Source organism: Chelon labrosus (genome assembly GCF_963514085.1).
Source record: "Chelon labrosus genome assembly, chromosome: 7".
In the NCBI taxonomy this organism is placed as follows: domain Eukaryota; kingdom Metazoa; phylum Chordata; class Actinopteri; order Mugiliformes; family Mugilidae; genus Chelon; species Chelon labrosus.
In genome coordinates, this window is record NC_140343.1 from 20,399,599 (window position 1) to 20,676,364 (window position 276,766).

The following is a 276,766-nucleotide window of genomic DNA, read 5'->3' on the forward strand; positions in this document are numbered from 1 at the left end:
ATAAATGATTACTGCCACCTGAGCGACCTCCTGTAAACAGCACCAGTGGTTAATTCATTGTGAGCTGTAGCTTTTGCAGCCCTAATCACAATTATTCACAGTTCTGTCACTGCTGTGTTATGCTAACATACAGCACATGTCTGCTTCATAAATCTTCATGCCGTATCTGGTGTTGGGAATTATCCTAACACAGCAAGAAAACAAGCAAAGCCTTTTAGCTGTGGAGGCAGCATTGATTTGATTTGCTCCCTAAAAGGGGAAATTTATAGATGCACAGCGTCTTCTCCAGAGAGTGATATTAGTTTCCCTCAGGGGGAAGGGATACTATCTGAGCGAGGCGTGAAGAATTGGGTCCAGATTCAGCAGGAGCGAGGGCCCCTTTGTGAATGTATAACATGTTATTAAAGGAGAGAAAGTTGTTACAGGACTGTTTCTCTTGAAGGTAACCCAAAGCTATCCAGTTCTGTGGTCGCAGGAAGAAAATTTATTTCTCGCTGTGCACTGAGCGCCAAGACAGCTGACGACACTAAAACCCTTGTCTCAGTTTCTGCCTGGTTTTCTTCTTCACTCACCCTGAGCTGCTTCCACAGCTACTTCCATTCTCACTTTCACGCAGCCCACAGTTTCACTCTGGGAACACTTTGTCCGACCTTTTTTTTCCCATGTTCAACTGCATGTTTTCATGCGGGTATTGAGAACCAAGTTATTTTATTGTGTTATTTGGTGATGTATTTGGTGATATGAGGTTACACTACACACCATGAATACTGTGTAATTATAGTGTCAGGAGTGGGAAGTCTTTGTGTTTTTCCAGTAATGGATTTCACTGAAGCTACGGTCAAGTTGTGCCTTTTGTGCGTAACGTAAAATATATCACTTTTTTACAACTGCTCCAGGTTGGTGTAGATAAATCATGGCAGGACAACGGTGGCGCTAATGTGGTGTACAGCTTGTTCATGACCCGTGGAAAAACACAACAACCCTAACACACTTTTAAGACTTTAAGAGTTTGTCTTTTAAAGTATATACACAGTTTAACAAAAAAAAAAAAAAAAAAAAAAAATGCTTGAACTTTTTAAAATCTGTGAATTCAACTCCAAAACAACACGGATGAGAGAAATACTCCATCTGCCACGGAAGATCAAACCACACAGTTAAAAGCTCCAGAACACTGACAAAAATGTGGCGAGACTGTTTAAAGATCCTTGTTATTGTGTTTAGTGGTGAAAAAGATTTATGACAGCTTTAGGAAAACAGCCCAGTGCTGGTAATTATAGAAAGAATGATTGAAATGTGAAATTGAAATGCTGAATGTGACTTTCTATCCACTGGAGAATGAAGACCTTTGCTTCAAAGTATTAAAGTTTATTTTGTATGATTTTCTGCACACAAACAAGCTGTGCTCAAGTATGATCCTTGTACTGTACTTTACATGTTTCCATGTTATGCAGTTTTGTGCATATAGTCAACCGCATTTCAGAAGGGAATAATGTATTTTTTTTATCCACTGCATTTATTTAACAGATGTAGTTAATCTGCAAAGGAGAGGCTCAGCACAGCCACATATGGTTGTTTCATTTCCTCTGGTTGATCAGACCACTAGTCTGGTCGAGTGGAGCTATGCTGGAATCATGTTTTGTCACCACATTAACAGGCATCAGAAGACAACTATAGTGTGGGGTCAGTTATGTTTGTCTGCGCACTGTTGGCGTGAAGGGGAGACGCATTATTAATGATTAAATAACCAAACCTCACCACCAACTACAGCATTACAATGATGCTCTCTGTTCCCTACTTTTAGTTTGGATTAAGTATATTTAAGATAATACTCCCTTTAACTACCCCACCAAGAAAAAAAGCAATGGAAAAATGAATAATAATAACAATTTTTTTTTTCAACAGACCACTAAAATAATAACCACTACCACTTTAAAAAAAAGTACATAATTTTATACAAATACCACAAAAGTAAAAAAATTCAATACAAAGCACATTAGAAATAAATAAACAACAACACATTTTTAAAAAATATATATACATTAGATATCTAATTCAAGTTTTTTTGTGGCATCATGTACTATAATTATGTTCAGGCCTCTAACACTATCACATGCCAAAAAAACTATTCCTGCTTTCCAAATTTTCACCAAAATCAGTCAAAGTGTCTTTAATTATTTTCTTGTTTCTGACTTCCTGGTTGGAGAGGGGGTGAAGAAGCATACCATTTTCCGACACATGGACACCTGGAGGATTCTTTTAGTATAAAGCACCTCAACCAAGGGGTAGAGTTGGCTCAGTCAGGCTGATTTGAACTAGGTACTAGGTATTTTATTATTCAAAATGTGCTAAACCATTTGGTTGAGCAGGCAGTTAAAGGGATATTGCACACTTAATATTACTTACTAGTAATATTTTGAAAACAGATGAGTGATCATTATGAAGTACAAGGTTTTTCCATTTAAGTTGATTACCAATCTTTACTTTCTTTGTAACTGATATTCTTTCATCTTTCATATTCTATGTTGTGTTTTACAGCACAATTGTGTCTTGAGGAATCCATAAAGTAGTGTCATATCTATAGCTGTATGTGAGCACTTGCGATTGCACATTGGCAATCTTGTCTAAATACATCAGGCTATTTATAGGTTTATCTGGCTTAAATTTGACAAGCATCCCATATTTCTCAGTGTTCAGTCTGCCGAGCAGGCTAACCCATACATCTGTAAGACAGGAAGTTCTTCTCAGCCGCAATCTGCAGTGAATGCTGATAACAGAGTTTTGCAGGTTCAGTCTGATCTGTGTTCAAGGTGACAGACAGTCTGAGCAGGTATAACAGAGCTGAGCTGAGAGAACGTGTAGATCCCCCCTGCACACTGACAGCATGCTGCAGACACTGGCCCTCCTGCTGCTTCAGGCAGCATATGGTGAGTAGCTTGACTTAGAAGACAAAGTAGCATAGTTCTTACAAAATACAGACGTCAGACATTGACACAGAGCACTAAACACATTTCAGTTGTAGAATCCATTATCGTATGCTTGTGCCGTAGTTTTTGGATGTGGCACACCTGCTGTCAAGCCCGACACTAGTAGGATTGTGAATGGAGCAGATGCTCGTCCCCATAGCTGGCCTTGGCAGGTAATTACAGCACACACATGTACCTCTCTATGTTTCTAATCTAGAATTATTATGTCACAATTTATGCATGTTTTTTTCTCAGATCTCCTTGCAGGTGAAGCATGGCAGCCGTTTCCATCATACTTGTGGGGGTACTCTGATTGGACCTCGCTGGGTGTTGACTGCTGGACACTGCATCTGGTAACTAACTGCTGCATGATCAAGGGATGACAGCTGAGCGCTAGATACACAAGTCAAGCATAACATGAAAAGCAGACAGAAGCAGACCGCATATATAATGTGACATACCAGAGGTGTAGATATACTGTGGATATGAAGGAAATAATACTGCTGAATGTGCTGTCTTACAGGCCAGGAGATGTTTACCGTGTGGTCTTAGGAGAGCATGACATGAGCCAACACGAGGCTACTGAACAGATCAGAGACATCCTGCGCATTGTTGTTCATCCCAAGTGGGACATTAACCATGTGGCTGATGGGTGAGAACATTACTATTGCGTGGCAACGAGCAAAACAGCAAAATAGATTTTTTTTGTCTGGCATGCTTAATTCACATAAATGATGCTGTAAATTTACAGCAAAGAGCCCACTGTATAAACTAAATGAAAAGCTAATGAAGAGTAATTTTTATATTATATACTGTAAATTATCATATTATCAGCAAAGACCACAGAACATAAAGAATCTTATATATCTTATAAAAATCTAACTACAGTAATATTTTTTTCCCCCCAGCAACGATCTCGCTCTGCTGAAGCTGGATAAGAGCCCCATCATGAATGACAGCGTGGGCGTGGCTTGTCTTCCACAGGCTGGAGAGATCCTCACCCATGGGACCCCATGTTACATCTCAGGCTGGGGCAACCTTTACAGTAATCTCACTGTGTCCTCATCTGTCATGCTGCTTTTGCACTGCACATCATTGCAGAATCATTGAATCTCAGTGGGTTTTAGGCTCAGGTGTTAGCTGGTACTCAGTTTTACCACAAACAAATGCACAGTCTGCACTTTCTGCTAGTGCAGGCAATAATGCTAGTTGGCTTACTGGATGCAACATTTTGGGGTGGAACAGCTGTCCATGGCCAGTGTGCAGAACTATTAAAAACTATTTTTTACCAAACAGCACTAAGTACAGTTTCCAGTTCCCCTTAACATGTCTGAGTCTGTTAGCAGCTTAACATACATATCGATTTAACTCCCATGGGGCCCAAAAAGCATTATGCCTATTGACCATCATGATAAAAGCCAGGACACCACATTTGACCGTGAGAATACAAAAAGTCAGGTCCATCAAAATTCTGAAGGCTTGAAGTAATTCATAATGTAAATACCTGCTTTTGCTGTTGGACAATATAACATGTCCAATCCCTCTTATTGCTAGATCCATGCAATATCCATTATGATGTGTTGACAAGGATCAGCCGCTACATCAAAACCACTGACAGGAGAAGTAAATAACATTGACCAACTTGTGACAATACAATGTTCTGCTGGGAAACTTTTGGACCTGGCATTCATGGATGCTACTTAGACATGTACCACCCACCTAGACCAGACCAGGTACCCCCACCCCATAGCAATGACACTCCTTGATGGCAGCAGCCATCCCCAGCAGGATGCAGCCTGATACAGACACACACAAAAACGGTTTAGGAACAACTCAAAAAACATGAAGAACTGCACAAGGTGTTCACCTGGCCTCCAAATTCACTAGATCCCAAACTGATCAAGTATCTGTGGGATGCATGGGAACAAGTCTGTTCCACAGAGCCCCCTCCCCTCAACCCATAGGACCCAAAGGAACCCACTAACAACAATCTGTTGACACCACAGGACACCCTCAGAAGGCCCATGTCCATTCTCTGACGACTCAGAAACACTTTGGAGGCACAAGGGAGACCTACACAATATTAGGAAGGTGGTCATAATGTTATGCCTGGTCAGTGTATGTGCTGATCATCTCTTTCCTCTCTATGTGTCAGCCCATGGCCCCATGCCTGACAAACTGCAGCAGGCCTTGCTGCCTGTGGTGGAGCACAGTGTGTGCAGCCGCAGCGATTGGTGGGGCATCAACGTCAAGAGCACCATGATCTGTGCGGGAGGAGACGTCGTATCTGGATGCAATGTGTGTGAGCCATCAGTAGAAGCTTGGACATGTCAAAACTTACCAACCTGTCATGAACAAGGTCATCTTCTTCTTGATGCAGCGTTCTCTCCCTCTCTCTCAGGGAGACTCTGGCGGTCCTCTGAACTGCCTGGGTGAAGACGGCAGGTGGTACGTCCAGGGAGTTACCAGCTTTGTTTCCTCCCGTGTCTGCAATGAAGTGAAGAAGCCAACAGTCTTCACCCGTACGTCAGCCTTCACCGAGTGGCTCAGTGAGGTAAATGAATCCTGTTCTGTTTGATATGCAGTAACACTTCACCTGTACGTGAGTATGTCTGTAGAGACATAAACATGTACTGCAGGTATAAATAAAACATATTTTTTTCTGTTCATAAATCATGTTGCTTCTGCAGGTCATGCTGCGATACTGATGATATGCTCAAAGCCAACTACAAAAAATAATGAGATCCCAAGTTCCGTCTGTTCTCTCTATTTGGAGGGAACTCATTTCCAGGTTTCACTTGAGAGTGAAAAGCAGAGTTGGATATTGGAACAAAACACGTTGGAATACAAAAGGATAATATATACTTCAATAATAAAATAATACAATAAAAAATAAAATGCTTGGAATGCAAATGTTTTTCTTCAATATGGTAATATGAATATGGTCTTGATAGATAGATAAATTTGCAAACCTGCATTCTAAACAAAATAGGTTAAACAACAGCAATCATGTATGCCAATCAAATAAAATCATAATTTTAAACTTTTTTTAAACATATAAGAAAGTGTAAATGAAATTTCCGGTCTCCGTAGTACCCCTTCATGTTTCATCTCTCCTGCTGTGTGATAAGGAGAAAGAGGAATTGCTGCCCACTGGCGCATGCAGAGGACTTATGAATCAGTATTTCCTATCAATCACCACCAAGGTCGGCCAAGTGTCTGTGCCGGTGAACGTACTGTCTGATGCGCTCAGGTGGGAGCCGAGCTGGAAAGCAGCATTTCACATCAGATGAATAGCAGCAATAGGTTACCTTGATGCACGCCCTCAGCAGTCCGCCGCGTCAGATAACGGCAGGTTTTGGAGCCACTCTTGACAAATATACATCCAGTTTGTGACAACTGAGCAGTTATTTTTAGCATGATGAAGAGCACAGTCAGTCCTACATAAGGTACATGACATGCTCCTGACAAGGAATGAGTGAAAACTGAATGAAACGTGATGTTTTTGCCACTTTGATATTTCAGTTTAATATACACTATTTACATATATTTTGTCAGTTTAATATCGAATCCCCTTTTTCCCGACGTGCAAATGCACATTTTGTATTTCTTCTGAAGTGCTTTTCCAGGCCTTCAAAGCAGATGCCTGCAGTTGATGTTTGTTTTCGGGAGGTCAAATCCTCAGCAAGGTTTAAATCCGGTGACTGACTTTGCCACTGTGAGAAATTTCTGTTTTTGTCACTAAAAGCCTCCGCGGCACATGCTGTGTGTTTGAGGTCAGTCATTGCCTTGTTGCAGGATAAAGGTTGGACCAGTTAGATTGGAAAAATTGCTTTGCACATAGCCAGTTAAAATTAGGTTGTACATTTCTGAATTCACCCTGCTAAGAGTCGGTTTGAGAAGCAGTCGTTCATGTGCAGGCGCGACATGACCTCCTCCATGTTTCACTGAGGAGGTGAAACGGTTCGGATCGTGGTCTCTTTCTGTCTCTATCCACACTTTGGTGAATGTTTGTCTTGGTTTCACCCGTCCATACAACTCTCTGTAAACCATTTCTGGACTTTACTTGTGTTTTTGTCAATTAATAATAGTATTGCGTTTGGTAAACTGTAATTCTTTTGTATTTGTGCTCTATTGACTGACTGACACAGACTGTAATGGTTTCTCTGAGTGTCTTTAGCATTAAAGATAATGGTGTACTTCATAATTATAATTATTATAATTATAATTATTATAATTATAATTATAATTATTATGATGCATTATTGATTCTATTTTCACATTAATGTAATTACGCAGCTAATTTCAGTGACATTCTTTACTGCTGCTGGTTTTCCCTGCAAAGCAGCTTTAGTTATCAGGTTCAGCTTGGTCTCTGAAATGCAGTGGAAAATGGACATACTCAAGTATAAGTACTGTGTGACAAAACAGTTTTCATCAGAATGTTGTCCTCGATGCGCAGTGAAGTACAGTCTGCCTCAGATACACAGAAAAACAACATGTAAACTCTTTTCTCTTGTTTGTAGCCTTCAGAGAGAAATCTCAATCTTAGAAGTACAAAGACTGTGTGAAAGACAACAATAAAGCTTCAGCGGTGGAATCAAGTTTTACTTCAAACTATTAGACATTTATCTGCCCCCATCTACTGGAACTTGTGGGAACTTCACAGCAGTCCCATCCAGTGGACACGAGAGACGACAGACAGAACAAACTCATGATCCTCATGACTCATGCAACCTCTTTTAATTCCAACTGAGGACAACTTCAAAAATATATATTTTTTTTCCCACCCTCTCTTTAACATTTTCTCATTGACTCACTAAAGTCTTTTTTAAACCTCATCCTACTGCCCAGCCATCAAAATCAAGAGATCATGAGAGAGGATATTTGATATATTTTTTTTGTTTTTCCCCTCTTTTCACCTCTTAAGCTACATCATGTAAATTGTGCATATGGTTCTCAAAAGAAAACTCTTTAATTATACACAGCTAAAATACAATTAAAACTGACTGCTAGCTATGATTGCTGAACTACAGTGCAAACAAAAACTATTTTAAGTATGATAAATGAAGGTTTACACTGCTTTTTTCTGCACTAATAAGGAAGCACAATTACTGCACTATTACTAGTTATTTTTACCACAATCAATATAAACCCTAGAAGCAACAAAAATTAAGATTTAATTGTATTATATTATTATATTTTAAAAACATTGCCAAATACTGTTAGCTAGTGAACTCTCTTGCTGTATTCTTGCTTGGATTGTTAATGATTATCTTCTCAGCGTCTAAGGTGGGTCACGAGACCCCGACTGATCCTCAACACTACCTTTGTGCCTCAGACTCAATAAACTATAAATAACACGGGCCGCATTACAAAGTCAGAGGACAATGCTGCAGGTGCAATTCTCTGAGTTGTGGAAACATTTGATTTATAAAAAGAGAGAGAAAAAAAAGAGAGAATTAGCCAACAGCAGCTGAATGAAATAAAAAAATGTAAAATGGTAGCATATCTCAAATTATTAAACTCAGGAGTAAATACTCACATTTCACTTGATTGTTCGGCACACAGCGTTTGTCAGAGCGTTGGAGGTATACAGGTTCAATTTGGTCATTTATGAATTCAAGATTCAAGATTCTTTATTGTAATTGTATATTGAGCATGCAACGAAGGTGCACCTTTACTTAATAAATTAAAAAAGCGTATAAAAATAAAATATATTAAAAGTAAAAATGTAAAAGTAGAACACAACGCCTATCCACACACACATACTCTCAGACAGACACACTACATATCCACCGATCACTACACGCACACTGCAAATGTACGCACTGCAGTTAATAGTTAATTGAGTTAATAACTGTTTTAGTGTTAGTATCAGAATTAACACTGCAGTCATGGTAGCATGGTTCGGCATAAACGTTTTGGCAGCATGAAGGATTCTTTAATTTAAATATTAACTGTAGCGCCGTGAAATGTGTGAAGGTGCTACCCTGGATCTTAACCAAAAAGGGGCTTTCCATGCTGCTAAAGGTCAGTGAGGATGATGCTAATAGGCAGATTAAACTATGCTGTTCAGTCTCTGAAACCGTCCCTTTTGAATGCAACGATCAAACCTGCAGTAGGACACATCACACCCAATTCCGGCGTCCCTTCGATGGTTAAGTTGATAGCTGCTCAGTCCCAACACTCTCAGAGATTCAACCAGTTTAGACGAGTTCTAACAGTTGAGTTTTATGGTTTTATTGATTACAGCACAGCCTACTCACTGCATACTACTACAGGGCGGTCCCCCCCCATCGGCCATAACAAAAGGGCAAACTGTTTGACCCTCTGTGGACTGTGCCAGCATGGAAGATAGGTGGCATCAACTTAGTGGCCCTGCTGGCAATCATTGACTCTGAAACCATAACACGTCCCATAAAGAAAACAAAACTTTTAAGATGGATGATAAGAGGCAGAGGATAATACTGCTGCTTTGTACTGCTTTCTACATGGAGATGACTGGTAGCAATGATTTAAAGGAAGCAGATTAAAAAAAAAGAAAAGAAGTAGCTACGCAGTTACAGGCATGGCCACAAGGTATTTAGATCAGCATGTGGGTGGAGGGACAATGAAGGCATTCCAAAGGTTAAAAGTAAGACTCAGCTGATCTTTCCATCATATGTGGGTCTCCTGAAGTCACATGGGGAGAAAGCGTTGCATCAAACCTGATGGGTTAGTCAATAAATAACTAGGTAAATTGTAAAATATGACCTCTTTAAAACGCATCTCCATACCTGACTGTACACCACGCTTTGAGCCTTCAGTCGTGCTCGTCTCATGCGCAGATCGTGTATTACTGTGTACACCTTGAAGGGAGGGTGGGGGGATGGGGGGTCAAGGTCGGAGAAAGAAACACAGGTGGAGCCAAAGACCAATCACACGCAACATTACTAATCATAACTGCACAGAAGCTGAGGCTCTGGGCGCCAGCGCACACAGACAACACAGCCAATTATCAGCAAGATAAATAGATATTTAATCAATAATTGGTTCATGATAGTGACTGCACCTGTTGTTTATGCCTTTTATCTGCAAACTCGTTAAAGGAATTAAGAATCGCTCTCAGTGTTTGATGACAGAATGAAAATGTATAGGTGATTTATGCCCGTCAGCAGGCAACAGGCTTGTTCTACGTGGAATGACTCAGAAATTATTAAGAATGTCGTGGTGTTTTACTCTGTTTATGCTCCAAAAAGCAACAACATTGGGGAACATTTAAAAGGTTTATCTTGTTTTCAGAGGAACGTCTTCTTTATGGCTTTTAAAATGGGGAACATTTAAAATGTTTATCTTATTTTCAGAGGAACATCTTTACGTCTGTGACATAAAATACAAGAGCAGTGTTTATTCACACTGAGACCTTCGCATGTTTTTCCTGTTTGTCATGAATTCAGAATTCAGTTGATTTCATTTGATTCTTCTGTTTCACAAAGTGATCTCTTATTTCAATCTTATTCCAAACTGTGTCATGTTATGCTTATATTTACTTTATGGTCTCGTCAACTGTTTCACACGATGGTGCTGTTCAGTATTTATAAGTGTCTGTCTTAAGACCTCGGGGTTTCGTCATGTTGTATTTACAGACAGCATACAGCAGCATAGCCCTACGTTTTGTTTCTCTGGGGCCTTCATTTTTTTATTTGTGGGTGCTGTTGTTTGGCTCCCCACTGTGTACCCGAAGCTGCCTCCAGCTGCAATCATCTTACTGGTTATGTAGCTGTCAACTCGTATAGTATAATGATTGATTGGTGATTGTGGGGAGTTGTTTTGAAGCTACAAGATACAGGATCTGTTTTGCTGCAACGGCAAATTTAGCAAATGCAAAAGCGTTCTGTAATTATTTTTTATTTTTTTGATGTTAATAATTTTATTTATGGTACCGATGACTGGTATGTTTCTCATGAATACGTTTGGCTCTTTAAAGAGATGAAAGAGGAACATGGCAGGGTTTTAGCCTTGTTCTGCTAAAGGGGCTAAAAAATCTTTCAGAACAACCAGTGAAATCTAAATCTAGGGAGCACATAAAATTAACTCCAGCTACCAAAGGAGATTAAATGTGTGACCGCCTTGGGAGTTCATTTTCAAGACTGGAGTGAAGTTCAGTTTCAGAAGAAAATATCACCCAAGTTAAATGAAAGCCCTTACATGAAAAACCGCGGGAAAGATTTTGTCCCAAATACTACGTGTTGCCATAATGATCCTTCACATGAAAATGAAATGAATTTACTGTGAATTCACTGAACAAAACTTGAACTCCTTTAAGTCTGCAAAGTTAAATCTTTTCCATTAACTCGGTGAACCCTTTTTACAAGTACACTAAATCTAGAGTGATTATTTTATAACAGTTTGGGAGTAACGTGACTGCAGTTTAATCATTTACTCATATTCACACAATTTATTTTAGATGTAATATGCTATGTTGTTACAGCATTATCTTCGCCATATCTCTCACTATAAACTTGGATTAATAGAGTTGGCAATAAACGTGTGCGCGTACGCAAGCTCGCGTTTATTGCACGCCCGTGTGTGAGTGTGTATGCGTGGGTTATCTAACAGGCTGTAAACCTGAGTGTGTATACGAATGCACGGTCGGGCCTGTGTGAAGATAGTGGATAGGCTATAGATAAAGTATGTAATCACAGCTCTGTAGTATGTTTGAAACTCTTTATGTTACAAATACAGCTGTGATTACATGCTATTGGATGGAATTAAAAAAACATGGAGAAAATGTGAAAGGTGCAGCGCGTCCATGTACTGCACATATAACTTACCCGCTCATTAATAGTTAAAAGATGTAGGATTTCATGCAACGTTTGAGGACAGTGTCCAAGACAACTTGCAAAGGTTGAGATGTCATGATCTCAGAGGGACGTGACAATTTCAACAAGAGTATGTTGACTTTGAAAGATCCAATCATTTTATGGGGAAAAAAAACTATATAAAAAAAACTAAATGTACACAAAAGTACTATAGAATGATTATTCTGAAACATTTTAGCCAAAAAAAATAATGTTGCTGTCCTTACCACTGAATGCTGAAGTAATGCAGATCGATGTTCCATTTATAGCCAGCAGGGGGCAGCTTGCCTGACTTCATCACAGTTACGCCTGCATTTAAGACTAAAGACTACATAAATGTAATAACCCACAATATACATTTTTTTACATACAGTGTTGCCCACATGTTTCAATTCTAACCTTGCAAAATGAATAAATTAACTAAAAGGAGGAGGCACAGCAAGAAACTTTTCATATCTTTTCCCTATTTCAGCACTGTGAAGTGTGGGCCAGTTTAATCTGTCTCAGAGTTCATTAAATCGTGTCTCACCGGTTTTATCAGTGAGCAAGGCCCCATATGCAGATGCACCATACGGACATCACTCCTTTGCACGTGTGCGCGACCTTTGAACCGAGAGCGGCGGGTGTGCGCACGGCGCGGCTCTATAAAGGCAGCGCTCAGCCCAGAAGTGAGCAACAGGTAACCTAGGTGAAGCCTCCTGCTCCCATCTCATAGCTCCGGACCCACAGTCGCTCCGCTACAGGTGCGTATACACGCTGCTCATACATCTTCTCGTAGAAGGCAGGCCACATGGCCACATGAGAACTTGGTGTTAATAACGTGGATTATTCGTGGAGAGAGAGGTGCACCTGCGTCCAGAAAGGCAGGCATTTGGATTCGTTTTCATTCACAGTGATACGAGTGTGTTTCTCTTAATCTGTGCGCTTTTTTAAGACTCCTGTCATCTTTAAACGTTTGTGGAATTTCATCTTATCTTTATTATAAAGCCTTTTAGTAGCTATTAACCAGTGTAACATATTACATTAGAATATATTTTGAAGATCACATGTAAAATATGGACTCTTGAACAACACCAGCCTTCGCTCCATTACTGAAACTTTTATCTACATGTTATATGAGTTTATTATCTACAGTGTTCTAAAGTCTCTGTTTCTTTTGTTCTGATTTGCAGATAGTCATGGCTCCAAGAACAAAAGTGGGGACTAATTCCCCCGGCTCTCTCGGTACGTCTTCATCCCCTGGCTACCTTAAACCTCCTGAAGCTGTTGTTGCAACTTTTTTTCTCTCTCTAACATTCCCTCCTGCCTGTCCGCCTTTAGATAACAATGACCCAGGCAAAGACACAGACCTCCCGCCGGCTTACTCCACCGTGGATCTGGTGAATGACGAGCCAGCTGAAGAAGATCCCTGGGATCTCCCAGAACTCAAAGACACCGGGGTCAAGTGGTCAGGTGGGACAGCTCACTGTTCTAACTGTCCTGTCCGGCGCGGGTGCCTTCACAAAACCTGACTCTGATTCAGTACTTCACATTTTTTCTTACAGACCTGGATACAAAAGGAAAGATTATGAGAGTGCTGACGGCTATTGTGAAGTTTGCCCTGCTTGTTGGACTTCTCTACCTGTTTATTTGCTCGCTGGATATTCTGAGTTCTGCTTTCCAGCTAGTTGGAGGTAAAAACAGAGTCATCACATTATTATCCCTCATGAAACATCTCTCCACATTTACTTGATTCATTTGGTAGTGCTGGGTCCTTCAAAGTGCTTTTGTAATGCGTATGGAGATTGGAGAGCTGTGTTTTTGACCTGAGGGTATGTGTGTGTAGGCAAAGCGGCTGGTGACATCTTCCAAGACAATGCTGTGTTGTCCAACCCTGTGGCCGGGCTGGTGATCGGGGTGTTAGTCACAGTGCTGGTGCAGAGCTCCAGCACCTCCTCCTCCATCGTGGTCAGCATGGTGTCCTCTGGATGTAAGTAGACATGCACAGTCCTCGTACAGCACACAGCTGCGCTTAAAGCCCTTCAAATGTATTGTCTGAGAAACTCAGAGTCACACATTATGACTGATCACAGAGAATGCAGTTTATGCACAAAAACAAGACCTCTCTTAACTGGAATGCAATCAGTAATACACCTGGGCCATTTTCTTCTGGAAAAGTCTACAAGTTTGCTGTGAATACAGACAAAGAAATGACTCACCATGAAATAATGTCCCCAACTCTTTAATTAATACATTGCTACTTCTGTTCTTCAGTGCTGGATGTCCAGTCTGCAGTGCCAGTCATTATGGGAGCCAACATTGGAACATCTGTCACCAACACTATTGTAGCCATGATGCAGGCAGGAGACCGAAATGAGTTCCGCAGGTAAATCAGAGCACGCAGTGATAATAATGCAGGGGAGAAAAAAAAAAAAAAAAATAGTTACTCTACAAACAGTGTCTGGTACATATTAGAGTGTGTGTTCTTTTACTTCCAGGGCGTTTGCAGGGGCTACAGTGCACGATTTCTTCAACTGGCTCTCTGTGCTGATTCTTCTGCCCTTGGAAGCCGCCACGGGCGTTCTGTACAAACTCACCCATCTCATCATCAAATCTTTTAATATCCAGAGCGGAGAGGACGCCCCCGACCTGCTCAACGTCATTACAGACCCGCTCACAGACTCCATCATCCAGGTAGCTGTGACAACATGAAGGAGATGTGACATTAGTATGGTTGGGAAATGTCTTTTTTTCTAAAATAACTTGACTTATTCCAGCTGGACAAGTCCGTCATCACTGGCATTGCTACTGGTGACCCAGCAGCCAGAAACCAGAGTCTGATCAAAGTGTGGTGCAAAAAGAAGGTTAACACGGTAAGAGATCAACAGAAGCTGCATCATATGAGTCAAATTATTAGTTACAAGAGTAAAAACACATGATAGAGCTATGGTTAACTCTGCCTTTTTTTCTCTTAATGACTACTGTGACCACAGTGATTCTGTTGTTGAATCATACTTTATAAAAAGATGGAATGCTGGGTGCAATATTTGAAAGTTTTTTTTGTCTCTGGTTGCATTAATTGCTGTATGTAACATCTCTTGGTTTTGCCTTTAAAGCTGTTTTTGACATCTCTCTCAGACTTTCTGGAATGAGACCGTGGACATCTGTCCTGCCGGTGCCGTCTGTTGGGAGGAAGGAAACCAGACCTTGACCGAGATGAACACGACTTGGACTGATTACCAACAGAAATGTAAGCGTGCTTCCATCCCTGTTTTTTAGGGGGGAATAAGATCATTTACAAAGCAATTAGGATTACCTGATCCACTGCAGCTCAGTGAAATATGAGAAAGCCATTCAGCCACAACAGCCTCCTTCATCCAGATCCTCTGATGTCAGGACAATGACTACCTTTGAGATGTTAAAGTGACTCAGCTAATAACCTCCCTTGACCCGTCTACCTGCTCAGTAGGTCTTTTCATGCTGTCTCTCTGAAGCACCTCAATGCCCTAAGTATTCTGCTCCCCCAGTTCAAGTAAATGATTGGATTTTGTAAATAGGGAACATGGATAAGACTGGAAACTGATACTTCTCTCTCTTTATTATACAATTACAGTCAAATGCCAATCATTTTTTGACCATCCTCTGCAGGCAAACATCTCTTCGTCAACGTTGACCTGCCAGACCTGGCAGTGGGCCTCATCCTCCTGGCTCTGTCTCTGCTCGTCCTCTGCACCTGCCTCATCCTCATTGTCAAGCTCCTCAACTCCATGCTGAAGGGACAGGTGGCTGTGATCATCAAGAAGGTGCTCAACACAGGTACAAAAACAAAACATCAGAGAAGTGCCTGTATATACGGTCCAGCCTGTTTGATAGTCAGCTCATCTGCTTTCGGTGGTGATGCTTGATGAGCAACACAGGTACAGCCTTCCTGTTGCTTCTGGCTCGCCTCTAGGACCGCCAGTCCTGTTGTGCGACAAAGAAAGCACAGATACAGACACTGTTTCGACAGAAATCTTAATTTCCACTGGTCCTGCGCTCACTTCATCGGGTTTATTGCTCACCTCCTGTGTTTCTGTTTCCTGCAGACTTCCCCTTCCCCTTCAGCTGGGTTACTGGCTACATTGCAATTGTGGTGGGAGCAGGAATGACCTTCATCGTTCAGAGCAGCTCCGTTTTCACCTCAGCCATAACACCTCTTGTTGGTAAGTCATCATTACCCACCGGTCTCACCCTCTTTGTCTTTATTTAAATTGACACCAAAACTTATAAACTGTCATTTTTCATCCACCAGGTATTGGTGTCATTAGCCTTGAGAGGGCGTATCCTCTGACACTGGGGTCAAATATTGGTACAACAACTACTGCTATTCTTGCTGCCATGGCGAGCCCCGGAGAAACACTAGGCAACTCCCTGCAGGTAAGATGTAGTTAGAATGTGCCTGTTTACAGCCATGCTAGCAGAGTAGCCCCAAGTCTGATGATGTTGGTTTATTGGTTGGTCCAGACTGGAATCTGTCTCTGCAACAATTGCACAGACTGTCATGGACTTAGCTACAGACATTCATGCTCCGCAGAGGATGAGTCCACGCAAGCTGAAGAGACTTCCCAAATTGCTATTTATCCGATACTTTTGTTTATGACCAAATACCTTCTCAACAAATTCACATTCAGATCATACGAAGTTAAACTTTGTGTTTAATGCTAATTAGCAAATGTTAGCATCCTAACATGGTAAACTCATGGTGAAGGTGGTAAAACACGTTAGCATAGTGAGCATGTTAGCATTTCAGTTCAATCTTGACTGTATTTTTTACATATTTATTTCCGCAGTATTGTTGAATGTGGTGTTTTTGTGTGTTTTTGTCTAGATTGCACTTTGCCATTTCTTCTTCAACATCATGGGTATCATGCTGTGGTACCCAATCCCTTTCACGCGCATCCCCATCAGATTAGCCAGAGGGCTAGGGAACCGGACAGCCAAATACCGCTGGTTTGCTGCCCTTTACCTCTTCCTGTGCTTCTTGGTATTTCCTCTGTCTGTGTTTGGCCTGTCCCTGGCCGGCTGGAAAGTCATGGTCGGCGTCTGCGTGCCCATCGTCGCTCTGGTCATCTTTGTAATCATTGTCAATGTGATGCAGTCTCGCTTCCCCCGCTACCTGCCAAAGGTCCTCCGCACCTGGGACTTCCTGCCCCGGCCTCTGCACTCCTTTGCACCGTGGGACGCCGTGGTGACCTCGACCCTGGGCTTCTGCGGCAGACACTGCTGCTGCTGGTGCAAATGCTGCAGGTGCTGCGGAGATAAGGAGGAGGATGAGAGGATCAGGAAGAACAGCATAAAGAGCCTTGAGATGTACGACAACGAGGCCATGTCTAAAGACGAAGATATGAAGCAGGTCGTTAGTGCAACACAGTTGTAATATTATTAAGTTTGTTTAAATCTGTAAATAAGGAATACTAAATGCAATAATGGATTTGTAACATCCTTGTAATTGTCCATCACTTCTCAGGTTGTGGTATGCCATTGATTCACCTTTATCGGATGATACACTAAGCACTATACTAAACAATGTCTATTACCATCATGCTGGAGAATATGCGAAGAAGTGTTGCACATACTATTAGGAACCTACTGTCGCTGCTCACGCAATTGTTTATTGTTCATATCATTGTGCGCTATGACTTAACTATGGGTGGTTCTGAATGTTATTTTTATATTTTATATGACATGTGGGAGTTGAGTTCAGTCTTATTTTCAACTTTGAACATTTCAACTGTAAATGTTTAATGTAGCATTTCAAATATCACATTATTAACGTGTGTTATCATTCAGTATTTAAGACTATATAATATTAAAATATTTGTAAATAAAAAACAAATTTCTATTTTTAAAGTGCAGTATCCCCCATCCTTTTTCCATCTAGTTGTACTTCTTACGTCAATAACACATGCTTACCCAGATATCCAGGTTTTTTATAGTGACTGACTGGACATTTTTATCCGATATTCAGGTCAGATATTGCAGGTGATGATTATGTGTGTCACACGATAGATCAGAAGATTTACTGTTTCCTGCTTCCTGCTTCCTGCTTTCATATTGTTTGTAAGAGATGGACATTAAGACTGAAACGCCAAACAAAAATTAAATCATGTGCATTTAAAGTAACATAATCCAGGTTCCTCTGGATTAAAAGATTTTTTGTAAATCTGTAAAGAGAAACTGCTTGTGAATTAAAAGGAGCCAAAGGCATGAAGTGCGGTAAATGCAGTTTGGCATACATACGGTTAGGTAAAAATTACACCAGTCGGGGCCTTAAAAGAGTGCAGTAATGTCCTCTGACCTTGTGAGTCCAATTAAAGTATCATCTCCTCCCACACACTGCCACCCACGCCAATGCACCTGAACACTGCCCTTCCTGTATTCATGATGTCCAGGAGCGTCTGGGGACTTCAAGTACAGTACATTCAGATCAAAGGGAGACTTTAATCATCTGTTTTATTGTTTTATTTATAACTTAACATATACTAATAATCATTAGTTGTCACTAAAGGCCATAAACAGTTCTGATACAGTTATATAATTGATTTTAGGAGAACTGTGGCTTAGTCCATTCCAGGTGAGAAGATATACTGAGAAACAACACAGTATATCTTATTTGTAAGGTCAGATTTAGCTTTTTGTAACCTTAATGATGACCTTGTGTTTTTGCCACACCACCGTTTAATGAGCGCATTGTAAAATATGTAATTAAATTCAGATATGTCCAGATTTGTTTCTGAAACAAATCCACCGCTGGTCTACGTGCAATATTTGAGGGCATGCTAAAAGCAGAATAGTGAGCACAACAGGTTACAACCCATGTGTCATGCGCCGTGGCTGTTATCAGTATAGGAGTTTGGAGTTCAAGTAAAGTGTAACCCATTTTTATCTTCAATTTTCCAGAATTTCTGCCTCAATCACAGAGGTGCACTTGCACAATACTTGCACATTTCATAAGGCAACGCTGGAGAGCTCTGAAAGCACAGAATTAACGACATTGATAAAGTACCGTTAAATATAAATATTGAGGCGTGCTCTCGAGGAGATGCCATTTACAAAAGAAAAAACACTGGCATGATAATCCGTGGTTTTGGAGAAACTTCTATGATATATTTGATTTTAACTGATTATTATCACCAGGGAGAAAACCACGTCACTGCTTTCACCATCCATCAAAATCATTCGCCTACAGTCTCAAAAGCTGCCAGCAGTCTTGGCGTGTGTCAAGGTTATTGTGACATGACATTTTGCAACAAAATTTCTCAGTGTTGTTCGCAAGCATATTTGAACTTGAGCTAGTATGACCCTCTGCATTTTATCCCCACAAAATATTACCTACAATACAATAACTTGGACAAACTACATACTCTACTCTACTGACTCTATCCAGGTTCAAACCTTACTGTGTCATCTCCTTTAAATGAAAGATAGATAGATAGATAGATAGATAGATAGATAGATAGATAGATAGATAGATAGATAGATCTAAATCTAAACACAATGTTTACAAGAATTATAAGTGAATATTAAAATTCACACACAGGACACAGATGAGGAGTTGTACAGACTGATGGCTTGAGGCTTGCTTCCAGCTGTGTGTTATCTAAAATATTTTTGACCGACATGATTAACTGCATTCATAGATATAAAAATCTTTCAAGAACTAATTGGTTTGTTGTTCCTGAGCTTGCACTTGACAACAAAGTGGTCCTTGGGTACACCATTAAAAGTATTTTAATTCAAAAAGGGTAATACAGATTTTTACCTGCATTAGTCGATTTTATGCTACATGGTAGCAAACTGTATCTGACTACAGGATAAATGTTAGTAGAATATTCATGCTTACTTCTAGCTCTGTTTTTGGTCCCAACCAACTAGACTCGCTGAGAAGTAGTTTACGTAGTGTTCCACAGAGCTTTGTCAAAACAAGGGGATTATTATCGGTGAGTTTGTCATGGGTTACCACTTTCATGTGGCAATTAGTTAGCTGTGCCGCTGGCGCAACGCAAATAATGATCAGAGCAGCTTAAACTTCTCACAAAGTGTACATCAATGGTGCTCCCATTTGTAGCTGTCCTGTCTTGTGCACATTTGCAGTTATAGGCAATTTTGCCACTCTTATGTATTTGATGACTACACTTAATGACCTTTCTAGCAAACTACGGCTGTGATGTGATATACTCTACCAATAATTAACATTGCTTAGCTGTTCAGCCAGATGAACAATAAACCTGATATCTGATCTCATATAAACTGTTTTATTGTGTAACTTATTCCATTCCAACAGGAGTCAGGAACTAAATCAAAGGGTTACTGACAATCAAGCTGGCACGCACGCATACATTTTTCAGAGTAAGTGAAAACCCTAATGTGTGTTTAGAAATACTGTCCTACATGCTGGACTGTTCTGCATTTTCTGAATGCAGAGAATACTCCTATCTAGCGCAGCAGAGTGTATTTTTTCAGTCACAAATTAAGCAGTGTTATCGAGCCAGGCTGCTCATAGTCAGCAGCTGATATGTGCAAAGAACAAATATGCATGTCTGCTTTGGTTTCATGTGAATGCACTGGTAGAAGTGTCTTCCAGTTGACACAGTGCATCCCTTTACTCACAGCATTAACAGCCGTATCACCGCCAGTCTGTTAGAAGCAGAGTTAATCTGATTATTAACGGTAGTAGTGATGGGTTTACAGCAGCAGGCAGGCTAGTATGTAATTACTGGCTGCTGACGGATGAAGGTCCATAGCAGCCAACCGACAAGTGAGCACACACAGTGACTGTGGCTCGACGAGATCCATTTTTTCATCGTCAAGGTTTCTGCTGCCAGAAGTCTGTTTGTGCACTTCCCCGTTGCATCACAATGTTTTTAGTCAAAATAACGGTAGAGGGAACAGGTGCTGAAGGCTACACGTCTTTCAAGTGGTGAGACTGAAATGAGGGATATTGATTTTAGGCTGAAAATCTCATTGCCTGAAAAAAAAAAAAGGGTTTCAAATAATGATATTTTTGCCAAAACATGTCAAATATATTTGGAATCTTTAATATGATACATAAAATAATAATACTCTGTTGCCCATAAAGTTGGAATCACTTTGTTTTCAGACACATTCCTCTTTTTATTCCAATTTATACACGTCAGAATATGGAAGTGACTGATCAATACATTTTTAGAAGATATACACTTTATCCTTCGAGAATAAATCACATTGTCACAATTATTTCATGAGAAGAGGTAAAAAAAAATGTCAGAAGTCCAATCCTAAAAGGGCTGTTTGTACTGGAGATCCCACTAAGAATAAATAACTCTCATCATTCAGCTGTATTCAGCTTCAGCTGCTTTCAGGCCATGTTAGTCAGATTTAGTTTTATTGCTCACAACTCAACTAAAGCCTTGAAACTGGTATCATAACAATGCAGGAAAATTACTTTCTCAGCATATTTTCTATCCAAATCACCGTGGCGTTTTCCATTATCACTTAGTAAGAGGTTTTATGCTCGATTACCTACCCAACAAAGTTTAATAATTTAATAATCTAAAATAATGTGTCAGTTACATTGTATGTAGTGACTCTAAGTGATTAACTATATAATATTTATGAAAATTATTATTTTATAAGTTAAAAGCAAGGTATTTGCACCTCGGGGCAATAGTGATGAGGAGTACACCTGCATCACATCACTCTCACATGGTAAAGAATGAAAACTAAGCAAAAACTATTTTTCACTTGGTGAGAATTTGGTATATATTTGAGAGTTTTCAGTACACTACATTTTTTAAAATGCCCATTTGTACTTATATTGATTGTTTTACGGAAAATATTGTTTAAGAAAATCCTTTAACACGTCTATCTTTCTGTTGATACTGATTCACAAAATAAAACTGGGAACAAGAGCATCTTAATAGCAGACTGCAGTGGTACGTACTGGTTCCAGTAAACAGCCTCCCACTGAGTTTGAGATCAACTTGCTGGCTGATTGCCTTCTCCCCGACATGCTCATCATTATTCCAAGTAACTGTACTGTATGCACCACCAGTAGCTGCGGAATTATAATTTATACTCACTGTGAAGAGAATCTCTCTTCACTGTATGGGTTACTGAAAGTGTAAGTGTAGCTTACTCTTAGCATAGTGGGTGGTGACACATGTTTTCCCCTTGGGGCCGTCTGTACGAACTCAGATGCTCAGATGCACTCACTGTGGATGGGGACTATGTGTGCTGAGAACATTCAGTGTTTTTTATTAGCTGATGACATTTTTAGGCTAAGTGCTACTCTGACCTTGAGTCAGTCAGGGCGCCGGGATTGTATCATCTTAAATGGTTGATACTGTGTAAAAAGAATAGCTTGCTCTGCAGGGCAACAGAAACCCTGATAACATTCCTGGCTTATTTCGCATCGTGTTATTGTTATTTCACCCAAGTGCTAAATTTACACAGATTACCCCCGTGTGGAGCAGGCGCCGACTACCAGGGGCCTCGCCCTCTGGTCAACCGAGGCTAAGGTCCAAACAGACAGATTTCCTGCTGCATGGGCGTGTATCCACAAATCTGTGTCTGTCCTAAAGTTGCTGTTAAGGTTAAACTGATTTACAAAGTACTGTGATTACAAATCATTAAAAAACAAATTAAATATTCAGTTTGGGGGGAAAGGCCTATTTGTTGAGGTCTACAGCAACATTACAACATCTAATAAGCACCATATTGATCCTACCTATTACTGATATATATAATAATGTTGATTAATGTGGAAATAAAACTGTGGGGAAAAAAAACTGTTTTAAAAATATATGTGGTAAGATGTATAGTTTTGGTCAGAACAGATTTTCACATTGAAAGTAGCAACATTTAGGACACACAGTCAATTAATGAAGTTAGAAATATGATCTATCATCTTTCTGTCTGAGGAAGCGAAATTACATTCATTTTCACCGATCTGCCACAACATTAAAACTACTGCTACTAACTCAGTAGCTGCTTGTTAAATTGATTATTTAATTTTATTTCCTTTTATCACCTCAGAAGATATTATTTTCCAGGTTGGCAGATAGGCTACAGATGTTGGCAAAGTCCAAGTGAGTTTGAATGGGGATACATGATATATTTAGATACGTTAAAGTTGAATAAGGCAGTATGTTGCATTTTCTTTTTTCAGGTCCGATGACCCCCCTCCAATGTGACTCCCATCTGAGCTGTTGTAGCTATAGTTGCGAGGTATTTTAAAAACAGACTTTGTGCACATACCATAAACAAAGGACTTTAAAACCTCAGTGGTACAAATCAAATATTAGTTTGTTTTTTGTCTGAACAAGAAAAGAAAAAGTGGTGAAAGTGTGTATTATTCTGTCAAATGTTTCGGCCGGTTCAGGGAGAGTGTAATTCTGCTGGAACTCAGTGTGACAGCTGTTAATCAGCTGATCAGTAATAATGGTCAAAGTGTCTATGAGCCATGATGTACATTACGCAATGTGACAATTCAAGGTCTTATCAATCTTATCAACTCATTATGATCAAGAATAAAACTGTGAGCCGCATGGCTTTACAGTATATGACTTAAATCAGTACACAAATCAGTACAATCTTTGAGGTCATGTGAATTAGATTTACCGTGAAGATTGGCTGGTTCACAGAGCTTTGGTGGTAAACCAGGGCTGGGTCTTTAGATTTAAGTACATATTTGATGTTCAGCCACAACTACAGTGACACATTGTGGCTTCATTAAGGATCCTATAAAAAACGTGTTCAGTGAATACATTTATTTTAGAATGAGGTGATATTTGGGTCCAGGACAGATGTGGATAAGTCACATAGCAACGTTCGCTAACACCCTTTCCTTAAATAACCACCATACACATTTCTATTGATGAAAACAATACTTGAGGTTGATATACTGTATCTGGATTTAGTGAAATATCTTGACAATGAATCAGAAGCCATGGAATTTAGAACAGATAACAATGGGGGAACCATATGAGGAATCCATATTCAATTTGATTTTTCCTGGCATTAGCAAATATTGCATGGTAACATACTAAAAGTAGATAGTGAGCAGAGTAATCACAATACCTGCTATGCATGTCGGCACTGCCATGTCTATCATGTTAACATGACTTACAGTAGCATTTAGCTCAAGACAGTGTTGTGCAGTGCAACTTACGGTGTGTGCAGACTACAGGTGAAAAAGTAACTGGCTACAAGTCATTTTATACAGAAGCCAGCGGTACGAAGCTGCAAACTGACGCTCTATAACCATTGTTGTTGCATGACACAACATAATAAAGTGGAGCTGGCCTTGACTTTATTCTGTGCCACAGTGGAACAGTGAATGGTCAATAAACCATGTTTGCCTAGCCAGTTTTGCTTGTCTTCTCTCTTGCCAAAATGTCGCGTCCTGTCTGTCAGATAAATAGATTGAATGAAAAAATTAAATTAATTCCTTCTGTTGGCCGATTTCCACTGCCTTTTAACCATGCTCTTTTTTATTATAATTCATTTTATCGTGACATTACAGAAGAGAATGCAGCTTGGCAGAGTACAGCAGCTGTGATTTACTAGTTATGTTTTACATGGATGATGACAAAAACATCAATGAGTGTTTGAGCAACACTTCAACAGTAACAATGTAGCTAGCCGTGCTTGGCAAGTTTGCATTTTTGTCACTTGTTGTGTGAACATAGAATAACAGAACTGCTAGCATAGCAGACACATATTTTTATGTCCTGGTCAGTGCTGAATATGATACCTTATCGTGGGTAGTGGCATCCCAGTAATCAAATGAAGAAGTTTTTCTTTTGAATTTCTCCCATGGTGGTCAAAGTAGCCTGTAAAGTATGTCCTTCATTTACTCACGTGTAAAGGGAGGGGCAGGGAGAGGCACGCGATGTTCATGTTTGTCACACTCTTCACTGTTATGTCTTGTCTGCTTTCCTCAGAAAAAGTCATAAATAAAATACAAAAAAAAAATGTAACCTGTAAAGTATACTAGCACTGGTGATTAGTGCAATACATGTTTGCAGTGTTTTTGTTTTCTCCTTTAAAGTCTGAGACAGACGACATTAATGACAGAGATAGAAGTTGGAAAGGAGATGATTAGTCCATCCGAAATTATACACAGACGTCACTTTAAACTGAAGGAGTTCCACATGGAGCTGTTTACACTGTGAAACTCCTTATTTAACTAATGACACCTCCATGAATATCAGCTATAAACGGCACATCATCACAACAGTCACTCCGAGCTGTAAATAACTGTTAAGAACTGAGTAACCCTGTCTATTCATCATACTCGTTGGCAGTCATAGAAACAAAATCTGTCAAAGAATATAGCCAGTTATGTTATCTTTATGAACACACAAACAGCAGCACCAAGGAGAAGCGTTACTTTTTGACTAATAATCCCGACAGGCTCTAAAGATGTGTTTGAAGAGTCACCCATTGCTATAGTAAACTCCTCTCCGGCCAAATTCTCCTCAGCGATGGCTAAAACTGATATCGTCTTATCTTTTGCATTGACAATGAGCACCTGTCCAGCAAGGGACTAAATCAATACGATCTGAAATTCCACTGCTCTGACCAGACAAAATGTTTCAGTGCCCCGCATGCTATTGTAGCATATCCTGTCTCCTGAGTGACATTTATCATCTGCACGTCACTGATAGGCCCAGGGACAAGCCTTAATAGTTGACTTATTAGAACACAGCTTCCGGCACAACATCTCTCAACACATCCATCTCTGAGGCTGATTGTTTTTGCTTTTAAATACAAATCAACATTTTATATTTTTATTGGGCTTACATAAGGGAACGTCCACACTCCTCCTTTGACAACACATCATCAAAACAATATAAACTGTAAGTTGGACTCAGGATAAATTCAATGAACCCCATGGTAAGTATTTCATTTTCCATGAACATGACAATGGAATTACCGACATAAATAAAGCAGGATGCTCAGATCCTGACCAGATCTTCTCTGTTTCCTGTCCTAAAATGAGGCACATGACACAAATGTGTCATGCAAATGGTTCTCTCACTCAACCACTAAATGTATGCTCTAGAATATGTAGTGTCTGGGGCTTCGGCTGTGGCTATTGGATCATTGTGCTGGGTATTGTATGTCATAGGAGATGATAGAGGAGTGTGGCCCAGAAAGCGCACAAGCACACACCCGCCAGAGTCAAAGCCAAATCGCTGGTTTGCAAGAGCCACTGCTCTCTATTCAGTATGGTAAGCCATTGATTCCCTGCCGCTGTGTTGGCTCTTCCCATGATGCCATCTTGGTCTCTGTTCATGTTGACACCATCTTGGCTGGCAGATGATGTCCTTGCTCTCAGTGCAATCACACGGCATCTGTGTTCTGTGTTTAGTAGCAAATGAGGAGGATGAATGGAGGTAAACACACCTTCCATGGCAAACATGACATTACATAGATTATCCATAGATAAACAAATCAGAGTGCTAGCGCTTAACAATATGTGGGGAAATTGCACCATCTTGTGGCAAAGTAGATGTGGTAAAGAACAACACAACTACTTACCAAGACAGCTCTGCAATGGCACAAGGACAGTAATTACAAGGACAGAAAGGAGAGATGCATATGTCTATGGAGAGATAAGAAGAATGATTTAAATAAATGATCACATTTTCTTTCTCAAAATAGTAGTGTACAGCACCTTTAATGTCTTATTCATGATCACAGTGCAATTTGCATTTTCACATATTGCATTAATTATAGGTTGATCAAATTATCAAAGGAGGACAATGTAGGCTACTGTAGGGCTGCGGTTGGTGGAGTGTTGAATTTCTCTCTATACTACATACAGTATGTGTTTGTTGCCTTATATGCATACCAAGAAGAGCTGGGCACCGTTGTGAGTCATTCTCCTCAAGGCCCTTCCCATCTGGAGTGCAAGCAGAGCTAAAGAACAGGGCGTTACTCCCTCTTCATCCTCAGCCTCGACACATCTGGGGAGATCAAACAATGAGAACTCTGTTCTACGCATAATAACAGTAACATCATCTGCAATCATACATAAAATAAGAACATAAATTAAATGGGGCAATGTTCAATGAGCAGTTGTGGGATATTTAAAGTAGCGTAGCACTAACAACAAATAAGGTTAGCTAATGGATGAAAAGATGAAAAGTGTTTTTCCCAAACTGTCTGACTGCAAAGCTTCATGTTTACACTGGTAACCTCAAACCTTCATGTTTTTGTTCAAATAACAGTGGAAGCAAAATATAGTTAATCATATCATTCACACTGAAAATCTCTTGGACTGTGGCATATGAACAAACATTGGTCAGCCAAACAAGGCTGATTGTCATTATTCATGCATCAGTTGATAATTTTAAAAAGCACCTTTTTAAGATCTTCTCCATCACAGTATCCGGCTCATCGCGGTGCGACACATTAAACAAGGCACGGGTGCTCAGCGGAAGAACGTGCCCTTGTTGTGACAGAACGACCAGATTGTACATTCCCTGTGAGACGGTGCGAAAATAAATTCATAACAGGAGCCTGATGGGTTATTCACCAAGAAAGTCTCCAAATAATAACAGTATATAATGCTGTTTGTTGTTTTTATTGCGATGGGCCTGAGCCCGCGGAAGTTTAATTAAGTTTATCATAGGGGTGATGAGATTACAGCCCAAGTAAATCTGTCACCTGGGGGCTGCCTGCAAGAGCGGCTCTGCTATACATTGATATGGCCTGCTCAGCCAAGGATAATGAGTCTTCTCGTGTGCTGGAGGAATAGTAGTAGTAGTAGTAGTAGTCTCCCATTTTCAGCAGAGCTATAAAGAAGATAAATACTTGCTGTTCAGTGACTGACAGGGAGACAGAGCGGTTAAAGCAAAATAAAATGAGATGAACTCACCGGATGGATGGGGATCATAGTTTAATATAGAGTAGTTATGATATCTCCGCTGGCAATCATAGGTGAGATTCAGTTCCTACATTTGGTAGAGTAAGAAAGAGCACAGCAATAATGAGGGCTATGTTATCAACTGTTTATAATTTCCCTCTGGCTTAGTTTTCTTCTTTTAGCGCGTGACTGGAATTATGTTCAGTTTGCGCACCGGCTACAATCAGAACTCCAATTATGAGACATTGATTGCAGAAATGTACTTAAGATCAGGTCAAAAGTCTGAAAATGCTTTGTTCAAGGACCGGCACAAATAGTTGAAGCCAGAAGAAGAATAGAGATTTACCTCACACAGGTGTGCAGCGTTGCTCTGGGCTAAACTCAGACCGGTTTCAGCGGCCAAAACATATTTCACAAATGCTTCCTGCCTGTTGGCAACACAATAAAACAAATGCAAAAGTGAAGACAAATAGAACAGAGCAGACCAGCCAATTGAAAAGTAATTGAAATGAATGTCCCTACCAAGAGCCCAGGAGGTAGGCCTGAAGAGCCTCTCTGATCATAAATCCAAGGTGTCCGTTCTGTTCACAGACCTTTTTTAGCATTCTGCACAGAGGGTAAAGGATGGGTGATGAATTATGGAATATAATTTACGCCACATAAACTGAGGATATTTTAACAGGCTCTAAAAATAGTTTCAGATTGGTTGAGGTCATTCTAAAAAAAGGTGTCTACATCTGCAGGGGGAGCTTGTTTAAATTCATAAGATGCCAGAAGAACACTGGTAAGCAGAATCTCTCTGTGCCAGACAATAATGCGGCGGTGACACGGCCTCTTATTTTTAGATATGCAAATTCTGGTTTCTGACCTTGAATTAGCCACTGTCATTGAAATTAGATGCCACGAGCTGCAGGCTACAGTGCAACAGCCCATAACAAAGCTTTCTTCACCAGTCTAATGAAAGCCTCTTACATCACAGCCCTCTCCACATCCTGAGACACCCCTTCCAGGCTTCCCGTCGAAAGGTACCAAGCTGCCTCCACCGACGCAGCTACATGACCAAACCGAGACGCGTTCAGAAACTGCTGGAATGCTGCACTCTGCGGATCAGGTAGAAAAATAAATCAACTGGCTGATCATATCTGGATCATATCATATAATTTTTTAAAGGCGTGGAAATCAAACCTCATTCCTCAGTGGTCTGTCTGGGTGTTTCCCACTGAGATGATAAATTCCCAGATTGAACATCCCGTCTTCACTGCCATTTAAAGCAGCTTGCTCAAAGTATTTCACTGCATTCTTGTGGTCTTTCAGTACAATCCCATGGTACCAGCCTAAACCATTCAAGGCGCTAATTGAGCCCTAAAGCAAGGAAACAGACACTGGTATTCATAGTCAGTGCACACACCATAAACACACAGATTGATTACCACCAGCTCACCATTGCTGCCGCTTTTTTCAGCAGCTTCAAACCTCGGGTATAGTTTCTTTTTACTCCATGACCCTAAAGGAATCAACATCAATCAGTGGATCAATAACTGTCAACGCACAGACAAAATGAACAATCGTAAAATAAGAGTATTTGTAATCTTACACAACCTTCATCAGTTGGATGGAGTAGTCGTACATCGCAGAGGGATCCTTCATTTGCATAGCACTCCTCTCAAACCACTTCACCGCACTCGCTATGTCTTTTGAGACTCCATTCTGTCCCCAGTAAAGCATTCTTCCCATGCGGTTCTAAAGTTAATAGAGTTTTTATTAGCCTGTTCTGGACACTGACTCAGCCAACGACCACAAAAGAGAAATTAAAGTAGGACTCAACTCTGATGCTTCATATCATCCATATGAAACCATAACGTCCTTATCTGTACACCATATAAAAAGTTTTTTTAAAAAAAGTATATCACATATACCTGGGATTGTATGTCTCCTCTCTCTGCTTGGAATTTCACATACTGGAAGACGTCACTCGTCTCATGTATAAGGCTGTTTATATCGTCTTTATTGCTTAAATAGATATGTTCGAGTAGATATTGCTTTAAAAAAAAAGACAAGCAGAATCATTATTATAGTAAATATCTACTACTGCAACTGTGACTAGTAATACTTTATACCGTTAGACCCACACTGTTAACACTGTATAGCTATTACTAGTGACACTGGTCTGTCAACACGCTCTGATTTTGGTCTCTATCGGTTTCTGACAGAAACATCTGGATCTTTACATCTTTACGGGCTGCATTTTTACTGTGTTTCCCAGCTTGTTGCATACTATCTGTGTTGAAGAAGTGGACAGTTGTTTGTAGTGTAGAGTTAGTTCTCCTAGATTTTTTTATGCATATGCTTTACTGCGGTAGAAATCAACACGATGAAACATTAAAGCTGCGGCCCATCCAGCTAAACTATGAGTTGCGACTGACTGTACAGCTTTGTAAAGCAGAGGGTGCTGCAGATGTGCTATGGCCACTTTAAAGTGTTCATGACTCAATATGGAGTCAAGGTAAAAATAAGAGCAAAAACAAGCCTGTCATTTATAGACAGGTTTAACTCCCAAACTAATCCCAACTAATCATATTAATCGGGACTGCGTGGATGGGGTTTGATTTGATTGACAGTTCTGGCAACACAAGCCAACAATTACACAACAGGTAATAATGCTGTGATTTAAATAGTGGATAGTTCTGAGTGGCGCTCAGAAGAACATGAGCTTGGCACACTTTAAACCACCCAGAAGAGCTCAGACAAAACAACACAGAAAGAAATGATAACCAGGATTTCATTTCTTTTAATTAAGATGTGAAGATAGACTGTTATATTGCCTTCTACTCTGGCCCTCAGAGAGCTTTTGAGTCGTTCCAAATGCCACAGGTCTTAATACAATTTTCACTACCAGATCTGACTGCCGCTGTTTACTTGGTGCATTGGCTGCCTATTCCAGCTGGAGCAGACAGTTAGGTCTCTTTGCTACTTTCATGGACATCTTTTCATTGGATGCAGCTTATTTAAATACTTGGAGAATAAACAGGAAATCAGTCGGAAGTAGCCTTTTCTCATTGCTGGCTCCTTATCTTCCGAGTGCTCTCCCTCTATTCATCAGTGCAGCTAACTCATTCCCATTATTAAATGAAGATTTAAGAAGCACTTATTCTCCCTCCGCTTCTTCTAATCTAGCTGGCCGGACCAACAAATATGCTATTAATCATTCTGGGGCTGAGGTACGGTATGTTTTGTAACAGTGCTGTCACAGCTGTCATGTGCTTGCACGTGTGAGTAGAGGACATTCCCGGTGTGAATACATTTTTATACTGTGCATTTGTGCATGCGTCTACACTATATATGTGTCTATAAATCTCTCAATGCACTGCTTAACATGATCCTCTCACTAGGCTAAGTCTATGAGTGTGGCAGCAACCTCTTTTTTTAAATGTACTAAAGCAAACTGTATGTAATAATGTAGCTTAAATTAACCAAATCCATGTTTGTTTATGTTTTTTCTATCACATCCACAACTCCCTACTTACACCACATTAGTAAAATAAATAAGTATTAATATTAATTTTGCAGTGACTTCAGTTGTTTGAGCATACCTTACTTCCATGTATCTGGGAACTATCAATGCTGCTCTGATCCCCAGCATTGGAATAGTAGCTATAAGCCATGTCCAGGTCTTTAGGAAACCCATCAATTCCTTGTGAGTGTTTGTACCCAGCATGCATCAGGGAAAAGCGGTCGTCACCCAAAGCGCCTATCAAACTATAGACATGACCCTGGAAACCACGGAGGTCCGTTTTAAAAGGCATTCTTAAAGAAGTGGCTTTAAATGTGATAAAGTAGCAATTAAGATACAAAGGAGGCTCTGACTCTACCTGCTGTTGATTGACTGATTGTCCCAGGCCAGAGAGGTGGATGGCAGCCAACAAGAGAGAGGCTCTGTGATTTCCAAAGCAGGAGCATGCTCGGAGTAAAGACATTGATTTGGATGTGATTTCCATTTGTGCCTTATCCACAGGGAACATTGTACCAACCGTTTGGTCAAATAAAGTACTTTTCAGGAGCTTCATACTCAAGGATCCTATATAAAAGCAAAGCTGTGTAAGTACAGTACATCCCTTAAACAGATCCATTTGGTCGGTGTCTAAAACCTGTGTAAAACCCACCTGTTCTGATTTCCTCTTCTTTTGTTTGCAAGAAATGAAAAAGAGTGCTGTATTTAAGTTGTGCTTCCCGCGTCCATGTTTGCGTGCAGGTTTTCTCTTTTTCTTCAAACTGACCCCACAGTTGTAAGTCAGGGACACAGGCACCTGAAATAAACCAGAAAAGGCATCTTGCACACCATTTTCTTACCACAGTCAGTAGAAGTACAGCTGTTGGTTGCACTGACACAACTATACGAGGTTTATCCCTGGAGAATAGTTGCAGCTTTTATAGGACATGTCAAAATAATATTTCACCTGTGCTGGTCGGTGACAGAAGGTGATTCTCAGTTACTTCTCTCAGAAAAGCTTTAGTGAAAGCTGTTATCTCCCGGCACTCCTGATGAGTCCTCTCCAGTTCATGTAACGTTGCCTCGGGGTGAAGTTGATTATTTATCTGTGACATGAATAACACTGTATTAACAGTCATAAAACGGCACAACGGTGTTTGGTGTATGCTTTGAAAATGGGCGTGTTACCTCTTCGGTTCCAAATCGGTAGTACTTCACAGGCCCAAAATACCCATGAATTCCTTCCATGTATTTGCCTCCCCCAATCACAAAGTATCCTTCAGTGTCATCGTAGTAGACGCTGTGCTGAAATCTATAAAATATTCAATAGCACTCAGACATTTCTATTGCAGTTACTGGGCTAATAGGTGCTTTCTAAGAGAAACAGTTCTACTTTGCTTATTTTACAAAAAGCATTGTCTTACTCATACACACTTCTGCGGGATTCATCACCCCATGTTGCATTCAGCAGCACCTAAAAGTCATAGAAAAGAAATAACGACGCATGAGCTCAGGCAAAAAAAAAAAAAAAAAAAACTTCTCAGCTGAACGACTCCAAATTGCAGTCCATACTGCTATCGCCTGGAGTTTCCCAGCTGGAAAGGAATAATCTTTCAGGATCTTACAGCTGTTCCCAAAGCAAACAAAAACCAGCCTGTCAAACAAATGAGATCTATTATTATTCTATTTCTTATCCCACCACCACCCAGAGGAACATGGTTGGATGCTATACCTTGGAGTCCTGTATGTAACAGTCTAATCTAATCCATTTCCACAGGGGCAACATAACGCCGGCAAGGAATGCTTCATATTCTCCCGTTGTCACACGTGCCTGAATTATGACATCCCCTACACGGGGAATATGACAGTTATATATTTCACCACACGAGATCCAAAGCTCTTTATTAATACATAACACAGTCTGTTCCACAGTCTCACAAATCACACATCATCACTCACAATCATCTCATGATACCTCAGTCCCAACCCCTAAACTGGTATCAGGTGAACACACCAGCTGCTGTGACCCACCTGTGTCTGTAAGCTGCATCAGAATCGAGTCATATGAATTGTTCCTATCGACATGATGGATGATCCCGCAGAGCTCATGGTGACACCATTTCCGAAGGTAGATCCACACAGATAAGGTGACGCTGAAAACCAAGCAATGAGACGTTATTTGACAAATCATTTCTTAAGCCACTCGGGCGCGAGGTCAGATTTAAAAATGCTGCACATTCTGCTAAAAATGTCTGACCCCGCTGTCTTTCATTGACCGTAAATAAAAAGCTTATATGCTCGGGTGAAGAGGCTTGGTGAAGCTTGTAAAGTCATTTATAAAGACACTGAAGTAAAACTAAAAGTGGAGAGTGCCCTAACAGATGCTTGAAAACCGAAAAGGAAACAATCACTGACCTGTGCCCTGTCGATCTGCCGATGTCAACACAATCTACAACCATCATATACTGTACATATGAGGCAATACGTGCTGCTGTTCAGCTTCATAACGTTTAACATCAAAACGTCTGCTCATTCTTAAGCATTTGATACAACATTTGGAGACCTTCCAGGAGATCTTTTTCATACTGTGTGGTTGAACTTCATACAGCATAAGTTCCAGTTAAATGAAGAAAATTAGAAGTCAGTGTGTGAAGGACAACCTGGGGTTTCTCACAGCGTGAAGACGAGCTCTCTCTAGCGCTGTGTCGATGAAAGGCTGGAACCTGCGGACCACTCCAAAGCGCTCACCAGTACTTGCCAAAGGGAACTTTAGAATATCGATTACGTCTGTGTACAAACAACACAGCAAAAGACTGCATTGACAAACCACACTTCCATGTTGGCTTTAAAAGCTTTGGAGATAAAGACGGGACATGCAGAGAAAATGACAGTGTGATTAAGGGTGTGACCTGATTCATGTGGACACTGATGGATTCTGGTCATCTGCCACATCAGTTGAGCAGACCATGACGGGCACCCAGTGGGAGGCTTAGTTGGCCGCTCTGAGAGTGGCATTATCTTTAGCAATTTATAAATCCTCCGCACGGAGCTATAGTATGAGCCGAGCTCACTGCCATTTGTAAAATAGTCCAGCCAAGCACGGACTGTCACATTCTGAGTGATCAAAATGTTCCTGTTGAAAAAGTCATGTTGATATGAAATGGACGGAGGCAATCTGAGCAGCACCTGGCGGATCCCGCGGGCTCGGTGTGTGCTGCTGATCCACTTCCTCCTAAAGACCACTAAATCTGTCTTCCTTAATGTAGACACTGCCACCTCCACTGCAAGCTGACATGGCCTGGAGCAGTGATACCGCACACGGACCACTGAGCCATCAACCACTTTGTCAGGGACGGAGTCAAACTCTATGAAATTGTCAGTTGGGGTTGAAACAGCTTGTAGCACACATCGTCCCTGGGGGAAGTGAAAGAAATTTCAATCAAATTAAGTGAATGTAAAGACAAACATGCTTGTGTGCTCATCTCCTAGTCCCTGCGTGCTGTCTGTTAGGCAGTGTACAGAGGGATTTTGGAACTTATTATAACTTATTATCTGAAAACAGCTGCCTGCTGTTACTGAAAACTGAAAACACTATGAGAGCAGTGAAACAGTGCAGGAGACAAACAATGAGCCAAAGCTCGTTTCAAAGCCTGTAAATCAGGAGTTGCTCAGGACTGACATGAGAAGTAAAATAATTTGTACCGTAGGTTCGTCACCAAAAGCAATTTTCTGATTGTCATCACGTTTATAATGACAATATTTTCCCTTGTTATCGAATACATTGTCATTACAAAAATATCAACTATAGCTGCTTTAAAGGTTACACATGTTCGCATACTAACATATAAATATGAATAGTGCCTTTACACAACCACTGATATTGTTGCTTTAAGGTAAAGATAAAGTTGCTTACCATTAGAAGAGAAGTAGTGAAGAAATAGTGTCCAAAAATGATGATGAGAAATACATTCATTTTCTTGGCTTATGATTAAAAGAAATATTTAATCAGTGGATTCATTATAAGTCCTAGAGCCAAAGTTAGTTGTCTTTGAAATGCTGTTGTCTCTCAGTGTTTAACTTCTGACAGAACTTCGCCAAATAGGTGGCAGCTGAGTGGGCGAGCATACACCCTGTGTAATGCAGGACTTCCTGATATTCTGGTGTAGCAAGTTAAGCAGTTTGCATAAATTATCTTTGACCTAGGATGACATGGCGCGATTTACACTGCTGTGTGTCACAAATATGTCGTTTTTATTTCATTTTATTTGTGATTCTGTTAGGGAACTTTCCATGGGAGCCATGCATCAAAGCGCAGAGTCTAACTTAATTTGATGTGCTCGAGCCAAGGCTTTGCCATCACCCTGCATCCTCTTTGGCCTACGCCCACGCAAGACTTTGAAGAAATCTGATCTGAAAAACAACCTGATATCACAGCCAAGATTAATTACCCATAGGCTACTGACTGTTTATGCTTCAAAGTCAAGGGAATGACGCGCTTGTAATGTTGCTGATGGCTTGTTTTAGATGACCACATATAGATGAACACGGTCTTGTTGTTTGTATAAAAGGTGACTGCGGCTGAAATAGACTTAAGCTAGCACTCTAGGGGGCAAAACACTGCCAGACAATTATTTTGAATACTTTGGAGAGGGTTGGATTAGATAGAATTTTAAAGCCAAGAAGAAATACTACAAATAAAATCATTTTGGGATATTCACATAAATATATTGGCGCATTCAATGGCTTTACAGGACCTATGTAATTTCCAGGACACCTTTCAGGACAGTCTAACCAGAGAAAGCTCTTCAGTGCCATTTGGAATGAAGACTGACTATATGAGTAGTTTCCGCTTCAGCAACAGCACAAGTCTGTTTCATTTTTATATACCAGTGGCAAAGTACCTGGATGAGAGTCCTATACAGTTTGGGCAAATCAGCGCCGCTCAGAGATCGAGTGCCATCTTATCTCAAGACTCCTTCTTAACATCCCCCTCCTTGCCAACAAGCCTTCCTGATGCCTCCTCTCAGCCTGTGCCTCTGCCATTTCCCATGTCTCATGGCACCACCACCTTGGCTTTCATCTTCCAGGGTGGAGTGCTGGCTGCGGCGGACACTCGTTCCAGTTGCTCTGGGCTCGTGGCTTGCCCAGCCTCCCACAAGGTCCTGCCCATTCACAGTCACTTAGTGGGCACCACGTCTGGTACTTCCGCCGACTGTGCACTTTGGAAAAGGATTCTGGCTCGAGAACTTCGACTTTACCAGCTCCGCCACGGACAACGGTTGTCCACATACGGAGCTGCCAAATTGCTTTCACACATGCTTCACCCATTTAAGGGGACTGAGCTGTGTGTAGCTGCTACGTTGTGTGGGTGGGATGGAGGAGAGGTGGATGATGGATGCCATGAACATGGAGGTACAGAGAATCTCAGTGATCAAACAACTGAAATGGAAAAACTTGCGGATGGCACCAAAGAAGAGGTCTCTCTGTTAAAGGAAAAGACTCAGAGCTCTTCGTTCTCTCAGCTACACCTTTCCACAAAGAAAATAAGTGTCTCTGGACCCAGGCTGGTTTATGTGTACAGTGATGGTACTCGCCTGCAGGGAACGCTTTTCTCCGTGGGCTCAGGATCTCCTTATGCCTACTCAATTTTGGACCAGGGGGTTCAGTGGGGGCTGACGGTGGACGAGGCCACATCAATAGCTAGAGAGGCTGTGTACAGAGCTACACACAGGGATGCATACTCAGGAAACTGTGTAGACATCTATCACATCACCTCAAAAGGATGGACTCGCAGGAGCAGAGAGGATTTGAAAGAGGAATATTACAGAGAAAAGGAAAGGCGAAGACATGAGGGAAGGCAGAGGCAGGACGTGACTGAATAAAGACATGAAACAAACAAAAATGGCATGAGAACAGGAAGGCAAGCACTGGAGACTATTTTGCAGGGACGTGATGGCAAAAGATACTAAATTAATGAAGAGGACAGGCAGTTGCAACCTCGGGGCTATTTCTCAAATGATTTGAGCATGCATATCGTTCCCTCTAATAAACAGCTGATGTTTTGTTTGCACTGATGATAAAATGTGTTCTAAGAGCTCGCTGCTGCTGGCTGGCATTTTGATATACACATTAAAACATTATAAATCATTGCAAGTATGTGAGATAATTACTGCCTACTTCTGAATCGGATAAACAGAGAGAAGCAGAAAATGACAAGTCAAAATACCTAAATGTCTGGAGGCTGAAGGTCATAATGTATTGCTGTGTGTAGGGGAACCTATTTAGCTGTTAATAGTAAAGGGTTGAAAATTGATTTGTGTATGCTGTCAGAATACTTTTGAAGTTTCTTTGACACCTCAATAAATTAATGAATAAGTGACATTTTGCTGAACTTGCCTGTTCATTTTGCTTGGGCAGTGTGGTCATAAATTAACCACACCATTCTAGTGCCTCTGCAGAGATATTAGGGTAAAAGGAATGAAGCTGTCCGTCCTCTCCCTCGCTAGTCGAACAATGTCTTCTCAAACTATAGAGAGGGGAGCCAAAATATAGTGGTGAAAGGTTTCCAGGGCAACACAAAATGTCAAAATGCTGGAGCGGTGCACAAAGATGTGTTTACACAAGCAGACATGATGAGCTAAATTTTAAAGCATCGTACTATATTGTATATGACAGAGTTTTAATGGACAAACATATGCATATGTGTGTGCAGCGAGCGTGTCTATGTGTTATTAGCGGTATAAAATAAATTACAGGCAGGAACGCGTGACTGCAGCATGAGCAGAGATGTGCACTAGTACTACTATATGATTGACTGCAGCTGCAGGAGTAAGAGGGGAAAGCCTCCCTTCCTCCCCAACCTCATCCATAATTCTCATCTCTGGAAGTTCATTAATGGCAGAATTATTGAGCGAGTGTAAAACATAAGAAAGGGGGGGAAAAAATGGAGGGAAACCAATTTGGTGGTCCAGCATTCAGAGCTTGCAGCGACGGACTCATACACAGAGCTTTGTGTTCTGAGACGAGGCAAGGACAGAATTGCAAATCAAAGTTCTGAGCCCGCAACAAGAATTGCAAGTTCAGATTTAAGCGAGCAGCCGTTCCTCTTTTGCTTAGCCCCTTCAAAGCTTTTTGTTGAGTTTTGGCAGTTTCTTCTCCTCACATGCAAACTCCAGCTGAGAGCAGAACAAACTCCACTGGATTTGACCAAACCGTGAAATGCCACGGACCCAGCCTTCTCAGTTCATCACTTCATCTGTTTTGTTTGTTTGTTTTTTTTGTTTTTTTTCATTTGTCTAAAATAGCTTTGAAAAGAGACAGTGTGACCCCAAAAGGCAGAAGTTTGCCAAAAAAAATTTGTTGACAGCTCCCTTTCACACTGAGGGCTCAGAAAATGTTTTGTACTTAGAAATCTGCCCCAGTGTGGCCTGAAATCCTTGCTATCAGGCTGATTACTGCTGGGCTTTGTTTTGTGCTGGCTCAGTAGTTTTGGCATTAATAAACCTCCGTACCCAGCTGGTACAAGAGATGCGAGGAGTGACTTTAGGGTTGCAAGCCTTCTTTCTAGTCATATCACTGAACGGTTGTCTCATCAACACTTGTTTAAAGGATCGCTTGCTTCTTAGTCATCAGACCCTCAAGAGACGTGGATGAGCAAAGAAAGACTGCACTCTGTATGTGCTAATTTGTACAGTATTGAGATGATCCGTGTCCTTTTGCATCAGCGAGCAGTTTTTAATCAAGATGAGGTCTCATTTTTCTCTCAAATTAAGAATATCCAGAACATTTGGGTAGGAATAAAATGTAAAAAAATATCAGATAATTACTCATGCTTTCCCTATCACAAAGGATTGACCAAATTTCTATTTCCTGTTTAGAAGTTACTCAAAAAATGATTTCAAAAATAATCAGCTTAAAGTCAAGACTTAATGAGAGACAGCATTAAATAAATGCACTGTTCATGAAATTGTTCATTATTCCTGAAAGAAAAGAAAAAAATACGTCTTGAAGCATCCATTCAGCCCTCTAAAATAAAATATGCCATCAAAGCATGAAGAAGGGTAATTATAGTCGTACATGTGAGCCATGTTTTAGTGAAATCTCGTATTTGAATGCATCCTTGAGTGGCAATTTTCTGGTGCATCTTCTGGGTGGAACAACTGGGGGAAAAAATGCAAACCAAGTAGAGATGATTACGCAGACTGGCTATATTTAAGCAGATTAAAGAGAAAATCAAAGAAGCCATACAGCCCTAACCAGCAAATATTGATGGGGCTTAAACGACGACTATGATAATAACAGTGATGCTTGACGAGGATTTTGAAAATAATTTGTCCAAGAATAATTTTGAGTCAAGCATTTAGTATTGGTGATCACTGTGTCTGTGTGGTATTCAATGGTCACAAAACATCAGGCTTTTAGGACGATTATAGTCTTTCAGTGATAGTTACAAAGTAATGGAGAGATGGAAAGAGAGAGAGAGAGAGAGAGAGAGAGAGCGGTAGATACAGAGAGAGAATGAGAGAGATACAGAGAGAGCGAGAGAGAGAGAGGGAGGGTATAGAAGGAGAGACTGGGCTAAGTGGACAGACCTCACGTTGAGATCAGATGAACCTCGGCATCCTTTCCCACGTTGGATCCTTTCAGCTCCGCTAAACCAGAGAACCACCGAAGCACAGCCGCAAACACACGGTAAGCCCTGTCCTCTTCTTATAAACGACTTGAAATCTTCACAGTTCAATAGTTTATACACAGACGTGACAAGTTTGCTGCTTCGGCTCCCTATCCACTTTCTCATTTTGGAAGCTTTTAGCGGTTTCGAACAGTTTCGGAGTCAGTTTGAATTGAAGCTGCTCGCAAATTTGCAGAAACAAAAACATTATTTTTTTTCTCCCACTGCAATGTGTTCAGGTGAAATATTAGCCGCCTGTGCGAGGGCTTTGGAAATGTATTTATTTTGGCTGGCTGCACTGAGCGCCAGGCTCCGACAGATGGTACGGATGATGCCGCGCTTCCCTTCTAATTTTCTGGCTAGGTAACATTCTGTGTATGTGTGCGTGCGCGCGCGCGTGCGCTCGCTCGCTCGTTCCATGTCCGCCGGACTCACCTGCCGCGTGCACTTTCACGCGGGGACGCTCGCTCGCTGCTAAAAATGACGGACCCCGGCTCAGTAGCCGTCAGCGGTATTTTTGGGACGTTGCATTCATTATAATAGTTAGCCCAAGTGTGTAAATCACATTAACATGCATCAAGTAGGTCATTTTTTTCCCTGGCTCCCTCTAACAAGACAAGGTCGCGCTCCGGGCTGTTTAGTGTATCTCTCAGTTAGATATGCTAATGGGAGGTCCAGATGTGGGTGCGCGTGTTTATGTGGCACGCAGACCAAAAGAGAGTCTGCTATGAGGCATCGTGCGCTTTGAGAGATGAGCTGTCCTCCTGTGTTTACACTGTAGTGTCAGAGAAGTCATTGTCACGTACTCTGCCACACTTAAGCAGATCACCTTTTAACCACAGAAGCATTTTCATATGACAGATAAGTACATGGCTAAATACTTACTCAGCATTTGTGTGTGTGCGCCTTGGTAGCCTATCACTTAGGCTGTCTGAGTGTCAGCGCTTGACACTAATAACTTGACTGATGTGCTGAGTACAGTGGGCCTCTCTTCGCCACTCTGATTTGGATAGACTTAAGAGATTTCCCTGTGCGCTCAAAGCAGAGGAGAGCCACTGAGAACGGATGAGTGGTCTGTGGACATTAAGACGAATGGCAGACACAGAGAAAGCTAGAGATGTTCAAATGGAGCAGAATCTGTCCATGTCCCGGCCATTTAATCCAACCAAGCTTCCCCCTCCTCCTCCTCCTCCTCCTCATCCTCCACCTCCTCTTCCTCCTAGTCTACTTCCACCTCCACCACCAGCACCACGCCTCCCCTGCTTTCTCCTCCTTGCCTCCATCTCCCGTTTTTCCCTATGTAAAAGACCTGACATGCACAGGCTATTTTTAATAAAAAAAAAAACGGAATAGCCTGGTTGCAGTGAAGCGACTCGACGCAGAGTGAAGTGAGACTGAAACAGCGATTTGCAATTTAGAGCTATGTCACCACTCATCATTCCATTCTGAGCCTGCAACAGCAAATCGTCCTCACGCTTTCATCCTCCATCCCAGCCTTACATTACGCACATATCTCACACACACTCTAAGGACTTCAAACAACGGTGAATGACATGTAGTGCTGGCAACGTGGGTTTTGGAGCAAAGCTGGCAGGGAGAAATGTAAGCCGTGAGCTCAGTCTATGCTAATGCACAATAGCTGAGGAAGACAAAAGTGTCATGGAAGAGCCACTTCTGGGTGTTTTTTTATAGATTTGAGATGCCGGCAAACAGATGCAGAGGCTCAGCATGAAGCATTACATGTGGATGACTTACTGTAAGTTGGTGCAAAACACAAAGACAAAAAAAAAAAAATCTTCTGAGCGAAAAACAAAAATGACACAAATGAATGGTCTCTGCTCTCAGGCCTACTTTTTTTAACTGGGTCAGTATCTGAAGAGAAAAAGAACATTAGTTTCATTTTATTGTTTCCTTCCCTTCATATGTAGAGTATCAATTTAAATATATCAGAAAATGTCATGGCTCATATGATACTGTGCCATCAAAGGCAGTGGTGTTTCTATAGGCGCACTCTCCGCCAGTTTCTCTTATCAAAGCCCATTTCTCTGTACATGTGATAAGTCGGAGGGGGGTTTATGCACTTAGGTCTTTTAACCAAGCCATTGATGATTTCCATGCAACAGCAGCAGACATGGGGGAAATCTATTTAGAATTCCAACGTTTAACTCTGTTCGAATGAGAAATGTTTTTGTGAAAACTTCATCTAAATGTGTTTGAAGACCACATCCGTCGTGTGCCTGTGACTCATGCACCGTTGCGCTGTGTAGATGATAATGCATGCCTCCATGCGTGCATAAAGGTGAAAGCAGATGTCAGAACTGTTACATTCATAGCGGGAAATAGTGAAGCAGGGTTGATGGATGCAACTGGGACGTGCATGGAAAAACTGCCATCATGCTGCTTCAGTCTTGTTGAGTTGCTGACACTTTTCACCGCATCAACTTTCAAAGATCAATGGCCAGCGATCTGACTATGGTACTGACAAAGTGCAGCTCATTAAACTTTTTGGAAACAAGGACAAGTCATTGACTAAATTATTTATGAGCCTAATTATTCTCTTAAGGGGAACGTCTTTCTCTACTGGCCACTCAGGCATTGGGAGACCATCTTTAGGGATGGCATCAATCACCTCCTGTCCAGGTAATTGTGTGTGACAAGCAGCAGTAAAGTACCTGAGCTCCACCTCATCGCCAGGTCTTCTGGCTCTAAATTAATTGAAATTTTTTAAGACCCCACTTATCTTTCTGAGAATGTGATCAATAAACAGCAACGAGAAGATCATGACTAACAGCATTAGCCACAAAGGGAATTCTCCTTTTAAGGTAATTTCTTATCAGATTGTAACGTTCATAGTTCCATAGTTTTACAGCAGCTGGCTGAGATCTCAGATCTTAGCAAACAAAGCTGTTCAAAAAACAGCAGACATTGTTCTGGAGACTTATCTCATAACATCCTCTTTACAAAATAATGAGTAAAATGTCTGCCTCTTAGTGTCTCTTCACTTCTCTATCTTGAAGCCCTAGTGTACCATTTTAATGAACGCAGTCAAGATCACACCAATTATGTCTTCTCTCAGGTGATCCTGTGTGCAGCATGTGTACTGCATGGATATATGCGAGGAAAGAAGGTGAAATGAAGACACAGTCTGGAGGGACGACAGGAAAAACTGAGGCAGGTGCAGGAAGAAGACATGGCGTAAATAAACCATCATAAAAGCCTGCGTCTCATCAACTGTTTTTCTGCCACTGCCTGAGACAAACTGATCGCTGAACGTCAGAAATGGCCGCACATGTTGTGCTTTTTTTTCTTTTATTCTGTAAAGGGGAAAGAAGTGGCATTTCAGTGGCTGCTGGCCTTTCGAAGGAAGATCGGGAATTGCAAGTGACGGAGAGCAAAAAGCAACATGTTTTACATCACCCTGAGTCCATTAACAGCTTTTTTGTGAAAGTCAAAGACGTGGAAAGGCGTGATCAGGGTGCAAAGAGTGATGTAAGAGTCGTGTCAAATCTGGCTTTTCGACTCAGTGGCAATATAACCGATGATTTTGACTTAAAGAACAACACAGAGAAGCAAACAGACATCCTTAAACATCCTGGATCTTCTGCCAAATCCCTAATACCTAAACATAGCCCTGAACTTTCTCTGAAACTGGAGGAAAGAAGCAATTTGACTAATGGAGAGGTTGAAGGTGTAATTAATGATCGCAGTCTAGTGCCAAGTTCAGAAGAGGAGCACGCTCTCCAGCCCAAGCTCTCTTTGGAGACAGGTGTCGGTGACGTTCAGTCTGAGAGGACACGCTCTAAATGGGTCACAGAGTTTGAACGTAGTCATTCTGAGCCGTACCTGATGTCAGCGGAGCCACGCTCCCGCCGCCGGAGGAGCTGGCTCTGGAACCAGTTCTTTGTGATCGAGGAGTACAGAGGGCCCGAGCCTGTGCTCATTGGACGGGTAAGCACTTGTCACAAGCAGTCAGCATGCACATGTGAATTACCTGAATCTAATTATATGAAATTATATTTGTGCCTCATTCCTGCGGTCAGAACCAGATTGGTTTGCACGCACATACATTTTTGTTGATGAATTATTGTCATAGGAGGCATTATTAGAATAGTTTCATTAGAGCAAACAACACTGTCTTCTGTGCTCGATACATGGATTTACACAATGAGAAGCTTTTCGCTCAGTTTCTCTCATCACAGTTACTCTGTTCCCCTGCTCTGTGTGTTCACAAGCCCTCGGGTGCTCACTCGCATTGTCTTGCTTTCAACATCTCTGCTCTATCTGATCTCAAATTTGCCTGACAGAGTGCCATAATTCAACCTGTGTGAAAGTTGGAAACTGGAGTAGGTATTTTTGCAAGAGTTTTGTGTCCGACAAGATTGCTGATACCATTAATTGTTCAAGGGAAGAAAGGAAGCACTGTGTAAACGGTAAGCGGCTCCACAGCCTTTAACACTTCACATGCAGGTGTTGCACATATAGCTAGTATGCCGATTGACCGCCTTCATAATTAATACATTAATAGCTTCATACCCGAGGCTTATAGTCATTAATCTAGTACCCTTTTTTCTAAACTCATTAAGAGAGGTACTTTTAATACCCTCCATGAACCAGTTAATGTGTTTCCTCCAAAAAGCAAAAAGATAACCTTGACATATTGCAAAAAAAAAAACAAAAAAAAAGATTTTTAACTGTTTGGCTGGAAGTCAAAAATGGGCGCATCAATGGAAACACTAGATCTGTACGGAATGATGAAACTGCAACATTCCTCAAATTAATACATGCAATATGTGCATTATGTTTTCACATGGGTTTTTGGGTTGAGGCTTGGCTGGTCCTACACAGTTAGTGTTTCTCTCAATGTACCAACATTGTTGTAGTCGATAGAAACATACTTGCTTGTTTGTTTTTCTCACAGATTTTCTGAAACGTTGCAAAAAATAACTTCTTAGTTAATATTTATACAGCTAAATGCGATGTGGCACACTGTCCAACAAAATCATATCTTAGGTTAAAATGTGCTTAAGCTTTAAACTGTGCGACTTCATTAGGTACACTAGTGCAGACTAATGCTATCTAATGTAACAGTCCTCCACTTAATCCCCCTTCATGACTTATAATGTTCAGTTTATGTTAAACTAGCATCAGCAAGGTATGATTCAACTGTATGGTCATTACTGTAGTGGTAAAAAGTGTTTCTGTTATCAAGCCTAGCCCACTGACTAAAATTGGGTTGTCAGAATAATAGAAGCATATGGCAGTACAATACAATACAATGTAATAGTACTAAAAACCACAGCCTCCAACTGAAAACACAGTTGAATCAACAGCTCTCTCAGTTATTTTAAACAGATGCTGAAAACCTTCGTGAAGCTAAGATTTAGTTCAGGACCATTATTTTAGAATGCATCTGTTTTGAGTAGTGTACCTAATGAACTGGCGAGTGAGAGTATAATGTAGCTACTCTGCCGTGATTGATATTAAACCTTTGGCTTTGTGACAATCAAGATTGCCAACTACTTTATATCTATCATATATCTGCCAGGGATGAGCTAGATACATATTGAAGATTAATATATTACTGACAAAAATGAATAAGTGTGGAAGTCCTGAGCCTACATACCTTCCCCAGCGCTTCACCACTTCCCTGGTAACCAGTATAGAATTAGCAATACAACTGGAGGCAGACATGTAAAATTTTTCTGGCCGACTGACCCTGTGCTCCACTCTAAAGGTAGTGTCAAACAACAAGCACGTTTTGGCCTCATGTTTTTCATGCAAATTTGACCTCTGGAACACAGTTTTTTGCCTCAAACAGTGCTGTAGCTGTGCAGAAGCTAGCTGTCATCATGAAAGGGCAAAACACTCTGTTTCTGTATGGATAGCAAAAGCAAAATCTCAAATACATTTAATGAGGAGAAAAAATATGAATTTCTTACGTGTGACAATAATTTCTATAAAAGACAAAATAATTTTTCTGTGCTCATGGAGGAAGCTCAAATTAAATTGTAGTGTTTGTGCAGTGGCTCCCCCACTTGTCGTGTCATATACTTTTTATTTTTGCAGACGCCACACCAGCAACCTTCAATTGCTGTTGGTGTCGCAACACAAAAAGTGTCTGAGATGATTTAATCCACAGCACACCTGAACCATTCAATCCCAGGGGTTTACTTGTAGCGTTTCACAGTCAGGCGCTCCACGCTAATGCAGCTGCTGGCAGCTACAGTATACTCAGAGTGGGATTATATCAGCTGTAACGCTAACGGGGAATGCTGCCAGCCACTTTGTAGCTAGCAGTATACTTTATAGTGACAGTTTAGATTGGATTCTTACCAGTGCAGTATACACCTCATAAATGTTTAATCTTGTGCTCTGGTAGTTATTGATACAGTCAGGGAGGGGTGTTAAAGCAATCAGCAGACGCACGGGGCTGTTCGTTCCTCTGCAAGCACAGTCTTGATGTTGATATTCGTGTAATAAAGTACTGCTGCATTGTGAGGGGGTTGAAAGCATGTTTCCTCTCGGAGGCAGCTCAGTTTGTTTGCCAAAAATAGAGAGATCATGTCAAACCCATTGCCGGTGCAAGGTTTGAGGTGAGCTATCAACAGTTCAAATTACAGGTGTCTCAACGAGCGTGCGAAAGCAGAAAGACCTTGTCTGCCAAAGAAAGCAGAGTGAAGCAGATATAAACCTGAACGTGGATGTAGTGCACTGAGTGAGAGGTGGGTAAAATTGAAATTATAGAGGAGTGGGGAGTGACAAAAAGGTTGGAAGAGACAGTTTCCTCGTTTCCTTGCTTTGTTTGGAGGGGTGGATAAATTTCTACCCCACCGTGAGAGTGTTTTTCCATGCTGACTGAAGCACAGCAGGACAGAGCCAGCAATTAGACAGTGAGGAGAGGAGGTCTGGGTAGCAAGGGGGAAGTTGGGGAGGCGTAAAGAGCAGGGGAGCGAGGTAGGCACAGACACTGCTAAAGATGTCTCTCGTGGTGAAGTGTGGGATCAAAATCAAAGCTTGCTTTAAGGAAAAAAGAGGGAGAGGAGAGTGGGTGTAGGGATGAATAAGAAAACCCTGAGTCCCTTATCTGGTAATTTGTAGGGTATGCTATCGTGACTTTCTATAATCCCCAACTTCATCCTCCAACACAGGCATGCTGCACAATGTACACTAATCTTATATTTTCCCCTGGTTTCTGCAGGCATGCTGTGCAGAGTGTGTGAATTAGTGTGAACACATGTTATTATTCTGCATTGGTGTATGTTGCAATATATAATTACTTCAAGTGGGCATCTGCCTTTAGCACACAGCTGATTTGACTAACTCTAAACCTATCATTATGTAAGCAATTCCATTTCTATATTTTTTTTGTTATACAACCTACCTTCATGCCAAAAAATGGAAATTAAAAACAGACAGCATTTCAAATGCTCGGCACATCTGTAAACAAAGAATACTGCAGCTGCAATTTAAAGTCAAGGCTTCACTTCTTAAGAATATCTAAGGTCCACAGCAGCGGTTGTGAGTAAGCTGTGTGGATTATGAACATGTGCAGATGTGCCTTAAGGATAGAGAGATGTGAAGGTTCCTGGTCAGAAAGCTCAATGTGATGAAGGCTGAGTAATCTCTTTAGCCTTCTATTTCTGTGTGCTTGGCCTTTTACCTATCTAGCCCGCACTAGTCTCCTCTCTGCCATTAAATACTGAACCAGTATTCTGCACCAGAGAGCAAAAAAGATATTTCAAGAGAGAGGGAGAGAGAGAGAGTGACAGTGAAAGAGGGAGAGGGGGGAATGAGAAATGTGAGCAGATGGGCATTCTGTGTAACCGAGGTAACTTGATGAAAAAAGGGAGAAACAAGGACTAGAAAAAGAGGTGGTTTAAAAGGTACAGGCGAGTCAGGCAGATGGACTTACAGGAAGGGGAAGAAAGGCACAGATGGATGGGGGAGATGGAAAGATTTACAGATGGATACTGCCTCTGTTAGCAGAATGCATTTGTGAGCATATATGTATGACATTTGCAGGGCCACTGTCCGCATTCATGTAGATCTGCCCTCACCAAACCCCCAATGGCGTGTTTGGTCCAATGACTTAATTAGCTGTATGCATCAGTACTCATTCTGGTCCCATATGTATCTTCCACACCTGGTGCCATTCGCTTCAGATTCACTGAGCACTTCCTGTCTTAACATAAATCACCCATTTCACAGACAAGCAGAGGAGTGTTAATGAGTGATACCTGCATCAGCATACCGGATCCGAAAGTGATGTTGACAGAAGGCGTTAACAGTGATTTACCCTGAGTGTATCTGATTTTCCAGCTGCACACAGATATGGACAAAGGAGCCGGGCAGACTAAATACATGTTGGAGGGAGAGGGAGTGGGCTCTGTGTTTGTTATCGACAGCAACACCGGCAACATACATGTCACCAAGTCTCTGGACCGAGAGGAGAAAGACCAGTATCGTCTCATTGCAACAGCTATAGACCGGGAGACTGGCCGAGCCCTGGAGCCTTCCTCTGAGTTCATCATCAGAGTGCAGGACATCAATGACAACCCACCTGTCTTCCCCAATGAACCCTATGTTGCCATGGTGCCAGAGATGGCCAACATAGGTACGGCCTTAAAACAACATTAAAGTGGTACTCAACCCACATCCTCTAGGAAGGTGACTGTGAAATGTTAGCAGTGTTGTCCCTGGAGAGCAGCAGCTTTTCTCAGCTTGAATTTATGTGATGGATGTTGTGGATAACCCTAGACATTCATACACGCGCAATAGCTTACTCTGCCATGAGTGGTGAATTGATTTCAGACCCTTCTGAATTACCTATAAAATGTGTTTGATTGTCATGAGAACAGAGACCTTAAATTTCATACTTGGACAGCAATAACATGCTAATTTCTAACAAATATAAACAGTCACCATCTCAGTTTAGTCTGTTTAGCATGCTAACCTTTGCTATTTAGCAGGGAGTCACTGCTTTGTACCCAGTACTATAGAGAACATACGCTAATAAGAATCCGAAATACGTGTCCCCCAATCTCATATTCACTGAATATGACATGTGCTATTACAATAAATTGTCAAAGCTATTTTCTGCTCCCCAACTGTGTCACATGCCTCTCAATATAACAGTAAGGGTTAGGTATTAAAGTCAACAATAGCAAATTCTTATGCAGAGAACCACCGTGACACAGATGTAACCACTTTTTTTCAGACGGTTTAATTTAAATGAGAACCGTTGCTTTTGTTATGTTCATGGCTGTTTTGAAGCATTCCCACAAATAACAAATGTGTCCCAAACACAATAAAGAGGTCAACACCTTTAAGAGAATATAAGGACCCTGGATTTACACTTTTACGTATGTATTTGATCATAAACCAAGGATGAACAAGGCACCAAATGAGAAGTAATAGGATCACCAAAGTTTAAGATACTTCCTCTGGGCACTGTCAAATTTTGTGGCCGTCCAATAGTTGATAGATATTTCTGTCAGGATTTATGTGGTTGAATGACTGACTGACTGACTAACAGACAGCATCATCAGCTACATTAACCTATTTCTGCACTGTAATCAGTTTCCCAGATTTCTTTTGATATTGTCGGTCTCCTTAAAAGCCATCATATTTTAGCATAAATGTGCTTTTGGCACAACTTCAAGGAAGGACATTTAACTGGGTATTTATCCACAAGTCTTTTAGAACATTTGGTGAGTATGGATAGACAGCAGAGAACTGGATTATCCTTTTAATCCCACAGATTTACTGTAAGCATCTGATATTCAAGGGACAGATTTAGAATAAGATAACACTTTATTGATCCCTGTGGCAGAAATGTAGGCATTAAAGCTGCTGAGAAAGCAGCATGCATGCATTTGATGAGAAGTATCTCTGTTTGATGGCCCATGACACCACTGAATGGGTCCTTTGACATGTCAACTGTGTCACGCTTCATCTCTTTTTACAGGCACCTCCATAACCCAAGTCACAGCCAGAGATGCCGATGATCCAACATATGGAAACAGCGCCCGGCTGGTGTACTCCATAACTCAGGGCCAGGACTTTTTTTCTGTGGATCCTCAGACAGGTCTGTTGATGTACTCACATGTAGCACACACCCCCTTCAAAGCTGTTTACCATAAAATTCCTCCACAGCTGATGATTACACTTTACATAGTTAATCCCACTGGCACTCTTACATATCATATGCTGTCCCCTTTGCTGCCATATGTCCAGCATGGATAAGAACATTTGCAGCAATTTCTATGATCTGTTCAGAAACAGAAGTGGCCCGGAGTCATATGTTTCGCAATGTCCTAATATATGCATATGACTCGCTTTGATGGTGATGTTGAAAGACATTGTGTCACTGTGAAATCTGTTGCTGTCGTGATATTTTTCCCATCCATGTCCCGTTCTCCTCTCCACCAGGCGTCCTGCGGACAGCTGTACCTGACATGGACAGGGAGACTCAAGATGAGTATCTGGTCATCCTCCAGGCCAAGGACATGGGGGGGCATCTGGGCGGATTATCAGGGACCACGACCGTCACTGTGAGGCTGAGCGACGTCAACGACAACCCCCCTCACTTCAGAAGGAGTAAGCTTTCCTGTTATCAGACAACCACTTACCTGTTGGCTGTTTTCAGTCTCCATGCTGTACAGTACATCATACTGTATGTGAGTGAGTGAGTGAGTGAAGATTAAAATGATGAAACATCTTGTAATGGCATTTATGACAGGAGTCTCATATTTTTTTTTTTGCCTCCTCTGGGTCCGAGTTGCTTTGACAAGTTCAAGATAAGACAGTAGCCCTAAAGTAGGAAAACAGTTTGTCAGTCAGTCTGCTCTTCTTTTATTTTATGCACTTTCCATAATCATTGTTTTTAACATCAATTGTAATAGCATAACCTTTGCCAAGATGACTGGCATTAACATTCATATAAACACTTCCATTTGGTCTCTGCAGTTCAAATGGACTGTGCCTTGATGTAGAAGAGTGAAAGATCATGTTGGCTTTTTCTTATCCAAGCTTTTCCCTGTTTCATGCTATTAATATTTCATGTTAAAGTTCAGTGCTTTCTGCTTCAATAGACAGTAAAATCACTGCAGAATGTGTCTAACACTTTACGACATATACTGCATTTCTCTATATACTACCTCTTCTTCTCTGTTCCCTTTTCCCCCTTCTTCCCTGCGTCTGCTCTGACAGTCTCTGCTTACTGCCATTCATCGTAATGTTTAAAGCCTCCTATCCTCATGTTGATGTATTGTACTGCAATACAGTCTTTTATGGAAGCAATTTAATATTCCCAAATGTCTGCGGTGAGTTATTTATTTACTGATAACTGACTATATCTTCCCTTCCTTCCCAAACTACTGCAGGTCATTATTTTTCAGTTTGACAATAATGCCACTATTTAAGCAAACGGCTCATTTAGTATGCTCTTTGAATGCAAGGGGTGTGATTTTTAAACGTTCTTCATTATGTGGAGGATTTCAATGATTAACAATCAGCAGGTAGTGCTGCTCTGATTAAAATGAAAGGGTTTATCTCGAATTTGCTGCTTGTTGCTATGCAGCATTATAAGTCATGCAGAAGTCATCATTAGTGGCAAGTAAATGACATGGATGACACAGATCACTGGCTGCGTTCCCCTGCCTGCTAAGTGGACAGACTGCAAGCTAAACGGTAACAGATCAGCAGATTAACTCAGGAAGCCTTTCGTCCTTTTATAAATGCATCTCATTCACATCAGAACGGGAGACGTAATTACCAATTACTTTGAAGCTTGAAGAGTTTTATTTACTGCGAGTTTATAGCATGAAGGGTTAGATTTTTAGAGTTAGAGAGATATTATTATTAAGACTATAGAAGATTAACCTCAAACTCTTTCTCAGTGGCCAAAAACTGAGTGCTGCCTAACTCAATGAGACCTGATGAACCATCAGCAGACCTAATTAATTATATTATGATTCCTACAATGATAATCGAAGACAAATTTCATATTTGAGTAGTTTGTACAAGCTATTGCTTAACAAACACAGTTCAGCTCAAACAGCTCAACAAGAGCTTTCACATTTTTTGTCAGTCACCCATTAGTCCTATGCTAAACCTAGTTTGAAATTCCATGTCTGTGTTGTTAGCAAGGGTTAGCTGTGCGGGACCATCAAGACACTAACATGCCACAATGCTAATATGTTAATGTATGGCCGGTGTATTGTTCTCAGTTTGACAGTTAGCATTCTAACATTTTATATTTAGGAGCGGTATGTCAGAGTCGCAACTAACTACTTTATGAAACATTTGGTCTATAAAAAAGTAGAAAATGCTTTTCTATAACAAGGTTGAAATTTACTATTTTATTAATCATAAGTTCAGAGTACATAAGTTCATTATCTTTAAATTGAAGACTTCAACTGGTCATGAAAAAAGAGATGTTTTAAATGTTTTACATGTGGCCAAAATGAGGACTTTAAAATTGTACATCTGTGAAAAACCATAACTAAAATAATTATTTGTAGAGTTTGGTCATGAAAGACACTCAAATCTTTATTTTTTTGTTCTTTACATTACCACAAAGGGGGCAGGCATTCCTTACGAAAATTTGGAAGACACCTCTTTTAATATCATATTAGCTTTAGCTGAACCTTCAAAGCCATTTTGCTGGTGAGAATTATGGATCTTGGGCCCCATTTCTTTCTTTAGTAACGCATTTTTGACACTTGTAATTCTTCCAGTGTACTGAGTTTGTGAACAAACTTTATCGTGCAATTTGTGTAGGAGAGCTGCTGCATACATTATGTTGATAGCAACTGTGTTTTGACTCAAAATTGAGCCAAACAGTGTCCTCATCAACATTCAGTGCCAGTTCTGTAATTGTTTCCTACCCTGCAGGTGCGTGGTCGTTCTCAGTATCGGAGCTAGCCGCACCAGGTGTGGAGGTGGGCCGGCTCACTGCCACCGATCCTGACCTGAGAGAAAATGCACAGCTGGAGTTTTCCATCCTGGACGCTGAGGAGGCCGAAATATTCAATATAACCGGAAGAGACAAAGAAGCTGTCATTGTGCTGAACAAGGTGAATGACTAGATGCAGGTTCAGTGTGAACGTGTATTAAAGCAGATTAGTTTTCTTACCAAAGAGAGATTTTCATAATAGCAGAACATCTTAAGCTACATGTAGGTGTTTACGCTTAAATGGCCATGAGATGAGAAAAATGTCTCCAATTTGCAACATTTCAGGCGATTAAACAAATTTGCGTTGACCTGGTGTTGTGAATTACATTTTCTAGGCAGTTAAACACTTGGGCATTCCACTCAAACACCCTCTGCTGATGACAGGTTCAGACTCTCAGGGCTGCACAATGGGCAATTAATGAGAAACAATGAACTAATAATCGTCTAGTGGAAAAAACGCAGCTCTTTTGAAGAGAGTAGGTCTAGTTAAAAGCAGACAGTGTGAATGTGTCTTTTCACTTTAAAGGGCTTTAACAGCGTTGGGCATTCAAAGATAATTATTGTACAGTGAATTTTAAATTAAGAGGTTGCGAGAGGGAAGAACAAGAAAGAGTGATGATTAATTTTCCAAAAATATATCAGAGGCAGATAAAAAAAAAAGGGGGGAGATTTGAATTATAAAGAGATAAAGAAATGTGTGAAAAGTATCTTAAATGAATTATACATTACTGCATATGGGAAGAAATAGACAGCATATACATATTAAACATATATAAGAGGTCTTTAATAAAGTATAACCAATGGGCTGTGACTGCTTTATCCTCACCCAACAGCTGCTGGATTATGAAACCCGCAATTCGTACACGTTCTCCGTGGAAGTTGCAAACCCTATAGTGGATGCCAGATACCTCAGGAAAGGTCCCTTTAAGGACCAGGCAACAGTCCGGGTCATGGTGCTTAATGCTGATGAGCCGCCGAGATTCACCCAGTCTCTGTACCATCTAGACGTGTCTGAGAACTGCCCCCATGTCTGCTCTGTTGGTCGGGTGTACGCTGTGGACCCAGACACAGGACAGAGCACCAACATCAGGTGATTATTCTGCCATCACTCGCTCATTTAGTCACTCACTCGTGCACTCAGGCCTCTTCCTGTTATCTTTTCCTTCCTATTTTTGTGTCTCAGGTACTCCATCGATCCCCAGTCAGACCCCGAGGCTCTGTTCCGCATTGCCTCTGACACGGGCTCTATCAGCACAGTGATGGAGTTGGACCGTGAGCAGGAGCAGTGGCATAATATCACTGTCATCGCCACACAGAGGGGTATGTCAGCCCCTCTGCCCTCGGGCGTGACAAGCAGCGGAGCTTGCCATAGTCATATTTCACTGAAAGCACTGCCTGGAGTTGGGAATACAAAGTGTGTAGGGAAAACGATAGAAATTCTGTGATCGTTTCAACATTAGCATTGGTTTGCTTTTCTTTCAGACAACCCAAATCTTGTGTCGAGGGCTGTGGTTGCCATAGAGACACTAGACCAGAATGACAATGCACCGGAGTTGGACAGACAGTACACAACATCAGTGTGTGACTCCAGTGCCCCCGGTCAGGTCCGTTCTTGTTTTTGCAGATTCCATCTCAAGCTCCTGCAAGTGACAGAAAACCAGTTGCATGTCGTCTGTTCTTAATGTTGACTTGAATTTATCTTGTTCCTCTGTTTTAAAAAAAGAGTGGAAACAAACTCCCCTCATCTTTATTCCGATTTATATAGTATATCCAGTTATTATATATGTTTATTTCTGATTGTAATTTAAGCCGTTTGCTAGATACTAATGAAATTCTGTAATGGACTTTGTTCCTTAAAAACAACTTCAAAATAATCTATCCTGCTTACGCATATTACACGGGATTGGGAAACTGTAGAAAAGCATTAATATCATATTTAAGTTCCGATTGGCTTTTATTAGTTACCGTGGTAACAGCAAGTGCGGGAATGTTTCGGAAAGCAAAGGTCGGTCAGAAATAATTGCAGCTGTAATCTGTCATACACGGTCTAAAAACATAATAACTGAGTGGTCAGTCTGTGCGTCCTGTGACTGCTTCACAATTTCATTATTTCTTTACTAAAAAAATTTCAAAACAAAGTTATAAGAGTTCTTTATATAAACGAATAACAGTTTAAAATATTCCTGAACTGGGTCGATGGACTGAAGAAGCAGCTACTTCTGGGAGGGTCTGCATTAGCTGTGGAATAATGCTGCTGTGACACAGCATTAGGAGAGTGAACAGTAAACAGTAACGCTGAGATGCTTCATTGTTTCCTGCAAATCCCTTGTGGAGGACGCAGCCGCTAACAATGAAAATACCTGTACAGAGAGATAACTGCAGAACCTGAAATCCTTAAACGGCTGCACAAGTAATCAGTAAAGTATATTCGTATAAAACTACAGGCAAAACTGTCCTCATATGTCGCATATGTCAAAATGTGGTTCCATGAACAAGTATGTTTTTAATCGTCTTGTAACCCCTCAGATTTTTTATCTTTATTTTAGATTTTTTTGTGACTTCTTGGAGAAGTCTTCAAAAATCCCCTCATCTGTGTTCTACAGGTAGTTCAGGTCCTTCGAGCCATCGACAGGGACCAGGGAGGGCAGGACACCCCGATCCACTTCAGCATCCCTCCAGAGTCCAGCTCTGCCATCAACCTCACCATCAGGGAAACTGGAGGTAGCACCGATCTGAAATGTCTTCACATTTCATACAGAACCCAGAAACTTGACACCAGCCAAAACTGGTGCCTGCTGGTTGTGCATTAACCGTGTTTGATGGGTGGTTTTTTTTGTTTTGTTTTATCAGGTGTGACAGCCAGTCTGGTTCTCCAGTCAGCCTTGGAGCCCCTCCCTGGCTTCTCTTCATCTTTACTCACGCTATATGTGCCGGTTGTGCTGCGCGACGGAGCCTCGGGTCTGACCAACACTGGCACGGTCACCGTGACCATTTGTCCCTGTCTGCGAGGGGGCATGCAGACAGAGGACAGGGGCAGACAGAGGGACAGGAGATGGGAGAGACACATGGTTTGTCTGCCCGTGCAGTCCACCTCTCCATCTCTCATATTCAGTCTGGTCACATTACTGGCCATGCTGGCTTGTGTCACAACTCTACTGGGTAAGTTTAGTCAACTCCCTGAAGTCTCTGGAGAACTATAAATATGTTGTCGGTGACTTTTGAAAGATGGTGAGCAGTTGTGTCAGGTTGCTCCTGTAACATCTAAAGCGTATATGGTCATGCGTCTGTTTTTGCCCTTCAGTGGTGTGTGCACTCTCGCTGTCATTGCGGCATCAAAAACGGGACTCCCACTCACCCTTCGAGGAGGATGATGTCAGGGAGAACATCATATCCTATGATGATGAGGGGGGAGGGGAAGCAGACACCGCAGCTTTCGACATTACAGCTCTACAGAGCATGCACATGCACAGCAACAGAAACATGTGAGCTGTTCCCAAAAATAAAAAGTTTATCCTTGCCACGGTGGCTTGTGGGCGTGAATTCATGTGTGTCTGTGTGTGACCCTGCTTCTCTGACATTTATCTCTTGGCATAGATGGTACACCCAGCAGAATCCGCCAAGGGCCAGGACGTACAGCTGGAGCCGCCACCCGCGCCCCGTCCTGAACCCTCAGCAGCGTCCAGGCTCCGCACCGCTCTACGGACGCCTCTGCTACGGCATCCACACCCTGCCTGTTCTCAGAGATTATCCAGCTGGCCCACTGGAGGCGGGTCTGCAGTTAACTCAGCTGACCCACGGGCTCACCGGAGGTCAATTCGGCAATTCCCTCATCATCCAGAACCAGAGCACCTTTGAGCCACTGCTCCACTCTCCTGAGATGCGCCCCGGTAGTTTTGAAGCAGAGCACATGCTGGCAAAGAGCAAAATTACAGACAGAAATGAAGGCAGCGAGGCAAACGCAGCTGGCTCAAAGGAGAATCAGGACCATGAAAAGGTCAGACAATAGGGTTGAAAAAAACAGACAAAAATATGCTGCAATTGTGTGGTAGCAAATGAAGGCCATAAGGTTGAGAATGGTATGAGTAAATATCAGGCATCAAAGTTTAGAAAAATAGGTTTAATCAGATTCTGTTTTTATTTTATTAAATCCAGAGACCTGAGTGAGCCCCATCTTCTGCAAGAATTATGAGGAATGTCATATTTTAATTTGAGACTGAGAAAAATACAAAATTCCTGTTATAAAGAGGCAATATTTGAGATTTTTAGTTTAAAACATTCAAAAGTTAACAGAATCAGAAGACATAGCGACATTAGCATACCAACCATGTGGCCCCAACCCATCCCATCTCTTCCTCTGTACCTCTAGAGGCTTCACTATACCAATTAATATGCCTCTTCTATAGAGTCTATCATTCTAGCCTCTTCTTAATAACGTCGACATTCGATGTAAGAGATTTTTTTTTTTTTTTACAAATCATTTTACTTATTACTCGTTTGATCTCTCAGGGCGTTGTATAAATATTTTTTTAAGTGTACACAGTCAGTAGAAAATGTATGTGTCTCCAAAGCTCAAAAAGTTACATAAAAAAATAAGATTAAATTCACACTAGGTCAAATAGTTAAGTAAATATTTTGTGCCCCTTAATATATTATATCAGAAAGCTATTACCGTGGTTGGTTTATCATAGAGTTAACAGTATTCATATTAAAATTTTACAACTTAGAACCTGAAATACAAGTAGTCAGTCTATCAAGATTATAAAATTGAAATAATCTGATTTTCACAGTCTCTTAAATTATTTTTATATTAAATTTCACAACTAGTTATCCAGCTCATGTCTTTTCAGGCCTTTTTTGCTTCCATACAATTATTTTTTTCTAAATGTCTTTTTGAAGCGTCTTATTTCTCTGCTCTTCTCCTCTTTCACAGATAATCCAACCAGAAACCGAGTTGACACCAGGCCACGCTGCCACAGGTCTGACCTACTGTGACCCCGCTGAGTCTTCATGCCATAGTCACACCAGCTTCTCATCAAACCAACAAGAGGGGCGACCAGGGTCATCCCAGACTCAGATTAGCACTGAAGCCACCAGCTGCACAGTGGATGACATTGACACTGACTCCTCCGTTCCCTCCATTTCAGAGCGAAATTATTCCAGTAGCAGTCAGATGAGCTGTGTAAACGCTCCTGTCTACCTAAAGGGAGACACATACAGCATTGTGGGCTCGCTGAACCCAAACAACAGAGGGATGTGCATGAACGGGACAAGCGGCGGCGGGTTGTACACAGCAGGGACGCAGCTACTGAACATGTGCGGACTCCAGAGAAAGGATCTGACCCCGCAGTCTTTGACCTTACCTAGGGGGATGTTTGGTAACAGCAGAGTCCGGGCGTGTGGCGTGGAGCCTCCAGGAACAGTAGCTACCAACCCACAGCCTCTGGGGATGGAAGAGCTTTTGAACATCCGTCTGGATCAGGTCACCTTTGACCTGTCGCAGCCGCCCTATGACTCACTGCAGACTTATGAATTCGAGGGCCGCGATTCAAGGGCAGAGTCTCTGAGTTCGCTGGAAAGCGACGGAGAGAAGGACGATGGGAGAGTGGTGGGAGGGATGGAGGAGTTAAACCAGAAGTTTCAGAGGCTGGTGGAGATCATCCAAGAGAGGGAGAAGGAGAAAGAAGACGGAGAAACACAAGCAACAACAACTGAGGGAGGTGAGATTATGGCGGCTGCTCTCAACGAGATTCATAAACAAGATGAGGACAAAGGAAAAGAGCAGCAGAGATGGGATTTCTAGACTACAATGAAGTAAAAAAGTTTGAGAGGAGAACTCTCTTGACACTGATGGATTTTAAACACAGCAGGGGTGGCAAAATACACAGCCTCTGACAGAAATCTTCTTGTTTTTTCCCCCCTGCCAGGAAAATTCCAGGAAGCTGACAGTATAGTGCAGATTTGTGGTGCAATCAGCGCCCAGTGTATCGTTTTCACCTTCACTGTGTTTAGAAAATGCATATGGAAACTGTCACTTTTAACACTGCTGTTGTACCCGACGTTAATAATGCACTTGGGCTTTCAAAGCTAAGTTATGAAAAATTAAAAAAAAAAAATTGAAATATTGATTCAAAGCCCTGAAAGCTGCATTGTTGGAAAATAGGCCTCATCAAATATTGACTGGAATTGTAATATTTAATATTGATAGTTTAATAGAGGCACACTCACTGGCATTTGCATCTGAACTGGAGAATTGTAAAACCCACACAAGCGTAAAGTACTGTGATGTATGTCTACACTGCCATGTGTTCACAGAACCTCTGCAATGAGACATCCTGTAGTTCTTTAGAGAGAGAACAAATCCTGCAAGTAGTCGTTATTATGGTCTAAAAGAAAAAAGACAAAAAAAAAAAATGCTCACTATGCAATTTGCACACAGAAATGATTAGACTGTAATTGTCAAAGACTTGTGTACTGTTGTGAAAGTACAGTAAATAATGTCCATATGTAGATAAACATTAACCTTGGCTTAAGTGGTTTTTGAGTAATAGTTTCTTGGGGGGCTGGATCACTCAGGAAATTAAGTTGTTGTTTTTTTTTCAGTTATTAAACTGTTGCAGACATAAGCCTACGCTGTACAATGTTCGCCATAATTTCACCCACACAAGATTATTTATTATGCGCTATTGTGTGTCCTCGTCGAGAATTATCTCCAGAGGCTTATTTGTCGTCTACCTTATAGAGAGACAAATTAAACAAAAGCCATTGTGTGACGCAGCCATTGTTCTTGTGATGAGGACAGACAACAGCAAAATAATCATCTACTTGGAGATTGTGTCATGTTACTCAGTGACTCATGACTCATTTCTATAGCTGCTTGGAAACTCATTTATTATCCAGAAGGTACCAGGGTCAGTTGTTAAAGTAATGACATTATTTTCAGTAACATGATAAAACTTATTTGACTTTCTGCAATTACAGCCACTTTCTGTCTTACTTCTGTGGAGGGAATTTAGGTGTTAATCAGCCGGCGTTTTAATAAGACTAGAATGCTGTTGAACTGAATTTGACAGGGAATCCAGATGTGAAAAACAAGATGTAAGAGAGACTGAACTCCACAGGCGAGAATGACATGCAAAGTGAACGGAGAGAGAAAACTAGTCATCGCCTCGTTGCTTATTATCGGAACACTGTGGCTATATTCTGGAATCATTCTGCAAATTGTGTGCACAGCAAAACATACAGCGCAGTGACAAGTTGCCTCGCAGATCACAGGAACACGTTTAATCCAGCGATGGACTAAATATAGACACGAGTTAGAATGTTAAAGTCGATCTGCACTATCACTTCAAAAATAGTCAGACGGAAATAAAATAACAGAAAATTAAAATATGTTTGAAATTCAAATGATTTTAAAAGTACATCGACAGTTATGCACACTTTAAAGGGTGCAGGGAAAATAGGAGTGCTGTGAGGGGAAATGGTGACGGTACAATGGTGCCACCTAAAGTTAAACGTGGGGACTGCATCCGTGCTGTAGAGCTTCGGGAAATATTTACTGTCGATCCAGAAAAATAATAGACGGTTTAGACACATTCTACGACAAAATCCAGTTTTCAAAACGCACAATTGGAAACACTAAGGGACAGTAAAAAAAATAAAAAATAAATAAATAAATATTGGGGAGTGTGGTCAGAAAAGGGACAAGTTTTGTATCTTTTTCCTCATCCAAGATTTTATTTTATTCTAAAATGAAAAGAGTACATAAGATCACTTTACATCAAAAAGACAGACTGTGTCTCTCCGCTCCAGTCCATTATATCTCATTTTTAAACAATAATCAAACACAGTGGGCGTCAGTTTTGAGAAACCAAACAGCCTACAGTAGTTCTTTCAATCACTTCAATATGCATACAGCTTTCGCTAAAGTAAAGCTAAATAAGTCATAAAAGTGCTCTTGGTTCAACAGTGAAGAATGACTGGGGTATTCATTTGTGAAATGAACATCATTTTGTCTTTGTTTCCACAATGTCTGCAGTCATTTATTTCACACCAACTGTTTGATTTGTATGCCGAGTGAGAATTATTATTCTCCTCGGGCAATGCTGCTTGTTTAAATCTAGAACTCTTCACATTTATGCACTATCAGTGTCTGCTGTAGAGTTTCTGGGATTCTGGGAAACATGAAGTCACAGAAAGGGCAAAAAGTGTAATCTATCTGCAGCTTCTCCTAAAACATGATTTTTACTTTAACCATTTCAAACATTTGTTTTCAGTCTGACCAACGGTAAACTGTCTGCCTTGTTTATGTTTGTGAGGCCGGGGACAGATTAACTTTAAGCGTGTGCGCTCTTACTTCCGTATGGCCTTGATCAATGATGATCAATTCTTCCTGTTGTTTTTCCAGGCCAAGTTATCAAAGCTACAAAGAGCTACACTAGATTTGTTCGTGGTCCTATCTTTCGGACTGTGCTTTTAATTTGCACCGTTTGTTTTTGATTCCATTTAGTTCCTTGTCTACTCCCCTTCCAATTAATCTGAACAACTGTCCGTATAATTTGGTTTCACAAAGTAAACCACCCTTTCATTTAGCATCTAAACAACCTGGTGTGCAAGGATGTGTCAGCCTGATGGAGATGCCATCGGCAAAAGATCTATTCCTGACAGCTAGTTCCTGTGTTTACTTATGATCGGACTTGAAAATAAACTTTGCAAAGTCAGCATGACTCACAAAGCCACAATATTAAAGTTAGTGGGAAATATGCCAATTTAATTTTGTAGTGTCAGTCCCCCCACCCCGTCCAAATCATTTTTGTGCAGTCCCTAGTATTTCTATGTGGTTGTAAAAAATATATCTGAGGAGTCAAGAGATGATTAATACGACTGGAAACCAAGTCCTCTTAACTGTTAAGCATTTCTAAACAGTATTATATATAATATCTGAAGATATGTGATATTAAAATATCTAAATATATATATATATATATTTCATGTTAAGGCACTGCATAAGATAAGTGACTTGTTAATTCCCCCTAACTGGTCTGCAGGAGGCAGTATTGTATGTTAAGACAAAATCTTGAAACCTTGTTCCAACATTAGTACAGATAAGGAAATGTTTTGTTATGTTGACACAGCATTTTAGAAAATTTCCTCAAATGTCACCATGAAGTTCTTTCAACTTGTACTGTGTCTGTGCCTTAAAGGGCAATAGTTTATTGCTTGTAAATATTCAGTAGTCATCTGATCTTTCTTCACAGAGCAGATAATAGACTTAATCATTTGCAGAATATCAACACACATATCCTGTCACACAGAGATCTTTAATTTATCTTCCCTCAACACAGAAAGTGTATACGTTTATTTGTCAAATGAAAGTACGAGCATTAAAAATTGCAAGTACTTGTTTCTTTTTGAGGCAGCACGTGGATACAGTTATTGAAATGCTCAGCAGATGATCTCTGCAAGTGATTTAAATTAGAAACTAAAATGATTGTCCTGTAGACTGCAACTAAATCCCACATAGAGCAGCTTAATAACAATTCCTCACATCTTATTGCTTACATGGAAGAGTTTTTAAAAGAAGTATTTTACATCTCTGTGAGCCGGTCATCATCTGAGAATGACAGGTTATAAACACCTTCACTTGCGATGCCATTTTCCACCGTTTTTACCCGTGTCTCTTCTTGGTCCTCGTCGTCCGTTGTTTCATTCTTCTTGCTGTGAGGAAAAGAACCAACATCAATCAAGCTCACTTATCATATTTTCATTATGATGAATGCAATCCATTAGTGAGTATCGACTCACCGTTTCTTTTGGACCACAGAGGACACAAGCAGAACAACAATACCAGCGCCAACTATTCCCATGACCACCCCAAACGCAATGAGCCACGGAGGGGTGTTAGGTTCGACCGGTGCTGTGAGGGTTGGTAGGATGCCAATGAACTCCAGAGTTTGATCAGTCAGCAGAAAGGCATTGTTGATGCGATTCCTCGACTTTCTGTTGGACAAAGGACACGGATTTATTTACAAAATTATTCTGGAACATTTAACACCTACTGGAAACACTGGGTGCTGTCCTTAATTAATTAGAGGTTATATTTGCAACTCTGTGTACAATTCTGCTAAGAACAGAGGCTGCATATAGGCCAAAATATGTCTGCTACAGGTCACAATTTTTTGAATATATTGCTACAGGAACACTGATGCTCAATTTGAGATTTTAACTTACTTATCCTAGTCACGTCCATAAGTTATAAAAAGGGAGAGAAAGAGGCCCCCAGACGGCTACCTTTTGGCATATTTTGCAGTGACAACCATAAACCCCTCAAACCTATGATGCCTATGATGATGTTCCCACTGTAACACCACTGCTCCAGGCACATTGCGCTTTTGGATTATCTGCAGCGAGGAGGCAAATAAAAGGAAGAGGGTGGAGCAGTACTGCAATAATGGAGGGTGTTTGAAGCCCAACAAGGTGGTATACTGAGCGCCAGTCCCTTTGCAAGGCCTACTAAATGCTGGGCATCACCAGAAAGTAAAGCTGCCATCAAGTTGGTCACAGGCACAACTCAAGTGTCCTCAATGTGGCTTTGGGTCAGAAGTAATAATTTGAAGGCAGCTATTGCTGCTTGGAACCGAGCCATAATGAGTGTGTCGAAAGACCCAAAACACTCAGTGGCACCAGGCATTGTCAATGATGATGTATCCGAGTACAATACAATTTAATTATCTAATTTGCCTCAAATAATAGAAAGGCCCAAGTGTAACGGGAAAACACAGCTTCAAGACTGCATCTCTTCTTCATTACACTCATACTGTTACTTCACAGCATTCTCACTAAAATGACACATATTTTTTAGATACAAAGCATCCATTGTAGTAGTAGGTTTTCCACCATGTAGCTACTGTTCCATCTCAAAACCAAAATTCCTCGAATGTTTCAGATTGTTGCCCTCAGTCATACCAGCGCTTCAAGAGCTGCAAATAAGTTATTAGGGATAAAGATCTACACTTCACTTAGTGTTAAATGTTTAAATTTGAACAAGAATGCTGATAAATGAGATGCCTTCAACTTCTACTAGAGTAGGTAACTCTAAACCTTAACTTTAAGTTAAAAATTACATTTACAACCTTTCTTTATTATTCTCTGGAATGATATAGCTTTTCTTGTTCTTGTATCAATCTGTGGCAGCTAGCATTAGCTAATGTTAGTAATTTAGCAAAGCAATACATTCATATACACTAACAGCAACATTTTAGACCAAATGATAGCTAACATCAGCTTACGTTAGCAACTCAGCAAAATAATATATTTACACACATTAACAGCAGCATTTTAGACCAAATAATAGCTAGCATTAGCTAACGTTAGCAGCTTAGAAAAGTTGACAAATATGATTCTACACTAAAACAACACACATTTGCTTAGCTGGTACAGTTTTACTTGGGTATAATCTTACAGAGGTTACATAATATTTCATAAAACCACATTAGCTCTTTTTCTTTTCTTTTTCTAAGACTGTTGTAGCCTTGAATGACTGGTATCGTATCACCTAACTAACAAATGCATGCAAACTTAACCTTCTGTGGATAATGCATGTCAGGAACAGTTTGCTAACTATATAAGCTTTGTGTGCTTGTACTCCTGCTACAGTATGCTTTAATATTTAACCTTATCTCACAGTCGTCACTGTATAACAAACATTTGTCTCACTCACTCAAAATTAGACGCTGTGAAAGCAAAAATTGTTTTCCTTACACAGCATGTGCGTCATAAAATATGTGCAGCAGAATGAAAAGTTTCTTTTGAACTGGGAACCAAGCTATTAGTCCATACTGTTCTTTCTAGGGTTCACATCTTAAAAAATAATGGTCGATGGTTGGCAAATCAAAGGAACCCCCAAAATAAAGTGTGTTAATAAGGTGTTAGGACCATCACATACTGCCAGAACAGCTTCAGAGCACCTTGGTGTTGATTGTACAAGTCTCTGGAACTATTCTTCCAAAAGAACTGAGTGTTTTGATGCTGATGGTGTTGTCCAACATGTAAGTCCAAAATTGCTGCTCAGTTCTCTTGAGATCTGGTGAGTGTCACACTTGCACTCACACCTACGGCCAACTTAGAATCAGCAGTGAACCTAAAGATAATGACTTTGGATGGTGGGAGGAAGCTGGAGTACCTGGAGAGAACCCACACAGACACAGGGAGGGGAGAACATGCAAACTCCACATAGAAAGGCCCAGTCGGCCCATGGATGGATGAAATTAAAAGGGGGGAAAAGGTGGACCCAAACCATGTGAAAAACAAAAAATAACCTCATAATATCAAGCCAGTGGATCCCTTGAGGAGTCAAGCATTCAGGCACATGACCGTATCGCTTTTTCCCACATCTCTACAGACCAGTGGATGTTTTTTGCACCACTAAACTCTCAAATGCGCATTCATCTTCGTAATGAGAATTTCATGCCCTGCAGCCCTGTTATAATAGCCCCCTCTATGTAACTGTCAACAGACTCTCGTCGCTAAACACATCGTGCATCGACATTCTCAGTCACCTGAGGGTTTTTTTTCTTTTACATATTGCACTAATGCACGGGCATCACATTCACTAAAATGTGCGCTGTCGACCACATTTTCCACCCTACTTATCGATGTCTGAATGTAGATGCCCCTGACATTTTAGTCGCGGGTTCCCGTTAAAACACAAGCTAACCGAGTGGTCTTTGTTACGGATCTCCAGCCACCCATGCACTAACAGTGATCTTATACTCAGATATCATAATCATCTGCATCTTTAGACATTCCGTATGATTCAAACAAAGCAATTATTTAGGGACTTCTGAAAAAAATGAGGGCGGGTGCAACCAGATGGCTACCTTTGGCATATTTTTCAATGACAACCTATGAAGGCATTGACAATACTCCTCTTCCTTCTTCTGTCTAGCCTAGAACAGATTGTACTGCCTATGTTCAGTTAGACTGATCTGAACACAGAACTAGTATGTACGTCTTTGCCTAGGGGACACCAGAACCTAGGACTGCACACGCAGATGTTAATTGTTCATATGTATAATGCAGTGCAACGGTGTGGAAGCACTGATTCATGGTAGCATTCATTATTCTTGTCTACTCATTTATCCATGTCTTTACTTTCATTTAACACCTGTCTGTACTATATACTCAAACTGTTTAAGGTCAGAATAGAGTTAAAACAACACATATGAACACTGACTAAATGTCAAGCTTCTTTCTGGAAATAGTAATATAAAATAGATGGCAGTGTGTTTGTGTCACACGACTACCTCACAGCCTCCTCCACTTCTTCCTTAGCAACAAGTTGTGAAGCGTTCTCCGGCGACGTCACCACAAACCAGAAGGACACTCTCTCAGTCTCGTTACACACATTGATGTCTGACACTCTGGTGAAGTTCCACAAGACAATCAACATGTTAGGTCAGGTTCATAAACAGTGAGTCACACACTTATCATGTTTTTACAGTTATTGCGCCTGTTCTAGTCAACACTTTTTTTTCCTCGCTCTGAAAACAGAATAGGAAACACATAAAAGGTTTTCTTACTCAAATTGCTGTCCTTCGATGTGATTCCTCATGGCAAAAGCCAGAGTTGCTCGGAAAAGGAACATTTCATTTTCGTTCCAGGTGTACTGCAACATCAACAACATCAGGGCTTTTTTAGGATAAGTGATCACCAGTTACATGTGCTTCAGGAGAATTCAGGACAATATTTATAATATTATTGTTCATATATTCCAAAGTAGAATAAGACTGCTTTCTGCATGTGGAGGAATATTTAAATATATACGCACAGCTTCATTTCCCAGAGCCGTATTGATACTGAGTCGAACTTTGTATCCATCTGCAGCATCTATAAAGATAAAACACATATAAATGTCCACTATATGCCATGTATGCATGTTTTAAATAGAACGTATCAGTATTCAAGCACTGGTAGGTTAAGTCAAAACCATCTCAAGCCTTATCAGCTATTTCTTCATAGCTCGGTCATAGACTAGCATGTGTGTTCGGATCATTGTTGATGTGTAATGAAACTCACTGTTCTGAGTTGTGTGTTTAATCTGACTTTGTCTCAGTAAAGAGATTAGAACCTGCATTCCACACTAACTGGTGGCAACACAACTGGATTGGTGGATTTACATGAGCAATATCATGAAAATACATGTGAAAAATGTGAAAACACAATATTTAACCAAATATTACACGATAAGGGGTCACTTACGTGGCACGCAGAGATCTTCTGCCAAAGCAGACGACAAATAGAGCAGGAACAAGATCTTTTCCAACATTTCTCCAGAAAACAGGAAGCAATACAATAAGAATATACAGTTGTTGCTCAGGAGAAACTCCCAGCGTTGAGTGATTTGAAGAGGTCAGCGGAGGAACTTCAGTGGATAAAGTGTGGGTTTAATGGTTAAGCTAGGACACACCTGAACTGATCCGTCCCCTTTGTAAAAAAAAAAATGGCCTACCCTCACAATATGCATGGAAACTGTGAAGTGGGTGCTGTGCTCGTGTTTGTTCAAGCTCCTGAAAGGAGCCAGATAGGTCTGCTAATGCCAAAGAGCCAGACCTCCCAGAGGAAAACACAACAGCTCAGCGTATGCTGTTTACTCAGTACAGCACAGCATGTGTGACCTAGCTAATCTGCATCCCAGACACTTTTTTATTAAGTAGCAATATGTTTCCCTCTCTGTGGCACTGAAGAACAGGAACACACATATTATATCAAATCCACATGACTGGAAAAGACTGGATCATCTAAACCGATGTGCTAATTAGTTAAGATAAGAGCTGCAGTTGATGCAAAAGCCTGAATTGGTATACAGCAACCCAGCACTAGTAAAAGCACAGATGAAGCATTTTTAATTTAAAAAAAAAAAAAAAAAAAAAAAAAGACAGGCTGTACCGTTCTTACTCCCTATTTCTCTTAATCATGGATATCAGGCCTTAAAGAACTATGCAATGTGATGCAGAAGTAAATTAACCCATTGCTCAGTATGTGCAGTGTAAGAAGCTCTGTAAAACCTTTAACAGATAATCTCACTGGATCAGTGACCTTCGAGGCAAGCAGTATATTTAATGTTAATCATCCATTGTGCCTCGACAGCTATTTGGTTAATTTTTCAACCGCCACATAATGAAGTATGCTTGACACAGCCTTTCATACAAAACTAAGTTGACACAAGGTAAGAAACGTGTGTTGCCAAGTTTGCTTTTGAAGTTCCTCTCCCTCAATAGCAGTCTGTATCTACTTAAAATCCATTTTGCAGCTGACCACATTAAATTGTGCCCTTAGCCTACAATAAACGATCTTTTGCTCCCATAAAAAGTCATAAGTGTTTTTCCATAAAACGGGAAACACCCACGTGAAAACACAGTATGATTTACAGTAAACACACAGTTAAACCACAGAGTTACTGCCCTTTTTTTCTTTCATTTGCTCTATGCAGATTAGAAGTCTGGTTTTTAACAAAAATATAGGTATTCTATAATCTTATGAAGAGTCTCAGTGAAAGAGAGATAAACACTAGCAGCCCCAGATGTATTTTTGTTTTCATAATTTTGGTTGCATTGTCTTGATTTCTAAATTCTAATTTAACTTGACCAAAGTTCAGTCTCTGTTAAACACTAACTTACACAAATGGGTTTTTGCTGTAGTATTCTGCAGGTGTTTTTTTGATCAGGTGATGGCAGCAGAGGACCAATGAAGACATACTGTAAAAAACATGGACATTCAGTTTGTTTTTTGTTTTTTTTTTACCTTTTCCAGTTTTAACCTTTAGATTTGATATGCCTCTGTTTGTTTTTAAATGAGCACTTGCTTATGCAATAGACACAATATATGTCACCCTATATGTTGATATGATTTATCACCATTAGTACTGAAACAAACAGTGTGCCTATTTACATATAAGCAATCTTTGGTAAAAAAAAAAATATTTGTAACAGTATCAGGAGTTGAATATACTTATGCAATGCAAACTTAATGCAGCTGCAACAGTTTTGATTCTCTCCCCTAAAGAAACATTTTCAGATCATCATCTGTCCAAATTTGGGAAGACATCAGGTGCTAAATTGAAAGCCACCTGACAGTTTATTTTACCACACAACTGTAATAAACTATTTTGTAATATTTAAGGGTGCTTGAGAGGGTATGGGTGCTGTATGGATGACGGTAGTTTTTGTTCATTCACTGATGGAAAACAAAAAAAAAAAGGAAGTTAGCAGTTTTACTATAACCTACTCATAGTTTGCTAACGTTAGCCAGCAGCAGTCAAAGTTAATGTGACGGGTCCTAGGCCTCAAGACTAACTTCCTCCTTATTTGTGTGTATTCGGGGAGTGGTTCATGAGGAGTGATGGCTGACACATGGGTTGGTTGGTGACTGCTTACCTATGTATATGTGTTTGAACAGTCGCTTTACGTACTTGACTACTTTCCTTTTTTCCCACTTTCTTTTTATTTGTTGATGTTAGGACTGTGCCGATATATTTGTCCTTAGTTCATGTACATCAGCAACTTCTGTACTGGTTAGTTCATGATACAACCATTTTTAAAGTAATACAGCACAGGAACAAAATGAAAACAAAAAAGTCAAACCAGAAACCAAACCAAAAGCTTATGAAATTAATTTACAATGTAGTTTAAAACTAGAACAAGTGTAACTGAATAAACAACTAAACAAATAAATGAATAGATAAATCATAGGGAGTGATCATAGATTTTAGGTTTTTGTTCAGTTGGTGCCCATATTTTAACAACTTTATTAAGTTTGTTGAATTCTGCCATAACTTCATTTTAATACTGCACAGCTGTAGTGTGATCTAACATAACAAACAGTAGCCTATCATACAATACAATAATTTAATACAATACAATTTAATTTGTTGAAAGTAAATGAGGCTCCTGTCCCCCCCCCCCCCCCCCCCCTTCCTGTGCTCTGTCGCCCCCAGCAGGCAGAGGGCGGCAGTGCTACGATCGGCCACAATAGGCAGTAGGAGTGGACAATCCTGATCCGAGCAGGCAGTCTCGTCTCCACAGGGAGCACTGTGGAAGAAGGTGATAGCGTCCACCGCTTGCCAAACACCCCCTCCTCCCTTCTTTTGAAACAGGAGCCGGCGTCCGGAGCAGGATGTATTGATCTGTTTGGTTGTAGCGCTTCTCCGGCGGAGCCTCCATGCGTCAGCCGCGGGAATGGATCAGGAATCCGGTGCGGCGTCTGCGGGGAGTTTCATCTCCCTGAATGAACACGAGCAGAGGTATTACTCAGGTCTCCACGGTCTGTGCCAGGCTGACACTTCAGGAAAACTGTCGTCCGTGAAAGTGGCAGAGCTGTTCAAGGCGTCTCAGCTACCTCCAGAATCCCTGCATAAAGTGAGTGTTGTGTGTGTGTGTGCGCGCGTGTGTGTGCTTGTGTCTGCGCCTGCTTGGTCATCACATGTTACCAAGTGTGAAGGGCTGAGAGCTGCGGCTGCTGCTCCCCCAAACCTCGATGATCTGCAGGAGACAGTGAGCGGGGTCGAAATGACGAGCCTGGTCTCTCCTGTGTAAATCAATGAGCCATCATTTCACCTTCTTTATTTCTCATGGCATATGTGTGTGTGACAGAGGTTTCACACGCCTCTTTTCTCCCCCCCCCTCGTCACACAGAAAGCATGTCTCTTCACATAGCAGTACATTTATCTGTATGTCTCCCCATTTATTTAGTACAATCTAAGAACACATATTACAGATTTTATTTTTAGGTTTCAGATTAGGCTTTTAGTTGCAGTACACTACAATACAACACAGTGTACAGCTGATCCTCTTTACTATTGTGATCAATGGGATTTCTGACGTGTTTGCATTAAATGTGTTGTCAATAATTGTTAGGTTTGAGGAATTTACTCTTTTTAAAGCAACAAACCCGGGTATAGCATTGTTTTTGGCCCATTCACTGCTCATATAGTTAACATGTGACTGAATGCCTGAGGCTCATGTGATGGTTTTTACTAGCTTTCACTCTCTATGTTGAGTAATTCATGGTTTGTTTGATGAAAGAATGATGGAAATAGTGGGGGAACTAAAGATCCAATCCGACCAATACTTGAATTGTCAGTGATTTAAAACTTTTGGAACCAGTGCTTATGTGTGGAAATGTTTGATATAGTCTTTTTTTTTTTTTTTTTTGCTGAGTTTAAAAGTGAAGAGCTTGCTTCGTAAACCACCACAGAGAAAACTGAAGCCAGACTGTCTAACCTTTGGAGGAGGATATAACTTCTTTCAAGTGCAAAGTTAAATTCATAAAATAATTTACAAGTGCTAGTGCTGGAAGAGTTTAGAAAGATGTCACTGCATGTTTTTGACTTCACATGTTCACTGTGTGAGACTATCCAACATCATAACATTTTAAGAAGTAGGATAACTTTTATGTGATGCTAAATTATTGGAAATCAATGGCTGCATAATATTCATTTGTCTTTGAATTTTATTGATTATGCTGTAAGGGCTGAACCACACATGCTTAACAGAAACCTTATTAGTAATGCTAGAAACTGTTTTCATTGGCTCTTACGTAAATCTGCCAGTTCAGAGTCATTTTTGCTGACCCATCACAGGAATATAAACACATTTTTCCAGCTCAGATGAACACAGCAGGTTGCCGCCTCTGTTCACACCACCCTCTGTCCCAAGGGGTCGACTCCCGGCAATGGCAGGCCATTGTGTGTGTGTCTGTGTGGGTGTCAGGAAGTTTGGCACCGGGCTGCGCTTCCTTCCTGTCAGGCCTGGATCGCCGCCACCACACGGGGGTGATTGACACAGCTTTTCTGAGCCGTGTTTGGCCCCGCCGCAGGATGCCTGCAGGATCACTCCTTGAGTCAGTGCTGACTTCTGGGTCATCGTGTCACACAGTATCAGAGTAATGGTTAATTTCCTCTAGGCTGGAGGATGAGTTAAATACTCTTTCCCAATTGTGTTTATTCTTTTAAGTTTTACTGTCAGCGCTCTCTTGCATTTGTCAAAACAAAGGCCATTTTCCATCATGTGCTGTATGCTTTTTCTGACGTTATTCGTCTGCTGTGAGCACATTTAGAGAGGAAGGATGTGTTTGTCTAACCTGTGTTTACAGCAGATAAGTAGAAAAGCATGACACTTCCTCCTGCTGCAGTGAAATCAGTTGTTGTGCTCATTACATGGACTTATAGAGACTTTGGGTTCTACAGCTGATGACGGAGATTATATTCAACGCCAACTAAGCAAATGTTCCCCACCACATTTTATCACTCAGTATGAATGCATGAATGCATAGTGAAAGAGTCTTCTCTGTGACACATAGCCACTGCTTATTTATAAGACAAAGTAAATGCATGAAGTTACAGCATAAATGTGTGAGTGTTGTTGTCAGGTTATAGTTGAAGCCTGTGGTATTTTTTTTGCACTCAGAAGGCATGTCCTGGTACCTGTATGGCAGGGCTGTTTACGGATATGGCTGTCAAACCTGTCTGGCTGAATAAGGTGTGGTCGCATCTAGGTCTGATGGTGCCAGTGTTGCTCGCAGTAGTAGAAGAAGTACTCAGATCCTTTAGTGGAAACAACAATGTGAAAGTTGTATATTTCCAGTGTTATCATCAAAATGTACAAATAGTGCTAGGTTATATGCCGTTTAGTGCACTGATTCGCAGCCTTGGGCTTAGACTCAAAGGATAACTCTCATACTGGCTGCTGTGTAATGTCTATTTTTGTGTGTGAAATAATGAACAATTTGACTTTTTTGGGCGTGTTCCAGTGATTTAAAATTAGAAATTCAGTGCGGCTGCTAACAGCTGATATAAGACAGCATTACATTCCTTTATTTATTGACTCTTCAGCAGTGTAACTGAATCTGGTTAACACAAAAGATATAATCAGGTCACGGTCTAATTTAGAATAAGAGTGTTTTCTGTGGTTGTGCAAGGTGTCGATGAGAAATTGCACTGCATAATTAAAGTCAAAGCGTGTGTAAACTCATGTGCGTCTGCATGTCATCCTCGTTTGTATTCTCAGTGAAGGCCTATGACTCATTAATATCCATAAAGTCATAGCAGTGATGACCTCATAGGCACTGAAATGGGTTTTTTTTTCTTTTGCAGTTTCCCATCTTCCTTAAATAACTTTCCCCCTCAGGCTGTAGATCTGACTTGTCAGTCTGGTTCCTCAAGGCCTTCACCGTTGTTCCTGAAATAATCCCATCATCAATCTTTCTCCGTTGACCTCAGGCGCACTCAGCAACACAGCAGACCTGACCTCCGCTGTCTCCCTCTGAGCCTGTCATGGGACTGTAGTTGTTTTGGATGTCCTGTTCCTGTGAAAGCTGTCGAATGAATACAATGCAGGTCAAGCAGGAATAATGTCTCATAAGGCAACGTGAGCCACACGCATTCAGCCAGCTCGTCAACCTCATTAGACAATGGGGATTAACAGCACCCCCGTCATTCATATTCCATAAACACATACCAGAAAAGGTTGAGTCTGGACAGTGTCACTCTCTGGTGATTCACTCTGAGGAAGACTTTTGGATATTGTGTGTGTGTCTGTGTAAAAAAACTTGCTAGTGTTAAATAAACAGTGGTAATCTCTTGTTGCCGCAATAAAATGTACGACCTGGAATCCGCCAGTCACCCGTTTCCACACTGAAATGTTTTATTTGCTAATATGTGTTGCTCCATATGAGTCCAGTCTGATTTGTAACGCAGATTAAAGTCAGTGTTGCCTTACTGAGCTTCTGGAGTTAGCATAGGTACATTCTAGGGGATTCCCTTTATTTAATTATACTGTCTACTGTTCATTAACATCACAAATAAAAATAGAGAGTCCCCAAAACAGGCCAAAGAAAAAGTACAGAACTTAATGTTACGTATTGTGTAATTCAGAGTGTGAAGATGAATATCACCTGTAAATAGCTACCACCACCAGCTAGTTAGCTTAGCCTGTAATATCACTTTTACAACAACGAGTTTTTGCTGATGAACTGTAAATATGTTACCTTTGCTTGAAACCGTGCTAGCTGTTTTCCCCTTTCAGTCTTGGGTAAGCTAGCATTCTATATTTGCAAAGATCTGTACCTAGAAGCCAGACTAGCCTACCCACCAGTACCAACATATGATGGGTTTTACAAAGGAAACGGAGCCAGGAAAGCAGTTTCCCTCCATTTCAAGTTTTTATGCTAAGCTAAGCTGTCAACTGGCAGGTGTTTCGTGTCACAGACAAGAAAATGTCAGCAGAAAACTAAACCCTCCGTCCAACATGTAGACATAATATCTTGCACTTTTACACTTGTAAACCTAAGGCAGGTTAATATTCCAGCATAGAAATATGATTGATTTCTGGAACTCCATGCAAAATGGCTTGAGGGCTGAGCATGTGCAGATGCTATATGATTGTATTCTCATAAAAGTTTACTTTTCAAGAACCTCCTTTTTTCTTTCAAAAATAGTTTTCTTCCAGTTGTATTTTGTGGATTTTGTTTTACACGGTTGTCCTACATAATCCTAATCTTCTTTGGTCCCACTAAGGCAGTCATTGTACTTCCTAATCAAAAGAGTACTGGATAAACAGATCCTACTGTGCTGCTTATCCCTTACATGATGTTTTATTTTTAGCTTTATTACAGCCTGTAACTTTGTACTGCGCATTATCTTGATCAGGGTGTAAAATAATCACATGCTTTAGATTACTCTGCTTTAGATTATGCTTCTGGAAAGTTGTTAAAAGTAGATCACTGTGCCAAACTTTAGGACGTATTTGCACGTTTTAGTAAATTCACACTCTCATAGGCACAACTGGCTTAGTTCTAGACATTTAGTTATAACATATTTGTCCTTTGATTTGAAAGTTTACATTTTTGTCTTCAGGTAACTGAAGTGTGTGGAGCAAAGCGTCTAGGGTACTTTGGTACACCCCAGTTCTACGTGGCCCTGAAGCTGCTCGCTGCCGCCCAGTCTGGTCTACCCATCCGCCTGGAGAGTGTAACAGCCAGTAAGTCTGCTCCTCGGAGAGGAGGCGTTTTACGAGAGCAAAAGGGGATCAGGAGATTATCTTAACATGGCGGGATTTGGTCTAATCTGGATGAAAGAGGAGTCGCGTGGAAAGGGCTAAGTGGGTTTGCCCTTATTACAAGAGTGCACAATCAGTCGCACCCCAACCAAAGAGAAAATCTGTTTTTACATAGCTAGATGGATTATTAGAATCACATATATATGAATCAAAGGTTCATATTCAATGTGGTGTGAAGCGGTAGTTCACCTCAGCAGTGTAAGGCCTGTAAAGCTACTCTGTCTGGTTAATTCACCCATTGTTATTGTATTAAAGGAACAGGAAGTTGTTGATCTTTCAAAATCATGGTAAACAAAACACTGTTTCCCTTACAGATCTACCTCTGCCCAGATTTGTTGGGCTGAAGAATGAGCCAGAGATGCGATATCCAACTGTACCTCCCGGCCTAGATGGTCAGGGGGCTCACGGTGGGTCTGCACCCAGTTCTGTCTCCTGGACTCCAGCAGACAGCAGGAACATCTTCCGACACCCAGAGGCCAGTGTAGACAAGAAGGTAAGCCTGGCATGTTTAACCCTGTTTAGACGTGGTATTAACATGCGTCCATGGTGATCCAATCACAAGTGGGCGGTGGAAACCGTACTCCAGACGTATTCAGGACACATTTAAGATCAGACCACATGTGAAGGTGGTCTGGGCTGTGTTTGGCCACATTGTTTTGAATGAATACAAAATAATTGAAAATAACAAAAGTGCCACCAAATGTAATGTGTCGACTGCCAGCTTCCATGCGTACAGCCCATAGTCGCTTATGAGCTGCGTACATGGATCACTGTTCAGAGTAGTATGACCCAGAATGGCGCACTGAGCAAAGACATTCCAGTCAGCTATAATTGCCAGAGCAGAAATACCTTGTTGATGAGAGATTAGAGAAGAATGACGAGCTTCTTTCAGGATACCAGACCAAATCTAAACTTGATGTGGATTTGTCATGGATCAGCTAAGGAGCTAGTGTGGGAGTAGGATCATCAAAATTGGATGATGAAGACTTTTTTGATCAGAACTTGTAGCAACTTGCTACAGATGGCAGGGTTCTTAATTAGGCATTGATGGCATGAATGTGTGATATTAGTTCCAGTGAAAAACTTATTCTGCATTACACTTAAACATTGTTGTTGTGATGTGGACTGTTGGGTTATGGTGTAAACCATGAACCACAATGTTCCTGGTTTCCACCTCTCTCCCCTTCAAGTCCTGTCAATCGTAGGCTGTCCTGTGCTCAAACTTCAGCCGCCACACTTTCCAGCAATGTGCTCTAGTAATAATGCAAAGGATATGCATATTGTTAATGTGTGTGAAATAACAAATCTGTTTATACTGATCTTGTGTTGGAAGGAGTCTTGGTCTCCATCACGATCACCATCCAGTTCACCGCCTCGATCACCGCTGACTTACCGCAGCTACCCGTACGCCAAGCAAAGAAATGGGGTTGACTCACAGATCGGTAAGACAGCTTCCACAACCGTACTATCAGAACAATATTACTGTGCTATAAATTAGCATGTTTGGAGCTTTCTTTCACACATGCATTATTCATTAGCAAATAAACTGAAATGTAAATTAAATCAGATAAATCTCTGACACCTGTTAATTCTTCAGACTCTTGGTTCTCTCCTCTCATTTCTCTTTTGCCCTTTTGATCTGTTAATAGGGTTTTAAATCAGCAGGAAGTCGCTGCTTGTCGGGTTCAGGTTTCTCTTCCAGCTGTTTTTTTCTCTTCTGTCCTTCAGCCTATGAAAGCAAACATTCTTCGAGGCCTATCGTTCAGCTGGAGCAGCACTCCTCGCCCAGTAACTTTGGGACCAAACCCACTGTGGAGCAGCCAGCTGTAGCTCGGGTACATTAATTAAAGCTTGGCAAATACGTATTCCTTATGTCATCTATTAAGTCTGTATAATGCTACGTTTTTCTTTGCGTATCTGCTCAGGCTTCCTCAGTGGAGAGGCTCGATCAGCAGGGCGTATTGGACTACACTGATGATGACCCATGGAGGATCACTGAAGAACAGCTGGAGTATTACACCAATCAATTCAAAAGCCTGCAGCCTGACCTTGGGGCTCTGATCCTAGGTATGAACCCCCCACTAACTGCACCTGCTTATAGACTGAAAATGATACCATCATAGTGTTTTACCACTCTTTACTATTCCCAGGTGCCGTAGCAAAGAACTTCTTCACAAAATCCAAGCTCCCAATACCAGAGCTCTCTCACATATGGTGAGTGCTGACTCACTGTTAGTCTGTCCTTGTTCTAGTCTGCGGTCATTTGGGTGTTTATCGGCCAAGCGCCTCAGCATGCCCACTGAGGCAGAGGCCTTGTTTTAAAAGTGCAGTCCAGTCCAGTACTTCTTGCTCAAAGAGAGAGCTGGTTTACTGAAAAAAAGAGGCTTACTGAATAACTGCCATTAAGATAAGAACATGTAGTTTGTATTCTTGTATTTTAATTTAGTTGTACAGTGTTAAATGATAGTTTGACTTTTTTTTTTTTTTTGACAAAGGTGCTTACTTGTTTTCCTGCAGAATTACAAAAAAGATTGACACCAACCTCATGTCTGTTCACTCAGTATAACGCTACAGCCAGCAGATAATTGGTTTAGCATAGTACAAACACTGGAAACCTTTACAAAAAGCTTGCCTGGCTCTGTCTGAAGGTAACACAACTTACGTAGTACCAAAATATTTAATTTAGGATGCAAATTATATCAAATGAAATACAGTATAATAGATTGCTACCGTTGGACGTTGTCAGACTAAAGCGCAGTTTATGCCTCTGCAGGACAGACGGCGCAACCTAAGCATGGAGCCTGCACTGGTGCGAGCCATTTATAAAAATTTCATCCAAACGCTAGTCGCCGTTGTGTCTTTTATTTTAACTCCAGTCATGTTAATTTTTGTTTCTATTTTCTGCTTCACTTTCCACAATGGCGACTGAAACTTTCGTTGAAATTTCACAGAAGACGAGTCATATTTCCGAATGTCCTCAGTTAACCTTTCCTCGATGTGTTCCATCTTTATTGATCCAAAAAAATCTATTAAAAAATTAGGGAGATGGAGAAGCAGCTGGAAATACTAAAGCGGAAACACGCTACTACCAATCAGACCAATCACAGCTCTTGAGCTCTGCGTCGCCGCGACATGTAGCAACATTTCTGGGCAGGTGCACGTCAGGCTACGGCGTTAGGGTCTGCGTAGGTAGGGTCTGGGTTGTCGCCGTAGCTGCAGCGTCAAATTGATGCAGGAGCATAAACCGCTACCTTTGCTACCTTTGAGTTAGCTTAGCTAAGATCAAATACAAAACTGTTCCTGGGGAAAAGAATAATTACCTTGAAAAGAAACTGTTAATGCAGAATGAAAAGAGTGATGCTGCACAGGCCTCTTACATTGAATATGAAGCTACAACATGCTTGGCTTGGTTAGCAAAACCACTGCCACATTTTGCTTTTTGGCAGCTATATGCTAACTACTAATACGGTGTCATGTTACGGGGCTACGTAAAATTGACTGGTCTGTAATTCCAAAATTATTATATTTCTTTCAGAATGGTCTGGGTAGTTTGGAATAAATTCTGGAAATGGAGAATAGGCAGAATGCAAATATTGTATCATAAGATTGTGAACAAAAATCATTTGAATACAGTATGTGCATCTTGTGTTTAACCTGAACTTGTATTTCACAATTATTGAGAACCTACATTAAATGGTTTGAGTCATAATTCCAGTCTCAGATTTACAGCTGATCTTCATGTTTTCAACTGATCTTTTAAGGGAGTTGAGCGATGTGGATAGAGATGGCGCTCTCACGTTCTCTGAGTTCTGCACAGCCTTTCACTTGATTGTGGCACGCAAGAATGGTTACCCTCTCCCGGAGAGCCTTCCTCCAACCCTGCAGCCAGGGTTCGTGCAATCCGAAGAGGACATACCTGATACTCCTGAAGTAAGGCGGACACAAGCGAATGTGTTCAGTCTTGAGGTTGTTCTTCGGTCTTGATTCAGAATGAAACTCTTTAAATTGTGCTTTTTTTTGGCAGAGTGCAGAGCCGTTGATTGTCTTTGAGGATACAGTACCGAGGCCCAGTCAGATGGTAAGACAGATGTTCAGAAGCCCCAAAGCCAGTTTTAAATAAGCACTGCCTCTTTCTGGCCTGTAGGTGGCACTAACAAGCTAAACATGACACAGACGAACTCAGTCCAAGTGCTGTGCTGTTCCATCAGAGTGTAACCCATGAGCTTTTACTTTATGAAATGCATTACACTTCACATGATTTCAGTCTCTGCAGGCAGTGATGGTGTGTCATATATGTTTCTTTAGGACAGAGAACTCACGGACAGGCTCCCGCCAAGCTTGACCACAATAAAACAAGATCTGAAAGAAGAATCTAGTAAACAAGGTAAATATTATTAAAATATATATATTTTTTTAAATAAATTCTTTTGGGATTTAAGTCAGATGAAAAACAGAATGACTTCTTCCAAGTGAACCGGGTGCCTCAAAAAGCATAAAGACTATTGTCAGTATTCCCTTCCACATTTTATTTTATTTTAAAAACTACAACTGAACCTGAAAGTAAAGTAACACATGCAAGTAATCAAATTAAGTGAACAAATTCCTTCATTCCAGGCTGTACACTATGCAGAGGAACATGCTATTTCCACAGAATAAAAACAGACTTCACCTGTTCCATTAGTACAATAGTAAAGCAAATAAGCATATTCACTGTCCCGTCATTCTGTCTTTATTACTGTGTCTACAGAGGCAGGTGTGAAGATGGTGGCGACATCTCGGGAGAAACAGACTCTACATCTGTGTGCTTTTCCTGAGAGGCCAGGTGATTGTGAAAAAAAAACAGGGGAGGGATTTCTCTGTTGCTGCGCACATGTACATGATGACCTGCAAATTTCAGATGCGGCCAGCGTGGTGGGACACCACAAGTACTGTGCTTCTCAGCGCTGTGTGAAGTGAAGTGCTGGGTTGGAAATCTCTCTTTTGATTTATTTTTCAAAGATACCTGATCAACTGATGTGTGAGTTAGTTGAAACTCTCCAAAGACTGCTTAAAAAAGTGCTCGCTTCCCGTTTTCAACCACTCACACAAGACCTAAAGCCTGACACACCTGTGTTTATGTAATGTATATCCGTCTTCACAGAACCGCCTCACGATCTGGACCCACAGATGAGGTCAAAAACTAGACCAAGGTGAAAATGACCCCACTCCAACACAGAAATGAATTAAATAATATCCTGTAATTATGTGCTGCTCAGTAACCCTCAATATATTTGTAACCTCCAGGTCCTACTCAAGCACTTCTATCGAAGATGCCATGAAGAAAGCAGAAGAGCCACCCACCCCTCCTCCTCGACCCCAGAAAACCCACTCCAGGGCCTCCTCGCTGGACCTCAACAAGCTCTTCCAGCAGGGCGCTCCAGGTACGATCCCCATCCTCAGATTCACACAGCTCTTCCCGCTAGATTAGTGTTGTAATACCGAGAGGTGTGAGTTCTTCTTTCACCGGGGACAAAAGCAGAAACAGAGACGGGTGGTTTCTGTTGTTCAGTCTGAAATGCGAGAGGCTCACCGGAGTACAAGTCAGCTTGTGATTATATAGGTATGGGGGGTATATGTTTAAAGAACAAAACGTAGGTATGGCGTCATTAGTGTAAACCTTAGTGAATAGATTTTCTTGGATTTTAGGGGTAAAAAGTGGATGGTTGCTGCCTCCAGCCCTCCCTCCTAGACCATCGACCTCACAGGTAAGTCTTGTTTGATTACAGATTGTCATAGCAGCAATCAATGCTAGTATGCCCTTATATGAAGAGAACAAAGCATTGGTTGTCTCTGAACTGTAAATACAAATGTCTCTTAAATTAATAATGGAGGAAAGATCTGGTTAATCAGTACCACATATGTCTTTTGTCAGGTTCCTCATTTCACCAGCGTTTCAGAGAAGACTCCCCAGACTAAAGTGCAGCAGCCGAACTTCGCCGACTTCAGTCACTTCAGAGAAGAGGTGAGTATAAAACTTGACGTACGACTGATTTTCTGTCTTACTTTGTCTCGGCTGAAAATGTGTCAGGCGGCAACACAAACTTCCTGAGCAAAAAGAAATTATACATGCAGCTAGCAGCTTCAGAAATCAGAGTTTTCCACTGCATGATTTTCCATCTCAGATGTTGCTCCGTAAATATGTCACCGAGGTCATGCTTGTCAAATACACGAGCATCTATTTTGAGGCTTGAATACACTGAAAGGTTATGCCAGTGGTGGTGTAGATCAGAATCTGCATCTGCAGACTGCGAACAGAGACATGGAGGATTTATTTTAGGCTGCCGTGCATCAAGTCTCGACATTGGTGCACGCAGGTTTCATGTTACACCGGGCAGTTTTAACATGTACTGCATGTTCAAATAGCTGAATATCTGTCCTTCCATGTTGAAATGGAAGGACAGATATTTAAGGCCCAACTTCAATCTGGATTTGTAAAAAAATATATAAATAAAAAAATAAAAACTCAGAGAAGAAGAACCCTTAAAGTTAACTTTTAATATTGCTGTGGGTGAGAACCTTTAACGTTTCCTCTTCTCACAGTGGACAGTCTAATCTATTACCATGCGCAAATACCATATTAGGAAGTACCCTGGTTCACTAAATGCACTTTACAAGATAGATCATACTACCTTTACCTATATGACATATGCTGTTGATGAAATTGGACTGATATTCTGGATGATTTATAGTAACCAATGTTCCACCTAGACCAGACCAGGTACCACCACCCCAAAGCAATGACACTCCTTGATGGAAGCAGCCATCCCCAGAAGGATGCAGCCTGACACAGACACACACACTAAAACGATTTAGGAACAACTAAAAAAAAACATGAAAAACAGCACAAGGTGTTGACCTGGCCTCCAAGTATTTGTTACCAGCATCTGCAGGGAGCTCTAGGGAGCAGTTCAGTTTACATTATGGTGAATGGAAAAGCAACTTTACACCAGTAGATAGATACAGTGGATTCTCTGTTCATTCAAGTTTTTATTAAGATAAGGGCAAAGACGTAACCCACACGTGACTCCACTTTACTCTGTCGCTTTACTTAACTTTTCCTAATATCACTCACGTTCCCTTTTGCTTCACTTCACACAACTTCATCTACCTCCACTCCCTCACTTCAGTTTAATTCATAATACTTCCTCTCTACGTCACTTCCCTTCATGTAATGTTATTTGATTGCCTCTCTTCAGTTACTTCGCTAATCGTCACTGATATAACCTGATTTTTCCTTAACTTAATTTTACGTCAGCCCCTAAAAATATGTTTCTTACATTTTTAATTTAACCTCTGTTCAGTTTTCATGTCTCTGCTTGTCCTCTCTTACTTCAGCTCCTCCTCTCTTCATTTAATTTGATTGCACTTAACTTTATTTTACTTTATGTTATGTAAATGTACTTAACCTAGTATACTTCACTTAATTTTCTTACACTTCAATTGACCGCAATTTAATATTTAATTTTTTGTTTCTGACAAAATACATTTTCTTTTCTTCTCTTCCCTGAACCTCACTTCACTTTTTTATGTTATCTTTAGGGTTTACCTAACCTTTTTCATTTACTGCTACGCTTCCATTCCATTCGCTAACATTTTCTCCCTTCCACTTTGCTTCACTTCATCTACCCAATATCTTCTAAAGTGGCGACAGCACGGCCAGTATGAAGTTACTACAACTGCTCCTGCTGCCGTGCCAGATTTTTAAAATTAAATATTTGTATTTTTCCAACAGAGCTGAATATGTACAGTATTTCTTTCAGGCTAGTTATCATCCATGCTTATGGAGACCCACTGTCTCCTCCTGAGAGTGCCGAGAGCCATTGATCCGTTGCACATGTTAAAACATTCAGACATAGTTAGACAGAGTCCAAGTGGTCTCTTTCCTACTCCTCTGTTCTGATCACGAACTTTACTCATCTTTGTACACCTCATGGATTTGGAAAAGGTTTTTGCCAAATATTGCACTCAATTATTCTAGTTAAATTAAGCCAATCATAAAAAACAGCCATTCCTCGGTAAGTGCCAGCGGTGGCACTACTTCAGTAATACCAGCCTTCACGTCGCTGCTGCAGTGAAACAGTCATGACCTACAGTTGATGTGGCCACATACGCTGCTTATGAGCTCCTGTGGTTTAGTGCCACTGTGGCAACTTCTACTACAGTGCCTTTAAATGTTTCCATGCTGCGGTTGTGTTTCACATCCATCTGAGATTCACTGGAGCAGTGAATCTCGGGGCCGTTTATTTGCGAGTCGGTTACGTTTCTCAGCGAAATGCATTTTTAGGTCTTTGGGTACAACTTACAGCAGGAGCCTGTTAAAACCATCAGGAAAGCCCATGCATTTCAACGGCCACCACAAAGGAGACAGCACCAGAAATTAGTGGATCGAATTCACTGAATCCAACATTAACAGATGGGAAACAGAAAACGTAGAATAGGTGCTGCCTAGTAAGAAATGCCTTCAACTTCTTCAACAACTAATCTAATAAGAAACTTTAAGAAACTTTAGAAGTTTAATGTGTTGGTCCCTTCCTCACACTTTTGCACCACCGCTAACTTCTCTGCTAAATGGAGGCAGGTAGTGATACAGTATGTCTAGAGGTGAATGATGGCTAAATGCAGCGAGGTGATTTATCACGGCTGAACAGGCAGGAAGCCGTGTCTGGGGAGCACTACATCGTGATCCCTGCAGGAACGGTGCTGATTTATCCAGATACAATTCATCTGCCTCTTCTTAGCAGTTCCTTCATGTCCTTTCACCTCCTCGTGGCATCTCGCGACACAGCTTATGTGGCCAGTGTCCGAGCTAAGTTTTTCAGGTCATTTATTTTCGCTTCTATTTTTGTTTGTGTGGCAGGAGGAGAGCAGCGTGAAGCCAGAAGAACAGGGTCCGTGCTCTCGATTCGGACCGAGCACTGAAGACTTGACAAAAACGTCAAAACAGGTCAGAAATCCTTATGGACATTACACTTGAGAGCTATTCTGGTGTGTCTATCTGATGAGCTGGCTGAGTTTTGTTTTCCTCAACATTTCAGGACGTCGCTGGTGCGTCTCACAGCCAGGCGCCACAGAAGCCGGTTCGTAGGAAATACCACCCAGAGAGCCAAAACCTGGAGACCGTACCTCCACCTGCCATGTCATTTCCTCCCCCTGCCAAACCTCCTCAAAAGTTAGTAAGACCTTCCACTGTTGGCACATTTCTGCTAAAACTAATAGCTGGGACTAGTTACTTATGTTAAACCTGGTCTAATTAGTCAGCGGCTCAAATGAGTAAATGCGATTTGGTAACAGTTTTTAGACAAATCCAAAGAATGTTTCCTCTGTGCTACTTTGCCACGTTATTCCTTGTGAGGTAGCTTGATGGGTTGAACTTGCCAGATTTCAAACCATGCGTTTTTGGTTGATCCACTAAGATGTAGCCCAGCCCCAGCCAGTATCTTGTGAGAAACTAAAGGGGGCACCTTTGGGGTCAGATTTTCCTTATGAAGACGCCAAAAACCATCCACTGACATGCTAACTACATAGCTAGCTGCCAGCTTTCAAAGCTCCTCAGGTAAATGCTTGTTGCCTAGGATAAACACTGTTAGACATATCACCTTCTTGTGCCCTTTTCCACCTGTTTCCAAAGAAAGTCTTTCTAGGCCTGTGTCAGGTTAACAGCGTTTTGTTTCCATCTCTGATCATTAGCATCATTTTTAGATTAGTTTTCTTTTTTTGATACTTAAATTTTTATTTGCTTTTATAACAGAACAACCACGGCACAGTACAAGTATTGCATCCTAACCAGGCACTTGACATCTTCTTTAGATTAGTTTTCATTGGAAAAGATTTAAAAACTCACTATGCATTACAAGCCTACCACACTGTATGTTAAATACTGAAGGCAGGACAGCTCCTCAAAAGTGACGCCAAAGCAAGTGGAGCTCCCCCTGGTGACTGGCTGCAGTATAGGTCATACGCTCCACCTCCTTTATGTTAGTGCAGGGGTCTTCAACGTTTCCCAGGCCAAGGACCCCCAAACTGATGAAGAGATGGAGCGGAGACCCCCTACTTATGCAAATGTGTATTTAAAGACATTTAAATTTATGAAAAAAAAAATTTCACGACCCCCCTGCAGTACCTCCGCGGACCCCCTAGGGGTCACGGACCCCCTGTTGAAGACCTCTGTGTTAGTGGATGGGACTTGGACCAAACTAAAACATTAAAGTACACGTTAAATAAAATGTTTTCATGGATAGTTTCTCTCATTTTAGGTAGTTAATATGTGACCAGTGGAAGGAAGTGGAGACACATTGTCTATATTTTATAGAGTCTACAGCCTGACACCAAAGGTAGAAATAGTTAATAATTGTCTTGTGAGTTTAGTAGCTAAAAATGTTCCCCAACGTCAGTGGCAAGCCAAGAGAGTTAACAGTGTATATTACATTCAGGTGGATACAAGCACAAATTCAAATAGATTCTAATGTTGCTCATGTCTACCTGATGTGTAAATAAGCAGCTGTTCACTAACTTGCCACACAAACTTAAAAAGTCATCAGTCTCTACATTTTGTTGCCCCCAAGCGGCCAAAGATGTCAATTACACCATAAGTACATACTCTGAAGAGATCGTAAAACCCAGAGAGGGGAATTCACCCGACATTGAGGCACACCCTAACTCCCCATAATGACTCTAGCATGTGTGTGCTTCTGTCTCCTTATTAACCAGACAGTCCATTGAAACTTTCAGTGCAGTAGAAGGTGACCCTCAATAGTAGTGGTGACTAGCCTAGCTATGGCTGGTTGATTGATGGTAAAGCCACACTGGTCTTTGGATTGCTCTGATCCTTTTGATGTGAACCGTCTTAATTCAGTTTCAGTTTCTGTAATTCTTACTCCATCCCCAAGAGCTTTGTTAAGAAAGAAAAAAAATTAAGGTTGTACATAAAGTGTATGTTATACTTTTTAGTCTGGTAATGATATTTTTATCCCTAAAGTTGATTTAAAGCAGAAACAAATGATAAAATCCTTCTTTCAGGCTCCTGTCCAGACAGAAGAGGGAGATCCAGATGGCGATCCGTAAGAACAAGGAATCCAACGCAGTGCTGACACGCCTCAACAGTGAGCTCCAACAGCAACTTAAGGTCTGTTCATTTTCTGTTCCTTAGACCACAATCCGTTCAGTTTTTTTTTCTGAAGGAGTGTATGTCCATCTGTGTGAACTTTCTGACATTCCCTGCCCTCCTCCTCCTCTGGGAAAATCTGCAGTACAGCTATAGTGTAGTTTTAAACTGGACAGTTCAGTCAAAAAACTAAAGTACTATGCATTTCAACCGCAGTCGAGAGAGCGTGGCAGAGTTCACGATAACGGTGTTTGAAAAGCTCTCGATTGTGTGTCACACGTTGAATTCTGCTCATTTACAACTGACAGCAAATGCTCCCGCCGGTCCAAGGTGGTGAAAAGCCCCCAAGCTCAACTGTCTGCTCCCCTACCCATCACTCATAGCTGAACTAATGGCAAAGACTTGGCTGTTTGCATTGGGGATCTGCCTCTGGAACACACTCTCACAATTGGAGCACATGCTGCATGCCTGCCATTCTCCTCGTAAATGATCCAAGAGTGAAACCTTCACGCTCACATGCACAGCTTTTATAGCTTAAATACAGCAGAGGATAAAGAATAAAAAGAAAAGAGAGCTAGCATCAACTGACCTATTTTTTTTTTTGCCATTCATAAATATGATGCAGACAGGCTGTCTGGTTCCTCAGATTTTAAGGTCTCATAATCCTGTCCTTCTCCCATTTGTCAGAGGTCATCTGGGATGACATTTATTCACAATTCTGCTACGTCCTCAAAGCATCTGTGGAATTCTGCAGAGAAAGGCATATGTGTCTTTATATAGACTCAGGCCTTGTTGAAATACCAACCAGCCACTGGCATTCACAACTGTCTTCTTCGAAATAGAGCCTGGGCCGGTCAGGCATCCAACTACAACAGGGTGTGTGAGTAGAGAAGGAAGGCAGAGTGGAAAAGGTTCAATCTTGACTTTTCTCTGAGACAGAAAAATCTTAAATAAAGGTATTTATTCCAGCCTAGGTATTTTCTAGTATTTGCAGTGTCACTTTGCACCCCTCAGAATATTCTGGGAATTTTCAGGACTTCAAAATTTTAAGAAGAAATGTAGAAAATTTTACTTTTTTATGAGGTTTTCATGAGAATACTTCCGAGGGCATATTTTGGCAAATACAATTATGCCACTGGAGAGAGAATCTTTCATGTCTTTCACCTGAAGCTACCTGGTATGAAACTCTACTTTGCTAAACTCTGTAAGTTTGGGTGCTTCTCTTTTCTAGTAGCAAAACTTTTCATTCGCCATACCTCCAAATCCCATACTGTTAGCAAATCCATGCCATCTTTAGCTTAAGCAACATCTGTCTGAAACAAAACCCATTTTCAATCCACTTATGTGGGGGAAAAAAAAATATATATATGTATATATATTCCAAAGGCCTGATTAAGCAGAATAGGTTTTGATTTTACCCGTGCAGAGATGCGGTGCAGCACAAGCTCTGTTTATATCGTTCTTTTCCACATGATTGATTGGTTATGGTAGTGAGATGATGCCTGATAGTGTCTGTTTGCTAAAATGATTTGAGCATTTGACTGTAAATGAACCTGAGTTGTTCCCAACTGAGCTCCGGATTGAAGGCAACAATCCAACTAATCAATAAAGTTGTCTTGTTTTTTTTTATGGCTTGAAGGTAATTTATTTATTTGTTTTTAGTGTCCACACCTCCCAATCTAATAACCACATTGTCATAAATTTATCTCAGCTCTGTTTATCACTACCCTCATGGCCTTTTGTCTAGTGCAGCATGGGGACTGACGCCAGAGCATGGACTAGTAAAATCATTTCTGTACATATTCCACATTCTCATATTAATCTACTCCATGTGAGGTGACCGCCTGAACTGACCGACCTGACCTTCTCATTATGGTCATATTTTAGAGTGTAGTTAACATTAGGGAACATCTTGGTGGAGCAATCTTGGCGCAGACCTTTGTTGCCAGAGTGAACAGACAGTCAGCTTGACTCAGCTGCCATCCTAACATTGCAGGGTACAGTACGGTCCCAACTCCCCGCTGTGCTAAGCTTTGGTCTTCCTTGTGACGAGTGACGAGGCCGGGACCCGGATTCCAAATATTAGTGCCGTACATCAACATTCACATGATAATAGCAGCGTAGCTCAGTCATTTGGTCTGATGGTGTGTTGTCAAATATGACATCTATTCACTCTAATTCTGCTACTGCATGTTTGCTAAAATGACCGAACATTTGTGGTCCCCACAAGAGGAATCTTAATGACTGGTGGTTTTGATTGACATTTCTTAACATCGCTATAGCATTTGCAACAAACATTCCTGTTCGCTTCAGGACATGTTGTGCATTAAACCTTCCTAAAATCAGCATGGTAGCATTATTACGGTGAGCATTGTAACACGGTGTTAGCATTCCAGTCGCAGCTAGGCCTGAAACTTTTAGTGGTTATGAATTTTATTTCCCCTGCTAATAGCAGCTTGTAACTAATATACAGGATGTTTAAAGTAAGTATAATGTAAGACTAATGTGAGCCAAGCAGAGAACCCAAAACAAGCAGCTAAAAAAGAAAGTAAAACCAATTTTTAATCCAAGGAAAACGTGCATTGCTCCCACAGCTGAGAAAAGGCATAGATTCCAAATATTAATGCCGTACAAATTCAACACTTGCATAATCAATTCCACATTTTGACTGACTGACTTGACCTTGTGGCCTTTCTTCCTGTGCTACTTTTGGACTCAGTTTACATTTTCTCCATGTGCTGTTCATTCTGTCCCGAACATGAATATTTTGCGGTGGAAACAGCGTTCCATCCTTTTTGGACCACTAACAGGGTTTTAAGTTTGCTCTGATCGCCATGGCAAACAAAGCACATAACGTAATTACCACCCGAGGTGCACCTCTTGCTCAGAATGCAGTGATCAGAGGCCATGTTTTCTTTTGGTTCCCCTGCAGGTGGTTCATCAGGAGAGGGTCACCTTGGAGTCCCAGCTGGAGGTCCTGCGGCCTCTGGCCTCGACATGACTGAGCCTGAAGTCTGGCTGGAGTCATGTTACCAGTCCTTCACCGGGATACATTGGTTTCTCTATTAAACATGAATGTTGGAGGTGTGGGAAGTTGTTGTTTTTGTCATGAATAAATGTTAAAAGGGCTGATGACGGGAGCAAAAGTGCATTGTTGACTCAACAAACAGGGATGTTACTCTTCTTTAATCAACTACTCCAGTCCAGTCATGTTACGCTGTGTTACTTTTAATGATGTCTTGCAGGAATACACCATGCATTTTTAATCACTGTATAGTATGAATATGTAAAATATCACGTTTCTCATTGTGACATTCTAACTTATTTTTCTCTTTTGGTTTAATTTTAGTTTCTCTTATAGTCTTATATTGTTTACAAGACATGTACCAGTTTGCACACATATTGCCATGACTACGATGTGTTCTGTGGTAATCATGGGAACTAAAATCTTCTCAGCTTTCCTTTTTATATAGTCACGCGTATCCACATTCATGGTCTAAAGCAAGTGATGGTGCTACAGATTACAACCATTTTGCACTAAAAGAAATGGAAATGCACATTTGCAAGATTAATGTCTTAATGTTAGCAAAAGCCACATCAGATGTTCATTAAATATGATTGAGCAAAGCATTTTTGAACTTCCACACGAAATGTGTTTGTTGAATAACCGTAGCAGTGGGACTGAAGAATGTTGACACTGGATTTGTATGACGCATTTTACTTGAAAAGTTGCTCCACCTTTTAATTTAAGCACTGTCTGTCCAAAACGAAACCTGCTGATGTTTCCACTTATGTTAATGATATATATTTTTTCCAAACAGCGTTCATGATTTCACGGATATTCAAGATTGGGGAAAAAATAAAATCCAAAAACCAAACCAGTGTTAATGGCCAAAAGAAAGGAAAGAAATGAGCACAATGTTCCTGTCGTGTTTTGCAGGATAGATTTCAAAACAGCCGACGTCTGATTAGGCAGATGAGGTTTTGATTTCATCTATGCAGAGATGCGGTGCTACTCAAGCTTGCTTTAGACCTTTTTTTTTTATTATTTTCCACACGATTGATTGGTCACGGAAGCGACAATGAGATGATGGCATGCCTGATACTGCATGTTTGCTAAAATGAAGCGTGGATTGGACTGTAAATTTACCTGTACTGGTGCACAACTGAGCTCTGGGTTGACGACAGTAATCAAATTAATCAATAAAGTTGTCTATTTTTATTGCTTGAAGTTATCTGATTGTGAGATTGTTGGAGTTCTTTATGTGTGTTGCTGAAAGCAAAGGCAGAAGTCTGTCGAAATTGGGATGTATAAACAGATGTATCAGCCGTCCTCATGGGTACGAGAGCAAAAGAGAGAGATCAAACAGACTGCAGGCATAAACCTCTAGTCCTCGCAGAGCAGCTGGGCTTTCTCTGACACAGACACAACAACCAAGGGTCAGTCAGACCTCCACTGATGGCTGTATTCCCAGACCCTCCACGACTGCCATCCACAAATATCCAGTGACACACTTGGCTCTAATTTAAGACATCTCACACACTGATGGGCCTATTTCTTTCTCATTGAGGAAGAGTGTTGGAGTCCTCTAATAAGTACTTCAGGTCAGGATCAAGAGCTAGTTACAAACTTGCTAGATCTTTGTCCTGCTTTTTAGCTAGCGTTTATGCTAGCAGCATAGCATTTGGTGTGATGATGCGTCTTGATTTTTGTCCAGTCATAAAATACTTCATCGACGGTTCTGATCACTGGTGGTGCTCACAGAAGAACTCCTAATGATTAAAAATTTAAATGTGGCTTTAACATTAGCAAAAAACATTCATGTTCCCCTCAGGACATGTTGTGCTATTTAGCAAATCTTGGCATGCTAATTAATAAGCATTAAAATCAGCATGGTAGCGTTGTTATAGTGAGCATGTTGGCATGCTGTTGGCATTCAAATCGCTGGTGGGCCTGAATTTTTAGCGGTGCGTGTATTTTGCAAATAGCTGCTTATAACTCAGGATGTGAAGTATAATCTAAGAATAAATTGAGCCTAGCAGAGATCCCAAAACAACCACAGAAAAAAAAAAAGTGAAACCAATTCTTAATCTAAGGGAAACAAGAGCCTGTGTGAAGTCTTTCCCGGAGTAACACACCGCTCCCACATCTGAGAAAATGAATGAGCTGGAGTGAATGAGTTCAGTCCTGGAGACAGACGCGGGATGCCAGACGACGACGGGGCGCTCGTAATTCCTCCATGCCGTTACCAATATTTGGCATGGCCCTGCGTGTCGGTACCTGCAGCATCAACTTCCAGTGTCTCCTCCTAAACTGGAGGTTTCATTTCATCTCATAGACGAGGAAAGGAGTGCGTGTATTCATTAAGTCAGACGGCTTAACGGGGGGCCATTCTGCCAGAACTATAAATACCACTTAGAGGTGTTTTTGGTTGCATTTCAAGATGACAGCTGCACGTGATGAGGAAACTATATGTGTCGGCCATGTGTTCTCTCTAAGTATATGCCTGTTTGATATAATTGCCATCTAAGTATCTCCCTCTTAGCCAGCAACTGGCTTATTACTATATACACTATTAATGATTCAAGTAGCTGGAGACGGTGATATTTAGAGCTCCCAGATACAAATACTTGACCTGTAGATCTCCACATCACGTCATTCAAACTACACAACCAAATGTTTAATAGGAATGAAGGAGAAAGAACGGACACAGGGAGCACTTTCCTAAGTTCAATGTAAACAAACTCTATCCATATCGCCACTGGTGGCTTCAAGTTAAAGCTGACTCCTCTCACAACAAAGATTAGCCGCTTTTGTCTGTTCAAGTTAGCCCTTTTGTTGCAGCACCATTACTCAAAGATGACGACATACGCCGCTTCCATCGCCCCTCCTTTGTCCAGGGCCAGGCTTTGCAAAGGTTGCACTTCTGCTGTGGACTTTAGTTAGGCCACAGGAAGAGTGTCCGGGCTGCCACCTCTGCCGATTCTGGCCCCGTCAGCTGGTTGGGATTTAGCTAAACACTCATTCAGCAAATGTGAATGAAGCCCAGGCCGGGCGGCCAGGTCCACACGTAGAGGAGAAGCTTAGCCTAGACAGGGATGTGACCAAGTAAAAGAGGTGTTCTTGTCGTTTAATTGCACGTTCAGAATAAATCCAGAGGATGTTCAATGTGTTCACTGAAATCCCTGCAACAATGAAACTTTAAGGCGTACATGCTGCAAAAATGGATGAATCTGAAATCTTGTAAAAGTTAAAATCTTGTAATTTAGGTCGTACTTAAGTTTTTGTGGAGCACTTATTGTTCTGCACTTTTTGTCTGAACTACTTGAACTCCTGAGTAGTGACAATCCAGCCAAAACCCTGATCCCACCAACCCACCATGTTTCTTGTCTAACATGTGCTCTGTTCTCAACTGAGAGGGTTTGGGCTGCAAAACAATATTTTCATTTGTGGTTAATCTGCTGATTAACCGGCTGTTGATGAACTGATTATTCTTTTGGTCTGTAACATGTCAGAAAATAGTGACACCGCAGGCAGTTCCTCAGAGCCAGCGTTGATATATTAAAAAGTCTGACCAACAGTGACCGTCAGTACTCCAAACTATGACATGTGTAACGTACATACATGATCAAGAAAACAAGCAAATCTTCACATATTCATGGTTTAAATAAATGTTTCAACTATTCATCACTTATCAGTGACTTATTAGTGTGTTGGTTATTGATTGTCAAGTAGAACAATAAGAAAATGCGCTGGATAATAATAATGTATACATAGCGTACATGGAGAAAAGAAAGTATTTCCTTGTTTATAGTAAACTGTTGAAAAAGCCGGAAGGTTATAAAGATTTTTTGACAATTATTAATCAGTATTACGCTATGATTCCTCGCAAAAACAAATCTGTAAGCTGCTATTTTGCAACTGAGACTTCGGCAGGCCTCTTTACTACTTGATGGTGGCCATATTCTATCATATCATACTAATATACACTCATTGTCAATTCATTAGGTACACTACTTAAAATGAATGCGTCCATCTCTAACAGTCTTGCTCTAAATCTAATCTTCATGCAGGTTATGGTATTCAGCATTTGTTTCAAATAACTGAGACAGCTGTTGATTCAACTGTGTTTTCATTGTGGGGCTGTGGTTTGTTGTACTAGTTAACTGTACTGGGCTGTACAGACAAGTGTTTCTATTATTTTGACAACCCCATTGTAGTCAGTGGGCTTGGCTAAATAGCAGAAACACATTGGTGATTAATTCAATCCAGTTTAACAGCACCGCAACCTATATCCTCCGCAATGATCATACAGTCGAATCACCACCTAGTCCTAGTCCAATAAAAACTGAACATTAAAACAGTCATGAAGGAGGATTTTCACCAAATGATTTGGAAAGGGAGTGTCCACATAAAAGCACTACAGGATTTTCAATAGCCCTACTTCCTCCTGGTGACTGTGGAGCAGGCAGTCCTGATCCACACATCCAGTTACTCCACTCCACGTCTTCCCACAGTCATTTTTTTAAACCACCTCTACTTTGGAGCAGTGAAAAACACACCAGCATTAGGGCAGCAGATGACCCGGCGCAGCAGCGAGGAGCACACCAGTCCTCTCTAACAAATGAAAGGATGGGGGGCATCAGCAACAGCTGAATTCAGAAACAAATCTGGACCAGGGGCCGCGGGGAGACAACCACTTTCTGCTCACTCTTGGGTGACTTTTGTTGGATTTACAACAACATGCCATTTGCCAAAAGAGTCGTGGAACCTCAGTTACTGTGCAGGTATGAGATCCCAAACGAGGAGGGAGCGCTTTTCGAGGATCTGGTCTCCATCAGTAACGTGGCTCTGTCTCGGACGTTGCGGCAGCTGTCGGACCTGGCCAAACATGCCTGCTCCATATTCCAGGAGCTGGAGAGCGAGCTCTCGTCCACCAGCCAGCGGGTCATGGGGCTGCAGGGCAAGATTAACCAGCTCCAGCAGACCTGCTCCGAGCTGGACCCCAAACAGGAGGCAGTGCGTGAGTACCGACGCTCTTATTAAAGGCTTTGTAACCGGGAGCTGCACGCGGCTCTGAGGGAAAAGTGCGCGAGCAGGCATCATTTTTCCATCAGTGACTTAAAACACAAACACTGTGACGTAGGTTAAAGGGAACTTTAGCACGCGCAGCTTACTGTTGAGTTATAACTAAATGATACGAGTTTAAAACCTAACAAAACTATCAAAGTGTCACAGTATGGCGCCAACAAGGTGCTGATAACTACTTTTTTAGGTCTGACATGTGTCTTTTATTCTTCTGTAGTGTTTTCTCTCGTCTTTCGCCCACACTGAGAAGCTGCGCTGCTGCGTTCATGTCTCACTCCGAGGGGCGTGTGTCCAGACCTCATGCTAGCAGCAGTCCCTTACCGCTAGCTATTACACTGATATTACTCATCCAAGAATAGACTTACTCTTTCCAGTAGCCGTGACTGTTTGACTACAGTTGAATTACATGCGGTCCTGGCGGGAAAGAGGTTTGAGTGTTTCTCCTCCTTTAAATGCTGTCGCAACATTTAATAATTTCTTGACATATAAAAACTCCATGCTGGTTCCAGTGTATTACTACTACTTGTGTTTGTGAAGGATGAAGGCTGATCATTACACTGACTTGAAGGTCTGAAAGGTTAAACATGATGTTCACGGTTGTCCTGCTTCATGTGTTGAACTTTGCTTGGCCACCAGTAGGAATTCATTACCCTGATAACACAGCATGTGGCCATCGCCTGGCTCTTTTAATCACTGTGCCCCCTCTCTCTCTCTCTGTGTCTCTGTGTGCGTGTGTAAACACTTAGGAAACCTGTGCACCCCTCTCCATCTCCCAGAATTATCCATCCGCAGAACAGTTTCTGCAGCCCGGGCATACCCCAGTGCATTTGCACCCCCTTTTTAGTTTAGGTTCAGCAAGTCCTTGCATGTTCTCCAGACCCCTCTTCCTGTGGTCTCTGAATGGGTTATTTTGCCTGAAGGTATTTACATTTGGGATGTAAAGCACCCGTCTTAAACCCAGTATAAACTTTGAGATGTCTGCAGAGATTTGGTTTTCATCAGCCGATGTCTGTAGCTCTTGGTAGAGTGGCTGCCTTGTTTTGTTAGCATCCATCGTGTTAAGTCTGGTCACAACAGGCTGCATATTATTGACATGTTGGTTCTGACTCATCCTGGCCGTGGGTTATCTTGAAGCAGTAAGTCAACGGCAAATAAAAAAAAACAGTTCATCTCATCAGTTCTTCTTGGCAGCTACATTCCTCTTAAAGCAAAACTGCTGAAAGTCTTATTGGGTGTGTGGAAGTGATGGTAATCGTGGCTTTTCTTCGTTCAGCTGTCTCAGTTTAATCCATCTCCATGCAGACATCAGAAGTTAGAGTTAATAGGCATGGTCATAATCAAAGTAGTGCTGTTGAATTAAATACTGGTTCTCATGAATGGAAAAAGTAATATTACCGTGGGAATCAAATCCCGTCATGCTGCGTGTTGTTTCCCAGGACATCTTGCGTGTAGGGTTTCTAGATAACTCCTTTTCCCTGAAAAAGTCTAATTACTCTTAATTGTGCTTTTCATATTAATGCCGCTGGGGCAGCCTTAAACAACAGTACCCTCCCTCATCTGAATGACAATCGGTGTAAATGGAGCAGTTCAGGGCACGCAGAGCTCAGTATGCGGGGGTTGGCCTTTATGATGTGACTGTGACTTGTCCACAAGGCCGACTGCAGAAAGAGGCCACGGCTGTAGATGTGTTCGTCATATCAGATGTTGACCTATTGATACAATGTCACACCAGTTTGTATTGGAGTTTAATACTGCAATACCTTCTGTGGGGGTTGTCAGAGGTGCTGACACATTTGGGTCAAACAGCTTTGTTTGCTAGAAGTGCAATGTTTTCACTTTTGCTTCATCTCATGTTAAGCCTTTTATTCTCTGTCAGCTGCACCAGCTATATTCAGTGAGAGGTGTACTTAGGGCTCCAGGGAGTCCAAATATAGACACTTAAGTGTTGCTCCTACTGTCCATGTTTTATTTACATAGCTATTTATATAAGGGAATTCAACTAAACAATACAGAAAGTTCTTTTTTTCAACAATTGCTTAAAAAAATCAGCAAAGGTGAAAAAAACTAGTACTGATCCAAATTCTTTTTCCCTTTTATCCTCCGTATACACCAGGCGCCTGGCATACATCCGTCAGCTTTGTGTTTGGACAGCTCTCCTGTGACAATCCACTCAGTTTGGCCTCTTTTTCACTGCAGGAACTCGGGCCAGGCGCAAGGTGGTGAATGTTTACAGGAGCGGCCTCCTATTTGGCCCTTTCAGACTTTATATTTCCACTGTGGTGTAGGACCCACTGGACTCGCAAGGTCACGTAGTTTTTGTGAAAGCATCAACCGTGACATAAATTCGACCTTCGTCAGTTGAGCCAGTTGACGTTGAGCCCCGCCCAAGGAGATTTTCAAGGCCCATCATAAGTACCTACCCTTCCCAAAAAATAGCCGGGAAAGAGGTCTTACAGGGGGCAGTTCCTGTGGTTAGAACGCGCAAAGGTGCGGGCTGCCATAAAGTGGCATGCAAGTTCCCGCAGTGGAAGAAGGTGGAATACCATCAGAGCTCCTCAGGCAGACCGGGCCCTGTAGTGCTGTCCTATGTTAGAGCACTGTGCTTGGTTTTAAGTTACAGAGCTCAGTGTGGAGGGGGAGCTGTAATACTTTGTGGTAGCAAGTGGCCCTCTGGCTTTTCTGGTCCAAGAGCACATGGCTGGCAGTTTACTACATTCTTTGTACAAACCACTCCAGAGACTGCCTCACAATACCAAACAATAGTCTCTCAGCCCTAAACAGTAAAACTGAGTAAAACCAAAGAGAGCACACACGAAAGCAATAATTCCTTATCTTTCCAGCCCTGGGTCATGCTCCCCTTGCTCAGTGTGGCCTTAAGAGTGATAGGACGTGTTATCGGTTGTAGTATTACAACATAAAGCTTTGGTAAAACTGAAAGGCCAACAAACGTTTTATTATGCACTATGCATCTTTTGTATCATAATGTGCAGAAATGCAGAGTGATTTACTATGATCAAATACTCCCTTGCTTGACACAGGCTACACATTTTAAACATTTAAGACATGGACTTGCAGCTGTCAGAATTTCTCATTACTGAACTTAGAGGTGCTCTTGGCTTCCATCTGCACTGTTTTTCTTCCTGCTTAAACCGCCCTCGACAAAAAATTGTGCGCTGTGTATTTATGCTCCGCAGTTACCATCCTTCCTGTGCCTTGATTTTGGTTTTCCACTTCCATGACGTTCTTGCAGCTCTGTGAACCTCGGTGGCCTGGAAGTAGAGTTTCTGTGGACAGCGGTAGCACAACAAATATGCTACTTCAAACTCCACTGGAGCAGCTTAGACCAGGCTGCCGCATTAGCTCTCTGACAGTCCTTCCCTTCTGCATTTCATTGACCCAGTCCAGCCATTACTGTGACTTTGATGTACTTAGTGAGGCTGTATTGACGAGCCAACGCACAACCCATTTGAGGTCAATATCTGTCAGTTTTGGAATTTGGCGTAAAGCTTTAGATAATGTGGGAAATAGAATGTTTTTTCAGTGGTGAAGACAGATTTTATCAGTAGTCGTTTTGCATGTGGTTTGTATTTATCAGTTAAACATACGTGCTAGAATAGACAGGCAGACACAAAGGCTTTAAATAGTTAATTCAAAGAAAGTAGCCACGTTAGCGCTTCTTGGATCAAGAGCCTCTGCTTTTCTTTTCCCTTTCATTGTCAGAACTATAAGCATATTTCTGCAGGTCCAGACAACCTGCCATTGATATAGTACCCTGCTAATTATAGAGCACATTTCAAAGAGTTTGCCCACTCATTCCTGCACCAACCCCCCCTTTCCTCCTCTTCCCAGACAGACACTGAGAGAGCCTAGACAGCCTTGATGCTGCGTCTTCATGTTTTCACTCAGCTGTCATATAAATGATGTAATTTCTTTTTACTTCCCTGTATTCAGCGCCCCGACCTTTTTGCACCCGAACATGAAAATGAACTCATTCAATCCATTGAAAACGATTTGACATTGAAAGTGCGGCCTTTGTGCCATCTTTGTGCTCCATTAACTATGTGTGCGTCTCAGCACCTCCGCCACCGGTGGATCGCCTGGCCTGCGATTGAAGTGGTTTCTGCTGAACTGTTCTGTCAAGTCAAGCATTCCAAAGAGCCAGTGACCAGGAAACCACAGTGCTCGCTTGCAATTCTGGGACCTTGCAACCCCACACACACACGCTCCCTAAATTGGCCTGGAGAGCTGGTGTCAAGCGTGGAGACGAGGGGGGAAACCAGAGGCTGTGTTTGTTTATGAAAGGAGGCGTTTTGTTAAAATTAAGGTTAAGGTTTTTCATGGAGTCACTTGAGGGAAACGTGCGAGCTATTACACTTTACATTCCTGTGGTTGGACCCTCCACGAGAGCAAGTGCTCCTGAGTCAGACTACACTCACCTAAAATCCCTGTGCTAGTCTTATGTATATTATCAGGTGTATAGGCTAACATTTGTGTTGAGGGCCCCTCCGTTCTGTAAAAATGTTCTGTTTTTATTTTATCTGATTCCTCCAGAGGAACTTAAGCTCTGGCTTGTTGTTGGCAAGAGGTGATTGTTTTTTCTGCTGCAGAAATCGGGGGCCCCGATACGATATCTCAGTGCCCCGAGGTGTGTATGTGAGTGTCTCTTCCACACGCACACACACTCTTACTTATTAAATAACATTCCCTGGCAGTCATTACTCTTTATGGAGTTCTGAGTGTGAGGCTGAAGCACCAGGGGACAATTCAAGCCTGTCCTGAAGTGGAGGTGGGGGGCCGCAGTCGCCCACCTCCTGACCTCAAAAGCCTGCTGACCTCCCAACCCCCCTACACACCCCTTCAAAACACAAAAGAGCAAACACAGCCGCCTCCATCTTGCTTATCACCCGGTCTCTAAAGACTTGACCGGCCAATTAGAGTGGATTTAACGTTTGACATGATACTGAATAGCCACAGGTCAGCAGAGCGGCAACAACCAAAGTCTGATTAAACTGTCAGAGTCCACTCAATAAGGTAAACGAAGCCTTTTGGCCAGGTTGTCGCTCATGGCTGGAGACGAACTGAGCCGTGAACGGCAGCATTTTGGATGTTTGTTTTGTCCTTTACTTCCTTTAGTTTCTGTAAGTTGACTCCTGGCCGCCCATTGGGCTGCAGCAAAGTGAACACACATACAATGGCAGTTGCGTATGTTTTTCTTTTCTACACCGTCTGCCAATGCTTCCATCTGAACCCACATGTTGCTGTTAATATTGCAGCTGAACCTACAGCATTTTCACCGTAGATCAAATAAATACATGTCTGATTTTGGGTTGAACCAACTTTACTGCAGCATGCAATTTTACAACACCTCACCACATTATTTTCCGTGGCAACCTGGAGAAACATTGACAGCTCAGAGTGCTATAAAACCTTTGTCGGCTGGTCTTTGTCTCTCTGCAGCTAGCCAGGAGGATTTCATGCCACCTGTGTTGGTTTCCTTCCCTGACTCAAAATGTCTTTGAATGTCAGACTACCACCCTCACAAAGACAGATTTAACTATTATGCAATGGAATTATTCGTAAGTCCCATCTCCTGATCTTTGCGGGAACAGATAAAAAGTTAAGTAAAATTCCAAGGAACTCTCCTGTACTTAGACGATGTGAATAGCTGGCTCGTTATCTCATGAGAGAGATTAGTAGGAAGGAAGCGATAAAAGATCTCAGATTCTGATGGTGAGTCACAGCTGTAAAAAATATAATTGGATATTAGGTAAATCCTCCCGTGCTACTTAAAAGACTTAACTTTTACCAGTCAAGAGTTGTACGTTGCGGTAGTTTGCAAATATTGTATACCCTCATGTGACGTTACTTCAAGTTTGAAAAGGCTGGATTATGAGAAGATGCAAATTAAATCTGATTCTGTTTTTATTTTAAAAGGAAGGAAACATGCGGATTAGAAGTCTCTGCCGTGCTGTTGTTTAGACTGGGATCTGACAGGAATGTGAACTTCCCTCACCTCGCCTCTGTGCACGAACACACGGATCAGCCAGGTTGAGTCTTTAAAGCTGAAAGAGCCGTTTCATCAATCATCACACCATCATACGAGTGGTGCAAAAATAGAAAGCACCTGCTTCACATGAGGGCGTGTGTGAATGGAAGGCTCCGCGGTTTTCTGTTAAGACAATTTGATTTCTGCTTGATCTGAGTTTTTTTTTTTTTCATGCTGAATTTCTGGTGTTGAGTGATTTTTTCTCTTCAGCTTAAATTGGCCGTTAACTACTTCCCCCAAATCGTAACTTAGCAACCATAGCCAGGCATAACAGGCCCATCTAGCTTTGGATTTCTCCACGTGAAGTGAGCGTGGAGTTTTAGTCAGTGCAATACTAAGCGCTTAAAGACATTTGCTTATGTATTCATTTAGCTGTTGTTTCACTACCAAAAAATGTAAGCTGCACAATAAGTTAACAAGCAATGCTTCTAATGCCAAGGCCCACGTCATCAACTAACTATATTAGTTTGTGAGGTTGCAGTTTATGTAACAACCCCTTTTCAAGATTGGCCCGTATCAAGGAAAGTATTTCCCACCGAGTCATGTTTACTGTTTTAATTTGATTTTATTTAAGACCCTTGTTCCAGAACAAGTCATCAAGAAAGAGGACCAGAGGCAGCTATAGAAGTTAGCGCATGGTAATAATGTTAGCTTTACGAGCTAGCTGACTGCATCTGTTTTATAAAGATTTGATAGATTTTGACTCTCCTCGCCTCTAACCACTCTACTCAGTGGTAATGGTAATTCCCCTCAACGAGATCCAAAAACGCCGCTTCCACTTGAGCAGGCATTACTATCGATGAAGCCTCAGTCAGCAAGAGTCGCTGCCATTTAAAATTTTCTGTGCTGTCCGTAACAAATGCTTGCCTGACCTCATACGCCTTCTTCTTCTCCCCTCCTCTCAGAATGTCTGTAATTTTGGGCCAAACTCACTTTTCATGGTCTTATCTGCTTCCTGCTGAGTTCGTACCCTCCGGCGGGCCCTGTCACTGTGACGGCAGGCGTCCTGTAACAGGCTGCTGGAGTGTTTGTGAACGAGCATCGGCGACCTGCATCGCGGGTTTTGGTTTACTTTGCTTCTTGTCAGTACAGAACGTTCTGCTTTGGGAAACCGCACATCCACAATCTTAGAGCTGGAACTGACTTTCACTTTCTCACCGTGGAGACCTCACACCAGATGTGCATAATTTTAATACCTCAGGTAACACTAGCCGACAAGCACTGACAGTGATCTGAGGCCTCCACACAAGCTCTGCTAGGCGTAAACATGGACATCATAACATGTCCAGCAAAGAACATGAAAGGACGACTGTTTCCCACTTGACTCATCGTCCCCTGAGGCATGCGCAAGTTCACCCTCCTTTAGCTTTTGTCCCTCCCTCCTCCATACCCTCCTCCTCTGGGACGTTTCCTCTCCATCCGGATTTATCTTTTATTCTTGCCAGTAATTTCAGAGCCGGTCCACTCCCTCTGGCATTTTTTATACTTTCTTTTTCTCCTCTGACTGCAAGCTTTCTCTGTGAGTCTCTCTCTATCGCTGCTCTCACTTGTCACAGTATCCCAGTTTCTTATTTTGGGATTCAGCCAGTCCTGCTCCCAGCAGGCCCACTGGGGAGAGACCATCCTGCTATAGCAGCAAAAAGGTGCTGCACCATAAAAATGGATGACCTGCTCTCCATTATGTGCTGCTTTTTTAGTTCTCTCTATTAAACATTCACTGACCGCCAATCAACCCTGAGAGCCTATGCTTTGTCCTCTCTGTAGTAAATGGGTTTGGTTTAATATTTGATACAGTTTCCGTGCCTTAATGTATAAATCTGTCCACAGTGAGTTTTTGTAAATACCAGTCCAGGCCTCGAGCTCACTCTTCTCTGGGTTTCCACAACTTCACTCCAGTCAAATGAGTAATCAAATGTCCCTTGGCTAGGCCTGAAATAGTAACAGGGTTCATTTGATTTCCCAGGAAATGCTTTCGGTTTTATTGTGACCATTGTTGCTGATCTCATGACACATCCAACTTCTACAGAGTCTGCAGTAAACAGTGTTTACCGTTAGATATTTAATTACAAGAACATGGGAATTTTGTAGCTTGCCATCAGTCTATCCTACATGTCTCCAAGACAAGGATTCTTACTAGAGAAAAAGATCCAGTTACCGAGCTAAAGGTTGCTCACTAGGGAGTCCTCTCTGGGAACTTCCACCGACATCTGAGTACCCAAATCCTGTATCGAATGAGAAGCAGCATTGTTGCTTCCCCACAATGAAGGCGCAGAAATAGTTAAATCCTCAGACTCCACCTGTTTATGTTCAAACATACTATGGCACTGTGCCTCTCCAGAACTGTCTGGAGCCGCCTTACTGTTAAGCAGCAGTGTAATTCTACCATAACAAACTACTGCCATGTTTACTGTACCCTCGAGGAGCCAAGAAATAGTACAGTTCATCAATACTCAAGTGGAGGGAGACTGGGGGAATAGAAGTAAGATGATATTTGGGACAAACCCCGTTTTATATCCTCCATCAAAGCCGCTGAAGGGCTTTGTGATGATCTGCCCAGTCTGTCCTGGCAGCTCTCTACATCAGCCACCATCCATTTCAGAGCGACCTACTGTAAAATTTAATGCTTCATTTTTAGCCACACAGATTTACATAAATCACATTTGCCTCCTGATTTGTAGCTCTTGCTAAAAGATCAATGATAATATCAAGAAAATTGTTTTGAAGATCATTTGCGTTGGATACTGTTATGCGATCATAGAGAAGGGACAGTCCCACAAAGCAGCGAGATGAATGGCATCTGCAGTACGAGATGAGGAGAAAATTGCCTGGAAAGCTTTTTTTCTTTGTTCAGAATGAATGCTGTGGTGAACATTGAAAACTGGTAATCAAAAGAGAATACCAACGTCTGAATGCAGCCAAAGAGAACAAAGATAAATTCAAACCGGAGGCGGGATTTGAGTTCTCCTTTGATGTCACCGTGCAAAGGAGTATAACACTGATACCAGAACCAGAGTCATAACAACAGGCAAAGAGTTCAGGTTTATATTAATATGTCACATGACCGTGGCCTCGTTTTGAACGATTCAATTGGCTTCCTGTAACTGTATACATGTGCATTAATAACTCAATAATGTTGGCTGAAACGTGATATACAGCTTCATGCTTTACAGTTATGACTTTGACTTGTTTTCGATGTCAGACTCTGGGGAAATAGTTGCTGGAAATAACTTTTTACGGCGAGTCATTTATGGGAAATGCGAGGGCTGTTGGCCAGCGTTGCATCACAGGACTGGAGGGTCAGCCTGCTGTGACTTGTTCACATCACTTTTTCTGAAGAGCATATTCCCTCCCTCGGGCCGTAGTTGAAGTAGCAGCGGGATGTGGTCCGCGGGGGAACTACCTAAAGGTGTTGCTGTGTTGTTAGAGACTGAAAAGCCCCATCTGTTGGTCGCCGGCCCAGAGCTCGTAGCTCCATGGATAGTGTCTTTCATTATGAGCACAGACTTTCATTTTGACTCTGTCCTCCCGCAGGAATACAGATGAACTCTAACCAGACACCAGGGTTTATTTGTGTGTGTTCAACATTTTCCTTCTGCTTTGTGGGAAACTTTCTGAAACTTTTTATTGCTTGGCCAAACATTTCCAAATATTACCTTACAGTGTGAAGTTTGTGTTCTTAACAAGACCGATTTTTTTTACATCTCATAATAAAAAATTTTAGTGGTAAACCCAGCCTCCCAAGCAGCTGCTGATGTTTAAACCCATGTGATTCTGAGGGAGGAGTGGTGGTTGTTGTACTGCTCAACAGAAGCTCTGATCAAGTTAAATTAGACCAGTCATGATTTCTCTCATGTGACTAAACGGGTGGAGCTACAGTATTTGTTACCTTGGCTCAGGTACAGTTTTCAAAGTGTTTTTCTGTACTTTGGACCATGCAAATTACCCATTCATCTGTGTTTGTCCTACTGTCCTTACACTACAAATTTGACTATATATATTTGCATATAAAATATGCTACATACAGTATGTGGCCAAAGGTTCAAATGCAGCTTCACCTTTACATCCCAGTGCATCCTGGATGTATTTTGCATGCAGTTGCACCTGTATTTAGAGCTGTTTGCTTGTGATACGGTCACACAAAGTAATGAAGTCCCCACCAGCCAGCACGTGAGAGCAAAGTGAAAGTGTGTCAGACAATCCTTCTAGAAAAGATAAACACACAGAGGCTGAGATACACGCATTGAAGCACTGGTGCAAATGAAATGGAAAGCAGGTCTTGAATGGTTGCCACGCTGAAACAGACCGGCGTTGGGACGAAGGCCTACCCTTGCAGATGTCTTTGTGCAGGCGAGCTGCATGCCAGCTGGCTGGCTGCTGGGAAGTTTTGTGTGACTCATTACCTCTCCATTGAGGAACACAAAGCAGGGGCGCACTTGCCCATCAGAGCCGAGAGTCTCCAAGCCTCCCGTCTACACCTTAACGTGAGGCCAAGGTCACTGCCCCCATGCTGGGACGACGCCTGGCAGCTTTGTCGTCCAACAGCCAATCAGTAACAGAGATCTGAGTCACGGGATGTGTTTGAATGAGGCCGTCAGTTTGAAGTCTTTCCATTCACTTAACGTCTGAACTGTTACCTTGGCAGCACTTTGTCTAAGGGAAGAAATGCCCCTTTTGAAAGCGTTTGGCAGAACACATTGACGACCATTGATTTGAATTCTTCCCCTACATGTGTCCTTAAAGTGTGCCCCTGTCTTTTTTATTGCCCCGCTGTTTGTTCACTCTCAAACTAAATGCCACGGTGGCACCAGGCTGTGACAGAAATGCCTCATTTATCTCTGTGATGATGTCCATTCATTCCTGTCATTAAGCTGTTGTTCTTTTGCCGAGCCAATGAACCTTCTTCTTAGTTTACACAGGGCCGACTCTGAATGTGTGGGGGTGTATTTTCCATGTGTATTTTCAGAGGTGCAGCAAAAAAGGGAGTGAAAAAGGTGGATCAAAGGCAGTTCCATTGTTATAGAATAACACCTTGTAATCAAAAGTGTCTGCTGCATGTTTTAGGTTAGATCCATGTTGTAGACGGGGAACTGAGATGAAGGAGCAGATATGGTGTGAAAAATATCCACTGTGTTATTCTGGGCTTAGAAACATAATAAATACCCAACTGCATACTCAGGCAGATTATGACGATTTCGCAAAAGCAACAATAATTTCTCTGTTTTTCTTCGCTCTCTACGCTGAGGCGTTGTGTGGATTTTTCATTTCAGCTCATATCAGGCTAACCCTCCATGTGAATGTGGGAACCTGTAAGACACTGCCAGAGCCATCTGTGACTCTGCAGATGGCCCTGCTTGTTAAAGTGGGCCATGGTAGGACCCTGTCGTCTACCCAGGACGGGACAATGGAGATTACGGGTGTCTGATCTCTTGGTTTAAACACAGTCTGAGGACTGCGGGACACGGGGAGGGGCTCGCTGACCTGATCTTTGAATCACACCATTTTTTCCACATCAAGGAATTACAAGACACAAAGTCATCTGCCCTGTCACTGTTAGTGACGCACACATGTTTACAGAGCACGAGGTATCTCACATTTAGGAGGCCGAGTTTGGGACTTCAGTCCAGTTGTCCCTCAGTTGTGCCTGCATTTTGTTGCGTTGTGCCTTTTTACGGCGGCTTTTCCGTTGGAAGCACTGTATTCAAGAAAACGGCAATCATTGACAGAGGCCAAACCTGGAGAACACAGGTCAATAAAAAAAGCGTCTTTCTTCTTGTATCAAGCTTTACTCTTGTCTGTACTCTGTGAAGCACATTCCCACACCCTATTTGGTGTTGCGTTTTTCTTGATTATTGTTGATGTTGGTGCTTTGCCATGAGAATTATCTGTGTGCTCAACCTGAAGGGCTGCCAGAGTGAAACATGGTATCTCTGGGACAGTGTACAGAAGATACAGCGCTGTGTGAGCAAGGGATGAGGAATCACCTTTGCTTTATATTGGCAGCCTCACAGATTTTCATGTGTCTGTCTGTCCATCGCTGAATGAGGTAACGCAGTGGGGACTGAGCCTATAGCCCACTATTCCAGTATTTCAACATTTTTATTATTATGAACCGGGAAAAAGTGTTGTACTAACTTACTGATAGCATGAACGCAGAGGCCTAAATCAACATCATATGCGTCTATAAAACATTTGAGTGTAATTGTACAAGAAGGACTGTTAAGATGAAGAGCTGCAGGCAACAGGCTTCACACCTCCAACTTCTCAGAGAGGTAGCCAGCTCCTTTCACTGTGCCCTGCCATCCACAGACTCATGGAGAAAGGACAATTATTGCTGAAAGGACAATTATTGCTGAACTGCAATAGTTTGTCAGTCTTACCTAAACAGCTACTTGTATCGTGTCAAGTCTGGGAGCACAGACACTGTTTTTCTTGGGTGCCTATTAGTTAAACGTGCGCTTAGTCAGACCCTCTTGGCTGCCTCATTTAATACAAATAGCTGATGTTCTGAACATCATATTTCGTCATTTCCCTATTTAAATGTGATCATGCGGCACAGATAGTGTTTTATAAGTGTGTTTTGGCATTACGTTTGAATTCCGAGTTATTGCACAACAATCACTTGACTTGTTCCTCTTCCCAGAGTTTTTGTTTTCGTGACCCATGCCACGAGAATACTTAAGAAATCTGAGACGTTGGGAATGATCCAAGGCTAAGGTATCCTAGAGTGATTTACTTTCTTTTCAAGCCCCCCTCATCCGTGAAACACCTTGTAATTTATGACTTCATCTGAGGGAGTGAAACGTTCCCTGAACATGGGTGGGGTGGCTTTTGAATCCAAATAATAGAAGTGATTGAAATGAATACAGCCGATATGTGCTGTCTATCTTAAGTTATTACATGGTGCTATCATAATGTACAGGCTCTCATAATTGATTTGTTACATTGATCTGTGTTTTTAGAACAAGATCTTTATAATAATAACCAGTGAAGGTTTAACTGTAAATTATGGTCAGATCTAAGTTTTTCAAGATGTTGCGAGATAACTTAAATGCCTGACTGAAGCTTTTAATGCATTTTGATTGTATTATATTGCACCGCATGCAAAGCCAAGCCAGATTTCATGTCCACTCGAACGTAATTTTTTAAGAGCTACTAACATTTCAGAGTTAATTTGAGGGTTCAGTCTGTCGTCCATCCCTTGATCCCTGCTCACCCCATGTCAATGCCTCTATTATGACACAGACGTCACACTTCCCCCTACAAATGGCAATACATTTCTAACAGCAGCACACAGGAACACATGCCTTTCCAGTGATGTCATGTGCAGTCAGTCATGCCAATAAGTGAGAACTATGCCGAGCTTCTCCTTTGAAAGGCACCGGGGCAGCTGCTTTCTCGTTCTCCATCTGTGTGAAATGTATATGTTCGACGCGGGCCTTTGTTGCTCGGTGGCGATGGCACTGACCCAGGGTCAGGGGTTTGAATACCACTGTGGCTACCCATTGTGAAAATACACACATTTTGCGGTATTTTAATTCAGTTTGATTTGGACCAGGTGTCCCCCTCTGCAAGAAAGCAGTAGCCGTGTCAGGAGTGATTCGAGAGGAAACTGAGATAAGTGGAAATAGGTGAAAGAATAAGAAGTGGTATCCACAACGCCATCTGTGTGGTTGAGTGTGGGCAGACAGATTGTTAGACACGCAATCTGTGTTTTCATACTGTCAGTCTCTTTCACAAGAGTGTGTTGCTTGTTTTTCACCCCGAAGGACTTCGCAAGTGAGTGCATGACTTGCGCACATCAGCCTGTAAAGCAGATTGTTGTCATTTGCTTCATAAGAAATACCTTTGGCCTGGGTCAAGAATGTTTTGTCTGTGCCAAACAAAGCCGGTGGAACGTGTTCAAAAATGATCCGAGCCTGTTGATCGCTTGTTTACAGTTGAAACAGCGCTGAGGTCATGAATAAGAAGTGTAAAAAAAAAGTAGACGAGATTTGTTCGGAACAAAAAAAACAAAAAACATCGAGAACTCCTTAACGACTCGTCAAGGCAGTCTTTCTAAATGTTGGAGCTGTAGGGAGGCAACAGTTTATTTTCATGTGTACAATTTCATCGGTCTTACGCTTAAGATTGACAGCAGAACAAGTCTGAGCTGAGCTGAGCTGAGGTGTCCTGGCTTGGTTTGACTGTTACCATGGCAGCAGTAAACAGGCTTGTTGTCATAAAACTGAGATGTTTGGACTGCGTGGATCCATTGATCATCCCAGATCACACAAAGTCACCCGTGATTTAAGAAGCGTTTCTCTCAACATGTGTAATTCGTATGGATTTACAGCAGGTTTTATGGCCTCATTTGCTGCATCACCGTGTGGAGAAATACACCCTGTTTTAAAACTCAAATACAAATTGGTCTGCTTGGCTGCTGCAGCATGATTCATGCAGTCCAGCTCTTTCTGTTTTTTCATTTATTGCTGACATCTGGGAATGGCCGTGTAAGTGATTTACGCAGTTATTAATGTTGGGTTAGCATCTTAGTGGATTTAATATGCGAGTGTTAACAGTGTGGATTGTTGGTGCCTGGTGTTGTAATCATGTTGCTTATGTTGACATAGATGGATGTCTGTGGGAGGGTTGCTGATCACAGCAGACAAAGACGCTTTTCAGCAGCCCATCGAACGAGACAGAAAGTTTATGATGAGACATCAGAAAGGAGAACGGGAATTTCACATGTAACTTTGAAAATACGGGGAGTGTGTGGTGTGAATCCGTGTTTGAAAATCTGTTCTTTTGAAGTAGAAGAGCTGCTGGATAACAAATGAGTCACTACCATGAATTTGCATATTCCCCTGATCCCCTGGATTATGATGCTTTATTTAATCTATGTATTATGACGTTGTGGGCTTCATCCATATAGGTTAGTGCTTAGTTTTTTGTGTTTGCTTCCTTCCTAATATCTTCAAAGTTGTTGTCACATGAAGTCCTACATTGTCATACCATACGCTCTGCTTTGGTCACGGTCATCAGTTCAAGTATTGAAAGTCTGGTGAGGAGAAGGAGAAAGAGAGTAACCTTCCAGTCCTGACATTCCCTCAGGGCGAAGGAGTGACGGGTGATGGAGGATGCATTCCTCTGAACCCAGATGTGACCTGTCCATCTGGACTTTTACTTTTTGCAAGGTCGCAGATAGCTGAGAAGCAACAGAGGAAACTCGAAGTGTCATTCTGTCGTTCTGCTTGTGTTCCCCGTCAGATATTGCGCCGTTTTCACACCAAAGACAGTAACAAGCCTCGACCACAATCCACCGAGACCTCATTTCCTTCAACAAATAAACTGTAGAAGGCCCCCAAAGGGACCTGGCTGCACCACGATTACTCATTGTTCATGAATGCACTTGAAGTTAAGCACACAAACATACACAGATCAGACCAGGTCTGTTGAAGGCCTTGTTTTAGGGGTTATACTAGGTAAACCTCTCTTTGACCTTCGAGTTGTTTTCTCTAAGTGTTCTCTGAGAGTCCCAACAGGCTCAAGGACGGAGAGGAAAAGGGAGAAGCATGTGGTCGATTACACATCCAACTCTCTCTACTCATTCAGTCTATCAGACCAGACTGGGTCCCGTTGTATAGCTGTAACGCTGAACATTTAATATGGCCTGTCACGAAGCAGCTGAGAGCAGCAGCATCCTTCATATTGGTTTGCTGGGAACATTTGTCGCCCTGCAGTTTACATCGGTCTTACCAAAGCCTGATGCTCTGTACATGGCTTCCATCCGTCCTGTTGAGTGTGGTTGTGCTGAGGGACAGAGGCATTTGGACTTGCACAAGTTGTTTATCTGAGATTCAGTTGTGTGTTGTGTCGTCAGCAGTGCTCAGCATTGTTTCACTTCAGCTTCTTTGTATTCATTCAAAGGTCATCTCATCACACTTGAGCCCGTCACATAAAACCAGCTCTTATTTTTGTGTTCGATCCGTCAGATACCATCTATAGCCATGGACGTAACTGATTAAAAACACACGGGGTATGTACCTGACCTCAGACTGAGCTCTTTAATCTGGGACACTGGTCGCCCCTAATCTGCTGCTCAAAAAGGGATGCCGTGTTAGGCAGCGCACGTCTGTCCCTGTGAAGTTTGTTGTCACTGCTGGCGACCCTCACAAAGAAACAAAGCATGTGGGGAAAAGCCCCATTTCTTCTTATTAGTATTCAAACAGAGGCCCCGCCCACAAAAGCGCCGGTGACATCTGGTGTGTTGTGCTCTGATGTCACTGACCCAAGCCGCCTTTTAATCACGTGTTTTAATTCAAAATATCTGAAATTACAGGTCCGTTTCAGTAGCGTACCCTGATTCATTCCAAGTATTTGAGCTTTAAAATAAGACCATCATGTCTGTGGAAATCCTGCTTTAACATAAATCAGGAAAGTAGTTCTTCCTTTACAACCTTTACTTCCTTCCTTTACTGATAGTTCATTTTTAGCTGAGGAGCTCTTCCAAAAATAGAAACAAAGACTTAAAGGTTAACATTTTAGACAAAGTCAGAAGGAAACTAGATGTCTGGAGGAGTCTTCACTGGGCAAATTTACAGTGACCACCAAAAGCAGGAACTCTCTCCAGGATATAGTCCTAGGGTTAGGGTTAGGGAGAAATCAGAAAGTCCACCAGAATGTATTATTGTTTTTACACTTTACTGTGTAAAATCTAGGGGCGGCACACTGGCGAGGTTAGCACTGATGCCTCACAGCGAGAAGGTCCCGGGTTCGAATCCATGGGCCGACTGGGCCTTTCTGTGTGGAGTTTGCATGTTCTCCCTGTGTCTGCGTGGGTTCTCTCCAGATACTCCAGCTTCCTCCCACTGTCCAAAGACATGCTGGTTAGGTTCATTGGTGATTCTAAATTGGCCGTAGGTGTGCATGTGAGTGTGAATGGTTGTCTGTCTCTCTATGTTGGCCCTGTGATAGACTGGAGACCTGTCCAGGGTGTACCCCGCCTCTCGCCCGTTGACAGCTGGGATAGGCTCCAGCAGACCCTGCGACCCTTAACAGGAATAAGCGGGTTCAGCAGATGAATGAATGAATGTTCCTTTAATGTGTTCTTTAAAGTGCATCACTGTACTGTATAGCTTGAAATCCAACTTACTGCGGTAATGACTTTAATTCTTAAAAACCAGGATTTGCGTCAGAAGTGATGTTCTGATTTTTTTTAGGGTGGCTCTTCAACGCCCTCATTGTATTACTGGATTTCTGACAATCCCCTTGTTCATGATTAGAGGCTCTGTAGCGAATCTTTGGAGCCACACACTTGTTCGTTGCTATTAGATTTCCACTGGGGCCTGCCAGGGCAGGATGAACTCCAGCTCGCAGTGATGTCACTATACTTCAGCTATAAAGTTGATGTGATTACCATCTTAGAAATCACTGTCAGACTGTGGAGACCAAATTACCATGCTTGTTCCCTCTCCCTCTCCCTCACGGAGGAGCCCTCGCTGCTCGGCTCCCTCTCTCTGTCTCACTGCGTCTTCCTCATCTCTCTGCGAGTGTTCCTGTTGAGCCAGGTTCACCCTGCTGTGATATCATGCCCACTGGAGCCAAACTAATCACAGTCACTTCCCAGGATCATTCCCACACTGTATAAGCCTTTCATTCAGACGTGGGATTGTCTCTCCTGCTTAGCCGGAAGAGTGGAAAAGGGATACTGTACCTCTTGCGGAAGTTTGCTGAAGTTTTCTCTTTCTTCCATGCAGTCGACCTTTTTGTGTTTTGCTCTCACAATGACTCGACTTAGCCCTGTGAAATATGTGCCAATTAAAAAATCTCTTATCTTGCTGGGCTTCTTTTTCAAAGGGAGCCTACTCTGCGCACACGGAACCGCAGGAACTGTACAAGTGGCTCGCGTAGGAGATTCTGGTGGCTCTAAAAGCATTGTTGGCCTTGCTATCCGCTCGCATTCCTGCAGCTCTCTTGAACAGCCTCCTGACCACACAAGAAGGCAAGCGCAGAGGAGCCGACGAGAGACGGAGGAGTTTGCCAGTTATCAAATATTTACTGTTTGCACGGTTATTCTTGTGCTTGTGTGCAGGCTGTGTGTGGAGATCTGAGCCTTCAGGAAGCAGATTAATGAACCTCTGACAATGTTTTGGCTCTCGGAAGTCAAGGAATTAGAGTTTAATTCACAGCTGCTGATTAGCGAAGCTGAGAGACGGTGTTCGGGGGCTCGAAGACGGAGCCAACCACACAAACAAACCGATGAGTCCTTTCACAAGATAAAAGCTCATTTAATGGGAGGGGCTGGTGGTCACGCATAACTGAGTGGCGGCTGCTGAGTCTGGGGTCTTTCACATGTGGAGAAAGGACATCTTTTGCCCCCCCCCCCCCCCCCCCATTCCCAACCCCCGCGCACACACAATTACACTTACATATTTCTCCCTCTACTACATCTCAAAGGAGTCCAGTGGTTGGGTTTAGTTGAGCCAACTTTTTTAGCTTGAGCTGTAGCTGCCACTTTGTTGAACCCAAGGATTGAGTTACAGAATGAAAGGAAAATTTTAGAAGTCTTTTTTTTTTTTTTTTGCCCACAGGACAACATGTTGTGGTGAAGAAGAAAGTGTTTCATTTTGAGAATTGCTTGTAGATTTTAGGATAACTTTGAGAAATGCATGCAAATATTAATATATGTGGAACAGAGTATTTTAAAATAGTGAAAGGCATTCATCAGTCCCGACTGTAATGTCATCAAATGCCTTTTTCGGTTAAGCCAGGGCTCAGTTTTCAGTTAACAATTATATTAATCTTTTGCATTTTTGCATCTTGCATTTTAAAGTTATCAGGTCACGCCCACATGCATATCTTTTTATTTAGATATCCATTATCACAGTTTTAAATTTGACAGCAGTTGGATGGACTGACTGAGATGTTTCCGTTGCAGTATATGATATATTTGATGCATGTGGTGACAGATAAATGTGCACAGCGTTGCAGCAAAACTAGGACAGAACTGTAACGTGATCCACCTAGATGAGCTTAAACACTAGATTTTACAGTGGGTAAACACTCAGCAATCTCCTAGCAGACGTTAGCAATCATATCGAGATGGAAGGTCAGTCAAAATTACATCTGCCCCTTAAAAACACTCATTTTGAAATTAAAGTGGGTGTAATTGTGCCCAGATTGTCCTAGCTGCTACTTTAGAGAACCTGCCTTTAGTTTAGTCTGTAAGGTTTGCTCCCTCTTAGACAAGTTGCAGGAGATTTCATGAGACAGAGGAGATTGGGAAACTGCGGTCAGGTTTCGTGTGTAGTCCGGACCGGAGCTAGCAAATCTCTAGAGCCGTGTTGCCAGGCAGGGTGAGCTAAAGCTGCCTGCTTGTATTTATACTGGCCTAGTATTTGTGCTGAGGGAGACAGATAATCATAACTACAGATGGACTGAAATAGTAACAGTAAGGCTTTGGAATGAGACTTTGCTACACACCAACGTGCTGATTCACAGTGTTTTTTTATATTAGGCCTGTTTGTGGTGCTTACCGTATGTGCAGACAGATGGACACACGAGAGTCATTTCAGTAGTGAAAGTGCTCACATGATGAGCCACTACAGGGGCTGTTTACTTAACGAATTATGTCCCCAAACGGGGACGGTCGATGAAAGGAGAAGACAATGAAATCATCTTGCTTGGTTGGTTCCAGTATTGAGGTCGGCCCTGTTTTGAGCAGCTCCCCTCTGCTCCCCCCACACACCCCAACAGCAGAGGGCCGAGGAGGACTGAACACACACACGCAGTAACAATGCAGAGCAACACCATTGGCTAGCAGACCACGCACTTCTGACCAATAGCAGCGCACGCAGATTATACTGTATTTGGCTCCCCTGAGAGCCTGATTACCTATTCACAGTGTTTTATTTGAACTCATGTGATGCAGGAGTCATCCGGCCTCCGAGTCCACAACTGAAAATGTGCACATGCGGAGCATCAGTCTTATCTTGGTTTCAAATATAATCAACGCAGTCGTGTTAAAACCGCCACTCAAACACACTTGTCTTTAGTCTCGTCTCAGTCGAACGAGCTTTTAAGTGCAGGGAAGTGAAATCTTAGACCATTAATCTGCTGCAGGTGATCAATCAGCAGATAATGAACCGTCAGCTTGCTATTGATAACCTGTTGACATTTGACGGCGAGATCACAAGAAGCACTGATGTTTAAACATCCGGGCTGATGTCATGTGAGTTCTACTCTGGCTTTTGGTTACATAACGCCAGCAAGTCAGGCAGGGCCGGGCCCGCGGTGACTTCATCTTGGCAGAGTGTGTCCACTTCTGAGGTATTTTCTGGGGAGTTATATGTGTTTTTGAAACATGAGAACCGCTGGGAATGGCCTGCACAAGCATGTAAAGAAAAGAGGCCCTAATTGATGAACATAACCCTAATGTGTTCATTTAGTAACCTCATAGTGTTGAAGAATTCATGTAATCCTTTATAGCGCAGAAGGGGACCAAAGTGCAGCTCTTTAAGACAAAGCAGGGTTTATTTAAGCCTGGGGGGTGGTTCAAATGTACAAGACTTGACCATGTGATCAAATTCTGGTCAAGGTTATGTTTTTCCCCCCGGTCACAGAGCTGAACATGATTTTAGTCAGATATAATGTGTGTAGACTGGTTCAAAACTAGGTGTTAAACTGCAGTTGTTGTCATATAAGGCAATACTATATACTACTACTACTACTACTACTACTACATAATACTATGTATTATTGTAAATGGTAAATGGCCTTGTTTATATGGCGCTTTTCCACCTATTGATACTCAAAGCGCTTTACAGTCACAGACGCATCTGTCTATTCGCTCACACATTCACACACCACTGCCACAGGAGCAACTGGGGGTTCAGTGTCTTGCTCAAGGACACATGGGCAAATTCCGGGGATCGAACCGCTAACCCTATATATGTATATATATATATATATTATTTACTGTCCTTGAATGCCACTCTGAACTTTAAGGATAGAGCCTTCATTGTGCATCTTTGATAAAGTCACTTGTTGAATTTCCTGTGTAGTTGTTGTTTACATATTTTACACTCCACTATCTTAAAACTTGTGAAGTAAAAAGGGCAACAATATTTCACTACAAAGTTGGAATGTAAGCAGCTGTTTTATCATAAAATGAAACCTGAGGGTGGACAGTTGATCCAAGATAAATCCAAAAACATCCTAAATATGCTTGAAGATGTTTTCCACTCATCCAAGTGTCTTCTTCTGTTCTAAATGACTGGTTGGGAGGATAGTCAAATCGTTAGCCTCATAGCATAACTGCCTAAGTCATAGTTTAACGTTTTTGGAAAACAAGAAAAAACACAAGTTTTAGCAAGCACATTGGTGTTTTTTATTGATATTGTAACAGTGGCCAAAAGATGACTTAGGCAATTATGTTATGACGCTAATGATATGAGTTTGAGGTGGGTTACACCTCACCGTCTTTGAGCTTTGATTTTTAGATATATTATGATCTGGATGACTGACAACCTCCACAGCCTCTTGATCCACAATAGCAGCACTAATGAGGTTTGGATACGGTGTTTTTCACTGGTATTTTTCAGCTTTGTCAACACACACACACACCCACACACATGCGCCCGTAGCTATTACTCTGGAGCAGACCTTGGTGAGAGTTCTCAGAAATACTAGGACCTCAATTAATTGCATTTAAGTCAACAACACGTGTGTCATATGTAAACCTAATGAAGATGAAAACATTGTTGACCGCATCATAACTACAGTAGGATATTAGCCAGCCTGTTTCGACCTGTGAGAACCCCTATGTTCACAGACAACGGTCACTGCTTCCTGTCGTTTTTTTTTTTCACCCAGTTTGTACTTTAGTGAGGGAAATATTAAAGGAAGCATGTACTTTGGATTTTCCCAGACCTTGAATAACTATTTTCCCTTGCGGTTGTCACCAGGCCTTAAGCAGCAAGTGTCTGGGATTCTTCTGTGTTGGATATGGAAACGTTTTATATGTAACTGTGCTTTGTAGTGGAAAACCCACTTAGTGAAACATTTAACGCTGCTAAGCTGTGGATTTTACTGTTGATTTTTAGTGTTACTATCGTTTTAGTGTTACTACAGTAGTCACAGTAAAATGGAGGACTATTAATGGACATAACACAACAGGACAAACTGAGTTGGTTCCCGGCCTCAGCACAGTCACAGTAACAACTGGAATAGTCTGCGATCAAAGAGATCAATGGGGAGAGGTCAGATCTTTGTTTCCCTTAGCGGACGGGGAACAGTGTGCATAAAACAGAACCATCTGGGAAACGGCTTACATCAACAAAGATGACGACCCAGTTGGAGGGTAAACTGTGCCCACCCCTGCCTCACAGAGAAACCATTTGCTGCTTTGCGGCCCGTCATTAATAAATCTGCCCATCTCTGAAGGCGTTCTGAGCCGGACAGTGTTGAAACTGAGAATGCCTCAATATTGTGACACATTGTAACCCTGACTAAGCTCCTTTTCAGTCAGGGTTTGCCCCTTTGGCTGGGCTTGCACTACAGAAATGTGCGGTTAGGCTGCTGCTGAGCGGTGCAGGCTCTGCCCAGTCGGCGCTAAATCCCGCGCTCATTATAACGCAGTGTGTGTTTTACGAGTTTACGTGTTTGTCAACAGAATGCGGCCGAGAGATGTAAATCTGCAGTGCCCTAAGTGGTGGTTGACACGTTTGCATTAAAGTGCGAATGGCACACAAAGCCACCGCACGCCCAGCCACAAAAACTTGGAGAAGTCCAGCGGAGTTAAAAGATGATACAGAGCTGAGCTTAAGACGTTGAAGAAAGTAATGAAGAAATTCCTCTCTCCCTGCTGATCCCCCCACAACTCTGCCTTTTGTAGATGCCCTCCTTCCCCTTTTATTGGCCCCCTATGCCTAGTTTATCCTGTGTTATGGGAAGGGACAGGCAGTACTCATGTGAAGAAGTGCAGTAAGCCTGTTATCTATATAAGGTAAAAAGAAATCCCCAGGTCACAGAGAGAGAGAGCAACTGATTGGCAGATAAAAGAAAAAAAAAATGAAACATAAACAGGAGCTGCGAGGCCCACCTTTGATGCGAACGTCCACAGATCCTTTCCTGCCCGCTGCCTTTTCTGTGCACGAAGGCTCGGCTGGGAGGAATCACTCTAAAGCCCTTTCTCATTTAGAGCAGCTTCCACTTTTCTCAGCCCTCCACGCACGTCCACATTGGCACTCACATATACACGCTCCGCGCAAAGAAACAGACGGTTTTCTCTCTCTTTTATTCGATCCTTTTTGTAATCCAGCTGTCAAATGAAGCCTGCCTGACGTAGATCGCAGAAGTCGTCTCCATGGTGACGCGTTCGCCTACGAAGAGGCAAACGTTTCCCCTCCAGAGTTGTCACTTGTTGAATATTATCTGTGCTCATCTGCAGCTGTTCCCTGTGCTGAATAATTCATCTTCAAACAGAAAAGTTCTTTTGTAGGAATTAGGGAGTTGGCAATGTTTTGGTATCTTTCAGCTAAGTGTTTTCGTTCAGTCTCGCTGCTCTAATTTCCAGACGCACCAGGCAGCTAAGCAAAAACAGCTCTGCAAAACACACTGTACACTACCCATCAGGCACTATAGAGCACACAAAGTTAGCAACAATCCGGTGAAAAAAAATAGAGTATTTAGCAGTTATAAAGCTAGATATTTTCCTCAGTGGTGGAGTCTCAAGCAGAGACTGGCCTAGTGACGCTCTATGTCTGCTGGATGTGTAAATCTATTTACTCTTTGTATGATGATGCGTCCGTGTTGTTTTCACAGCTGGTTCTATCTTCAAGTGGTCAAATCAATTACTGCTGCTTCAAATCTGCTAATGGCTTCACTTGAATACCACTTAAACTGCAATCCTGGTGTTTGAATGAAATGGGGCAGAGAGTGGATCAGGAAGGAGTTTCGTTGGAACTGAAGGATTCGGCTCGTGTGATCAGATCTGGAGGAAGTGAGGAAGACCAGCATCAGAAATACACTGGATTATATGGAGCTCAACCTGTCAAGCTTATAAACAAAAAGCACAAGAGCAGCAAACTCCAAATGAAACACTAGCCCTATGGGAATTCCTGCCCCAGGAAACTCTATATGCTCTCTTTATAAAACACAATGCAGCTGCCCAGATTGGGTTCTCTGTGGTGGGAGGACTTGAATCTCAGGCTTCCAGGTGACTTCTGATATTTACGCAGGCGGGCCAGCCATACTGCCAGGGGCCATGTTAAAGGGTTAGCCAGTTGCTTGTTGTGGGGGGGGGATTCAGTTTCCCCGTATGACAGTCCAGACTGACAGCATCACATCACTGGAGACCTTAATGGAACCAAAGCCGCCGCCTCAGCAGCTTTTTGAAAGTGCTTACAGCTGAAACGTGTAACTGCAGTAGCGTCTCGGCGGCTCACTAACACCAGCCTCGCTTCTGATATGATTTGTAGATCTGCTGGCAACGAGCTGCGCTGCATTCATGGCCCTGTCACCCTCCTCTGATAGGTATGAGAAGTATTTACCACAGCGTGTAGCTGGCAGGTGGCACATTTGCGTGTCATTCACATTTCCACCGTAAAACCTGTTAGCAACCGCCAGTTAGCAGTCCACACAATACTCAAAAACAAACAGTATTTTCATTTTCTTCTCTGACATATCCATCTTAAATTTGACACGGCACTTCTTGGGAAGATAAATGAAGTGACTCATCCACATGAAGAGTGTATTCTGTAGTTTCCAGTTTACTGAGCGCTTTTGTTGTCCGAAAACATCACAGCGTATTAATCCGCCGCTGTTTTGGATCTTATGTATATTTTTAATAGTATATACTTCTCAAAATACATCCCAAGTTCCACCTTTGGCTTTTAGTGGATTAAAAATTTAATAATCACACTTGGGATCTGTGATAAATTTCCATTAACGTCGCCCAAAAATGTTTATATGGTTATAAAAGACCATATATAGGACACTAGCCAACATTCTGAGCTGCTTTGTGACATTTTTAAGTTTTTTTATAATGTGATAAATCCATCCATCACCTGCAACGCAGAGTACATGACCTCAGTGAACACGTTTGCTTTTCGATATGCAGCGTCCGAGTCGTATTTGTGTATTATCATTGGTGCTGGTATGCTCAAATGCAGAAGGTCACATGGGGGCTCACTGACAGACACACCCTCCCGAACTGCTATATTGTACAAGAGCTGTTTATTCAGCTGGAGTGGGGGGATCCTCCTCTTCTTTCAATGGAGGAGTAGGGAAGTGAAATTCCATAGTTTCACAGAAACCTCCCCGGGGTTCGTGGCACCGATGGCAACAGCGTACAGCAAACAGATGTTGTATTTTTCGGCTCTGATTCGCTCGCTAGGGCTGTGACCTTGGGAGTGATGCAGAGCAGATTTAAGGGCTTGTATGTTTTTATTACTTGGCTGCTGCTCCCACAGGTGCTTTAGGGGAAGGAGCCCAACTTGCTTGTTATGATTATGGCCCGACTCTTCCTGAAATGAGCCTGTTTTTCTTTTTCTTTTTTTGTTTTGCTTGTGTTTTTTGGTCAAGCCGAGACCCTGTAAAATGACAGGAAATATACTGAAGTGTTTCCACTGTGAGCCCCGAGAGACTCAAGAGTCGGTGATAACAGCTCCGGCTTGTTCAGGGTCATTTATTATCTTTGCTGCGTACACCCTGCTTCACAGCTTGGTTTGAGTTGGGATTTCAAGATGTAATTGTATAAACCAGCATTCGTGCTGACTTCGCAGAGCTGAACGAGGACGTGAAGCATACATTCACTGTTGATGCTTTGGTTAGAATTTGTTCTCTTTAGCCTTGGTCAGACTTGTCCTGCGGTCTGCTTCTGACTGCCATCTGTTGAGACAAGCCATCTGGTGGAATTTGGACACCATTAGAAACAGCTTGACTGCATGAAGATAACTTTTCCCTCTACCACCTCTGCTGTGTGCCGGTGGTCTCGTACATTCAGCCACCCAACCCGACAGCAGAGCACACACCCAGAACCCTGAGCAGTAAGAGGAAAGCAGCCCACTTATTACTTTCATAAATAAAGCCAGCAGGTTATGTCAGATGAATTTATTTTTATACCAGCTCTTAAAACATCGGTCGAGACATGGTAGACTATGAAATGCAGTTAGCAGAGTATTTTACCATATGGCCTTGAGGCGGCGTGATTGATGTGTGCGTGCTTGTTCAGTGTATTTAACTTATCCTCACCTGATAATGTCAAATGAGCGGCTTGTAGGTTTTTCTAAGTGCATTTGAATTATATTTGCAGACATAATGTTTGCTCTTGTAAGTTTCCTGTTTCCCTGTGTCACTCAAGTTGAACATGACATTGATCCCTATTTATTTTGTTTACATTAGTCTTCATTGTTCGGTTTCGAATGGATCTTACAAGATTAGAACGAGTTGAAGCACACCAGCTGTTTTTGCTAAACATTTAAGACGTGCATTTTGAAGTCTTGGTAAGATGTAGACATGCAGCTTTAGCCGCAGTCTTAATCATGGTGTTCATGTAGAGAGCGCCTGTTTAAGACATTTTTTACTGTATATTTTTTAAAGCAGGTAGACTTGAAAAGTCAGAAGATCTTTGCCATATTAGAAGCTAATTGTCAGAAATTAAAAACGAGGACCTGTTTTTTTCAACAATTACTGCAAACTCTTGGTGGCGTAACATTATGACCACCTTCCTAATACGGTGTAGGTCTCCCTTGTGCCTCCAAAACAGTTGTGACTCATCAGAAAGTGGACATGGGCCTTCAGAGGGTGTCCTGTGGTCGGTCCTATGGGTTGAGGAGAGGGGCCTCTGTGGAGCGTCCCACAGATACATGATCAGGTTGGGATCTAGTGAATTTGGAGGCCAGGTCAACACCTTGTGCTGTTTTTCATGTTTTTTGCTTTGTTCCGAAACTGCTCTTGTGTGTGTGCCATCAAGGAGTGTCATTGCTATGGGGTGGGGGTGCCTGGTCTGGTCTAGGTGGGTGCTACATGTCTAAGTACCAACACTGTATTGTCACAAGATGGTCAAGGTTTTAATGTTGTGGTTGTATGTGCAGCCACCTTTTCTTGTAGTTGTAATTGAGAAGTACCCGTATTAGGGCCTGTGCAAGCCTTTATGTTCTTTCCAGTTTGACTTGTTTGTTCAGACCGTTGTGTATACTCGAGCTGTGTACTCCTGTCTGTTTCTGTGTCTCCGTGTGTGTCGGAGGAAAAAAGACAAGAGAAGCCTATATTCGCGTGGGCTGAGACTTGCGTAAAGCTGTCACCACATGCCCATCTGAGTGTGTCACGGGTGCCATGCATTTGGCTGTACCCACTAATTTTACATCATGACATTACAACAGGACCCATCATTACCGAAAATGCTGCTGCTGCAGTTTAGTGCTGGGTACAGTTCAGTCCGAGCATAAGGGGTGAAACAGACAGAAAAGATGTAAACAGCATTAGGGAATTGTTGGAGAAATAACAGAAATAGTCTAGAAGGCAAAGCTGCTCTTAAGCTTTATAGCCACAAAGAATATTTGCTCTTTCAGCTTGATGGCGCCTGTCCCTCGCAGCAGAATAATAGCCAGTGACAGCCATGATTTCAATGCTTATTGGCGTCCGTTTCTCCGGCCTGCTATTCACGGAGCACTTACACGAACGAGCCCTCCAGGGCCAGCAGGCTTATTCAAGAGTCAGGCCTACTTTCTTTTCGTAGCCTTTACCCTTTATTTTTCTCAGCGGACTCCCTCAGGACGGAGCCGCATTCAGAGCGAGGCCACCGACACGTGAGCTGTGCCCCGTCAGAGGCCCGAGTCTGGCATCTGTATAGGCCTGTCAAAGAGAAAGGCTCCAGGGAGCACGCATGTAGAGATTAGAGGGAGGTGAAGAGGTTTGGTTCCTGTTCGGGACAGTCTCACAGCATATTCTGGTTGATAAGAGTTTCTCTGAGAAGCAGTAAAAAGCAAAATTGTCCCTAATGTAATGAAAAACAACCCTGCTACTAGTGCACTCTGTGGAGATTAAAACAACAGTATTAGATTGTAACAAGATGTTTTTCTGATATCCTGCTGTAATCAGCTAATAATGTGTTTTCTTTCTGTTTCTTTTTTTTCATGTCCCTCTGACATCCTGCTTTTTTTTCTGCTGATGACCAATAGGTAAGTACCACCAACATTTGTAGTACATCTGGAACCAATATGTCTCTGTAAATTTTAAATAAATACATTTTTTTATTTTGCACATTTGTTAGTAAGTTTTCCCGCTGTTCTCATACACACATCTGCATAAGACTCATGGTTCACTGCGGGGCCGTACTTTAGTTTACTTTCCACAGCTGGGGTATGATGAACTGTGAAAGCGCACGCCCCTCGCCTCAGCACATGTCTCCGTGCACATGTGCCCATTTCCATGGAGACGCAAAGCTTGGAACAATACGGACAATGGCATCCTTTTTGTCATTTGCTGGCGTGAGCTGCTACGAGGTGTCAGTGTGGCACTAACAGCCCGGCTGTGATTTCCTCGGTGTATACACTCTACCTCATTGATGCTTTCTACACTGCTGTGCTAACGAGCAGACACACACCTCTCTGTTTTTGGCTCAGCGAGTGGACGAGCTACGCACAGACACACAGCAGGTCGCCACTTTAGCAGAATCATCTCCAGCGGTGTATGTTTAAATATTTGTTTTGTAGCAGTGTGCTGACTCAAGGAGGCTAACAATAGAAGGATACATGTAGTGTAATCCCCCAGTGTCCTGGGATAGATGGGGTGGGGGTGACATACTGATGGTGAGAGACTGTTTCCCAGTTTGTTTGTGTCCCTACAGTGACAGATATGTTCCTTGTCAGTGTTTATATAAAATCTTCCATTTGTGGATGTAATGTTCTGTTATTTGTGTATTTTCTCTCTAAATGTTACCAACCCTCATGAACAGCTTGTACATTTGTGTGGGCGTGGCGGTGGAAACCAACAGGAACTGGTGTGGCCTGATCCTCACCATTGTTTCCACTCAAAGAGCTGTTGGGTTTGCTCCCTGCACAACCATCCTTCCTGCCAGATATTGGTTTGGACTCCAAATGTTTCTCTCTGTGAATTAAATCCAACCAGTCAAAGATGTATGAGGGATGGCTCGGCTTAGCTCAGCTCAGCTCAGCTCAGCTCAGCCCAGCCCGGCCCTGCCAGCTCAGCCTAATGCCACTCCCTCCTAATGACTTTCCCACAGACACACACAGGTCACTCGCCTACTCAGCTGACCTCAGTCTCACCATATTTGTCAGTTAAAGAGAGGTTTCCATTGCAGTCGTCCGCGCAAATCCTGCCCTCGTCATTTCTTTCCAAACCACACCTTCCCCCATGTCTGCGTTCACGGATTCCTATTTTCCCCTCGTTGTGTTTCTCGGCGTTCACAGTCTGTCTGCTCTGCTTATTGTGCTCTGTGTGAGTGGTGAGTGATGCCAGTAAACTGGTGAAACCAGAGTGTGAGGCTCACACGGCTCAGTGTTTACACAGGAATCTGTGGAGAAAACCTTGTGCGATTAGGCTGCTCAGACACTTACATAACAGTCTGCATATTCCTGGGTACCTTTAGCCAGCAGTTGTCCAAATGTGTGAGGTTACTTCTCATTGTGATTTTGCTCCAGTGAGCTCAGACACGTGAACGCCCACTTTTACACTTGGCTTACTGTATCATCTGTGGGACCTAAGGCGGTGGGCCTGTTCCGACCTTGCATTAAGATCTGATCTGGGCTATCCAGTCGCAGGTGACCAGCTTTAGGAACGTGTGTTCAGACCTTGCATTATCATGCGTCTCCAGATCTCAGTTTCACGCTCTGTAAGCAAATAAACACTGACATAGTCAGAGACGCAGGAGAATATTTTAACAGCTGATGTTTCCAATGGATCCCCACCGCTTCTCTAGAACTGAGAACAGCCCTGTTTTATGGGTGTGCCGTGACTTTGGCACACATTAAGTTATTATTTATTGATCTCTGCCCTGACGTTAGTTAGACCTGCACTAAACTCATATTATAACTCCAACCCCGGATGTTTCCACACACACGGTAATCTCCAATAATAAAAGTAAATAAAGACATCGGTGATTGAGGAAATACATAACTTAATTACACATGACTCCTCATACATCAACATGACCGCATCAATAATTAACACAGAATCACACTCCCTTACTCATATGAAATACTTTCATTTGTAAATTTAATTTTTTAGTTAGTTAACAGCTACAAGGACAGAATATTTTAAAGGCTCCATTGCTAATGAACAGACATCTCTGGACCCAGGACGCCTTGCGTTCACATTACCAAAGGGATGCGGACACATGCGATCCAGACCACCTCCAAATGTGGTCAGAGATAGCATCTCTCAAATGCGATCTCAGTGCGTCCTGGGGATGTTCACACCTGCCTTTTACGTGTTTGGATCATCCAGATCGGATCTTAATGCGAGGTCTAAACAGGCCTTGTACTGTAGTTCCACACAGACCTGTAGCCTCTTAGAAATCATGGTAACGCACGAGTCTGTAAATCAGAGAACATAATTTGTAGGTGGCTGTTGGATGATTTATGTGTGCATGCAGATGTGTATGGCCTCAAGCTGTCAGATAATGAAACAGTCCTACTACATTGCACAGGCAAGAGTTTCATTGGTAACTGTGTCTTTATTTGAGACATGGTATTAAACCTGTTCGCTTCATTTAGTGCTTCGCTGCGTGATTGAGTCTGTTATGATGGATGAGGATCCACTCTACCGGGGGCAGCACAGTGGTGCAGTATTTAGCAGTAAGCAGCCAGCAGCATTTGTTTCTGGACCTGCTGGCAGGCTGGATCTTTCTGTGTTCAGTTTGTGTGTTCTTCCTGTATCTGAATGTGTACAGTGGCACAGTTTCAATTCATCTAGGATCTGTTTGTGATGTGTGAGCCCTGTGTTAACCTGTTGACCTGTTCAGGGTGTACCAAGCCAAAATCTGCCCGGTGTGAGCTAGAAAGGGCTTACTGCCCCCTTTTCAGTGCCAATGTAAATGTCCTTCAGTTAATGTGAAAAACAAGCATTGAAAAGAAATCCCTCAGTACGCTTTATGTTGCAGTGTCATGCACACAGTTGTTTTGACAAATGTTGCATAATGTCTACAGTGTAGAGATTGCGTGATGTAATTATTCAGATGAACAAGAGGCTCAGTGAAGCATGTTGGTTTTTCAGAAAACATGCTGATGAAATATTAATCCCTTTTGCCATTCTCTTCTTGTTTGTCTTTGATTCGTATGTGCGGAAAGTTAAATTCACCCCTGAGCTGCTCATCCTGTTTGGCTACAGAGAAAACACGTTTCTTTTGCCTTTCTAAATGCAGCCGTGTTCCCGTAAGCACCCGGGGTTGTGTTGACAGAGCTGACCATGGAGGGGCTGCTCGCGTTACTTTTCCCCTCGCTCTGACTTCATGGTTTTTCATTATCCTCCACCTCATGGTTGGCAGTACCTTTATTTCCAACTAAGCCAGGAACTCATTCTCCTTTCTTTTTTTTTTTTTTACTCTCCTAACAAGAATTCCCGCCTTCCCGGAGGTGCCTGCGAGACGGGAGCGCAGACTGAACAAAAGCGGGAGGTCAAAGGCCAACAGATTTTCATTTGTGAGACTAATAGGCCAGGTGTACCTGGAGGGTACGGAAACCCATAGAGGTTTTTCAGCAGGGACCAGCCCAGACACACCCCTTCCTCCTCTGCTGAGGCTGGGCGTAAAAGTGCGCGAATACTTCAAAGGTCTAACGAAAGCAGGGACCTGGGCCAAGCTCAGCGGGAGAGCCATTACAGCCCAATAGGAGTCAGCTGTGACCTCAAAGACCGTTAAATGATGTGATATGAGAGGGTGTGCTGCAGACTCCCAGAGGCCTCTGTAGCAAATTAAGAGAGAGTTGTAAAATGAGCTTCTCGCTGATTTAAGGGCTGAAGGAATTCTAAGTGTACTTATAGACATTTTTTTTCTATCTATATATGTTGTGCTTTGATGCCCCTAAAGAACTGCTTGACAACTTATTTTTTTGTTTTTGGTGTAGTTAAGACTTTAATATTAACACAAAACTACCAATGCCAGTCATTACATTTAAAAATGAAAGAATTTGTTGTTTATGTGATTAAACACGTGAAAACTCAGTGTCTATTACCAGCATTTACTGTCACAGCAAAGAGGCCAACTTTAGTAAACGAGTGGCCAATGAGCTGGTGATTTACTTCAGTGTTTACCGATGTGAGCTGACCTCCCAGTCTGTATGCGGCCCTAATAATGAGGTGTCTGGGGGTCAAGAGGTAAAAGGTGGCTGAATGCGGGCCCTGCCCTGTGCTGACCCTGCTGAGTGTCCATGCGAAGGACGGAAAAATGAAGTGACAGCCGCCGTAAGCTGGGAGTCGCCCTCATTCACAGTTTTTGTCATGCTGTGGCTTCTCCTTTTCGTTGCTCAGCAAGTGTGAGTCAAAGAGCAGAGGCCCGGTAAACCAGAGGTCAGGTTGTACCGAGTGGACAGGGGTAATAAAATGTTGGAACAGAGAGTTTATTAAGAAGTGAAGTGGGAGTGAATTACTTTCTTTTTAAGGTTTAAATCGAGGGAGATCTGCTTACAGTAAAATTCCCCATGACTACATCATTGTTTCCACCTTAGCTGATAAGTGTAAATTAATTACAGTAAACTGGAAGTTACCGTGGAAATTCCTGTTTAAGTAATGACTGACTGCATTGCATAACTGCAGCAACATCAGCATTCAGCTCTCATTGAACGCTGTTGTTCTTTAGCAACACTTTAATTTATTTATTCTGTTCACTGGTTTAGCATCTACACATCCTATTAATTGAATAGTAGTGATTTTAATATTTAAGCTGGACTAATTCTCATTTGGGCCACTTGAGGACTGGAGAGCACGCTGGTAAAGCTGCCCGTATGTATCATGTATCTCTTCCCTGTAGCTCTGGTCTCCACCAAATCCTGAGGGAAACATTTGTCTCTTTACCTGCCAAGTACTCCGCTATGCTATCCGGCTTGCTACTTATTATGTCTGTCTGTGGCATGAAGCTCGGCAGGAGGTGTGCAGTGATTTGCGCACGCATTGCTGAACACCACGCTCGTGTTTCGCTTCATTCATTTGTCTCCCTCAAGCTCTGTTTTGGTCTTCCCTAACTTCTCAGGAAAATAACTGGCTTTTTCTCTGCTACATTCACCTGCTACTTGCTTATATAGTCAGTCTGTTCAGTGTTTGTTGCTGGGCATGTAGTGTACAGTGTACATTGCTAGTGAAAACATCTGGCTGCTAATGAGAGTGAACCAGAGCTGGACGATGCTAAAACAGTCAGTGTAGTGGTAGGGAGTATCTGCATAGTTGGGCAATAATTGTCTGTGGGATGGTCACTGACTACAAGGAGCTTCTTTTAAGTGATTTATTTGATGTATCATATAAAAGAAGATTGATTATCGCAGCTTTAAACAGGCCCGTGGATAACTGCTTCTATTTTTTCCTGTATGCACATTTGTCCAAATTCATTGTGTTATTTCATGAGCCTGCTTGCCAGCTCATTACTGGGCCAATACCCCCCCTCCCACACACACACACACACACACACTCGTGAATATTACACAGGTTGCAAAAGTTTCTGAGGACGTCAGACTTTGCAAACAGACTTTGCAAACCTTTGTTTAACACATCCTCCTACTATTCTACAAATCTGCTCTCTCTCCTCTTAAGTGAGAGATCTTCTCGTTGGCATGCTGCCTACCCTGTGATATGCAGAACTCTGAAGAGTTCAAAATGGAAAGTATTTCAAAGTCTCCGCGGCCTGCTGTCAGACTTTGTAGTGGTAATATGAAGCAGCTGAGAAAACAGGCCTCAGTCCCACACTGCTCCTCTTCTACAACTCCGAGCACTGGGCGATCTTCGGGAGGATTTCAGTGCAGCAGCACGGTTTCAGATATTATCTAAAATAATTCTTAGTCAGTAGGGTTTAAACACTGTGTATGTGTTTTGGGGAATACATAAACAGTAGAAATTTTATAGCTCTGCTAAGGAGTGTGTCACAAAAAGGAAGCTTTGAGGTTCAGCTCATAATTGATGTGGATATGAGAGATTTCTCTTCGTTTAAAATATGATTTTGTCGCTCCAAGTTGCTCGTATGAAGTTCTGTGTGTTGATACACTTGACTGAATATTTATAGTCTAGCATCTGTCTCATTATTTCCAGCAGAACCTTTTGTTTATTGTGAGGTAATGCATTTTTTATCTTTTCCAGTGAAAACTGTATCTGATGGAATTCCCCCATTCCTTCCTTTCCATTTTTCTGTACCTCCCCGCACACATGCAGACAGACAGTTCTGTGGTTCAGGCGCTGGTCCAAAAATCTCAGCGTCCCCTGAAGCACACGTGTGACTGAATTTCACCGCCAGACGAGTTTTCATGTGTGGGCTTGCGGCACTGCCAGCGCGTGCATTCTGACCTCAAGTGAGGAAGTCTTTACAAGAGCAGAATGGCACACACACGTTGATTTCCCGCAGAGATTGAGAGTGATGTCATAGAGTCTCATAAAAGTTTCACTATATTGAAGAATAAATTAGACAGAATAAAAAATGCCACTCAGTTTTTACGGGACAATAAATAAAATAGTCTTATGTGATGGGCCCATTCTTCATTTCTCAGCCAGGTAATTAACTGACTGCTATTGAGGGACTGTAAAGCACTTCAGGAAGTCAACCAGTGGTTTGATTATAGATCAGCAGCCGTTTGCTGTGGTACCTGCAGGCAGCTGCCGCATCATCCTGCAACAACGGATCATTAACCCCCCCAGTAGCTGGACCCACTAGCTGTCCCACATCAAAGCTCGAGGTGAGGTGAGGTGAGGTGAGCCCATTTAAATAGGCGTGGAAGTAAGAGAGGGAAAGAAGGGAACACTTTTAGTTTCACCAAAATTAGTCTCTGCTATGACCGGCCTGTGCATCATTAAAGTATATTTGTGCTTGATGGCTGTTTTTTAAATCTCCATTACACACAGAAGAAGTGAACTCAATCAAGACGTAATATTTTATGCTGTACACTTAAAATAACTATTCTTTAGGTCATTCATCGATCAGAAAATTCCAGATATATGTTGATTCTCATTTCTTCATTTCTGATTCAGGAGAGGGCAGCTCTCGGCTTAATTTCCTACAGTAGCTTCCTAGCTAGCCCTAGCTGTTCCCGCTTCTCTTTTTGAATGACAGATACAGACTACTGCCACCTACTGGTATGGAGTTAATCCTTTTTACACAGGTGCAGCACGTATTGGTTGAGAGGCTTTGTGGTGTGTTCAAGTGCAACTTTTTGGTCCGGATACATATGATGTGAGGCGTTGTCACAGTTAGCTTTTTATTGCCGGTAATTCTTTGATGTCGGTTAAGTAAAAGATTGGTGTGACATTTTAATATTGCTTTTCGGAATAGTTGGAGAGCTCGTTGGAGAACTAAATGTTTTTTTTTCATCCCCATCAGCACTTTTGGAAACTTCTTTGTTCTTGTTGATCTTCACCTGAAGGTTGTAATTCGCCCACCTAAAGAGAAAACTTGCATTTATCAATAATGTGGGATACGGTTTCTATCTAATGGGAATACAAATGTAAACAGTATACTTTGTAAAATGGCATTTCTTGCTACACATGCTCCAACTCATCAGTGCTCTTGTTATCATTTCAACATTTCAACAACTCACATCTCAAACAAAGTTGTCACAGTTGTTCCACTCTGGGCTCCTCTCAGCAGAGTATCTCAGCAGGCCTGTAGGCTTCAGCCTTGTCTCCGTTCTGAATGTAAACAGCCTTGTGCCCCACCTGCTGCAGCAGGTCAGCAGCAGCAGCAGCAGCAGCAGCAGCAGCAGCAGCAGCGTCTACATCACCATCAGCTGGGTGGATGTGGGCTCAGAGCGGATTACCGGGGAGACGGGTATTATTGTGTGACTGCTGGCACTGGGACTCTGCTCTTTGTCTTTTACTAATCAGACCTCAGAGGGGACTTTCTCCAGCAGCCAACACTCAGCGGAATAGCAGCGTAGTTTTCTTTGATGACAACACATTAAGGGGCTTGAGCTTTATATTTTTGGCAAAAGAAAAGGCGCAAATATTTCTCTCAGAGATTTCATCAGCATCTGTTTACATTTTTGTCACTCAATTAAGGTGAGTATGAGTAAGGTTTTGCGTTTTGTTGTTGTCACTGTAGAGTGCACTGAAGAGCTCCTGGATTTTGATTATTTAGATATTTTTTTCTGTATGAAAGTGTGAACAGTTTTGTTTTTCGATCCTCCATTTTTTTAGGTAAACAATAATAGTGGATTTGAATGATTATAGGTTATACTGATGATATATTCAATGACTGAATGACAGTGACACACTTAACGTCGTAATTCAAGTAAAGGATAACGGTGCCCGCCGTCCTGCGCATCCTTTGGGATTCCTCTACACCCTCCATGATCCTCCATTGTGGGTTAAGCGGTCAGTGTTGTTTCAGCAGTTCAGATTAACACTCCTCTCCTCCTGCGGCACACCATAAACAGATTAGTGGTAGCCCAAGTCAGGGCCTGGCCGGACCATCTGTACCCAGCGCTGGGTGGGGAAGGGGACATGGGGGAGGAGTGTGAGCAGATGTTCCAGACGAGCTGTAGGTCAGAGTGGCAGTACAGCCAGGGGACGTCGCTGCAAGGACATGAGGGACGCAGGGTTTCTCTTGAGGTGACTGAGGGAGAGGCCCTGACTGATTTAATGTCTCAGTCTGATGCTCAGAGTTTAAACCACAGTGCTCTGTCATGGCTCTAGGATGCTGCCTCGCAGTCACTTCCCAAGGTACTGTATAATTTACTGAGGCTTTAATTGAGCTGCATGTATCTCCCATTTCTTTTTTGCTCTGCATGCACAACTTCAACCACAGCGGTTTCACAAACATGTCAGCCCTTTGTTCGAGTGTTGTCATGAGATGTAAGAGATGATGTGGTGCAAGTGTTCTTCTCCTGGGCTTGTTTGTTTAGTTTAACTTGTGCTACAGAGTGTGAATCCCTACATGCTGGCACCCACCACTCTCTTGTCTTGTTTATTAAATAGCAAGAGGATGCAGATCTGCATTTCTTTTGCTTCAAAAGAACGCAGCGGATGGAAAGTCATTGGTATTTACCAACTTGTGTTGAGTACACAGGGCTGAATGAGATCAGTGTCATCTCACATGTATCGACGTCCATGGATTTTGACCTAATGACTGACATCTGCGGCTGTGTTTTCCCAGGCTGCTGGCAAATTGTAGGTGTGTGATGGTGTGAGTGTAGGTGTGAGGAGGTTTTGACTTGGTTCCTGTCTGGGCCAAAACCGAGTAAATTACAAGGCAGAGGCAGACTGAGGATGCAGGCTTTCATCCCTCCTTCTCCTTGGCCTGCAGGGCTGCTGGCAGGGCAGATAGCGGTGAAGTTACTGGGGGATGATGGTGCTGCAGATGAAGAGGAGGGTTGGACTGATTGATAGGCTGTGTCACAGTGCTGATAACAAAGTATGATTTCAACTCGCCAGGAAGGTTCACACGGAGGGTGCGTAACGGAAAAGGAGGAGAAGAATATAGAAAATGAAATCAAGTGCAAGCAGAAGCTGAGTTTGCAGAAAAGTTTGTTCAAAGTTTAGTTTTTCTTCTCACCTGAGGCCATGTGGCTTATTTGGCTCCGCGTAGCCATGCTGAAGATCACTCAGCTCGACTGTGAAAGAGAGAGAACGCTGCCAAGAGGTCAATGAGAGGACTGAAGGCTGGTGTGTTTTCTTAGGCCTCATTTGGGTCAACAGCTGACCACTAAATTACCATTAAAGGCTTCCCCCCATATGGACTTGAGTCTCCTTGAAAATCTCTCTTAAAGTCCTCTTATGAACTCAAGCTTTGCAGCACAAGCGCAGCCTCACTTAACTGGATGCCAGAGATGTCACTGAGCAAGGTGAAAGGAAGAGCTGATGTGTCTTTTAGCCGGAGGAAGACAAAAACAGTGAAAGTTGAAAGGGGCCGAGCATAGAGAATACAGTCTGTGTCCTAGTTTTTTGTTGTTGTTGTTGTGGTCAAATGGGTTTTTAGTGTGACGGAGACTTTTGAGTGTGTCAGAGCAAGGCCAGCAGTTCATGTCTCAGCAGGGAGGAAGGGAGGCAGGGAGGGGAGAGATGCTGACAAACAGTGTCATAGGGCTCGTGTCTGCAAACATATCACCGGCTACTCCCTGTCTCAACACAGCTTACAGCAGAAATGCCTCGCCTGCCATTCTAAAATATTATGGGTGTCGTTTTGTTGTGTATTACGCCACAACAACTCACAGGAGTGACAAATTGAAGGAAATAAATAAAACAAATGCATGTCTGAATAGCACATACTAATTCAAATTACACTTGAAAGAAGTTGTTAAAGGAATAGATAGATTTCTGTTTTCTTGCAAAGACAGGTTTGCTAATTCTGCAGTTAGAAGCAGGAAAAAGTTAGCTTAGCATTAAGTAACACTCTTCCTAAAACAGCCCTCTCAGCCCTTCAGAAACTAGTGAATTAACACTTTAGAGGTTTTTTTTTTAGCTCATCTGAGTAATCAGTCTGGTCACTCCAGGCAAGAAAGCAAATAAACAGAATCACCAAAACTGCTTCATTAATAAGAATGTTTTTTCCTCAATTAAGTCACTTTGATAGCTTTTATTCACATATGTCACAGTTTGGACAGCATCAATATGTTCTGGGACAGTGCACCTGGAAGTCAGTGGTAAAACTAATCTAAGCTGTATTTATGTATTTGCAACACACAGACAGTCGTAAATGGCAGGAGTTAAAAAAATAAATAAAAAACAGAGCAGAAAGTAAATCTACTCTTTGTTGAGTTCAGATCCGGCATCCATAGCTGAGCAAGAGACGCAGCACAGAGCGTGTTTTCAGGTCAGCAGGGGTCACCACAGAGGGCTTTTAGGTCACTCTGGGGGTGTTTTATGGAAAACGTCAGCTTGTCTCTGAGTGACAGATAAACAAACTGCCTCTCTTGGGGGTTTGCATGCATGGCACCATGTTTCTGGCTGTTAGAAAAAGCACTTAGCATATGCAGCAGTTGGACCCGCAGCTGCAGGCTGACGTTTATCGTAGTCTTCCTGACCTTTGGTAGCAGCCATGAGGAGCTGAACTGTGTCTTGTTTGAGTGAAAGAGACTAAAGTTAGCTTCTGGCTGCACTACAAAGCAAACTTGGAGCGTCCTCAGCCAGAGCTGCCTCTCATCAGACATGGAGGTCAGACAGAGTGTGTTTCAGAAAAGCTGCCAGGTCAAGGACAAGCTCAGAAATGTCCGCCAGGTGAGCGGAGACTGACAGATGTGTTTGTCTGCAGAGGCGAAGGCTCAGCAGTTACTCCTCAAGATTTAACTGCACATGTGTAAGATGTTATCTCACGCCAGTGAATGAATGATCACGTCTTATTTTATGCAGCTTACTATTTGATCTCGCTGTTATTCTCATGCAGTTCTGTCAGTTTCTTAATGCCACTGTGTAAATTTGGTTTGAGAAATTTATCAGGAGGCTGTTTTCCAGAATAGAGTCTGACCTCAGTTTGTCTGCTTATTTGCTTATTAAATGAATACTTGAGCATTCATGGAAAGGGGTTTGTGTGTTAGAGGAAATGTTGCTGCTTTTGCTGGCAGTAAAGGTGTTTTGTTTCCTTGTTTGCACCATTATAATGGATTACTCTTTACTCATAGACGCCTCTCATTTATTGCATATACACATCATCACTGTGTGAATCACTTCTCCGTTCATTTCAAGGAATCAACATGCAACCAAGCTGCAGCTCAAAGACCAAGCGACTCCTTTTAAACTTGTCCCCTTCATGCAGCCCGTCCATGCACTGTGTGTAATTTGAGAGCTGAGGGTCTCCCTCTTTGTAACTTAAGGAGGTGTGAGGGGGAGCAGCGAGATCAGCCCAGGCACTGGTCAGTGTTTAGCGAATGAAAGTCACGCTATCAGGTTGCATTAATACCTATTGTGGGCCTGCAGGTAATAGCAATGCATTAGTAAACAGGCTATTGTCCCGCTAACATGGCATCTGATTGTCTTGCCTATCTTTCTCAGGCCTCGGTTTTATTCTGTTATTCCACCTCCACCTTCACCTTCTACAGACTACAGGCTTTCATGGCACCACGTAGTCGCCACAAAGGAAAGCTCAGTAGTTTGTCACCTTAATGATCTTAACCAGTGTATCATCACAAAAATGTTTGAGTGGAAATTTAGAGGTTTCCTCTCCAAAATATGTTAAACTGAAACCACGTGATTGCGTTTCATGGCAGCAAGCTTTAAGCCATCACACAGGTATCTAAAGGCAGAAGTATAGATTAAATGAGGCTGTAACAAGATCTCATAGTAATCTAGTTAACGTTGCCTCTGAACGTATAAAAGACCGACAAAATAATAGTGCCATATTGCTTTTCACAGTGTTTCACACTCTCTCTCACCTGATGCCTTGCTTGAGTCTTTGTCTGACCTGGTTTGTTTCTGTCTCTCTCTCTCTCTCTCCCTCTGACAGCGGTATCTAACCTGGATGTGGAGAGTAAGCTGACAGCTCATTACCAAGCTCCCTGGCACCAGCAGAGAAACGTTTTCCACCCCTCCACGCGGCCAGCATGCGTAGAAGAGCTCCACAGGCAAGCCACCCTCAGCCTGTGGGCCCAGCACCGAGGTGAGGCCCTCAGCTCCTCAGCGCTCAGCTCCTCTGACCACAACATGGGAAAGAAGCCAAATAGCTGCTCTGGAGTTGGTTTCGTGTCATTTGCAATGAATAGACCCCTCCAGTTTTATTCTACATGTCAGTTAAACACATGTCAGTTAAACACATGATCCCACCATTAACATTTGGCAGTCAATGAATATGGTATTGTTCTGCTCTCTAGTGGACACGTTGTGGTATTGCATCCTGGAAGTAAGCGAAGCTCAATGTGTGAACATATTAACACTTTCTTATTTTTACACTAGGGCACCTCCTCTCTAAATCAGTACCTAATCATTAAGCATCACAAAGACACTATACATTGCTGTACCTTTGGTTTTGCACTGTCATTCTTTTTCCTCTGTTTAAAAGTTTTTTGTCAGTTTCTCCCTTTTTAAATAAGTGCAGCTACATCCAGTACAACATGTCTTCAGAGTTTTATATGTTTCCTGTCCCAGATCACCAGAGGAGACGATCAGGCAGCAGGGAGCGGAGAGTAACCCTCTTGATCTCGGCTGTGCCCCCGATGCCCATGTATCCCTCCCCTCCCCAGAGGCAAGAGAAGAGTGCCACAAATTTGACCACGGTGAGACGCTCAGTCTTTCTTCTAGCTCATTTATGTTGTATGTGCAAGTCATTACAGAGACAATTGAAATGAAAAACGTTATGATATCGCTATTAATCCGATTAAATAATCTACTGTATGTCAAATTATATATGTGCCGTAATATGGCTTATAAGAAAGAACTTTGTCTTCCAGTACTCAAGGTGGCAAAGAAATGTCTATTCTTTTTTTTTTTAAATTATTTTTGAATGGTTTTTATTCACTGGAACATTCCTGTTTGAAGGGAAGACTGTACAGTATCATGTGCCCAGATTGTGATATACTTTTGAAGTGACCTTCACATTTCTTTCCCCTCAAGCAGCCAGAGAGGCATTTTAGAGATGCAACAACACAGTTAGCACAGGTAAAGAGGAAAGTGGGCTGTGTTTGTAATGTGTGTTTGTAATGGTTGTACATTTGACAGCCTTCAATTCATATTTATATGTTTCATCGCCTTGTGAATAAATGTTGTTCAGGAGTTTTGTCCACATACTCCTCTCCATTAAGTTTACCTTGTATTGTTGTCATTTTTGTCCCTGCGTGTTCATGTTGTTTATCTCCATGTTCATTCCTGTCATTTGTTTTGTTGTCTTTTTTTTTTTTTGATGACCTGTAATTCAGTTTGAATCCTCCCGCTCCTCCTCCCCCACCGAATGTTGCCACTTCTCCCCCTGGAGCAGAAAGGTATTGGTCCCTCCGTCCCTCCCTCCTGACTCCTGAGTGCTCTGTCTAACACTTTGATTTCACCTGTCCTTGTTTGTTTGACTACTTCTGATTTGCATAATGACTCTTTTGAAATGCATGCCTCCTTAATTCAGCCTCTCTCTGGCAGTAGTAACCCACAGCGCCACCCAGTTAAGACCATGAAGTATTACTGAAGGAGAGTTTCATCCATGCCGACACATCACACATTTGTTTATTCCGACGGTTGTTGTTAAGATTTGTGTGAAGGACTTTGAGCTCGTAGTATGTGAGGAATGTGTGTGAGGGCCACAGTCACAGCCTGGGTTGCTCTAATGATAGGGTGGACATCTCGAAGCTTACGCCTGTGATTACCCATGATCCCTCTGTGCTGCGGTTGCCTCGCTGCACAGCTGACAGCCTCATGTTTCTCTCTTTGTGCTGCTTTTTTCACCAAATATATCGTGCTCTTCGTCCACCGTGAGACAGAAATGAGCCCACAGACAGGGACAAACACCAAACTCTGCCTCTACTTTTTTGCCCCCCTCTCATCCTGTGCGTGTCCACTCTTCCTCTTTTCCCTCACCGCCTCTTTCTTTCACTCGTTCGTCTGTCTCATCCTTCCTCTCAGACACTCCTAAAACTGTCTTTCTGTTCGAGAAACAAATCAGCTGTAAATGGTCTCCCTTTGATTTTTTTTTCAACTAGTTGGGAGAAGTTTCCAAGGAAACCGGTTTCTTTTGTGGCCGGGGTTTTGTCAGGGTCTCATTGGTCTGCTGGGAACAGAGAGCACAAAGGCTCGAGAGCAGGCTTTAAATGGGGGTGGGAGGTTGTCGGGTTGTGGAGGTGGGAAACCCGTTCAGCCTGAGAATCAATCCCAGTTTCACATGTGTCTCTCTGCAGGAATGTCAAGGTAAGAAAAGTAATAGCCTAAGTACATTTAATGTGGAGCTGTAAGTAATAGTGGCTCTAGAGAAGCTTGAGGCCGATGGAAAAAGGATGTTGAGTTGTGTGGAAGTCTGAGATGGAGCGCTGAGCGGTGATTGATACTGAAGCTCAGAGGAATGCACCCGTCAAGTATTTCTTCTAAAATATTTCCAGAGACTCGTTATTATGCAGGAGACGCGTAGAGGTGCCTTAGATTGTCGGCGCGTGAGCTAAGAGTTTCCAAAGCAGCATGTCGAGGCTGGAAATGACAGTTTACACTGTCACATTTCTGTCCTGTACAGTAATTGTTGAAGGAGACATCTCTTTTTCTCTAATCAGAATCAGTATTCATCATTACGTGATGTGTGTCTGTCAAACTTTTTATTGGTCTGTGGTTTTTGCGAGCTTGGACACAGAAAGGTTTTAAATTCTAATCTCTGTGATTTTATTTTTTTTGCATGAGTGGATACTTTGAGTGTTTCTTTCCATCTTCTCTCTTTTTCTCTCTCCAAAGCATGCTGCTTATTTCCATTGCTTAACAGATTCTTTGGTCTCTTGACATGAAACTCAGCTGCTGGAAGGGCATGTGCATTGATTTACCTCTGCTCAGACAGAAGCACTTGGCTGTTTGCTGCAGATTAATAAGACACTAATCTCCGCATCTAGTCTTCAACTCTTTCCCAGATAAACACTGACAATAGCAGAGTAATCCCAGACTTTAATCACTGTTCTCTGCACATTCCTCTTTCTGAAGCTGAGTTTGTACTGTTTGTGTTTTAACTCTTCCGTTCTCACGTAACACCACCTAACCGTAATAATCTAACCATGCAAATATCCATCTGTTGCAGGCTGCGCCCTCTGACCCTGACACTGACGGGGTGGCTCTAGGTCACCGGTCTAAGTTTCCCATCCCTAACATCCCCTCCACCCTGGACAAGCAGACTAACTGGTCTAAAGCTCTGCCGCTGCCCACCCCAGAGGAGAGAATGAAAAGCAATACCCACGTCATCACCTCATGTGTCATCCCCATTAATGTGACTGGTAAATTTTAGTTACTGCACGTCTTCAGAATCTTCTTCTTTCTTTGTTGGCTCTCTTTGGATTATCTTAAACGAGTGACACAGGGAATTACGCTGATTAGCTTTCTTGCTTAGAGCTAGGTTGGCATATTGATACTGCGCTCATGCTGTCTGTTGAGCACAAAACAACAGCCAGGAGCCAGTTAACAGGGAACTAGTTAGCCTGGCTCTGTGAGAAGGTAAAGTAATAAATGCAATGTCATATTCTGAACAAATTAGTCAAGTGTACAAATAGCAATTTGTGAATTTCAGAATGCTAGGATTTTTTTTTTTTTTTTAGCAAAAGCTTCCTATAAAGCTTTTAAAAGGTCTGTGTGTGTTTTAATTAGCAAACAATCTTTTCTCCTAACCTAAGTTAAGCTAATCACTTCCTTGTCCTAGCTTAATAGTTAGCACACAGACGTGAGCACGATAACAGTTTTCTTTTCTAACTCATGGCAACAAATGTGTTTTTTTCCTTTTGTCAAATTATACAGGCTCACTAATTAGCACGTTATATTTTTATTGTTTTAAGAGTTTGAATAAGACATGTGTTCATTTTAAATTTGGCAGACCTAAGCTAGCTGTTTCAAGTGTTTACTGGAGCTACTCAGCTATGCTAGCTGGCATAGCTTCACATTTGGAGTAGAAACATAAGAGTGGTATCATAAAAGACAGCAAATACACTCCCAAAAGTTCTATTTTTTTTGTTGTTGTTGTTTTTGTTGTTGTTTTCACAGTCACAGTTATTTAAATACAGCATTTTATCAGTGGTTTGAGGACGCTAACTGTTACAAAGACTGCACATTGTCTTGGGTTTGGCACTCCTCATTAACACTAGCTGCTATATATTTAAAAGAAGAAGAAAGAAAAATATATTTCGAATAAATGCACAAATTCTACAATTAACCATAAAACAAGTAATTGATTTAATGCTGATACAGAAAATCACTTCGAGTGTGCAAGTCATGCTTTGTGCCACATTAACTTGGTTTCTCAGGCTTTGACTCTTTGTGCTCCTGACTGCAAAGAGGCAAGATGCTGTGACATGAATGCAAATTAGTTCTGTCCAAATTGTTGAAAAGGCCTGCCTGATGTTATTTACTCTCGTTCCCATCGACTCAAAGGCTGAGTTGTACGCCAACACTGGCTGAGTCAGAGACAGTTGAGGATAAAAATGCACATTGTAAGCAAAGTCTGGCAATTGCTATGGAGCCGAAAGCCCTGACTAGCTATCACATGATAGTCATAACGTATGGTGAAAGATCAATTAGGAAGGACCAACAAAACTAGAAGCTTTCGCTGCATGATTTTTCTTTTGGTCAGTAAACTTATCCACATATCATATCTTTTATCAAAAGTTTCTTAATGTTATATAAATAACTCTAGATCCAAGCTCCTGTATTGTCTTCCTGTGGCTTTGAGCTCAGTCAGATCACTGCTATTTTTGTACAACACCTAATTTAGTTCAGCCTAGAGTTAGTTTTGTGTATTTGTTTTACGAGACAGCGTGTGTGAGTTAAAGAAGGAATCTATAGGCTATAGTTGCCACTCAAACAAACAAGGATTCCTCAGATGTCCTGTCTTCGTTGCAGGGGTTGGCTTTGACAGAGACGCTAGTGTGCGCTGCTCGCTCGTTCACTCACAGTCTGTGCTTCAGAGGAGACGGAAGCTGAGGAGACGCAGGACTGTGGCCGGCATTCCCAGACAGCTGCAGCAAGACTTAGGTATGTTACTGTTAATAAAGGAAATGTTTTGTATTTTCAGTTTTAGTAGTGCACCAAGTCAGTTGAACAATATTTATTTAGAGATAAAGGTTTAAATTACACTTGGTAGTGCTGCTCCATTGCAAAGACAAAGGTGCTACGAGTAATTCAGTACCATTAGGTGTTAAAAATTGAAATGTACACATGAGACATAAACTAATAAGAGGAGGCAATTTGTTTGCCGCATTTCATGTGTTTATTAGAAGGTTTATTAAGGAGAAAGTGCAGAAAATTGGGGGGTTGTAGAATCACGTGTAACTAAAGTCTGCTGCCAGACAGCATGTGATGTTGTGATTCAGAATCATCATTGTACTTAAAAATGTATTTTTACCTTTTTTAAATGTTTGTTTAAATGCAACAAAACCTTTTTTATTTGCTTATGGTGTTCTGTCTTCTCCCAGACTCCGACGACTCTCCTGGTTCCAGAGAGCGGACAGTGATAGTTCATGCCAGTCCGGATATCACTCCTTCCCACGACGAGCTGGTCAGCCATCTCAGCACCAGAGACTCAGGTTGCCAGACAGAAGACTTTTTGATCTCAGGCGCTCCATCTCGGAGGAGGATCAGGGCCCAGAGAGCCCAGGGAGTCTCCCTCTCCCTCTCCCACTCTGCAGGCAACATCTCCTCCCTGCCTGAAGGTTCTGACACTATGTTCACTGCCTCCGTGGGAGCACTATTGCGTACAAGAAGTCTGCCCCGAGACAGCAGCCGGATGATGGACAACGGGCATAATGACAGTGACGATGACGAGCAGGAGCTTTCCACCTTCAACACCGAAGTCTTCCTGTCTGGTCCCAGGGAGTTGATTCTGAAGGATGAAGAAGAGAGCACAGATGACCAGGCCATGTCTGAGCACCAGCTTGGGAGTTTAAAGTACAATCAGCTGTTAGAGAGTCCCGAGCGCAGCTGGATGGAGCGGACCAGATCCCACCTGCCCAGGAAGGCCGACATGGGCAGCTGTGAGATCTCATCCAGTTCCGACACCTTCAGCAGCCCCGTCCACTCTGTCTCAGCTGCAGGGGTGCTGGGAGGCCAGATGGACCATAAAGATGACCACCAGTCCTCCAGTGGGAACTGGAGTGGGAGCAGCTCCACCTGCCCCTCACAGACGTCAGAAACAATTCCCCCTGCAGCCTCTCCGCCACTGACTGGCTCCTCACACTGTGACTCTGAGCTCTCCTTGAACGCTGCCATTCATGCTAATGAGGAGCAGACCAGTTTCATGCTGGATCACTTTCAGGGCCTCAGGACCCAGCGAGCGGGCTCCTTCTCCTCCACAGCTATGGACATATTAGAGGAAGCTGGGGTCAGCACTCCCACCGAAGAGGAGTGGAGTTACCCCCACCCTGAGCCACCTCGCTCGCAGAACCTCAGCCCTGAGCCGAGCAGAGAGGCTGAGAGCAGCCTGGGCTGCCCCAGCTACACCAGCATGGCTACATGTGAGAGCAGCTACTCTGACAAACCACCGTCAGAGAAAGCAGACACTGTCTCACACTACTCAGTAGACACTGAAGGTTACTACACCTCCATGCACTTTGACTGCGGTCTAAAAGGTAGCAAAAGCTTCACGTATAACTATGCACCCTCTGGCTCTGATTGCGGCCTGTCTGACTTAAATGGTCACATGACTCTGGGGAGACGCTGCCTCTCTTTAAGAAAGCCAAAGGTGAAGCCGTCTCCCCCGAAGAGGAGTTCCTCCTTAAGAAAAATATGCAGTGATGGAAACATCCCCGGCAAGAAAGAACCAAAGATTACATGCGGGCAGCGACTCCCTCTGTCTTCCAAGGAGAGGAAACTACAGCTGGCTTTGTCTGGCTCTCCAGGTCACATAGAAAACTCTTTACTAGGCAGAGAGCCCTTTGTGGTCTGGGGGGTTGAGGGCTCAGCTGATCTACCTGACTTAGGTGTGTTAAGCTCCACAGATGCACATTCATTTAAGGATGAGGGTGTTGTACAGTCAGACTATGCAGATCTGTGGCTCCTGAATGATTTAAAATCCAGTGATCCTTACCGATCCTTGTCAAACTCTAGCACAGCGACAGGTACAACTGTTATCGAGTGCATCAAGTCACAGGAAAGCTCTGAGTCCCAGACTTCTCAATCTGGCTCCAGAGCTACCACACCATCACTTCCATCAGTGGAGGGAGAGTTCAAGCTGACATCCCCAGAAAAGCTGGCAGCCCTGGCCAGCCCATCCAGCGGCTACTCCAGTCAGTCAGAAACCCCCACCTCCTCATTTCCCAGCACCTTCTTTCCTGGGCCACTGTCACCATGCAGTGGCAAGAGGAAGCCCAAAGTCCCAGAGAGGAAGTCCTCTCTTTCATCGCTGTCACTGCAGTCCTGTAGGGAAGGAGCAACCTCGAAGAAAGATCTGGAGCTGCCCATAATCCCTCCCTCCCACCTCGACTTAAGTGCCCTTCATAGTGTCAACAACAAGACCTCCGCTTACAGGACGCAGGTACAGATGCTTCACCAAAACAAACAAAAACCTGCAGTGTCAGTCAAACCTGTATCAGCTCCCAACTTAGAGGTGTTCAATGCTCACCCCTTGTCCATTACACCCACGGTGCTGCACTCTGTACAGCTCCGATCCATCAGTCGGGAACACAAAGACAGTCATGATGACAGAGCAGCTTCCAGACTCCAGTGTCCCACTGTGAGTTTAAATAGCACACTATCCAGTAGTAAATCTTTAGAGCTCAAGAGTCCACCACTGTACAACTCCCATCATCATCACACATCCTCAAAGGAGTCATGTGAATCAGTGTTTACCTCATATGAAGAGCATGCAACTGGAGTGGCAGCATGTCAGAGTGAGACGAGGACCAAGCAGGACAGAGAGGCTCCTTTAGAGAATATGACAACAGGCAGGTTGCAGCCCGACCTGTGTTTGGACTGGAAAGGTGCAGACATCCCAGAGAGGCTCACAAGTCACAAAGAAGAGACGTGCAGAGAAACAATAGAAACACCTGTCTGCTCTGAAGTCTCACAGTCAGAGCCTTCACAGGAGCAACAGACTGAAGAAGAACCGTGTCCTCCTCCTCCCTTTGTTCTGCATAGTTCACCCAAGAGATCCAACAGTCCTGAGAAAGTGCCTGCTACCGACAGTCAGCCAGAGGCTTCACGAATCAGTCCAGTTAGTGATGAAGGCAGCAAGGAAGTAGAAAATGATTCATCAGGTGTTTCAGCCGAAAGTGCCTTGCAGGACTGCAAGGAGGAGTCCACACCAGAGATGGAGGATTATTCCAGTAAAGGTAGTTTTTTAATATCTTAATCAGCACCGCTCCTGCTCCTTACTTTGTGCAGATGTTATAGATGAAAGCAGCACATGATTCGGATGAGAAAAAGAAAAGAAAAGAAAAGCAGGCAAATGTTTTTCCTTTTCCTTTTTCCTTTTAGACCACATTTAATAAACTGATGATGGTCATTTTTTTTTTATTAAACTCATAGTTATAAGTCTATTAGGTTTATTAATTACTCATTATTATCATTATTAACATTTTTATAATTTATTAATTGTGTAAATAAGCTGTAGATCATTAAGTAAAAATATCAATCTTATATATCTTTCCAATATTCCTTTGATGATATTTCTAGACATGTTAAAACATGTTAAAAATGCTGTAATATGCACTATGCAGTATTTTAAATGTGCAAAATGCTTCTGTTAACAGACTCTACACCCAATGACAATACAATGTCCCCACTCCAACTGCATGATGAGTCAAGGCCAGAGGATGACAGCGTGTTTCTGTCACCCACCAAATCTCGCACCACTGAGGATCTCTTTGCTATGATACACAGGTGAGTTGTTGGGGTAGCAGTATGTTTGTGTTTGCTCTAATGTTAAAGACATTCTTTAATGATTTTCATCTCTCTCTCAGGTCCAAAAGGAAAGTGCTGGGCAGGAAGGACTCCACTGAACCCGGTGTGAGGAACCGCCTCGCTGCAGCATCAGGGAACACACCACCCACCAGCGCTGTGAGCTCCCCAGTATCTCTGGCATCACCCTCCTCCGTCGTGACTCCACCAGGCCTGCAGAGAGTCTCGGGTCCCATCTACAGGAGTGCAAAGAAGTCCAGCACGTCCAACGAAGAGTTCAAATTGCTGCTGCTTAAAAAGGGAAGCCGCTCAGACTCAGGCTACCGCATGTCGGCTGCAGAGATCCTCAAGAGCCCTGTCAATCCTAAATCACCTGGAGATTCTCTGACGGAGTCACCCAGACAGCCCGAGGAGCCCCCATCCCCCCTGCAGCAGCATCAGTCAGGACAAGACCAGCTCTCCAGCCCCTACCCCAAAGCCAACGCTGAGGGCTTCTCCCCAAAATCCTTCCCTACATCTGCTGCGTCCAGACAGGGGCGATCCAGAATCCCCCCACCCGCTAACAGCAGCCGCTACAGCATGCGCAGCAGACTGTTCTCAGCACCCATGCAGGCTATCTCTGAGGGCGAGACCGAGAACTCAGATGGAAGTCCTCACGACGACCGCTCCTCACAGGGCTCCATGTAGAGCAGAAGTGAAGTTATTTTATTAGTTTACAGCAAATGGACCAGAATGAAATATAATATATATGAACTATGTGGAGAGAGCAGGAGAATTTATGAGGTTAATTTGGATAAATCGTTTTATCATAAATTTAGTAATTGTGGCCGTGTTTTAAAGTTTCCTTTTTGATTATTCTGTGGAAACAGAATAATAATTTACCTGTTTTATACACAAACTGTATTTCTAAAAAAAAAAATCTATGAATTGAATAGTTGATGTTACAAACCAGATTATTTAGCATAATAAAACTCCATTTCAACTCTACAGAAGAGCTTAGTAGTTATAAAAATATATTTTGTTAGTGTAAAGCACATGTCCCAAAGCCAAACCCAGCTGGTTGCCTTCCTTCAGCCCTACCAGTACCGTCATGATTAATCTTATCTGTTCTGCGGTCGGATTTATGTACAAGTTGACCTTTTATTAACTATATGTATTCTGTGAATACCTATGCAATTAGACACACGACTTGTAGATTTCTGAATTATTTTGAACCCTCTCAACTGAACATCAACACTAAAATGTGAACCTTCAGTCCTTCTATTCATGTTGCTTGTAAACAGCTTTTTTGGTATTTTACTACTTTGTAAAGCATTTGGGAAATTATAACATTTTAAATGGTTATGCAATAAATAATAATAATACTTAGTGGTGTGACAGGAACTGTCAAAGCCCAGCGCTAACTTCGACAATCTCGGGAGACAAGAAGGGAGCAGGTGTTAACATGGGAGATGAAAAAGTGATCAAAAAGTTGGAGGCGGTGAAATCGGAGAGCAGTAAAGGAATAGGGAGGTTGTGTGTTTAAAGAAAAACGTTGACAGAAAACTGTCATTTCTGGTCTGCGGACTTGGTGTGTTCGCGCATCGTTGAAAGAGGCAAGAGGAAAGTGGTCAGGAGGATCAAATATGCCTTATCTTACGCAACAGGAGACGGTGGGCGACGGAGCAGCTTGGGCCTCAGCAAGTTGAGTGTTTATGTGAGATAGTTTCAGCTTTGATGGAGGATGTATGGTTGAATATGGAGCCAGGTTATTGTGTCTAATGACAAGAGGAAGACTATTGGGATTTGAGCATTTTCTACTGCTTCGTCACAAATGCTTCTCAGTCCTTTCCCCCGGCTTTTTCATATTTTCTGTGTCGCACAACAATCTAAATATATTTATTTTTATACCAGACACAGAAAATCTCTGTACAACCCCCTGATTTGGGTCTTTACATCTTCAAATAACCCAAAACTGAAATCTTACCATGAAAAGTATGCAATGAGATGCTGGTATTTTTAATAGATTTTATCCAGATGCTTATTTTGTTTATAAGAGACAAATTTTAAACCATATTCGAGACACTGGTTGCGGAGACAAGCAGGAAAGCAACTCACACACACATATATATATATATATATATGTCATGAAAACATGGCATGGACATAAGCTTCTAGGTTTTAGTTGGAACCCTGTCAGATCTTTTGTCCTGCATATTCTCACAAGTACGTGGTGTTTATTGGAGTGACGGTACTCAACCATTATGCAATGACAGAATCTGTGTAGCCGTATATTTCCCTGAGGAAGACTGCTCTTCCCTGTAGGTACACTGTCAATACCAACATCATTTTGGCCTTAATGTTTCTCCATGCGAATGACTTTAAACAGGGTACGCAATGGGTTAATCTGTGAACCTTCATTCCAGCCTTTTTTGCACTGATAAAGTGACGTTTGTGAAGTTTCATTTGTCTCTTGCTGTACCTGGAGATATTTATAGATCCGTACATGGAGCTGCGTAACTTTCTCACTCTTGATTATGATTTAGTAAAGGAGTACATACAGTAGATGCTTCTGCCAAAGGCTAGGACACTTACACGTTAGTGGCATTGAAACGTTTTTCTCCTCTCGTTTACTTGACTGAAACGTTCTTGAAAACACGAACCAACACCAACTTACGGTACAAGATGCATTTTACTTTGACATCACATCAACCTCCTCTATATACTGTACTGTAGCTGTCAGCTTTTCATTTTACTTTTATTGTACAAACTTGTAAATACAGTAACTTTTGGAATTGTCTCAAAGGTTGTTGAATTGTTTCTTAATGTACAAAAAAAAAGAAAGAAAAACCTGTTTTGAAAGTTTACATTCATTTCAAACCATTGTATATTTTTGAGCTGTGGAACACTTTTGTCTTGTATTTATTTTTTAGTAAGCGTTGTTGAAATCCCATAGTAAATCCTATCGAAGCCAACTGCTAGCACGACAGGCTGCTTAGCAAATGTGTATAAAAAGACAAATAAATGTGACTGCTTTGACGACGTCTCCCTATTTCGTACTTTAGTGGAAATTTAATTTTTTATGTATATTAAATGGAAATGCTGCACATGCACTGATAGGAGGTGAATGCAGACATTAGCTAAGCACAGATGACACTGATCAAAACAGAAACGGCATAAAGGGAGGAAACAGCAAAGGTAGGCAGGTTGAAGCAGCTTAAATGAGGCGACCTGAATCTGATTTGCCAATGGACGTCTCAGCTGAGCTGTCAGGCTGGTTTATGCATTAGATTAAGAAGAAAAAGCAGTGTCAGCTTCAGCTTCAAAACATTAAGGGGCCATTTTCCACAGCAACATGATCCATTGCTTCTTAAACTTGCTATAAAAAGCCAATAATTCAGACATCTTTTGGGCATTTTTTAGGGTCACAGCTCCAGCCTTCGGTAAGGCTCCCCACACACGTAGGTGTACTTCTGAATTCTTCTGTTCTGAATCTGTCCTTGAGTCATCCAGTGCAGGGTCAGGTAGTAGGTTGAGCTGTGGGGGTGTTGCCACATTAGGCGCAACCACTTATTGGAGATGAACACTAGAGGGTGTCCTTCAGCTCAGTCCACAAGAGCATTTAATGCAAACAGAGTAAATTCAAAGTGGGCCTCTTTGTGTGCTCTGGCTGTGATTTTTTTTACACATCTTAACACGTTTCTCTCGGTATAACACGCTCAGCTCTTAGCTAACTTTACTAACATGTCATTTCTGCATGTTTTTTGTCACTTTCACGGTCATGCTCCTGCTGCAGTGCGTGAATTCCCTTTGTTGCTCTGGCTTATGTCAAACGGGCCCGTGACGGACAAAAAACGCCTTGTTCTCGAGTGAAGAATGAAAAGAAGGTAAACAAAGCCCCAGACTGTTTGGCATCCCAAGTGGGTACCAATCAAAGGGCACACTCGTCGTGAACCCTGACCTCGATTAACGTTGGAAACAAGATGGCTTGGCATGACTGGTAGGGGGTGGACAAATCAACTATTTTTGTCCTCAAGAGAAATTTCTAGGATGTATTGTAATTATAATGTGTGTACAATAACGATTTAAGGTTAGTTCTACAGCATCACACCCTGAGGAGCTGCCCTACCAGCTTTGATGGTGGTTGACCACAGAGATCTCTTGGTGTCTTTGTGCAGCAGGCTTTGTGTCACTGTTTGCCCTCTGGTTCCCCAAACAGTATAGCACATACTGTATAGGCCTTAAATGAAAATGCCAGCCATACACGACTTTTATCTTTGTCTGATTATGAAGAGCAGGGACAAAGACAAGTAAAGACATCCAACCAGCTCACATACAGCTTCTAAGAGCTCACTGTAGATGTGAGAGACTGTGTGAAAATTACTGAGCATGTTGGACAGTGGGAGTCAGAAATGGGAGAGGTTAGTTTGCTTCTGGGAGGGAGAGAGGAGGATCTCTTATTTTTCTTAACTCATGTTTATATTTAATTTCAGTCTGACATTTTAGGTAACATTAATCATCATCAGCTAGTCACATGCTCCAATCAAAAACACGTATTTTCAAAAAGCAAAGCTAATTGTCTTTTATTTCTGAATTAGACAGATGAGATCTTTAATCGGTTGCGCAAGCGCTGGCCTTAAGTGGATCGAAGCAGATGGAGTGTGTTATTTTATTATTTCCCTCCAGTGTCTTTTCTATTTCCTCTTGTCTTTGTTTATTTTTTTTGTGAAGCACCAAGGCTTTGTGTAAATATCACACTGAGATATACAAATTGCATGTCCACATCAGTGTTTGCCACCCGCATAAATTTGCATCAGATCGAATCTTTAAATTGATTTTATTAAATCGCCTCTCTGCATTTTCCATGAACATATACGGGGGTTTATTTTCCTCACCTCCGTTCTGATAAATGGATGTTGTGCATGTTGCGAAACACACAACACATGGAGCTAATTAGTGATTACTGACTGAACGTCTCCAACTGTGTTTTTCTCTCATTTCATTCTGGATTTAACAGAAGGCAGAACTGCAGTGAAGTTAAATGTAAACTTTATGTCAGTGGGTATGTGTGAGCTACATATCATATGCTTCATTTCTGTTATGTGTTCCTGGGAGTGGGGTGAAAATACACTAAGCTAGTTTACTCTTTCTCTGCCTGTGTATTAACATTGTTTTTTTCTTCTTCTTCTTCAAAAAGGGAGCTATTATATTTTCACGTTTCTGTAGGCTTTGTCGCGTATATGCTATTTTACTGTATTCTGTGTAAAAAATAAATATATTGCTTTTTCATTTCTCAAATGAGGCACAGCCAGCCCTTCTATCAATCCCAGTAATTTTCATACAGCCCATAAATGTAAAACAGACCAATTTGTAAGTCCTATCTATGCACTGTATATGACTGTATCTAATTTCTTTATATAAGCAGGGAGTCATGGTCTGCTTTTAGAAATATTTAGCCACTGTGAAGACAAACTATTCAGCCTAAATGTATCAGAAAACTGCTGGAGCAGATCCACACAGAAGGAACTAGTACAGACAATCGAGAGGAGAACACCTGCAAGGGGTTTCCATCTGCCACTGCCCAGTATTCATTGATTTGGTAAAGAAGGGCTGATTGTCGTGGTGCAGCACGTGAACAACACATTCAGCGATGAGCCGTATTTCCTCTTGTGAGTAATACAAGGAGGTGGGGAGGAGGGGGGCACTGAGGAGGTAACCACACCAAAGTCACCATCATGCCACCAGGGTATATTGTGAGGCTCATTATAGTGCATTAAACAACCTCCCCGAGGAACAATGAGAGGCCCCGGGGCCCTGCAGCAGAGCCTGAGGCTAGCCGGGACTGATATGGAGACCCAGGGGGATCCTGCTCACCCGGGCCTGTCACTACCAGACTCTCCTCCCCAGCTGCCAAACTCTATTCTCCTCTTCCTGTGTCATCAGCCAGTCACCAGGCTAATGTTGTCTAGAGTACTGTCTAAAAAGACGAATAAACATCAAGCCCTCAGACTAACATACTACTCCTATGTCGCCTCCAAACCTGTGTGGTTACACTTATCATACATAATGATATCATATATCATAATGTATGATAGATTTATGATTAAAACATCTCACACTCACTCATTTTTGTTGGCAGGGATCATTTCAGTCCATTCAGCCTATAACAAAGGATGTTTATAAAGATCTATTATGGTTGAAGTTAAACTCAAATGTATCGTGATAATATCAAAATTGCATTACTGGGCAGGTAACTGTCAATGATGTGCTTGCCTACTAGCAGATTTGATATTTACAGTTTTTCTGCTCTATTAAGGATCTCAGGATCCTTCAGATTTAACCCCTTGTCAGGGTCCCCACCCCCAGGTTACAAACTATACCGCCTAGATTGCAATAGGATTTAACTAACCTGAAGTTTAGTAGTTTAATAATGTCTCCATTCAACTGAAATAGCCTAATATACACGCTAAAATTCATGCGTTCTTCTTTCTGCAAATTATTTGGACCTAAAATGAAAAGTTGAACAGGCATAGAAATACCTTACACGTCGCGTTATATTAAAGTATATTCAACATATATGTAATTAGTGTGTTTATTGTCTTTTAGCATATTTTACTTTTTCGTGTATTTTTTTGTGTGTCCCTGCGTGTCCCTGCGTGTGGAGGAGGGGGACGATGAGGAGGGAGGGGTGAGGGAGGGGGAGGGAGGACCCGCTGACGATGCTGCGTGCGCAGCTTCAGTCTGGAGTCGCTACGACGGGACCGCAATGAAGAGATAAATAGCAGCCTTATCTATTTATTTTTAACTATTACGGCTCTTAGTTATTGATAATTGTGATAACTCGGACCGACGGGAAAGCTGTCAGTGCAGTCGTCTCTTTAAAAGGTGAGTAAATGTTGGTATTTGTAGTTGAACTGGCATTTATGGAAGAATTACATTAAAGGGACGGGGATGAAACGGGGTGAGCCGAGGCTTTTCAGATTTTATCGTCGCATACGCGCTGAAACATTTATTCGTTTTAATATTAGCACATGGTTAAACGGGGAATTACTCTGCTAGCGGCGGTTTTAAAGGACATTTAAGCATTTTATGTTTTAGTTTTACAGGCGGTGTACGCAGCTAGCTTGTACCGTGAATAAGAGTCTGACAGCGCGAGCTCGTTTATTAAATGTGCGCCAGCTGAGGGTGATAAGGAACTTCATAAATAACACGTCATTATTGAGCACGAGGACCCCGGTGCGTGTGTTAATGCCAGTGCAGCCTCACGCGCCCTCGGCCCTTCATGCTTTTTGCGTGAGATGAGCGGAGATGAGCGCATACACGGCGCACAGCCTCCCTGCCTTGTCATGGCGAACCGTCGGCTTCCTTGGGGACCAGACACATATGAAGGCTAAGAGACCGGGCCCCTAGTCTACACAAGTGGCTGCTGCGAGTAGGGAAATAGAAATGTTAATTGGGAAAGAGGAAGGGAAATATCCTCACATGAACCCGGCAGTGTTGTGTCAGTCTGTTGCAATAGCCATTGGCTTTTCATACCCTGGACTTGGTGTGCTGTCACATGTGCAGTGACAGAAGTGAAATAAGGAAAGTGCAAAATTTAGCTACTAGCATCTAGCGCAGCATTCAGTAGCCTACACCAGCTTCTACACATGTGTGGTCACATAGCAGGACACATTGGTTTCTAATTTCTAATGTTTGAAATATACGTCTATGAAGATTCTCAGTCATCCACAAAGGCAACTGGACTTGTTTGAGTTGCCTTTAGATCTTTCACCACGCATCCAAGTAGTTTTTCACTTCCAAGTGTAATCTACATTTTTGTTTACACCAATCAGCCACAACATTAAAACCACTGACGGGAAAAGTAAATAACGTTGACCATCTTGTGACAGTGTTCTCCTGGGAAACGTTTGGACCTGGCATTTGCGTAGATGTTACTTAGACATGTACCACCCACCTAGATCAGACCAGGCACCCCCACCCCATAGCAATGACACTCCTGGATGGCAGCGGCCACCCCCAGCAGGATGCAGCCTGACACAGGCACACACACAAAAACGGTTTAGGAACAACTCAGAAAGCATGAAAAACAGCACAACGTGCAGGCCTGGCCTCCAAAATCGCTAGATCCCAAACTGAGCAAGTACCTACGCAATATTAGGCAGGTGGTCATAATGTTATTCCTGATCGGTGTACATTGTTTAGCTTGTATAAATGCAAAACGTGGACTGACCCTAAATATTTATTGAATGCAACCACATTTTTGCTAATGAGGGCAAGATAGTTGACATATGTAATAACTTGTGGTGCCTTTAACCACAAGCTTACACTCATTTGCCGGGTCATTAGGTACACTTGTGAGAATGAATGCATTCTAATATAAAAGTCCTGCACTAAATCTTCATGGAGGTTATGGTATTCAGTATTTTTTATTTTTTTTCAAATAATGAGAGAACTGTTGATTCAACTGTGTTTTCATTGTGGAGGCTGTGGTTTGTAGTATTATTGAATTGCATGGTGTTGCACCGACATATGGTTCCATTATTTTGAAAACCCCATTTTAGTCAGTGGGCTAGGCTAAATAACAGAAACGCTATTTAAACAGCGTTTATTCCAATACAGTTACAAACAACACCACAAACTACATCCTCTAAAATGATCATACGGTTGAATTACATAGAATAACCTGACTTACTGCGGCATTTAGGGGATCAGCTAGGGGACAACCAGCTGAGTAAAAGATAATCTGCTCTGATGTGAAAGCAGTGTGCATCCTGATGAGGCTCTGTGTGTCCCTCTAATGAGATGTAATTGACTATCAGAGCGGAGGGGTGTTGAGGGCGATGACCTTTAGATCATCATCTGTGCTCCATCCGTCTCTGGTGCCTTTATTTCCTCTAGTCTAAATTCTAAATCGAGCCCACAACAAGGAAGTGTTATAGGAGAAAAGGGAGTAGGTTCTGTAATGTACTTGGGCTGCAGTGAGGCTTAATGCAATTGTAGTTAAGGCGTTGTTGTTTTCTCTCTCCTATTGACTTACTATGGAGTACATTCCATCAATGAGGCAAGGAAAAAAAAGAAGAAATGTGGAAATCATTACAGTAACAGGGACAGGGGAGGGATCTCATTTGGCTCTCCGTTGAGTCTCTTCTTGCCTATTTACTCAATTAACTGTTACTGGCTAGTGAACACAGACCTCTTACAGATGATGACGTGTGAGATTTACGAACCGAAATGTGCTGCAGGTCTTATCAGCGTTACTCTGCATTCATTCAACACATGATTGCTGTTCTGTTTGTGTTGCATGTTTCTTACATTAGCTCATATTTCATGGAAACTGCATTATTCTGGAGCTATATTTAAGCCAGAACACTACCTCGTTGGAAAGTTGAATTAAGGAAGATTAAAAAGTTTGACCTGAGTCTATTTGTGGATGTTATATTTAATTTTCTAAAAACGGCTTAACACTGGTGCGTCCAGCCTATTTACGAGGTGTTGTCTGTTGCCAGAGGGTTAGGGTTAGGCCACAAGGACGTGATTTATGTAGTTGACTTGAGTGTAGAAGGTAAAGATTTAAAGTTAGCTCACTTGTGGCAAAAAATCAAAGAGTTAATTATTGATGGTTATGGGACATCTTTCCATGACTTTCCTTATCTGTGTTAAAACAGAGGCAAATCCTTTCATTCAGATTATGTGACAGGAAAAAAAAAAACAAAGATGAGTATGGTCTCTGTGTACTTTGGATCACCCTCGAGTTTTCTGGTTAAACTTCCGTCTCCTGCTCATCTGGAGAGTTTGACAAGGCTCTCACATGATTCAAGTGAAGAGGAGGTGGAGCAGTGACCTGTGAAGTGCTGGAAGGAGACCAACAACACGCTGCCCGAGTGGTGATTACTGCTTAACATCAAGTCACTTCATCTGAAAGCTCAGAGTAATGCCTGCTTATACAGTTTTTACTTCCTCTCATAAAACAAAGTTGATGCATAAAAAGTAATTTCACTCCGATTGTGGAGTTACGAGGGGCGATTAAGTGATTTCATTATCAGGGTTAGTTCCTCACTTTGTGCACAATTAGGCCAAATCATTGGAGTCAGTGACAGAGGGGAGTCTGAACCAAGAAAGGCTTCTTTCATATTGGTCAGGGAGGGTTTATCGTGTCACAGACCTCATGACCGTGTTATCAAGCAGGAAATGTCTGCCTCAAACTTCCTGGAATGCGAGTGAGACCACAGCATCCAAATAGTGGAAAAATAGATCTGAATTTCCTATTCATAGTCTCAAATGAGTGACACAACTTACAGTATTTTTTTCCTTTAGAAAGTAGGACAAATAGTGAGATACTAATTACAAACAATCTGTTGGAAGAGTCTCACTCGTGTGTGTGTGTGTGTGTGTGCAGTATATCTTTGTAAGACAGATGTGTCCCCTCTCATTTGCCTGGACACTTGTGTCAACAATTTGTCCAATTCCTTTTTGTCCTGCCTGTGATCCTGTGAGTTCCAGGATGAGTCTTCCCAGTGAGGACGAAGCAGTGAGTGTGGCACAGAAGTCGATGTCCTGCTTGTAGACTGACCTGTCAGCTCATTATTCAGACAAGTGACACGCTTGTTTTGGACTGCTAAACATCATCCGCTTCTAGTTGCACAGAAGCTTGAAACAATAAATGCCCTGAAGCTATTATTGGATTCTTCTAGATGATGTTTTCATATTCGCTAGGTGCACACATTTCCTAGACGTTCCCATGCATGAGTTGGCGACAACATTATCAGCCGACTGCCTGGCTGTAGACTCCTCTGTGTAATCCATCAGAGCCCCATTACAATGTCTCATCTATGCCACAGAACAATGTAAAACCAGCCTGGGGGATAGAGGGCTCCTCCTCGCTGCTCACTGAGGCAACCCAACACCACATGAAGGCTGCTCATTGGGGGAAAAAAAAAGTGTCACGCTTTTGCTAGAAAATTGGAAATGCATGTGTGCTTTTAATTGAATTTTTTACTTAAAAGGTACAGCATATGTTGTTGTTTCCAGTTATTGTGATTTCTTCTCTGTTCCAAGATCTGATAATTATCCTCATTGCTCCCATCAGTATGAATAATTGACCTTGCTGACATCGGATGCATTGTCTCTCCAGGCACCCAAGGGACATTTTATCACTAGGGATGGATGGGGTGGGGGTTGACAGCCTGTGCGGCCAGGACATGTGTTGTGTGGAGGTGTCATGTAGTGAAGAGGAAAGCTAACACACAGTAGGCTTACAAAAGCAGGAACTGACATGTTGTCTTAGGATGATGGATAAATAAATGATAGACGATCAAAACTGGCTCATCTCTTCCATTGTGACCATTTCTATGAAGATATTGTAGATTCAGGGTTCAGGTCTCACTAATAAAAAGCTTCTCTCCCTCCAGGTGCATGTGGTTTATTACCCAAAGGAGATGACAGGAAGCGATGACGAATGGATAGTGGGGCACATAAAAAAGGAAACCCTGTACAGTACATCTTTGATCAGAAAAAAGACAAGCAGTAGACTGTACACCTCTCTGAGGTCCACATCAAATAAGTTTAACCATATTCAAAAATTACAGGCAATTAACAGGCTTTGGCATATTTTGGCTGTTAACAAGGCCGTTCAAGTAAAATATAATACCTGTCTGTCATTACGCTCATGTTGGACCAGTCCCTATTTGCTTTAAAATTGTTATTTACAGTTACAACTGAGGATAATCAGGCTGTTGCACTAGGGCTCTGCTCTTTTTTTGTTACTTACAATGATTTGTGATATAAATTAACTGTAAATGTATGAAACTCCTTTTTTTTAAACCGGCATTAATGCTTTTAAAAATGTAGATTTTGTTATTTTACCACAGTAGGAGATGTTTTTCCATCAGGGAGAAGTTACTTTTTATTATTGCATGTGGTGAGCTTGGTCCTATGTGTTGTACTCTTGAAAGAGCCATGTCAGTTCTTTAGTCTTGATCTTATATCACTTATGCTGGTGCAAGTAGTTTCTTTCAGTCTTTTATATTGTGCTGTCGTTATTAATCATAAAATATATTCATAATGATTCATAGAAACAGTTTTTCTGTCTATGGTTCTTATTGATCTCACCAAACATTCTGTTTTCTGGCGTTTCAGGGCTACCTAGAAGAATAATGGATGCAACCTTTCACTAAGACTTGATGAAGATTTTTATCGACTCTTCAGGCTGAATCATGGAGGTTAATGATGATGTGTCTGCAACCATGACGCAGCCACAGACTGATGTGTGCAACGCTGAGGTAGGAGGAGCAGAGGTCACCAGTAAAGTGGAGGATGGAGCAAATCCAATCACTTCTGCTGATTCCTGTGGTGGCAGCACGGCAGGACTTAATAAAGGAGGGCTCTCTAACCTGGTAGAGACTCCTCCATCATCAGTGGTGAATCCCACCGCTGAATCTCCGGGAGGTGTGGCACTTAAAGTCGCTACAACTGTTCTTCACCCAGTGTGTTTGGGAGAAAGTCCACTGATGCTGCCCATTCACCTCCAGATGGCCGGAGCGCCCGGGGCTCAGCTCGGTCAAATGGGGGCAGCACCCTACTTGATAACAAGCCAAAGCCCAGTTTCACTTCCTCTGGTCCTGGACCAGCAGGTCATCCAACACATGAATCCCTCTGTAATTCCTCAGACCACCAGCTGTGGCACACAGTTGCCACTCCAGAATAACGTCCTGTGTCAGAATCCTTTGACGTTTGGTTTACCTCCAGCTGTGGACCAGAAGGCAGCAGGGCAGACACAGGATGCTAACCTGATCTCTCTCCTACAGAATCCAGCTTTTGCAGCCATCTTGCAGGATCTCTTCCCTTCACAGCCTGGTTCGTCAACCTGTCAGTCACCAGGCTCTGCCTTCTTCCCCCTTCCTCCCCTCACACCTCCCTACACCTCCCCTCTGGCCCCTCTGGTCCCTCCTGCCACACTTCTAGTCCCCTACCCTGTCATCATTCCCCTACCAGTGCCTCTGCCAGTCCCTCTCCCCATCCCCATTCCTGTCCCTCAGACTGAGGACTCAAAGGGCAACATGCCAAAACCAGTTTGCACTGTGAGTAAAAGCACTCAGACGTCGCCAAAAGATACTACCTCTCCCATGTTGTCTTCAAGGAAATGCATGCCACCGTTCCAGCCACAAAATGTGTCCCTGTCCTCACTTCCTCTAGAGGAAGGACAGGCTCTGGACCTTTCTGTCAGGGCATGTCCAGTTGAACCAAAACAGGAATATCCCAGTCCACAGCAGGACAGTGTGCTTGACTTGTCAGTGCCTGGTGTGAGGAAAAAGTGTGTTCAGTCAGACAGGGAAGGAGCTTTACAGTCCGCTCAAGACACAAGTAGCACTGCTTTATCACTGGGTGTTGAATGCACCCAGAGTTTAGATTCCAAACTCCTGGGCAGTCTGGCTTCACTAGAGTTCAGCCGGCAGCACAAGTGGTTGGTTGACAACAGTGCTGCTGGATCTAGCTCTCTTGGTCAAGAGGCGTCTCTCAGCCGAGCAGGAAACCTTGAGATAGTCAGCACCTCTCAGACGGCTAAGGTCATTGTCTCGGTGAAGGACGCAATCCCTGCCATCCTCTGTGGAAAGATAAAAGGTCTTTCAGGGGTTTCCACCAAGAACTTCTCCATCAAACGTGACGGTAGCCAGGGGGCGTCTCTGCAGCAGCTCTACAGTGTGCCGTCATCTTCTCACGGGGAGCAGCACAATCCCAATGACCCTCTTAAAAAGGTCTCTAAAAGCAGAGCTATCAAATTGAAGAAGGTCAGCTCACAGGAGATCCACTTCCTTCCCATTAAGAAGCAGAGACTTGCAGCACTGCTCCCCAGGAAGTGAGTGTGTTCACTGGAGGAGGATTAATCGGTGAACCACTCTGTGGTAATCCCTCCAGAGTATATAACTCAAAACACACACCGGGACATTCTGTAATGCAACTCTAACACTTACATGTCCAATCAAAGCTCAGAGTTTGGCTCCGAACATAAGGCTCATGAATGTCTGACTTTGTGACACAGTAGTTACAAAAATGGTTTCCATTGGGCTTTCTGAATTACTGTGTTTTTTGTACTAGTCTCCAGTGTTTTACTGAGCCAGAAAGATTTTTGTGTATGGCAGCTTAATGGACTAGCTTTGGAGACTGTCTCTGTAAATCAGACATGTTGACATGTTGGACTTTATAGTGACAGCGAAGACGCATGGGTTCCATTCTTTCATTTGGGTTCACGTTTGTTTCCACATGTCATTTTTACATAAGTGCACTGAAGACCTAAAACAGTGTGTACTGACAGGACGTGAATGAGACTGTTAAAACATATCCCATCTTTGGACATTCACATACATGTCATCAGTAGCTCACTGGAGCAACTCATTCTCCTCTGATTGGTTTGGGTTTAGCATGACAGGCTAATAATGACTTGGCAAGGCCAGAGCCACAAATTCATTAAATAGATGTTGGCAGAAGTGGTCGATCGCAACAAAATGCCTTCTTATTTTGTTAAACGGCACGGAAGAAAGGGGCTGTAGTTGATTTCATATTTAAACAGACCTTTCTACGGGCCTGTCAAATATACATAAGGGTTTGGTCCAAAAAGAGAGATTTTTGTTGCTGGCTGAATTGGCCAAAGCTGAGGAAACCTCTGAGAACTAATTCCCTGCTGTTTCCATATTGAGTTCACCATTTAAATCTGCTGTGAAGGGAAGATGAGATGGAAGGGAACAGCCACAGTAAACAAGGAATAATGAGCATTTTCTTGGCTTCAGTGAGCCAAAATACTGTTTGTGTATTTGTTCTGTGTGTGATTAGTCTGCTGTTAGAATCAGTATTGATCAGTCTCCACCCCCCCTTTATCAGACATGTCGATGTAAAACATTTGTACAAGTGGTTTGTTGTCATCTTTGTTTTGTGGAGTGTGGTATTTTTCTGTCCCATGGCCACGGCCATGAGTTGTGAATGTGGAATGTGACATTGTGCGTGTGTATGTTGTTTATTTATCCCTTTGAGTGCACTTTGTCATAGTTTAGTTAAAAACATACAGGGTGAACTAGCTCTTCAGCTAAAACTGCAGCGCCCTTTTAGTGATTATGTAAATCTGAGACTTACAGGCCAAGAACTAATCACAGCCACATGCAGACTGTCTAGATGAACTGAGTTGGATCTTTATTTATATATGTGTACTTTAGGAATCCCAGAACATCTTAACTCATACCTGCAGTCCTTTCCACAGAAAGCTCCTTGATTTAATAGTATGTTTGATCACTTCAGCTGTACAGGATCCCACCCTAATTTATTATTTGTGCAACTTTATTTATACAGTGTGTTTCTGTTCTGAATGGTCTGCTAGGAGACAGAGTGACTGGATATTAAATATTACATTTTTTTTGTAATTGTCAGCCCGTAGGAGCTATCAATGCTTCTGATAGCGGTTTTAACACCAGATGAAATGTGCTGGTAGTTAAATGTTTGCTTACTGTACAGTATGTGTGCTTTTTATATGGAAGTGAACTAAAATGAATCTGCTTGTCTGTCTGTTCTTGGTGGTGTTTTTATCTCAAAGGCATCTGTTTTTTTTTTTCTTAGTGGAAATCAGTGGAGATTGTCAGAAATGAGTCAGTAAAACAGCTTGACAGACGTGCTCAGTTGGAATCGGACCAAAAAGATCAGAACACGGTCTAACACCTGTTATTTGTGTCTGAAGTTGTACTGGCTAACGTGTATGGACGTCAGTGTTTCATGTCTCAAACACTGCATAAAGTGAGAGTTACGTAACCACTGAAACATGTGACACAAGCCAACGTAAACACTTAAGGTAATGTGTTGATTGTGGAAAAAGTGTTTTTGAAAGATTTGGGAATGAGAACCATCTCCATCTTCCAAATCATTTGTTGTAATCAGTAAGAACACATGTACATCTTTTCTGGTAGGTTTACCAGAAACAAAACAAAACAAAAAAAAAGAAAATACACAACATCATAAACACATTGTTTATCTGGTGTGACATAATGGACAAATAATGTTTTGCAACACATTTTTCAAGTACTTTAAAGAAGATGCAAGAGGGAAATAAACAGCACTTCGATCTTGTGTTGAATATCATATGGCACAAGTCTTTTTAGGTGAAGGAAGGTGGTAACAGGAAATTTCGTTTAAGTATATTATAAACAGTATGCTACAAAAGCTTATACTAACAAAGACCACGTAAACCTGAGAAATGTTGAAGGTAAAGCAAGGCAGAGTCTAGTACTGGGAGTATTTGAACTAAAAGCACTGGTTAAGTATTAAAAAGAAGAATGGAATCCACTGTGAAATATTCACCTCTTCCCCTTATTCTTCACATTTCTAACGTATGTATATGATTTCCTTAAAATATTAAGTTTCTACAAAATGTACATTCTGTCGCTGATATTCATGGTTAAACCCATAAAACTGTACATATCTGTTTTCGTTGCTAACAGTGATTGTGATGGTCAAAGGTGACAACACTGAGGTTGCAGGCAGACCGACAAGCTTAAATGGTGTAGGACTGATAAAAATATTACATGGAAACTTAACAAAGAAAGCCCTTAGAAATGTCATGTTTGCACTTACTCAACATTCTGACCACTGAAACCGAAAAACTTGTGAGAGCTTGGGGTCCACACAGTTAAACACTGAAACTGCTTGAATACCAGCATGAGGCAACTTAGGGCCCGCTAAGACACAGTAATACATGACGCCTCACAGCAGGTGGTGACTGTTGAAAATGTGAGCATCAATTAAAAACGTCAGACCATGTTCAAGCAAATCAAACCTGTGTAGCATTGTGTAAAAGGAGTGGAATGCACTGACAATAGCTTTCTTCGGGCAGACAGATATTCCACTACTTCAGGCATAAACGTGGAGAGTGATAACATTTATACAACAGCAGAGAGCATCCAAATTCTCTTCAAGAGCAAGGGGACGAACATCTGATGATTTATTTTCTGCACACCGACCTTCTTAATTAACTGGAAATTCAACAGTAATAAAAACATTATATAAGAAGAAACATTCTCCATCTTTGGGGATCCAAAACCAGGATCAAAAGATTTCATCTCTGTAAAAAAACGTGTCCACGTGTGCACATGTGCTACGCAATGTAAACACTACAGGGATTCTTTTCCTTTGGGATTTCATCAAGTCTGTGGTGTCTGTGAGACTTGAACAGCTTTTTGTTCACTGATGAGGGGATGAGGTAATGTGTCAGCAATGCACGGCACACTTTCTCCACTATGGAAGTCTGGAGGAGGTTGTAACATCTACCGTCTCCCTCCAGGTGGAGTCTAGAGTAACATGTAACCCCTGCTTACCCCCTGAGTCAGTCTCCCAACTCTGGCTCTTTCAGGGCTTATTGCTCATGGGTGTGGCAGGGTCAGGACTGCCCTGGCCCCTGTTACAGTTTGCCTTGTTTCAGCCTCTCTATGTGATGGCATAACTTCAGTGCTGGCCCAAGTTTCAGTCCCATGTACTTCATGATCATGTCACTCCGTAGCAGCATCAGTGCTTTCCCGTCAATCTCCTGCGTAAACAAAGCAAGTTACTTTTATTATTATGAACATATGGACAAAAAAACATTTAGTGGATATGGTATGGTATGACACACAGCAAGTTGTAGTTCTGTTTAATGAACTTACGTGTTTTCTGAATAGTTCAGCATGAGGTGCTAACGCTGTGGGGTCAGCATCCCTGACAAACTGCATGACCTCTTCGATGGACCAGGAGGAGGGGTTTTTACTGGGCAGCTTCAGACTCTCCCGCTCAGACACCAGAGCCTCGGGACCTGTGGTAGAACTGGCTGCTGCAGAAGCAGACACAATGAGCATATGAAGCATCAGTGCATGGTACTGTCTGAGAGTCTCTCTAGACCAGGGGTGTCAAACATGCAGCCGTGAAGCTGCTGAGAAGAAACTGGGTACTTATGAACATGGACGGAGCCCGAGGACGGTTTGGTACCATACACTAATTAACTTAATTGATGGACTTAATTGATATTAAATTCAAAAGTGGGGACCACCTGGTCAAAAATAAATGTTATGTGTGCTTCTAGAAGTTTATTTGTCATAATGTATTTCCTTTTAATGAGTAGGGAACCATGGAGCCACAGTGGTTTTGTTAGTGTAAGGCAGGCTGAGCTCTCATGGGCAGCATAGCTGTATATGAAGCTGACCAGGTCTCTCTGCACCCTAGAAAGAGTCACACATTCTAAATTCTGATATACACACATCCCAAATTTAATACTTCAGTAGACCCGTCATCCGCTCACCTCCCATGCAAAGAGTGATTACTCAGAATAGCTTTGACCCTCCTGTAAAATAAGAGAACAGAGCACTACAAAAGTAACTGCTAGTTTGTCCACTGTTACAGTAAGAGTAGCGACACAACACAACATCCACAACTAATCGGTAGATGTCAAAAAAATTGCATTTTGAGTTATTTGAAGGTTATTGTACTATAATCATTCTGGTCTGGCCCACTTTAGATCACATTGAGCTGCATGTGGCCCCTGAACTAAAATGAGTTTGACACCCCTGCTCTAGACTATTTCAATAACTCGAGCTTCTAACATCTCCTTCCACAGATTCTTTCTGTACCTTCAACTCGTCTGAGAGGCTGTGTTGAGTTGAACTCTGCAGGGTTAGAGGAAAGGCGGCGCATTGGTGTGCTGTTACCATGGTGATAGAGGCTGCTGGCCTGGGAGTGGTACTCAGAGGAACTCCGCACAGTTGGAGGCCGAGGGGTCATGGAGTTGGAGGCAGAGTCCATGTAGCGCTGCTCCTTTATTAGGCCGTTCTCTTCATGAGGCAGAGTCTCTGCTGAGAGAGAAAAGCACAAGGGACATTAAAATGTTATTCTGCAAGATAAACTTTTAACTGCCTTTTATACAAATGACTACACGGCATCATATACTGTAACACAACATTACACCAATGACTGGCCAGGTAGACAAAGTTGACGTGATATTAATCGGTCATATACACTGAGACTACCGCAGAAAATTCAGGAAAAGACACAGGCATAAACAGTGTGACAGCAAATGAAAAAAAAAAAAACAGTTTAAGGACAAGTTGACTTTCAGCACCAGATACTTACATGATCATGATGAAATGAGTTTGATACATACACCAACACGTTTTCAATTTAACTCCTCAGGCCATTTACATTTTTGACTTGTCACACTTAGGGTATGAAATGTGAGGTAAACACAAGTTTATATGTAAATGAGAAATGACTAGTCTAGTCTTTTGTTAACTGTTCAGTGTTTGTTAAGTTCCAATAACAAGAGGATGTCTTTGTTTTCTGAGAAAGTACTTTCCCAGAGGGCAAGAGAGTTTCTGAATTATTTTAATTCGCCGGTATTTCTAACAAAATAAGATGGGGCGGGGGGGAGGGGATTAGGTAACAACAAGACATTTTGTTTCGCTGTGTCCGAAGAATAAAAACATTCTGCGAAGTGAACTGTACCTTCTGAAGGGTGGGCTTCAGCGCGTAAATGTTTAGGAGACAGAGGGGCGGCATACGGTGGAGAGACTCCAGACAGACTGCGTTTACTGGCCCGTGCCAGAGAGGGAGTGTCGAATGCTTCTTCTTTGACTGGAACACAGAAACAAGGAAAGACAAGTTCTAACTGATGAACAAATAAAGAAGGCACTATATGTGTCATCACTGTTCTTGTGTCCCAGTGACGGCTCTCGCTCTGAAACACAATGAGTGTACGGTTTACCTGACTTGTTCCTGTCGTAAGCAGTGTAGTGGCTGAATGGCTGGCTGCTGAACAAGTTGTCGCATTGCAGATGACGACACATGGACTCCAGGAAGCGCAGCACAAAGGAAGCGCTGGAGGCTGATGGAAGTCTGACTGCACGAACTCCTCCATCTGTTCTCACTAGGATGACAGACGACATGTTTTATTGCTCCATCAGTCACCACGTGTAGCCATCTAATGTGAGAATTTATCACCCTGTGTCCAATACTAAAACTACGTATTATCTTGCGTATGTGTTCTTACCTTTGACAACCTCTCCTCCTCCTGAGTCGGTCTGCAGAGCACTGAGCAGGACTTTGGGCTGGTATGCGCAGTCTATACATGACTGGACCACCTGCTGCAGCACAGCATTCACCGGCCCTGGGCCAAAGTGATCTGGCAGATGCTGCATCTGCTTCCTGTCCAGGTGGGGACCACAGTTTCCATGCTTATTCACGTACACACACACTGAAAGAACACAGGAAGCACATTAGACATTCTAATGATACCTTTACATCAGAGCAGTTACATGCAGCAGCTAACTGTGGGAAATCATTACCTGTTGAAACCACTGAGTTGAGGCTGGCGGGGCCTTCTTGAGGGACCTGGATGCTGGACAGCTGTGTTGGGCTTTGGAGGAGCTTGGACTTCCTCTGATAAATACACAATCATTTGCAGACACACGTTAACATAGTGAGACAAATTAAATTACACAATGAATTTATATATATATACATATAAGAGCCTCACCTTGCTTCCAGGTTTGGGGCCTCTCTTCTTGTGGACCCGGGGTACAAGTTGTGTGTTTTCAGGGATAGTTCCATTCTGGGCAGCTGCTGCCTCTGCCACAGCTTTGAGCAGAGCGATGGTCTCACTCTTGGGCCGACGGCCTCTTACGCCCTTCCTGACGGGCAAAGTGGGCAGAGGGGTGGGGAGTCTGTAGGGGGACTGCATGGAGCGCCTGCTGGGTTTGGAGGGCGACGCTGGCAGAATCTGCAGGTTCTTTGGCAGAGTGACTGCAACAACAGCATGAGTAGAGTCAATGATGATGCCTCATGTTGAAAATGCAAACACTAATTTAACATCATAACGCAACGTAGTGAATATGACAGCCTTGAGTATAATATCTAGTATATCATGGCCCACTTCATAACAGGAAAAAATACACATAGATGTAGTATAAACTAAAAAGAAACGTAGTCTGGCATGAAATACACAATGACTTATTGGTTCCATAGATTTAGCTGTACATCTGTTAAAGAAAACAATATTAAAAGTGAAGAATGGTTTACAACTCACGCCACCACTGTACAGTCTCTCTAGGATAATTAGGAAGACAAACTGTGTGTTGTGATCTCTAATCAACACAGTGTGCAGCTCTGTTGTTGGAGGACAGGATTGAAGTCAAGTTTAAGAGACAGTCTGCTGCCAGTCTGGGTTTGGACAGATCATATCATAATGCTTCAATTATTTCTTCAATTATATCTTAAATCTACAGTACTGCTGAAAATAGCACTGCTAGAATTAAAGCTACATTATAATAGCAAGTATTTAGCAGTACGGTCTTTTGGACCAGTTACATTACAGCCTCTTCATAATAATGTCAATTTAATCTTAAAAAAAGAGGAATCACCATTCATTTCTCGTGAGTGTTTACATGTATTGTGAAATTTTCTTCTACAAATGTAGTATCCATGCTCAAAGAAACAAAGCAACAGTCCATTTACCTGGCTCGTAAATATTGCTCTGTTTCTGTGAGCTCAATATTTCTGAACAATACCAAAACATAGAGAAACAAGTAGTCAGACACCATCTAGTGGAGTACACAGACGTCTCAGCATTAAATGGACAATGAGCAGAAAGGGCTGCTAGAAAAACAGTTTCATATCCCCAGTCTTATGGTGTGTGTCAAAGGGTGTGTAGAAGCCATACATGAGCAGGTAAAAGTCCACTGTAACAGAAAACTGAAGTGGGGATGTAAATCTTTCATCATCTCATCCTCTCCCCTGTGAATCTTAGACACAGACACGGTCTAGCAGAGACTGGGCCGAGCAGCTTTTATGTAAACATATTTTTTTCCATGTAAACAGCTACGATGTGAAGCGCATAAATCCTCCTCTTGCATCCCTGCCTCCCACTTGTAACCCCGCCTGCTCCATCCCACCCACCTTAGCAGAGACACACAAATACACCCACAGGACTCCGCACCGCAGTTACACATGCAACACACAGCACGTCTCGTACTAGAGTTGGCTCAGCGCTTTTGACATGCCGGAATGTAGCCACAGCCTATCAAGAAGGCCACCTTGAAAACACAACACTAAACTTGTTACTAAGCAACGCTCTTTGGCAGTGCAGCCACTGTGGGCAGCAGAGCAAGCATGCTGCATGTGACAAAACACAATAAAGGAACCCTAATCAGGAAAATACCAGTGTCACAAACTTAAAATCCTATATGGAATGATTTAAGACAGCTTTCAGAAAATGTGTGAAGTGGAAATAATACCCACTACGTTATCATCCCCTCAACAACTACTCTGCCAAAACCACCGACCAGTAGCAAAATCACCACAGACCTTCAAACAGCTTTTGAGAACCATTTACATTCAGCAAATACAGAGATCTTTCTCTTCACACATCTTCTAAAGAAGAAGCAGGCCCAGCACCTGTTAAAATGAGGTTGTGTATATGAACTCTGTCAGACTGAGCAACAAGACGAGATGATAAACGTTGATTGTGATTATATTTATCTGGCTGTGGGTGCGATTTCTTTCCTTAGAGGGAGGGAGGGGTGCACTGCAACTAAATGGCTGAAAGATTGATTACAAACAATAGCATCTGCCTCAACCCTGACTGTTTACATCACTGAGTAGGGAGCAGATTTCTGCTGCCACCTAGAGGATAGCACTTACCACTGTTGCCTGGTGGCTGGAGGCTGTGCTTAGTGAGAGCGCACCAGCCCACAGGGAAGATGTCCCGGGAGTCATACTTGCACCAGTAATCGAAGGCGCCCCGCCAACCATCGAACATGATAAAGACCTCATCTCCCTTTACTTCTCCAATGGTGGCGGGGCAGATGAGATATGGATTCTTCTTGTCCACCGCTTCCAGCTTCATGCCTGGCTTAAAGTTATTCTGGGGGGGCCTCAGAGGTTCCTGAAAATAAATGCAAAATCCTCACTGCAACTGCTGCCAATGCGCTGGTGCCATAGTGTTTGGATGTGAATGTTTTCAAAGCTTTTCAAAGGTGTTACAAACCTTTTTAAAGGCTGTAACTGGGGCCATCTCTGCTCCATTTAAGGTTCTCAGCAGAAACATGGGCCAAGAGGAGGCGTTCATCCGAAATCCTGGAGGAGAGAATTTTAAATCTGAACTACAACTTCCAGGTAGCATAATGCATCCTTTTTGTCACATAAATACAGTGCTTAATCTTTTTTTAACCAATTCTTCAATCAAACAACGTGTCGCTTTTTGATTCCTATTGACTCCATCAGTGATGAAGAAAATGAATTTTAGCTACAAGACTGTCAAGTACTGTTGAGAATAAAAGCTAAACAATGAAGACTGACACATTCCTCAAATAGTTATAAATGGTGTCAACACTGTGCTTCTCTCTCACTCTTACCCAGTGGCGGCTGCAACATATCTCCATTCTTCTCACATGTGCCAATGGGCTGGATATCGGAAGAGTCGACTAGTCTCCAGAAGTCATTGCTATTGTCACTCCCATCCAGGCGGAGACGCAGACGAACCCCGGTTAAACCCATCACTGTGGCGATACAGACTGAGGTGGAGTTGCGTGGATCGTGGGCTTCGAGCTTCATTCCCACCTTGAAGTCGTTGGATGGTGGGACTCTAGCCTGCAGATGGAAAAAGTGTTATATTGACAAGGCAGCCAACAAACTGTTAATGAAACAACCCCCAGCCAGGTGTTGCTGAAGACTCCTAATAGAATAATAGGTGGCACAACATTTCAAAACCTACATGGCATGATTCTGATGTTGTGGTAGTAAACAATGTGAGGAGACGACTGGTGTTGCATTGAAAGTCATACACTGAATGGCTGAGTAAGAGGACAAATCCAAGGGGTTTTACTGGCAGCAAGACACGGACCCATGATTTACGCAGTAATGCCACTTATATGTTTTTAGTACGAGAATGAACAAATCCTGGCTAAATTGAATCACCATAGTTACTGACTGCGTCAGACTGTGATAGAAATGGAGCTCGCATCACTGGCGACTGAGAGCATTATTGTCGGCACTTTTTCATTTAAGCCACGTTAAAAAAGACACGGCAACAATCCTAATCTCTTCTCTCTGTTGTAAATTATAGGCTGTGCAGACACTAACATTCAATGTGTTTGTTTTGTACTAAACGGCATCTGACACCTTCAACAAGAATACAGACTGAACATACTGATGAAAGGTCTGAATCAATGCTGTTGATTCAGGGATTCATTTAATTATGTGTTATGAATCGAAGTCTCTTTGAAGGACGATACACCCACCTACTGTTGTACTTTAAAGGTGCATAAGAACATAAGCACTGACGTATTGTGCATTCAAATGATGAATGAAGAAATGAGCTAGGGAAGTAAAGAAAGCCATCTATGTCAAATTGGAAAATCCTTCTCTCAACGGGGGAGGTGGACTGAGATTACAATACAGTCTTAACTTCTGTCCCCAAGAAGTTTCGCCTCCATTCACAACTTGAGACTGGAGCCTCTGACTGACAAAGGGTTGTTTGAGGACCATTCATTGGAGAAAGACGACAGGGACAAACAGTCCCCCCAATGACATACAGTATCTGGTCGTTAACGGACACTAGTCAAGTGGGTTTCCAATGGGTTACACCCACAGATGTTCTTATTTAACCCCAACTCCCCACCAGTCCTTTAGAACTGAAGAAACTACTTCAATGAGTGACGATACGTCTTCTAGAAACTGTACAAGTCCAGTTGCTTTTCTTTAACGTTTTTGGATAAGAAGAAATTTACAAATCTTTGAAATAAACTGAATGAAGTGATTACAGTCGGCAAGGCCCTTTGTAATTTTCACTTAATGTCAAGGCAGAATTAAATGCACAACCATTACAATGCCATTGCAAAGCTTTTCTAATGCGTTGTTGCCAGTAACCAAGACTAAACATCCCACTTTAGCTTTAACTAGGACTACAGGTATGCAAAGCAGACGCTATATAGGCATCGTTTTATCCAAGACTGGAGTTCTACAAATGCTTACTCAATTCCTAAAAATGTACTTCATTTACATTTCTCTATGTATTCATGTAAATGACTTCTAGTAAATATTTCACGTATTCGGGAAGACATACCTGACGAAAACAGCTTGGTGGTGCCGGTGTAGATGATGTCTCTTTAAGATACTCTTCCCAGCTGAAAGTATCTGAATAGAAACCGTACAAAAGCACACGTTAAGAATGTAAAATAGATAGAAAAGGCAAAGTTAAATCTTTAGCTTATAAAAGATTTTACTAAATCCAGTCAATATCCTTGAGCAGAATGTCATTATATATATTTAATGTCAGAGAAATCTCAAGATTAATCACTTTCCCTCTCTAGTCCACTTACATCAACCAGATATTTGATTTTCTTACTTTTCATTATGGAGAGAAAATCTCATTTCCATATTTTATCTTTTCAAGAAGACATTAAATCTATGGGTAAAGACCAGATGCTGCTTGTAGTATGAGGAACAAGCCTGTCTTTATTACAATGGCGCAATGTTAACAAAGCTCATGTAAACATAGCATAAAGGGACTAAAGGCTCATCTGATTAGGTAAACACAGCTCAGTGTGGGCAGCGCCGTCGAAAACATAGATCCATGATCATCTTGTTCCATTTAACAAATTCTGTGTTGTCAACAAATTTGGGGTGAAAAAAAATCTTCTTCTTGAGTTATAACTAACAACTGTGCATGTCAAAATAATGACATTCGGATGAACGTTTTGGGGCTTGCAAACGCACACATATCTTATATGATCATTTTATGATCATTTATTAAGTTAGACTCTAGTGTTAAAGCAGCAGAGGGAGTAGAACAGTAACACAGGATCAGTACAAAAAAATCAGTACTGTATGTGCAGTACAAAAGTGTATGTATGACTATATCGGAAAAAAAACCTAATCTGAAACAAAGGCGACTGGTCTTGTTGGGCTTTCTTGACGATGTTTTGCCACTCAGTTTTAAATGACTGGTGGGGAGTTGGGTTCTCTGGTCATTAATGGGTTGTTAGTGTAGCATTCATTAGGGAAAGAAACTGTGATCAAAAGAAATTCTTCCAACTATAGCTGAGTATCTGGTCATAGCCGACTCTAGTCACGTGACTTTCCAATTTACAACAGCCACAGATGTTCCTAATAAAAAATCCAGCTCCCCACCAGTCATTTAGAACTGAAGATGCCACTACATGTGGTGAATGTCGTTTCAAAAAGTCCAGTTGTCTTTATTTGGACATACTATGGCTTGGATGTCTGAGAACTTTCACAGGCAAAGACCCAATACAAAGACTACATAAAAAAATAATCTGTCATAACTTAAATTCTCTAAACAGAATCATAATTTAACATAGAATCAGGTAAACACAATTAAAAAAAGTCACCATTTGTTGTTGCAGGGGTTGTACCTGTTGGGGGAACTGTCCTCCCTGGTTTCTCCTTTTTGCCATCTTTGTGATCTAAAATTAAAATAATTTTATAAGTAAAATAAAATCATTACAAAATGGCAATTCTGGCAAGTCTCAACAACATAAGAAAACTAGAACTTTAATGAACTTAAATCATCTGTTGTCTTCCCAGAGATTACATAATGTTGCTTGTGGCAAAGTTAGCCTCTTTTTTTAACATTCGCATGTGTTTGAAATTCACAAATTTAAGTCTGAACACAGAGAACTCGTTTAAAAAAAAAAAAAAGAAGAAGAAAAAAAATAATGTCAGATGGATTTCATCCATTTGTGAAATACTTTACTAAAGCCTGAGGACTCCCACAGCTGGTGACACAGACAAACACAATATTTAAATAACTCTGAAATAATCTCAGCAACCTCATATTTGACTACAATCATGAAGGGACAAACAAAGCTACACGCTATGAGGCCACCAGCACTGTTTTTATCAAGCACAAGTGTCATGGTGCCATGACTCCTTGCCTTTTATCGGAGTTTTCCCCATGGTGACTGATGACCAATGGTGACTCCTCTGTGGTGATAAACAAGGCGCAGGGTGTTCACCCAGTTTGATCTGTGCCTGTGTGTCTTTGTCCTGAAATTATAGGAGATAAAAATACTTAATATGACATGTTAAACAGACAAATATGACATATTCTTTTAGATAAACAACCTAATCTTGATCTAACCACTGGCAACACTACTACAAGCATATACTATAAAGATTTTACAAAAACTATGCAACTGTAGGTGCTATGCTATGTCTCAGTGGTCTAGAAAGTGATGTAAATATTAAAAATATAGAAATAGGTGATGGGGGGGCTAGTGGTAGGTTACAATATGCGGCTTTCAGTAGATGATTAAAAAAAGGAAAAGTGTTGTTGTTTTGTTTTTTTGTTAAGTAAAACATTTCAGAACCTCTTTCAGGTACAGTAGTGTGGTTTTCCAGTAATGGACACTCCCACTGAGACAGGAAGCCTGTAGGTTATTTCATGAGGTTCAGAGGCAGGCCTGTGGTGTGCTGGGACAGCCCGAATGACACTGTGTTTAACTTTGTGTACATTCCCTCCTGCAATATCCAAATATATGTGATATGCTAATGGCACTTCCGAAACACTTGCGAATTAGAGAGCTTGAAAATAAGCAGTTTTATCCACCTTTAGGGGTGTATAACGAAGAAAACGGGACAGCGTGTCTTCAACTCAAATCAGCGTTTAACAATAAACAAAAAATCAAAAACAAAAACACGATAAACAAGAGAATTAGCCACGACGGGTGACTATTTTAATGAAGCTAACGCTCTGTGAGCCAAAATAACGTTGATGTAACGTCCAGGACTTTGTTATTACCTCCGATACACACCGTTATAACTTAATGAAAACGTTTCCTCATACCCAGAATCAATTATTAGCACACTTTCCACTGTTTTAATCTCCAACTTAAACGTCTCCTTCTGCCTGTGTCACCTCACCCGTCAGCCTTTTAATGATAACTTGGTAACAGCTAGCGTGGCTAAATGCCGAGGCAGGCAGCTATAACATTTCTTTAAATATCATGTTGCGCTAATAACTGTTGTTTTTGTATTTAAAATATAATATATTTGCTCTCTGGTGTTGTATCGGACGTGTATCAGTAACGGGGCCCAATGTTGACAACTGGAGCAGCTTGATCTGCTAGCTACCGTTGTTGGCTAATAACTAGGTTGGCTAACCTTAGCGTTAACGTTAACATTGTAAGAGCAGTTTCTTCCCTATTTATCCGAGAGAATTACACACAACCGGGGTCGACCACCTTCAACCGACAATTTTCCGAAACTCTGTATCATTTATTCTGAACAACAAACTTACAAGTGCCGTCTTTTTTTCGACTGAAGATCCACTTTTTTCTATTCGTCAGCTGCCATTTTTTCACGACTGTAGTGTATGCTTACACGCATGTAATTTATGCCAAAGATAGTGTTGTGCGCCGAGCAAACACGAGCTGGGAAACGAGAACGGGCTGGATTCAGAAGGTGTAGTTCGATGAGCCAATCAATTGTCGTGCTATTCACAATTACGGCCAATCGGAAAAAGGTTTATTCAGCCCATCCAATCAGCGCCTGGACTGGTCCGTCTGTAGTTTAGGATTCCAGAAAGTCACAGAAGTCATCCATCTTAGTTTTTTTCTTCTTTGCAAGGGTTTTCTCATCGATCTCTGTGCTGTGGTTCAAAATTGCTAAAAAATTGTAAACATGAAAACGGAACTGCAACACAGTAACTCACCTGGACAACAGATGTACTCCTAAATACATAAAGGACAACAAAAGACTGCAATTTTGCAAAGTAACATGAGGAGGAAGCCGTTCCATTGGCCAAAATTATATAACCTATAACCCACGCTAATAATACAATAGATACAATAAATAAATAAATAAATAAATAAACCACTAGAGATCTGATTCGTATACGCCTACAAATATTATTATATAATAAATATTATTGATTCCGAAGCGGATTGTAATATTTAAGAATTCAGAGAAACATAATGATCTGGGGAAACGGGAAAATTAGTGTAGCTACACGCCAGCCAATTATAACAAAAGGTTGTCTAATGTCTGGCCTTGTAGGGTAAACGTAAAGGTATCATGCCAATTAAAATGGGGAGTAGTGCGTCATCACATTAACCACATGACTCATAATCACTGTCCCACTTCAGTTTCATGTGTTTTCCCCCGCCCACAGTTTTTCCATAAAGTCTGCATCATGCCACCATTGCCAATCACGAGTCCCAGTGATCTACTATACACACAGTTTAGCCCCAGTTACGGGGCGAAACACGACACTGATGTAAAATAAAAAAAATAAAAAACAGGACACTGATGTATGTTTTCTTATTTCAAAATGAAAGAGGTTTTATCAGCATGGTTACCTGTCTGTTATGCTTCCATGCACACAAGCTCAAAATAGTCTGTATGAAAGTGGTGAAATGTCACAAAGCACAGTTACTCAAGTAGCCTAATATAACCTATTGAGGACAAATGTAATGCACTTCATTACCATTTTGGCTGCTTTAAACTTCTAACCTAATGCAGTTCTGAAGGAAATGTTGACATTTTTTTCCAATCTGACCGTTGGAAGATCTAGCTGCTTTTCTTTCAAGTTTCACTTCTAACATTTTAGAAAATATGACTTTAGATTAGTTCCATCTTTAGCTAGACTTAAATGCACCATAATAATTTATTAATACATCTACTGTAATTTAACACAGCAAGTTAGCATGTCCTACGTTTTCCTTTAATACTTAACATTTTGTTGAACTCGTTTACATACAAACTTGCTGTTGCTTTAACAGGGAAATTTTAAATTCTGGCATTGCTGTTTCTGCTTAAGTAGAGGATGTGCATATACCTCCTCCACCATCGCTGAGGTTGTGGTTGTTCATTTTCACTGGCTCTGCATTTTCCTTTGTTTCTTCTCCAGTAGGTTACAGGAAGTCTGCACCAAGCAGCTGTTCAGTAGCTCTGCTGTCTCTGCTTTCATCAATCATACATATTATTTGTAGGTATATTTATGAATATGAGTAAATTTTAATGTTATATCTAAAAATTAAAGTTGAGAGATATTATTTCCCCCTAAAAATATGTAAATATATTACAGACATTTCTGTGTTGGGATACAATAAAATCAGTGAAAATTGTAAAAAATAAATAAATATTTTTTTTTTTTTTTTTAAATCTAAAAATTGAATCTTTTAGTTACACAATTTTATCTTTGATTTTATTTTTGATTTTAAAATTCTGTTTTGGATAATAAAGTCAAATCAGTGATTTTTTTTTTCCCTGTTATGTTTCATTATGTCGAGAATAATTTTATGGCTGAGAGAACGACTTCTTTGTTAACAAGGTCTTTATAACCTCAGTGATATTTATGTTATCTGCACTATTATAATTTTTCTCTCTGTAGGAAAGAAATAATTCTTTCCAATGGGTCATGATAGAGGCAGTTTTTTGTACTCATTAATCAGTGATGGGTGTGAAGTTTGATTCAGAAAAGCTTTTGGCATCTAGTCTCTCTTACAGAGATACCTGATCATTAAAAAAAAAAAAAAAAGGATCACTAGCATTTAGTCTCAAAAACATTGCAAATTAGTTTTTAGTAAAACATTTCAAAATGTGACCTAAGACATGTACTGTATTTTAGTAATTTGACCTTTTAAAAAATAATAATACAAAATAAAAAAGTACAATCCTTGCATATGGCATCTTTCACGCACCTTGTGTGTAAATTCTAATCTTAATCACTGGTTTTGATTAAATAATATAACATAACATAACCACAGAGAGTATGTACAGTGTTTGGCTGCCATGCTGACAGATGAATGGATATCAGGGCTGCTATGGCTCTCGTTCATTATCACTGAAACAGACAGACAGGTGAAGACAGGTTAATGTCCTGCGTTGTAATGATTATGGCAGTACTTTAGCAAGTGCCAAGAAGTAACAGCACAAATCTGTAAATGTCATCAACTGTTTCTTTTTAATGTTGTCTTTGATAAGTATCATGTTACACATATTTGAAAGAAAATTATTCATCCCGATAGTTCACCTCATTAAAAGACAAACTCTGACTCACCCAAGACAAATATTTGCAATATCCTCCTTGCCACCCACAGGACTCCATAGCTGAGTCCTGTGGGTGGCAGTATTGGTTAGCACAAAAACTGAAAAAGTTATGTTGTGTTTTCAGTCAATTATTCATTTGCTGTAAACCTTAGTGTAATGGATGAAGGTGCTTCGCCATAAAAGTGCCATTTTCTTGTTGCTCTGTATAAAAAAATGTATTTGGTGCTTTTAAGTTTCCATCCATTATAGTATAGTGTACAAATATATGAGATATACGACCCCTATTCACCATCAACACGTTCAGTGACAAGGTTTTACAGCACACTTGACGTTCACTCCAGATGACAGCTGATTTAATTTTATATTTGACACAGGAAGCTTCCCAAAGCAGTATCTGAGTGATTATTTAGAACATAAATTCAACTTCATTATCTGCAGATAATGAAGTTGTGCATGATTGTTTGATTATCTGTATACTGGATGAAGATTACTGCTGTCAAGGGACGTTTTAAGCCTTCATTGCACATGCTTTCCTGCAAATGTTGTGTGTGTGTGTGTCCTCAGAAGAAGAGTGTAAACATGTCACTAAACCAATAAACTCTTTACTCATCACAATGATGAGGTGTGAACGCATGCTGCCCTTGAGCAAGGCACATGTTCCTCATCAACGTCTCCCCTTTGCAAATGATTAATTGCCTGTTGGTTCTGATCTTAATGATGATTTATAAAACTTCACATGTGGTTCGGAGTGGCCTTAGGCTAGATTGTGCTATCATACTTAAAAGAGGGTGCGATTTTGTGAATTATGTAATTGAGAAATTAGAACAACAATATCCCACCTCATGCGAAACACCCTCAGACCGCAACACAGCGTTCTCCCCCTTGAAGCGGTTCCGCTCTCTGATTGGTCCAAACCAAGGGGGCGTTGGAACGAAAATAACCGCTCCGACGGTTCTCATTGGCCGCCTCCACGTCACTCAAACTGTTGCCTGGCGATGTGCTTGCAGCTTGTCAACCGCACGATCCAGTTACTGTAGCTGCCTGCTGCAATGAAAATATCGTCGTTGGTGGGTGGATATATATGGGCCCAGTTCCATCATTTTTCCCCCCAAACACTGACTGAGTGAGTAGTTGAATTTATATTTACTTGGATAAAACTCGTCCTCTTTAAGTATAATATACAATTGTTCACAACAAGCTCGTTAACAGACAAGCTTGTGGTTTGTTTTTAGCTGATTTTGTGTGTATTGTAAATCAGACAGAGCACCAGGGAAACACAACTGTCTCAGTAATAACGTAACTAACCAGAGTCCGTGCTGGAACACTGCATGGCAACATTTTGAGCCAATTTGTGCGAAGTTGGGCGTCAGTGTTATGTGTGACTTGTTGGATTTATTGCTGCTGTGCACTGGAAATGTGGGAACTACATTCATTATGTGGGCAGTCGTTGCTAACACACACACACACACACACACACACACACACTCTCTCTCTCTCACTTGGACGACACAGTACAGGCGGACTACAGTTCCTGCTAAAAACAATGATTTGACAGCCACATTTCTCACTGGTATGTGTGTTCAGTTGCTGTTAGGGATGTGATAGATTTATAATTAGAAGCAACAGGGCAAGGGCATGTGAGATATTCGCCCACACACCAGTAGTTCTTAATCACACTGTAAACCTTTTCTGCCAATTTTGTGGGATTCACAAAAAAATAAATAAATATGTGTAGTCAAATCATCTTGAATACGTGTGGCGCTGTGAGCTGTGATCTCTTTATTTTTGTAGAAACTCTCGCCGCTTTTAGTCATCGCAGACCCTGGACAATAATCGTGCACTGGAAGATGTTTAAATATCCTGTATTGTGAATTCCACGAACTCAGTCCATTACCACGCATGAGTCATTCTGTTGATAACATATACACGATCCACAGCCATGTCCACTGCATTCCTGATCACATTAGCCTTCGAGGTGTGGGCCCGGAGGCTGAAATCTGCTCTGGAAAACAATATGCTGCATGTCACCCCATGTAGGCTGTGAACTGAAAGAGCCGAAGGAAGCTCAGTGACACGCTCATGGTTAAAAATAATAGGTCACTGAAGGTGTTTTCTCTGAAGAGACAGGTGTGTGAGTTTAGTCTTGAGTCGTCCTGCTTAAGTTTGCCTGTCAGTTTACCTGCGCTAAAGGGTTTGCTGCCGAGCAAGATAAGGGAGTAATAGACCACACAGCAGCGTTTTGTGCTCTGGGAGACAGAGTTTATTTTGGTGCCAAGGTTTTGCATAGTGATGAGCAGCTCCTGTGCCCACAGCACTGTAGGAGACTGGGAGTGTGAGTAGGCTACGCAAGTCCTTGAGCTTTCAAGCAAGGAGAAGATGAAATGGAGAAAGTGGTATCTGGAGTCTTATCTGATTCAATAAGCGTAAAGCGTGTGTGGATATCAGAGGAGACGCTTTGATCGTATTAAGAATGTGTGTGATGCTGTTTCATTCGCCTGAAAAGGTAGGAATACTTAATAACTTTGATGAATGATGGGTATTTTTCACATTTTCATTAGGTGTAATAAAATTATATGTGTAAGTGATGAAATAGGACACAATCTAACTTAATTTATGTAAAAGGACACACACAGATTTCAGTCCATTAATTCAGAGTGTCGAGTGCACAGCTTGTTAAAACATTTGGACGATGTCTTCTGCAGCTCTAGAGGAGCTTTGTCAGAGGTCTGAGAAAACAACTCAGATGATGTGAATTGCTTTTGACTTAAATTATTTGGCCAAAAGCCTGTGTTATAATACTCTCTAATGAAAAATGCTTCCAAATTGCTTTCTGGGAGTCGTAGGATCACAGATTTTTTGGACCTCTTGCACAGGACTAAAAGTCAAATATCACAGCATCTGCTGCACCGATTTTCATCTTTTTTTAGTCCTCCTATCACAAGTCCCCAGTATAATGGAAGTGTATATGCTACATTTCCAGAGATGCCTTTAAACTGAAGGATTACTAATTTTGTGTGATGGAAGTACCCTTTCTTGAGTTTGACAAATTGTTTTTGATTTGTTGTCGCATGAGAACCAAGGTATTTCACATCTGGTGAGGGCATTACAAACGGATTTGCTTTTAAAGGTAAGTGAGGAGTATTCTTTTAATTTGCCTAAATGTCTTTCTGCAGGTGAAGCCACTAGAGACGGCATGTGGCAGATATTATGGCTTACAGCAGGCGTACGCCTCTCAGGAGCCGACAGCTGGCCGCCTCTCGCCATCCTGTAGCCGGGGCGTCTGTGTCTGAGCTCCATGCATCTCACACAACATACCTTTTGACTTCATGAAGATCCCTGACATTGGTGATGTAATGAATAAATTTGAAGTCCTTGGGATTGTGGGTGAAGGTAAGAGAGTTTGTTTACTTGAAATGGCACATATGAAAAACCTTTTTTGTACATTTTCAGTGGCTGTTTGTGGAGTGCCTTCAGCCACAGTCTTTCATGTACACTTGGCAATTTGTGTTAGAGCTTTTCAGTGGGCAATCATTTGATTGTTTTTGTTCAATTTGCCTGCAGACCAGGGCCATTAAAAGCCTGATCTGTACAACCCAATAAGGTCAAGGACAATTTGTTTATCAGACAGAATTTTGTTAAGAACTGAAACTAGATGCTGTGACCTGAATTCTCATTCTTGTGCTGTTATTGTATAAATGAAGAGGTGGTTTAGGAGGATTTGATTGTATTGCAGTCAGTATCAATGGGTCATGGTGATTTGATAGTTAAATTCATCTGAAATGCTTCTCCTCATTTGGCTTGAGCTACTTGGTCGATAGAAAAAGTGGCCGCAGCCCTGAGGTGAAGCCACCCACTTGTGCCAGTTTTTACACCCCTACTCCCACATCCTAGAAGTTTTATAATGTGTGTATAATATTTTGAGCTGGATTTTAAAGGCCGAATGCCTGTCAAATGATGAGTCTGTCTGGAAGGAAGTCAGCATTTTTGGTGCCACATTAAACTAGAAGTTTTTCAGTCCAGCTCCACTTACTGTCTTTGCACTCATGGTGCAGTGCGCTCCACTTGATGTGGCATCATAGATTTTCCCTCAGTGATCTTGAGGTCAGTCAATTTGGGTAAGTGCTGCATATAGGCTCACACCGGCAATTAAAAATACACTGGATGTTATGTAATTATCTCCAGTTATTAATGGAAGACATCATTTTGGTGGTTTATCCAAGATTTTATCTGACAAACAATAAGTATGTGAAACTGGTAACACTGGTGGTACCAGTTTGGTGGTAACAGCAAATGCGGTTCAGTACTACAGGTCACAGGCAGCAAAACTAAATATTGTCATTTTAATAAAGGAGTTTCAATAATTGGCCCCTTTTGTCAACAGTGATCTGATTTTGAGCTGCATACGACATGGGTCTGTGCACAGCAGGACGCAGTAAAAGGGGTCACTACCTCACTGAGAAGTTGGAGGTGTGCAGCCTGTTGCCTGCAGCTCTTCATCCAGCAGCTCGTTGTGGCTGCTCCTTCTTGTTCCATTACTCCCTGCAATATTTTAAACGTATCTCCTGTCATAAAATGACAAAAATGACAAAACACATTGCATTTCTGGTGACTACTTCATAATAAAAGTCAGCTTGTGTTTTGCTAATTGAATGCTTTTAATATGATGCCGTTGGTGCGATGATGCTTGGTTTGGACTGGATTAGCAGGAGTCTCAGGAAGTTCTACACAGCACCTAGTTTGTAATCATGCAAATATATGAATATTGCAATACTTTCACTGACAATGGAGTGGGCCGTAGTCTCCATTGTGTTACTGCATTCTGCAAGTGACTTAACAGACATTTAAACTAACATCTTTGCGATTACCACTTTAAATTCACATTATCTAATTAATGGTATCCTTTTATTTTTTGCCCTTAAAGTTTCATTTTCTGTTTAGTTTTGTGCTTTTTAGTAGCAAATTATGTAGATTCACAGTCTCTGCTAGTGTATCTGCAAGAAGGCGGTAAAGAAAGGATGTAAATACTCTAATGGATTACTACTAGATTTCAGCAAATTGATTGTTGTAGTTTATTTTAGAATGAATGAAATCGATACATGGTGTCAGTGATAGTAAAGTGCACGTAATTTGGGTGTTGCACTCCACAGATACAGTTAGACTAGACAAGTGTCTAGTCTGTATGTGTAATCTGGTATGAATGTAAATATAGGACAGCTGTCTCTTGCAGAGAATAGAGAATAGATAACTTCTTGTAGCGCTAATGTGCTTGTAAGGAGCACGGAACAGTTCGTCATATGTCTGCTCAGTCCAAGAATTCCTGTTGAACCCTCGGGGGATGTGTGTGTGACTGCCAGGGTCGATAACATCAGAACTACAGTAGCTTGCCAACACTTGTGTCCTACTTTCTGAACCACCTGTCCTTTCATAGAGGGAGGATGTTTTTCCTTAATTCGTGTCAACATATAAAATAAGAAGCATTAAAGTGATCATATAACGTTCCTTTCACTCAGCAATGGACTGAAGTAAAGCGTCCTCAGAAGCTTCTTGCACTTGTTAAGTCATAATGAGAAATTATATAAATCTGAGTATTTTCTTTATTAATGACTAACGATCCTGCTGGCATTTTATTTACAGATAAACACTGCGGAACTGAATTTGTGTTGTCCCATTTTTGTATTACTTAATGAAGATCTGTGTTTGAGTGAAAGAAGTCAACTTGAGTATAAAAAGCAGTCGTGAATGCCTAAAAAATGTAAACGCAGTGGAAAATTACAGTTAACCAATGCATAACCAATTTTTATTCTGTCTTAGGTGCCTATGGTGTTGTTCTGAAGTGCAGACACAAGGTAAGATCAAATCTGTATCTCGTTGTTATTCTTAATATATGTTTACCTCATCAAGGGTTTTGAATTATGAAGGGAATTGCATTTCTATATACGTATTTAGAAATTGATAAAATATTATTCTCTGTTGATGCAAATCCTGAAGGAGTTTATTCTTCTCGTGTAGAACGCAACACTCGACACTTAAATGAGCCGCGTCTTAACATCTGCTGACATGTTTGTTCCTCACAATGGACTGGTGCACTGGAGTACATCTTGAGTCAGTCCCACACACACATACTGCTGCTTTAAATACTCACAAGACACCAGTGAGTATTTAATTCACCTCTGTTAGAATAACATTTTGCTAAAACTACAGTGCAGAGCCGCCTTTGCTGAAATTAAATATTGCTAAATTGTTTTCAGTGTATGTCTTCAGTAGGAAGAAATGAGACTGAATGCTACGCACACTTTGAAGGCATCAGGAAGTACAGAGAGAGGGACTAATGCTAAACTGAAACATTGCTAGTTTTAGACAATTTTGGGGATGTATTGACTTTAACAAGGATCACAGTTAGAGGGTCCAGTTTGTTTTTTTCTAATAAACAAATGCCAGCTGAGATGAGGTTTTAGTTTGTTGTTGGATGTTACATCAGAGAGCATCCGATCTAGACAGTGTTCTTTAGAGGAGGTTTGTCTGTAGCTCTTCACACACCTCTTCTTTCCATTGTAGTTTACCACAGTAATCCCTTTGCCTCGGAGCTCCTGAAACGCACCCACAGAGTCCTGGATAATTGGTTATAGTCCTGTTTGTCTTTGCTTGGGTTGATCAGCAAGAAAGATTTTCTTTAAATGGTAACAAATTGGTCAAATTCCTTAGATTCCTCCACTCCTCCCCTTGATTTCATGGAACAGTGCCTCTGTTGGGATGTCTTGACGCAGTTAATTTTTAGCATTTGAATGAGGAAACCAAAACAACAACCGAAAGGAAAATAACAGGACTATGAAAAGCAGACGACCCACACTGCAGTAAATAGCCCTGTCATCTCAGTCCATTTAAGGAAGAGGCTGAGCAGGAATTGACAGCAATCCAGTATGAATAGGACAGACTAACTACCTCCTACTTACAGATCTGCAGGAAGGAGACAAAAGCCTTCCTAATCAAAATTCTTGATGTTTTTTTGTTTTTTTTTTCTCGTTCTGCAATTACTGTGCATCTGCCTTCATTGCAGTTTTTATTATGACACTGACCTTACTCAGTGTATTCATTAGACAGGTTTCTGATGGCAGATGTGAAAGACAACAGTATGGGGACACAATGTTGAGCAAGCGCTCCGAAGTGAGGAACAAGAGGATAGCCCTGCTGTAAGCCGGAATCACAGCCTGTAATTACTGGGCTTTATTATTCAAACTGATTGATCACAGGCCTAGACAGCTGCAAATGCCAATGTCTCCATTTTATACAAAGATACAAAGGAGAGTAATGCTCTCTTTATTTGGTTTATTTTGGCAAAAATCCATCATTGTCAACATAGCTTCTGCAATTAACATCCTTTAGTAAATTAGCGTTTGTTGTTACCCCTTTTACATCCTCGAAAATGTATCCCAACAGATATATCTAACAGGAAAACAGGGTATCTATTGGCAGAAATGAAATATAAAGGTCTGAATTGTGTTTACACTAGTTTAATATCATATGTTAATAATGAATTGTTGTCTTGTCATTAGTTTATAATGAACCCCTCATATCTACATAGGTTCTGCACCCCCACCGCCAGAGCATACAATATTTCTACCATAGCAAGAATGAACAAATCAGACTGGTCCCATATCTGCTTCTTTAACTACAGCTCCCTTGGAAAGGTAGGGGTGAGGGAGGAATAATGAGTTGGTTGTCATCTACAACCTCACTTCTAGATGCCATTAAATCCTACACAGTGGTCCTTTAATCATAGACATAGCTGCGAGACTTATATATTGGTAGATACATAGCATAAAATTGCATCAGAAATGCTTAAGTGATTTTTTATATCTAATTTAGAGAAAGCATTACCATTTAATCTATGTGCATAGACTGGTTGCCATAATTTGAAATGAAATGCAAGAGAACCACATAAAGCAAATTGTCAAGTCACAAATTTGCCTCTACTGTAATGGATTTTAATTTGCTTTATGGACTGCAATTTTCTTTTAATTCTCTAATATCAGTATTTGTATTGGCCCTTATAGCTTATTACACTTTCTTGCAGAGCACTGTCATTTTAGCATCTTTTGCACAAACTCACAAGCAGAATTATTGACTAGTGGAAAATAATGGAACATTTGGTAGCTAAAGACCAGATAATCCCTGCAGGAGTTGGTGAAGATCAACTAAAGCCAAAGGAAAGTGAGTATTGGAAGTACTGCTACTTGCTGGATGTGTAAATAGGCAACATTTGGCATAGCTGTTTTGCAAGGCAACAGTACTATACAGTACGTTAGTGTTATATTTTCAGCTTTTACCACTACCCCACCCTCACTGCAAAATATCAGTAAGCAGCTTTAAAATAACTTTGGAGAGCAGACCAAAAAAAACATCTGAGGCAACATTTTAAAACTAAAGGAAAATCCTCATCATTGTGTGGAACAAAGACGAGTTAAGTTTTGTTTCTGTATTTAACTGGTATGGTAATTACTGAAGTGCAAACTTCAGGCTTAGAAACTATTGATCTTAAAAAGGTAGCACTTCAGCTATGGCTCGGCTGATAACACTGAACGATGCGTTTCTTGATCTTAGAAGACATTGTAATGGCTCTCAGGTAGGAGAGAATATGTATTAATCATTGCTCACTAATGTGCTGATTGGTGGTTGACTGCCTGCAGTGTGGTTAAAGTGTTGTGTTTCAAAAAACAATTAAAGAGATCATTCTCTAGCTGCGTTGCCATTAGTTGATTTGGCACAGAAGATAATGTGGAATGCTTTTTAAATTAGATCATGTTTTAATTATTTCTCCGGCATGTAACAAAGAAATAAATCACTCTCTAGGAATCAGACATTCTGCCTCACATTGTCTGGGCCTTGTGTGCGATGGAAATTCAATAATATATGCAGTTTTGATTAGAATATCCGTTGGTGACTCTATTGCTTGACGTGTGAATGTATGAGAGGATGCATCCTCTGGCTGCAGAATCAATATGGATCAGTGCCATCTAGAAAATATCGTATTGTTAGTGTGAATGAACTGACGTGTTTTTCAAGAGCTAACTCACAAATCCATGCTGCATAATTATGTGTGCATATACGCAGGCGCTGGCACACAGTCAAACACACAAACACATGTGTTGACACTTACATAGCAGAACAAGCTTACTGAGAGTTTCATGGTGCTGCGACTGTGGGCAGAGAAGTGTGCTGGCCAGAGAAAATGGTAGCATTTACTGCAGCTGCTCGTTGTTACAGTAGCTACTTATTTCACCAGGGACACGCCCCTCAAATTTGGTTTATACAATACATGTGTTTAACTGGAATAATTAGATCCAAGAAAGATCTGGGGCCTGATGTAGAGGGGATGGAAATAACCTAGTAGTGCATTCACCATTTTTCACACAATAGTCTGAAGCTATTTAAAAGCTGTGGATTTTGCGGAATAATCTACCACAGATGTGCTTTACACATTTTTTTGCAAAGACTGAAGAGTCAGCTGGGCTGATTGTAACAGCAGGAGGTGACACACGTCATTTTTTGATGACACTGTTTGAAGTTTCAGGGTGACCTTTTTATTGTCTGTGCTTCTGTAGTCTAGGTGGTGTATGTGTGTTTTTTTAAATGCCCTGTTATTGTTCAAGCAAGAGTTATTCTCTTTGTACATCGATATCCTAATAATGGGTCACAATGGCATAACAGACCTTCACGTGTCAAAAATAATTATATTCCATCTGCAGATTTTCTTATTATCTTTTACAAGTCTCAAAAAGTAGACAAAGTAAATCCAATTTATTTATTCAAGAAAATTAATCAATGTACATATCTGTAAGTTGCAAAAGTAAGTGAACACATGTTTTCAGTATCTGGTGTGACCCCCTTCCACAGCAACAAAAGCAACTAACTGTCGTCTCCAGCGGCTTGGAGGAAATGAACTGCTTGCTTCAGGTCCTTCCATAATATTTCTGTTGGCCGTTACAAAAATGAATTTTGTTCTTTTTTAATCATTCTTTGGTGGAACGACTTGTGTTCTTGGGTTTATTGTCTTGCCGCGTGACCCAATTTCTCTTAAGATTCAGCACACAGACAGATGTCCATATATTTTCTTTTAGAATTTGCTGGTATAATTCTGAATTCATTGGACCATCAATGATGGCAAGCCGCCCTGGCACAGATGCAGAAAAACAGACCCAAACAAGGACATTGCCACCGCAATGTTTCACAGACAGGATGAGGTTCTGATGCTGGAATGTAGTGTTGTTTAGTCTCCAGACGTGACACCTCTCATTTAAACCTAACAATTCTACTTTGGTTTCATCCATCCACAGAACATTCCACAACAGTCATCTGACTTGATGTTTAGAAAACTGCAAATGGACAGAAATGTTCTTTTTGGAGAGCATTGTCTTTGTCCTTGCCGCTCTGCCATGCACACCATGGTTGTACAGTGTTCTTCTGATGGTGGATTAGTGAACATTAACCTTTGTCAATATGAGAGAGGCTTTAGTTGCTTAGAAGTGACCCTGGGTTCTTTATGGTGTTCCTTTACACAGGAATCTGCCTAAACTTTTAGGCTGCAACTGTATAGTATTTAATGGCACTGTGTTTGCAGCCTTTGTAGGTCTTATTTAGTTCCAGACTCAGATCCTAATTTGCCAGCTGTTATTTATGGATGTTTGTTGATTCAAAGTGCTTATGTTCATGTTTAACTAGGATTTTAGGACCTGACTGTACCTCATTATGGAGGACTTACTGAATCTGTGACATCTTGTCCTGACTCATTCAGTCATACAAGCTCACTTCATACAGACTGTATGTGAATATGGAGGTAACACAGGCTTGCTGACGCAGCCCATCATTACGATCACTTGTATCACTTGTACTATCACTCACTAATGTTTTTACAACGCTCCAGCCTCGCTCAGTCTTGTCCTACACTGCTGAATTTTGCCACAGCTTTTTCATAAAGAGATAACCCAGAATAAAACTGCAACATGCTGTTATGTCAAATGGGTTGAGCACACTGGGACACAGAAAAGCTTTTGTCTTCTTGTTCTGGCGCATCTTTTATTAATTTCTCTTTTCATGTAAATGCATTACCAAATGAATGTTTGGGCTCACTAATTCTTTTTGGCTCATGCTCTAATAGGAATTCCGTGTTTTATTTTTGGGTGATTACAGTAAATCAGGAGACTGCTAGATTTGTGCAGTTTCAAGGAGGCTACCTTGTGCCAAGTGAGCAACAAGGATAGTCTGGGACTTTCTCTTTTCTCTATTGATTCTTGATAAAACCATATAATTTATGCTAATTTATTGTGAGACCTAATCATAGTCTTGTGGCATCGAATGTGTCCATCTCTTTTTAAAACTAGTTCAAGCTATAGCAAATGTTTGAGTAAAACGCACAAATATGACTTTGTGAACATCCCAGACACCCTATAGACGTTATATTAACTGAAACTGTGGGATTATATATTGTATTAATAGTAGGCTTCCTCATTTGTAAATGTTGGGTTTGTTTAAAAAGATTAACTTTGGAACTTCGGTCCCGCCGAGACTGAAGGAAAATGAATTTCTAGCTGTTTGGAGGAGTCACTTTCAAAGGTTGAAAGCTGTCATGAGACAAAAATCTTTGAAATAGTGAGAATCACAGAACGGTGTGGGGGACGTTTGGCTTCCAAAGCTATTTCAGCTGTCCCAACAAGCAGTTCTATTGGACTATGCTGATGTCTATAAATTTAACAAGACTTGCTTAAGATCAAAAAATGAATGTGATTTTACTGAAGAATGTAATTTGTGAAAGTAATATTAAATTATGGAAACACAAATGGTGTATTTCCTCATTTATTAAATACAAATGCTGAGTTAACTACAGGTTATTAGCATGCTGATGTTGCTTGGACCAGTAGTATTGGAATTTTCCCTTGATTTTCCGGTGTATCGCTTTCCTTTGGCACCCAACTGGCCAACACTGGCTCGTGTTTCATTTTTGGCATGATGTTAGTGGTGTATTCAGGATTTAACTTGTCTTCTTCGTCTTCCTTTTCTTCTCTCTGTCCTTTGTCTTCTACTTTTTGACATCTTTGTAATGCAATTATAAAACAGACCAATAAATCACCCTCTGAAGCACATTTGGGTAAAATGTAGAAGGAACTGAAGGAAAGTTCATTGAGAAATTATGGAACTTGTAAATTTCAACCATATTATAGTTTGTTTTACTGAATTCATGCTCATATCTTGTTCGTAGTACTTAGTTCAAAATAATGCTTTGAATTTGGTAATACTTGGTGGTGATGTTTGATGTTAATCCTCAGTGTTGACGAAACTGCTAATATCAGTGGTGAGAGTGGAAACTACTCCCTTCAGTTTGACCCTGAGTTCATTGACACATGTTAGAAGGCAAGTTTGCTCAGTGTAGATTACAGAACAAGCTCACATTCACATGGCTCTCTGTTAACCTAGTAAAGACTGTTGGACTGTTTTACACTGGACCTGCTCATCACTTGTTGTGGTAAAACAGTAAAGTTAAAGGAAATAGATTTAGTGCTGTATTTAAGCCTGTCATGAGCTTATGTTGTGCTGTTGTTCACAAGACTGGAGAGTGTTCATGCTGCAGGACTAGATTTATTAGGTTTATTAAATAGTCTTGACATCATCAGATACGGATACTTACCCCCCATTGCAGTGTTTGAATATTGTACTGTAACTGTACTGTAGTATGCATGGAAAAATACATTTTAGAACAGATTTATTTCAGTGTCCTTGAACATGTGACACACTTTCTGCATGTCATTTGTTTTATGGCCGTACTTGCGTTTTAAGACCTACCACGCAACTCTTAGACCTGTTGACTTTCAAGTGAAACTCTCTGTTGAAACTTACCTCGGAGGTAAGTCAAATACTGAGGCTTCTCTCTTGCGGCTAATCTAAATCCCGGATAGGGCTCAAACATGACCATTCGTGGTTCTGTAGCATGCAGCTGTATGTGGATTGCAGAACTGAGAGGGTAAACAAAGCTGCTGTAAGTATTTGCTTAAGCATGGAACACCTCTTAGGAATGCGCACTACACACAGCGGCGCCCTGAATGTGCTCGACAACCCATACACTGCAACTACATGGAGGTAAAACATTAACAGAGTTGGGGCTCTGTCTCCTCCATAAATATTCAGTCGGGAACATTTGAAGCGCTGAATGTTTCATTGACCACAGCTTCTTAATGGAAAGCCATGGCCCTATCTTTGGAGGTGTTGAAATCAGACGAATATAAATCATAAGTTCTTTCAGTAAAATAGAAAAAGAAAAGAAAAAAAAATATCACATACCACTAAACCTCTAACTAGAAGTATTTTCCCTCGCGTCATCAGTAAAATCTGTATATCTAAAAAATCATTTAAGAGATGACTCTTTCATAGCAAAATGAAACTTAAGCACAGCCTATACACTGACATCACTTTTGGTAAATTAACACCTGTCGTATTTGTTTCTGTTGACAGTACATGGGCTCATTAACTCCCAACATAATCACCTGCTTGGACTTACAGCGCCGATAAAATAAGATCCTATTACTGTGTTAGGAAGCGTAGAAACAGCAGGTGTGAATGTCAGGCTGTGAGCGTGCTTCTTTCACCACTGTGGGATAAATACAGGATTATCTTATTTTATCTTATGTCCGTTGCAGTTACAGTTATATTTTATTATTTTTATGACAGAATTCCAACATGTAAAAAGTTTTTCGGCTTTTCATTTTTCTGATTATTCTCACAGCACTCAAGATAAGATGAAATAAAAGCATTTTCTTACATTTAGACGGAAACAGAAACAAGAGACTATAGAGACTATATAAATAGCACCGACTGTTTTACTGTTAATCTGTTGTAAATAATGTATGTTTGTTCCACTAGCATTTGTGCAGTCACTCATTCAGCATTTCTTTCATCTGTCTTTGGGCTTACCTTCCATTTTCTTAGATAAATTAGTCTCACTTCCGCAGTTGCCAATAGAAAATATTTTGTATTAAAACCAAACATTGTGAGCAAAAACAGAACCACACTGGCCATGATTTTTGAGTATTTATGTCAGTCGTTTTTCCAATTTTTTAGTTCGAATATGTTCTGTCTAAATTGTCCGTGATTTGCTAGTTTATAGGAATAACTGTCACAGACTAGTTTGAGCAAGCCATGGATGTATTAAGGAGAAATCAATACTGTACTTAAAGACGCCAACCACTCACTCTAACAAAAATTATTAGCTTGGCACATGAAGCAACAGTTTTCCTTCTTCTTGTTTCCTGTTCTGCCCCTAGACTTTTCATACTGCTGGCATCCTGAAAACCACAGGCTCACATGTGCTGTTGAGCAAGTAACATTAAACACACAAAGGTCTTTTACATATGTAAAATGGTGTTAGTTAATGGTTGCTAAAAATAGACTCCAGCATTGTACAGGTTGTCAAAACATTACCATCTTCATGCAGACATAGGAGGGAAACCCATTGACTTACTATTGAGAAAGGGTGTAGATTAGTACATATGTTAATGCAAATCTGTTTTTTTTTTTAGTTTCAGATCTAAAGACGCATTCGTTGATAACACATCTCTACAGGTGTACCAGCATGGGAATTTTGTCAGTTACAACTCCACTTTACTGCAAAATATAGAAAGATTATCTGGCACTGAATTACACATTGTATGAACTCATTTTGCAAGAGCTTTAACATAGCAGGTATTCATTTGTATGTAAAAGTTCGCACTATACCTTTGAGCAGCTATCGACACCTCTAAAGCTAGATAACATAACATTTTATAGTAATAACATAAATATAAATTCACTGTAGCTTTAGTAGCTTACATGTTAGCATATTAATATTTTGTCCTATTAGACACTGTACTAAAAACATAATAATCATACTGGATTGGTCTGTATTTCATTTTGTAAGATTCAGATTAGTGTATGCTAGATTCCATATTTAATATTCTAGTGCATTCTTATCACTAAATTGACTGGTTCTCATCCACAACATTTCATTGACCTTATGTTAGCCTGAATATGACAAATAGACTCAGGAATCTGAATCAAAAGGTATCACTTAAGCTGACTGGGAGAGGAAGAAACTGACAGCTGAATCTAATGTGTCATGAGAGCACAGGCTAATGATATGTTGGCATGAAAGTGAAAGAGAAAGACCGTAGCTTGAGTTGACTGTAGACAGAAATACCTTTTGACAGGGATGTCCATGCATAACGTGACAAGAAGAAACAGACAGTTGAGTAAACCAGGTAATAAATTTCTCTTTTCACTTTCGTTAATTTGTCTGCTGGAAACTTTGCACACAATGATACTTGCTGTTGACTGGTCGCATTGCTTTATCAATCACTTTATCAAGCATATACAAGCTATTTTGTGATTTGAGTGCTAATGGCACGGCGAGTGTTCTGTCAAGCAGCGGAAAACATCACATGATCTCATGAGTCATCCTATTATTAGCAAGTGAGCGGGAACATATGTGGCACATGCCAAAAGGAGTCTACAGGCATGATGCTTGCTTCTTACAGTGAACGCTCCTGGCAGCTCCACTGTGGCGTGGGGTTGTATTTTTCTGGCATGGTTCAGGTTCACAAAACCCCTAAGGGCCAAAGACAGGCGCCAACATCAAGCCTTTCTTACTGAACATGTTCAGCCAATGGTGAAGCAGTACATACAATCCAGTCAGTGCCATTTGTCACAATGATACAGCCAGTATAGAACCATATATCATGGTCTGGCATGCAGCAAATGCTGCTGTTGTTTTGAGGTAATTTGGTATTAAGAAAAACTAATTTGTGTATACTTTCTTCATGGTGTCCCACTATCAGCATTGGGCCAGCTTGCCTGGTCCTGTGGGCACCTCTGCTACCAATGTAGTCGATGAACAAAACACAATTTTAATCAAATTTGTAACACAGTGGGGTTATATCTACGTGCTTTCTCTTTTGTATTAAATTTATTTTAGTCCATAACCATGTTTTAGAATGTTTAAAGAAATGTGTGCAAAATTCACAGAAGTAATCTTTTAAGAGTAAATGACAGAAAGCGAGAACTATAGGTTGACCTGATGAAACCCACCCTCCCCTGTGGTTCACTCCATATATTTTTTTGTCTTTTAACTGCAGTTACTATCATTAGCTATAGTAAACGCATACTAATACCAGGCCAATAGTCTCTGTACTGTTTGTTAGCTTACTAGCTTACTTGAAGGAGCATGTTTTTATGGTATTGGTACTTAGATGTTCTTATTTGCAATTTTGATAACAATGCTGGTACAACTCTCATGTCTATGAGATAAATATGAAGCTGCTGCAAGCAGTTTGTTAGCACAGAAACTGGACACAGGTGGAAACAATTAGAGTGGTCATGTCCAAAGATAAAAACTATCTATCAACACTTCTAAACCCAGATAGCATAATACTTTTTTATTAACAATACAATATTGAAAGATAAGCTTGTTAGACAGTATTAGGCATAAGCATGCAACATGACATGGGGTTGTGCATTATAATATTGTAACTAACACTATGAGTTTGTATTTGGATGAGGAAGTATTGAGTTTACACTTTTGATTGTATGTAAAGATGAGCAAACCGTCCATGACGTTACGTGTAGGTTTTCTTGCCATCACCATTTTGGCAGTGCTTCTTGACTTTTCCGAACTCCTGGCTAATTCACATGAGTGGAGCTGAGCTGGGTGGGTAATAGAGATGGAAACAGCTAGCAACCAGTGAGGGCACTCAGCTTTCTCTCAGCCACACCATTAAGTATGCATAACCCTAAGCCTTAATGTAATAAACGTGTGAGTTATACAAAAATCTATCCCAAGACACTTGTGAATGATTGGGAAATTAGATGCTGAGACCAAATGCTGTACCAGGCTGTAAATATGTTTATTTCTGCTGTAAACTTGTGGATTTTAACATGGAGGTCTTTGGGAAATTACTCTCTTATGGAACCAGCCTCAAGTGGCCATTTCTGGAACTGCAGTTTTTGGCTGTTCAGCTTTTGCTCAGATTTTCAGCCCTGGAGGTTGTCACTTACTTTCCGCACGTTTTGAATGAAAGCCTGTCTCTGTGAATGTTATCTAAAGTGTATTTGCAGTTTTGACTTCATGTTTTTTTTAGCAAACTCTGTGTGATGTCTAGTTAGGGCGAGGCTACAGGTATAATACAGTTTTTATATTTTGACTTGTTGAGTAACTGAATCTTTTTTTTTTTGCTGTGTGATTTATGGTTAATCCATTAATGTGAGCCAATCTATTATGTGCTGGAAATGTTTCTCTTAATGTTTGCATTGTGTTTGTCTGTGACTTTGAGTTGTTAAATAGAGACAGCACACAATAGTCCAGAAATGAGTAATTAGTGTATTGACTATTGAATCCATCACTGTTGTTTGGAGCTGCCATGTAGCATCAAGTGAGTCACCACCGCTCTGCAGTCATCTGTTGTTTGTCCTATCTTGATCATAAATGTCCATGTTTTTTTTTTAATCATCTTTTGTTTTAGCATTGCTTCAGCTCCATTTTTTTAAGACTGTCTAACCGACAGCGCTTTCCCTAAGATAATAAAATTGATGCTGTCTGCTTAAATTGTATTCCTCCAAAATAAGCTGAGTGGCTGTCAATAAAATCTAGATTTATTTAGTGGAGGAAAAAAAGAACGTCTGCCGCCCCCCTTTGAAGGGAACAGTTATTTTTGTACCCAGTGAACAGAAACTGGGACAGGAGAGGAAAAAAGGACTTTCACATCTAGCGTTAAATAGGTCACCTTGAGTGGAGCACTTGCCTATGTGGTCCTATCAGGAGCCAGAGAGAGAGAAAGAAAAAGATATAGAGGGGACAAACATTTCCTGTCTTATGTTAAAGTCGTCATTGTCCCTTGACAGATGGAGGCTATTTCAAGTCTAGATGTGAAGCGTTGTCGAACACAGACAGTCAGGCCCAGCTCACCTGTTGTTGCAGGCTTTGTGAGTTCATGTCCTGGATGTGAATTCTTTCCAGTCACAGATAACTCCATCACAATGCTAACAATGGGTGGAAAGAGCTACGGTGTATTCAGCCAACTCATCTAGCATGCGTTCTGGTTTAGCCGATCATTCAGAGTTTCTCTGTGACTTTGACCCCAGTTATTCGGTTATTGCCCAGCTCTACATTAGCATTTGTCACATTTCAAGGTGTATAGAATAAGGTGAGCTAGTGATCTTTGAGTGAATTATATGTGGTTCTTCATGGATGTTGTGGTACAACAAGGTTACTTTGTAACATCAGACACAGCACGAACACAGTACAAAATACAAATACTTACATTAAACCTCACACAGTACACATCCTGTATGAGTACTGATACAAAACAGTCCTCAGTGTTGCTGGCACACGTATAGTTTGTGTTTTCCTTTTTTGGGGGTAAATAAACTTCGTAGGTCTCCACTCAAAATTTAAAGTCTATCCTAATGTGAAAGTCCACAGGAGCTTTCTCCAGAGACGTGTGGGGCGATCATGGTGAACGTCACCTGCAGTCCTCTGCATTGTATGAAGTGCTGCTTCAGCAACCTGAGGCTAAGAGGTACTCAGAGAAAACCCTGTCATTACAGAGGACCTGCGGTGTAAATCAGGAATTCTACTGAGGGAAAGTTCGAGCTGCAACCTAAACAATTTGCAGTCTCTCGTTTTGTGCTTTGTTTTGTTGGCTTTGCTCTTAAAGCGTTCATCGTCCCTGAAAGGCTGTTATCAACAAATTTCCCGTTCATGTTTGATCTCCTGGTCTGGGCAGTGTAAATAGAGACATAACATGGGATCTTGGCATTTCTAGTTGGATCATGTTATACTCTGCAAGTCTTGGACACAAAGTCAAAGTCATTAACACTGTGTTCAGTGATGTAGTTTGCTACAGAGCATCGGCAGCAAACGCTTCAAACCAGATGGAACGATATTACAGCATGATGCTCAAAGTAACACAGTGTTATGACTGCATCCTCCACTGACTAACTGTGCTTTGGAAAACACAGGAGATGACTGTTTTAATCGAGAATGTGAACAATGAATAACTTTGTAATTAATTTGTTGTCTCTTATCATTTCCAGTGGGCGAGATTTGCATACTTATAAAAGTGATGTATCAGTCTTTGAAATCATAAAATAAACCCACCAAGTATGAGCTTTAATCACAGATATTCCAGATTTTCTTCAGGGCAAACCATCTGGTGTTGCATTACTGATTTGGTTGTGTTAATAAATGGGAAGTAAATGAAAACCCAGAGAGCAGTGCTGTTAAAATGAGTTTAATTAGATTCTTGTTATTTATTGTTTTAGACCGCATGGCATTGTTATGTTCTACTCCATTCTTCATGCTTCACTTTTCTTTTTGGCAATTAAAAACTTGCTTACCTGTGTACCCTGCAGTTGTGGATATCAGTATTGTAGCTCATGGGGTGCCTGACTCCAGGAAGTATCGAATAGGTGCTCTCATTTGACCCAAGGCTTTAATCTGTGCTGCTCAGGTCGTGGGAGAGGGACAGCGTGCTCGTACATAATAATTTACCCAGCTTGATTTCTCTGCCACATGAATGAGCCTCACAGTCTACCGCCACTTGGGAATTCCTAAAGAGCTTAAAATAAAACGTTACACGGAAAGGTCCAGAGCGCCTGGTGTTCTGCGCTGATCCCTCCAACATGAACATGCACTCGTAATAAACTACAGAACTCCTTGACTGTTTCAGGCTGCTCCCAGATGGCTGTTAACAAAAGAGAGATCAGTCTGAAAGGTGTTTATAGTTCTTGCTGGATCTGGTACCATTCTGACCACAGTGCATTGTGCAGTTTGTACTTAAAGCAGAAATAACTGGAACGGGCTTAAATGACTGATGAAATGCGCTGTGAATTGAAGCAAAGAAACAGGTTATGTTGGGTGTCTTGGGTTGGGTAGTTTGGTCGGTGTTCTGAGGAAGTGTGGGTGATGGGAACCGCTCTGTGTGAGGAGTCAGTGCTCACCTTGAGTTCATGTTCCACAGAGCCTCTTCCTGCGGCAGCAGTAAGTGTGTGTTTTCTGGTATGCTCCTGTGTCCACTTCAGAGAGTGGAGAGAAACATTTTGTATTGTCGGTGATGTCAACAAGCTGCTTCTCCAAAGGATGTTTTGAAGTCTGGATTTAGGGCTGTTTTTTTTGGCAAATGGTAGCACAGGGAGGGTGGAACTAAAGTGAGAGAAGCAAGCAGCAACAACCAACGGAAATGAACTGAAAGCAAAAAGACCCTTCCATCCCTCATTTTAAATCCCGATCATCATTTAAATAAATGACTCAGAAATTTGCCTGGAGTATCCTGGTTATGTGTTGCAGATGTAAACATTTTAACCTGATTTTAGAATCCAGAACTGGATGCAAACTGATACGTGTAAACACAGCTTTCATTCATTTAATGCTACTTTGTTTGTGAGTGAAGAACATAATAGCTGTTATCAGCACTCCCCTGCACGCACACAATCAGAAATTCAACACAAGAAACCAACAATCTAAATATGATCTAGACCAGGATAAGAGACATGTCCTAGTTAGGCCTAGATGCACTCACTAGGATCAATTCGCTTAAATAAATATTTTTTTGAAAGCCTCAATGCAGTTTAGTGATAAATCATCACAGATGGTCAGAAAATATTTGTTCATGAAAAAAATCATGAAACCATAATTGATCCTTTTTCATTTTTACACACACATGGACAAGTCTGCATAGTGTCTTAGCTAAAATGCATGTTTTCAGTTTTAAACATAATTATCTCCCCTCAAATACAACTTAAGGCAAATATGACAGGATGAACACTACTAACATGGAACAATGACAGTATTGTGAGTATTATTTCAGCCTGGCGGTTCTGAAAGCACCTGTTCTCTTCTATGTGCAGACATGTATATAAGGATACAGTTAGATGCACAGTACATACAATTAAAGCCTATGATTTTCAAGACTGCTGATCATTATATGTTAAAATCCACTGTATCTACTGATCAGGTCGTATTTCCCTCGTTAGTGACCAAGGTTCAGACATAAAACAGGTAATTTAGTCGATGCTCATCAGCTCTCTTCCCTCAGGCTGTCTTGCATTTGGACAGCACAGTGATATGTATTAAGCTGACCCTGCTGTGAGTCATCTCGTGCTTCTCACTGCTGGGAGGAGGGCTCGCTGTTCACTATGATCCATGTTGGAGTGGTGCGATGCTGCCTTTGGCTTTCTGTGAGGGGGGGAACTGGAGCACAGCTCTGAGCCATAGGCAGAAATACCAGGCCTAACTAGGACATGTCGAGAAACGGGGCTAGTGGTGGGGCGTCTCTCACAAAGAACTTCAAGGAGGCATGACAAGAAGCGTCTCTGAAAGTCAGTGACTCTGTGGTGATTAAGTCTGAATTTCTGAGTACTTGATTTTTTTTTCATGTCACTTATACCTAAGCAAGGGACATGGCTTGATGGATTGTCTGTTATGATTCTGTTATTTTTCTGCTACATTATAGCAGCAAACCATTCACGCTGTTTTTTGTATAGTTTTGTATATGGTGACCCCTTAATGCAAAGCAACGACTTGTATCAGTTGTCCATCACATCTTTCTGAAAATACTAATCCTCCACACTATAATTTATTTTCTTATTCAGTCAATTTCCAAGGCAACTCTTCAAACACTTAAACCCAAAGATATTTGATTAACTCTGATGTAAGAACAATAAAATCAAAGTAAATTATTAATGTTGGTAACACAAAACCACCTCATTTTTAGCTTTTTGTTTGAAAGAATTGCGAAATAACCATTTTTTTGACAAATCGTTTCCCGCCATTTCACTAACTGACTAATATTTATAGCTATACATTAGATAGTTTATTAAAAAAAAAAAGTCAAAAAAATGTAAATGGTGTATATAAAAAATAGTGTTACTATCTTCTAATTACCCACTGCTTTGTGTTTTTCCTGCAGGAGACCAATGAAATTGTGGCCATTAAGAAATTCAAGGACAGTGAAGGTAAGAGGGTCTCGTTTCCAATAAGAAGTCCTAATCAGAGAACACGTAATCAAGCAGTCCATCCCCATTCATTTCCTTTGGCCAGCATCCCATATTCATCAGCACATGGAAGCTCAGTGTGATCTTGATTTCCTCTCCATCTCACCACCATGCAGAAAATGAAGAGGTTAAAGAAACAACGCTACGGGAGCTCAAGATGCTCCGCACCCTCAAACAGGAGAACATTGTCGAGCTGAAAGAGGCCTTCCGCAGAAGAGGGAAGCTATATCTTGTTTTTGAGTATGTTGAGAAGGTAAGCTTTTTCTTTAGATTGGGCGTTTTATGAGGTCTGCGTTAAGGCCTGTCACCTGGCCTTGTCTCATCTTGATTGTGTTTTTCCCATCTTTTAGAATATGCTTGAGCTCCTTGAGGAGTTACCCAACGGTGTGCCAACTGAGAAAGCGCGCAGCTACATCTTCCAGTTAATCAAAGCTATTCACTGGTGCCATAAGCATGACATTGTTCACAGAGGTAAAATTTACATTTTCTCAGTTTCTTTCCCTTTTTTAAAACACACTATAAAAATAGTGAGTGTTAGTGAGACAGAGAGGAAACCCTCGAAGTTGGAAGATGCTCATGGCACGTCTAGGCAGTTTTTACTACTTCTCCATCACTGGGGACAATCTGTGCTTACATTCTGAGAATCAGCTAGAACCATATCTGCCATCATTATATCTGTGTTTGATAGTGTGAAATCAAAACATAGTATAAGTATAATGAAATCCATGTGTAAAAGAGTTTCTGATAATCAAGCGTTCTATTGTTCTCAAGAGGAGCTTTTGGTGAATCAGTTGCAGCAGAGCAAGAAACCAGATGGCCCATGTGAGCATTTGGCACACTGGGAGCAACAGAGCAGGCGTCCAAATGGCCTGTAGTATACCCAGGCACACATATGACAATGTTATGGAGGAAGTTGATGTATGGGTTAAGGGCTTTCCAAGAGAATTTCATTCCTGTGACTCTTAAGTTGCTGTTTTTAGGATAATAAATCACTCAAACATTCTCCTCAATGAGACAAATGAACATGTGGTGGCAGAAAATGATGGTAGTGATGATGTAATGATCACCAGCTTACTCCCCATCTGTGTTCTTCCTCCTCAGACATAAAGCCAGAAAACCTGCTCATCAGCTCTGATGACGTCCTCAAGTTATGTGACTTTGGTGAGCGCCTCTATCAAATCCTCACACTGTGAGAGGTGTAAGAAAGGTGGCCAAGCAGTCAAAGCTGTGATGTAAAAGGAGTATTTTCAGCAGAGACTACATTTGGCTGATACCAGAGCTTCAGGAGAGCAACACACAGACTCTTCATCCTGTTATCTAAAGCTCTGTGTGTGTCCCTGTGTGCTGCCTCTTGGGCTGCTGTTGTGCATTCTTCTCTCATCTCAATCAATGAAACGTGTTGGGGAAACAAGAGGCTAATCATGCTTTGATTCAGTCTGGCGGCGCTACAGCAAAACAGGGGGAAACGTAAACCATGGCATAGCCAACATCATGCAGGCAATCTGGAGTGAGAGACTGAAGACCTGCTGTTTGCTCTGTGTCAGCCAAAGGCATTGAGAGAACAGACATAGGCCAAACAGAGTCTTCTGCGAAGGTTTACATTTGGGACTTTGTCTTACGGCACAGTTATTTTCATTGTATGTTGTTTTTATAGCGGGACTCAGCAAGCAGCTTTGAGGAATGACCAAACTGGAAATAGAAAGTCCGTGCTAGCTGCTGTAAATGATTACATTCGTGCATTTAACATTAGCGTTGTGGAAAGACTTTTTAGATTAACTTTTACAAAAGACGGGAATCTTGAGGCAACAGCTAGACTATCTTTGTGTAAATATCAAAACCTATTGCTGGACACATTATGTATCTTGAGCTGATTTTATGAATTCTTAGGATACACTGTATGTTAAACCCAAGTTTTAAGTACTGGTGTGGACGTAGCCAAGACACACTGAGGATGCATAGAGATTGGATCGCCCAGACCACAGTTGGAGGTGCTCTGGTGATCACTTTTGAACATATTCTTTCAGCAGAGTGAGTTCCTTTTGTTCATGTATTATTTATATCGGGTAATTCCGTCATAAATAAATGTTTCTTTCTGACCGGATGTGCGATAAAAAATGTCTAATATTGGTTTGACCACTGTTCTGCTGGTGTAAAGTATTCTCAGGAGGCTCATGATTCCCTGCACCAGTGCAGCTTTTACCTAACTGAACGGTTTTGTAACTCACACCTTTAAAGCATAACGAGCATCCAGAGCAGTACTGAGCAGTAGCTGAAATAATTTTTAGATTTCTCAGCATGTAGAGCATGTCCAAAAGCTCCTCATTATATGATATTGCTTCCTCTGTCTTCTCTTGCCAGGATTTGCACGTAATCTCTCTGAAGGGACTGATGCCAACTACACCGAGTATGTGGCCACTAGATGGTACCGCTCTCCAGAGCTCCTGCTCGGGTACATCTGCCATTTCTATATATTTTTTTAGATTTGCCCAGGAATCATGTCACTACACTGGCATATTTTGTCATTAGCTATTCTTATACCTGACTTTAATCACCAACCCCTTCAATTCTGTGATCCCAGGGCTCCTTATGGGAAGGCAGTGGACATGTGGTCAGTGGGCTGCATCTTAGGAGAGCTGAGCGACGGGCAGCCTCTGTTCCCAGGAGAGAGTGAGATTGACCAGCTCTTTACCATCCAGAAGGTGTTAGGACCCTTACCACCAGAACAGATGAAGCTCTTCTATAACAACCCTCGCTTCCACGGTCTGAGGGTAACGTCACACTCTTTACCCCAACTCACACTCCTGACCCATTCCTCCAATTGGCTTTTATTACTGCCTTTCTTCCATCGCTCTCCACTTGATCTACTTTTTCCTTTGCTGTCTCTTTCTCCCTCCTCCTCCTCCTCTTATTCTTCTTCTCTTGTTTTTTCTCTCCTGATGTCTCTACTCTCTTGCTTTTTTTTTTTTTCCTGGCTGAGTTTGCTGCGCCGTGACTGATTGGATCACAATGAGTCATCGTGTATCATGCATCCTGTATGCACTGTGAAGGAAGGCTGTGATAAGTCTTCTGTGGCAGGCTGGTGGTACAACAGACCTGGGTCGTCCTTCCCTTCCCCTCACTGCCCACATCACAGGATAAAATTATTAGTTTGCAAACTGTCCCACTGTGAATGCTTGATGCTGATTATACCTCCTCGGTAAAGCTGCATTTTCAACAGTTTGGATACTTCTGAGTGATACAGGTGGAGAAAAAATGTAGCTGAATTTTTGTTTGTATCCCAACTAACAGTTGATGAATGTTGAACATAGATGTTTCTTGAGAAACAAGACACCTGCATAGCTTACCAGGTTGTGCGGGTGACCCATGTTGAAGGGCTAGAGTCCTGAATGCAGGTTTTGAGTCAAATCTGTACTATTTCCATGTCATCCCTTCTCTCCCATCCATAGCTTCTTGTGTCTCTCTACTGATCTGTACAATAAAGGCACAAAAGCCGCAAAAAAAAACTACGAAGCATCTCCTATTGTTAGTGTTTGCTCAAAAAAAAAAGTCTCTTTCCACTACATGAATCCAAATGACAATGATCAGTGGACATACACATAAGCGCCTTCATTACAATTATTACAATTACAGTTATCTTAATAATTTGAGCAGAAGAAGCAACAAGGAAGGAGAATGGTGTTTGACAGAAACACACAAACTGTTGTTGTTAAAAGAAATGAGACCAGCAAGTAACCACACAGCATTTGTTAACACAGGATGTTTGATGGTTGTTTTATCGCGCTGGCCACCCACAACTTGGTGTGCTTTCTCTAACACTTGGAAATGTGTGATGTAAAAGCTTCTGGATGTGCCTTACAATTCAAAAGAAAATCCCATCAAAATGAAAGGAAAGGAAAACTTTTCTTGGTGGCGTAGTAGCCTCCTAATATGAGGCAATATGAGACAAAGTGGTCGTGACAGCACCATCATTTATAAAATAATTTGTAAGAGCATCTTCTTGCTAATGTCATATTTCATGCAAATTTGGATGAGATTTGTTGATTAAGAAACAACATAGGGAGTAAGGTAACATATTAAAGACACATTGCCACAACAGCAGCAACACAAAACGCAATGTAGCTATTATTCTTAGATCAGTCGCTCTGCTATACCACTATATTACCATACATTGATCTCTATGCAGTCTATCAGTAAATCAGTTATAACAACTAACTTAAGTTATGCACCTTAAAATTAGTCTTAAAATAAAACTACTGTAGTGTTAAAAGTAACCTGCTCAGGAAAGAGACAAGTATTACACACCATTTCTCCTCCATTGACGCAAACAGACTCCATAGACCGCTAAATAGGAAATTACCTTAAAACCTATATGGCATTTACATCCTCCGTAACTTTTACTATTAGTCAGGAAAAAAGTCTGCAAAAATAGAACCTCACTTTTTAAAGTGTTAAATGCCATTCCTCTCATTGGCAATAAAGCTGTTACATTAATGTACAAAAACACAACCAAGGAACTGGCCACAAAACTGTCACTGATTTGAGGTTCTGCTGACCCCAAAGGTTGAAGAAAATATTCCGTAGTGAATCTTCTGAACATAATTAATGTCAAATAGATATTAATGTTAAGCCTAAATGTATCTAAGAGGAAACCACTTGAACCTGTGTATTGCTGGCACTCTCAGTGTTCTCCACTGCAAGTCAATAACTAGCCTCTTAGACTTGTTATATAACCGTTCAAGTTATTAACGGCATTTGAATGGTAAATGCATTCACTTACTCCAACAGGAGCAGGTGGCTGGTATTGCTGGTCTTTCTGAAAACTAGTTATTTTTCAGTCATTTATCACACTGATATTTCTGACAGCCCTATTATCTGCTGTTTCTGCTAATGCTTTAGTTTCCTGCTGTGAACCACCCTCAAACCTTGGAGCGAAGATACCTGGGTATCATTGGCGGAGGCCTGCTCGACCTGCTGAAGGTAAGGGGCACAGGTGTGACAGAGCTGGATTCTGAGCGAGGGCATGTTTTTATTTTCCCGCTTTGATCAATTCCAGTTCCAACATAGTATCATAAGAGCACTCCATAACAATAAAGATTCCCGTTTTCATAAAGTCGGCATCTGATAATTGCATCATTATCGTCGTGTTTACGTCGTGACTGCATGATGCCTCTTCACTGCTTCAGCATCTCTCAGCTCATATCCTGCTTCCAGCACTGCTGTTATTGCTGTGTCTGCACTGTAAACAGGAGCTCCATGTCAAGAATGTGGGCTGTGCTTGTGCACTTGCGCCTTTCCCTGCAGATAATGACTCACTTCTAACATAATGTCATCTCAGGACTGACTTCAGCAAGGACAGGCGTCTATGTCATTATTAATAAGCTTTCAGGAGTTGAGTTTAGACGTTAATTATAACAAAAATATGTTTGCTAAGTGGTAAGGCAAAGCTGCTCAGGTTGCAAAGAGTTATTGCTTGTCTTATTGCTTCCGTTGTTGTACCGAAGAAGTAAGAAAAGTACGTGCTATAAATTTTAGATCTATAAAAACAAAGCTGCACTCAGAGTTCACAAACTATCTTCATGTCAGAGGTTTTATTTTGAGCGCATTCATACAGGATTCAGTTTTCATTAAAGTCTAGACAGATTTATTCTCGTAAGAAAAAAGTAAATGTCACAAGTCATATTTCGCATCATTGTTTGGCTTGTTTGGCTGTGAGACACAATTAAATGCAGCAGCAGCCTGACTTTTATGATAATGGCGATGAGTCATAATGGCATGACTGTTTCAGTTTTCCTGCGAGGTCTTGGGTGTTCGGGGTGTCTTGAGGCCTCACGGGCTCCCTCCTTGTGTTTTGTGCATTAGAACCTGCTCTTGCTGAATCCGACAGAGCGTTTTCTCACAGAGCAGAGCCTGAACCACCACGCCTTCCAAACCCTGCGGCATGTGGAGCGACCCGGCCCGCCCACACCTACACCTGTACGCTCCTCCAAGAGAAAACCTCACCACGGAGACAACACCACACCAAGCAGGTCAACAGTGAGCACTACAGCTGGGTTAAGCTTGCCAGAAACTCAGTTAGATGCATAAACTATGTTTGTCTCACAGATGATAATCTGCACACAACACAATATTTTAGCATAAAGTGACCTATGATTCATATTTTTATTGTAATAAATGAAACACATCATCTCATTTTGTTCAGTCTATAATCTGGCAAATTGCCTCAAAAGATTATGCCAACAGGAATTACATGCATAATTGATGGCAGCATTTTCAATTACTAGTAAGAAAGTTTTTTAAACTAAAACAGATAGCTGTTAGACTTTTCTAGGCCTAGAACAAACAGATACATTTTAAGCTATGGGACGTATGACCTTTATTGTAACTGTGTCGCGGGTGAGGTTACAGCACATACTGTATATTAGGAGGAATAAGGATCCTATGATGTATTATAATTCAAACCAGTTAACTGCTATGTCATCATACCCATTATCTTCTCATTTATTGTGTAAAATAGAAGGCTAGATGCACGGTGTTTACTTTTATCCCTCCTGTTTTTGCTCAGGAGCCATGGGGGTAAAAGCTCAGGAAGCCACCGCTCCAGCAGCAGAGAGTGCTCCAGCTTACCCCGACACGAGGACCTCCACCCCAACAGTGATGGCTTTCTTAACGGCAACATGCCTGCAGCCATCAACCTCAGCCCCACCCTGCATCCCAAAAACTACCAGCCACAGATCTTCAACCACTCCACCTCCTGTGGCATGGACCTGGCCAGCAGCAATCTGCCTCATCTGCTCAGTCCTGGTGAGGCCAAGAGCAAAGGCGACTTTGAGATGAACTTGGGGTCCAAAGTATCTGATGGACCTGGAGCCAAGTACCTCAAATCCAACTTCCGCTCGCAGCAGAACCGTCACTCATTTGTGGAAGGAAAGACCAACACGCTTCAATCAGGGGAGAAACACAGTCGACATAACTACATTGACTCCCACAGCTCCACGCCCGCCTCCTCCAAGTTTGCCTACCTGAACTTGTCCAAGAGCTATGGCACACTCAGCGATGCCAAGTCAGTGGGGAACTTAAATGATGTCCATCTTTATGCAGATGAGCCAACATCACGCTATTTTCCATCTAGCTGCCTCGACCTCACAGCTCCAAGCAGCCCAGCAGCTCGCAGAGTGGACAGGCTGGGACCTGGCACGGCTGGCCGGGGAAGCACGCGCTCAGACAGAGAGAGCAACACCCTGGACTCCTCCTACAGGCGCTCCTCCACCCGCCATAAGACTTCAGAGGAGGCCAAGTCACCAGATGGCCTGGATCCTGGAGAGAGTGGCATTGACAGGGGCCATGCTCACTCTTTGTCTGCCCCACATGACCCTCTGTCTTATGGTCAGGGATACACCAGCCCCTTCTCCTCCCAGCAGCGCCCACACCGCCACTCCATGTACGTACGGAGGGATCACCAGAGGACACATGGCGGAGATGAGGGGCTGTCAGTCGGGCAGGGCATACCTACCCGAGCCAGCAGCCTCCAGCTCCTGTCTCCGCAGCTGCAGCATCGTACACTGCCCCGCCACTCTGGGGGCTCCTCCAGAGAAGAAGACATGAGCAGGGTCAGTCATCACCCCACATCAAACCTCTCCAAGATTAAAAGAAACCTGCAGGATCTATTCATATCAAATGCCTACACCAGGTTGTATTTGACAGCTCTGCCTCAGTCTCAGTTTGCAGCCAGGATTTATTGTGGTGATCTGTGTTTTGGTTTTTTCAGCCAAATCTTGTGTCTCAGGTTTGTAAGGAACTGGAGAGGCAGGATCAACATAACTGCAGCTTCACCTATGAACATTACAAGTGCTAATAGCGTGGCTTTCTTGTTAGGATATACAGTAATTCACACTACCTGTATATTTATATATACTGTATATACACGTATAGTATATATGCTGCGTGCGTATGTGTGTGTATTTGTATGTATGTGCTGCAATGCTGTGCTTACTCCATGCTTCATGATGTCTCCATTAACAGAGCGAACAGGCACCCACTGAGGTCACCCACAGCAGACCCCCAATAAGGGACTCCACAAGGGACAACACTGCATCTTTTCACACACAGCGGCAAAAAAGCGAGGTCCGACATTCTGCCTGCACCCACCATTCCCCACCCACATCCAGTCTTCTGAGAGTGCGGATGTGGGTGGATACTGCTGTCAAGAACTGCTCTCTCTCTCTCTCTCTCTCTCTCTCTCTCTCTCTCTCTCTCTCTCTCTCTCTCTCTCTCTCTCTCTCTCTCCCTTTTTCTCCGTCTCTCCACATCAGATGCCTCTTCATTTTCTCTGTGTGCTTTGCTTCTCTCTAATGTGACTGCTTATGATAGCACAGCCGAGCATGTCATCGCAGCACATTCAGTTTGATTCTGGAGTACTTTTATTGCCTCCACAGATGTTTTATTATAACGACCACTCGTAAATCAATACGGTTTCATTTTCTGCTCTCTCAGGTAGATAAAGGTATCTTTTCAGATAGACGGGCATGCAAAGCAGCTAGCCTCCAAGGTTGTTTATGATTAGTTCTTCTGTTGTGACTCAGGTTGGCTTATATCATGACCAGCAAACAGAAGATGGGGGCTCTTCCAAAGAGAACCGCAACATCTACAGTGAATCCATGCCCAGGCGGGTGGGCAGCTTCTACAGAGGTTGGTTTAGTCAGTAGTGATATATCTGGCTCCGGCTTTCTTTCTTTCACCACACTGCAGATCAAGGCTTCCTTTCACATTTAATGAGACACTAGACTGCAGATGAGACATTTCTTACAAATCAAGAACCACCTACATCAGACCAGGCACCCCCACCCCATAGAAATGACACCTTGATGGCAAAACGGTTTAGGAACAGCTCAAATAACATGAAAAACAGCACAAGGTGTTGACCTGGCCTCCAAATTCACTAGATCCCAAACTGATCAAGTATCTGTGGGATGCACTGGAACAAGCCTGATCCGCAGAGGACCCTCCCCTCAACCCATAGGAACCAAAGACCCCCACTAACAATATTATTCTGCCAGACACCACAGGACACCCTCAGAAGGCCCATGTCCATTCTCTGATGAGTCACAACTGTTTTGGAGGCACAGAGGAGACCTACAAGTCATGATTAGACAATTTGATAAAGACAAAAAGAAACATGCAACATGGTGATAACTCAAGTTGTTGGATTTTGTTGACCATGAAAGTCTAATTTCTACACATAGTGGGTATGATGTACAAAATCAATGATCTTGTGACCTTTGCAGATATTAGCAGCAAATGGAACAAATGCACGACAGTACTTTACTTTGCTCTCTTTTTTACATTAATATCTTTAGAAAATTCATTCACTTCTAAATATTTATATCTGTAAACACATTACATTTTTCTTACATCCCCCAGTCTAGAGTTTGTAGGCTTATACTGTGGTACAAAACGCGCCTATATCTCTCTATATATCATGGTGAATGAGTCTATTTGCTGTGTTTGTTGAACAGTCCCTTCTCCCCGGCCAGACAACTCCTTCCACGATAGCAGGGGTCAGAGCCGGGGCTCAGGCATGTCCGGGGACGGCAGCAGTTTGACAAATCACTCCAAACGTCAGCCGGCATTTGACCCCTGGTAATTATATCCAACAGAAAGTAGTTCATTTTGTTTACCTGAGAACGTCATCCTGACTCTAGGTTACCTCGACACCAGCAGTAATTTGTTTCACATTTAATTTCACACTCGCCACGTGACACGGTGGATTTAACAGAAACTGTCAGGTCTTATTTGGAGTTGGGAACTTTTAGCTAGGACACCATGATCAGTACGCTTTGTTTTATTTCCAGGACTGGCCCAGATACTGTAGTCTTGAATGCCTCTGAGCCATCCAAAGAAAAAGAGAAGCAGGGTTTCTTCAGAGCAATAAAGAAGAAAAAGAAAAAATCTCAAATGGTGAGTCTACTGAGTGCATCTTAGGACGTTAGTATATCTGGATGCTGAGTCCTGCATATGACATTCAATATCAACACATATCGTCAATACCTTGTTTGTTAAGCTATTTGTCTACATACTGTACCTCTTCCACTCTTTATCAAATTGTTAATCCTTCACCATAGTGGCACCTTTTCAGAGCTATAAAACCATTTGTTGTTGTCATGTGCTTCATGTTTATCTGTGCCACCAGTCATGTGCCTCTATATTACAGATGGATGTCCCTGAAGGAAGGCCTCCTGTCATCAAGAAATGTCTTTTCCCTCTGTTTAGCCCAAAGAATAACATAAAGCATAGTTCTTCTGTGAGAGTCCTCCCTGTGGTGTCCTCTTCCATGGTACATGCTGTTTTACACTATCCTACTCACCTCCTGCCTCCATGTCACTCATCTAACATCGCATGTATTAACAACATCAGCACAGTTTTAAGTTTTAAGCCTAGTTTTCTTTGATTATGATGTTGGATTGTGTTTGATAATAAACCCGTACCAGTCAGATGCATCCACACAGACACAGTTTCAGTAATAAATAGTCATGGCTATTCAAAGGGCCTTTTCCAGTTAAATGGATGGATCTGACGGGTCATTTTTGTGTTTGCTCCCTTTGATTCTGATCTGATTTAAGCCACGGCCCCTAACAGCATGTCTCTGGTTATGAGCTGAGGATGATCAATAGCGCTCATAGTCTGCGTGTCTGGTAACATACACGAAGCTTTGCACACAGAAGCATCTAATCAATCTCTCCAACTGTGTCTAAGCCCATGAAGTATAGATCAGACAGGGATGGAGGAAGTACAAAGATATTTGCTCAACATAAAAGCAACCACATTTTGACTTGTTAAGATGACTGCCATCTCCGTGGCAGTAATGGTTCAGCATGAAATAGGTGTCTGAGACTCTTTCTCCCTTTCACATTTCTATTTATATGTGACAGTTTGTTCAGAATCTCAGGGAGGGTTACTGCTGATGACAGAGCACAAATAAATGCAATCTGTCCAGCAGTCAGACTCAGAGTCGGTAGAAAATAGTGTGTACTCCGTAAAGAGTAGAAAAAATGGCTTAGCTTGAAAATACTAAACCTTTACATTCAAAACAACATTTATCTATAAGAAACAAGTGGGGTTGTCTCTTTTCCTCCTCAGATCAGAAAATGCTTACGGGCTGGCTACAAATTCATGTTTTGTTTTATTTTTTTTATTTAGTGCACTTGAGACCAGTCAGTATAACAACCTGTTACTACAAATAACTTCACTCATGCCTGTGATAAATGAACACATGTGAAGGGTAACATAAAACACAGATTTTCTACATTTTGAGGTTTAAAAAACCCTCTAAATTCTTCAGTGTGTTTCTAGTTGCCCTTAACATTGTGCAGATCTTGGTTCTACTGAAATTCACAGGTCTGGACGTGTTATATTACACATGCTTTTTGTGCCAGGTTCCTAGTGAAGGTGTGGATACAGTCATCCAGAAGTCCTCTAGGTCCTCGGGACACCAGAGCAGCCGCCACAGAACACGTGACAAGAGCAGAGACCGGGATCAAGAGCGAGACCGGGACAAGGACTGGCCGCCTGAGAAACTGTCCGATTCACACTCTCCGGTGAGTCTCAAAGAAGATATACCATAAATGTGTGTCATTTTGAAAAGTTTGATTTAAATAGGTTGACTATCTGTCATGTGTCTTTCAGAGCCAGCCACTCAAGTCACTGCGGAAGCTCCTGCACCTTTCATCCTCATCCTCCAACCAGACCGCGCCGTCTGATATGCGCTACCAGCCGCTGCCTAATCCAGCCTCCGCTCAGGGTGGTTTCTCTGAAAGCCGAGGTCACTCAGGGGTCAGCACGCCCCAGCTCAAGAGCCGACAGGCAGCGTACCCGCTGCCAGGACAGCTGGAGTCCGGCTGGCACACCTCCGCCCTGGGCCGACCCGAGGGCAACCCGTACCCAGAGCAGATGAGCATCAAAGGAGGCCAGAATGGGCACGGCTTCGGTCGCCCGTCCAGGTCTCGTATGCCAAACCTCAACGACCTGAAAGAGACGGCTCTGTGATTTCATCAGCCTACAGCTATCACATCCTCTGTGTACTTCTGTTGCTCCCCACCTTCCTTGTATAACAGTACACCTGCTGAACACACACACACACACACACACACACACACACACACAGTACCAAACCGTCAGTTTTAAACACTGCTTGCAAACAGGCCAAAAGCCTTTTTATGTCTTAATTTTTTTTAAAGCTTCCATGTTTGATAGACTTTATATTATTACTTATGTAATTCTGACTATAATTTGTATTATAACGTAAATATATCACAAATTAAATATATATAAATGGATAGATAAAGTGTAGATTTTAAGTGTAAGTATTTTTGTTTCTATTAAACATAGAAATATAGTACATTTACTGCATAGTATTTCCTTAAGACTAATCTAAGGCATTTTGAACAAATAAAAGTTTGGTTAGTTGTTACAATAGAGGTGGTAATGTCAGTTACTTGTGTTCATCTCATCCAGGATTGTAACTCTGTCCAAGCTGTCCTGCCTTTGGATGTGCTATGTCATACTGGTCACAGATGCTCTAATGTGCAACTATCAGTTAATGCTGCCTTGTGTTTCAAATATAGCTCCTGTGTGTGTGCCGTTTCTCTCAGCTGGCACTGACAATCTTAAAGCTTAGATCTGATTGTTCTTTTTTTTAGGATATTTAGGTTTTTATATCTCTATGAAGTGCAGCCATTTTAGAAACTCTGGTGCCATAAATAAACAGAAATCCTAACGTACATCGCCCTCTGTGGGACATAATGAAACACTGCAGTTACTGTTCTCTGAGAATATCAACACGTAGGCAATGACTTCTCATGCACTAAATGTGTAAATGATCATTTTCATATTAGATACTAATATCATACAATTGAAACTATGGTTACATTTCAGTCATTTTAAATGGGACAAACCATATAATATATATATAAAAATGTTTATCTATGTAAAGGTGATATGACACACACTTAAAATAAATTATAGTGTAGTAAAAGCACTGCTTTGAGCAAACTTTAAGGATCCAGTTAATGACAAAGGACATCTGAAGCTGATACTGAAGGCTGTGGTTCTCTCTGATAACTGCCCTCACCAATAGGGTGTAAAGAAGTGGTGTTGTTCATATTTATATTCCACATGAGCAATATCCAAGTGGTTCTAGTTGTTTGATTAGTTAAAGAAATGTGCAAATACATCCAGATCCCTATATGACGTTTAACTGCTGTAAAGATTTGGCTTATAAAACATCATTTACCCACATTGGTAGAAGGTACATTTTTACAGCAGATAAAGGAAAGCCATTTTCAGTGTACTAGTGCAATGGTTCTCAACTACTCTATCCTGACGTACTCCCACGTAGGAAGTCAGACATCCCTTTGTTCCATGTTTGTTTACTTAATGTAATGATTTAACGCGGCTTGTTATATAAAGGTGTATGTTACAGTACTTTTTAATATAAAGGTCCATACAGCGACATTTCAGCCATTTATCCATTACTTTAAGCTGTTTTAGCCATTGAAGAGCCTCTTTTTGCTGTTTCCATTGAGCTTTTTTAGCTAACTAACTGTATATACACTACACTTAGCTGTTTGTTGCTTTTCATTTGCTGTTACCTAATATTTAGCACTTTTAGTAGCTAGTATGAGGTTAATAGTTTTTCTATCTACCAGTTTCAGACATTTAGTCTTGACTTTTCTTGTGACAGCATTTAGCTGTTTTGTGAGAGTTTTAGCTAACTCTCACAATCATTTATTCTCTACATATAGCAGTTTCATTTTTTTTTTATCCATTACTTTTAGCTAAATATTTAACTATTTGTCCTGTTCCAGTTATTTATTTACTACTTGCAGCTGTTTCATCTTTTATCTTTTACTTTTAGCAAAGTGTTTCAGTAGCTAACTATTTTAGCCATTTTAATTAGCCTAATACTGGTACCTGTTTGTCAGGATGCACTACACTCGATGTTTTTTGTAGCTCTGTTAGCAATTTATGTAATTTAGCTATATATATATCTATATATATAGATATAGATATATATAGCTGTTTTAGCCTCTTTTCTAACATGGCTGAATTGTGAATTGTACTGTCTGTTTCTCCTTTTAGCATTTTGACCATTTGTCAAATAGTCCTACATTTATTCTAGCTAACCTTATGATTAACACTTTTCATTTGTTTTTGTTTTTTTACCAGTTGCCCATTACTTTAGCTAACTATTTCCACAGTCTATCCATTGCTTTCAGTCCACTCCTCTCTGCTAACTAACTTCCCACAGATTTTCATTTGCGAAACATAGCAAATATTGTTAGAGCTTAATCAAACAGTACAGTTCAGGTATGTCCCCTTGGTTGGGAATCACTGCTCTACTGTATTTTTAACTGATTACACATACTGAACCACTTGGGGCGAGCTTTTAAAAGGAAACACCGTGGGGGGCAGGATCCGTACTGTAACATTGTTTTGTGTTGGAAATAAAGTGCCATGAGAGTAGCTCGGCAGAAATAAATCATAAACCTTTTAATGTTGCACTTTGAAGAGACTGTGTGGCTCAGCAATATTGCTCTGACTCTGTAAATTCTCCCTCACCTCATGTTTTGTCATGTGCACGGCGTGTAAAGACTGAAACTCGTGGGCCGCAGGCTCTCACAGTGACACGCCGAGTCCGGACATGATCGTGCCGTATTGTGTGTTGTGCATCTGTAAGGACTGTGCACACTCTGTACTTGACACAATACATTTCTCTCTTTGGATTATTGTTTTGCTGAAGGAGCACTGTGTATTATATTAATACTGATGTGTGACTACTTGTTTGGTAATATTTATAACAGAAGATGTTTATCAAACGTTTAAATGAAATCAAGTATTAAGTTTGTGCTTTTATTACAGACACAAATTAGTAGCAGTAGTCAGTGTTTATCTGCTTTTTTTTTCCCAACAGAGCATTTACATGAGAACAGCATAAACCCACAAATGAATGCTTAACACTTTTAGAATATTCATGTTTACATATGTACCAGTAAAATCTCAAATAAAACAAACCAATTTGATTTGACTCTTAACCTGGAGAATCTGTTTTATTTATAGAGTTTGAATCAGATGGAACCCTTCTAGCATTATTTAAGTTAATAAATTGCATTAAGAATGGTGACGGTGGTGTCCAAATGTGTATGTACATATTAAAACAATAAATTAATAGAGTTTAAGAGAGATAAATAGTGCATCAAAGAAAATCAAATGTGTCCACCTGCCCAGAGATTGCTTTCAGCCTCACCAAAGAAGGACAGACATGTTTAAGGACTGAAGGTCACATCACAGTAACACAATGAATCTTTCATTCCTGGACCAATGTTCCTGTTTTGGCAAGTGGCTGAATGACAGGGGAAGGATGCGTGGTGAGGATGACGCAAAGCAATTCAGGTGCACTTGCTCATGCACATCAGCAGCTCCATCCTCATGGCGATGCGGGTGTGCCAGCCCAGCGGCAGCAGGCGGATGTAACGAGCCACAATAGGGGGGCGCAGCAGGTTTTGCACCGTGGAGGAGCGATCAGAGTTCCCATAGAAGACCTTGAAGAGAAAAGCATATGAATGGACTGGATAATTTTAAAGTATCCTTGAATTCTTAGTGTTCTTGTGCTTCGACACCTTTACTCTTCAGCCGTACAAAAGGGAAGCACTCAAACTAAATTACAGTTCTATACTTGGATCCTATTGTGTACTTATAGATTCCAACGCTGCAGGGCATGTATTGATCTTTGCAGACAATTTTACATCCAAATTCTGTGGCGCCACTTTTTTTCTGAGAAGTCTGTAAAATACATTAAAACAGCACATATCATTCTCACATGTAGACTTAAACCATTAAGTCAGTGATAAAATAAATGAAATGAGCTCAGAAATACTGAGAAATCGATGATCAGAATAAGCTGAAAGTCCTGACATCGGTTAAAAGATACTGTGCTGTTACTGTGGATACGTTTAGCTGGTGGTCCAAAAATCACAGTGCTTCAAATTGTTCAGCATTAAATGAATAAATCTGACGTTCTGAAATATACTGAATGAAAACATCAACTGGCATTTTGTGCATTACGTGTGTATTTTTTCTAAATCCAGACACACAAGGCAGAAAGGATCTGATCTTGAAAGCCTAACATAACCACCAATAATAAGTGTATGGAAATATTAACTTAACATTGACTTTTGGCTTCAAATGGGACACAAACTCCACCAGATTAAAATGTATGAACCATTGTACATACCTGCATGCAGACTTTGTTGCTCTTTAAACTATGTGTCACTCACATCTTCATAATATTGAGCACATTTCGCAAAATATCATCCAACCCATATTATTCTTTAGATAAAGGCTAGTAGCTAAAATATAAATGCAATAAAGGGAGTTACTTGTTATGGTTTAGATTAGTGCTGGCAAGATAGTAGAGTGGTGATCATTAGTTACATTTTTATTTTCATATTTTTTGGACTATTTACTTCAGATACAATGCAGTGGGTTAAAGGGTTTGGAGTGTGTCGTCTAAGTCTGGAAGAGTCACACACTGAGAAATTTATCTGACCTCTATTCTGTGTTCCTACCCTGTTGTTTCCTGTCTGGTCCTTGTAATAGATCCAGTTGAGAGTCTCCACGGTGCGGTACTGGACGCTATATTTAGTAATCCACTCATCAGCATCACAGCGACCCTGGGTGAGGATGCCGGACACCACACCAACCTCCTTCAGGTCGATCTGGATCCACTGGTACTGGTCGTTGAACTTGGACAGCCATGCACACCTAACGAAAATGAATGTACGTATGTTCTTTCATTTTGCACGGTGTCCAGTACATGGCATGGACTGGTGAGGAAAGTGGGGGTTCTTGCGACTCACCCGAAACCCTGGTTGTTAAGGCGAGCCTTGTTGGGGAACCAGGAGGAGTACCAGCCGGTGTACTGATCCTGGTTGGAGCAGCTGATCTGGTCTGAGGTCACAGATCCAGATTCAAAGCCCAGGGCTCTGTGGTAGGGGCATTCTGTAAAGAAAAGTGTTGGGTTTTGTGAAAGATTAGATTATACTAAAAAAAAAAAAACACACACATTACTGGAAATCAGGAGACAATATACACTTAATGTGACCTGGACTGCAGGATCTAGACACATTACTGTTATACAAATGCATTAAATTAATTCTACTGGCATTACCTAGACTTACTTGCATCTTGAATGTTCACTTTTTTTTAATAATAATTTTATTTTAAAAGGTTTTCTGCATAACAGTCACAGACAGACACAAACCAACAAGTCAGGACGCAACAATACAAAACAAAACAAAACAATAACTGCCAGTTCATATAAAAGATACCAGCATGTATCTGTACTCCAGTCCAGGAACTGAAAAGAATGTCCACAGGTTCTGAAGAGTAAGGGTTCCATGGTATCGGAAGTGAGGTCAAGGAAGCCCAAATTCAAGGGCAGAGTCCCAGCACTTGAATTATGACTTGAAATGAAAGCATTTCACATAATGAAAATAGGAAAATAATACATAATAATATTAGACTTCCTCCTGAGACTCATCCTGTTGTCTCTTAATATAGTCAGTGAAAGGCCCCCAGATCTTACAAAACCTGCGCTGGGTGTTTGACAAAGTGTAACGCAGCTCCTCCAGGTATAAACAGGATACCATATCGTTCAACCATATCTTAAAGCAGGGAGGGGACACAGATTTCCATTCCCTTAAAATAACCTTCTTTGCTACGACCATGCCAAACATGAGGGCCTGCTGTAAGTCTATAGAGAGAGTTAATGAATAAGGGGTACAACCCAGTATTGCAAGAAGGCCATCAGGTCTCAATGGAGTTTTATATATGACACTGTACAGGTTAAAAATTTCACCCCAAAAGGCTGTAAGCTTGGGACAAGCCCAAAAAAGATGACCCAGGGTCCCATCACTGGCCTTACATTTATCACAGGTGGCAGAGACAGAAGGGAAAATCCTATTCAGTTTGGTTTTTGAAAAGTGCAGACGATGGATAACTTTAAACTGAATAAGCTGAAGTCTTGCATTGATAGAACATGCTTTGATTCTCTCTAATGCCATTGACCAAAACCCATCATCAATCTCTTCTCCTGTGTCTTTAACCCACGCCTCTTGAATGTGAAGAGAGGAGGTAGCCAATGGAAAAAGGGCAACAAACTGTGAAATCAAACCTTTGGATGTGGGTTCACACGTAAGAAGACGATGAAACTCGTGTTGTGTGGGTACTAATTCCTTTACAAAGCTTCTAATTTGTAGATAACGGAAAAAATGGCTAGATGGTAGCAAATATTTCTCCTTAAGTTGGGCGAAAGATGCAAAACACTGGTCAATATAAAGATCACTGATATTTACAAGGCCCTTCTCTGACCAGTGTGCAAACACTGAGTCCATTAGACCTGGTTTGAAGGAAGGGTTATGACATATGGGAGCAAAAAAGGAAAGCTCAGGGAGATTCAGCACACCCTTAATTTGTCTAAGAATCTTCATGGAGTTCGATAAAATAAAGTCACCTTTAAGCTGTTTGATAGATAAATCAGGATTTGAAAATAAAAAGGCACTAAGGGAAGCTCCAAGAAATGTTTTCGACTTGTGGGATTCAATCAAAGGCCAATTGGGGTAGAGGTTACTCTTTTGAATGTTCACTTTGAATGTTCACTTCTTCCTCTGTTACAATTCATTAACTTCTCTGCACTACACAATAACAATTCTGCCATTTTGCCTTGAGGATGTCAGCAGAAAAAAACTGCCTTCAAGAACAATGCATATCTAGATTGCTGAAAAGCTGACAGAAGGTTCAGGTGCAAAAACAAAATTTATGTGGTCTCATAAAACACAAGAAGGCCTTATGTACGCTTTTATGTCGGCCTTATATTTTAATGGGACTGGGACTAAGTTCTGTAGCAGAGTTCACAGTAAGCCTTGACGCCCAGAAGGCTTGCGTGACTGGGCAGGAGAAGGACATCAGGGTATCATCTGATGTCTGCTTCTTTGTCCAGTATCAAGCTATTAGGTGAAGGGCACGCCTTATTTTGGGCTCCCTAATCTGCTCATCACATTCCTGGACAGGTAATAAGATTACCTGTGAGATGCGTTCCAGGCATCTTCTCCACTGTTGTCCAAACTGCTATCACTTAAATACAAGTCCCTTTTCTCTTACAATAAGCGGCTGAAAAATCTTCATAGTAGATCAGTGGATTGTATTGCGCATGGCTGCAGAGAACTGAGCCAAGATTAAGCCGAGTGCGTGCGAGGACGCAGCCAGTTACCATCAGCTGTGTGATCCATCACACCCTGCGTAGAGCTGTGCGCGCCGACAGACGCCTTAAAAATCCACAGGATATAACTCTGCCCACCATTAATCTTTGTGTGTGTGTCATCCCCCAGCTTGCTTTTGTCCTTCATATGATGTGCGCCCCATTTATCACTTTTTAAAAAGATTTATTGGTTTGATAAATAAAGGACCTCCAACGTCCTTTTAAATGTTACAGAGAGGAAACCATTACCAACTCCAGGACAGATGACCCAGGCAGAGTCCTCACCTGGCATGCAGTTCAGTGGGTGACCCTGAGGGGGAGGGGGCAGCACTGAGGTCGGCGGTACAGCTGGGATGACAGCAGGGGTGCCTGTAGGAGAGTCAGCTGATTCACAGTCACACGTGCAGGCCTTCATGTTCCGGGTCCATGTCTCGATCACCTCCTGGTCCTCATCCTGCAGCTCCTCCTCCTGGACAGCCTCCTCCTCCTGAAGAACACACGAGGAGGAGTGAATTTAGAATTTGCCCTCATAGTCAGTTAAAATCGCACTTTTAGGTGCTGTCTTACCTCCTGTGAGTGAACGGTGATCAGAGCTGCAGCCCATCAACAGATGCATGAAATATAAAAGCAGATGTTTGAATAAAATGAACCAGGCAGAACAAAAAAAAGAGAGACAACTTTAAATAGAACAACCCCTAAGAGAAAAAAAAAATGATTAACTGTTTACAGGTGTTTGCATGAAATGAGCAAACAAATGAATCAGTAATTATGGAGAATAATTTATTTAGCCTACATGTGTCCAGAAGAAACATGTCCTGAATGAAATCAGGACAATAACACACACTGGGTTGCTTGTTAAGCTTTTCCTTATTAAACTTGCTCACTTTCATTCTGTTGCAGCAACATTTCCGTGCAGCATATTGTCATTGCTGTGTTCCTTATTTATGAACACATTAGCATAATTACATAAAGGTGCAAAAATAACCAGAACAGTGAGTATTTATTTTTTTTCCAAGGAAGGCAAAAGATCATTCATGCAGGTGCACAGTGACATACCTTGAGAGAGAAGCAGGAGGAACAGCACAGCAGCACGATGAACAGTGAACTCCATCTTCCTCCTCAGCTGCGCTGGAATGAGATGTGCCTGATACCCAACGCTAGTGGATAGGATTACTGTAATCCGCAGGCCTGTGATGGCCTTCTCTAATACTCCTTATTGGCCTTTACACACCTCCCTTAGACTGTCCTATTGCACTGCACCTGTATTATATACCACCGCCTCATAAGTCAAAAGCGAGTGTCAATCTTGACTGCTGTTGCGTCCCATATGTTTTAACTTTAAGATCCTCATGAGGAGGATATGGGATGCGTCACAGTTAGCTTGGCACATCATCATTTCTAAAACTACCTAATTATTCATTTAATCTCGTTTGTTTAATCCAAGACCTTGTATTCTGGGAGAACAGTTGCCGGGAAACCAACAGAGACTCCAGGAAGTCAGTGCTCCCAGCACTAGTAGCAGCAGTCACGAACACATCTACCTGTCTGCTCACTCAAGTACAAACACACGGTGCACACACCATCGCCAAGCACTGGGAGCAACTCAGGGTTCAGGGTCTTGCTCAAGGGCACTTCAGCTTGTGTCCACATACCAGGGATCGGACCTCTAACCCTGTGGTTTGTGGACAACTCCCTCTACATATGGAGTTACTGACGCCCCTTAAACACAACTAGTGGTGTTGAAAAATACTTTACTCTAACTTTGGCTGTCGTCCAGTATCATTTTTTCAGTTTTTATGTTAAGCCTAGTCAACAGGCTGATGTCTTCTTTCTCATATCCATCATGTAGGTGTGGTGTCGGTCTTCATTTGCTTATTCTTGGCTATGAATAGAGATTACATTTTTTTATATTGGGACCTCAGGTAAATTGCATATAGTTGTGTCAATAGTAAAAGTAAAGACAGTTTACAGTCACGATAACACATCTACCTGTTCGTTCACACGAGCACACACCAGTGCCAGGCACTGTGAGCAACTCGGGGTTAAATGTCTTGCCCAGACGACTGTTGTTCAAACAGGAAGTGTACCCCCCAAAAAGCAAAAGAAATGACACATGCTTCATCTTGATTTAATTATATATATTCTTATTCTTATTCTTATTCTATCAGTCAGGAAACAGGCTGCTAGATTGAATGGAAAAGCAAAGAGAAACTAACTGGTGTCATACTATTGATGTGATGATCATCATAAGGTATTACATGATATCAAGCATTCTTAGATATATACACTGTTACCATAAAGTAGCAATAATTTTGCTTTTAGACACATTCCTCTTTTTATTCCTGTTTATCTAAGTCACATTGTCACAATCATTTCATGAGAAGAGGTAAAAAAATATTTTACTTTATCTGTTAGAAACTGTACCAAACATTTGTTGGTTCAGAGAAATAGTTTTGTTGCACAATTACATTGTCCCAATATAATTTAATTCATACTATGTTGATAGTTAACAACAGAAAATAGTCCTTGATAAATTATTATTCTGGCCATTTGCTGTGAAGTCAGCTACTGATCAGTAAGTGAGTATAAGTCAGAAGGTCACTGAATGAGTCCTAAAGGCCGCCCTAAGGCCCTGATGTCACCTGTGTGATCAGTGTGCAGTGAGTCCAGGAAGCTGCAAGTCCTCTCGATGCAAATGAGACAAACGACTGGGAAATCTAATTCACTTCCTCTACTGTTTTGCTTTGGAGGCAGGAATTACCACCATATGCATAGTTTTAGTGTTTGATGCTCAATTTATTATTATAGTACGAGCTTATATATCATCTATAGCGCTATCGATGTCTTTGTTTTTGTCTCTGAAGTCTCCTGTTATTTTCCCCCTCTATAAAAGCAAATGCTTGAGGTGATAAAGTTTTAATGGGAGAAACCTCGTGATTTGATTGATGTACAAAGGAACCAATCAGATCTACAATTTTGAGCTAAAGCCTCAAAAGGGGCGGGGGATGTTAAAATATGACAACCAATAAAAAACGTCTTGATCGCCTCAGTGGCCAATGAAAAGCTGGACCTCATCTGGCCGTGTTTCAGGATGGCGATGGGTGGCTCATTTCTCCAGAGCTGAACGCGGTGTTAAAATTCAAGGTAAGTAGTTTTGAACGTGTGTAACGTGGCTTTTAAATCAAAGTGCTGATACATGCATGCATGTCGCATTTTTAAACAAACAGCCAGGCGGAGACAGAGCATGCTAACGCTAAGCGGCGAATAACGGGGTAAACGGTACTTCCTGTGTTGATAACGGAGAAGAGGAGGTGATTTCAGTCATGATTTAGATGTAGCTGAATGGAGATAACACGCTTTTAAGTGGCAGTGGAAATGACGGCTTCGTGGTATTTGTTTCAATTTATTTACAGTTTAAAATATGTAATATGTTGTCACTTGTTCAGGCTGAAAAATGAGCCCGAAATGAAATAGTGCGTTGTTTATATTAAACACATGGCAGCAGAGTATACAAACAACAACTCCCCCTCCTTCTGGTATTCTTTATTACATTATTACATTGAGTCTTATTATTTTATTTTTTTTTACAAATTTCCAGAATTTGACTGTTCTTATCTAATCAATTAGTGCAATGTCTTGGGCTGCTGTAACAATGTATTGAAATTAACTTGTCACAAACAGAATGGTTACACCCTGTGGCATATAAATGTGTTGTGATTTGCTCATTTGAATGCTTTTTGTCTCTGTCTGAATATGTCTGTAACCACCCACTCCTTCTTTTCATCTCTTTATTCACATCATTTTTTTTGTCTTCTCTTCATTTCAGATGCAGTTCATGCTTCTGTTCAGTCGACAAGGCAAGCTCAGGCTCCAGAAATGGTACGTGCCTTTGTCTGATAAGGAGAAAAAGAAGATCACCAGAGAGTTGGTGCAGACAGTCCTGGCTCGAAAGCCCAAAATGTGCAGCTTTCTGGAGTGGCGAGACCTTAAGATAGTCTATAAGAGGTGGGTAGAATTTGGACTTGTTTGTGGACAAAATGTTTTCTGGTTGAACGCTCCCAGGATGGAATATTTTCACACTTGTCTGGGCAATTCATAGACCTGTCATTCAACGACATGGCTCCGTCAGGGAATCAGGAGACAGTGTTATCAAAGAGATGACTGCACTCAGACTACAACAAGAAAGAGCATTCATTTTGCCTCATTATATCCTGTTGCCTTGCCAACGGACAAGCCGGCAGACTATTGGTGAACCCGAGTGACCCAGCACAGGCAGACAAACACAGCGGCAAAGGTGCTGAACAGTCAGTGACTTTGCACTGTTGCTCCACAGATGTTTGTTTACCTCCTGCAGTTTAAATAATTGAAAGAGCCCACCTTATTAGAAATGAGTGATTTGTTTTCACCTCAGTGTTTTTTGCCTACAACAGTTGTCTTGTCATTCACTGAATCTTGTTAGAGATATTTCAGTTTAAATTGTCATGTCCGACTTTAACTATCTGACTTCTGCACAATTTCTGGTAACAGCAGAGGCAGAGGAAGCACTCCATCTAGACCACAGCAATAAGTACATTACATTATCCAACCAGTTGTGTCATCAGATGCTATTAAGACATAGAAGTGTCATTAAAAACTCATTAGGACCTGGGCGTAGTTGTACCTTTTCTCTATAGACAAAAGAAGATGAGAACAGTAAGTTGTCAAGTGAAATTTGCAGATACGCGGACAAAGAAGTACAGTCACACATATGATATAATTAAATCTTAGTATATGAGATTGTGACAACCCTGTTAGGACAACAAAACAACGAACACTTTAACTTGAAGAGATACTGTATGTTGAAATTGAAGAACACAGTTGTAGTAATATTTCATAAGGTGGAGCAATGAACATTTTGTCACACAATCTGTCTCTGTGAAGACATGCCTCATGTCTAGGGTTGATGAATCATTGTGTCCATGAAATATATTTAAATACCGAAAAAACGACAGTTACATTTTCCTACAGACAGGTTTTATTTGACCATGGGGCCAAAATCCACATGTAATTATATTTGTATTAAATGCGATAAATAAGAGCAGCGAATTGGGCTTTTTTTCTTACAGTAAACAAAAAAATAATAATCTAATCGACTATTGATTTATCGACTACCTATTGCTGCTCTAACCATGTCTTACACATGCTGTATGCTGCACCGCATTGAAGACTCACCGATATAAACCGGACATTTTGCACTGAACCTGAACCTACACTTCAGACAATTAACCAGACGCCCGGCTGCTTCAGCAATCAAAATTGTGAAAGTGCATAACGTGTTCCACCTCATGTGTCAAAACTGATGTGGGATCGGAGACAAGACTGGGTCCACTGCCAATGAAACTGCTCTTGCTCTTAGTTTTGCCAAATTAAATTGCCTCGATATTTGGCAATTCAAAACGTGGCTCTAAGTAAACCTTTGAGCTCTCTGACATTTGTGAAAAAAGACCTATAAAGACAGAACAGATAACCCTTAAATGTCATCAGAAACATTAGGCAAAGAAATATTTTGCCAAGGACAAATCTACTTGTAAAACATGGTGTGAGTGTGGCAGGGGCTGCCTAAAGCAACATTAGGGGAGCATATTATGTTGGGACCTGCATTTACTTCGAGTATGAATGAATGGCAAAAGGTTAACATCCTCTTGGTGTGAGTCAGCTACAGTAAAAGTGCTGTCTCACTTCTGTGTACTACAGCCTACTGAACGGAGCCCTTTGTGTTTCCTGAGCTAGGCAGTGCCTTGCGTTCATTTTCACAAACAGAAGACAAGGATGGAGTGGGCCGCCAGAGCCAGGAATTAAAATGAAAGACATTCAGACCAATAAAAGAAAACGATACTGCCTGCGGGCTGCCATTCAGTTACGTTTGAGAGTTATGTTTAACTGTGTAAAATCTAAAGCACAGTCCATTGTGCCTTGCTGCTCCTGTGGCTGCATGGCATCAGATAGCCAGCTCCTTTACTAGCCAATCATCACATGCTTAAGGAGTTCCTTAGGGATTATCAGGGATAAAGGACCAAGGCAAAATGGGGCTTAACTGTTTCAGCCTCCTGCTTGCGGCTTCTGGCTTTTAACTCAATACAGAGTAAACGGCATCCTTAATAATAACAGAGAAGTGCTCTCTCTGCACTATCTCAGTGTGATGGGAGACAGTATATCACTTATAGAGCCTGTGTAAGTGATTACAATGCATAAAGTCAGCTCTTCTGGCATTCACTTTGTCTGGTTGACGTTGCAGTTTTCACCATGAAAGATGCTTTTTTAAAATGCTGCAGTTTGTCATTTGGCTTGTTGAGTTGAAGGTTGGGTGGCTTGTCGTTGTGTTGCAGATATGCCAGCTTGTACTTCTGCTGTGCCATCGAGGACCAGGACAACGAGCTCATCACGCTGGAGATCATACACAGATATGTGGAGCTGCTGGATAAATACTTTGGCAGTGTGCGTTAGTGCCGCCTCCTTGTCATTCCCTTTCTTTTGTAAATTGTACATTCATCACATGGTTACTTAAGTTTGCCAGCTGTCGAGCTCAGGGTCAAAATATTGTTCATTCATAATGAATATTATTTGATTTATTTTTTTAACAGGTTTGTGAGCTTGACATTATTTTCAACTTTGAGAAGGCCTACTTCATTCTGGATGAATTCTTACTGGGTGGGGAAGCTCAGGAGACGTCCAAGAAGAATGTATTGAAGGCCATCGAGCAGGCTGACCTGCTACAGGAGGTAAGACCTCTAATAAAATTAACGTGGGAAAGACAATAGCTTTATATCACTTACTGAGTCCCTGTGGCCTTCCTTTCATTTGTAGTCTGCCCTCCCTTTTCATCAGGTACTAAGGTTTCTGACATTTCAGATCAAAGACATTCAGGAAGAAGAAAGGGAAGTGAATCAAATTATTCTTGTTTTACACTAGTGTGTAGTAGAGTGCTAGGTTAAGGTCTCTGAGAAATAATTCTTAAAACCTGACATCGGACCATGATGGAAATCAAATTACTTCATAGATCGTACAAAGGGGTCTATTTAACATGACATTTTAATGTGTTTTAATGTTTAAAGTACCAAATATAGCAAAGTAACAACTGAAACTAGAAACGTCTTTCCAGACTCATAATATATGTGGTAAAGACATTGAAGCACTCTAATTCAAATCTGACTTTTTGAATGTAAAATTAAAATATTTAGAAAAGGCCAAAAACATGTTTGGAGGCCACGATCTTAGCAGTGCATCCTTGAGTCAAAGTGAACATTTGTGCAAAATGTAAGGAATTTAAAGCGTTCAAAAAAAGAATGCATTGTACGTACTTATCTATGGATAGTCAAGCAACCAAAAAAACGTTTGGCCATAGCTCTCGATAGAGCAGAGGAATAAAAAAGAACAAGATGTGAAGTGACGTCAGCTTGTGCCGTTAAGTTACAGATAGTGGCCGATACAGACACCTGCCATCGAAACAAAGCTGTCAAACCTGCAGCCTCACTGTGGCCGCTTCATGTTGTTCCATCCCTTGCTGCAGTATTAAGTAATGATCCACTCATGAATCTGTTGGTCAGCGATTTCCTCTGACTGCTTCACATGTGTGTTAACAGCTTTTAATGTGAAGCGTCAGCAAAAAGAAATTGCTGGTTAATGCGAAAACATGTGAAGATGATATCAGTGAGATGACTTTCTCCCTTGTGCTTATGAATACATTTTAATTTAATGTCACAAGTAAAAAAAAAAAAAAAACTAATCTGTAGTCTACAAGTTGATATTGGAGTTATTGTATATAATATAAAGTCAAAGTAAAATACTATTTTAGATTTCCCACTGTGTATGAGATTCTGCAGTCAACCCAGAGTTTTATAAATGTCTTCCTGCTCTTATCACAGCAGCAGTGTGAGTCAGGGACAGTGTTTTTTAAGAGTGAGTTGTGTTAAACCTCACTGTACAGTCTGTCCAAATGTTTCCCAGTCTTACTGGGGGTCCTGAATGCCATGCTTGTTTAACTCACTGTATTTCCTTACTGCTCTCTTCAGTAGTGGGGGTTGACCTAGGACTGTTAGTGCTACACAATCTTTCTTAGAATTTTTCTCACGCTGTTCAGTGTTGGATCCCTGATGACCACAGCTATCTTTCATTTTCAGCATGAGTACATAACTCAGCAGATTTGAGCAGCCTTATTTTTTTTGCATACCTTCCTCATGTTTTTTCTTGTGATTTTCTTTTCATGGGCTTCACAGTGTCTCATATGTCGTGCATTTAGTTTGCTTGATCTTAATCTTGACACATTTCTCTCCTTGCCTCTGTATTCTTCACTGTTGTGATTTGCAGAATATAGACTTTCAGATGCGCCTGTTTGCAGGTACAGTTTGCAAAACCCCCAAACCTTGCTGTAGTGTTAGATGAGTAGAAGTAGATGGTCCGTAGATTCACAAACCTAACGCTAAAGCCAGCAGAAACAACACACAGGCAACTGCTTTATTTCAAGCGTTTGGATCACGTCATGAATATTGAAGTTGCTGATGTGTTTGTCTGCCCCATATCAACCCTGATGTCTCTGCAACTGGAATCCAAGGCACTAACCAGTAACCCTTCATCAGCAGTCTACTTATATGAAGTAGATTAATACTAGCATTCAGTAGTTCGCATTGTCACAAAAGATTTGTACTTAATTCTAATCGAACTCAACATTTAATAATGAGCTCATATTTCATTACAGTAGCAGAAATGTCACACTAATACAACTCTGTGCTCATGAGAGGGAGCTCCTTTCAAAATGTACCCTTCTTTCTAGTCTTTTCAGACCAGGTTCGTGGTTGCCAGTGAGCAGAGCTCAGGTTGCAGACCAGAAACAAAGCCTCATTGTGCGCACTGCTGCAACCACACAAACGCTTCTTTCCTAGATTAGCATTTCATGTAGAGGGTGCATAATTATAGTGGATAAACCACGGTGTGACAGCAAGTACAGTTTTAACCAAGAGCACAGCCAGCAATATACCAAGCAAAACGCTGATCACAGCTGTGTTCCAGCTTCAGTTTATTAATGTCATATATGAAAACCATAAAGCTTAAACCTATCACGTATGTATCTTTACCCTGTATACCTTGAATCAATTAGAGATGAACACAGTCTCCAGTATATTTTAGATCTAATCAGTCAGTCTCAGGCTGATGGGTTTACTGGATTTGTTTGCTCAACATTTAGTCAATGCACCAAAAGGCCATCGCTAATGAGTTCTGGGAAGAGAAATCAGGCCACTGCTGACAGTCCATTAGCATCCACAAAAGAAAAGTGATGTGAATTTTAGAAAACTGACAACAATGGATTTCTAAAAGACGACTAGTATTAAAAAATATTGGATTGTTGACAAAAATGTGTCAAAAAATAAAGTGAGAAAGATTAAAATATACCAAAACATTGATGGCCAAAATTAAGATGGGCCACAAATGTTAGCCTGACAGTGTATTGGGTAATCTGCAGCGCGCTGTATATGAATTAAAAGCAACAACCAAAAATGTGAATAAGACATTATTCAGGCAAAAGATGAGGCCGTCAAAGATTTAACCCAGTTTGAAATTTTACTCATGTTACCAAACTGGAGATCTAACTAGCTCATTGTAAGTAATGAAGCTGGGAGGCTTTAGGCAGTCTGAATGTGGCCCATCATCGTTATCAGCGAGGCTGCTGTTGACCAGCCAAGACCATAATCCCTGAGGACAACCTGTGAAGCTGTTCATTGATTTAAAGCCAGCAGGACCATGAGGTGTAGAGAACATACTGTACTGGGATCCTAAAAGGCTTATGTTAAATTCTTAACATAGGTGTTTGTCTTACAGTGAACAACGTGGGCAGAATGCTTTAAATCATTTAGTTGATTTTCTTACTTAGAAAGAACTCAGGGGAAAATCTCACCAGGGGCGCTCCAAGTTTACCCTGGGAGGAAGAGAAAATGAAGTCTCTGATTGGCTCAATTCTGTATTTATAGAGCCAGAGTGAAGACTGGGGGAGTTTGCCAAATGAGGAGATCTTGTAAAAGGCCTAGAGTTCATCAATGCCTCCATCCAGGCTGTTGGTAACTACTAGACTGGTGCAGTCAGTCAGTCAGTCAGTCGGCATGGGTCTCCAGATCTGCGTGCCGTGAACTTGTACCTGCATGTACTTCCGTCAGCGTGACTGTCTCTTAACAATGAGTGAAAGATACATGACACAGCACAAAGGTCATAACGGACATGAATTCAAACTTGATTGTTTATGACATGTCTGAACGCACTCAGTTTCACTCACAGACAGTATATAATCCAACGATTTTCAATTTGGACAAAGCTGTTATTTGAATTATTTTGAATTCAGATAATTTTTAGATTAGTGCAGAAAATCTGAATTGACATTTTTTTCCATGAATACAATTAATTCTTTATACATTTAAACTAAATTTGAATTTGAAGTCGAAATGGCTGTACTGCCTGTGTGAAGACCAGCTTGATGATAAACTAACAGCCCTGAATGAAATTGCTCAAGTGGATGATTTGTGAACATTAACATTTTTCAGGTTTTTACACATGGTGTCATTTGAGCCAGTTTTATGCATCTCCTTATTAATTCTTATTAACCAAGATGACAGAAGATAAAAACTCTGTATTTTTATTTAACTTAACAAATCCCATGAAAAGACCAGAGCCCAGTAAGTGTTGATCTGTCTCTCAGTACTCACTGACTTCCTTAACCTATCTGTGGCTCTCTGCCCCAGTCTCATTTGTGCCTAATGGAATTATAACTCTTTAAGTGTGGACACAAACATATAATTTATGTTGAAATGTAGACGTCCTAATTTCTAAAAAGATAATGATATTGTAGTTTTTACCACACATCACTCAATCAATAATAAACAGTGTTCTTGTTGGAGACTATTTTCCACTGTGGATTAATACACATTTGGTTTTCTGGGAGTAGGAAGGAACATGTCTCCTAGTGTATCAGTGTGCTCCTTGATGTGTTTTTAAACAACAGTAACGCTCAGTGGAACAAGTTATATGGCCAAGGCTTTGGCTACATCACCAGTACTTGTGGTTGGATCAGTTCGTCATGGAGTTTGGTCTCTTCATGGGTTAATAAATCCTATTGAATATCACCACCCAAAAAAACAAGAATAGTTTATGCACCAAAGGAAACAGATGATCAATAATTTGTTATTATTGTGGTGCCTCTTCTTTTTGTGGTTATTCTATAATCAGGATAACAGTTATATTGAATTCAGAAATGCTTCTGGTGCTACAGTGTCTGTGACACAAACAACGTATTTAAAACTATCGGCAGTGCAATTTAGTTATCTTACTCTGTTTTTTAAAAAAACACCACAGTCTAATGGTTGTACATTAGAAAATAAGTTGATTCAGTGATTACTACGTTGGAGGACAAAAGTTATTATTACCTTTCAGAAAATCTAAAAATAATGTGAATATTAGTTGATACCAAAAACTGCTTGTGAAAACAATGCCGGGGCAGTTGGGGCTCATTTGGAATTTGGCCCTGCTTGCTCTTGTAGGCATTATTAGGTCCATAGTGCACTAATTAAATGGAAAACATACCACAGGGGATTTGGTGGAAGCTATTTTAATAAGCCTTTAATGAAATATTTGTCAGGAGCTGGCCGTTACTTTGGTGCTTGCAAGCAGATCTTCTTTTGGAATAATGATGCCTCAGAAGATTTCCAGCTCCCCTCCCGCATAGGAGACATCAGATATAAATTGAGCAGAGACGTCTCCAAGAAGAGGGCGTAGTTATTGTGTTGGTGCACGGTTAATCTCCTTCTCCCTGAGCACACACTCTAGATGTGTAGTATTGTTGGCTGCTGAGAGACTTGATCCGAGTTGACCGGCGGTGCATCACTCTCTTTGTCTTTGTCCTTATGAAAATGTTTGCCTCGCAGGTGTGATGGTCCCAAATATGGCCTCTGAGTCCTCTGGTCTTTTCCAGAATTAGGCCTGCTAAGGTGAATACTTTGTGTCTGTGGATTTAGGCTGTCTGTATTGCTAGAGCCATCTAGTCTCAGTCTTCTCTCCGTGTCTGTCTGTAGCACAGTTCTTGCTGGTTGAGACGGTCTTCCTGGTCTCCTGTCATTAGTCTCTTCACACAGTACATGTTTGTATTGAAATAAAAGTTGGTCTTAGTCTGTCTCTGTTCTCCATTTATGTGTTAACATTTCATTGACACTGTAAACTACTGTGAACTCTTTTATATGATTATATTTAGGTAGTTTAGGATAAACAACACTTTGCCAAATTTGGATAAAATGTAATGAGTATGAAAATGAAATGACCCACTGTTTTTAAATGTGTTAGTTCTCTCTTACTCCAGATCAGTGTGTTGCCTTTGGGGGCATTCAGTATTCATGCCCTCACTGTGGTGAGACTAACATGAGCGTACCTTGGCAATTGGAGTAAAGCTTACTCTTCATCTGTGTCAAGTCTTTAAGATACGCCTGCTTCACATGTATCATATTGACATGGAAGTGGCATCACTGTTTTCATTTAACCCCTAGAAAAAAAAAAGAAAAAAGGGTAGACAAGCAAATATTTCTACTATTTAAATAGAAAGAGAGGGAGTGGTGTTGAAGTGAACTCTTGCCTGCTGCTCTGTCTCCTGCATGCTCTCTGGGTGAAATGTGTGTGAATAAGGTGACTGTTACGACTCAGTGTTGTCTAAGCTGTGTGCATTTCTCTCCTCCAGCCCCGACATGAGTACTTTAATGTGCCTGTGTACTGATTGGCTGCCACCGCTGCTGCTGCCGCTGCTGCTGCCGCTGCTGCTGCTATCCACCCTGCATGCTGAACTCCTCAGTGCCTGCCACCTTTCTTTCTGCCCCCTGAGCACCTGACATTGGTTTGGGCGTGTGACACCTTTCAGTTCAATTTCATACATGACAGTCATGATACAATATTGTCACAGTATTAAAAGTACCACCAGAATGATAAAGCATGTAGGCTGGATTGGCTGGCAGTAAGCAATGTTCTGTCATAAAAAAAAAACAACAACTTTGTAATATCTCCAGTAGTCACAACATATTCAGCGGTGATGTATTGTTACATGTCTGTCATTACTCCACTGAACACTTTGTATCATTTCACCAACATCTCTTTATTATTATCACTGTAAAGCTGTAAAAGTTGTTTGACAGTTCATTTTAACTCAAGTCCCACTTATTAGACTTCTTCTTACAGACCTTTCAGCAGCATCTCTTTGTCACTGAGCTTAGAGCAATGAAAAAATCTAGTGAGTGGACCTTTAGTGATGAATGTCTTATAAGATTTTCAAGAACAGATTTTTTTTGGTTCAAAAAGAATCAGGATGATACTTGTTTTTAAACCGTAGATTTATATTATTTAGAACAAGTTATATCAGTGTTATTTCCTCATAATTCTTCAACAAAATTCCCACTTCTTATTCTGTTAATCTGTTCTATTACCACTCAAAAGTATGTGGGGAAAGTCTGCCCCCTGTTGCAGAGGTTGTAGTACAGTGTCTGACTGTGTTTAAGTATTCAATATTCTTTCAAGGCAAGGTAAATATAAAAGGTACATGTGGTGTATGAAAAGCTATGCTCGAAGACTAGATCAGACAGTCTGATCATGTGAGTTAAAATGCTACTTAAACACAGTTTACACCGTATCATTTACATTCTTATTAGTTGATCACGTCGGGTCACGTTTTTGAATTTACATTGTGTCAGCCAAGGATGTGAAGTGAATGCATGTTCCTTTATCACTTATCTTTTGATTTGTCAGGTTTGTCTGTATCTTCTGTCTTCGCATCATATATATTTGACTTTAAGGTACTTTGATTTCTATGAATGATTGTTTTAAATATCAAAATATCAAACGGATGCACTACAAGACCTAATAGCTTTTAGAGCAGTCTCGGCTGCGTTGTTATTTTTAAAACCTTTCAATTATTTATGGATCATGATTATTTCCTATTTAAATAAACTGAGGGAATTTACATCTCTCAAGGTAAGTGGTGTTAGTGGGATTATTCTTAAGATATATTGCACTTTGGGTTCTTTTGGCTTTCCATATTAATACGAAAATAGACATTTATAAAAACTTGAAATGATTAGCCTTACAACGTGATTTTAAACTAAGCACTAAAAATGTTTTATATGATCTGTCATTGGTTATCTGCGTTTGAATAATAGAAGTATTGCATTGATTGACCATCATGATAAACTGAATGATTCATTCGATCAATGTATATAGCAGATAATAAATAAATAGCCTACAATTCTTCACCATATAAGCACACTGGTGTCTTTTCTTTTATATCGTTCCCTGAGTTTTTATTCCCCCCCCACCCCCCATGTCACACTGTCTGAAGTACAAGCATTTTGGTACAACTATGTGTTCTGTGTCAGAAAAGGTGTGAGCCAAGCTCTATTTGCTTTACAGATTAAGATGTTCAGTCAACATAAAAAATGTATTCATCATTCCAACAAAACATTCCCCATGAGTGAGAAGTCTAAAATTGGTGAATAATGCATAGTTGGTGTATCACGGTCTGGGCTGAACATTTTGCACTGAAAAACAAAAGCCACAGTGTAGAGTTGTGTTGTTTTTTTTCTCCTCTTAGCTTAGAAGTAAGATTTCTGTCTCTCATTAAACTCCTGTCTTTACTTTCATGCTGATCCCTGTTTTAGGATGCCAAAGTAAGTGTTTCTTTTTCTCTCTGTGAAAAACCACCAGCCCTGATGATTTCCTGCGTATTGTCATCCACAGTTTGTGACACACTGGATACAAAAGTCATAATGCAAATAATTAGTGCCAGCATGTAGGCAATTTGAGGTGTCTTTCATCTTGTTATTGATATTGATTAATACCTCTTTAACAAGTGTTTGTTTCCCTTTTATATATATGTTCATTTGATTCAATGTTAAAATCAAAACTATAAATAAATGATTTTTTAAAGGTCTCCCATTGAGTTTGTGACCACTAGTAGTGCTGTTGAGCCAATTTTCTTATGAGCAGACCCTTGTTGTGTTTATATTGTACACGTGTATGCTCTCAGGCTCACAACCGAGGCCACAAACACTGGGGTTAGTTTCACTCTATTACACTGAAAAGTCATATTGTAGCAACACACTAACAAAGACAGAAGAGGACTGCAAGTTAGCAAACATTGATGTAAACACAACAGGTACAGGTATCCTGGGCACCTTTAACTTTAATAAGTAATGGCAATGACATTAATGTATGATTTGGAACTGAACTGTAGTGAGCCACAGGGAACTTGTACACTTTTCTGTTCATATTGTACACCGATCAGCCACAACATTATGACAGGAGAAGTAAATAACATTGATAGATAACAATTCACTGTTCTGCTGGGAAACTCCTTGATGGCAGCAGCCATCCCCAGCAGGATGCAGCCTGACACAGGCACACACACAAAAACGATTTAGGAACAACTCAAAAAAACATGAAAACCAGCACAAGGTGTTGACCTGGCCTCCAAATTCACTGGATCCCAAACTGTATCTATATCTGTGGGATGCACTGGAACAAACCTGATCCACAGAGGCCTCTCCCTTCAACCCATAGGACCCAAAGGCCCCCACTAACAACATTCTGTTGCCAGACACCACAGGACACCATCAGAAGGCCCATGTTCATTCTCTGATGAGTCACAACTGTTTTGGAGGCACAAGGGAGACCTAAACAATATTAAGAAGGTGGTCATAATGTTATGCGTGATCAATGTGGCTTTATCTTAATTGCACTGTCAACTCCATTAATCCTGACTCAGAATCTGACATGTTTACTGGGTGGTTGTCATGTCTAGCCGCACTGCCGTTCAGATAAATGATGGTGTCACAGTGTGTTTGCTTGTACACAGTGTCTTTAATCAGTGTGTGGTGTGAAGCTCACTGAGCACTTCACTGGAGCTGTTCTCTTCCTTCACAGGAAGCAGAGACCCCGCGCAGCGTGCTGGAGGAAATTGGACTGACATAAACATTGTCCTCATCAGCATCCTCTCACCACACACTCCCTCATCCGCAAGTTACTCTGTATGTAGCTGATGACGACTCAAAGTCGCCTTTGAACACACACACACATACACAAACACACATTGACATGGTTTTCCTGTGGATATGTGTCCCGCAACTCTGCCTTTTTTCTACTTACTTATTTTTTTTAAATGATGCAGCACTGTTTATGTATTTCCTGCTATTCATTTGTTCATTGTGATGACATTCACTGTTACTAACACTGAAATGCAGCATCATTTAGCTTCATGCTGCTTTCAAATCAACATCAAGATGCTGTATTGAGTGACCAAAGCTGATGTTTATTCTGTGAAGTAGGAATTTTAAATAAGTTAGTCAAACCTACAGACTAGGCTATATTATAAAGGGTAAATGTATTGCATTAACAAAACCAAAGAGTTATTTTTAATCTCACGTTTTTTCCTTAACATTGTTTTTGAGGAGAACATCTTTGTCATTTAAACTGTTTCCACTGTACTTACACCAATTTAATGTCTACACTGGAACGACTAAACTGGCTTAAAAGCAGAAAATATATGTGGAATAATGAGTATTCCCAGTTTACATGCCATTATCACTCCTGTAGTCTGACTGTATGGTCTGTTGGTTTATTGTGGCAGATCCCACTTAATGTTGAATGCCTTAATCAGTTGATGTCTATATTTGAAAAGAGAGAATATGTTGCTGTTATATAACTGATTTTGCATGCCACTGCAATGTAGCCGGTACATCCACTGAATAGATTTTATTTATCTGTTATGTGCAAGACCTATGAATTAGTCACCTTAGTTTGGCCACAAGGTGGTGAAGACCCAAACTTTTATTGCCTAATCAAGATGTCGAGCAGATATGATCATTTTATCAGATTCCTGTTAATATTCTCCGTCCTGTAAGAGAGTTTATAGGTGCTTCTTTGCTGGAAGTGGAAATAGTGAGAATGTAATACTCAGCTACAGAGTAAATATACGGCACATTAATCAAAGCTATCAGCTAAAAGTGGCTAACCCCGACTGCAACCCTGGAGAATATTGAGTTTCTTACTAACTGTCATCCCAATCACAATATGCACGCTAAATTGATTCAGTGCTCTTGTAAAAATATCGATTAACTCTGAATAAAATTCAGTGTAAAGCGAATTTTTTAAAGCTACAGATATTAGGTGTGATTTGAGGACTTGGAGGTGGATAAGCTGGTAATGAACAGTATTCACCTGAGTGAATCATAGAGAACAGTATCCAGTATGACACTTAAAAGGCTGAGACATCTCTGCTTGTGTATTCCCTACCTATCCACTTTGTACCCACAAAGGCATTTTCACTTACTTTTCCTATATGGACCTTTTCATGGCTTGTAAACACTGTTCCTAATTGAATCTCCATCACTTACAAGTTAGCTTTGTTTCACGACTTTACCCATCTTATCATCCACTTTAGCACATCTTAGCATGACTCCACCTGATTGCAACCTGAGCAGAGGTCTGATTAGGAAGACTAATTGAAAGCTAAGTGACTGTTTTCAAAGCCTACTCTGTGGAAGCTGTTTTCACTGTCTACCCCACAATGTAGTTTAGTATAAAGTCACGTCAGGACAGCCACGTGTGACATACTGTACAGCATGTAAACTACCTATTTATTACTGTGACTTGAAAAAAAAGTGCTGAAGTGTTTATGCATAAAATAGCAATAGTGTCATAAACCCTTATAGCATATTAAGAATTTTTTTATGCCACTTAAAATACACATATAGATAGATGTTAAATGCCTTGGACTCATGACTGTACAAATATCAAAACTGTCATTCTCTTGCACTGTGTACGTTGCTTTAAACCAAACTTCATCAAACTCATCACAGCCATTTTACTTTCTGTATGTAACTTCATGTGAGTATTCTCCTTTATAATTCATAGTGTGCTGTTTACTGCATCTCAGAATGGTGACTGATAAAATCTATGTCATTCTATATTGTGTATCAGGTGAAATATTCAGTAGCTATAGCATGAGTGCAGCAGAACCCGTGTATTACATAACTGGACTTGTGTTTACTGTTATCCTCTTTTGTCTGAAATGGACAGAAGAGGAAGGGTATGTTTTCTTGTCAAGTTCAGCAATAAAGTGCACTCCAGGGGAGGAGAGACTGTACTGCCGTAAACAACTAGCTTCCTTTCATTCATTCTGTGGCGGTCCCTCACAATGTCATACTGTCCGTGCATTAACACGAGTAAAAGCAAGATCGGTGTGAGTGAGAGAGATGCAATGCATTGAGGGTAATACTGAAATTAAAATTTAATAAAAATACAAATTAATACACTACAGTTTGCACAAATGTAAATACAAAAAGAGATTGTGGGTCTGTCTGTTAGAATAATATAAACAGGAAGAAGGCAGCTTGCCTTGACATGGCAGTATATTAAACAAACATCCAAAGAGAAGACAATGCATTTGATCACAATAACTTTTTTGTGTGTATTTTATCAAAATGATTCAATGAATGAAGGCCAAAGCCCTTTAGTACACTGTGCTAAATCCTAACCGGTAAAACACAGTCAAAAGCATTTAAAAAGTGATATTAACAGAGGCTTGTGATTGGACAAAAATATAGCCAATATAACTTTATATTTATATAGATATACTGTGGGTAAAAAAGGAGTTGACTCAGGAGTTGATAAACATACTTTCCTAGTCACAACAGATTTTCTAAGAAAATATCACTGGATTTAGTTCATATTATTTCTGAGTCCAGCAAGGCACATCAAAGTTTCCAGTCTAAGAATCTACACTTAATATGGAACACTTGGTATTACTAGTTTAGTTTCCATTATCTACACCGTTTAATTAGCGCAAACCCAAATCAATATAATGGCTTTTATTCCTGAACTTATCTTAAACCATTCCTATGTAACCACAGAACAAAGAAACACCACATTCTTTCACAGTTTTTGTTGCTATGGATGTTGCTATGTAACAGACATTTCTGGGTCAGTTTGCTTAGTTTAGATCTTGTCCAATACTGTGATAAATGATTCCATCTCTCTGACCTTACAGGTGTCCATCTCACTGTTAAAGCTGGGGGCGCCTGTGTAATTGCCCTAACTGTCCTCCTTTAGCATCTCTTCAATCTCTCTGTCCCAGTTGTCATCAAGGTTCTCATTATCAGCCAACACGTCATACTCCTGAAGTTGCTCCTGCAACTCTCTCTCCCAGTCTGCAGTTTCTTCTGAAAAAAAAAAAAAAATACTAGTGAGTCATTCACTGAACTTTGACAAAATGCTCTTCAGATATATGATAACCTTCAAAGCGTGTACCCTGGTGTGTGTTTGGATGTTCCCTCTTGTCCAGGACCAGCTGTTCCATTTCTTTGCGCAGGTCGTCCTCATTTATCTTGCATGAGTCAAAAGCATCACTTACAAATTCGGGCACTGGCGGGCTGGTGGAGATCTCCTTTTCATCCTTTCATAACACAAACACAACTTAGTCCTGTCACTATTTTATAATGAATTTTCTCAGGTAATTCATTCCTTAAAAACAAGTGGCTTACTGTACCTCTCTTGACTTTGGTCTGGGACTGTGGGTGGCGGGGGACGTTTTCTGTTTGACGACATCTGCAAAAAAGTATTTTTGGGGTGAAATGCTGTGTTCAAATGCATTGAAAGAAACCAGTCAACATAAGGATCCAACACAGGCCTCAGAGTTTTAAATAAGACCGTAGACTGTACCCTTCTGATGAGGACCCTCAGGACTGGAGCAGGTTTTCTCCAAGTTCCTCCGCTCATCTGCCTGTTGTGCTGCAAGAGCTGTGAGCTGAGCTGACTGTTTTATTAAAGACACGCGGTAGAAGTAATTTTTCCAGAATACTTCCTCTTTCACCCTAAAGATGTGAAGAAAAGACAATCATTACTTTGGTGGAACATATTTTAGTTTTTAACAAACACGCTTTTACGCAAAGAACCACATGTTGAAAACACAAGACACCAAAGTTAATATTCAACACTCACTGTTTGGGGACCAGATGGAAGCGCATCTTCCTGAGGAGCTCGTCTTCCTCCAGCATCACCATGGCGACTGGATACATTTGCTCAAAGTCAAAGTGAAATTGCACCCCAGCAGGAGGGTCTCGCAAAAAATTCCTTTTGTCCTGTCGCCAAAATAAACCGCACAACAAAATCATATAATTGTTTTGGCAATTCAGTGATTCAAAATTTAACAAAAGAAATGTTTCATAATGACACTCACAGCTGAGAGAGCTAAAATCTGTTGCTGTATTGTGTCCTCTTCATTATAACCAACCCATGGTGGCACGGCAGCATCTGAGAACAATGAAATCAGACATGTAGTTACTGTAATGTTATGCACTCAATGAGCAAATGAGTAAAATTTTGATGGAAGTACTTACCATACTTTTTTGCATTTTTCTCCTGAACAAACCTTTCTTGTTCTTTCTGGAAATCGCCCAAAATGGTCTGATGGAAGAAAATATAAACTGTTATTTAGCAAAACGAAGGGGAGGAGTTGTCAGGATGACTAACAGCAAAGCTTTTTACCTTATCAATAATCTTCCCTTCCTCCACGGTTTTCTTTAAGGTTTGTGCTGTTTCAACAACGGACTCTGACAGCTTCTTTGAGGCACTACTGGCAAAATTAAATATGTAACCTGCACAGAAGCAATTAAGACAAACATTACTGTGGTTACAGGGATCTTCCTGCAGAATCTGTCAGTTACACTTTCAGTATAACAAAGTCCACCCATGCCCTTTGTCAAGTACAGCAAACTTACCACTGAAACCCGTGGCTTTTTGGAGGAGTTGAGGCGGCAGATCATCTTCCTTTACAACACTGGTCTGCTCACCTTCAGCAACAGCCGTCGGTTTGTTTATTTCAGGACCGTTCGCCTCATTGCCATCGACAGTAGTCTCGCTTTCTTGTTTAACTTGCCCATTTTCGTTTTCTATTCCAAGCCAGGTTCCCCAGTTCTTAAACATACTTGAACATACGTTTAACTTTTAAAAAGTTAAAATAAGTTATCTGACATACTCTAATTAAGATTTTTTATTTGATTATGTCGCATTTCTGGTAGCTTGAAACTATTGTGATAGTTGGTGACGTTTCACTAGTCGCCTACTTCCGCGAATCTGTCTGGTTTGACCTTTCTGACTACCCTTAACTAGTTGTCATGGAAACGCACGCGCTCCGTTTCAACTGGTGTGTCCGACTTTAGCCAGGTTAATAGTTAGCTAAACGGCGATTTGAAGCAGTTAGTTGACTGACCTGACTGCCCACAGAGAACTGGACAAGTCTCAGCTTCAGGGGCAGAGCGTGTTGATATATCTGAGCATAAGTTGTTGACGGTGAACGCTCGCCCTACTTGTTAGCCAACGGCAGATGGCACGCTTGCGCTGTACTTTCCCACACTTGTTATCCCCGTTGTCCATGGATGGGGCTAGTTTAGCTTAGCTAATTTAAACTCTCCTGAGTGTGTCAGTGTGCCGTTCTCGGTCTGTATCATGAAGTAGGGTTTAACAGCTGCGACTCAAACTGCGTGAATTCTCATCTTATCCCGCGAAGGACTTTGCACGACTAGCGCACGATCAAAACGCGGTTCCTCTGGAAAGAAAGACGATTACAGAAGATGAAGTATGTGTAACGTAAACCTGGGATATAGCTGCTGCGTGCCACCCCGACGGAGCTTTCCTGTTCACCGGTTTGTACTAAAGTTGAATTGCCAGGTAAGGTCAGTGCGGAGTTTCTAAAGATATTTTGACAAAGCTTCGCACCTCACGGAGCAGATGATATTTTTTATGATGTGTTGATTTCGCACGAAGATTGAGTTTCAGTGTAAAAGAGAAGGTCTGTTTAACTCGGCTCAGTTTAGCTTATTTGTTTGTACAGCCGATGATGGTTTCCATTGTGTTGCTCGACAGTGATGGTGTGTTTAATTCTCTCGCACATAAGAGCATTAAGTTTAAGTCAACCTGTCTGGAGTATGACAACAGGTGTTTACGCAGTGTTACAGATTGCCCAATGCAGTCAGACAGGGCTGCGTTTTATATCGTGAGAACAGAGACAAAATATATTTTATGGTGCAAATGACAAAATGCACATTTTCTAATTCATTTAGTGTCTTTAAGATGTGTTACTTTCAAAGTAAGAGCGCTGCAAGCCTTGTGGTCTATCACAGTCCAGTCACTATAACCCGTTAAATTGTAAAATGCCAAAGGAAACAAAGAAGTAGATCCAAAACCACTATTATAATTGAAAATTCAAATTTACAATTAAAGTCAGACGACAGTTTGTTGTGGTAATTATGAAATACTACAAAGAATGAGAACGTTTTAATGTTTTTAGATAAAACTTTTATCCATAAAATAAACTTAACCTATTTTATTTCTAAAGTTAAGAGCCTTATTTAAATGGTGCCCTTGTTTCCCAGAACAGACCCCGAATCCCATTTGCGTACAGCCTGACTGTAATACACTGATATGAGGCGATCACTTTTCCTTCTTCCAAACATTAGTGTCACTGATGTTTATTAAACTTAGCTAATTACCATGGTTATAATTAGGTGGTAGTGTGGTCTTAATGTAAAATTTTGATAATTTGCTTGATCAAATAAATCAAAACTTTGTTTTCTGAAAGCTGAAATTTAGCTCAGTTATAAAATACACATGGCACATTAGGGTATAATCTAAATCGTAAGTTTTGTAATCATTTAAAGCTTTCATGGGGAAGATTAATTGACATCCATTAAACAAAGGGACAATGACATAGCAATTATCTACTGAAATATTGACTTGACATAATACTGAAAACTTGTGTGTTATGTAAACTTCACAAATTGTATCACATTAAACAGAAATATTTACATTCAAACATTTTATCAAGACAAATCCTTGTAGACAGTTATCAGTTTATTTTTAGGCTCTGGAGGGCTTCAAAAATGTCAGTAGTTTAAACCCAGTTACCCAGTCATAATGATGTTGAGTACTGAAAGTTATCAGTAAAATCTTTCTTAAACAATTTCTTAAACTGATTGTCAACCAGAGAACAACTGTGTCTAGTACCAGTGAAGATCTAGCTCTGTTCACTTCAATGGGGATTATAAATTAAAGTTATCAGCGTAGTATTGCAACAAAGCATGTTTAAAAGTTATGTGCCTGTTTAGGACAGCATACAAGGAATTGAAAATTTGGCCTTTTAAATATAGGTAAACATTAACCTCCAGTATTTATGGACATGTACTAATTAGTATGTATTGATTGGATATGCTTTAATGATTTTGTTTCTTTACTTTTATAGCAGTGCAATGGATGCTGGGGGATATAGAAATGATCTGCGCTGTACAGAGGCAGAGAGCTTTTGGCATGTGATGCAGAAATCAGGAGATCTGGATCAGAGGACCAGAGATGGTGAAGGCTGGAAGCTGGTGGATGTATTGCTTTCTGGAGGTGCACCATGGGGGTTTACACTCAGAGGGGGTCTGGAGCACCGGGAACCACTGCTCATAACCAAGGTGAATGATTCAATGATTCAAAGATAGCTCAGATCTATTTACCAGTGTGAACGCAGGGTCTCAGCTGTGAGATGAAACTCATTTTTCTTTTTTAGGCTAAAATAATCTTATAATTTTTCTTGAATACTTCGGTGTATATCCATCCAAAAAAAAGGTAATTAGCACATTCCACCAAATCATTTCCATTGTTTTAAGCTTAGAAACATAATGGACAAAAGCTGCTGGGGCCATATTACAGAAACTATTCATCTTAAGTCCTAAGTTAAGATTCGAAGCGTACACAATGGGATTTTTCCCAGTTTTGTATCACAGAAGAAAATTCAAAACAACTTTAGGAATGACATCCTATTCTTCCTTACCTGTGGGGAATTCTTCTACTCTTGGAAACTGTACAGTGTATATAATATTCAGGCAACTGCTAATTGCTGTAGCCACCTCTTAGACTGCTTGAAATAGCAGGCCGAGATATTTTTGCCACTATTTGTCAGGCACTTCACCAGAGAAGTGGCCTCTCCAGAGCTGGTCATAGATGCTCGGCTGACTGCAGGATCACGGCCTGTATAACCTGTATCTACTAATGAGCTTTTGTCACATCATTAGGGTCTGCCATGGGCTCCAGTTAATAAGTTTCGCCTGTTTGTTGGTTTCTATAAAAGCAATGATAGAGCAGTCTTATTGATTAAACAAGTTAGCTAATACTACCTGGTGGAAAAGTAAAAGTTAGGACTGCTTAATGGTTATCCTAGAATTAGGGGAATTAGTTTGTGTCGTATGTGTGATACACTTTTCTAGCTTTTGATAGAACAGGAACTATAATAACGGTGGTTGGCAAAGAGTTAAGAAAGGATCTGTGAATTAGGAAGCCAATACGGCCCCAGGAATATGAAACAGAAGCGTGTATTTTACTTTCAGTGTACATTTACATAAACATCAGCCAGCCTTTCAAATCAAGCCCCTCCTAATCTGAGAAATATTAACAGCGTTAATTCAATCTATAGCATGCCAAACTAATTATGAGTATAAATTATCACAAGGCCTTTAACATGATGGCGCAGGCGAGGCTAGCTGGCAAAGTCAAACATTAGTCTCTGTGTAGTGTTTGCACAAATAATTAGTTTTGTCAGTAGCTGCCTAGACCAGCTAAGACTATAATTTTAGTAGCTGCCAAATGTTCTGACACCTGAAACATTCACTGCGTATTGTACACGGCAAACACTTCGCTGTGTGCTTTTCTTTTCTGGGAACAAGGGGAACTGAAATATGGAGGAAGAGAGTGGATGGCTTGGGAAAAATTTAAATATTGCAAACACACAGCACTTTGTCCTGTTGTCAGAGATCACTGATATGAGCCTGTATTTAGCGGTACTAGTGGAATACAATGTCAGTCTTTCAGTTGTCCGTCAGTTTGAATTCAACTGTAACGCCTTAACAACTGTATGAATTACCAAGGAATTTTATGGTGTTGCTGGAGGGAAATAAATTGATCAAATGACGTCAGTGTTTTCACATGTCCGGCGTACGAGATAAGGTGATACGACATTTGATGACTTCCTTGTCGTAGTTTTCATAGCGTTACCATCAGGTTGAAATTGAAATTTGTTCAACATCTGCCAAACTAATGACATTCCCATCAGCTGCAGGTAGCAAATTTCAACATGATTTCACTTAACTAAGGTGGTGAACATGGTAAACTCAGCCCCCTTTAAATCATTATCAGTATGTTAGCAAGCACATGTTATCAGTTAGCTGAGGTGTTCCCAAGTATAGACTATGGATTCTTGCCGTTCATGCGTATATTCAGATATGTAGCTAATTTAAGGAGAGAGTGTGTCCTTTTAAGGTGGAGTCGCAGCATGTGTATTTGGCACACTATGGCTGAAAATGTAATCATTAATCAGAGCATACATTATAGCTTGTAATCCCTGTATACCACAGCTTTGTTAAATTGTTGTTATGAGCCACAGTATGAATGCAGTGCCCATGAGACGGGGAGTACCTCACCACAGAGTAGCCCACACTGTAACCTCACTCCTCTGTTGACTGTGTAATGATTTACTACAAACGACCTTGCTAGTTAATTTCACATGGTAAAATAACAGCACCTGTTTGTCCAGAGCTGCTTGTTTTTTTTTTTTTTTTGTTAGTCATTTCTGCATTGGACCAAAAGGGGTCCAAAGTTCATTGCAGAAGGGCGAAACTCCACCATATTAGGTGAGACCACCGTCACCACCTTAGCATCAATTGTGCGAGCATGTGATTGAAATGACTAGAATTCTGACCTCTTTAAGTCTTTAAGCTGTAAGATTAAATGGCAAGGTCACATTGCTGAATTGTGAACCATTGCCCAGCTTGACCGCAGTCCTTTGGTTTGATACCGATATCGTTGTGTCACTCAATGCCACTCCAAGGAACAGAAGTGGACCTGGTTGCATCAGACGGTGAGATGCTGACTGATTCTGACAACTTCTCATCTGTTTTTAAGTACATTCTTTTGAAATATATGTAATAGTTCGTATCTGGCACTTAAAGAATTTTTCACTAATCTCATAAAGTGAATTAGTCATGGACGAGACTTAACACACATTTGTCAGGCTGTCTCAAAATGCCTTAGAGTTCAGTTTTTTTTGTCACTTGGTGCGTGCTGTGTGTTATTACATCTCACCTGGACATTTGCTTTCTCATACTTTTGCGCCGGGTTAAATTTCAGCTCGGAGGGTAGCTTGCGGTACCAGGAGCGGGGGGAGGAATGTTGGAGCTTTGTTTGATTTTCTAAATGTAGTGAATTATCTGTGACAGCCTGAAGCCCGGTGGAATGGCCTGATGGGATAAATTAAGTCAGGATTAGTGATTTTAGTTATTTTGGAGCTCCTCTCAAGATTGTAGCCATTGATTTTGTAAAGATGTGTCATTGAATTATTTGTGTTAACAAGATAAAGATGCCAGTGAACGTATTATTCCCATCACAGTATATCTACAGGCTTCTGTCTTCTTGATGGGGGAAAAAAGGTCTGAATAAATATATGAACGTACTATAGACATAGGTATTCACACACAGTAAGCTATATGTGCATTTCCCCTATATTCTTCATATTCTATTTCTTTTAACATCTATCCTGCTTAAACTGGTACAGCAATGCAGAATCTGCACATAATGGTTGTTAGATTTGATCTGATCTGAAGTTTTTTATATTTAATGATGAAAGGGGTTTCTTTGCTTCTAATAATAAAAATGTCATTCATATGTAGACAAGTTAGTCTTCATAAAAACGTTAAAGTGTCTTTGTAGAGTTCAGCTATTTAAGACTGCAACACCCAAAAGGACTTCTGTTGAGTTTTCCACAACTAATTATATTCCAGCTGCAATCCTTTACTTATTGTTTGCCCGTACAGATCTATTTAGAATACTTCCACTTAGAATTAAGTTCAAGCTGGTCTGTTTATCTTGCAAAATTCAGTTTCGCAGTGAGGCTAGAAGTGAGCACAAAGTTTGTTCTTACCGAGGATGTGTGCATTTTATATGTTAACCAGAGTAACATGCTCTATCCATTTGTCTGCGATAATCAAAATCACAGTTTTTTCCCTTCCACTCTCTCTCTCTCAGGTCGTTTCAATAAAAGCCGGCCCACAGTTTGATGACAGGTTCGGAGTATTTGTTAAAAACCTTTCTGGATCTAATTAAAATTCTTAACATTCCACTCATAGCTCAGGTTATGCTCAAGGTCTTCATGGACTTAAAGTCCTTAGTCTCAATAAACTTAAATAATCCTGTTTTACACAAGGCAGCTGGGCATGCATCTCATACATATGTTTCCTGTGCAGGGATAAAATTTAATATGAAAAAAATATTGTTTGCTCTCAAGGAACCAGTACCAGAGCCACCGCAGAAATATCTCTGTCCTCACACGCTGAGAGAAATGACCTGCAGGTAAACAGGTTTTACCAATTATTGAATTCTTTGTGTGACGATGTTGTGCGCTAGATTTCCAGAATGGAGTTTGCTCTTTGATAGAGCTGCTCAACCTTTACATGTGGCACAAAACAGAGTTATTGTAAAGGTATGAGATTTTAGATTTCCTTCAGTTTGATGGTAGTTTTCTGTGCAAGGCTCAAAGTTACCACGCATGTTAAGTTGCAGGTTTATTAGGCACACCTAGCGAAAAGTAATGCACAACAGTCCTGCAATAAATCCTATTATATGTTTCTGATTCTGTTTGGCCGGGCCAAATAGCAAACTAGATCCAGCAGCAATGTAATACAGCAACAATGTAATATAATACAACAGTGTCATAAACAAGAGCCGGGAAAATGATCCCAGCCTTTAATCAACACTTCTCCAGGCGTGAGCAAGCACATAATACTATAACCTTAATGAAGTGCATGTTTAATAAATTCCATAATTTTGCCCCAACAGCAGAACTATCAATATTTCTTTTGATACCTAACTGAAGTAAGGTTATGATTAAACCCAAAATTCAGGGCCTGTGTAATGAGAGAATAAGTACATCCTTAATTCATTTTCATATTTTGTTATCGGACAGTTCTTTAGTTGGAACTGTGTGGCTACATTTACGCAATTGTTTCTCTGTTTCCTAACTGCTTTAAAGCTGCTATAAGCAAAATCTTTTTTACAAACAATGGGTTTAATGTCTTTGTATTAAATAAAATGAGACACTTGTCTTGTGATAATTCATCACTTCAACTCCGTAGTTTCCCTCTGCTTGACAGTTTTAGCTCTTTTCAGCTCAGATTTGGTTTTCTGGTGCGCAAATTGTTGTTTTATTCCGTAACTGACGTGATTTAATCAAAATAGCAGTAAAAAGCCACTTGACCGGCACCAGACGGCAGACAGGCGCAGTTGGGGGCTAGCTGGTGGACATAATGGAGCATTCAGCAGCTAAACAACTGGATACTGCCCACAGAAGAGTTTGTCTGTATGTCTGACACCAGAGCCACACAGCATTCAGATTTACTTTGAGGTTTAACAAACTAACCACCATAATCTTCTGTTAGGAAACTGTTGTTTGTCGGTTGTCTTTTGCATTTCTTAAACTGACTTTATCACAATGATATAGTCCAGTGATTTAGGAACTGAACACCATAAATGTAGCTAACACAGTTATCGCAATAACTGTATTGCAGATGTGCAGGTTAACATGGCTTTTGCATGTCTCTACTGCATGTAATGATTTACTGCTAGAACTTTGCAAAAAGCACAGATGTTGAGAAGATTTCTCTGTCTGCAGCTACAGAGAGAGATAAAAAACTGAAGTTACACAAAAGTCAACTTGGGGTGAGTTTGTTTATGCGGTTGCTGGTGCCTTGTCTAACTACAATGAACATTCTTAGTGGTGTGTGCGCAGGCAGTGCATACAACCATACATAAGGTCTGAGTTCAGCGGCCTGTCAGCGCCCTGCTCAGGACATCTGTCAGCAGAAAAGACACATTCCTTACCCTCTTTGCCACCACATCCTTCCCTTCGTGACCCACGCAGAGACATAATGCTATTTTTGAGGATACACAGGGATCCAGGATGGCTGCAGTCGGCCTGATTATAGCCTGGAGGAAGATGGTAAACAAAGGACATGGTATGGCTCATGCTGATTGGGCTTCTCTGGTGAAAAATGTTTGGAAAAGCAGTGCGACTCTTGTGCCTTGACACTATCTTTATGTGCCCCCTTGTTTTTTTATATGTTGCTTTTTGACAGTCTGTACTTACTTATATTATCAAAACACTGCATGTGGAACCACGTTTTCTTTGAAGTTGTAACAAGTAGAGACTTGTATGTAGGCCATGGCTGTTGTAGGCAAGTTGTTGATTTTAAAAACTGCATTGATTTTAAACACTGTTGTCTTGTAATGGTATATACAAGACAACAGTTTGTAGAAGACTCAGTTTTGGGGCCTATATAAATGTGCAGAAAGCGTTGGTTGCACTAATCGGTGTACTAGTTTAGTTTTTCTTCCTACTTCTCCTAAACAACTGCTTTTAGGCAACTCAAAGAAATGGATTTTGCACGACAGCCTGGTCCAGTCTCAAAACCGGTTTAATCCAGTGAACTGCCTAAAGTGAAAAGGTTTTAAGATATAATTAAAATGTCGCATTTTTCCATGTGTCCGAACCAACTGAGCCATCAGAATCCCAGCTGACTAGTGTAAATTCTGCTCAAAGCCTGGCAATGTTTTTACTACTGCCAACAAATCCTGCTAATGCCGTGGGTGAATTTATCATTGATTATTGTCATAGAGCTCTGTTATGATTAGCAAATTATAAACAGCATGAATCTGTGAGCCACACTGGATGGCGTGAACCTATTCTGTGTGTCCAGAAGTGCCCAAAGTGTATCCAATGCCCACAGTTGGCTACCATGCCCAGCTGTACACAAAATAATCTCTTTTTTTTAAAAAAACAAAAAAAAAAACTAATAGAAACCTATCACCAAATATCACCAGTTTAATCCAGTTTGCTAACTGGCCTCCTCAAAAACCTTATCTGAAGCTTGCGTAATCCAAAACTACACATTTAGCCCTGAGAAATATAACCAGTAGAGTAAGCCAGTTAGGTATAGTGTGTTCTGCTGCTTCGGTTCCTTAGTGAAAATCGATCATTCAAACTACTTTTTCTAACAAGAATTGTTTTCCTATTCCAGTAAAACTGGGGCGGGCAGTTATTCTCTACAAAAATACACTACCATATCAGGATCAGCTCAGGCATTTTGCCAGCTATCATTGAAATCCTCCGTCTACCCTGCTTTCACCCTGTATTACAGAAAAAAGAAAAGAGGCCTCAGTATATTAGTGCTATCTGGGGCTCTGGTTTTCTGCGCTGAGGATAAAGGCCATATAAGACGTAATTGTCTGTAAACCTACACATACTTGCGGAGTTGAGTCATACAGCCCCCCCTCTCACAGGTTGAGTGGAGAACTGATAATCAGCTGCAGAGCTTGGCTTTTGTGTGTTAATGTGCCAACTGCGAAGCAAGTTCTCGCTGCTTTTCTTTCCACACTGAGCTGTGCTGTCTTGCACCTCTCATATCTGACTCTCTGCGTCAGTGTGAGGACAGCACTGACCTTAACGCTCGATATTTCTCATACTTTAAGAGCTGTGTTTCTGCCAGCTTAATGTCTTCGACCAAGCCTCATAACGGTGTGTTTTCTCCAGAGATGACGCCAACACTAACAGTTGCTGAGTTCAGTGCACTGTACTCGGTTCACTATACATCCCTTTGTGTTATTGCAGGTGTCTGCCCTCAGACAAACACAGTACAGTTTGTTTTTACATCATGTCACTGGCTTGGACAGCAGCTTTTTGAAGTATATTTATAGCCTTTGATTCTTGCCTTTAGAAGCTGGCCTACATGCTGTTAATTTTGGTCAACAGCATGGTGTGTCTTTGTCACGGTTACTCTATAAAGTCTACTTAGAATGTGAGACGGTGGTCGCTTTATGCTGTGTTTTTCACACATTTTCATTCTTTTGTAGAGCTCAGCAGAAGCAGTTTTCTTTGTAGTTATGCTGCCCTTGATTTCATGACTTAGCTGCCTGAAGATCTGATAAATGTGTGACTGAGTTCATATTTATTCATGTATTTCACAGTATGCAGCCTTTACTTCTTGCAATACTGAAAATGAAGTAATTGCCATTATTTATACAACATAATTTTCTTTGATTACTTTTTTACTTTCTTACTAGGCCTAATGGACGCTAATAAAATACATGTTTACAATCTATCATACTCAGGTTCCAGCTTCTCAAAAAATCCTAATGTTGAAGACTTTAAATATTGACTTTGAAAGGATTTTATTATTTATTTTATCTATTTCTTGACGATGGTTTATCATTTCATTGAGAGAATAATAGATTAAGAATAAATTGTTGAATTGCAGCTCTGTTTGTGTTATGTAACATACTCGTTATCATTTAAAGTCACATTTAAAGAATTTACACCACAATAGTCCTTCAGACCTACTGCAAATATCAGGGTCTGGCTTATCACAAGTTTTGAAGCACTGATTGTGAGTGGCACTAAGCTTAGGTTGTATGAGGTGAATCTCTTTCACAACACAGTCTCTTGACGCCCACTTTTAAATTGGATATTTTCTACAGAAAGAGGGTGGTCATTTGTGCATCCATTTTGTCCCTATTGTCCGATTGGAGTTGTGTCCACATCTCAGAAGCAGGAACACTTAAAGAATGTCATGTAGCTTCTATGGGGCTTTCACAACTTAAACTGAGTGTGCACATAGACTCAAATGCAATGGTGGTGGTGGAGTTTTCTGCACAAATCACCTAATCGCTTATATTAGCTAGAGCTAGCATGGCATTTCTCTGTAATAGGAGGAGTGCCATGCCAGGTGATTCTCAGTCCAATTCCTGAGTTGGACTAACAAGCAGTTTGGCTTTATATTATTGAAACAAAATGGTTGGAAGCTTTCAGAGACAGAGATATTGACGTGTCTTAAGACTGCTAAATGTTGCATGTCATGACTTCTCTCTGACATGCTAGTCATGGAAACATGCTAGCTCTCCAGCAGAAATATTTGATTGTCTCTGTATAAAAACATTTCTCTCACTTATCCATCTGTTGTGTTTATGTTCCAGGTTGAGGAGGGCAGCAAGGCAGCAGCTGTAAGTCTCCAGGTGGGAGACGAGCTAGTCAACATCAACGAGATTCCCCTGAGTGGCTACAGACAGGAGGCAATCTGCCTAGTGAAAGGATCCCACAAGACCCTCAATCTGGTGGTGAAAAGGTAGGTAACCAATCTCCAGTCCCCTCCTGTGCTCCCTCCTTCTGCATCTGCTGCTGTCACCTCCTCTTTAGCTTAATAGGTCACCATAGTTACACCTTCAACAAGCCAAGGTGACTGAGCAGTGTAGATGGTCCTGTTTTTCCAGGTCGTACTGGCCTGCCGTCAACAGAAGGTCATGGTTTGTGAGAGTTTTTCATGACGAAGATGTTGAAACACAGAAGAGAGGTTGTTGGGTGACATCATTAGTTTCCACGCAGAGGAGGAAGGGCGTGAGAAGAATACACAATAGGACATTATGCAAACGATACTATATGACTCTGAGATTTTGTTTTATTTTTTTTTTATCAGTTCAGCACACCTCGTCAGTTGGTCTCACGCCCTCTATGATAAGGCATTTGTAGTGTGCGTTGTTTGCTCTGATAGCAGCATGCACATCACACATCGAACCCTTTCTCCGAATAAAAATGGCAAACACATGATTAATTATAGCATTCACTCTTTTTTGTCCGAAGTCAGATCCTGTCTCTTATTGACTCCATCGTATTGTTGTTATTGTTTAAGATTCATACCTTGTGTAATTATTTGACTGCTGAATCCTGGGCACCTACTTACAAATGGCCTTGTTGTGCGTGTAACACTAGTGTCATTGTCTGTCTTTGCCGTGTGCATTTCTTTCTGTATTGTATCATATCATAGCGTAATCCCTGAACAAACTCTACCGTACAAGGAAGTCCACTCACCATTTATCTCTCCCCTCAAGGACAAGGCTGTGAGTCTCTCTTATTGTCTTCTATTCTCAATAGACATGTTTATGGCAGGATCTGGAAACGAGGATGTTTTACTGCCTCTGACATTTTGTGTTCATTTGATGACCTGTACTGTTCTAAATATAATGCAACTACTTGACATATAAACTCACAAACTTGGTATTCTTTGACATTTTATTTTGATACAACATAATTGATCAGAAAACACATTTTCTCAGCTTCTTACTATGAGCAATGGTTTCTCACACTCCTTTTCCCGTCTGACGCTTGATGGACAACTTGCATGAGCTGGAACCAAGCTCAGTTAACATTAGAGTTACTGTAGGTAATTTCAGAGGATTCATGCTCGTGTGCAAATTTAGCCATATATGTAATGTAACATTTGGAAAACTTGTAAAAACATGGATCATTATCAAATGACGGGAATAAACTATGGGTTTTCTTGTACAATACATCTACAAGCTAAAACCTCAAGATGAAAGATAAAAAAATGGAAATATCTATATTTTGTTATGACTCACCAAGAATAACACAGGGCCTTCTACTTTTCTGAAAAAAATACCCTTTTATTTACAGTCTGTTGTATAAGTAGTGGGGCTACTAAAAGAAAGTTTGCGGGCCTTCAGCTACCTCCATGAGTCACATGATCCTTGCAAGTCATAACTGTAGATTGAGATTTACAGACTGGTTTGAAATAGACGAGACTCAGCTGAAAAATGTGACGTCTAATGCTTCTGTTCACTCGTCAGGTTAATTAAAATCACAATTTGATGACAGCTGCGGCTGCTCTCCATCAAATCTGATCAAACGGCACCCACAAAGTTGTGATGAAGAGGATGATTTTTGGCTAAGGTCTGAACATTGCCTTTTTTGTTAAATGAATACTTACAGTGGTGGAAAAAGGTTTTTCGGACACCCCATGCATTTGTGAAATATTGCATTAAGAATCACTCTTAGGTCTTCAAGTCCAATTTCTTTTGGTACAGTCACAGGCAAAATACTAAACAAATCTTTAAAAAGCCATTAAAAGCTTAAAATTGATTGGTTCCATAAAAATACACAAGAATTTTTGAGTACTGGGTTAGTTTGGTACCAGTGATCCCCTAATAAAGGTCACACAGTTTTTGTTTTGTGTCTATATAAAGCCAGCACATTTGAAAGTTTTTCAGAGACAAAAATGACTAAAGCAAGGAACCTAACGGAGGAAACACACCTGAAGATACAGATTCTCAGCCAGGAAGGGTACAGCTGCCACCAGATAGCCAGGAAGTGCAGATGCTGTCCTTTAGCAGTTGGATACACTCTGCAGAAATACAGACAAACCAACAGCTTGAAAGACAAACCAAGATATGGGCGTTTCTACAGCAAGAAATGGCTACATCCTGATCCGCACGTGCAGGGAAAACTAACGATTGACATCACAGGAGCTTCAGCGGCAGTGGTCAAACCAAACTGGTGTCCAGTGTTCCACCCGCACTGTACACGGCTGTCAAGAAGATAATGCCCCTTGCCACACATTTAGGGCCAGTAGAACTTGGCTACAGTGGCCAGCTCAATCCCCGGACATGAGCCCCATTGAAAATCTGTGGTGGATTATCAAAAAGTTTCAAAGCGTAAACCAAAGAATTTAGAAGAATTAAAAGCAGTAATTCAAGAAGAATGGGACAAGATTACCCCTCAACAGTGTGAAAGGCTCGTGGGGAACATGCCAGCCAGTATTAGAGCTCTGCTGCGTGCTAATGGCAGGACTACTAAATATTAATTTGATGATGTGATGGTATATTTATTTTTGGTTCACTTTTGAACACATTGTTATTTCTTGACTCTGATCCTGACAATGTTGAGAACTGACGTATTGAAACTGTCACGAATTTAGTTTTGTTGTTTGTTTGTTTTTGTACACAATAAACCAAATTGTTTGTGCCTGCCTAATGCAGCCACACCTTCTGAAACATAAAAAAGATTTTTCCACAAATATAATGTATGATAATATCTGATACATTTTAAGGGTGTCCAAAAACTTTTTTCCACCACTGTATTTAACCCCGCGAATTCGCGACGCACTGTTTCCGCTCAGACTGCAGCCGAAATAACGCATGTAATACTCCAATGTCGGTTTGTGCACAGTCAAAAAATTCCTAGGAACCTTTTGCAAGCACTAGTTTCTCGTAGGACCGGTCGGAGTGGTAAGCAAAAACACAAATAATTAATTTCTTTATATAATTGAAAAATCAGTTCAGGCGTTAAGGAGTTAAAACTTGAGAAGGATTTCACTTGACAAACGTTACACTGACATTTCAGTAAGCAGCTACTAAAATCCAGTCTTTCTGATTTGTTTTCATCTCTCAAAGTTGGATGAGGCTTAGCTGGTGTGGAGCAAAGTTCCCTGGAGTAGAGTTTGAAGACTCCACCCACACTTTCTCTGCCTGCCTTTTTTTTAGAAAGGAAGAAAATCAATACATTACACCTTAACCACATTCTTTGGAAATGTAAACAAAGACACAATTACCCTTGCAGTGTTAGCTAGTTTACCCACTCATGGACGTGTACACCACTGAGTTCAAGATGAGTTATGATTAATATATTACAGGAAATTAAAAGGCAGGAACTTGCATATAAACACATTGGAAAGTATATATAATTAGTTAATTTTTTGTGGTGAAGTTACATACCACAGTAGACCGTATTATATATTGTAAAGTTGTGTTAATACCACTTTATGTAAGGACTGTTATATTAGGGTAAATTTAATCAGGCATATTTAATAAAGTAGTTCCTGAGTGCGCTCTAATTGAAATTTCTTTTGTCTTTGAATATTCATGGATATCGAGAAGGAAATTCGAGTAGTCAACAGAACATGAACTAAGAAGTAGTGGCTATATTACACAAGATTTCTAAAGTATTTTAATAAATTGGCTATGTAGCTAACCAGCAGAAGTGTCTTGTCTTCACATGATTTGTGGCTGCAACATGTATTTTTCATTTTAAAACTGGGGCGAGATTAGGGAGTAAAGATAGATTAAGCTACATAAGAGCAGGAGGCATGAGTAAAGGATCTGGGTATTGTCATTTCAGTCTGCCTGTAATTCTAAAGACAGAAAAAGACATTTCCTTACAAGGACAAGTCATATTGTTCACATTGCATTTTACACAAGCTTCCACTCCCATGGGACTCTTAGTTCCTTCTGCTCGTCTATGTTGAAGAATTTGCTTTGTTCTGACTGTCTCAAATAGCATCTCCAGTCAGTCATTTTCCAATGCCACAATAACAAGTCTGTGTCTGATTTAGAATACAGCGAAGTGATAGGGTTTCATTATTGTATCCCAAGGCTTCAATTCCAGTCCAGTTTCTTCTCCTTTTCATTCAATTGTAAACCTTCATGCTATGTAGAAAACTGGTGTTACGGTTTCAAAATGTTTTATAGTCTACATGTAGCTATCCGTATTATCTGTACCCATGTAGAGCTCAAATCTTTGCTAAGAGCTTCATCTGTGCCTGTGCATGTAAGGTGTCAGCTGTGAAACACCTCTTTTTTTCCATCTCAGGGATAACATTAGATTGTGGAACGGGGATCAGGAAGCTGTCGTGACCTGCTCCTGTCTTCAGGTGTGGTGTCTTTACAGGCAGCAGGAGGGAGGAGCTTGATTTAGCAAGTCACATATTTTGCATGTAGTGACTAATGCGCGACAGTTTGTGTAACGTCATTTGGGTGAGGAGAAGGGGAGCGGCTTGTCACACGTCACGTAGCGAACACATAGGTGTGGTTATGTGTGGGAAGGCATCTCGTTGTCTTTGCACATGTCTCGACAGAACTACTGTACACACTGTGATGCAACTTCAAAGTTCTACTGATAATTGCAGTCCAAATTTTACTTTGTTGAACGTGTGAACTGTAATCAAATCGTGTGTTCCAAGTAGTAGTTGTCCCACATCTACATTTGAATGCGCTCCGGCTCGTTCTTGCTATGCTTATGACTGAAATCCAAAAGCTGAGTTTTAGCAAAATGCTAACCACAGACTACACATGTACAGTGTATGAGAAGTGAAACAAACTGCCTCACATATGGAGATCCCAGAAAAAGGGAGAAATTTGAAGCCCTAAATGCTGCCACTTGTTTGAAGATGGTATAAAACCTTTTTTTTTTTTTTTTGTAAATTCTTCACATCATTTTGTAGTTGCAGTTTGGGCCAGTATCCAAAAGGACCCCTGGACCCCTGCAGCACAGACCCCCATCCTTTGCCCTTCCCTGTACATGCAGCTAACTGCGCAGTGGATCATTAAATTGTACACCATGAGGCTTGAAGTTTGTCGTGGCATTTGGTTTCCCCCTCCTGGCATTGTTATAGCAGTACCACAGACACTGATATGCCTTATTAATATGTACTGGAAAGGGAAGCCTTCTTCTGGAGCTGGAGGCTAATTCTGTTTTTGTTCGTTTAGGTTGTTGTTTCATCAGAAAAGCTATTTTGAACACAAATACTGGTTTAGTTGAGTTCCGGTGCACAATCCAGTTATACCTGGAAAAGCCTTCTGGCGTAAGTTACAGTGTAAGCATTCAGTAGGGGTTACAGTGTAGTGGCTTACCTTTGCTGGGATTTGTTTTTCTAAATAAGCCTATGCAGTATGATTGGAATGCTGTCCACAGAATTCTTGTCGTAAGTAGATTTCTTAAAATTGTTTGGGTCTCAAGTGAGGAAATCATAGTTTAGAGATGTCAGTATTTGGTTTGTTCCATCGTCAAGGTCATTTGATGGTGATTCAGTGAAGCGGCTTTCACATCTGATGTTAGTTCTTGGTAAACCTTTTAATCAGTGTTGGAATGTCTTATTTTTGCTTTTAAAAACACAGTCATGTATCGTCTATTTGCTCAGACTCGTTGTTCATGTCATTGCCACCAGTTTGACATGTGACAGTCATTGCAACATCTTCACTATAGTTTGCAGTGTTTGTCTTTCATATTAGAAATATTGTGTCATCACATATGACCCATTAGAAGAGTTTATGAGGAGGATCACCCTCAGGGAACTACAATCAGGATAAGTCATGACTGACATTACATTTAATGGATTCTCTCACACCTTTCAACACTTTGACAGTTTTGTACATGTTTGCTTCCTCTATTATATTTGACACTTAATTATAGATTGTGGTTGAGTCAACACTATATTATTATTCTATTGGTAATCCCTGTAGTATTCATTGATGTTGTTGCTTTGCTTATGTTCTGGTCTTTCACTCTTCAGCTGTGAGGCCTTGTAGGTAAAAGGTTGTTGGCACTCGTAGCCATTTATTACCCCACTAGAAACCTGAAATGTAATAAATGGACAACGTTTGAGACATAGGGCATGGAGGACTTGCAGAGATGTTGTTGAGACCTTCAGTCACAGACTAGAGGTTTCCAGGTGTTTCTGGGCTCCGGGTCAGTGCAGGCGGCCGGTGACTTGACAGCTGGTATGCCACTCAGCCTAGGAATGTGCTTGTCATTACATGCTGCTCAACGGTTCACCTCTCTCACCCCAAAACATGACTGGTTTGATTGTAGGGTTTGCTGAAGCAGGCCTTTGTGAGAACCTTTAGGGACCAAATGGAGTCCAAAAACTCACCTGTAAAGTGCAGGTTGGATGCTTACTATCTCAGCATCTCCTTAGTAATACTGTGCATGATGCTGCCCTTTGTTATGTTAGATTGCCAGTGAGTGAACCGGCTTGGCTGATAATCACCAGATTTCCTCAAGTTTAATCCCCAGCATTTCTACTTTCAGTTGATGTTTGATTATTAGGTTTAATGGAGTTAATAGGCACAAATACACTGATAACACAATAGAGTTATGAGTTGGATATATCAAACTAATTTATATGTCCCCTCAGGAGGTGGTGTTGGGCTAATTTGATCAGATGATAGGCAAGAAATATACCCTACATCCATTCTAGTCACTTAATTTACAGCTTGTTGTTTTATTTATTTGTTTTGATTATAGTGTTATTAGATATTATCAGCATTCCATATCAGATCCATTTGTTAAAGTTGTGAAAAGCATAATCCAATCTCTGCACCTCACAATGAAAACCTTGTTGGGATTTTATGCTTGATTGCCCCCCTCACAATAGATGACTGTAAACTTTATTGCCTTCCTATCAGCTCTAGGTTGCAACCTTTCTTCACTAATCTTCTTGCCTGTCACCAGACCTTGAGCTGTTGTGCCAGAGCACATTTTTAGTGAGAAGAAAAAGACTTGTTTGTCACTCAGGAGTGCAAGAATGTTTTCCGCTTTGGAAAAAAAAAAAAAAAAATAGATACAGTAAATCGGTTTCAATCCAGTTAGTTGTTAAAAGTTAAAAGCCTTAAAAATCTGTTATGCTTGTGTTGTCAATCATTTCCCATATATAACCAGATTTTAACAAATTGGAGTTATATGATGATTGAAGTCCACACAATTCAGTGGAGAGGTAGGACAGGATAAGTCCTTGGCACCTTACATCACTCTTTGTTGACAAGAAGATGGCAAGTTTAAATGAAAAGTATATTAATCCTATCTACTAGATTTTCTATAGTAATTATATTAAATCTAGTAGATAGATAATTCTAAACAATGAATAAGAAATACGGGTGAATGAATAGCCGGAGTGAGTCAACAATCTAAAATAACAAGTCAGTAGTTTTTGATACAAAGTTGTGTTTGCCATGTGTTGCTGTCTTCCTCTTTTGGTCAGCTTCAGTACTCATTACGCGAGGCTTTCAGGAAACGGGGTGCCCTTGCACCCTGGAGATCAACTTGTTGCCATAGTAATGGTTGAAATGCATGTCCGCCTCACAACGGGGGAGATGGGAAGAGAAGAGTCCGGCATTTCATCCCATCATTAGCATATTGGCCCCTTAGAGCCAATGAGACGACGCAAGGTAGGGGAATACTCCAAGTGGACTGGCTGTGACAATAGCCCTCCTCCCTCTCCATAAACCCTTCCACCCCCTCTCAGGGAGAAAAACCCCAGTAATCCCAAAGGAAATCTCCCCTGTGTTCAAACTAATTCGGTCAGGAGTTTTAGTAATGGCCATTTTGTGTTAGATGTTATGTGTGAGTTGTCAGTGGATGTGTGTATGGACGCAGGGGATCGATTATAGTGCTGTGTGCTGATGTTCAGACCTCAGCCGCATGCATGTCTCTTTATGTTGGCCTGTCTTTGAAATGTCTATGGAATGTCGTGCCTGACCATTTCAGGGGTGCAACAGGTCTCATTTATGGTCTAAACTGAGTTAATTTCTAATATTATTGGATGGTCTTAGGGGTACCGCATTTCTTCTTTATGTCCTTTGTGAATTCCTTCATCCAGATGTTCGGTGAGTGCTATTGAACTTTTATTTTATTTTATTTTATTTTATTTTATGTTTTAATCGCTTTTTGTGGTTTAAATATTTGACTTCTGTGTTAGAAGGCTGTCATACCTGATGATTTGCTCCTGTTAAATGTCAGTGAATAATTGGGCAACATTTCGGGGCCTTTGTTTGGTTTTGTGACCCTAATACTCTGTTATTGTTGCTGTTGTCTTATCATTCAGTATGAGGTCATTCATCATTTAGGTTAAGCTATGATCAGAAAGACTTAACAGTTCAAAACCAAATGCAAATTAATCTTTGAGGGAAAAAGACTGTAGGTAAAACAAAATCAATCATCTGTGTATTTTCTCTTAACGTATAATTTACTAAGTGAACATGCTGCTGAGTTTGTCAGCATCGTTTTAAGACTTCTATGTGATGAACACATGTCAAGCAGCTTTATTTTTGTATGTGGACTGGTTGATACCGGTCACATTTGAAGTAAAATCAGGCTCTAAACTGATCACTCAGAAAACAGTCTCTCCCCCTGCCCCCATTCCAGCCAACTGATTCACTTTCCTAGCATATCTGTGCCAGCCCAGCTGTAGCCCTGACGATAGGCCTAATAAAACCAGAGTCATTTGCATACCAATAGCTGGCGCCATGTGTGACTAGCTCTTAGTGCCCCAGAAACACGGGCTGCAAGGAGACAAGGAAGACTGAGCTCCATGTTGGCTTTTCTTTGTCCTCTAAATAGGCCTTAACTCTAATCCACAATTAATTTTGTGGAATTGTCCCACTTTATTGTGCTTAACCAAATCTCTGTCTCAATTTGAAAATTGTCAGTAAAGGGAATGTAAGGTCCAAATATAATAGCGCACTTTATTCATTTTACCAAGAAGTGTTTTCATGTGACGATCTGAAGGATGCCGTTGTTTGGACCTCTTGTCATCAGATCATTGAAGGCCTTTAGACAAGGTGACTGACGGGGCAGGACCTTTTGACCTTGTGGCTTTGTAGAGCAAGTCTCGGGTCCGATGAGAATGAAAGACGTAAAGCTGCGGCTAAAATTCTTCACCATTATAATACCAGTGTTTACCGCAGTTCCCTCTGTCACTGTTAAAGAGAGCTACTCTGTTGCTGCGATAAATTGATAAACCATTTAAATGTTTCTAGGCTGGGGCTCTGATTACACTTGTCTGATGACACAATCATGTTGAAAATAATCCTAACCCTCTCCTAGGCTAAGAATTTGTGAGGAGACCAATTTCATAGAATCAGAAAATCTCCTCCACACTGAATTATTAGTATCACTTCAGGTGTAACTACAAAGTAACTACTGAAGTCTGTTGCGCCTGTCAAACCATGTCAGTTTTGAACCTCACTGGGGACAGAAAGGCTGTCTGGGAGGCAGACGACAGCTTGGATTGCGGGGTGAGGTGGCTGATCTGTATGTGTAAGAGATTCTCTATTCTCTTAAACCCCCCAACCCCATGCTGGGCTTGTGTTCCCTCAGGGACCATATGGCAAAGTCTGAGTGCAGTGAGCTCACCTCAGCTACTTCCTGTGGCGGAAGGAAAACTGAGTCTATTTCCTTTTGCCTTTGATTGTGGCATAATGTTCTATCCATCAAACTGTATACAGGCTTTCTCGTATGCATGAAAGTCTGCAAAATTGAAAACTATGACAACGCGAACGTACCATATTTTGGCCAGGAGAGGGGGCTGTAGCACCATATAACGGCAGCCATTTACAGTGCTGTAGACTACATATTACTCCACTCAAGTACTGTGTGATAATTAAGTTGGATCACAAGAAGTTTTGGGTTCTTTGGTCCTGGTTAGGTTGCACAAATGTTCAACAACTCAACAGTTTTAGTGTCAGGTGCTGTTTGTCCTGTCTATTGTCGGTGAGCTCTTGTATGTGTGTTCCTCCCCCTGCTGCCTAGGAATATGAAAATGGTGGATATTGTAGCTCAGAAAATGCCCTCAGAGAATGACGTGCATGTGGCAAGAAGCTTTCTTACGAAGATTTTGCGAAGTTCCATGAGGTACGATTCTGTGGCTTCACCGTAATCAGTAGTTCGTATTCTCTTTCTTCCTCTCCTCCTCTTCCCTCCTGACTGCCATGTGCACATAATCATATAAACCATCCGCACTAGTAATAATATCATTCGTATCATCCTCTCCTGTGGCTCATTACCTGCTGCTGGCATGCCTTTTAGTATTGTCTTGTGGTTTTTGTCACTAGATGAATGATGTCCATCCCATTTGTACAGCATGCAATACATGGTCAGCCAGTAACATGTATGTGTGTTAGTGTCTCTATTATAAAAACATATTTCATTAAGTTTTATTATATTCTCATGTTTCATGTTAATTTTTTGACATGCTTCTCAGAAAGAACCACTTTAAGGGGTATGTTTCTGCTGCATAACTGACAACTGTACAAACCTTTTATTATAAATTAAAAGGAAGGATAAGAATGGACATGGAGTAAACCTTAAAAGTAATTACATTTAACATGCAAAAACAGAAAATACATCCAGCTTTAACTAAGGTTTAACTTATTCAGTTGCATTTTTAGCTTCAGAAACTTCAAGTTGCACCAATTCCTATGTGTAAGCGCCTACTGGTTTCCATAAAGGTTTGGTCTCTAATCCAGTGTGTGTTTTTTTGCCCTCTCTGCAGGCGGAATGAACCCATAAGCAGGCCTCACTCCTGGCACTCTACCAAGTTCAATGAAAGCCAATCAGAGACTGCCAAAACGCAGTCTCCGCCCACGGCAGTCTGGCACACCAGATATGATGCAAGGTAACTCTCTGAATTCTTGAAGTCTGACTCTTAGTATGAATGTTAGACATCAAGTACCTTAAATTAACAGAGCATGTTATGATTTGTGTTAGCCAGAATATGTTTGCACTTTATTGCATTGCTCCATATCAACAGTTCTCTACATCTATATAAACATACCATAGATTTGTGAATTGTAATTACAAAAACATGATTTAAATGGTGTATTTAAGCTTTAATCTGTTTTTTTCCCCCATGTCATTGTATTCTCTGGTGTCCGATAAGCTTACAATAATGTAACTTGTAACTTGATCTCATTAATTATTACCTCATTAACTACGTTGGCAGAAGGAAAACCGGTTATTTGTATCTTCTAACATTGTAATTTCCTTTTCACCTCTAGCTCATCCTCAACTGATCTTTCCACTGGCTGGGAACAGACAAACCTGCGCAGAGTGTCCGACCAGTTCAGCTCTCTTGGCAGCATGGACAGTCTAGAACATGTTTCACACCCATACCCTGCTGGTCAGCTATCGCCTGCCAAGTCAAACAACAGTATGGAGCACCTAGGAGGAGGCAAACGAGACTCGGCCTACAGCTCTTTTTCCACCAGCTCTGGCACCCCAGACTACGTGCTCTCAAAGAGCAACGCTGCTTCAACGGAGAACGTGCTCTATAAAGTGGGCCAGTGGGATGCAGGAGGAAAGCACAACAATGTCAGAAACAGTCAGAGCCTGGCTGCAGAGGGAGGCAAACAGGACGACAGGCTCACATATTTTCAGATGCCAGGAGTAATTTCAGGCTGCGATGGTCCACAGACCGAGGACCCAGCTGGCTCCCGCCACTCCACTTCAAGTAGAATTAGCTTTGGACCCGTTTGGAATGTCCCTGAAAAAAAGAAGACCACTTCACCCTCCCCTCCCCCTCCCCCTCCACCTGCACGCAGTGATAGTTTTGCTGCAACAAAGGTACATGAAAGAGGACTTGTTATATCTCACCCAGAAGGACTTGATTCACACATGCCCTATAAGGCTTCCTCTGAAAATCGCCGCAGCCACAACATTTCCCCGAACAATGACATTGACACTTTTTACACTTCGTCTGATAAATCTAGTCACAGCCAGTTCAACCCAAACAAACAGTGTTCCCTGTCCAGCAACGATGTTCGGCAAGGCCAGCCTCCCCATGTTAACCAGCCCTACCATCAAAGACATCATGGCGACAAAGGCACTTTTTATCCTCAGGCCTTGGCTACATCTGTACCAAAGCCACAAAATGTAGGTGGTTACTATAGTAGCATGCAGGAACTGCCCACTAACGGTTCTGCACAACACTTTGGCCAGAACCAGAGAAGGAACTTAAACCCTTCCCTGACCCCCTCTGCCACTGACCAAAACACTGAGAGCAGTGGACATAGCCGATACTACTGTGTCACTACGTGTCAGCCGACTCAGACTAACCCCTTGTCTTTGTCAGGAATACCAGCGGACAGGAGGAGTGTCACAAGTGTAGATGTGGCACAGACTGGAAATGATCGGACTTCTCATAGCCCACAGATGGTCACCAAAGTCAAGTATCAGCCACAGCACTCCTCACACAATAAAGAGAGTAATGGTTACAGCAAGCACCAAGTAACTACTGTATTGGAGGCCTCGGTACTTAAACCCAACTCTGATGAAAGAGGAGGAGGTCAGCGAGGTCACAACACACAAAATGCAGAAGCCCAGTACAAAAGTTATTCTCATAGCAGACAATCTGAACAACGGAGGTCTCTGCCACTCCAGCACAGAGAATTACAACAAGACAGCAGACATCACAGCCAAGTGAGCAACAAGATCTGCCCCCAGGCAACCCCGATGCTTCACTCGCTATCCATGGATGCCGCAGGCCAAGATAAGCAAACAAGAGGGGCAAACTCAGAGGAGTCCCTCGAAAGCAAGCAGGTGAAGCGCAGCGAACGTTTTGCCACCACATTGAGAAACGAAATCCAGATGAGAAGAGCAAAGCTGCAGAAAAGTAAGAGTGCAGCGGCCCTCCCTGGTTCTGAATGTGAGACTGAAGAAGGTCAGGAAGTCTGGAAATCCACTGAAAGTACCACGCCAACATCTGCAGATGGCTCCTTCTCAAACACCTACAAGGACAATCTGAAGGAAGCACAGGCAAGGGTGCTCAAGGCTACCTCTTTCAGGAGAAGAGACCTGGAGCTTGTATCACTGGAGCACTCTACAGCAGAGGCCTTACCTAACTACCCATCCTCAATGCATGCTCGTAAAGACGTCAACCCCCTTCCGACTGTCACTGAGTCAGTAATGAGTAATTCAGGACTTGCCAGTGGACAGGTGACTCGCATTGGTGGAAGGAAGCGTTTTCCTGCGGAAAAGAAGGTTAGGTCTTTCTCAGAACCAGACAAAATCCATGAAGTTGGGGTGAAAGAAGATCTAATGCCTAGTGACAATGGAAGCTCCTCACTCGACCAAGACACCGTCTTTAAAGAAAATGGGAAACCAGGATTCCCGAATCTCACATCCCTTCAATGCCATACTAAGAACCAAGGCCCAGATGTCGTAAGTACCATAGCAAGTGAAAACATAATCAAAGGAATTAAGGAAAAAGAGTACACTGAGGACACTCAAGGACTTCCTTACTCTGCACACAAGCAATCCACCCAAGACCAGCAGAGACTGGGCACCTTCGCTGAGTATGAGGCAAGGTGGAATGTACAGAAGAAACCTCCAGAGAAAAGAGCCTCTGGACGCTACCGGTCAGCTGATAACATACTAGATCCAGGGCCGGAAGAGCAAACCAAACCCTCTTGCTTCCACGAGAGATCCCGATCATCTCCATCAGCAGACATGTATGGACAGGTAAGGCAAACAATTCTGAATCTGGTTGATTTCAAATTTACTTCAGTATTTTGTTGGAGTTATCAAGAAAGAGCAACTGCATCTAGCTCTCAGGGTAGCTTAACATCTCATACAAACCAACATAGTGACTGAAGTGACAGCAGAAAAGGAAAAGCCAAGTCAAATATTAATCCATGTTTGTTCTTTACGACACACCCTCAGCTTAAGGAGGAGAGAGGGGCATCAACCTGCTGAATTTCTTTTTCAGTAGTGAGAAACCAGGAAGTTGCAGCACGAGTTAGTCAGAATGATTATCACAAGACAATAACTTCAATCCAAATCGCTCTAGGGATACCTGGAAGCCTCTTTTCTCTTGATTCTTGAAGGCGTTTTGCATAAATACATCGGTGTTTGTTCAACTTTATTTACAGAAGATTCCAGTTCCTGCAAGAAAGTCTGAGACAGAATATTCCCAGACGGAGAGAAAGCCTTTGGAACCGCTCAGCACTGACACAGGGTGAGTAAATCTCATTTGATGCAACCCACTGGAACAACCACGTCTGTGGCTGTCTACGTTTATCTCCACCATGTAGTACAGAATACAGCTGCTTAGATATCAGAGTCTTAGAGTTTGACTTTGACTGGGCACACTGGATTGTTTCTCTGAAATCAGAAGGAGTATACTGGTATTGTTATTTGGAATCACTGGGTAAGATGAAGTCAAATGCTACTTCTACTGCTTTGTTTGATCTCTGTTAATTATTCAGCTCATGAGCTCATGTTTTGCTGTTATTTTTGCTCATGTGCTTTATCAGTGGAAAGGGAAAGTAAACTTGTAGACGAACACTGAAATCTTTATAATATGCAAAGACATAACAGTGGCACTGCCGGAGCGCAGCCGTGACAACACAAGCCGTGTCTCTTGCAGTGCTTTGTGTCATTTAGTGGAGGCTTGGTGGTGTAGGCGAGGCATCTGACACACTGTCTGTGACAGTAAGGAAGTGTTTCTTCGGCCGCCTATTGGAATGTAATGGGGACCCATGTTCGTGGGGCCAGCCTGAAGGCATGACATTATCTTCAGTAAGATCTGTTACTCTGAATAATTGGATTTTTATCCATGCCAGCGATGTGGCTTTTAGGAATGCAGTGTCGTAGTGCACCACTTTGGTCCACACTGGAATATGTCAGCTCTTGCAACTATTAGTAAATATACATTAGTGATCTCCAGAGGAAGAATTCTTGTGACTTGCCTCTTTGGTGATTTTAAGAAAAATATGTAAAGATTGTCATGAAATTTAGTCCAGATATGCATGTCTGAATAAATGAATCACTCTTTGTCTAGTTCATTTAGATTAAATAACTACAGAACAATCAGCTCTGTACTTTGTGTTTGGTGCTACTCATAATTTATTATTTAGAAAAGTTGTTAACAACTAAGATGAGAAACATTATACCTGCTATACATTGCATATTGCATTGCCACCATGAGCATGCTAACATTATAATTTGAGCATTTAGCTCAAAGCACTGCTGTGCCTAAGCTAGACCAAAGAGATACAATAGAATTATGGAAGTGCAGGCTAACTTACAATCACGACTTGCATAAGAAAGTTCACTCTTAGTCACTGGAGAAAAATGTAGAAATATTATCTGCAGCTATGGCTGGCATTGTTTATAAGACTGCAGACATGTTTAAACATCCATCACAATGCCGTGAAGCCATCTGTGTACATAAAGTGGTTTAGTCACAGTGGATTAAAGCGATCACTTTAGTGTCTGTTTGTTTTATGAGCATACAGGTTAACAGTCGATGATTTCACTTTGATGACTGTATAAACTCATGTTATATGCTACTGTTTGATGTTAAAATCTGAAATCATGTATGCACCAGTCCTCATTTTTATATCCCTTATTTTGAAGGTATTTTTTACACCATTTTACCTTTGAGTGGAAACCATCTTCATCTTATCTTGAAGCAATCAGACTTATTCTTCTGGAAATTAAAGGCTTTCTTCACATATTATCAATAGAAGTCTACCAACTCACACTTGGGTGGAAAAACCTGGTAGGGATTTTATTTTATGACGCCCTCATTCATGTAGATGCTAATTAGACATGTAGCACCCACCTAGACCAGACCAGGCACCCCCCACCCCATAGCAATGACACTCCTTGATGGCAGCAGTCATCCCCAGCAGGATGCAGCCTGACACAGGCACACACACAAAAACGGTTTAGGAACAACTCAAAAAACATGAAGAACAGCATAAGGTGTTGACCTGGCCTCCAAATTCACTGATCAAGTATCTGTGGGATGATCCACAGAGGCCCCTCCCCTCAACCCAAAGGACCCAAAGACTCCCACTAACAACATTCTGTTGCCAGACACCACAGGACACCCTCAGAAGGACCATGTCCATTCTCTGATGAGTCACAACCGTTTTTGAGGCACAAGGGAGACCTACACAAGGCAAAGGCAGTCCAACGAAATATTATATAATATAGAGTGTCACCTTTTTTTTAGTGGCGAGTTTTTTTTTTTTGGCCAGGCAGTGTATTTTGTATATATACCTCAAAAAGTCAAAAAGACCTATTTCAATGAGTGCTGATGACTGTCAGACTCTGACCAGAAAATTGTTTTCTCAAGACAGAACGACTTTAAATACATGGTTGGACATTATTATGGACATTACCAAAATGGAAGTCACAAAAAGATCACTCCATACTTAGTATATAAAATCTTTTCTTTTTGTGACACTTCACAAATATTTACACATTATAGCCTACTCTTTACAGAGAATACTACTCAGCCTATTCAAACAGCGTCTTCTGTGCCTCTGGAAGGACTTCTATGAAGTTTGAAATAGCCCCAGTGGCATAATCAGGGTTACCGTATCTTGGTTTAGAGACTTAACGTTTTAACAGAAAGCATGTGTTACAATGTGACTGTGTGGGTCACAAAGAGGCAGACTACATGCATATTAAGCAAGGAGGTTCTAGTTAAAGAAGCTTTGTTGAACAGTCCATTGTTTTCAGAGCTTGACCCACACTAGAGACTAATAATCTGGTTTGTGTGAAAATATTTCTCCAATTACTTAATCACTGTCATTCTTAAGCTATGTATAGTGACGCAGATAAGATGACTTCATGGTTTGTAACCAGTTATTCAGGAGCCTTTGTGCATTATCTAAACTCTCACAGGTGAAACTCATTGTAAGGTGTAGAGTATCCCCTCTTGTGCAACCTCATTGTTGGAGCCACACCATATGACACTCACGTTAGCATTACAAAAACAGTGCAGAGGATGTTATTGTCATTGTAAAGTCTGGGAGATGAGCTGAGTGAGTCGTGCTCCACCCAGATAGTGTTATTGATACGGGCGTAAAGAGATACCAGCAGGTGGCTTCTGTCATATAGAGCCAGCAGACAGGCAGGACACACGCTTGTTCTTCTTTTCTATGGAAATGACACGATTAAAGTGCCTTATTGGGTGAGTTGGTTTAAAAAAATAATGCTTTAAATCTACTGTAATCCTAACTTTTTAGAAACTTCTATGTCTGCTAGAAATGTCTGTGTGATCACTTTCAATATTTGTATTTGTCTCTTATGTAACAGAGACTGTAATATCATAGTGTGTACACAGTGAGACGTTTATAGAAAACTGGATTGGCTGGACACTTGTAATGGGAAGCAGTGAGAAATACTTTAATAGCGTAGACAAGTTTAGGACTTGTTTTCCAGAACCGTGTTGCCCAAACAATCACTAAATAATTTAATTTCACATAAAAATGTCATTGGCTGAATACCTGGATCGCGGTAACTGTTATCCCTCCGACTGGATGCTGTAGGTCATGCGATCATGTACCTACACTGCCTGGCCAAAAAAAAAAGTCGCCACCTGGGTTTAACTCAGCAAATAGGTACGAGTTTACCAGAAGCTTATCGAAACAGTGCCACAGCAAATGCATGCTGTAATCAAAGCTAAAGACGGTCCAACGAAATATTAGAGTGTGTGACCTTTTTTTTTGGTGGCGCCTTTTTTTTCGTCCAGGCAGTGTATAATGTAGCTTCCTCACGTTGGCCTGGTCCAAAGCCGAGGCTGTGGGAGGGTGTTCATTGGGTAACTTGTCATAGCTTGTAAGAATTCACATTGGGAAGTTTGAGTTTAAGGCTTCTGTCTGTGCACAAGTCGCTGTATTTCATCTTGTGTGTCTGCAGAATCAATACAGTCTTGTCTTTAATCAAAGCTGCGTGATTTATGTGTCGGTGTCTACTCTAAATTGAATTTGTATCAGAGCCTGCATGGAAATGTAATCTGCAGGCATGAAGCCACAGTATTGGACCGTGTGCATGTGGTCTGGTTGGCTCAGTTAATGGCAGTGCTGTATGGTTTAATTATGCTAGAACACTTACAGGTTTAAATCTGTTCCCAGTCTACTACTACCTTAATTCACCATCAGGCCTCTTGTGACTCTTTTAACTTCCAGATGCTGGCTTTATCCTCCTCCTCTGTGTCCAACTTTACCTCCAAAGAGTTAAAATTGTAAAAGTGAACTGATCTCGCTTCTTTGCACTGGAGGATTATTTATTCCTCTATGCAGACTTTGTGGGAGCTGAAATATTCCTCTTCAGGCTGCCAGCTGAACAGTTACCAGGAAGGAGGCTTGCAGTAGAGCAGGGAGACATGTGTCTTGTCGTATTGGTATAATCATAGTGGTTGGTGAAGACATGAACCAGGGCCCTGCCACAGTGTATTATTTGATTGAGCTGCAGATGATAGTCCCTGCTGCCTGGCTGTGTAATTAAAAGCTTTCCATTGTATTCCTCAGGTTCTGTGCTCGAGGCCCAGGTGACTGTAAAGTTAAAGAAAAGCCTGCAGAGTTTGAACGTTACTCAGCGCCACCCCCTCCGCCCATGACGGGAGCAAACCCTGACTCCAGACACAGAGCTGCCCCTGCCACTGTGATCCACGGACCCACATCTATTTCTCACAGTCTTACGGAGTCTGCCCTCCCTCCGCCTGACGACCACAGCCACCCCGAGCTGCCGTCTGGACCGAGGAGAAAGCCCTCTGCGCCGGAGAAGCTTCCCCCACCCAGATGCCCAGAGGTCGACTCCCATGAGTCTTTAACCGGTTCCCAGAGTGAAGCCTTCACCCACTGCTCTCCTAACACTGATCATAACTCCTCCTTTGACCCCACCCACTCTGCAAAGGGAGATTCTGAGCAGGGCAAAGGACTTGTGGACAAAGGACAAGGGGCAGTACATCATCTATCAACATCCAATCCTCAGCCTGCCTCCTCTCCCCCGGCTTCCTCCCACAGACCTTCAGGGCTGGCCAGCATGGAGGGCCAGCGCTCACCATCTCCACAGTTTTCCCCTCAGAGACTCAGCGACAGGCCTCCGGTCACCCTCCAGGATGAAGACTCAAACAGGTAAACATTTTACATTTAATAAGAGCAGAGATTTGTTCAGGAACGGCACAGTAGTAGTGGCTTCAGCTGGTCAGAACACAGTTACTGTAACTGTCTGCCCATCGTGTCTTCTTGCTACACGTACAAAGGAGCTTATTGAGAGTCATTGCCTCTGGAGAATCAACATGTGAGTGCTATCAAGCCGCAGTAAATTAGAGGGATTCTCTGCATTTCTATTAAAGCCACTAGCGGTTTGGGGATGATTCTGCTAAATGCAGAAAATGTAAAATGTACTACTAAAGCCCCAAACATGAGGCTTATTGTTCATTTTCCTGATTCACAGCTAATTGATATCATCTGTTGTGAACTTATGACTGTACGGTAGGATTATTACAGCCAGCAGTAACCAAAGGGGTGGGAGGAGTTCAGATGTCTTGGATATTCCAGCACATTGGGCATGGAAAAATCTCAGCAGCCATCATGCAGTGAAACTTTAAATCATCTTATGGCTGCAACAAGAGGTTTTCTTCTTCTTTTAGAAGGAAACTTTTTAGTGTGTGTTTGTAAGATTCTCTCTCATGATATTTCAGGATGGAGCATGTGATAGAAAACCAAAATACCGCTGTGAAGAAAGTGCCCATCAGGATTGTCCACTCAGAGGGAAACGCAGAGAAGGAGAAGAGTCCGTTTTTGAAGCACAGTGACACTTCCGCCGTTGAAGCTGAGGGCCATGCTGTGACCAAGCTCGGCAGTGTGGGAGCTGCAGGGCAGGAATCAGTCTTCTGTGCCTTCACCAGGCAGAGAGAACATGACAGCACCCCGGCCTCCGAGACGCAACAGATACCCCAGAGAGACGCATACATGAGCACCGTAAAAGATCACATCAGCTCTAACAGCCAGCAGCCACCACAGCCCACAGATGAGCAAAGCAGCAACAGGGTGGCCGTGACCACAGGACTGACTGAGGAGGAGGACCAGAAGAGAGAGGAGCTGGCCAGGGACATCATGGGGAAGGATAAATCACTGGCTGATATTCTTGATCGGAGCAAGATGAAGACCACGATGGACCTGATGGAAGGTATCTTCCCTCAGGGGGAGCAGCTGCTGGATGAAGCTCACCAGCGCAGGAAGGTGCAGACAAAGCAGGCAAACTCCCGGCCTGCTGAGGAAAGGTGAGCTTCACACCGATCCCACATACGACAAATAAAAGGCAGCCATGCTTGTATCTGTGATTAAGGTCACTTCAATGCACACTGATCTGGATTTAGGCAATATATGTGTACTTTAGTTCACTTACACACGTTTTTACTTAAACCACTCCAGAGTGCACATAGAAATGGACTGACACTTTTGCTAGTAGGCGGTCTTTGCAGTTAGTGTAGCGATTATTGTTTTTTCTCAAAGAAGACTAAGTACAGTTGGAGTGCAGCTTTGTTACAGACACATCTTCCTTTTGAAGATGAATCACTAAGCACAATACACCTGATAGTCACCAGAGAACGAGGTAAAACTACATACACATCTTTTTCTTTTGCATTTCAGGGAAAAGGAGGACACTATGGCAGCCGCTGTCAGCATGGTGACCAGCTCTACATATTACAGCACATCTGCTCCCAAAGCTGAGCTCCTTATCAAGATGAAGGACATGCAGGAGCAGGAGCAGGAGGAGGAAGACTCTGAAGATGAACTGGACATTGATTTGGCCAACAAGAAGGTACCAAAGACTTTGTGTACTCCTTAGTGATACTCACACTCTTTCAGTTTACTTAAACAGTTGACGGTTCTAATCTCTCAATGTTTTCTGTGCAGCAAGAGCTGATCGACAGCCTTAGCAAGAAGCTCCAGGTGCTGCGGGAGGCCAGGGAGAGTCTTCAGGAGGACATCCTGGACAACAATGCTCTGGGAGATGAGGTGGAGGCCCGGGTCCAGCAGATCTGCAAACCCAACGAGCTGGACAAGTTCAGGATGTTTGTCGGGGACTTGGATAAGGTGGTGAGCCTCCTACTGTCCCTGTCAGGCCGCCTGGCTAGAGTGGAAAACGCCCTCAACAGTCTGGAGGAGGATGCTACACCTGAGGAGAGAGTAAGGAAACCTTTGGAAACTAGTAGATGGTTAGACTTACATACATTGTGTTCTCCCTTCTAATTCTTATATATATACATTTGTTCTTCAGCGTACATTGATTGAGAAAAGGAAGCTGCTGATCCGCCAGCACGAAGATGCAAAGGAGCTGAAGGAGAACCTGGACCGCCGTGAACGCGTGGTTTACGACATCTTAGCTAGCCACCTGCAGGAGGACAGCCTTACTGACTATGAGCACTTTGTCAAAATGAAGTCTGCGCTCATCATCGAGCAGCGCAAACTTGAGGACAAAATCAAACTGGGCGAGGAGCAGCTTAAATGTCTGATGGACAGCCTGCCCATAGAACAGAGGTTGGCCTTGTGAAGGAGGTGGACACTAATAGATCTTAAACAACCCAATCTCTGACAGAGAGAGACTGGTCACGTGGCTCCAAGTTGCAGTTGCGCCCTTTGGACAGAAGAGGGAGACAAACTGCCTGTGAGGACCAAGGCCTGGTGCTTTTTAGCACATAGTATACTTCTTGTCTTTTCAACTTTGACTGACAGCGTCAATAGGTAACTCCTTTTTAAAAGATGCTGCTTTTATTGGCATCAGGCAACCACTGCATCTAATATCCTTTATGCCATTTTTGCTTTGTTATTATGTATTATGTATTTTTTTTTTAGTAATTTATTGTAGCCTTTTGAATCTGCGCAGGAGGTAACAGTATTTTATCATCAATTGATTTGAGCAGCCATGCCACCTGATGTGTGTTACACGCTCAACAAGTAAGAGTATTTATCGTGTTCTCCATTTATTTCACTCTGAAACACTTTTCACATGACCTGTAGAATTGGCCAGATTATTTCAGTAAACTAGTGGCCTTTTTAATATGTTTTTTTTTTTTTTTTTTGCCCTCACTTTCCACGATGAAGAAACACGGAGGCATGTTAGTGCAGCAGTCTTGTGAATGTACCTGTGGACAGAAAGTGTGCAGATACTGGTCATTTTAAAGAGCACTTATTCAACTTCACTAAGCAGAAGAAACGCTTCACATCCAGACTTGAAACTCAAGTTAAATCCAGATCTGAAGTGCCTGGAGATTGACTCACATCACTGCATACATGGTTTTATAATCCACTTCTGCAGGTTGCGTCCGTTGGTGCTCTTCTGTTTCACTCACAGCCGGAGAATCTTGATTGAGATTCTGATATTGACACAGATGAGTGTTGCCGTGTTTTTCTCAATGCTTCGCTGTGTTTTTTTTTTTTTGTTTTTTTTGTTCTTTAAACGCATGTAGTTGCCACAGTTGTTACTTCTAGTTCAGTTTCAACACTAAAAATGGTTCAGCTTGGTCATTCTGCAACCAAATATGGGAGTAAATCATCCCGAAGCATTTTGACCAGCTTGAACTTCAGTCTATCACCTGTCTAAATTTCAGACTTAAATCAGTCCTAAAGGTAAACACTACTGGAGGATGTTTGTTCTGCACATTTGAGTTTGTTACGGTTTCACATGCTTCATGCACTGCTACATCCTGACCTTTTAACACTTTATCAGCTGTGCTCCTTTATATCAAATAAAGAGTCTGCTGAAGTCACGCACTGGAGTTTGATTCATTTCTAAACCAACCTTACGTTCTCATGTCACTCATTAACTTCGCCGCACCCTTCTCTCTGCTGATAATATGGAAGATAAAGTCTCTGACATGAAGAGGATCATCTTAGAACAGTGAGCTGCTGCAGCTTTCCTCTCACATAACAGGAGCAAAATGAGGACTATCGGTCTCATTGATGGCTCTGCATCTGCGGAGGGATTCGGTGTATACTGAGAACGATACGCCTGAAGGTGAGTATAAGGACGGCATGTAGCAGGGTGGTTTCATAGCAGAAGATCTAAATGGGCAGTCATTAACTACAGTAGTGCTTGATCAGACTGTACATACAGTTACTATAAAACAACACTTTACCACATTTCGTTCTAAATTTAAAGATGTGTTGATTGTTAACACATCGAAAGGAAATAGATTTTCCTTCAGTGTGTTATAAACATAGATATTGTTACAGTGTTGATGTCTTTGATAAGGAATGGCAAACTTTGAAATTACTAGATCAAAACAAAAATGCTGATATGTTTAAATTTGATATTTCAAGAAGTCTGATTTGTTTATCGTTTTTAATTATGTGTTTGGTAGTGAAGTGTTTATGTGGAAACAATCTTATCAGATGCAACCACAAAGTCCAGCAGATTGGATCTTTTCATGTTGTGTATTGTAGCAAATACAAAGACATACTATTGGACCAATATAATAATAATAATAATAATATGTAAGGCCTAATTGGGCAATATATTTACATGAACACGCTACATAAATAACATTTTAATCACTTTTATGCAAGACTTGTGACCAAGATTTGTATTTAGAGGGACATTTTGGGGTATAAGATACAGTGGTACATTCCCTGTGGTGGGAATAAAAAAAAATGTATGAGAGACAATGTTACACAATCAGAATATCCTTCTCTTCTGCAATTGTGTATTACTTATTGCAAACAAATACATATTCAACATGATTACCTCTTCCAGTGTATCAATAGCTCACATTCACTTCAACTGTCAGTGGTTTTAATATTATGGCTGATCAGAGCCTCTCCATTTCATCCACTCATTAATACACATAAAACAACATGTTCAGCAGCTTTTAATAGGGCCTGTTTCTTTAATAGAGGGGATGTTGTATTTTTCTGAATAATCCGGAGTGATCCAAGCACTGATTTGGTACTTAGAAGTATTTTCTTTATTCCCTTTGAGCCTAACAAGAGAAATTCCAGTCACCTCTTTGTAGATTGGGCTGGAGACACAAACGTCTGGAGAGGTTATGTCAAAACTGCAGCAGATAAAAATATCCATATGACTCGATGCCACTGGACGTCTGAGGTTAAGTCAGAAAAAGGTGTGTTTGATGATTTGGGTGAACTGAGCCTGTAAAGATTCCCTCCGAGGTGTATCATGGAGTACTTGTGGATTGAGGCAGGATCTAAAAAGTAATACCCAAAAAGTTTTAAGTCATCTTCACAGACCCATATGTATGTTTCTGTTTTCAGCAGGAGTCATGGCTGTTAGGCTTGTTGCAGCTATCAGTCTCTGAACATTAGTGGCCACACAAGACAAGGAATGATTTACCTGGCTCACACAGCTCACTGGCAGTTCATGGGCTTGGTGTTCGGGATCCTGGCATGGATTCTCACCATGACTACAGCCGGCATCAATGAGTGGCGCATGTGGCACGTGGCCAACGTGTCCGTCATCACCTCAGGCGTGGCCTGGGTGGGAATCTGGAGGTCATGTTTCTACAGCCACGTCCTTCCCAGCTTGGAGAATTGTCACAGCATGAGCATCTCAGACGCCTTTGTCCCAGTGGAGATCTCGGTGGCTCAGGTGCTGATAATGCTGGCTGTGACCTGCGGCCTGGCGGCGAACATCAGCGCTGCAGTGGCCATGAGGATGGTCTACTTCTCTGTGGAACATCGTAGGAACCTCAGGCTGGTCTTTGTCCTGTCAGGAGCCCTGTATCTGCTGTCAGGCACCCTCACATTCGTGCCTCTGATGTGGAACGTGGGCGCTGTGCTAAACAACAACACCATAGACTTTCCTCCTGAGTCCTACCTCCCTGCTGCTCCAGTCAGGCAGGAAGTCGGCCTGGCCGTAGTATTTGGCACCTTAGCCTCCGTCCTGATGCTCATAAGCGGCCTGGTTTTCCTCTGCTACCAATACGCATGGCGGGACTTGAGCTCAGCGGCCCCCAGGCAGCTGCGCCGTGGTCCCTGGACAGTAACAGGGCAGAAGTCTGGACTGTCAGATGGAAACAGTCAGGGCATCGATAACCCTATGTTCCACAGTGAAGAAATCTCATGACGGCAAAATCAACATCACAAAATGACTTTACAATTTTTTCCAACTTTATTATCTATGGGAAAGAAACTTACGCACATCCTTTAAACAAACTGCTGCTGAAAGGACTTATTTCAAGTATTATTGATTATTCTGTGAACTATTTTATAATTTTAATTAATTCAGAAATCATTTGTTCCATTATTAATCAGGGGGAAAAAACATTATACCTGCTTTAATATTTAACTGTAATAAAGATAAAGATAAAATTCCACCTAGTTTCTATTTACGTTTATGTGGCTCATGAGGTTATATTGGATTAAAGTTCAGGGATACTTATCCACAGATGTTATAATAAACTTTATCTCTCCGGTGTTGAGGGATACTTTTTCCTGTTGGCAACCTTGACCAAGCGCTATTACCTCACAGGATGGGGGAGGTGCCATGACATGCCAAGGTGTGGGCTTGCAAAGGGCCCCATGTGAGGAGTGATCCTAATGGGTCAGGTTGACTTGGGGCCCTGCTCATGTGACCTGGGTAGGAGGCTGACGAGAGCAGGCATGTGAGTATGGAGAGGGGGCAGCCTCACTGTGGTGATTGTTGCCAGGGCAGGCACGCACACACTCTGGCCCAGAGGGCTGCTGCAGATCTGGAGGCGTCTAGCTGCTGAGGAACAAAAGGCCCTCTTCAAACGAGCACAGCTCTGTCAAAAACACAAGTCTCAGAAGTAGATGAATGGCAGATCTGCTCTGACCACTACAGGGAGGTGGGGAGATGCTTTGTTTGTACATTAAATAAATGCACAACAGTATAACCCAACGTCTTTCAAAACATTCCTCTTATCTTTCCATACGTCCGTCTCTTCTTCGTCTCTGTCCGCACCACTCTCCCTTCTCTACTGCACAGATAAGTATTGTGTCGTAGTCAGACCAAGTTATATTTTATCTAATCTCGTGTGCCAAGTCATCATCTCTCCGTTGTAATGTACAATGGAGGAACACCAATATGAAGACTCTGGGAAGCAAAGCGACCAATGCATCATGTGTCATACCATCACTGTATGGTACCAAATGTATGTAACATCAAAGCATGTGAAGTTTTATCAAAAGCCTCACATAGCTGGTGACATTTGGACTGATGACGTTTTGTTTGCAGTAAACTAGAGCAGTAAACCTTTTATCTTCTTCCAAAGATTGCTGCAATCATCCCCGGTGATCGAGACCAGATAAAACCGATCATATTCTGGGTTGTCTACACTTAACTAGAGTACCTCCTTCTGCCACCTACTCTGTTACAGTTTAGAAGGAAACACTGATTATTTTTCTTTTGAGCCTGACGATCCCATAAGAATGGCAGAACACTGATTAAGATTACCCCATAACTTTACACGTCAGAGTATGTGTACATGCTGCGTTTTTCTTGGTGTCTGCATCAGGAGATGTGTGAAATCTGATAAATGTCTCCATGTCAGCCTCGGCTGTAGCCGAAGACAGCTAGCTCTAAATCTGGGGGTTGAAAGAAGTTGATTTACTGGCAGGGATGAAGAGATCTAAAGCAGGTGACTGTCCAGCTGACGCATCAACGACCAAGTCTCATTGTGGGTAATGTAGGCATCAAGCCTTACAAAGAAGGCAAGACCGTGAACTCTGTTGCAAAATCTTTCTGTTTTGTTTTTGCCGCAAAGGAGCCAGGGGGAATCATGGAGTAAAAATCCAGCTGACGAGGTAACGTTTTAGCCAAAGTGATAAACACCCAACAACGTGGCTTTGACCATTTTTTTGGTTTTATTATTTATACTATTATAGCAGAACTGTGCTAAATCTACTTTTTTTACTTCCCAAATGTTTTAATAGAAATTATCCAACATGTAAAATTATTCAAAAAATAAATCACTAAACTAAAGAAAGAACACAAGTTAATTTAGAAGATTTCTCCCATAAATCATCATTTGATCCGTCAGATTTATCCAGCGACCCCCTGGAGGGCCCTGAGCTCTATGTTGGGAACCTCGGGACTAAACAATATACTGTACGTAGTAATGTCATGGAGAGTTTCAACACCGTTTTATTAATAGTTTGGTAAAGAATGTGAATATTTCTTCCGCCATCTGTAGATAATAATTGAAACCGTCTTGTTTGTGATCCACCTTGATGCAAACATCTCTTGGTGGCTTGAGTCAAATCAAAACATCAGGCAAAGACTCTTATGACACAAGACAGATGACTGTTCTCATGCTCCAACTCTCAGATAGGCAATTAAAATTAGTTTGGAAAATGCAAAGGCTTAGGAGAGTTATCTCAGGGTGTACTGAGTAATGGAGGAATGACTTCACTAAACTGGGGTACATGTCTTTGAGTTTGAACCGAGGCTCGGACAACCTGAACCTCCATCTGAACCGTCAGAAGTAGCTGGTGATGTTTAAGTTAGTCACTTCCACACACGCTAAATCACTTGGGCTAAATGCCAACAACATCTCCAAACAGTTTTCTTATCAACCCCTAGACACAGGTTTGTTTGTTTGCAGTCGGATGCAGTTAGACATAATTCCTCATGACATGAAGACGAAGTCATTTCCTTCTCGATGGTGCATTGCCCAGCCCCAGGAATCTTATGGGGATCAAAAAGAACATGCAGTTGTTTTCTGTTCCTCCCTGCTGATAGTTGCCCTCGCGGTGCGAGACACCAGGCCCTCCCTGCAGCCTGCGTGGCGTCAGAAGATAGGAGGGAGCCTCTCAACCCACTCCATGCTCCTCCGGCTCTGTGAGGCCTGACAGCACCACTGTTAGCCACTTAGAAGTAAAGTCTGGCATGTCTCGGGCCCCTCGGGCAACATATGCTCCTGTGACAACATCATTATGTCTCATTAACTTCATTCTATAAGAGCTGACGCCACAGAAAGTACCATCATTAGGATGTGAGGCTTTGTAAATCATCCTCCTCCCATGCAATAACTCATTCATGTCACCGTACCTGTGTGTATGTAAATGATACAGACAGTTTTGGAGGGCAGAGAGCGGTGGCGCCCTGCGACCCTGGCAAATTTGTGTAATTATGTCAGCTTGTTCTACATTCTTCATAGTACACACTGCCCATTAAAGCATTCATTAAACACAGCTTAGCTCAGCGAGTGACCAGGAAATCTGATGGAATTAGACTCAAGCTGTGTTCCGACCGCCGCAGA

At 41.4% G+C, this 276,766-nt stretch overlaps 16 protein-coding genes across 22 annotated transcripts; 11 read left to right on the top strand and 5 right to left on the bottom strand.

Annotated features, from left to right (window-relative positions):
- Positions 1-2,515: 2,515 nt before the first annotated feature.
- Positions 2,516-5,671, top strand: LOC311490268 (chymotrypsin-like elastase family member 3B; the record flags this gene model as incomplete). The annotated part of the gene is made up of 8 exons (XM_084547675.1): positions 2,516-2,924; positions 3,048-3,136; positions 3,219-3,316; positions 3,487-3,615; positions 3,872-4,008; positions 5,119-5,261; positions 5,365-5,517; positions 5,654-5,671. Exons 1-8 carry the CDS (start codon positions 2,882-2,884, stop codon positions 5,669-5,671), a joined length of 810 nt encoding a protein of 269 aa, XP_084403801.1. The 5' UTR covers positions 2,516-2,881.
- Positions 5,672-12,362: 6,691 nt separating this feature from the next.
- On the top strand, positions 12,363-17,883 carry LOC311491179 (sodium-dependent phosphate transport protein 2B-like; the record flags this gene model as incomplete). Its single annotated transcript, XM_084549037.1, has 13 exons — positions 12,363-12,485; positions 12,979-13,030; positions 13,127-13,258; positions 13,351-13,479; positions 13,632-13,775; positions 14,060-14,171; positions 14,284-14,479; positions 14,563-14,658; positions 14,924-15,035; positions 15,434-15,601; positions 15,871-15,987; positions 16,077-16,201; positions 16,653-17,883. 13 exons carry the CDS (start codon positions 12,363-12,365, stop codon positions 17,199-17,201), a joined length of 2,055 nt encoding a protein of 684 aa, XP_084405163.1. The 3' UTR covers positions 17,202-17,883.
- A 6,459-nt stretch (positions 17,884-24,342) lies between these two features.
- LOC311490451 (protein sel-1 homolog 3) lies at positions 24,343-35,397 on the bottom strand. Of its 2 annotated transcripts, XM_084547933.1 has the most exons (24): positions 35,084-35,397; positions 34,080-34,584; positions 33,831-33,957; positions 33,202-33,323; positions 32,903-33,018; positions 32,595-32,644; positions 32,359-32,482; positions 32,138-32,276; positions 31,844-31,987; positions 31,553-31,758; positions 31,274-31,453; positions 29,600-29,722; positions 29,283-29,423; positions 29,125-29,187; positions 28,869-29,045; positions 28,656-28,783; positions 28,206-28,289; positions 28,030-28,111; positions 27,696-27,771; positions 27,485-27,612; positions 27,179-27,300; positions 26,667-26,781; positions 26,354-26,417; positions 24,343-26,173 (listed from the first exon to the last, which is right to left on the bottom strand). In XM_084547933.1, exons 1-24 carry the CDS (start codon positions 35,141-35,143, stop codon positions 25,935-25,937), a joined length of 3,315 nt encoding a protein of 1,104 aa, XP_084404059.1. In that variant the 5' UTR covers positions 35,144-35,397; the 3' UTR covers positions 24,343-25,934. The 2 variants fall into 2 exon arrangements, with proteins under 2 accessions (XP_084404059.1, XP_084404058.1); XM_084547932.1 differs by having other exon boundaries at positions 31,274-31,758.
- A 608-nt stretch (positions 35,398-36,005) lies between these two features.
- Positions 36,006-37,052, top strand: psmb11b (proteasome 20S subunit beta 11b; the record flags this gene model as incomplete). The annotated part of the gene is made up of 2 exons (XM_084549038.1): positions 36,006-36,554; positions 36,693-37,052. 2 exons carry the CDS (start codon positions 36,006-36,008, stop codon positions 37,050-37,052), a joined length of 909 nt encoding a protein of 302 aa, XP_084405164.1.
- A 13,056-nt stretch (positions 37,053-50,108) lies between these two features.
- On the top strand, positions 50,109-59,261 carry cdh24a (cadherin 24, type 2a). The gene is made up of 10 exons (XM_084549039.1): positions 50,109-50,524; positions 52,739-52,920; positions 53,633-53,889; positions 53,941-54,119; positions 54,282-54,403; positions 55,403-55,520; positions 55,650-55,958; positions 56,101-56,281; positions 56,394-56,793; positions 57,730-59,261. Exons 1-10 carry the CDS (start codon positions 50,299-50,301, stop codon positions 58,597-58,599), a joined length of 2,844 nt encoding a protein of 947 aa, XP_084405165.1. The 5' UTR covers positions 50,109-50,298; the 3' UTR covers positions 58,600-59,261.
- A 3,100-nt stretch (positions 59,262-62,361) lies between these two features.
- Positions 62,362-67,562, bottom strand: cltrn (collectrin, amino acid transport regulator). Its single transcript, XM_084547629.1, has 6 exons — positions 67,056-67,562; positions 66,625-66,683; positions 66,377-66,462; positions 66,101-66,217; positions 62,601-62,795; positions 62,362-62,513 (listed from the first exon to the last, which is right to left on the bottom strand). The coding sequence occupies exons 1-6, from the start codon at positions 67,120-67,122 to the stop codon at positions 62,384-62,386; spliced, it is 654 nt and encodes a 217-aa protein (XP_084403755.1). The 5' UTR covers positions 67,123-67,562; the 3' UTR covers positions 62,362-62,383.
- A 2,316-nt stretch (positions 67,563-69,878) lies between these two features.
- Positions 69,879-91,178, top strand: reps2 (RALBP1 associated Eps domain containing 2). The gene is made up of 19 exons (XM_084548931.1): positions 69,879-70,210; positions 74,707-74,830; positions 75,223-75,401; positions 76,242-76,350; positions 76,637-76,743; positions 76,834-76,975; positions 77,059-77,122; positions 78,670-78,838; positions 78,933-78,986; positions 79,214-79,292; positions 79,656-79,730; positions 80,049-80,097; positions 80,192-80,328; positions 80,594-80,652; positions 80,820-80,909; positions 83,805-83,891; positions 83,983-84,116; positions 85,964-86,069; positions 88,981-91,178. Exons 1-19 carry the CDS (start codon positions 70,031-70,033, stop codon positions 89,047-89,049), a joined length of 2,013 nt encoding a protein of 670 aa, XP_084405057.1. The 5' UTR covers positions 69,879-70,030; the 3' UTR covers positions 89,050-91,178.
- Positions 91,179-93,034: 1,856 nt separating this feature from the next.
- nhsa (Nance-Horan syndrome a (congenital cataracts and dental anomalies)) lies at positions 93,035-146,847 on the top strand. Its single transcript, XM_084547865.1, has 9 exons — positions 93,035-94,072; positions 134,748-134,900; positions 135,386-135,513; positions 136,153-136,215; positions 137,988-138,180; positions 139,793-139,924; positions 140,365-143,217; positions 143,638-143,767; positions 143,848-146,847. Exons 1-9 carry the CDS (start codon positions 93,793-93,795, stop codon positions 144,470-144,472), a joined length of 4,557 nt encoding a protein of 1,518 aa, XP_084403991.1. The 5' UTR covers positions 93,035-93,792; the 3' UTR covers positions 144,473-146,847.
- Positions 146,848-150,516: 3,669 nt separating this feature from the next.
- On the top strand, positions 150,517-159,545 carry rai2 (retinoic acid induced 2). The gene is made up of 2 exons (XM_084547937.1): positions 150,517-150,649; positions 155,903-159,545. The coding sequence occupies exon 2, from the start codon at positions 155,980-155,982 to the stop codon at positions 157,621-157,623; it is 1,644 nt and encodes a 547-aa protein (XP_084404063.1). The 5' UTR covers positions 150,517-150,649; positions 155,903-155,979; the 3' UTR covers positions 157,624-159,545.
- A 106-nt stretch (positions 159,546-159,651) lies between these two features.
- Positions 159,652-172,160, bottom strand: LOC311490452 (sex comb on midleg-like protein 2). 3 transcript variants are annotated; one of them, XM_084547935.1, is made up of 15 exons: positions 172,077-172,160; positions 170,713-170,824; positions 170,167-170,241; positions 168,879-168,949; positions 167,170-167,404; positions 166,803-166,891; positions 166,457-166,700; positions 164,295-164,560; positions 164,104-164,197; positions 163,809-164,012; positions 163,524-163,685; positions 163,265-163,393; positions 162,394-162,612; positions 161,437-161,600; positions 159,652-161,321 (listed from the first exon to the last, which is right to left on the bottom strand). In XM_084547935.1, the coding sequence occupies exons 2-15, from the start codon at positions 170,732-170,734 to the stop codon at positions 161,196-161,198; spliced, it is 2,100 nt and encodes a 699-aa protein (XP_084404061.1). In that variant the 5' UTR covers positions 170,735-170,824; positions 172,077-172,160; the 3' UTR covers positions 159,652-161,195. The 3 variants fall into 3 exon arrangements, with proteins under 3 accessions (XP_084404061.1, XP_084404062.1, XP_084404060.1); XM_084547936.1 differs by having other exon boundaries at positions 162,472-162,615; XM_084547934.1 differs by having other exon boundaries at positions 162,394-162,615.
- A 5,995-nt stretch (positions 172,161-178,155) lies between these two features.
- LOC311490889 (cyclin-dependent kinase-like 5) lies at positions 178,156-209,026 on the top strand (the record flags this gene model as incomplete). The annotated part of the gene is made up of 18 exons (XM_084548644.1): positions 178,156-178,219; positions 180,641-180,675; positions 196,810-196,855; positions 197,011-197,147; positions 197,245-197,365; positions 197,996-198,055; positions 199,253-199,343; positions 199,473-199,662; positions 201,791-201,871; positions 202,754-202,920; positions 203,457-204,501; positions 204,914-205,015; positions 205,474-205,579; positions 206,407-206,530; positions 206,743-206,848; positions 207,102-207,224; positions 208,324-208,485; positions 208,574-209,026. 18 exons carry the CDS (start codon positions 178,156-178,158, stop codon positions 208,931-208,933), a joined length of 3,120 nt encoding a protein of 1,039 aa, XP_084404770.1. The 3' UTR covers positions 208,934-209,026.
- Positions 209,027-212,334: 3,308 nt separating this feature from the next.
- Positions 212,335-217,314, bottom strand: LOC311491014 (retinoschisin-like; the record flags this gene model as incomplete). The annotated part of the gene is made up of 6 exons (XM_084548848.1): positions 212,335-212,487; positions 213,514-213,709; positions 213,805-213,946; positions 216,489-216,690; positions 216,771-216,796; positions 217,260-217,314. The coding sequence occupies 6 exons, from the start codon at positions 217,312-217,314 to the stop codon at positions 212,335-212,337; spliced, it is 774 nt and encodes a 257-aa protein (XP_084404974.1).
- A 2,715-nt stretch (positions 217,315-220,029) lies between these two features.
- On the top strand, positions 220,030-234,323 carry LOC311490891 (AP-1 complex subunit sigma-2; the record flags this gene model as incomplete). 3 transcript variants are annotated; one of them, XM_084548646.1, is made up of 4 exons in its annotated part: positions 220,030-220,208; positions 222,569-222,677; positions 222,824-222,961; positions 232,170-234,323. In XM_084548646.1, the coding sequence occupies 4 exons, from the start codon at positions 220,030-220,032 to the stop codon at positions 232,215-232,217; spliced, it is 474 nt and encodes a 157-aa protein (XP_084404772.1). In that variant the 3' UTR covers positions 232,218-234,323. The 3 variants fall into 3 exon arrangements, with proteins under 3 accessions (XP_084404772.1, XP_084404773.1, XP_084404774.1); XM_084548647.1 differs by lacking the exon at positions 232,170-234,323 and adding an exon at positions 228,943-229,477; XM_084548648.1 differs by lacking the exon at positions 232,170-234,323 and adding an exon at positions 224,547-225,446.
- Positions 234,324-234,508: 185 nt separating this feature from the next.
- LOC311490890 (synapse-associated protein 1-like) lies at positions 234,509-237,418 on the bottom strand. Its single transcript, XM_084548645.1, has 9 exons — positions 237,023-237,418; positions 236,790-236,899; positions 236,642-236,708; positions 236,482-236,555; positions 236,244-236,383; positions 235,965-236,116; positions 235,792-235,850; positions 235,554-235,698; positions 234,509-235,465 (listed from the first exon to the last, which is right to left on the bottom strand). The coding sequence occupies exons 1-9, from the start codon at positions 237,225-237,227 to the stop codon at positions 235,338-235,340; spliced, it is 1,080 nt and encodes a 359-aa protein (XP_084404771.1). The 5' UTR covers positions 237,228-237,418; the 3' UTR covers positions 234,509-235,337.
- A 306-nt stretch (positions 237,419-237,724) lies between these two features.
- Positions 237,725-272,028, top strand: shroom2a (shroom family member 2a). 2 transcript variants are annotated; one of them, XM_084548933.1, is made up of 11 exons: positions 237,725-237,971; positions 239,542-239,755; positions 248,355-248,503; positions 259,274-259,396; positions 259,779-262,239; positions 262,650-262,735; positions 267,048-267,653; positions 268,223-268,804; positions 269,175-269,346; positions 269,442-269,714; positions 269,806-272,028. In XM_084548933.1, the coding sequence occupies exons 2-11, from the start codon at positions 239,549-239,551 to the stop codon at positions 270,076-270,078; spliced, it is 4,932 nt and encodes a 1,643-aa protein (XP_084405059.1). In that variant the 5' UTR covers positions 237,725-237,971; positions 239,542-239,548; the 3' UTR covers positions 270,079-272,028. The 2 variants fall into 2 exon arrangements, with proteins under 2 accessions (XP_084405059.1, XP_084405058.1); XM_084548932.1 differs by lacking the exon at positions 237,725-237,971 and having other exon boundaries at positions 239,347-239,755.
- Positions 272,029-272,868: 840 nt separating this feature from the next.
- Positions 272,869-273,703, top strand: cldn34a (claudin 34a; the record flags this gene model as incomplete). The annotated part of the gene is made up of 1 exon (XM_084548545.1): positions 272,869-273,703. One exon carries the CDS (start codon positions 272,869-272,871, stop codon positions 273,607-273,609), a length of 741 nt encoding a protein of 246 aa, XP_084404671.1. The 3' UTR covers positions 273,610-273,703.
- Between the last annotated feature and the right edge of the window lie 3,063 nt (positions 273,704-276,766).

Coding starts and splice junctions, on each gene's coding strand:
- LOC311490451 (XM_084547932.1), bottom strand. CDS start 35,143: ATGAATGTATTTCTCATCATCATTTTTGGACACTATTTCTTCACTACT. Junction 33,958..34,079: donor TCAGTGTCCACATGAATCAG/GTCACACCCTTA, acceptor GTTTGTACACAG/ACGTAATCGATATTCTAAAG. Junction 29,046..29,124: donor TGAAAAAAGCGGCAGCAATG/GTGAGCTGGTGG, acceptor TCCTTGCTTTAG/GGCTCAATTAGCGCCTTGAA.
- cdh24a (XM_084549039.1), top strand. CDS start 50,299: ATGGACAGGGAGACTCAAGATGAGTATCTGGTCATCCTCCAGGCCAAG. Junction 53,890..53,940: donor GGACAGAGCACCAACATCAG/GTGATTATTCTG, acceptor TCGTGCACTCAG/GCCTCTTCCTGTTATCTTTT. Junction 54,404..55,402: donor ACTCCAGTGCCCCCGGTCAG/GTCCGTTCTTGT, acceptor TGTGTTCTACAG/GTAGTTCAGGTCCTTCGAGC.
- cltrn (XM_084547629.1), bottom strand. CDS start 67,122: ATGTTGGAAAAGATCTTGTTCCTGCTCTATTTGTCGTCTGCTTTGGCA. Junction 66,684..67,055: donor AGAAGATCTCTGCGTGCCAC/GTAAGTGACCCC, acceptor TTATCTTTATAG/ATGCTGCAGATGGATACAAA. Junction 62,514..62,600: donor TCTGTGGTCCAAAAGAAACG/GTGAGTCGATAC, acceptor TTTTCCTCACAG/CAAGAAGAATGAAACAACGG.
- reps2 (XM_084548931.1), top strand. CDS start 70,031: ATGGATCAGGAATCCGGTGCGGCGTCTGCGGGGAGTTTCATCTCCCTG. Junction 79,731..80,048: donor TGCTTTTCCTGAGAGGCCAG/GTGATTGTGAAA, acceptor CCGTCTTCACAG/AACCGCCTCACGATCTGGAC. Junction 80,653..80,819: donor CTAGACCATCGACCTCACAG/GTAAGTCTTGTT, acceptor GTCTTTTGTCAG/GTTCCTCATTTCACCAGCGT.
- nhsa (XM_084547865.1), top strand. CDS start 93,793: ATGCCATTTGCCAAAAGAGTCGTGGAACCTCAGTTACTGTGCAGGTAT. Junction 135,514..136,152: donor GTGCCACAAATTTGACCACG/GTGAGACGCTCA, acceptor CCTGTAATTCAG/TTTGAATCCTCCCGCTCCTC. Junction 143,218..143,637: donor GGAGGATTATTCCAGTAAAG/GTAGTTTTTTAA, acceptor TTCTGTTAACAG/ACTCTACACCCAATGACAAT.
- rai2 (XM_084547937.1), top strand. CDS start 155,980: ATGGAGGTTAATGATGATGTGTCTGCAACCATGACGCAGCCACAGACT.
- LOC311490452 (XM_084547934.1), bottom strand. CDS start 170,734: ATGGGGAAAACTCCGATAAAAG. Junction 170,242..170,712: donor GGGGAAAACTCCGATAAAAG/GCAAGGAGTCAT, acceptor TTTTAATTTTAG/ATCACAAAGATGGCAAAAAG. Junction 164,561..166,456: donor CCAGCCACCAGGCAACAGTG/GTAAGTGCTATC, acceptor CTGTTGTTGCAG/TCACTCTGCCAAAGAACCTG.
- LOC311490890 (XM_084548645.1), bottom strand. CDS start 237,227: ATGTTTAAGAACTGGGGAACCTGGCTTGGAATAGAAAACGAAAATGGG. Junction 236,709..236,789: donor AAGGGAAGATTATTGATAAG/GTAAAAAGCTTT, acceptor TTCTTCCATCAG/ACCATTTTGGGCGATTTCCA. Junction 235,466..235,553: donor ACATCCAAACACACACCAGG/GTACACGCTTTG, acceptor TTTTTTTTTCAG/AAGAAACTGCAGACTGGGAG.
- shroom2a (XM_084548932.1), top strand. CDS start 239,516: ATGATTTTGTTTCTTTACTTTTATAGCAGTGCAATGGATGCTGGGGGA. Junction 248,504..259,273: donor CTCAATCTGGTGGTGAAAAG/GTAGGTAACCAA, acceptor CCCTCTCTGCAG/GCGGAATGAACCCATAAGCA. Junction 267,654..268,222: donor CAGGATGAAGACTCAAACAG/GTAAACATTTTA, acceptor ATGATATTTCAG/GATGGAGCATGTGATAGAAA.